The sequence below is a fragment of the Lithobates pipiens genome, unplaced genomic scaffold (assembly GCF_037356315.1).
Source record: "Lithobates pipiens isolate NorthernLeopardFrog02 unplaced genomic scaffold, aLitPip1_a1.2 Scaffold_1, whole genome shotgun sequence".
Taxonomy (NCBI): domain Eukaryota; kingdom Metazoa; phylum Chordata; class Amphibia; order Anura; family Ranidae; genus Lithobates; species Lithobates pipiens.
This window is the reverse complement of record NW_027507685.1, coordinates 147156036-147397163: the sequence shown is the minus strand read 5'-3', so window position 1 is coordinate 147397163 and position 241128 is coordinate 147156036. Positions and strand designations below refer to the sequence as shown.

The 241128-nt window shown below is 43.5% G+C and overlaps 2 protein-coding genes across 5 annotated transcripts; both read left to right on the top strand.

The window, feature by feature from the left end:
• Positions 1-515: 515 nt before the first annotated feature.
• GPR107 (G protein-coupled receptor 107) lies at positions 516-169303 on the top strand. Of its 4 annotated transcripts, none has more exons than XM_077478264.1 (19): positions 516-689; positions 24453-24575; positions 27789-27840; positions 34500-34581; positions 38662-38810; positions 43308-43453; positions 46461-46502; positions 49136-49237; positions 52837-52970; positions 54408-54482; positions 65454-65529; positions 76806-76879; positions 77744-77861; positions 93582-93712; positions 99357-99400; positions 137311-137357; positions 148316-148399; positions 151538-151665; positions 167717-169303. In XM_077478264.1, exons 1-19 carry the CDS (start codon positions 591-593, stop codon positions 167811-167813), a joined length of 1803 nt encoding a protein of 600 aa, XP_077334390.1. In that variant the 5' UTR covers positions 516-590; the 3' UTR covers positions 167814-169303. The 4 variants fall into 4 exon arrangements, with proteins under 4 accessions (XP_077334390.1, XP_077334381.1, XP_077334399.1 ...); XM_077478255.1 differs by having other exon boundaries at positions 518-689; positions 27789-27839; positions 34502-34581; positions 137308-137357; XM_077478281.1 differs by lacking the exon at positions 54408-54482 and having other exon boundaries at positions 522-689; positions 27789-27839; positions 34502-34581; positions 137308-137357.
• A 21587-nt stretch (positions 169304-190890) lies between these two features.
• Positions 190891-191392, top strand: LOC143975738 (prefoldin subunit 1-like). Its single transcript, XM_077478241.1, has one exon. It carries the CDS (start codon positions 190911-190913, stop codon positions 191277-191279), a length of 369 nt encoding a protein of 122 aa, XP_077334367.1. The 5' UTR covers positions 190891-190910; the 3' UTR covers positions 191280-191392.
• The last annotated feature ends 49736 nt before the right edge of the window (positions 191393-241128 follow it).

Below are 241128 nucleotides of genomic sequence, written 5' to 3'. Positions count from 1 at the left end.
CAGATGTAAAAAGGAACTCTGTGGACTCTGATGTAAATCCAATCATAAAATATATATGTATAGTTTATACTATAAAAAAAAAAATCTGTGCGCTGCTAAAGTGTTCGGGTTTCACTTGAAGAAAATGTAGCAACCCTACTCACACCCCTTACATATATTCATGTGGGGAACAGTTTCTGCTATTTAGCCAGAATTTCCTTTTTTTATTTTTATTTTGACCTTTTCCATCATCCAGAAAACTTCCTGGATAGCAGCACATGACCTTTATTAGAAATGAATGAATACAGCCCGAGTCTCCTGTCTGTTTATATTTGCGTACGGTTCTGTACACAATGTGAGACTCCGCCCGTGTGAGTGTATAGCCCCGCCCCTAACTAATAAGCCGAGCGCACCCCCCCCCCCCCCGAGACACCACGTGACCCTCCGCTCCTCCCCCTCGCTGCACTGACACGCGCTCCCCCATCAGTTCCGGGTTGTGCGGCTGACGTCATCGCCGGGTCTGAGCCTCGTGTGGTCAGGCAGCGGCTGTCATGTGACTGGGGGAGGGCTCAACTCCCGGAAGTGAGAGGGATGCTGATGCTGGAATAAACATGGCGCTGCGCAGTACGCTCTGTTCGGGGCTGGTGGCTTTTGTTGTATTGTTTCTTGTTTCTATGTGCCGGGCCCGACTCCACCACCTCACTCTGAAGGTAAGAACGGCGGAGGGTAGACAGGGCGAGGAGGAGCCGGACTACCGGGGTGACTGGTGGTCCCGGACACTGACAGGGGGAGAAATGGTGATGACAGGAGAGAGAGGGGCACTAATGAAGCAACGCTGGTGGGAAAGGGGGACACTATGGAGGGGAGACTGTGGAGGGGGGGACACTGACGGGAGGGGGGACACTGACAGGAGGGGAAGGGGAGACTGTGGAGGGGGGACACTGACAGGAGGGGGAGGGGAGACACTGATAGGAGGGGGAGGGGAGACACTGACAGGAGGGGGAGGGGAGACACTGACAGGAGCGGGAGGGGAGACACTGACAGGAGCGGGAGGGGAGACACTGACAGGAGCGGGAGGGGAGACACTGACAGGAGCGGGAGGGGAGACACTGACAGGAGCGGGAGGGGAGACACTGACAGGAGCGGGAGGGGAGACACTGACAGGAGCGGGAAGGGAGACACTGACAGGAGCGGGAAGGGAGACTGGAGGGGAGACACTGACGGGAGGGGAAGGGGAGACTGTGGAGGGGGGACACTGACGGGAGGGGAAGGGGAGACTGTGGAGGGGGACACTGACAGGAGGGGAGACTAGGGAGGGGAGACACTGATAGGAGGGGGAGGGGAGACTAGGGAGGGGAGACACTGATAGGAGGGGGAGGGGAGACTAGGGAGGGGAGACACTGATAGGAGGGGGAGGGGAGACTAGGGAGGGGAGACACTGATAGGAGGGGAGACTAGGGAGGGGAGACACTGACAGGAGGGGGAGGGGAGACACTGACAGGAGGGGAAGGGGAGACACTGACAGGAGGGGAAGGGGAGACACTGACAGGAGCGGGAGGGGAGACTGGAGGGGAGACACTGACAGGAGCGGGAGGGGAGACACTGACAGGAGCGGGAGGGGAGACACTGACAGGAGCGGGAGGGGAGACACTGACGGGAGCGGGAGGGGAGACGCTGACAGGGAGACACTGAAGGGAGCGGGAGGGGAGACGCTGACAGGGAGACACTGACGCTGACGGGAGCGGGAGGGGAGACGCTAGCGGGAGGGGAGACGCTGACAGGGAGACACTGACGGGAGCGGGAGGGGAGACGCTGACAGGGAGACACTGACGGGAGCGGGAGGGGAGACGCTGACAGGGAGACACTGACGGGAGCGGGAGGGGAGACGCTGACAGGGAGACACTGACGGGAGCGGGAGGGGAGACACTGACGGGAGCGGGAGGGGAGACGCTGACAGGGAGACACTGACGGGAGCGGGAGGGGAGACGCTGACAGGGAGACACTGACGGGAGCGGGAGGGGAGACGCTGACAGGGAGACACTGACGGGAGCGGGAGGGGAGACGCTGACAGGGAGACACTGACGGGAGCGGGAGGGGAGACGCTGACAGGGAGACACTGACGGGAGCGGGAGGGGAGACGCTGACAGGGAGACACTGACGGGAGCGGGAGGGGAGACGCTGACAGGGAGACACTGACGGGAGCGGGAGGGGAGACGCTGACAGGGAGACACTGACAGGAGGGGGAGGGGAGACGCTGACAGGAGGGGAGGGGAGACGCTGACAGGGAGACACTGACAGGAGGGGGAGGGGAGACACTGATAGGAGGGGGAGGGGAGACGCTGACAGGGAGACACTGACAGGAGGGGGAGGGGAGACGCTGACAGGGAGACACTGACAGGAGGGGGAGGGGAGACGCTGACAGGGAGACACTGACAGGAGGGGGAGGGGAGACGCTGACAGGGAGACACTGACAGGAGGGGGAGGGGAGACGCTGACAGGGAGACACTGACAGGAGGGGGAGGGGAGACGCTGACAGGGAGACACTGACAGGAGGGGGAGGGGAGACGCTGACAGGGAGACACTGACAGGAGGGGGAGGGGAGACGCTGACAGGGAGACACTGACAGGAGGGGGAGGGGAGACGCTGACAGGGAGACACTGACAGGAGGGGGAGGGGAGACGCTGACAGGGAGACACTGACAGGAGGGGGAGGGGAGACGCTGACAGGGAGACACTGACAGGAGGGGGAGGGGAGACGCTGACAGGGAGACACTGACAGGAGGGGGAGGGGAGACGCTGACAGGGAGACACTGACAGGAGGGGGAGGGGAGACGCTGACAGGGAGACACTGACAGGAGGGGGAGGGGAGACGCTGACAGGGAGACACTGTCAGGAGGGGGAGGGGAGACGCTGACAGGGAGACACTGTCAGGAGGGGGAGGGGAGACGCTGACAGGGAGACACTGACAGGAGGGGGAGGGGAGAAGCTGACAGGAGGGGGGGGGGAGACTGTGGAGGGGAGACACTGACAGGAGGGGGAGGAGACACTGACAGGAGGGGAGACACTGACAGGAGGGGGAGGGGAGACTGTGGAGGGGGGACACTGACAGGAGGGGAGACTGTGGAGGGGGGACACTGACGGGAGACTGTGGAGGGGAGACACTGACAGGAGGGGAGACACTGACAGGAGGGGAGACTGTGGAGGGGGGACACTGACGGGAGACTGTGGAGGGGAGACACTGACAGGAGGGGAGACTGTGGAGGGGAGACACTGACAGGAGGGGAGACACTGACAGGAGGGGGAGGGGAGACTGTGGAGGGGGGACACTGACAGGAGGGGAGACTGTGGAGGGGGGACACTGACAGGAGGGGAAACACTGACAGGAGGGTTGGATGTGAGACTGTGGAGGGTAGATTAAAGAGGGGACACTGGAAAGGTGATGCTGACAAAGATTGAGATGAAACACAGAAGAGGGGCCGGTGACAATGGGGGAAGGGGAGTGAGCGACCACACTGATAGGGGGACACTGAAGGGGGGGAGGGGTGACAGTGCCGTGGGATATGCTGAATATTGTCTTTTGGCAGCACACAAATCTTGTGTTCTATTCCATTTAAATTGTCATCTTAAAGTATTATATTAATAAAATAACAAACATTTTATACTTGCGTGCTTTGTGCTCCAATCCCCCTCTTCTGGGGTCCCCTTGCTGGCGTTCCTGGCTCCTCCTCTTCTCGAGTGCTCTCCTTGCAAGTTGCTTTCTATGGGGGCACTTGTGCCGCCTCAATCCCAGGCCCGATCGCTCTCGCTTATTACAGGTTTTGACTGATGGCACTCCCGCTGCTCTCAGTAATACCCATTAGCAGCAGAAGAGAGTAGAGTGGGGCTGCCAGTGGTGTCAGGGCTGGATCGAGATTGTTGTCAGATAAGTGTTTAGGAAAAGTAGGAGAGGCGTAGACACAGGAAGATTTTTATTTTTTTACCTTAAAGTGGTTGTAAACCCTTACAACCAACTTTGACCTACAGGTAAGCCTAGATTAAGGCTTACCTGTTGGTCCAAGAAATATCTCCTAAACCTATACGGTTTAGGAGATATTTACCCGAAGACAGCCACCGCCGTCTGCGGCGCACAGGCGCGCTGGGCAGGCCGCAGGTCGCGGCAATATGCCGCGAGTGACGGCTCCCATGCGCATGCGCGGGAGTGACGTCATCGCGGCTCTGGCGAATCACAGCGCTGGAGCCGCGAGACCCGGAAGTCGCTCCGGGATACATGGCAGCGGCAAAGAGGAAGACAGAGGACCGCTTCAGGGCCTTCGTTCTTTGGTAAGTTATTCATAATGAGCTAGTATGCTATGCATACTAGCTCATTATGCCTTTGCCTTACAGGGTGTGTTTTAAAAAAATATATAATAATTTTGCCTTGACTTGCTCTTTAAAGCTGAACTTTAAGAGGCGCTCAAGGCTCCTTCAAAAAAATAAATAAAAAATAAAGGTCTCAGGTGCTACCACCACCATCTTGGATAAGGGAAACCGGCAATGAAGCCTTGTGGCTTCACAGCTAGTTCCTTGCTGTGCTTTGTAAATGGCTTGGTGGTGGGGGACGGAGGAGAGGGGCTGAACATCACCTCCAGTACACCATACTCGGCTGATGGGAAGACCTCTAAACCTCCATCTATTGATAAAGATTATGTTTTTTATAATGCACTTGGTCAGTGTGCCCTCTCCTTCTTCTTTTTTTTTTTTTTTTTTTTTTTTTTTTTAATGGCAGGGTCTGGCAGACTGTGTATCTGTCTGCTTGTACCGCCGATATGGGCAGGCAGTTACTTTGTCAGGAAGCTCAATGAACTACTTAGAGTGCTCAACATCCCCCTGGTAGTGCATTGAGAACTACAAGCCGACAGCTGGAAAGGCTGTTGCCACTTGTACTTTTCACTTTCACAGAACACTGTCAATAAATGTCGTGGCTGGGAGGCATCTCACATAGCCGCATCCTCCTTTTTTTTTTTTTTTTACAATTGCAGGGAGAGATGATCGCCTACTTACTGTCAAAACGTGGGATGGGGGGGTCTGCGGGCCGATGCATCTCTAACATGTTAAATGTTATATCTTGAATATGGATATAATATGTTACAAAAGGTGAATTTAAGGTAAACAAAAAACTCCCGTGCCAGGTGATCAACCCCCACCCTTCCCATCCAGCCCCTCTTTGTACTTACCTCAGTGAATTCTCAATCAGTTGTCTGAGAGCAGCGGGTCTCTCCTTCTTCCTCACTGGGCAGATAGATGGCAGCGGGAGCCATTGGCTCCTGCTGCTGTCAATTAACCACTTTGACAAGGCAGTGGGGGGCAGTCCTGCACAAGTGCTCCCATAGAAAGCAGCTTTCTATGGTGGGCAATAGCTAAAAAAGTAGGAGCGACAGCGGGAAGCCCCAGAAGAGGAGGAGCGGGGCTGGTCTGTGCAAAACCACAGATCAAGTAAGTATAACGTGTTTGTTATTTTAATTTAAAAAAAAATACAAGCCTTAGAAAAACTTCTCAGCCAGTTCCTCTTCCTACTGCACATGTGTGCCATGGCCCCAGTCATTGTTCTGGGTGAGCCATTCTGCCATGGACACCGCCATGAGTGATACTCATCCATAGGAATGAATGAGGCTGCAGCATGCATGTGCAGTTGAAAGAGGCCCAACATTCTCCTTGCACAGGCTTTGTGGTACAGAGCACAGGAGCACACAAGGTAAACATGGCACATAGCCTCACTGCTCCCACCTCCTGGACAGAGCACCTCAGTGACCAAAGGGGAAGCTCATGAGATGGAAGTTGGTGGGGGCCAAGCTTTATTTTTTATTTTTTTTTACTGTTGAGAAAGTTAAGTTTTAAGTGTAAGTGTACCTGCTTATACCATATAAATGTAGCTGCCTATATCATCCCATCTATGAATTATTTTGACTTATGGCCCTTACTGTAGCTAACTTCTAAACATGCCTTCTATCATCCTATGCTCTGCACTTGCAGTGTTTGTGAAAGAGTAACTGTCATGGCCATGTGCTGACAACCTGGTGAAAGTCTATAGAATAACTTAATTCTCTGTCACTAAAAGTTCATATGATCTTCTATTATGACACACTGGGGGTTATTTACGAAAGGCAAATCCACTCTGCGCTGCAAGTGCACATGAAAGTCCAGTCGCTCTCAATCTAAGGCCGCGTACACACGCGGGGACTGTTCGCCCAACTTTGTCCGTCAAACAGTTTCGGCAAACAGTCCGCTCAAAATTAGCATGGACGGACATGGCCACACACGACGTACGAACAGTTTGCTGAAACCGTGCGCGATGACGTGAACGGCACGTACGACGGGACGAAAAATACGACGTCCTATACACTGCATTATAACTTTCGGCGTGAAAATCCTTTCTGAGCATGCGCGGAACTTTGTTTGACGAACAAGCCTACACACGCGGGGACTGTCCGCTGAAACAAGGTTTCAGCGGACAGTTTTTCGGAATTTCCGAAAAACCTTGTTCAGCGGACTGTTCGCTGAAACTGTCCGCTGAAAGCCCACACACGAGCGGACTGTCCGCTGAAACTTGGTTTCAGCGGACAGTTTCAGCGAACAGTCCCCGCGTGTGTACGCGGCCTAAGGGGTTGATCTGAAATGAGGGGAAGCTCTGCTGATTTTATCATCCAATCATGTGCAAGCTAAAATTCTGTTTATTTTCCTTGCATGTCCCCCTTAGATCTACAGTGACTTTACTTCCAGGTGCACTTGCAGTACAAAGTGGATTTTCCTTTAGTAAATAACCCCTACTGTCTGTGAGAGAGGCTGCTCAATCTCCCCCACATGCCTGTCACATTAGGTTGAGTGTCTGCGTCCATTCAGCCCTTGTGCCCCTAGAGCAGTGGTCTCCAAACTGTAGCTGGGGAACTGGATGCAGCCCCTTTCTTACCTTTTATCCGGCCCTTGGGGCACCAATCCTCCCACTGACACCATCAAAAGGGCACCATTCCTCCCGCTGACACCAATGATAGGGCACAATTCCTTCCATTGACGCCAACGATGGGGCAGAATTTCTTTAATTGACACCAACATTGGGACACTAGTCCTCTTACACCAAAGATGGGGCACTGTTTACTCTTACTGGATGCCAGCACATTTTCTACACAGTCTGGCCCTCCTAAAGTCTGAAGAACTGTAAGCTGCCCCTTCTGTTTAGAAAGTTTGGAGACCCCTGCCCCAGAGACTTGAATGGGCTGCCTACATGCAGCCCCTGAAAGCTCCAGCTGCATAAACATGACCCATTCATGGTCTCCAGGCTTGGCACCCATGTGAATGAGGCCTTAAAATGTTCCCTCCTCCCTATGCTTCCTAACCTGTATAAAGGAGATCTGTGTACTTGCCTATTTTGGTCATTGCACTCTTGTCACATGATCCTTCAGCTCTGGTAAGGGAGCGATCACTTCTGAACCTGTGATGTCAAACGCATCTCCCATCGCTCAGCAATTGTCAGGGCTCCCTCCTCTCCCCTGCAGCAACCACTCACTGATACCGAGGATCAGGAGCTGCAGGATCATGTGACTGGACCAGAGCTGGTTAAAAATACACAATTATACACTTCTTTTTCATACAGGTTAGAAGGAGGGGGAAGGAAGGGAACTGTTTTAAGAATTGATATAGTTACGCTTTTTTTTTCACTTCAGCCCCCATTCACACCTATGCAAACTAGATGTGCGTTTCCCCGCATCTAATTGGCATAGTAGGAGAATGTGACTCGCTCCCTATGGAGCCGGGGCGGCTGCGGAGCGCACTGCAGAAAAAATGCGTGCGTCTTTGGCTCAGTTTCAGGGCCAAATTCAGGCATAGAATCGGCCCTGATTCGTCCCTGAAATGGGGAACAGGGACGCACAGCGCTGATGTGCGTTTCGCAGTGTGTTATAGTGTGAACCCAGGCTTAGTCTTCATCTTTAAAGAGGAAGTAAACCCTGATGAGTTTACTTCCTCTTTCATTACCTGCAAAGGTAAAGCATATGGACTACTATACATCGCATAGTAGTCCATTATGTGTCACTTACCTGACACAGGAGCCAGCGAAGTCACCACTGTCCCCTGTAGTCCGCCGCATCCATCTTCTCGGTGGGTCTCGCTGCTCCGCCGCTGTCATCGCGGCTTCGCCGAATGACATCACTCCCGCGCATGCGCACGGGAGCCGCCACTCGCGGCATATCGCCGTTGACTGCGGCGCGCTCAGTGCGCCTGCGTGCCGCTGTCTATGGCACATGCACCGTAGACAGCGGTGCCTGTCTTTCGGCAAATATCTCCTAAACCATGTAGGTTTAGGAGATATTTCTTGGACCTACAGGTAAGCCTTAATCTAGGCTTACCTGTAGGTCAAAGTGTGTTGTAAGGGTTTACAACCACTTTAAAGTAATACCCAGTGATCCTGTTGAAGGTCTTGTTTAGGCACTTCCTGTTATAGTGTTACAACTCTGTGTCCTTTTCTCCCAATCACTCTCCTACGTTGTCACCCTGTCAGATACTCTTCTGGTGCAAAGAGGCGCAAACAAGTCCCACTGTTGTCACTTTCAGAAAGCACTAAGTAATGACACGCAGCCTACACTGAAGGGGACACATACGAACAGGAAGTTGTTGGAAGAGTCTTGAGGGCAAGATGAAGGTTAAAAAAAATAAATAAAACAAAGTGTAGAAACCTCCCACAGAATTATTTATGATACAATTTAGTAAACTGTCATGAATTGGGATTTCCCCCCTACTTCCTTTGTCACCCGGGTACTGCTGGAGATTGTTCTCTGTAATTGTTTAATGAGCACAGCACGTCCTAGTGAAAGTAATATTAAGAATGGATCTGTAATGTTTGCTTTAACACAGCTATGCTACTGTGTTTGTGTGTGTTTAACAAGTAGTTTTACAGGTTTTTTTTGTATTGAGAAGCCTGAGATCATCGGGTATCTCTTTGGTGATTCATGGTTCAGGGTAATTTACAATAGACCCATCTAAGATTAAGGTGTCCTTTTATGAAGCAGTGAAATCTATTCATTGCTTCATTCTCTGACATTAACAGAGGAGATCCTTCTCCTTCCTCTATGTGCCAGTTTATGAAGCGGAGTAGATCGCTTCACCCTTGGAGGAGTGAAGCGATCTACAAATGCTTCTAACGGTGGAGAATGGCCCCTGATAATGCAATCTTGTGAAGCTTTAATGTGTCAGTCAGTGACGATTCTCAGTGTGTGGAGATAATCGGCGGGAGAACATGTTCAAACACTTCTCCCCCCAATTATCTCTGGTTCATAAACTGTTTATGGGCTGTGATCAGCGGCAATCCTCTGGATCTCTGCTGATCACTGCTTCATAAACGGACACCTAAGTGGACTATCTTATAATTCACATCAGAGACTGTGATCTTTGTGGGCTTTTTATACAGTGCCTTGCAAAAGTATTCATACCCCTTTTGGAATTTTCTAAATTTTGTCATGTTACAACCAAAAACGTAAATGTGTTTTATTGGGATTTTATGTGATAGACTAACACAAAGTGGCACATCATTTTGAAGTGAAAGGAAAAATTATATATATATATATATATATATATATATATATATATATATATATATATATATATATATATATATATATATATACCCGCGGAAGCCGAGTACGCATATGTGCGTACGCTCGGCGGGAAAGGGTTAAAGATTATAACTACCGGTGAGAATAAGTTCTTACATTTAGGCTGGATTCACACCTATGCATTCTTGGTGCTTTTTTGCGTTTTACAGATTTGCACTACAGAAAGTGTTTCATAGGAAATCATGTTAAAAGGACTGCAAGTCTGCAAAAAGCACTAAAACTGCATAGGTGAGAATCTGTCTCTTCAGTTCCATCATGGCAGCACCTATTAGAGGGCAGCATCTCCCCTGCTGCCACCACCTCCCTCACCTTGATGTGTCACTGCCATATCACCAGCTGTCCCATTAAAGTGAATGGGACTGTTGGGGAGTCAACAGCGGGTCAGAGGAGGAGCCTCTGTGAGACAGAGATGACAATTGCTCTTTAAAAATTATTATTTAAGGGCCAGTTCACACCAGATGCAGTTCTGTGCAGTTCTGTTTTTTTTTTTTTTTTTTTTTGCACCAATACGGTCAGTTCTGGTCAGATTCCGGTCAGTTTCTGCACCAGAAAGTGACCGGAAACTGACCAGAAACTGACTGCATGGTGTGAACTAGAGCCATTGGAATACATGGAAAACACAGTGTATGCAATTTTAGTGCAGAAAAAAGTGTGCGGAACTGAACGGAACTGCGTCTGGTGTGAACTGGCCCTTAATCAAGTATTTTACTAGTCATTTAAATTGTGATTTAAATCGGCTTGATTAAAATCAAATCCACCCTGGCTCCATCCATCTTCCCATCAACTCTGACCAGCTTCTCTAGCCCCTGCTGAAGAAAAAGCATCCTCACAACATGATGCTGTCGCCACCATGTTTCACGGTGGGGATGGTATGTTCAGGGTTATGTGTTAGTTTTCTACCACACATAACGTTTTGCTTGCAGGTCAAAAAGTTAGATTTTGGTCTCGTCTAACCAGAGCACCTTCTTCCACATTAGGGCTGCAACGAACGATTATTTTCATAATCGATTAGTTGGCCGATTGTTTCGATTAATCGGTTAATAGCCTTAAAAAAAAATGGGTCAAATTGACGTTCATTTTCAACCACAGTGACAGGAAAATTTGGAAATAGAAAACTTCTCGGTCAAAGGAATTTTCAGTGTATGTGTTTTTTTTTTTTTTCAGAAATGAAGTGAAAATTTCAAACAAAATTCTTTCATTCAGCGAATGTACAAAGATTTTTCTTCTGAATATTCTCACCTGAAAATTGATCCATGAGGCCAGCATAAGGCACGGTGAACACCTATGCAGTTTTTGCTTTTGATCTGTTTCCGCAGTGCTTTTTGCTGTGCGTTTAGATTTTTGCGCACGTGATTTTACTGCAATATGCGCTTTTTTTTTTTTTGGGCAGATTAAAAAACACAAATTGCTGCAAAAACGCATTACATTCTTTTCTGTTGAAGTATATTGAACCAAAAAAGCACCATTTTGCGTTAAAAGTCCCTGAACCTTTCCAAATATGCAGCGGCTGAAAAAAGCACAGATATGAAGGTGTCCCATAGGAAACCATGTAAATGAACTGTACTGTGTTTCTGCAAAAAGCACCAATAAACATATAGATGTGAACCAGGCCTAAGACATTTAGTAACATAATGGGGTTAAAAAGACTAAAATTAGCCCTTTATAGTACAAAAAAAGCAGATAACTACTGGAAGGGGTTAATTTTTTTACTGTAGAACAGTGAAAGTAATATTTACAGTAGTGATTATATTTTTGTACTATAAAGGGTTCATTTTTCGTTTTTTTTTTTAACCCCATTATTTTACTGGCCGATTAATTGATTATGAAAATAGTAATCAATTTCATAATCGATTAGTTGTCAATTAATCGATTAGTTGTTTCAGCCCTATTCCACATGTTTGCTGTGTCCCCCACATGGCTTCTTACAAATGGCACTTCTTATGGCTTTCTTCTTGCCACCCTTCCATAAAGACCAGATTTGTGGAGTGCACGACTAATAGTTGCCCTGTGGACAGATTCTCCCACCTGAGCTGTTGATCTCTGCAGCTCCTCCAGACTTACCATGGACCTCTTGGCCATACTCTTTCCATTTTCAGATGATGGATTGAACAATGCTCCATGAGCTTTTCAAAGCTTGGGATATTTTTTATAACCTAACCCTGCTTTAACCTCCCTGGCAGTATTCCCGAGTCTGGCTCAGGATGAGATTTAATTACCATAAGCGGTATTCCCGAGCCAGACTCGGGATCCCATCGCAGGATCCGTGTAGGGGGGTTACTTACCTTGTCCCCTGGATCCAGCCATGTTTCTCTCAATCTGTGACAGAGCAGAGCTCCGTTCCCTGTGAGCGTTGCGACGCACAGGGACGGAGTTCGGTGCCAAATTCAAAAAGTAAAAAACACAGTATAGATACAGTAATCTTAAAGATTACAGTACTGTATCAAATAATTACTCATCCCCTTTGTCCCTAGTGGTTTGTCCTGTGTCCTGCATACAGTTTTATATTATAAATACTGTTCTTTGCCAGGAAATTGGAGATTGTCCATAGCAACCAAAAAGTGTCAGTTTACATCAAAAGTGGTTATAGACCAGCTAGAAAACAGCGATAATAAATTAAAATCACTTGCAGAATTGAGCGATAGTCATTTGTGGGGAAATTCCAACACTAAAAGTAATGACAGCGACAATTCTGCAACTCAGCATATTTCAGTGTTTTTGGTTTGATTACATTGAATAATATATATATTTTATAATTTATTTCATATTTTATCATACCTGGGATGTCTATTAGACTCTTGGATGGATTTAAGGGAATTATTTGTAGACATGTGCATTCGTTTTCGTCCGAATGCATTTTCGTCCGAATTTCAGCTATTTTAGTTTTTGTTTTGACAAACGATAACGAAAGCACAAAATCCGAAAAACGAAAGATCCGACATAAATAAATGCTTTATTTTCGTTTTCATTGTTACAACAGTTCGATATAGAATAGGAGATTCGACATGACTCTGACAACAATGTGTCTATAGAACCTGTGGTCGAATGTGCCTAACCTTACCTCTATTAGTCCAAGATTGTATAGAGAAAATATTCGACAGAGAAAAAAGATTTGACAGAGAGAAAAGATTCTGCAAGTTACTGTCCTAAAAAGTGTTTGGGGACCCGGGTCCTGCCCCAGGGGACGTGTATCAATGCAAAAAAAAGTTTTAAAAACGGCCGTTTTTTCGGGAGCAGTGATTTTAATAATGATTAAAGTGAAACAAAAGTGTAATATTCCTTTAAATTTCGTAGGGGGGGGGGGGGGGGTTGTCTATAGTATGCCTGTGAAGGGGCGCATGTTTCCCGTGCTTAGAATTGTCCCTGCACAAAGTGTCATTTATGCAGGAAAAAAAGTCCTTTAAAATCACTCGCAGCTATAATGAATTGTCGGCTCCGTAATACAGAGAACACTCATTGAAAGTCATTGATAAAAAAATAAAAAAATAAATAAAAAAAGCGTGGGGGTCCCCCAAATTCAATTACCAGGCCCTTCAGGTCTGGTATGGATATTAAGGGGAACCCCGCATCAAATTTAAAAAAAAATTGACGTGGGGTTCCCCCTAAAAATCCATACCAGACCCTTTATCCGAGCACGCAACCTGGCAGGCCGCAGGAAAAGAGGGGGGGACGAGAGAGCGGCCCCCCCTCCCTCCTGAACCGTACCAGGCCACATGCCCTCAACATTGGGAGGATGCTTTGGGGGTCTGTGACCCCTCAAAGCACCTTGTCCCCATGTTGATGAGGACAAGGGCCTCATCCCCACAACCCTGGCCGGTGGTTGTGGAGGTCTGCGGGCGGGGGGCTTATCAGAATCTGGAAGCCCCCTTTAACAAGGGGACCCCCAGATCCCGGCCCCCCCCTGTTTGAAATGGTAAGGGGGTACAAAAGTACCCCTACCATTTCACAAAGAAAGTGTAAAAAATGGTTAAATAAAACACACACACTTTTGAAAAATTCCTTTATTAAAAATAAAAAAAAGATTCCAGCGGCGGTAATCCACTCTTGCTATCCAGCGATGTCTCATCTCATCCAGCGCAGCGATCCATCCTTCTTCTGTCTCCTCCACGGAGACACTGCAGGCATTCCGGCGGCTGACGTTTCTTATATACGGAGGGCGGGGCCACCCGTCACCTGACCCCGCCCCCCCTCTGACGCAAGGAGAAACCCGGGGTTCCCTGTGACGTAGGGGTGACCCGCACCCCTCTGATGTAACACAGGCAGGTTTCCGTTACATCAGAGGGGGGGTGGGGTCACCCATACGTCACGGGGAACCCCGGGTTTCCCCTTGCGTCAGAGGGGGGCGGGGTCAGGTGACGGGTGGCCCCGCCCTCCGTATATAAGAAACGTCAGCCGCCGGAATGCCTGTAGTGTCTCCGTGGAGGAGACAGAAGAAGGATGGATCGCTGCGCTGGATGAGATGAGACATCGCTGGAGAGATGACCGTCCGTCGCTGGATAGCAAGAGTGGATTACCGCCGCTGGAATCCTTTTTTTTTTTTTTTTTTTTTTTTTTTTTTTTTAATAAAGGAATTTTTCAAAAGTGTGTTTGTTTTATTTAACCATTTTTTACACTTTCTTTGTGAAATGGTAGGGGTACTTTTGTACCCCCTTACCATTTCAAACAGGGGGGGGGGCGGGATCTGGGGGTCCCTTTGTTAAAGGGGGCTTCCAGATTCTGATAAGCCCCCCGCCCGCAGACCTCCACAACCACCGGCCAGGGTTGTGGGGATGAGGCCCTTGTCCTCATCAACATGGGGACAAGGTGCTTTGAGGGGTCACAGACCCCCAAAGCATCCTCCCAATGTTGAGGGCATGTGGCCTGGTACGGTTCAGGAGGGAGGGGGGGCCGCTCTCTCGTCCCCCCCCTCTTTTCCTGCGGCCTGCCAGGTTGCGTGCTTGGATAAAGGGTCTGGTATGGATTTTTAGGGGGAACCCCACGTCAATTTTTTTTTAAATTTGACGCGGGGTTCCCCTTATTATCCATACCAGACCTGAAGGGCCTGGTAATTGAATTTGGGGGACCCCCACGCTTTTTTTTTTATTTTTTTTTTATTTTTTTTTTATCAATGACTTTCAATGAGTGTTCTCTGTATTACGGAGCCGACAATTCATTATAGCTGCGAGTGATTTTAAAGGACTTTTTTTCCTGCATAAATGACACTTTGTGCAGGGACAATTCTAAGCACTGGAAACATGCGCCCCTTCACAGGCATACTATAGACAACCCCCCCCCCTACGAAATTTAAAGGAATATTACACTTTTATTGTTTCACTTTAATCATTATTAAAATCACTGCTCCCGAAAAAACGGCCGTTTTTAAAACTTTTTTTTGCATTGATACATGTCCCCTGGGGCAGGACCCGGGTCCCCAAACACTTTTTAGGACAGTAACTTGCAAATTAGCCTTTAAAATTAGCACTTTAGATTTTGAACGTTGGAGTCCCATAGACTTTAATAGGGTTCTAAAGTATGCTATATAGTTAGCTCCGTCGAATCTTCTTTATACATTGACAGACACCATAAGCCTTCCAAGACAGATTTGACCGTAATTCATGTGGATTTTTGGACGAATGCAATTTTTGAACGAAAAACGAAATAAATAAAAACGAATTTCGGGAGTAACTAAATAAATTAAGTTTTCGGACGAAAACGAAATTCCGAAACGAAATATTTTACTCTGCACATGTCTAATTATTTCTAAGAATTACAGGCCTACGATATAAAACGCCATATTTGAAATAATCATACCGCCGGGTAGAGCTGCTCGATTAATCGTTAAAAAAACTGTGATCTCGATTCACCCCCTCTGACCATCTCTCCCGCTGAGAGTAGGCGATTCTTTCATATAAACCAGTGGAGAGATTATCTGCTCACTCAGCTGTCAAAAGAAAGCATCCTGGGCAATCTGCCAAGTGTAGAACTTGAAACATTGTAACTAATGCCGCGTACACACGGGCGGACTGTATGGCCAACTTAGTCCGTCGAAACACATTTCAGCGGACAGTCCGCTCGTGTGTGGGCTTCAGCTGACTTTTTCAGCGTGCAGTCTGGCGTACTAAGTATTTCGGATTTTTCGAAATTCTGTCCGTCATACTTTGGTTTCAGCGGACAATCCGCTCGTGAGTAGGCTAGTTCGACGGACTAAGAATGGCGCATGCTCAGAAAGGATTTACACGGCGAAAGGTTGCATTGCTGTGTATTGGACTTCCTATTTCTAGTCCCGTCATACGTGCTGTACACGTCATCGCGCAAGCTTTCTACGGACTGTTTGGCTATCCGTGTGTGGTCAAGTCCGTTCATTCGAAAGTAGGACGGACTGTCCGTCGGGTTGTATGACGGACTAAGTAGGCCATACAGTCCGCCCGTGTGTACGCGGCTTTACACTTCGCTGTTAAACGCGTGTTCAGATGTAGTTGGACACTTTTTTTCAACTGCCCCTGAACTCATCTGAATATATATATATATATATATATATATATATATATATATATATAATTATTTATCAGAGACCCTAGTGAATAAAATGCCAATTGCTGCATTATTTTATGTCACACTGTATTTGCCCAGCAGTCTTTTGGGAAAAAATACACTTCAATAAATAAAATAAAAAAACAACGAATGTTAAAGTTAGCACAATTTTTTTTTTTTTTTTTTGTTTTAATGTGAAAGATGATGCGCCACGAGAATCGTGATCTATCTTCTAAGCAAAAAAATTGTGATTCCCATTTTAGCCAGAATCGTGCAGCTCTACTGCCAGGGAGGTTAAACTTCACGACAGTTCTCTAACAAACCTCTGAAGGCTTCACAGAACAGCTGTATTTATACTGAGATTCAATTTCACACAGGTGGACTTTATCAGGTGACTTCTGAAGGCAATTGGTTCCACTAGATTTTATTTGGGGTTATCAGAGTAAAGGAGGCTGAATACAAATGCATGCCACACTTTTCACATATTTATTTGTAAAAATGTTGGAAAACCATTTATTTTCCTTCCACTTCACAATTATGTGTCACTTTGTGTTGGTCTATCACATAAAATCCCAATAAAATACATTCACGTTTTCAGTTGTAACATGACAAAATGTGGAACATTTTAAGGTGTGTGAATACTTTTTCCAAGCACTATACACCAGTTTTTGCAATGTGTTGTAATTGGCAGCTTGTACTGTTTTGTTGCGTTTTCAGTAAAAGCAGAACTCCAGCTTTACTTTCAGTCTTGCACAGTTGTTCCGGTTCCTCCTCTGTACTGAGATTGCTTACTCTGAACCACCCCAGCCTGACTCCTCTTCTTGGTACGTCCCTTTCATTCATTGCATTTCTATTCTTTGTCATGGAGGCTCAGCATCACATGTGGGCATTACCTACGGTGGTTTTTTATGTAATAGCAGTTAGCCTATCAACACCCACTCCTCCAGACTGACATACTCCCATCAGGAAATTGTTATGATCATATAAGTCTTCTAAAGAGCGTGCTCTGTGACCGGCGAGTCTATGAGACTCTGCTGTTTGGAGTAAGGGGTCGATACTGATGGATTAAAACACCTTTCAGTTTTTAATTGCAGTCTGTGCCCCCCTTGGGGAGATTTTTCCTCTCTTTTTGTCCTGTTTACCATTATCATTGAAAGTGAAGGAAAATCCCCAAATTTTGGGTTGTGCTCAAAAAAGTAATGTTCCAATAGTGACACTAGTTCTGCTGACCTGGGGGTCCCCAAGGAATTCTCTTAATCGGTGTGTGTATGTATGTATGTATGTATGTATGTATGTGTGTGTGTGTATATATATATGTATGTATGTGTGTGTGTATATATATATATATATATATATATATGTGTGTATGTATATATGTGTGTATATATATATATATATATATATATATATATATATATATATATATATATATATATATATATATATATATATATATATATATATATATATATATATATATATATATATATAAATTTCTTCTACATATTTTTGGTAAAAAAAAAAAATCGCAGTAGGCGTATATTGAGTGGTTTGCGCAAAAGTTATCGCATCTACAAGCTATGGGATGGATTTTAGGAACTTTTTAAAATGTATTTTTACTAGTAATGGCAGCGATCTGCATTATTTTTATTTTTTGGGATTGCAGTAGACAAATCTGACCCCAAATTACACTTTTTGGGGACCAGTGACATCATTATATTGATTAGGACTATAAATATGCACTGATCAATGTAAAAAATTCACTGGCGGGAAAGGGGTTAACACTAGGGGTCGTTCAAGTGGTTAAGTGTGTTCCCTCAGCATCTTCTGACTTTAGGGGGGATGGGCTTACTGGAAACTTTCCCGATCACTGGAAGCAGTAGATCCCTGTCGTGTCATCTTGCAGAACAGGGAATCTCCTTGTTTACAAAGGCAGTTCTGCCTCTCCTTACCACGATCGTGGGTCACTGGCGGACATCGAGCCTGCGGATAGGCTCCCCCCGCTATCTTTCTTGCACTGACTGATGTAAAGGTATGTTGGTTCGCACAGGGGAGCCAACCTGCCGCAGTATATCTGCGTGAGCTGGTCGGCTAGTGGTTAACCACTTATGGACCACCACACACTGATATACATCCTAACTTTGAAGAGGAATATCATTATCGCAGCAGCTAGCTGCCATAACTCTAGGGCTGCAACTAACGATTATTTTCATAATCGATTAATCGGATAAAATCATAAACAAAACAAAAAAATGTAATATGCCATTTTTCCATTTTATTTAAAAGTAATAATGAAAAAACTGAGTGTTCGGCTGGGTTCACACCGCTGCGGCAGCGAAAACCGGATGTGATTCGCACCGCACTGCAGTGCAAATCACATCCGATCTCTGTGCGATGCGAGTTCAGCCATACAGATAGTATGGCTGAATTCGCATCGCACCCGCCGCAAACTTGCACGGGACCCTTTTTTTGGTCCGCAGCAGAATCGGATCGCATGGGTGTTCACACCATGCAATCCGATTCCTGTCCGAGTTTGCAGATCGCACTGCGATATGCGAACTGATCTGGGGGTGTCATTAACATTTCACTTACACTCCCAGCAGTCCGCATAGGGCAGTGTGAACTGCCGCCGGGAGGCATGCGATGCGGGAAAACGCCGCGGATTCGCGGCGTTCCCGCATCACTCCGGTGTGAACCCAGCCTTACACTCAAACTGCAGAATAAAATGCCAATGATGGGGTTACTATTCCTCCATGCGACACACATGGTGCAGGGACAATTGCCCGCAAAGAAAGTATGGTTAATGTCAGATTCCCTTGCTTATTCATATGTGTATATATAAAGAGAATAATAATAGACATATAAAATACTTTCCCCCACTTCTTTCCATAGAAAGTATACATTGAGGACAATAAATAAATAGATATAGATATAGAGCGAGAGAGAGAGAGAGATATAGAGAGAGATAAATATTGTTTATGTCTAATATATGTGTAAAGGTAAAAAAAAAAACTGAAAAAGGGGAGTGTGTATATATTTCTAACACACACACGTGTCCCCCCCCCCCCCCCCCCCCTTGTGTCTCTGGTTCTCTCACCCCTTCATGGTGACAGCGGCTCCTCCTCGGTGTGCCGGGTGGTGTGGGGCTGAGTCTCAGTCTGGACCCGCGACACGTGACTCGGCCGACTCCTCCGAAAGGCGTGAAGGGCACCTCGAAACCGGGAGATGGATGCACGCATGTGCAGAGCACAACCTCCAGTCACGGCAGCGCTGGAAAGCGGCTTGGCGAGGGCTTGCCGCGCCTGCGGCGGGTCTATCAGAACGCTGCTGGGTAGAGGGGGGAGGAGGAGCCGAAAGCAGCGCAGGCGCGTTGCTGGCGAACATCAGCTGGGTGGAGAATGCGAGCAGGTGTAGCTGCGTGCTTGTGGGCATGGTGCATGCGTAGGACACCGGAGGATACACAGGATTCTAATAGACCGGCAGGGGGGAAGGTGCGGCCTAGGGATGCAATGGATCAAAAAACTCAGGGATCAGATCGTTCCTCGGATCAGAGTTACGGATCAGATACATTTTCGGATCAGCAAAGAAAAAACACTACCCCCCCCGCCACATTGTTTATTTAAATAAAAGCTGCATTTTATTGGGGGGGAGATAGTGTTATACCTTTTATTTAAATAAACAATCTCCCCCCCCCCAATAAAATGCAGCTTATTACAAGCATAAAAACATAGTCCGCATATCATGGATGATTTGCGCCAAGCTCACCACCGATCAAAGTTCCTCCAAACAGACCGCCGTGATGAGTCCCAGGATGACGCCTATTGGCGCAAATCATCAGTGATATGCTATGTTTTTATGCTTGTAATAAGCTGAATTTTATTGGGGGGGGAGTGTTATACCTTTTATTTAAATAAACAAACAATGTGGCTGTGCCGAGCGAGTGGAAAGGTTTAGATAGGATTAGATAACTACTATCTAATAGATAGTAGTTAGTTATTAGGTTAGATTAGGTAATAGATGTAGTGGTACCTGCATAAAAGAAGTTTTGAATGAGGGCAGGCAAGGCATCCAGCGTGACTCCTCCAGAATTCCTTCACTTGGGCTGACACAGGCTGAACAACTTGCGCTGGGGGTGACGTCAGCTCGCCGCCGCCGGGTGTACCAAGATGGCCGCCTGCTCCGGAGCTAGGCTGAAGGAATAGGCCACGGACCGCTATGCGGATCGCATGGTGCGGACCAACTAATCGATAATGAAAATCGTTGACAACGATTTTCATTATCGATTATTGATAATAATGATTAATCGTTTCAGCCCTACATAACTCCACTATCCTCTTCTTCGGCCGGCGATCCGCTTTCTGATAATCGTGTTCTCTGCAGCACATTCGCTGCAAAATCACTTTTATCGGCAGAGGCAGAGGGCCCCCCCTCCCGCCACTCTCCAGTGCCCTCCGCCACTTACTGGTGCCCTCTGACACTTACCGGAGCATGTCCATGGCAGTGAGTGAGAGGAAGATGGCTTCCACCCATCTCCATATCATTGCAGGACGGAAGCGGCGTCATTACATTTTAGTGTAGATATGAGATTTGAGGTCTTTTTGCTTTTTTTCTTTTACAAGGGATTTTTACATTCCTTGTAATAGGAATAAAAGTGAGACTTTTTATTTTATTACATTTTTTTTAAAGAACAGTGTAAAAATAAAAAATTTAAAAGGTAAAAAGAAAAAAGAAAAATTTTCAAACGTGCCCTGTTCAGCTGAGCTCAAACGCAGAAGCGAACGCATAAGTGAGTAGCAGCTGCATATGAAAACGGTGTTCAAAACCACATTCGAGTTATCGCCGCAATTGGTAGAGCGAGAGCAATAATTCTAGACCTCTGTAACTCAAAACATGCAACCTGTAGAATTTTATTTTTTTTATTTTATTTTATTTTTTTAAACGTTGCCTATGGAGATTTTTACAGTTAAGTTTGTCGCCATTCCATAAGCGGGCGCAATTTTGAAGCGTGACATGTTGGTTATCAATTTAGTTGGCGTAACATTATCTTTCACAATATAAAAAAAATGGGGCTAACTTTACCCTTATCTTATTTTTTTTATTAAAAAAAGTGTATTCTTTAAAAAAAAAAAAAGTGCGCTTGTATGACCACTTCGTAAATACGGTGTGATAGTATTGCAACGACCGCCATTTTATTCTCTAGGGTGTTAGGGAAAAAAATGTATAATGCTTGGGGTTTCTAAGTAGAAAACATGTTTTTAACTTGTAAAGAACAAATATCAAAAAGAGGCTCGGTCCTTAAGGCTCGGTTCACACAGGGGCGACTCAGATCCGACTTCAGGTCGCCCCTAGTCGCCTCCGGTCGGACAACATTTAAAAATCAATGTAAGTGAATGAGAGCCGTCTTAATGCACGCTACTGAAGTCGCTCCGACTTCAGAAAAGGATCCTGTACTACTTCAATCCGACTTGATTTCAATGTAGGTCGCCTCCAAGTCGGATCTCCATCTATACGGAGGCGACTCTGACAGAATTATCAGCTCTCAAGAGGGAACTCTTGGAGGGGGAACCCACGCCAATTTTTTTTCATAAATTTGGCGTGGGTTCCCCCTCCAAGAGCATACCAGGCCCTTAGGTCTGGTATGGATTCTAAGGGGAACCCCCTACGCAGAAAAAACGGCGTGGGGTCCCCCCCCAGATCCAGACCCTTATCCGAGCACGCTACCCGGCCGGGAAAGGGGTGGGGACGAGCGAGCGCCCTCCCACCTCCTGAGCCGTACCAGGCCACGTGCCCTCAACATGGGGGGGTGCCACGCGGCCCCCCCACCCCAAAGCACCTTGTCCCCATGTTGATAGGTTGAAAGGTATGGGATATTCAGGGTTTTAGGGCTCGTTCACACCCTACGTGCATGAAAACCACGCAGATTTCACTTACAGAGACATTTGTTTACTTCTGTTTTCATGTGCGTTTTTTCAGTCAGTTTTTAAGCACATTGACATCCTTTCCATGCGCTTCGGTTATGTGCCCTATTCACACGATGTCATGTCAGTGTTTTTTGTTTGTTTTTTTCAGTGCAGAAAATTGCGTTTTACAGAAAAAATTTGCACATGATACCAGTATTGTGGTGTGAATAGGGCACGTAGAGATCAATTTTTTTTTTTTTTTTGTGCCTTTGCAGAACGCATGCAAAAAAACTGACATTTCTGCATCACGGTGTGAATGGGGCCTAAAACAAGCAGTGAGGAGGCAGTTTATTGCCTGTCAAACATCCTCTGAAAAGAGATCCAGCACAAACTGCTTTTAAAAGGGGTGGCAAGGACCTGTGTGAATGAGGCCTTGAGGTTTATATTACTGACTGTTGCCAACTGTTACGTTATCAAAGATTACAATGGAATCAAAGGTGTTGGTCCAATCTCTGTCTGGTACATAGGAAGATACAACTGTAGCTATCTGTACATCATTCTGGATCCACTGCATATAACAAGTCAAGGATTGTATTCATGTAGAACTACTGCTTGGTTAGTGTGAGAGAGGGTCGTTGGTAGTGACATCTGTGACCCACAATGCCAGCTAGAGCTGTGACCTTCATCCAGACCTAGCTGCATCTGTGGTTAGGTTGCTATTGGAACTGACTTCCCTCTAAGATCTACATTTGCCTGACTATATCATGCCCCAGAACATGTATGCAGATTAGAAAATGAAAGTGACTGTAAGTCCTGGTTTGTTTACTTGTCCTTGTACTTTAGTGGCTCAGAATGTCTTGAGTGGGAGATTAGATGATAGCAAAGTAGTTGACATTCTCAGAAGAGGTCAGCATTTAAAGAGGAAGTAAAGCCAAAAAAAAAAAAATACACCCTGCAAGTCAAAGGCATAATGAGCTAGTATGCATAGCACAGCATACTAGCTCGTTATAAATAATTTACCTGAGATCGAAGCCCACAAAGTGACCCTCGTTCTTCTTCTCCTCCTCCTCCTCCTCCAAAGCCGCCATCTATCCCGGAGTGACTTCTGGGTATCGCGGCTCCGACGATGTCACTGGCCGGAGCCGCGATGGCGTCACTCTCGCATGGGAGCCGCCACTAATGGCATGATCGCCGTTAGCAGCAGCATGCTCAGTGCGCATGCGCCTTAGACAGCGGTGCCTGTCTTTTGCAAATATCATCTAAACTGTGTAGGTTTAGGAGATATTTCTTTCACCTACAGGTAAGCCTTAATCTAGTCTTGCCTGTAGGTAAAAGTGGTCTGTAAGGGTTTACAGCCATTTTAAAGCCTACTAAGGACTCGTGCACACTGCAGCTTGAAAAAACGTCTCCTGCAAGCTTTTTTGAGCTCTCATTTTTTTCCTGCCTGGAAACTGCCATGTTGGCAAATGCTCCCATGCACACTATGGCTTTTGTAGGAGTTTACAGGCAGAATAAACCCCCCACCAAACACGTTTTTAAGAGGAGCTTTCGAGAAGAAAAGACACATAAGGGCCTGGAAACGCATGAAAAAGCTCAAACACACAAATAAAAATAGGAAAAATTAAGCGGGGAGGGTTGTAAAAACACAAAACGCTTGAGGCTCGAAGTGTTGAAAAAAGTACAAGCTGCTTCAAGCTGAAATAAAAGCTGAAATAGCTGTAAAAGCAGATTTATTTATTTATTTATTTATTTGAGCTGCAGTGTGCTGCACAGGTCCAGTATATTGATCAGCAGGTAGGAAGAGGGTCCTACAATGGCTTCATGACGGCTTTACCAGAACTGGATTTTCACTGTCACCTTGTGGTTTCATCTTTCTTATAGCTGACGACTCATTTGTTATCACTGCAGAATGAATATCTTTTATCACGTAAAGCAAACATTCACATTTCCAGCTGTTCACAGTATAAACAGTGGAACGTCTCTTATTTGCTCTCTTTTGGGCTGTTTAACTATAAACCCTGGAATACTTTTTTATCTGATCAATGAGCGAAAAAAAACCTGTTGATTCTGCCAGCAATCCAGTGTTGTCCTGTGTCTCATGCTTTGTGCAATGTTATCAGCCCAGACCAGTTGACCTAAGAACTGCAGAACAGCCTACCTTTTTGTTATGGGGTATAGGAGAAGGAGGCATCCTGTAGTCTTAACTCCCTTCCTGTCCTAGAGTGATATGCTGCTGTTACGTAGATCCATCACAGTGTGTGTTTGTGGTTGTTGTGATCCTAGGACAGGAATAGTTACTAACAGGGTCGTAAGATAAAAAAAAAAAGTCTGCAAAAAGAAAACCAATTCAACCACCACATTGAAGGATTGATAAGCATTTGTTCTTTGGTTCAGATACACTTTAAAATGCTTTTTGTTTTTTATCGAAGGATGATTTGCGGCAGAAAGTGCATCTCAACACATTCGGCTTCTTCACTAATGGATCCATGAATGTGAACATCACCAGCTTGTCTGTGAAGGATGAAGACCTGACCCATATGGGCAATTTACTGGTAAGTGATGGACATTGCTGAAACTTATTTTGGGAGCATTTAAAGTGGTTCTAAAGCCTAAACATTTTTTACTTTAATGAATTCCCTGCTTAAAAAATGCTTAGGCATCCATTTTAACCTTTTGCCCCCCTCTTTTACTTACCTGAGCCCTCAATCGACTCAGCGCTATGCTCGTCTGCAGATCTTCTCTTCTCTCACTTCTGTGTCTCACTGGCTTTGCTGAGGCACCCAGTTACTGTCAATCAAATCCAGTGATTGAAGGAGTAAGTGGTGGGGCCGAGGCTCAGGAGTGAGCAGGCACAAGTGCCCCATAGGAAGCTGCTTCCCATGCCATGGGGGCACTCAACAGATAGGAGGGACTAGGAGCTCCAGCAGGGGACATGAGAAGAGGTTCGGGCAGGTAAGTATAGAAATGTTTGTTGTTGTTGATTTTTGTTGTTTTTATTTCCTTTTATAATCAGTTTAAAGCCACTTACAGCTCAGACCTCTAGGTGTGCTTTCCCACATCTTAAAGAAGAATTTCAGGAAAAAATGTTTTTCTTATGCAGTGTGGCTTTATCCTCAATGCGTGGGTTTACGGCTTGTTTTTGTCTAGGGGTGAGGAGAGTGGAGATATACTCGCCTAATCTGCTGTTCCCCTGATGCTCCTCCCCAAACCCCCCCCCCCCCCCCCAACACACACGCATGCTAGCAGTCTTGTGTATGGATGGTTCCTGACAACATCACGACTGTAGACCAGCTTTGGATGCTTGGATGGGAGCAGCGGTCCACCGCTGGACCCATGTGGGAGAGTGTTGTTTTCTGGAAGATTGAAGGATCAGGAAAGTATAGCCTTTCATGCGCCCCTGGGCAAAACGAGCAGTGCGGGCATAGCCCCACTGCATGGGAGAATTTATTTTTTCCATGGCGTTCTGCTTTAAATGGCACCTAATTGTTGCCCATTCACTTGACAATACACAATCAACCATAAATGCAATTGTTTCAATTTGATCTTTCGATTGTTTGATACAGAAGGAATCAGAAATTTGTTTAGGTGAGCACGTTTTCAGCCAGTACCGAGCTGATTTAAGAGATTTCATCATTAAAACAAACCTATCAAAAGATGGTATTTTACATGTATGGTCAGCATCAACCCCCTGGTGAGTGCTGTATTATTGGTACAGTCTCTGTATTTTTTTGTGAATTTTTTTTGTTATTGTTAACCTTTAATGACGTTTTATTTGATGCATGTTTCCCAGGGGTTAATGCGCACCTGTTCTTCTGGGTCAATGGCTCAATGTGTTTAAGACTTTATTTAATTCAGATTATTTTATACTGAGAAAGGAGCAAAAGTGCTTTTTAGTGATAATAATATTTTTATTGTAATACGGAGGTATTACATTAACCAGCCTTGTGTTGGTTTTGGCAGTAGACGGGTATGCAAAAACTTACTTTCTATTCACATTGTACAGACTGACTTCCCTGGATAATTCTCCTTAGGGAAATCTCTTCCTGGACACCTTGGTGTGGAGGGCAAACACAACTTGGATAGGGGTGGTCACTGTATTTTTATTTAATTTATTCAAGATTTCATTAAAAACGGGTTTGATTATAGAGTGGTTATGACTAAATGCTTAACAGAGTTCTTTTTAAATGCATGTTAACCTCACTTATGAAAGGCTTGTGTGCCACACCGAACAAAGTATTTCTTTTTCAATTCCTGTTGATGCTGTAATTAAGGTTTTAAGTGGGGATGGTGAAGCTAATATATATATATATGGCAAAAGGAAAAAAAAAGAAAAGGAAAAATGGTGCAATCTGTTTACTAGTTTTACAACAACAGACTGTTTGTTTTGTGTAATATTACCACTGGTTGTCCTGCAAGTAGGTCCATTTATTTTCTACTTGCTGTAACAAGGTGACAACACTATTTATTTATTTTTTTTTTTTCTGGAGAAAAATCCCTGCAGTGTTGTCACCTGGGGTTCAAGTTCTGTGAAATGTCCACAGAGGTTTTGCGGCGATTTTCCTGTCACTCGCAAGCAGGTGACAGGTAGATTTTGTCCCCACCGAGCTAACACTCTATCGTGAAATGCTGATCCCCTGCATGTAGAGCGTCAAAGGGCAGAAACATCCTAAATGTCTGTGCTGTTCCCACCGGGCCTTCCCTCCTGTCTAACCCAGGTGCTTATGTGACACCACATGGGATGGACGAGCGAGGAGGGCCAGCAGTTAGCATGCCAGAACAAGACTATCACAGAAGCTTCCCTGTGCCACATTGCATGGTAAGGAAACCTCCACTACTGTAACGTGTCCTGCTGACCCCCCCGGCAGCAAATCGAGCACAAGTTCCACATTAGGAAGTTACATTTTTTGGGGTTTTTTGTTTTTTATATTGAATTAATGCCATTTCTAAACATTATTTCAACAGCTTGCTGATAACACCAATGTTCCAATGTGCACCAATGTGTAACTGTAGATGTGAACATTATTTCAGGGGTTCCGTGAGACTCTTCGCCAAGGGCTCCTCCAAGGTAAAAAGGTTAAGAAATCCTGTTCCAGAAAAAAAGCGAGTCCATCTATGCAATACCTAATAAAAAGGAATTGCTATTTTGTCCCTCATTCCTAGTGGATCAGCTACCAGCTGTCCTAAAATCATAATTTCCCTACAACACACATAAATTAGAAAAGTAATTATGCCAAATTTGAAGAGAGGCTGGCATGCAGTGTTTTGGATGTTAGACAATAAAGGCAAACACCGCTTTCAGATATGCATACTCATTGCTCATCTGTGTTGGCACATAATGAGCCAGCCTTGGTGTATTCATATATGAAGAAATGTCAGAGATGCTTTCTTTTATATAACCACATCCTGGATCTGATGGTTATGAGTTGAACTAGTGGGACCCTTGATGGCTGCAGCACAGCTATCATAGGATAGCAAGCAACGGGGCAAACGATGAAGGGTATTTATCTGCATACTTCGTGAATTTGTCTGGATTTTATCAAAGGAGCTCATGTGGTGTGTGTGTTCTTCTGTTTTTATTTTTTTTATTTTTTTTTCACTATTTATTACGCTTATTTTTTAACAGACTGTAATCCGCACTTTTTAGTTCAAAATATCTATTCATCTTGTATGTGAACCCATCTTCTATTTTAAATATATATTTCAGTTAATACACAGTTTACACAATACTGTATTATATATATATATATTTTTTTTTTTTCATGCAGTTTGGATTTAGCTTAGACAGGACCAAGAATGATGGCTTCTCAACTTACCTGGTAAGTGTATGTGATTTCCTGAAAACTTGTCCCGATCACATACATATATCTCACATCAGTCAGCAGGCCACAATTCACATTATTTTGGTGTTAAAATAAAGGCTTCTTCTTGCTGTAAACAAACTAACTGCACTCCCTTAACTCTTAAGCAAGTCATAGATCATACAATTCTCACCGTTGGTGGAAGGAAAGATAATTGCTCAATTTCCCATAACCACAGTCAGTGTTGATGGCAGCAGTGATTGCATGCAAAAAATCTGTCGGGCTGGTTGAACTGAAATCAATTTATGGATCAACTTCAGTACAATCAGCCTGCCCATAGATGGATCAAATCTCGGCTGCTCCCTGCTGAACCAGCCAGTATTCGATCCACCTGTGGCCAGCATTAGCCTAGAAAACCTATGTTATGTGGTCTCTGGGTTCCAGTTACTACTCCAGAGAGTTCATTGTTTTTAGTGAGATGAGTGGGTCAAAGGAGCTGCCCCATGTAGATAGATAATCGCAAGCTATACATAGGAACATACTTTCTAAAGGCTCCTGTATATGGCTCGGTTTTCTTTTGTTCAGAGGAAAACTATTCCCCGCTCCATGCTAAGTGTAGCTGGGGCAGTCTTCACAGTTGGCCTTTTTATATGGGCAGCTGCAGCACCCACTGCTTCCTGAATATACTGCCACTGCCCTACATTGACCGCATCTGATAGGATGCAGTTACTGTTAGGCTGATCATTTTCCACCTGGTTCAGTTGATTTCTCAATCAAATTTTGTTGAGTTATGTTGATACTTGCAGGGCCACCTACGAGGACCATAAAGTAAACCTGTCATAATCTGGGGAATTTCAAGCTGAGTACACAAAGAAAAAATGATTTGGCAGAGTTATAGTGAAAACCGCATTTCAGAGTTTTTGGAGGTCCAGACAGCTGGATTTATATTTAACGCTCAAGCCTTGTTCCAAAAGGAAAGCTTGGCCCTGTCTTCTCAAATCATTTAAAGCTTTACATCAGGCACATATGAAGTTACATCGCTGAGTGGTTTGTCCTACTGTTGACCTGCTGCACTAAAAAAAAATCGAAATTAAGAGAGAGTACTTGTTTTGGGGGTTTAAAGGAGAAGTACAGCCAACAGCCAAACCTGCTGTTGGCTAATGTCCCAGAGCCAATGCAGGCTCTGGAAAGATCGTGATCATATGTTCGGGATCTGCCCACATGCCTGGACCGACACCTGACTTAGACTCTCAGCAAGCCGCTGAGAGCCTGAGCCAGCCACTCTCGCCCCTTCTACAGCCCAGAGCTCGAGTGAGCGAGGAGAGGGCAGGGCAGAGCAGAGAGCTGCTGACTGACAGTTGCTAGCTCTCTGCTCATGGAGAACTGAGAGATCAGCGGTGTTTTGATGGCTTGGTTCTCAGTCTTGGAGCCAGCAGGGAACAGATGCAGCATTGAAGTGATGCTGCATCCACCTAGGTAAGTGTGATTAAGAAAAAAAAACTGTCTTTAATCGTACATCACGGGACACATAGCCATAGTAATTACTATGTGGGTTATAGTCCACCTTCGGGTGCTGGACACTGGCACACCCTAAACAGGGAGTGGCCACCCTATAGAACCCCTCCCATACCGGGAGCATCTCAGTTTTTTTTTGCCAGTGTCTTAAGGTGTTGGTCACGAGTGAAGATGTGCTGTGCTGAGCACCACTGGAGAAATTGCTGGGGCTAGCTATGCAGCCATATTCATTCAAAGTGTCTTTTAGGCCAAGATGAATGGTACCCAGGCCTTGTGTCCGAAGAAACAAGGCTTTGCCTGTAAACAATTCTTTTTATAGACCTGGACCCCGGGATCCTGTACTTTTGGTATTAAGGCCATGAAGTTTTACTGGTGGTGGTGCTATTACAGGTCCAGGATTGTGGGTTTTCCTGAGGATCCCCAGCTCCTGAAGGTTTGTTAACAGAACCCATCGTGAAGGTTGAAGATTGAGTCTGTTGGTTTTTACCACAGAAAACCCTGCAGTGGGAAAGTTAAGTGGAGTTTTCTAAGACATTTTGGAATTTTCTTATGAAATGTCTCCTTTCATTAGTAAATGTTGTCATGCCTATGTGTCACCGCTATGGGCTGTATGGAGCACATGCCTTCTCATGCTTCCTCAAGAGACCACGCTGTGTTCGGACCAGCAGGTTTCTTTTTCTCTGCAGCCAGCAGCAGACCTCCAGTAAGTCTAGGGGGGAGGGTGGTTCTTCTCCAGACATCCCCCCCCCCCCCCACTTGTGCTGTATTCTCCCTCTCTTCACGAGGAGGAGCGTCAGGAGAAAAAAAAAAAACATGATCAGCACGCTGCTACTCAACGGCTCCCAGGCTCTCTCCTTGCCTTTTTTTTTTCCCCCTCACATGTCGGTCCTGTAGGAACAGAGGCCCACGCTTGCTCTGGGCTGGAGCTTAGGGTGATATTGGCATCCTCCAACATCCAGCACGGGAATGTGTTTTTTTAAAGCACCATTATTACTGCTGCAAGTTGGCGGAGGGACACTAGCATAGAGGGGCATGAAAGCGGTTGGCATCACAAGCATTCACTTTGAGACATTTACTATTGCATCAGGCTGAGCATTAATAGCAGCAGCAGTGGCTGACTATTACTCAAGCAATGGATGTGATTTCTTCTGGTAGTACTTTTGCTTTGTGCATCGGGGTATGTTCAGAAGGGGGGTTGAAACACCCCCAAAAAAGAGCTAAAAGGGTCTCCCTCAGTCTCTGGAAAGACTACTCTACAAATGACCTCTTCCCCTGAAAAAATAAGTTTAGCAACTTTAATTGCATCCCTGTGTGGTCAAGATGCGACAGGTTCTGTTCCATTTTCCTAGGACCCTTAGACTGAGGAACTAGGGGCAGGAGAAGACTAATTCCCTCAGGGGACCGTGGTGAAACTGATGACTCCTCTTCTGAGGTGTCAAATGCAGGAAAGTCAGCTTTCGCAATCTGTAAGATAGATGGTACAATTTCTTTCTGAATGATCGCTCTGCATTTATGTACCCTTAACTGAGTGTTTGGGTTCGCTAAGGCCTCCTCAAGCTGTGCATGCTTTTTTCTGTCCATTCTTTGTTGGAAAAGTTTTTTGTATCTGGAGGAGAATCCAGATTAGCATTATTTTTCCTTTCTAAAAAGTTTTCACACTTTGTCCTATGGTAGAGAAAATTCACTAAGTAGGGTATACCAGCAATTAATGCTACTATATCCTTTTGTGAGTAAGTTTGACATGTCCAGCAGACAATACTCAAATACTTAGGGATCCAACGGATAAAAGGTTGAAATTCTTATTAGGGAAAAAAAACAAAAAACTTTTTTTCTCTGGCAGGTTGAGTGTCTCAGCCTGCACTGACAGTAATTGGTTAATCGTTGAGAGACCAGTTAAACAGATGTTCAAGGTTATCCTGCTCAGCAGGTCCATGTGGCAGCTTTATGTTTGCAATCGTTGCTATGACAGATTCTATCCTTTTTAGGGCTTACGCTCTTCACTAAGCGTCATGCAAGAAGCTCCTGGCTAGTCTTCCTTTTTGCGGTGAATCGGCTGTCTGGGGATATTTTGGATAATATATCTAAGGAATTTCTAGCAAAAGAAAGTTATCCCTTTTTGCCATTTAAGTGATGGCGTGAATGTATTTTTATTTCAAAGCTCTTTCTTCTGTGCCAGGGGCATCAGCCTCCAGGCAGTCATGACAGCTTCTGCTGTCAGGTTCAAAGGGTAATCCTCAGGGTTAACCCTAGGGACAAAAGATGTCTTGGTGGAGGAAGCCTACAAGATACTGTAGCCTTCTTATGAGGAGGTGCCCCCGCTTGCTCAATAGGAAGAATTCTTCTGCAGTTCTCAGGGATCTGGCAGAAAGAGTGTCAAGACAAATGGGGGACTTCCTCAATAGCTCCAAAGGTACAACCTGGCGTTCCAAGAGTTTTCTCCAGATCAGATCATACGTTCCTAGAGATCCAGAGAAAAAGTAAATCTTTCTCTCAAGCATTGGACCATCTTTTGGCAAAATGTGTTCATGGTGGCCCCCATGTAAGAGCAGAGGTTGGGGTTTGGTTAAATCCAAATGGACATTCTAGATCTCAAAAATCTGAAATTTAAATTCCTGAATATTATCTTTTTTTTATTTTATTTTTTTTGCATGAAGTCAATCCAATCTGTTATCTCCATCCTACAAGGAGGAGAACTTCTGGTGTCAATCGACGTCAAAGATGCATATCTCCATATGCCTATTTCCTCGCTCACTAGTAATATCTACTTTCAAAGTGGAAAAACTTAATTTTCAGTGTGTAGCTCTGCTTTCTGATCTGACTGCTGCACCTTGAGTAAAAGGGTTCTGGCTCCTCTTCTAGCCAGATTGAGGGCCCAAGGTATAACAATTATGGTTTACCTAGTTGATCTGTTCTTGATAGACCGGTAGCCCGTTAAGACCAAAGTATGGTCACCACATTCGACTACCTGGAATATCTAGGTCAGATTCTCAACCTAGAGTCTTGACTTTTCTGCAAATGGGGTGAAAAAATAAAGCTGGCCTTGAGTGCTTTCTAAGGACAGGTCTCGGCCTTATTGATATTATTTCAATGACCACTTGCTTTGCATTGTTTGGTTCATGGTTAGCATTCTTTGGTTAGGGTGTGCCAGTGTTAAGCACCTGAAGGTGGACTATAACCCACATAGTAATTACTATGGCTCTGTGTCCTGTGATATACTTCAAAAGAAAAGCATTTTACAGGTAAACTGTTATAAAAATCTTATTTTCCATACTTTTCCTACTTTTCTACGCTCTTTCAAGTGATGGTCGCATAGAATTCCCTTTAAATCCAAATGCCAGAATACAGCGCTATATATTGTATTGTAGTAAATGAACAATTTGTAAAGTGACAACTGGAGTTGAGCTTTAAGCGCGTTTCTATGTGTGACGTTAGAGCTGCACGATTCTGGCCAAAATGAGAATCATAATTTTTTTGCTTAGAATAAAAAATCACGATTCTCGCAGGTAAAATCTTTCATATTATACAAAAAAAATGTTGGGCTAACTACTGTGGTGTGTGTGTGTGTTTTTTTTTTTCTCCTTTTTTTTTAATTAAAGTAATCTTTTCCAAAAAAATACATTTGGCTCTTCTACCCAGCTACTAAAAAAAATATATATATTTAATATATTTGTTTTTGGGGGGGTGGGTTCTAAGTAATGTCTAACAAGTTCTAGCAAAAAAAAAAAAAAAAAATGATTTTAACTTGAAAACAACAACTGTCAGAAAAAGAAGGTTTAGTGTTTAAGTTGTTAAGTTACTAATTTACATACAGAAATCTATTCCTTTTGAGGTTAAAGACAAATTGATACAATGTTTAGACTTAACATTCCACTGATAGAATGTTTTAAAACTTGGCAGACTGCCCAGACTTTGAGTTTTGATGGCTGAGAGCAGAGAAAAAATTCTCTGCATACAAATTCTCGGCATACCAAAGATGGGACGATCAACCGGAAAAAGTTGCGATAGCGATTCTTGACGATCGTGCAGCTCTATGTGGAGTGTAGAAAAAATGGTTCTTTATATTCCTGAAGTTCAGCTTTAAGCTTGTAAAAGTTTGCATAGAATTTCTGTATCGTAACAAATTGTCAGAAATGTAAAATGTTTAACTTACATGATGATGAATAGAAGGGCTAATTGAAAGGCAAAATAAAGACAAAAAAAGTCCAAATTGACTAGGTGGGCTAAACATTCTTTCAGAAAACAAAATGCTTCTCGGGTCAGACCAATGAAGAGCTGATCAGAGAAGGTTATTGTTAGGGTTTATATACACTTTACCAATTGGCCATAGAGCTGATTCAAATGATTATTCGCTTAAAAATGACTATTTAATCTAACGGAGAAAATATAGATTTGGTGTAGTTTATGTGAAATTTCTACCAGAATGAATCATCTTTTGATACTTCTTCTTGGTGATAGTAAAGCTTAAAATGTTTTATATTTCTCTGTCCTCCCCCTTCCCTGTGTGAAGTGGAAGATGGAGGAGAAGAGATCCAGTGCTGTGCATTGCTGCATCTCTCCTCTTCTCTCTCTTCCTCTTCACACATGGCTTCCAACAGCAGCAAGAGCCAATGGCTGCACAGCTCTGCTGGGTGTTTGTGGCGTGGCTCGGGAGTAAGCAGGCACTGTGTGCCTCGATAGCAAACGGCTATCTATGGAGACACACAAAGAGGAGGTGCCAAGATCGCTGGTGGGGGACCCAAAAAAGAGGAGGATCGGGGCTGCTCTGTGCAATACCATTGCACAGTGCAGGTGAGTATAACATATTTTGATTTAATAAAAAAAAAAAAATAATAATTGGACTTCAGTAACACTTTGAGATGCCAAGGGTGTACTGTTTATTTAACATGATCGTAATTGATCATTAACTAGTAAGAAGGGTCTGCCTAAAGTTAAGACAGATGCTTTTTGCTATAACTTGCCATAAGAAAGTGTTCAGTAATTGCGCTGACCATCTGCCTCCTTCATTGAAATGTATAGTTATACTCCAGAGGGTTTCACTGTAAAGCTCTAAACATTGCCTATAACATTGTCACAATTTTGAACTGTTTTGATTTAATTTTAGGATTAAATTGGTGTGTCCATATCTCACGATATCCCTTTTTTTTCCCCCTTTCAATTTGTTGGAGGACCAAGATTTGCATACCTGTATTCTACAAAGTCGTCCAGCAGGGGTTGCTCTACTCAAGCTGAATTTCTCAGCCAAAAAGTGAGTTTTTATGTGTTTGTGTGTGTAATATATACAGTTAGGTCCATATGTATTTTGACACAGGCACAACTTCTTTATTGTACATCACGGAACATACAGCCACAGTAATTACTGTATGGTTATATGGCACCTTCAGATGATAGACACTGGCACACCCTAGACAGGAAGTTCAATTCCCCATATAACCCCTCCCCTTACTTGGGAGTACCTCAGTTTTTTTTCGCCAGTGTCTTAGGTGTTGGTCACGAGTAAAGATGTGCTAGGCTGAGCTCCATTGGAATATTCCTTTGCTGGGCCAAGCTATGCAACCGGATCCATTCAAAGTGTATTTCAGGCCGAATTGAATGGAACCCGGGCCTTGTGTCCGAAGAAACAAAGTTTTGCCTGTAATCCTTCTCTTTTTAGAGAGCTCGACCCCGGGATCCATTATTTCGTTTTTTTCAGCCGTATTCCTGGCAAGGTGCTTTACAGGCCTAGGAGTGTGGATCCCCCCGATTTTTAAAAAGGGGTTCCGGTTCCTGAAGGTTTTTTTAACGGAGCCCACCGTGAAGGGTGAAGATTGGGTCTGGTTTTACCTGAACCCTGCAGCTGGGTAAGATTAAAGTAAATGTTGTCATGTCTAGAGTCACCACAAGGGCTGTTAAATGCACATACCTATTTCCATGCTTGTCAGTCTTGCCTAGGGCTTGGGCTGGAGGAAGCATGCAGCTTGTGACACAGGTAAGACGCAAGGAAGGGTTTTTTTACTCTTGGGAATGTTCCCCCACCTGTACAGCTTCAGCCCAAGAGGCCATCATGGCAGTCCTCCATCCAGCAGCTCTCCTTCACATGCGATCCGGTCAGATTGGAACCCGCTTGCGCGGGAATGCGGTATATTTGAAAAAGATGAGGGGGGCGCGGTGGGTGATCGGAGGAAGGGGGTGGGGCTTGTCGGCATGCTTCAGCGTCCACAATGCGGGCTGTACCAGCAATTGACGCTGCTGTATCCTTTGTGAATAAAAGTTTGACTTGTCCAGGTGACAATGCGCAAATGCTTATGGATCCAAGTGATAAGAGATTGGAATTCCTGTTAAATATTTTTTCCTTGGCAGGTTCAGTGGCGGCAATTGGGCTATGTTAATCCTTGAGAGACCATTTGAAACGGGTGCTCAAGGTTTTCCCTGAAAAGCAGGACCAGGAGTTAGCTGAGCTGCCAGCAGCTTTGTGTTTTGCAATTGACGCAATCAGAGATGCTATTCTTCAAACCTCTCACCCTACGCTTGGGTTGGCACATAAGCGTGGAATCTTATGATTGAAAAGTTGGTCAGCCAAAGCGCCATGCAAAAAGCTCTTGCCTGGTTTTCCTTTACGTGGTGAAAATCTGTTTGGGAATGATTTGGACAAATATATACAAAAAATATCAAGTGGGAAAAGTACCCTTTTGCCAGTTAAGGAAAAGTAAACATCCCTCATTTAAACGGCTCTTTCTCCAGTGCCAGGGGCATCAGCCTCCAGGCAGTCGTGACTGCTTCCACCGTCGGGTTCAAGAGGTAAACCTCTGGGTCAACCCCAGGGACAAAAAAAATCCTGGGGGAGGAAGCCCACAAGACAGAACACTAAAGCCTCTTTATGAATGGGCGCCCCCACTCCTTCAAGTGGGGGGAAGACTTCTGCAGTTTTCAAGGGTCTGGCAGGAAGATTTTGGAGACATATGGGTGGTCTCCACAATAGCTCTCGGTTACAAACTAGAGTTCCGAGAATTCCCATTTCCTCATTTCAAATGTCCCCAAATATCCAGAGAAAAAAGTCTCCCTTTCAATCGTTAGACTGACTTTTGTCACAAAAAGTGATTATGATGGTCCTCAGTGCCAAAACCAAATGGAGATGGCAGGCCCATTCTAGATCTAAAAGATCTAATCCAGTTCTTGAAAATTCATTCTTTTCGTATGGAATCTATTTTCCCTGCGCACCAGAAATATCTGTGTTTCAAAGTAGAAAAACTTCATTTTCAGTTTGTAGCCTTGCCTTGCCATATAGCTGCCCACCCCATTAAAGAGGAGGTCCACCAAAAAAATAAATAAATACTGCAGCTGCTGACTTTTTTTTAAATAAATGGACGCTTACCTGTCCCAGGGTCCAGCGATGTCGGCAGCTGAAGCCGATAATTCTCTCGGTAGCTGCCGCCACCATCCTCTGGGAGGCAATTGGGAAGTGAAGCGTTGCGCCGTCACTCTTCACTTCCCTGGCTCCCTACTGCGCATGCACGAGTCGCGCTGCACGTCCTAACTGGTCCCCGCTATCTTCTGGGACCTGTGTGTTTCCCAGGAAACAGCGGACGGGGGAGGGGCATGTAGTCTATACCCAGAAGTGGGTGCAAATACCTGCATTATACAGGTATCTGCACCCCCCTCCCCCCTGAAAGGTGCCAAATGTGACACCGGGGGGGGGGTCCAAAAAGCAGAGGTTCCATTTTTGCCAGCCAGACAAGATGACTGAAGACCCAGTACCTGGAAAGAGCCAGGGTGAAGGTGCCAGTGAGGGAACCTCATGGATATTGGGTCATTGGAGGGGAAGAGGGAGTATTGTGGCCTTTAGTTATGCTTTAGGTAAAATATCAAATTCAGATGTTGCATCCTGTATTTTGGACTTTAGTTATGCTGTAAGTAAAAGACCCATTTTTTTGTAACTAGCAAAAAGAGTGGCAATATGTTTGTTTTTTCCCCTGCCACATTGTTCATGGGTTCCTCCTGTTAACGTTAGTATTGTGTGACATAAACACCAGCAGATGGACACACTGAGCACTGTTGGGGGGAAAAAGAGGGTGGGTGGCGGGGTCTGGGGGAAGTGTCAGCTCATCAGCAAACTTCAGAGAACAATCTTGTCTTCAAAGTAGTTGTGTTCAGTGGGGTGAATAACGAGAGCTGAAAATATGATGGCTAAGTACAGACAATTTTAAAAATGTTGTCATGTTACAACCATGTTATAAATATCTGAAAAGTGTGGTGTGCATTTTGTATTCAGCCCCCCCCCCCCCCCTGGTTAATACTTTGTAAAACCATGTTTCACTGCAATTACAGCTGCAAGTCTTTTTGGGAATGTCTCTATCAGCTTTGCACATCTAGAGTGATATTTTGCCAATTTTTCTTTGCAAAATAGCTCAATCTCTGTCAGGTTGGATGGAGAGAGATTGTGAACAGCAGTTTTCAAGTCTTGCCACAGATTGTCAATTTAATTTAGGTCTGGACTTTGACTGGACCATTCTAACACATGAATATGCTTTGATTCGAAACCATTTCATTGTAGCTCTTGTTTAGGGTCTGTAATTGCCGTGAAAGGTGGTTCTACAAAGTATTGACTTAATACAAATGCACGCCATACTTTTCACACGTTTATTTGTAAAAAAAAATGTTGAAAATCTTCTCCTCCTCCTCCTTCTCCTCCTTCTCCTCCTTCTTCTTCTCCTCCTCCTTCTCCTCCTCCTCCTTCTCCTCCTCCTCCTCCTTCTCCTCCTTCTCCTTCTCCTTCTCCTTCTCCTTCTCCTTCTCCTTCTCCTCCATGTTGGCTATAAAAAGGGAAGGTTCTAACCTCCTGTCATTGGGAAGATTTCCCTTTGCTTCCTGTCCCATCAGCGAGGGAAATATGGCTGTCACAAAGGCCACCATAATTGGTGTCCCCATTGGAAGGTTCCCCCTCTATTACTCTCCTGGGGATAGACCATCATTTGATATTTACTTTTATTTTCAATGATAAACAGGACAAATCGAGAGGATGAATCTCCACCATGGGAGCACAGACAGCAATAAAGACTGACAGGTGTTCTAATCTCTCTCCCTTCTTTCCAAAGCCAAAAGAAAAAAAAATGTTTAACGTGATACACAAAATCTTTCTGCATTGAGGGGGCAGACTTTTTTTTTTTATTATTATTATTATTATTATTATTACTTTACTCCCAAGATTTAGGCCTTATACATAAACTAGTATATTTCTCCCCATGAGTCTGATGGCAAGATTTATTGAAGTAATTTGAACAATGAGTTCAGACAGCAGCAGTATTGGCTTGTTTTCTTGTGTGGTCAACTGGTTATTTTTTGCCTTCCACAGAATTTGTATCACAAACACTACTGATGTCAGACTGCCAGAAGTTGTCTTCTCCATTTCCAACAAGCAAGAAAAGATCACTGCAACACAAAGCCCACCTGCAAAAACTGAAGCCAAGCAAACCACCCCAAAGAGAGAACGTAGGGATGCAGGTAAAGTCAGTATCCAAGACAACAAGGAAAGTCTGCATGCTGCTGTAAAAGGAAATCTCAAATACTTTATCATTTTTTAAAATAAATATTTAATACAGGATGCTTCTATGACTGTTTGTGCTTTTGTAAAAAGCATGGTGGATTTTCTAAGAAAGCCCAGCTTCCTTTTTTTTTTTTTTTTTTTATATGTATAAATGGTGATACTCTTACAGACAGAAGTGCTTCTCCTATGACTTGTACGTGTATGTCAGTCAGAGAGAGGGAGAGACCGCAGCTGCAACACAGACTAAATGCAGCTTTGTAGTTTAAAAAAAAGAAAATTCTTGGGTAGTTCTTTAACTTCCCAGTCATCGTTGTTTGGTTGTAAATGGTGGGACACAAAAAGATATATTTTGTGCACGTATCTTTATTTTACCTAACTTCAGGGCCAGTTCACAGCACATGTAGTACAGTCCATCAAAAGCACATGGATAGTAGGTTATATGGTTTCCAGTGGCATAGTTCACACCAGTGTGGTCTGTTCCAGTTCCAGAAGCAAAGGTAAAACATGCTTTCTTTATTGTACATCACGGGACACAGAGCCATAGTAGTTACTGTGTGGGTTATATAGGCCACCTTTAGGTGATGCACACCCTAAGACAGGAAGTTCACTCCCTATATAACCCGTCCCATTACTGGGAGTACCTCTGTTTTTTTTCCACCAGTGTCTTAGGTGTGGGTCACGAGTAAAGATGTGCTATTCTGAGCTCCACTGGAATAATCCTTTGCTGGGGCAAGCTATGCAGCCAGATCCGTTCAAAGGGTCTTTTCAGGCCGAATTGAATGGTACCCGGGCCTCGTAACTTTCTACCAACATTGGTGTCAGGTTTTCATCGAAACCCCAGGATATTGTTCTATCTTCGTTTTTTCCAGAACCCTGTTCTACGGAAGAAAAGTCACTACATTCTCTTGATGTGGTGAGAGCAGTCAAAACCTACTTGAAGGCGACTGCTCAGATTAGAAAAACTGATGTTGTTTTTTTTTTGTGGTGCTTGAAGGTCCTAAAAGAGGACAGGCAGCATAGAAATCTACTATTTCTAAGTGGATTCGGCAAGTAACTGTTCAAGCTTATGGTTTGAGGAAGATTCCACCTTTTCAAATCAAAGCTCACTCCACCTGGGCTGTTAGTGATTCATGGGCAGTGCACCACCAAGCCTCCATGGCTCAAATCTGCAAGGCTGCAACTTGGTCTAGAGTCCATACATTTACCAGATTCAGTTGGATGTAAAAAGGCACGAGGCTATCGCCTTTGGAGTGCAGTGTGCTGCAGACAGCAGTATAGGTCCTTTGGTCTGAAGGTGCCCTACTTTTGTTGTCTCCCTTTCCTTAGTTAGCATTGCTCTGGGACATGCTACATAGCAACTACTATGGCTCTGTGTCCCGTGATGTACGATAAAGAAAATAGGATTTTTATAACGGCTTACCTGTAAAAATCCTTTTCTTGGAGTACATCACCTAAAGGTGGCCCATATAACCCACATAGTAACCACTTTGGCTCTGTGTCTCGTGATGTACTCCAAGAAAAGGATTTTACAGGTAAGCTATTAAAAAATCCTATTTTTTTTTTTCTGCGCTTTTTCTGGACTGTAGTGGAACGTGGTAAAATAAATCAAAATGCGTCAAAACACACATGTCCTTAAAGGAGTTGTACATTTTCAGTGTTTTTCACCTCAATGCATTCTATGCATTAAGGTGAAAAACCTTCAGTGTTGCAGCCACCCAAAGCCCCCCCTTTTACTTAATTGAACCCAATCTTTCCAGCAACTGGGACGAGCACAGCAGCTCCAGCCGCTGTCTCGGTTCCTCATTGGATAGATTCATGGCAGCAAGAGACTTTGGATCCTGCTGCTGTCAATCAAATCCAATAAAACGGGGGGTGGGGCCAACTCTTGTCTGTCAGAGGACACAGCGGCAGGACTCGGAAGCACGTCAGCATGAGTGCTCCCTCGAGGAGGAGCCAGGAGTGCCACTGAGGGACCTCAGAAGAGGAGGATTGGGGCCACTCTGTACAAGACCCTTGCACAGAGGAGGTAGGTTTAACACATGTGTGTTTAATTTTTTAGAAAAAACCTTTAGTATCACTTTAAGGTGAAGGAAAATATTCACCAGAATGAATCGAAAACACACATGCATAAACACATCCAAACGTTTCTAAGGTGTGACTTTTAAAAGTACCCATTTCTCTGTATACTAGTCCTCTCCTTTGGTTTTGTTGTTTACGTGGAGCTGAAAGCAGGGCAACTTACCTGTGCTCCACAGTCCAATGTCCATGAGGTCCCTTGCTGGCTTCTTCTCTCCTCGCTATATATTTTGCAGAAGCTTGCAAACAGGCAGGTACTTTTTTTTTTTTTTTTTTTTTATTTAAATACATTTTAGTTCTGCTTTACATCGGCTGCTGCATAGTCACTCTCTTTCCACTAAAAAGACACCACTTCCACCTACAAAGTGACTCTGTACAATTAAAACTGAATGAAGTAAGCTTAAAATGTTTTCCTCTTCTTTGATATGCTGGTGTGAAACCAAGCCCTTTGTCTACTAGTAATAAACGGCTTGTAAAAGTTATGAAAGTTATCTTATCTTAATCGTACAGGACACAGGCTTGATATTCACAGACCCTAGGTTATAGGCTTGTGCCTCCAGGTGGTTGAACGCTGGCAAAGCTTTTGAGCACGTACTCTGAGCATCCTCCTATAACCTTTCCCCACTCCATGAGTCCTCAGTTTTTTTGCTAGTGTCATAAGGTGATGAACCCTTTCTCTGTTAGAGAAGTCGCTCTAAGCATAACTAGTTTTATTATTTTAACTTTATTCTTCAGTCAACACTCGGTGTATTCTAATACAACAATAGCAGCAATGCATAAAGTTTGGTACAATCTCAATATATCCTTGGGAGCTGTACCTGGACCCCACACCACAGGGATTGCTTCTAATTTTGCTTTCTGAACTAAATCCTGGATGCGCACTCACCTCAACGTGTAGTTTGCAGCATGGTGCTATACAGGTCTAGGGCTGTGGTCCATCCCTATGGAAACCAAATCCTAAAGACCACTTTTGGGCATGTGTTCATCGTGACACGCAAAGCCTGTAGAGACCAGCAACATGGACGGGTAAGACATGTTCATATCGGACAGTAAATCTCCCCTACCTAATAATATACACTACAGTGCCTTGAAAGTGTGGTGTGCGTTTGTATTCAGTCCCTCTGAATACTTTGTAGAATCACCTTTCACTGCAATTACAGCTGCAAGTCTTTTTGGGGATGTCTCTACCAGCTTTGCACATCTAGAGGGTGACATTTTTGCCCATTCTTCTTTGCAAAATAGCTCAAGCTCTGTCAGAATGGATGGAGAGCGTCTGTGGACAGCAATTTTCAAGTCTCGCCACAGATTCTCAATTGAATTTAGGTCTGGACTTTGACTGGGCCATTATAATACACGAATATGCTTTGATTTTAAACTAGGGGTAGGCACGTTCTTTATTTTATTTTTTTCCCCCTGAAAGTCCAATCTTTGATCCAAAACTGAGGACATACTGTTAACCTAGATCACCATGGGTCTGCCCCCTGTGGGACGTTATGACAGCGCCCTACCCTCATTGTGTAATAGTGCAGGGAGTGCTCTGCATCATTGAGCATTTCCAAGTCATATCATAACGGACCTTTAGGGCACTTTCACACTGGTTCACTTCAAAACTGCGCATAAAGCGCCTATGCGTTTAATAGTGCTTTTTTTGCAGCATTTGTGGTGTGGTTTTTAAAGGGAATGTGACTCAAACTGCACCAGAAACGCTTAGTGGAGTTGTTTTTGAGGCGCATTTTGATGCGGTTCCCATTCATTTTAATTGGGGGGGGGGGGGGGGGGGGTTTGGTGTGGTTTTGTTTAGCTCCCCAAACATGCGCCAAAGATGTTGCAAGCAGGTTTTCTTTCACAACAATGAAAGCACACCGTCCCAGTGTGAAAGCATTCATTGATTTTAAAGAAGCATTTTTCTTTGAGCTTTTCATGCACCGTTGTACCGCAAAATCGCTTGAAAAACACCTCCCAATGTGAAAGAGCCCTAAAGGCATCAGTGGGAGTAAACGGTGCCCCATCTTTGGCATTAGGGGGAGGAATTGAGCTATGTTTTTGGCATTCAAGGGCAGAATAGTCCCCTATATCAGTGGGACGAATAGTGCCCCAAGGGCCTGATAAAGGCAAGCAGAGGGCCACATCCCCCCAGGCTGCAGTTTTGAGGCCCCTGCACTATGGCTTTATTGACTACATAAATAGATTTAAAGTTTAATAAAACATCCTTGCTTCATATTAAACATGACAGAAAATCTGATTGGCTGAATGTTGATGTTGGTTAGATTCACAAGAAGCATCAGATAGGTGTCTTTATTGGGGCAGTGAGTGTTGCTTTTGAGTTCACTGCACAGCTTTTGATATCATCTAACTTGTATTCTGTGTGTTTTGTGAAGACAATCCGCCGGACAAAAATAGCAAAGAGGGACAAACGGAAAAAGTACTAAAGGCTGATGAAAACTCTGCTCATCCTGAGGGAAAATCCAACAACAATGTAGAAAACACTCAAGCGAAAGAAGTAAAAAGTAACGCCAGTGAGCTGGTAAATGGTTTTTCTTTTCTTTTTATTTATTTTTTTCCCCCACAGCAAAAAAAAAAAAAAACAACTTTAAACTTAACCACTTCAGCTCTGGAAGATTTGGCTGCTCAATGACCAGGCCATTTTTTGCGATACTGCACTGCATCGTTTTAACTGACAATTGCGTGGTCATGCGACTCTGTATCCAAACAAAATTACGTCCTTCTTTTTTCCCCACAAATAGGGCTTTCTTTTGGGGGTATTTGATTGTCTCTGGTTTTTGTTTTTTGCGCTTTAAACAAAAAAGCGACAATTTTGAAAAAAAACACTTTTACTTTTTGCTAAAAATATATATTTTTTTCTCCGTTCATGCCGATCTGTGTCCTTCTACATATTTTTGGTAAAAATCGCAATAAGCGTATATTGATTGCTTTGCGCAAAAGTTATAGCGTCTGCAAAATAGGGGATAGATTTATTGCATTTTATTTGTTTTTTGTTTTTTTCTAATAAAAAAAAAAAAAAAAAAAAAAAATATATATATATATATATATATATATATATATATATATATATATATATATATATATATATATATATATATATATATATATATATATATATATATATATAAAAATAAATAAAAATTATATTATATCGGGACTGCGATATTGTGGTGAACAAATAGGACACTTTTGGGACCATTGACAATTATACAGCGATCAGTGCTATATAAATGTCACTGGCAGGTAAGGGGTTAACTGTGTTCCCTAGTTGTGTTTTAACTGGGGGGGGGGTGAGACTGACTAGGGGAAGAGAGAGATCGGTGTTCAATCTGTCTCCTCTCCCCTGATGAGAATCTGTTCTCGTTTGGTCTCGAGCGTTTGCGCCAGCCAGGCACTCGCATCGGCTTCAGGCACATGCTGCATGCCCCTAGTGGCCAAAAGGCCAAGCAACATAAGGTTTCGCCCGGCCGTGCCATTCTGCCGCAGTAAAACTGTGGCTGCTAGTTGGCAAGCAGTTAAAGGATTTGCATGTTAAATGTTGCCAATAGGTCAGAGAATGGAAATGAGCTAAAAATCAATGATGTATAGACACTGCACATTTAGGTTTTAAGAAAACGTCTGTGATGCAAGAAAGCCCTGAAACATGGGCATACCTATGCCATCCCACATGCCAAGGCAGGTGCCTTAACACCCGGTAGAAAGGCATGATGGGAGATTAAACCAGACTGCCAACTCCACACTGTTTTGAGAGTTCTCTGGGTCCACACACTTGACGGATTTGAGGTATGATGATGAGCTTCCAGGTTTTTTTTGTTTTTTTTTGTCAAAGCTAAATTGAACAAGCTGAAGTTAAAAGCTGTTTGGCTAACATGAACAGCTGCACCTTATTTTACACTCTTCAGTTATAGTAAATCAACCTCAGCATGTCTTTTCTGAAATTAAAAAAATCCTTGTTACCAACTTTTTTTTTTTCATACTTAACCACCAGCCGACCAGCCGGTGCAGTTGTACTGAATCGCCGTTATGCTAGGTCGGTAGCCGGTCGGTAGGTCTCCATCACGCCAGGCTCCCGCGATCGCTCGGGGCACACTGAGAACCGGGAACTGTGTGTATTAACACACAGTTTCCAGTTCTTTGAGCAGTGAACTGACAGATTGTCTGTTCATACAGAGTATGAACATAGTCCCATCCCCTCTTCAGTTAGAACACTCCCTAGGATACATATTAACCTCTTCATTGCCCCCTAGTGTTAACCTCTAAACTGCCAGTGACATTTTTACAGTAATCAATGCAATTGTAATCGCACTGATCGCTGTATTAATGCCAATGGTCCCAAAAATGTGTCAAAATTGTCTGACGTTGCAGTCACGATAAAAATCGCTGATCGCCACCATTACTAGTAAAAAAAAAAAAAAAAAAAATTAATAAAAATTCCATAAAACCATCCCCCTATTTTGTGGACGCTATAACTTTGGTTTTTTTTTTTTACAGCAAAAAGTTAAAAATGTTTTGTTTTCTTCAAAATTGGCGCTTTTTTGTTTATAGCGCAAAAAATAAAAACTCGCAGAGGTGATCAAATACCACCAAAAGAAAGCTCTATTTGTGGGAATAAAAAGACGTCAATTTTGTTTGGGAGCCACCTCGCGCCAACTGCGCAATTGTCAGTTAAAGCGAGACAGTGCCGAATTGCAGAATGGTCCTCGGCTTAAGCGGTTAAGCCAGCCATAGACAAAGCAAAATTCCTGCTGATCCCACCAAATTTCCATCCATGGATGGGCAGGGTGGTTGTACTGAAGTCGATTGCTCAATCAGCTTCAGTACAACCAGCCTGTTTTTTTTTTTTTTTCTTCTTTTTTTGAGCATTCCTGGTGGCTATAGCAGTCATCAATAATCATTGTATTGCAACAGCTTGGAAACCTCCTGCTGTCGGAATACAATGGCTTCTCGGGAGGGATTCTCCCCCCCCTCCCCATCAACACTAAATGTGTTGGTGGGGAAATCGAGCAATGTTGATTGCTAAATGTATGGCTTGCTTTAAAGTTCTACTTTAACTGAAGTTGACTTTCTGGCAATTTTGCATAGTAGAATGTCTAGGGTTTTGTGAGATAATTGTAGACATGTACACTTGGAGGTGCTTGCTCTGGCATGTAGCTGGCAGTTGGCTAAAATGAATAGAGCCACACGCTCACTTTTGTTTCTGGGAGTGTCCAGGGCCACCACCAAGCCTGTGTGTTTTTGAGCTGGCAGGCAAACCTCAGTGCACACTGGCTATTGTTTGTGATAAACACCTTGCACTGTAGTGCTAGGAGAAAACCAGTAAATGCAAAAACTTGACTTCACCAAATATTATTTGATGTTTCTTTTGTGGAGGATGCTTGCATTCCTATGCTCCCCAGAAAGCCAAATATGTTCTAAAAATGCCTACAAACATTTTATAATGAATCTTACCATTTTACATCTGTCATTGTGATTTTTATGCAACTTTATCACATCAGCCATAGCTAACCTTTTCTTTTTTTCTGTTGCAGTGTTATCAGATTAAAGTTGATAAAGGAGTTGCATCCTTCCAGGTATATTTTCATCTTCTATTAATATCGAACGTACTTTCTGCAGGCTGGACAGTGTTTTTAGATCTTGCGGTCCCCTGTATTCCTGAGGTCCACACTGTTATAGACAATAATGGCTGGTCCAAAAGCATGAACAAAGCTAGGTGCCTGTACGTACCTTTTTTTTAAAAGCCTAGAAGCTTAGTGCCCATAGCATGTGGTCCTTGATCTGAGCTTCATGGCAGAGGTTCTACCTCCCTATAACATCTCCTAAAGCAATGTAGGTGCACCCATGGCCAATATGAAAAAAGACCAAAAAAATATGCATCGCAGGATGCTGAGGGGTAGTCGGAAACCATGGATTGTAGTGTGGGGGCTTCCTGTATGTACAGAAGTGGTGTTTATTTAATCACACAGCCAATCAAGACCATACACCAACCAAGAATAAGGGTATTCATCTCTGTCAAGAATCGTGGGGTGGGGGGGTCTGGTGTGATCAGCCGCGACCAATCTTGTACAAATCAATGACAGGCTGCTGACAGCTGCAGTGGCTATTGCCGTGTAAACAGGCGTCCGAGGTGTTGTATGCAGTTAGGAACAGATTAGCGGCATGGGACAAAAACTGTCTGCTCAGGGCCACTCCTCTGTGAGATCTTTATTGCTTTCTGTGTCCTCTTCTTGGGGAATTTCTTCTTACAGCCTCTTGTTTCAGCAGGAAAGGACGTAAAATAAATAGGGAAATGGACAGCATTTAAAGTGGTTGTAAAGGCTCAAGGTTTTTTAACTGAAGGTAAAAAACCTTCTGTGTGAAGAAGCCCCCCCACACAAGGTACATTGGTTGTCCTGTATAACACCTAAAAAAAATAAATAAAATAAAAAACCTGGCTGATCCAGTTTCTCCCCATCCCTAGGTGTATCATGGCTGCTGAGACCAGACACTGTGGTCAGTTTACCTGCCTCTGTCATCAGCTGCCTGCTATCTGCTTTCCTCTGTGCTCCTGTGTCCTCCTCTCCCTCCACTCTCTGTGTGTGAGCCGCCCCACCCCCCCTCCTGCTGCTCTCTTAACACTAACCTCTATACACCATCAGCAGTGCCTCCTATTGCAATGTCCCCCTCTGTGAATGATTTATAAATATAATGCTGTAAATACCTAATTTAAAAGCCGAGATTGTGATCACATGACCAGCCAGCTCTCTCCTCCTCCCCTCCAGACTGGCAGCAGGGGGTATCTCGGCCCCGCCCGCTGCATGTCTCAGAGGAGAAAAGGAGAAAGCTGGCTGGTCTTGTGATCACAAACTTGGCAGTGAAATTAGGTATTTGCAGCATTTATTTTTATAAATCACACATAGAGGAGGATGCTACAATAGGAGGCAGTGCTGATGGTGTGTATACAGGTTAGAGTGGCTTAAAGTGGTTGTAAACCCTTACAAACCACTTTGACCTACAGGTAAGCCTAGATTAAGGCTTACCTGTAGGTCCAAGCAATATCTCCTAAACCTATATGGTTTAGGAGATATTTGCCCGAAAACGGGCACCGCTGTCTCCGGCGCATGGCGGCGCACTGAGCGCGGCATTTCCAAGAATGGAGCTGCCGCGCGTGTCGACTCCCGTGCGCATGCGCGGGAGTGACGTCATCGCGGCTTCGCCGAATGACAGCGGCGGAGCTACGAGACCCCACCAACAAGATGGATGCGGCGGACTACAGGGGACAGCGGCGACTTCGCTGGCTCCTGTGTCAGGTAAGTGACACATAATGGGCTACTATGCGATGCATAGTAGTCCATTATGCTTTGCCTTTGCAGGGAATGAAAGAGGAAGTAAACTCATCAGGGTTTACTTCCTCTTTAACAACCACTTTAAGACACTGGCAGTGAAGGGGATAACATCAGGGGAGATCAATGTGTTTACTGTTCCCTGGGAGTGTTTTCTAACTGGGTGGGTGTAGTGGCTGTGGAAAGACAGAGATCGGTGTTCCTGCTTAGCAGAAGCACAAGATCTGTCTTCCCTTCTCAAAGAACAGTTATCTGTCCTGTTTACAAAGAAAGTCGCTGTTCTGCTGATCTCCAGAACTGTGCAGCAGTTTTGCACAGAGCAGCCCTAATTATGCTTTTCTCTGGTCCATCGCTGGCGCTGTTGGCCCTCCTTCCTGCCAAGTGCCCCCATTGCAAGCAGCTTGCAATGAGGACACCCAAGCAGGCTTGTTCCCGAGCCCCAGCTCTGCATGTCCATTCACACACAGCTGTGGCTCGGCTCCGCTCTGTGTCTCTACTCGATGTCTGTGATTGACAGCAGCAGGAGCCAATGAGGAAGGAGTCCCAGGCTCTCTGGGGCTCTTGTGCATGAAGGTAAAAAACCTTGAGCCTTTACAACCACTTTAAGGAGTACATTGATTTCACCTACTTTCCCCAGTCTGATTGAACTGTGGAGAAACTGCAGCAAACTGTTATTGCTGTAACGTGCCCGTGAGAGTGATTGGCTGGCAATGCTAATATTTGTCCTCAAAGGAAATTGCAAATTTAGGTGCATATACTAGCTTTGTTTAACATGGTGTATTTGTCTGCTCATAGTCAATTTATAGCGAGTAAATAAACATAATTTAAATTTGACAATGTTGTACCTACACCTTCTTCTTTTTTTTTTTCAATTTACTTTCTAGTTTTCATTTAATGTGACTGCAAACTCTTTGGAGGGTCTGTACAGCTTGTACTTCCATAGCTGCCCTAAAGAAAGCAGGGAGCAGTATCCCTTCAACCTTGAGGTAAGTGTACCGATTCTAAGAATAACAAGCAAATCTATACTATTAAGAAGTCTTAAAACCGTATTAAACCCAAAACCAGGAATGTCATATATTGCAGCTTACCAGCCATTAGATGTGCTGGTTGCATTATTTTTTCAGGCCTTTGCCCTATGTTTTCACTTGGTGACTTAGCCATTAGTACACCTGTGTTTGATTGCCTAAACTCTGGATAAAGGAGCAACAGAGACACCTTTTAAACCGCAGCACTGTCAGTCTGGAGGGAGGGTAATGTTTATATGCACTAGCAGATTTAGATATACTAGCTATTTAAAGTCAGATTCCAGCCAACACTTTTTAAGCAGAGCAACAGTCCATCCGCCCCCCCCTCCCCCTTTGAAATAAAGGTTTTACATAAATTAATAAAATCTGACCATTGTAAGCAATGGTTTAGTGATACTAAACACACAATTTAATTTAAATAGTCGCTTCTATTTCTTTATGTAGATGGTGGCACTATTTTATTTAAAAGAAAACAAAAAAAGCAATCCAAGTACTTTTATCCTAATCGATATATAGTCCCATGACCCAGCTCTTTTCCAGCCTGTCTGGAGGGAAATAGTGGCAGGAGGAGCATCTCTAATCCTCTGCTGCTGGTCACATGTTATAAAAAAAAAAAAAATTAAATTGTTATATATATATATATAACGCCTCTCCAGCCTCTGTTTTAAAATAAGAGGGAGAAGAAGCCTTCATTAATCTACATATGAAATATCCTGCCCCCATTTTTGTTTTGCTGGTTAGTCGGCATGGAGAAGGAGGGAGTGAGTGGACAGTCATTTACCACTGTGTATACGTCCACATGGGCTGCTCAGAGATGGAGAGGAAATGCTCAGCATAGAAACTAACTGAAAACTGAGCATGTGCAGAACTGCTAACACTGCTCTGCAAAATCCCTAGCTGAATTGGTAGCTTGTTCTGCTGAAACATAAACTTACTGTAAGTATCACCAGGAGAAAATAAGAGCGAGCCTAAAAATTAAAACGAATCCAGCCATCACATCTAAGCCCTTGTACACACAGTCGGACATTCCGATGGAAAATATCCGATCGGACCGTGTTGTCGGATAATTTGACCGTGTGTGGACTTCATCTGACTTTTTCCGTCGGCATGTCAGACCAACAATTTTCCGAGAACATGATCCAATCGGACTTTGTCCGATTGTTTGTAGAGCATTCCCGATCGGACAAAGTGCCACACATGCTCAGATCAAATTCCTAGACCAAAGCTATTGGCAACTAGCCTGAACGTAGTCCCATCGTAACTAAAAAACATCTTCACGTTACGAATGATCGAATTTTCCATCAACTTTGTCCGACCGTGTGTATGCAACACCAGTTTTGGACAAAATCCATCGGAAAAAATCAGATGGATTTTGTTGTCGGAATGTCCGACCGTGTACAAGGGCTGGTATGCTGCACCTTAATAAATATTTGGGTTTATTACTGTTTTAAGGGTTAAGTTAGTGTTGTTGCCCTTGCTTTACCTTTTTACCTATTTTTGCATATTTTCACAGTAAAAATGAGATACCATAGTGGCCCAATCTCTAGCTGCTTCCCCCCCCCCCCCCCACGACCAATTGGAATCTGCGTAGCCCATCCTGTCACCATGGGCAAAAAGGAGAGAAGGTTGCTGGGGTTTCAAACACCTGGACCCATATAGCAACGATACACTCTGCGGGGATCGCCGGACTCCAGGTTAGCGGGCCTAGGGGTTCTCTGACAAAGTAGTCAAGGCCCTGGTAAATTGCAAAAAAAGGTCACTAGAGCCGTATATTCCAAGGCTTTGAAGAAAATTAACTCATGGTTATCTGAAAATCAAAGGTTAACTCATGATGTTCCTTCAATTTTGGAATTTTTTCAAGAGGGTGTCAACAAAGGTCTTTCAGTTAGCTGCCGTCTGTACCTTTAAAGGTACTATCAGTGCTTTTCTCCAGTTTTCTCTCTTAGAAAATACCACTATAGCTAGATTCTTCAAATACATTTCTAGGTCCAGACCAGTAGTGGTTAGAAGAGGTCCAACCTGGGACCTGTCCCCAGTGCTTCAAAATATGGTAGAATTCCCTTTTGAGCCCCTAGAGGATATTTCAGTTACCGTATTTATCGGCGTATAACATGCACTTTTTTTCCCCCTAAAATCAGGGGGAAATCGGGGGTGCGTGATTCCGGGTATTTTCGGCCGACTTTCGGAAAGCACTCGGCCGTTCTCGTCTATTTTTGGCTGGCTTTCGAAAAGCCGAACTTGGGGTGCATGTTATACGCCGATAAATGCAGTAAGTTACTTACAATTTTTCTTGTGGCAGTTACCTCAGCTCGTAGGGTGAGTTACAGGCCCTATCGGTGAAGGAGTTTGAGGGGTGTACTCACTTTAGTGAGATAGTGTGTGTATGTGTGTGTGTGTATGTATATATGTGTGTGTGTATATATATATATATATATATATATATATATATATATATATATATATATATATATATATATATATATATATATATATATTGTATGTGTGTAAAAAAAAAAAGAAAAAAATATATAATAGATTTATTTATTACACTGTCACTAACCTGCCTAATCTAGCACAGCCACTATGTAAACAGCCTTATATAGTGTAGCGCGTGGACTTGGTCGCCGTGATGGGCCAAAGGCACCATACCTTTAGCCAATTATGGCTCTCAGCAGAGCGTGCTGTGATTGGTCAAAGCATGCAGGGTCAGGTGCATGCTTTGGCCAATCATCATACAGCAGTGCACTGTGATCTCACAGTGCATTATGGGGCATTCCACAGCACTCAAATTTCCTGCAAATACCCCATATGTTCAGTTTGTTTTAGAACAAACGAACACCCGATGTTCCAGTTCAACTTACGTTTGACTCGAACCGCGGGCTCATCCCTAACGGAGACTATGATTAGCCAGCCTGTGTCCTTGTCCTGTACCCCAAGATATGGAACAAAATTCCTTTTTTTATTGCAGCTCACCAATTCTTGGATGTGACTGCATTCATTTTTGTTTTTTCTTCATTTTATTTTCATCTGGTGATCCAGCCAGCTTCTACTGGTTTTGGGTAGTTGCTCTATGTATAGAAGATAGACAGAGAATACTTGAACAGCAACACTTCATGCTAATAGTCTGCTAAGAGTAATGTTAGATGGACTTGACTTTTTTTCCCCATTTTAAGATGAAGGTTTAACTAAATGAATAGAAGCTTTCCATTGTAAGCACCCCTGTCAGTTTTAAATGGTTTATGTCAACCCTCTAACTTCCACTTCCGCTGCACAGCTTTGTCTGTGAAAGGAAGTTTAAAAATACCAGTAATATCAAAAGATGAAACAAAGTTACCAGAGGGACAGAGTGTTCTGTTAATATGATTGACAAAACTGCATCATATATGATTTTTGACTTTTTCCCTTTAGTACCACTTTACGCTATATGGGCAGATATGCGGGTCCCGATTTTTAGAAGCTTTGTTAAAAAGACTGAGCTTTTTACTTATTGGCCTTTATTGTATTTATTATTGTATTTTTTTATTTTTATTTCTGCTTTATTTTCTTTATTTTTTTTGCAGATCTATATCACAGAACGAAACCCTGATAGTTTCCTGTCTGCGGATGAAATCCCTTTACCCAAGCTGTACATCTCAATGGCTCTCTTCTTTTTCCTTGCTGGCCTTGTCTGGGTTCACATCCTTCGGAAACGCAGGTGTGAAATAAGCTTCATATATATATATATATATATATCTAAATTATGCAGAATGAAAGTAGAACAAGGGGCTGGAGCTAGGAAGTAACAAGGCACATGGTTTTGGGAACTTTAACAACCATTGTAGTGCTCTCCCTTTTCAAAATGGCAGAAATTAGCTGAAATATTCTGATGTCTAAATAGGTGAGTGGTAGTTGAAGAGGGGGAAAGAAAATTGGGACTTTGCATGAGGCATGTGACGATATTGGTAAATTCATGACATGCATTGTTTACTAGCACATTAGGTGAAACTTACCTTAAAACAAAGCTATTTCAGCGTCTAGATGTCGCTGCTGCAGGGGTTTCCAGCTTCAATCGTCTTGCTTTGTGGACTCCGGCTCTGTGACTGGCCAGAGCCACTATAAAGTCACTCCCGCGCATTTCTTGCAGGAGCTGCTTATTACACACGGGTTATAAGGCACAGGTGGCAAAATTTAGTGCACACTGTATATTTATCAATATATATTTTTTAAAATCCTAAAATGAAGCAACATAAGATCCCTTGCCAACCTTGTTCAAAGTTTAGACCTCATGTGTAGCTATTTTATAAACATATACAGTCTTTATATTGTGTATAGTATAGGCACTATAATGGTCACATTGATAATACAGTGTTGACCCTCCTTATCCCACTCAAAATACGTGTCTGCAGGCATGTCTATGTCCTTCTTTTATTTGTGGAAAATAGAGGTGTCTGTGGTCCAGTTTAAGTTGGTGAAATTGAGTGATTTCTGTGAATTTCATTACTAGGACATTTTTGGAACAAAAACGGTAAAGGAGAAGTACAGCCAAAGCTCATTTGGCTGTACTTCTGTAGATCACAAGAGTGTAGTTCATTTTGCACTCCTGTGACCCATTTGCAGCAGACTGTGGGCTGACATCACAGAGCCGGTCCAGGCTTAGTAAGGATCTCAACCATATGGTAGGACCAGCACCTGGCTCAGCCTCTCAGTGAGTTGGTGATAGCCTGTCGACCGCTCCCTCCTCCTCCCGTTCCATAGCCCAGCACTCCAGTCAGCATTGGGGGGGAGGGTGTAGCAGAGCATAGAGCTGGTGACTGCTCACGAAGCTGTGAGAACCAAGCAATCAGCGATGTTTGATTGCTCGGTTATCAGCCTTGGAGCCAGCAGGGGACAGATGCAGGATCAGACCGATGTTGCATCTAGCTAGGTAAGTATGATTAAAAAAAAAAAAAAAAAAAAAAAGCAAATCCCATACTTCTTTTAATACCAGGTGTCCAAAATCAATGGCTAACTGCCCATAGCTCAATCAGCAGGTTTTCACATTTTTGAAGATTATGTGAGAGTAATGTTCGATGGACTACTAGATTTAGATGGACGTTACATAAATGACTAACTATTTATTTATTTTTAATTAACGCAAACCTCACCCATGCAGGGGTAACCTTGGGCAGACCGCCGGAGCCCAGTGCGGCCGCCCACAACAAAAAAAAGAAATAGAAAACAACTCAAGGTGTGTTTGTGTGTGAGTTGCTCACCCCAATACTTGAATGTATATCATACAGAAAAAAACTACTCCAGTAGGCTGGCCTAGCCCTGCTCACCCTTCCACTGTATTAAGATGGCTGAGCAGACCAAGGAAACAGAATTTTAATCCTTAACGAGAGACCTCAGACGTGTGCTGTAGAGTCCTCTGTAAGTCATTTACCCCAGATTTTTTGTTAAACTACTTATGACAACCTCTATTATAGTAGGTGTCCTTATAGAGAGGTGTGGCAGAGTTGACCAGTTTCATTAAGACTGAAACTGTTGGAGGGGTCGTTTTTTTCCAGGCCAGAGTTATGGCTTTTCTTGTATAAAACAGGAGTCGTCCAGCTCTTCAACCAAGCCCAGTAGGCAGACACGTAAGGAGGAAGAAAGGTCTTGTCTGGAGATCCTTTGTGACCCCCCCCACCCCCCAATATTGTGCGATGATGGGACATGACCATAAAATGTGATTAAAGTCCCCTCTAGAGTGAGAGTATCTCCAACTAGCGGGTGGTGCATTAGGAACCATTTTATGCACTCTGTATGGCATATTATAGGCTCGGTGTACTGCTCTAAATTGAATAAGACAGTCCCTAAGGGATAGGGTCCCATACATCTGACCAATCATCACCTTTAAGATCCGGAAATATCTACTAGCCATTTATTTCAAAGAGCTGATAACTCCCTGAATGTAACTAAGTAACTGAGTATAGGTGATAATAAAGGACCGACACAGGTTTTTTTTTTTTTTTTTTTTTTGAACAGTCAGTCCGCACAAGAACAGAACAGTCAGTCCACACTCCTCAAGAGTCGACCATGCAGAGGCACACTGAAGAATCAGGAAATTGGCTGCTAAAGGCATGGGATAATTGCCAATATCTAAAATTAGTAGGAGAGTGGGACATTGTTTATCAAGCAAATATTAGGGAATTAAATCGATTTATCTTGATCCATAATATGTAATCATGATTTTAAATGGAATTTGGTCCAAGCTTGGGGATCTGGGAGAGAAAAGAAATGAAGCAAGGTAGGATTAATCCATAAGGTAGTGTTCAGGGCAATCTGCTTGGAAGTACCCCGCTCAAAGCCAAAGCCCACTTTCCAAGCCTTAAGGGTGGTAAGCATAAGAGGTGTCAATTGGTATGGGTCATTATTCCCACCATAGAACAATAATTGAAGCACTTCCATAGATGAGAGTACTGCTGCTTCCAGAACCTCTGCAGTATTAAAAATATCAGAGCATAGCCACCAGTAGGCTGTAACTAATTTCAAGGCTAAGAAGTATTTAAAACAGGTGGGCATGGCAAGGCCCCCCTGTGAGGAATGTCTCATTAAAGTAGATAGTTTGTACTGGGCTGGCCTGGGGCCCCACAGAAAAGATACCAAAATTTGATTAAGAGTAGAAAATTACTTTTTAGGTATCCATTGGGGGGGGGGGGGCTTACGAAATAATTAAGTGTATTTGGGCAAGATTTAATTTCTCTTATATTCACCGACCGGCACAGCTTCTCTCTTAGCCAATGCAGTCATCAGTTTTATTTTATTTTATTTTGCCTAGTGAAGGAGAATGACCTAGGAACCCTGACGGGCCCATCAGCCCGTCTTTTTTTTAACTTTTTTTTCTGCAGAAACCTGGCTTTTTGTGCAAGATGATAGATCCTGTGATCTGCTATCAGCAGCCGGTAGTCTCCCCAGCCTGGCCATCGAATGTGTGCAGGTCGCAGCTCCGCGCTAGGCAGGCCACGACAAAACCTCGGCTTCAGAGGTGGTCGTGAGCTTTTATGCTTTGAGGCGCACATGTGACCGGGCTACTGATGTCTGCGTCAGTGTGCTGAGCCAGTAGCCACCCTGTACTGATCAGTGACTGGGTCTGTAATGGAATGTCTCCCAGCTCTTCAGGACTGGTAAGTACAGCTCTCCCTGCCTTGGTGGGGCTGAGCAGCTGGGCATTCCCTGGGAGGTCGATTTGGAGGTCCATCACCTCCCTCTCTTCCCTCCCTGTCCTTTTCCCTCTATACTGGACACCGGCAGCCATTTTATGGAAGCCTGAACACGTTTTTTTTCAGTGTTCTGTAGAGGCAGCATGTGCTCTGGCGGCCATTTAGCCTGTGTTTTATACTGGATGCTGGGCAGCCATTTTCTTTGAGCCTGAGCACACTGCAGAGCGGTTTCAGCGCCATTAGCAGCTGCTTCCACCAAAACAGAGCTGATTCCTCTGCACCTGGGAGCCAACAGAGACTACAGGCACTGCCTGCTGTATAGTGCAGAACCACTCAGGGTAGTGAGTCCTGCGGGAAAGAGCCCCTCAGCCAGCAGCAGTAAATAGGGTGGGACTGTCACTGTCCTAAGTCCCCTTCGGGTGGCAGACAGGGTAGGGACAGCATGGCTTCAGAAACTGGTGTTTCTTCCCCTGAAATCCAGGCAATTGCGCCCGGTTTGCCTGTGGACTGCACAGTGCCCTTGGACGCCTTGTCGACGGTCCTCAATTCGTTCGTTGCCAAGATGGAGGCGGTGTGTGGGTGCAAAGGTGCTAAAAAGTGTCCCCTGCCCCCCCCCTCCTTTGGGGAGAGCTGACGCAGACCCACACCCTGCTGAGGCTGGTGACCCCTGCTCTGTGTCGTTTCAAATGACGCTGACCAGGACCGTTCAGACAGTGAGGAGTCCCTGTTCGGGTCCGTGCGCGTCAAAGCGCTTGTTGGAGCACTTATCACAGCTGTGTGTGATAACCTGAAGATTCAGGAGCCTACAGATTCCTCTGCTGAGGTAGAGGTCCCTTTTGGGTCCTGTAAGCCAGCCCATTCACCTAAGGTGTTCCCATATCTGACTTATTTTGACACGTTAATTTACAAGGAATGGGGTCGAACGCAACTGACCTTTTCGGTCCCCAAATACATGGCGGTGCATTAACCCTTCAAGGAGAGCCTTCTCAAAAAGTGGTTGGCTCCTCCGGTCCTGGACCCCCTCGTATCCAGGTTAAACAAAGTAACCACGATCCTGGTAGAGGGGACTCCTGCATTTAAGGATCCCACGGACAGAAAGGCCAAGGCAGTGGCCCATTTCTTGTTCAGTGGTGGGGTCAGCCATGCGACCAGTACTGGCATCTGCACTTGTTCGCAGACACTTAGTGGGCAAAGTTGTTGCACCGTGAATTGGGAGAACAGGCTTCTCCTGTCTGCGTGGAACTAGCAGACCAACTAGTGCAAGGCCTTAAGTACATTTGTGACGCGGCCCTGGATACTCTCCCCCTGTTATCCAGGGCTTCAGTGTCAGCAGTGGTGCTGAGATGCCTGATTTGCTTAAAATGCTGGTCTGCTGACCAGGCATCCAAGAAATCCATGACTCATCTCCCATTCCTTGGCGACTGGCTTTTTGGAGCCTCGCTAGATGACATTATTAAAAATGCCACAGGTGGTAAGAGTACACTACTCCCACAGGCCAGGAAGGCTAAGGAGCCACACCGTAGGCAAGGGCCCTCCTTTTCTGCTCACAAACGGCTTTTTCGTCTGCCCCGAGCTTCGACCAAACGTCCCCAGCCTGACAGGACGTCCACGGAAGGTCAGAAACGTCCCTGGAACCGCAAGCCTAACAAGCCTGCGAACAAAAGTGCTACCACATGAAGGTTTGCCCCCACCCATGTCTCTGGTGGGCGGTCGCCTTCGGGAGTTTGCAGCCCGGTTGTCCTCTCGGCTGTCCGACCAATGGGTCTGCGATTTGATTTCCTCCGGCTACAAGATAGTTTCTCTCTTGGCCACCAAACAGATTCTCCCCCTCCAGCATTCCTGTTCTCCCGGCTCGCCAGGAGGCCCTCCTGGGGGCCGTAAGGGACTTGCTGAATTACAGTGTGATTGTACCTGTTCCAGAATCGGAACGTTTCCAGGGGTTTTACTCAAACCTGTTTGTAGTTCCCAAGAAGGAAAGAGTAAGTCCAATCTTGGATCTAAAAGCCCTCAATCACTTTGTGAAAGTGCAGAGGTTCATAATGGAATCAGTTCGCTCAGTAGTCGCTGCACTCCATCAGGGGGACTCCATGGCGTCCTCAGATCCTTAGATATCCAGGATGCGTACCTGCACATACCCATATGCCTCTGGCATCAAAAGTTTCTGCGGCTGGCAGTCGGGGAAGCCCACTATCAGTTTGTGGCTCTCCCTTTTGGTTTGGCATCGGCCCCCGAGTCTTTACCAAGGTATTGGCTCCAGTTTTGGCGTTGCTGCGGCAACGTGGGATCGCGATCATGGGATACCTAGACGATCTCCTCCTGAGAGCATCTTCTGCCTTAGCGTTAGAGGAGGATGTGGCGATCACCATTCAGACACTACAAGAATTTGGGTGGCTGTTAAACCTAAAGAAGTCAGTGGTAGTACTGACCCAGCATTTGGAGTACCTAGGCTTACTGCTGGACTCCGAGAGTGTTTCACCCTTCAGACAAGCTGCAGACTCTCAGAGCACGGTAAAACTGCTGATGAACCGCAAGTGGTCATTGCTTCGCTTCTGCATGCGAGTCCTCGGTCTCTTGGTGGCCTCCTTCGAGGCAGTACCGTATGCCCAGTTCCACACCAGAGTTCTGCAGAAGGAGATTTTGTCAAAGTGGGACAAATATCCATTGTCCCTGGATCGGCAGATCCAGGTGAGCCAGCTAGTCAGAGATTCACTGATCTGGTGGCTGAGGTCCCCAGGTGCTTCAGTCCGGGAAGTCGTTCCTACCTCTAAAATGGACAGTGATCACAACGGATGCCAGCCTATCTGTCTGGGGTGGAGTGATGGGGGTTCAGTCGGCTCAGGGCCTCTGGTCGACGGAGGAATCCAAATTGCCGATCAATCTACTCGAGCTGAGAGCGATCAGGCTATCCCTCTCCACATGGGTGATGTGACTGCGATGGCATCCGATCAGGATCCAGTCAGACAACGCCACTGCGGTGGCGTATGTCAATCACCAAGGAGGAACAAGAAGCTCAGCCGCCGCACAGGAGGTTGCTCACATACTTCGGTGGGCAGAGCGACATGTACCGGCCCTGTCGGCCATTTAAATCCCGGGAGTGGAGAACTGGCAGGCGGACTATCTTGAGTTGCCAGATACTGGATCCAGGAGAATGGGCGTTGCATCCGGAGATATTCAGACTGCTGTGCCTGCGGTTGGGCACACCAGACGTGGATCTGCTGGCCTCCCGTCTCAATCGGAAGGTGCCAAGATTCATGTCCAGGACAAGAGATCCTTGGGCAGACGCATTAGTCGCGCTCGTGGCTCCGTGGGTTCAGTATCAGCTGATCTATACTTTTCCTCCATTGAAGCTACTACCACGTCTGCTCTGCAGAGTGGAAGTCTAGGGGATTCCAGTAATTCTGGTCGCCCCAGATTGGCCTCAGCGCCTGTGGTACGCAGACCTAGTGCGGCTGGTGGCAGATGCCCCCTGGCGACTGACGTTGCGAGAGGGCCTCCTATCTCAAAGTCCGATTCTCCATCCTGCTTTACCATCGCTGGCTTTAACGGCATGGCTATTGAGAGCCAAATGTTGAGCAGGGGTCTGTCGGACTCTGTTATCCCCACTATGTTGAGAGCACGGAAATCCTCTTCCAGGAAAATTTATCATTGTACCTGGAAGGCATACATCTCCATGTGTGAGGAGGAAGGATGGCATCCACGCTCTTTTGCTATATCCAGGATCCTGCTGTTTCTTCAGCAAGGAGTAGATCAGATGTTGGCGTTTAAGCACCATTTAAAGGACAAATATCAGCCTTGGCTGTCCTTCTTCTTCTTTTATTTTTTATTTTTTATTTTTTATTTTTTTTTCTTCCAACAAAGTTACACTAGTTCCCACTTGCCATGGTGGATGAAGTTTTTTCTATGCTGTGTTCCCACCCCTCGTTTGGCACTGCTTGAGGACGTCCCAATGGCTAATAGAGGAGCTGTGTCGGTCAGTGAATATAAGAGAAAATAGGATTTTTTTTTTGTACTCACCGTAAAATCCTTTTCTCTGTAATTCACCGACTGATACAGCACCCGCCCCTCCTATCTCTTTGTTATACTGCTTGTTGACGTACTGATGACTGCATGGCAGGCTGGAGGGTTGTTACACAAGGGACCGCCCCCTGGACGGAACTGGAAAGTTCTGTGTGTACATAACATGTAATGCCTAGTATTCTCCTAAAGGTGGGTGTAACAACCGAATGGCTAAGAGAGGAGCTGTGTCGGTCGGTGAATTACAGAGAAAAGGATTTTACGGCAAGTACTAAAAATCCTATTTTTTACAAGATTTATGCCACCTAATGATGACAGTGGCAAGTTCTCCCATGCCTTAAGCTGTGCCATAACAATGACCAGTGTTGGTAACAAATTGAACTCTACATATTAAATAGCAGATAGAGAATTTACTATACCTAGACACTTAAATGTGTCTACCCAGTGTAGAGAGACATCAGGTGGGGCACTTCCCCTGACCACAGGGTAAGTAGGTAAATTAATCTGAGACAAGTTAACCCGGAGGCCTGTGACCTCCGAGAAGGCATTTAGATTCAGGAGAGCACCCCCTAGAGAGGGACCCAAGTCGATGAGAAAGAGGAGTAGATCATGAGCATACAGGGCCACCCTCTCCTCCAGCCAGCCAATATGAAGGCCTTTCATCTCTTTGGAACCTGCGGAGAGTCTCCACTATCTGTTCCACAGCGATGGAGAAAAGAGCCGGCGAGCGAGGGCAATCCCTGCCGCGTGCCCCTGTGGAGTGAAAAAGATTCTGATTTAATAAGTGCAGTGGGGTTTGTGTAAGGTACACAACCATTAAACAAAGATGAGTGGAAAACCCATACTCCTCAGGACCTCCCACAAGTACTCCCATTCAACTGTGTCAGATGCTTTTTCTATATCTAGGGATGCAATTACCATGTGCCCTGGTTGGTGTGTGGGAGACAGGTATGTTAGTGAGGAGTCTAAAGGTATTTTGTCCATATATTTACCGGACATAAAACATGTTTGATCTGAATCTATGACTGTAGGGAGGATGTTTGTCTACATGGAAGAAGCTCAGTAAGGATTTTGAAATCCAAGTTTAATAACCCAATGGGCCTGTGATAGTCGGTGAGGCAGAACCTTCATTTTGCCTTCAATAGTCCTCCAGGAAAGACAGAAATGTCTGTGGTACCTGGATGAGAGAGCCACTGGGTACCTAGGCACCACAAGGATGCGTTGCATGTCTGACTTACTCTCAAGGTAAGCTATAATGGAGCATGGCCCGAGAGGCCACTGGGGAAGATACTTGACCTCCTGGGCATCTGCCAGCAGAGATAAATTGGCAAACGCCAAATCAATATGGGAAGCTGTCCAATGGGATGAAGAAATACAGGAGAAAACTTTAGTATCAGGATGTTGCCATCTTCACACTTCAGTAAGGTCTGCACCCAAGGTTTTAGGTGGTTTAGTGGCAAGAGGCCCAAAAAAACAAAGGGTACCTCGAGCCCCAATCAGGCTAGGCAACATTGGATAGCAGGATCCTGAAGTTGTGAAACCTCACGAGGGGCCATGTGCATCCAGCTAGGCTCTGTAACAACTTTGGTCAGCACAGCATTGCGGTACAGGTTGGGAAAGGTGTGTTGGGATGCCGTTCACAAGGAATATAATAGGTGGAGGGGGGGGGGGGGGAAGTGTCTGTTCTATTCTGTAGAATGACGGGGGGTACAGAGCATATGTATTGGGTCCATATGATATTGCAGCCATTAAATTATTTATCAATTTGATGTTATGGAATACTTCAGGGGAAAAAAAGGGAGGGGCGGATGGTAGGGGCATGCTAATAATAAAATAATTTTAATTGAGCACCTTTTGTCAGAAAGGGGCCTTTGTTCTGCAGTAGCATTGCCTGCTTTTGATAAAATTAGAATTGCCATCTATAATCCCTGTGACTCTCATCCTTGGTGCCTCTGAAAATCGGATAACTGTACAGCCTCATTTAACAGATTATCTATCTGTGCTTCACTTGCCTTTTATTAGGAAGAATCTTAAAGGGCCACAAAATACAGTGGGCATATTTTAAAGCTCAAGTTCACATTTTTATATATATGTGTTATAAATGTGAACTTGAGCTTTAAAATTATGGCCAGTGTGTGTGTGTGTGTGTGTGTATGTATGTATGTATATATATGTATATATATGTATATGTGTGTATATATATATATATATATATATATATATATATATATATATATATATATATATATATATATATATATATATATATATATATATATATATATAATATGTGTGAAACACGTATATTTATATAGATTCATTACACACAGACTGATATATTTCAAGCATTTCTTTCTTTCAATTTTGATGATTAGGGCTTACCGCTAGTGAAAACCCAAAATTCAGTATCTCAGAAAATGTGAATATTGCACAAGACCAATAAAAAAAAAAAAAAAAAAAAAGATTTTTAATACAGGAATGTTGGCTTACAGAAACATATGGCTATGTACAGTATAGTATGCTATACTTGGGGCTCCTTTTGCATGAATTACTGCATCAATGAGGCGTGGCATGGAGGCAATCGGCCTGTGACACTGCTGAGGTGTTATGGAAGCCCAGGTTGCTTTAATAGCGGCCTACTGCTCGTCTGCATTGTTGGGTTTGATGTCTAATATTCCTTTTGAGATACCTCACAGATTTTCTATGGGGTTTAGGTCAGGCGTGTTTGCTGGTCAATCAAGCACAGTGATACCATGACCATTAAACCAGGTTGATACTTTTGGCAGTGTGGACAGGTGCCAAGTCCTGCTGGAAAATGAAAGGAAGCATGAAATGCTCTATAATTTCCTGTTAGAGGGCTGTGCTGACTTTGGACTTGATAAAACACAATGGACCAACACCAGCAGATGGCATGGCATCCAAATCCTCATTGACTGTAGAAATTTCACACTGGACCTCATGCAACTTGTATTCTGTGCCTCTCCACTCTTCCTCCAGACTCTGGGACCTTGATTTCCAAATTAAATGCAACATTTTCCACAGTCTGTGATGATTTGGGGAGCCATGTCATCTGCTGGTGTTGGTCCACTGTGTTTTATCAAGTCCAAGGTCAGCGCAGCCCTCTACCAGGAAATTCTAGAGCACTCCATGCTGACCAGCTTTATGGAGATGCTGATTTTGTTTTCCAGCAGGACTTGACACCTGCCCATGCTGCCAAAAGTATCAATACCTGGTTTAATGATTATGGTATCATCCAAGTAAAAACTTAATGATATAAAAAGCAACCAATAAAATGCATACTCACAAAGGTACATAAGTATACAGTTAGTACATAGGATGACGTGAGATAGAACATCCAAGTGTTTCGGGGGCTCACCCCCTTCTTACTGTACAGCTTAGCTCTGAAGAAAGGGATTTGCCCCTGAAATGTGTTAGCGTGCATATTTGAGGCCGCAGAAGCACTTGGATGTTCTACCTCATGCTGTCCTCCTATGTACTTGCTGTATACTTATGCACCTTTGTGAGTACACATTTTATTGGTTGCTTTTTATATCAACAAATTCTGTTTTTTACTTGAATAATGCACTAGGGGTTTGAGCCTTCCCCTTCTTTGTTTTTGCCGCTATCAAAGAAACCTGGGCTTCCGTAACACCTCCACAGTGCCACAGGCTGATCGCCTCCATGCTGCACCACATTGATGCAGTAATTCATGCAAAAGGAGCCCCGGCCAAGTATTGAGTGTGTACTATACTGTACATGGACATACGTTTCAGTAAGCAAACATCGCTGTCCTTCTTTTTTTTTTTTTTTTTTTTTTTTTTATTATTGGTTTTATGTAATAATCTAATTTTCTGAGATACTGTTTTGGGTTTTCACTAGCTGTAAGCCATAATCATTCAAATTAAAAGAAAGAAATGCTTGAACTATATCACTCTGTGTGTAACTCATCTATATAAATGAGTTTCACTTTTTGAATTGAATTACTATTAATTTTTTGATATTCAAATTTTTGAGATGCACCTGTATATATGCTAAAGTTATACACCACACTGCTCACACTGCTGCTCTTATGAAAAGAAAGGAATAAAACTACGAGTAACAAAATAAGACGTCTCAAAAATATTTAAAGTGGTAGTAAACTTGTTTTATCTATTACTACAGATAAGTGTATAATAAAGCTTACCTATACCTAAAATTAATATCTCTCCTTAACATGCACCGTTTAGGAGATTATCCAGCCAGCAGCAGCCAGTAACGTCACCAATGCATGTGCTCTGAAGGAACAGCATACCCTTGCCGTTCTGTCAGAGCTCTGCGCCGTACCCAGGGATCCCGCGCAAGTGAGTGACGTCATCGCAGCTCTGCCAATCGCAGTCAAAGCCCACGGACCCAGAAAACAAGATTGGGTTTAGATGGAAGCGCTGACAGCGCGCTGCTGGAAGGCTTAATTTTAAGGCATTTCGTAATGTGTTAGTATGCGATGCATGCTAGCACATTATAATATTACCTTGTAGGGTAAAACTTTTTTTTAAAGAAGCTTTACTACCACTTTAAGGGAAAAGTATCCACTGTCTCAACCAAGTAGAATTAGGTATTGGTCAGAAGTATAACATGCCTTGGAGTGCACTATTGTTAGAATCCAGCCTACCGGTTACACAAGCCTATTGACTATAGCAGATAAGAAATTATAGGCACATGGCAGGACGCAAAGTAAATCTATCTTGAAATATCCATAAGGACACTAGGGATAGTGGACCAAGGCCAGGGGTCTGTAACCAAGGTTCCCATAACTTCTTAAATTTGCACTGGCTTCAACAAAACAAAACTGAATGTGTGTGTGTCCCAGGGTTTAGTAACAATTTGCTTGCTGTGGGCATCACAGGAATCTTTCAGGCACTTTCATGTAACAGGTGTAACAGGCTCCATGTATATACATTGTAAAGATATATACCCAAATGCTTGTGTGCAAAGGAGAGGAATAATTACCCTTGTTTCTGCTATAGGAGCGATGTATTCAAGATCCATTGGCTGATGGCTGCTCTACCCTTCACCAAGTCACTGTCATTGGTGTTCCATGCGGTAAGGTCCTATTAACAAAACTGTTTACTGTTTCCTAATGTTTTGAGTAAGTTCAGCCCAGGTTTTGCTCAAGGGTTTGACACCGTTAGTCATTAACCCCTTCCCGCCGAGCGTACGCAGATGTGCGTACTCGGCTTCCCGGGGGTATACCGGGATGATGCCCGCACCTGCACCGTTTTTTTCAGCAGGCGATTGGCTATCCAGGCATAACAACCGATGCAGCTAAAAGCCGCTCGGCTGTTATGCCGGAGGAGCGGGAGGGGACGTCCCCCCCTGTTATCGGTGCTCCCGCTCGATCGGGAGCACCGATTCAAGTTCTGCTGCTTCCGGCTGCTGGGGAGGAACTGGAACGAAGCCGTAATCGGCTTCGTTCCAGTCTCCTCATAGTAAACACGGAAGCGACGTAATGACGTCACTTCCCGTTTACTCAGCTGCCAATGGCGCCGGTTTTAAAAAGATAGACGGTATTCAGAATCGCCGTTTTTGGCGATCTGAATACATTGAAGTGTAGAGGAGGGGTGGGGGGTCTTTTAGACCCCCGATCCTTCCATAAAGAGTACCTGTCACCACCTATTACTGTCACAAGGGATGTTTACATTCCTTGTGACAGCAATAAAAGTGATCAAATTTTTATTTTTTTAAAACAATTTAGTCATTTTAAAATAAATAAAAAAATAAATAATTTTTTAAAGCGCCTGCTGTCCCCGCGAGCTCGCAAAGCAAAGAAAACGCATACGAAAGTCGTGCCCACGTATGTAAACTGTGTTCAAATCACACATGTGAGGTATCGACGCGATCGTCAGAGCGAGAGCAATAATTCTAGCACTAGACCTCCTCTGTAATGCTAACCTGGTAACCTTAAAAAAAAAAAATTTAAAGTGTCACCTATTGAGATTTTTAGGTACCGTACTTTGGCGTCAATCCACAAGTGCGTGCAATTATAAAGTGTTACATGTTTGGTATCTATTTACTCGGCGTAACATTATCTTTCACATTATGCAAAAAAATTGGGCTAATTTTACTGTTCTGTTTTTTTTTTTTATTCATGAAAGTGTCCCTTTTCCCAAAAAATTGCGTTTAAAACACCGCTGCGCAAATACCGTGTGACATAAAATATTGCAACAATCGCCCTTTTATTCTCCTAGAGTCTCTGCTAAAAATATATATATAATGTTTGGGGGGTTCCAAGTAATTTTCTAGCAAAAAATATATGGATTTTAACTTGTAAACACCAAATGCCAAAAATAGGCTTGGTCATGAAAGGGTTAAAGGACACGTTCTGTATTTATCTTACACCAAGCCCCCCTAAAATAAACGACATCTCTGCCAGTAAAAGTATAGTGCTAGGCTGCCCTTGCCTGTGTATGAATGCTTTTGCAACCCATTCAATTCTGGAAATAATGGCTATCCTTTTTTTTTTTATCAAGTTATCAAAGAATTATCAGATACCCATTTCTTTTATTAACCGGTAAGAAATAAAAATGTCTGAAAACGAATGAAGTTGACTTGCAGGGCAGCCCACGTAAATTTTAGTTATACAGAACCAGTTACAACTGGGTTAAAGTGGAGTTCCAACCAAAAGTGGAACTTTCGCTTTATGGACTCTTGAAATTTAAACATCCCTTGCGATAACAATACAGCATGACAGGTCCTCTTTATGGAGAGATCTCGGTTCTATAAGACCCCAAATCACTCCCTCTACCCTTTTTAAAAGCAAAAGATCAACAAAAAGTGTCCTTTGATTAACCACTTCGCACCCAGGCCAATTCTGACATTTCTCTCCTACATGTAAAATTCCTAATTTTTTTGCTAGAAAATTACATAGAACTCCCAAACATTATATACGTTTTTTTAGCAAAGACCCTAGAGAATACAATGGCGCTCATTGCAACTTTTTATCTCGCACGGTATTTGTGCAGCAATTTTTCGAACGCGATTTTTTTCAGAAAAAAAACTGTTTCATGCTTAAAAAAGGCTGGGGAGAATAAAAAAAAAACGATCCTGGCTTCCTAGCCAGATTGGCGGCGTTAATTTGAATACCGAGGCCGGGTGTGACGTCATAACATCGCGCCCGGCCTCCGAACGATCATAGAGACTCCTGGGACAATCTAGTCCACCGGAAATCTCTATGATTACTTGCTGGGGCCGGCTGATCCTGTGACCGACTCACCGATGGAAACGGTGAGTCGGTAGAAGCACCGGAGGACGGCGGGAGGGGGGGGGCGTCCCCTCCCGCCGCCCGTAAGAACGATCAAGCGGCGGAACAGCCGCTATGATCATTCTTATGGTGTAGGGAATCGCCGGCTGAAAACGGCAATATCTGAATGATGTCTGTGGCCTCAGGCATCATTTAGATATAACCACCGAAACCCCATGACGTCAATAGACGTAGTGTGGGAACCAAGTGGTTAAATAAAAAATAAAAAAAGTAATGGTTTACATTGGGCCCCAAGTGACTTTATGATGTCGCTCCAGTCTTCCTAGGCCAGTGATGGTGAACCTTGGCACCCCAGATGTTTTGAAACTACATTTTCCATGAAGTTCAACTACACTGCAGAGTGCAGAAGCATTGTGGGAAATGAAGTTCCAAAACATCTGGGGTGCCAAGGTTTGCCATCACTGTCCTAGGCCATAGAGATGAGCGGAGGCCATCTTTCCTTTGTTCATCCCTATGGCAAATACTAAAATAGAAAAAACTGCACTAAACCCAAAGAAATATATCAGAAAAAAGCTGCACACTCTCAAACAAAGTTCAAAAATTCAAGGGCTAAAAAAGTGTGGCGCTAATTACTGCAAACCATATATCAAAGTGCTCAAACAGTGATGATATGATAAAATGGTGAATACTGCAAAGAAAATAATGAAGTGTCAATGTGCTCAGACAGTGACAATGTGTAAATAGCAGCAGTATATGCAATGCTTATCCCAGATCAGAAATCAGTGTATATAATAGACTTGTGCACAATGGAAAATTTCATTTAGTTTCGGTTCGTTGTCATTCGTAAAATACATCATTTCGTTCTGTTATATTCGTTATGTTACGTTAATAAGTTTTTCGGATAATTCGTTATTATTCGTAGAGTGTCGAATTCATTCGTTCGTATTCGTTGAAATTCGCTATTACCGTGTACCATGTACCGTATATACTCGAGTATAGGTCGATCCGAATATAAGCCGAGGCCCCTAATTTACCACAAAAAAAAGGGGAAAACTTATTGACTCGTGTATAAGCCGAGGGTGAGACATGCCTGTCCATCCTACCTGTGTGTCCATCCTACCTGTGTGTCCATCCTACCCTACCTGTGTGTCCATCCTACCCTACCTGTGTGTCCATCCTACCCTACCTGTGTGTCCATCCTACCCTACCTGTGTGTCCATCCTACCCTACCTGTGTGTCCATCCTACCCTACCTGTGTGTCCATCCTACCCTACCTGTGTGTCCATCCTACCCTACCTGTGTGTCCATCCTACCCTACCTGTGTGTCCATCCTACCCTACCTGTGTGTCCATCCTACCCTACCTGTGTGTCCATCCTACCCTACCTGTGTGTCCATCCTACCCTACCTGTGTGTCCATCCTACCCTACCTGTGTGTCCATCCTACCCTACCTGTGTGTCCATCCTACCCTACCTGTGTGTCCATCCTACCCTACCTGTGTGTCCATCCTACCCTACCTGTGTGTCCATCCTACCCTACCTGTGTGTCCATCCTACCCTACCTGTGTGTCCATCCTACCCTACCTGTGTTTCCATCCTACCCTACCTGTGTGTCCATCCTACCCTACCTGTGTGTCCATCCTACCCTACCTGTGTGTCCATCCTACCCTACCTGTGTGTCCATCCTACCCTACCTGTGTGTCCATCCTACCCTACCTGTGTGTCCATCCTACCCTACCTGTGTGTCCATCCTACCCTACCTGTGTGTCCTGTGCCTCTTTGTCCTTCTGCAGCCTGTGTCCTTCTGCAGCGATCTGCATGTAAAAACATACGGTGGCCATGCCAGGATCGCCCTACCTCTTCTCCTCGTCTGTGACAGACGGCGGCCATTCCACTGTTCAAAAGCCGCGCCTCCGTCTGTGATAGGCGGAACACTCAATTTCCCAGCAGTCAGTGTTCCGCCTATCACGGACATCCTCTCATCCTCGTCCGTAGTATGAAGATGAGCGGATGTCCGTGATGGGCGGACCACTGACTGCTGGGAAATTGAGTGTTCCGCCTATCACAGACAGGGAGGCGTGGCTTTTGAACAGTGGAATGGCCGCCGTCTGTCTGCACGACACGCTGATCGGGTAGACAGGCGGCGGTGACTCGAGTATAAGCTGAGGGGGGCACTTTCAGCCTAAAAAAGGGGCTGAAAATCTCGGCTTATACTCGAGTATATACGGTATGTATATCCATTCGTGATGATGATTCATAGTTTGGAAAGTCGTTTGTTTATTGAATCTTTTAACACACACAATGACAACTACTCTTCTCGGCTCAAATACAATACAACACCCTTCTAACTCAGGAATGCACTTTGCCAGTAATCCATCCTCTGCACAAATTTAATTAGCTAATTGGACTATAAGATTTACTTTGAGCTGACAATTTGTTTCATTAGATCTTTAAAGAATTACCGAATCATGTCCAATTCATTCGTTATGTTTCTTTCGTATTCATTGTTATTCGTTATTTTTTTTATTCGGACATTCGGATGCATCCGAATGTCCGAAAGATGCAAAATTCGGCCGAATTTCGTTTAGTTACGAAACGAATTGCACAAGCCTAGTATATAAACAAATATACATGCATAAACTGTATAGGGAATAGCCCATGATGTTTTTAAAATAAAAAAATAAAAAGTCCCACACATTGAATAGTCCAATAAAGTGACCTGTCATTCAATTACCCAAAGTTGTGGTGATAAAACAGAAAATCACACACAATGAATAGTCCAATCAAGTGATCAGTAACTCAGTCACCCAAAATTGTAGTCAGTGAGTCTTGAATCTATCTCAGTAGCTTCACAGGTGGAAATCAGATAGAGAGATAAACACTCTTACCAAATAAGTAATATATCTTTCCTGAGAACTGAGTTAGAAGGGTGTTGTATTGTCAAAAATTATCTAAAACTTTATTCACATCTTAAAGTAAAACGGATGTGACATAAAATGTGATCACAAAAGATTAAAAGCAATGTGGGAAGCGTAAGATGAGCATATCCCGACGCGTTTCGACACAATAGGTCATCGACTGGGGCATATCTCAGACCCCCCCACATTCCCTATGCCAAGCCACTGCCAGCACCCGATCAGTTTACCCGGAGCTACCAATCGCCCTGCTTCTAAAAGTGATTCTATGACGAATCCACCGCTCGGACCACTTTTATCAAAAAGACCAGCGCCTGAGAGAAACATTTTATACATAATGGCATATTTTCCAAGTTAGGCAGTCAGCAATCAGAAATTACTGAAGTTATAGACCACCAGGCAACTAACATTATCAGGAGGTTGGCAATGGCAGTCCACACATTCCTCTTAGTGCAGATGATTTCTTAGGGTTGTTTATAAAGCTAAAGGAGGAAGCAAATATACCTTTAAGGCAGTATAATTAACACTACTGAACAAGTCATATTTTTTGACTGGTTCTCTTTCAGGCAGTTTAGCAACTAGAGATGTCATTTTCTTTCAATAAACCGGTTCCTTTATGGCATTTAGATCTGTTGGTATATATATATATAGAGAGAGAGAGCGCTATAGAGAGAGAGAGAGAGAGCGCTATAGAGAGAGAGAGAGAGAGCGCTATAGAGAGAGAGAGAGAGAGCGCTATAGAGAGAGAGAGAGAGCGCTATAGAGAGAGAGAGAGAGCGCTATAGAGAGAGAGAGAGAGAGCGCTATAGAGAGAGAGAGAGAGCGCTATAGAGAGAGAGAGAGAGCGCTATAGAGAGAGAGAGAGAGCGCTATAGAGAGAGAGCGCTATAGAGAGAGAGAGCGCTATAGAGAGAGCGAGCGCTATAGAGAGAGAGAGCGAGCGCTATAGAGAGAGAGAGCGAGCGCTATAGAGAGAGAGAGCGAGCGCTATAGAGAGAGAGAGCGAGCGCTATAGAGAGAGAGAGCGAGCGCTATAGAGAGAGAGAGCGAGCGCTATAGAGAGAGAGAGCGAGCGCTATAGAGAGAGAGAGAGAGCGCTATAGAGAGAGAGAGAGAGCGCTATAGAGAGAGAGAGAGAGAGCGCTATAGAGAGAGAGAGCGCTATAGAGAGAGAGAGCGCTATAGAGAGAGAGAGCGCTATAGAGAGAGAGAGCGCTATAGAGAGAGAGAGCGCTATAGAGAGAGAGAGCGCTATAGAGAGAGAGAGCGCTATAGAGAGAGAGAGAGAGAGAGCGCTATAGAGAGAGAGAGAGAGAGAGCGCTATAGAGAGAGCGAGCGCTATAGAGAGAGAGAGCGAGCGCTATAGAGAGAGAGAGCGAGCGCTATAGAGAGAGAGAGAGAGCGCTATAGAGAGAGAGAGAGAGCGCTATAGAGAGAGAGAGAGAGCGCTATAGAGAGAGAGAGAGAGCGCTATAGAGAGAGAGAGAGAGCGCTATAGAGAGAGAGAGAGAGCGCTATAGAGAGAGAGAGAGAGCGCTATAGAGAGAGAGAGAGAGCGCTATAGAGAGAGAGAGCGCTATAGAGAGAGAGAGCGCTATAGAGAGAGAGCGCTATAGAGAGAGAGAGCGCTATAGAGAGAGAGAGCGCTATAGAGAGAGAGAGCGCTATAGAGAGAGAGAGAGCGCTATAGAGAGAGAGAGAGAGAGAGCGCTATAGAGAGAGAGAGAGAGAGAGCGCTATAGAGAGAGAGAGAGAGAGAGCGCTATAGAGAGAGAGAGAGCGCTATAGAGAGAGAGAGAGCGCTATAGAGAGAGAGAGAGAGAGCGCTATAGAGAGAGAGAGAGAGAGCGCTATAGAGAGAGAGAGAGCGCTATAGAGAGAGAGAGAGAGCGCTATAGAGAGAGAGAGAGCGCTATAGAGAGAGAGAGCGCTATAGAGAGAGAGAGCGCTATAGAGCGCGAGCTATAGATATTATCTATATATAATCTCTTTAGGGGATTGCGCCTCCCACTCACTATTTATACTACCCCCTTCTCAATAGAGTATGCTTAATAATACTTATATTCACTAAATAATCACTGTGCCCCCAGATTATCCAAAATATATACACAAGACATTAATTTATAATCACAAAAAATATAGCGTCCTTATTGTGCGATATTTTAATTTGATTGCTCCAACTGTGCCGTCTTAATCACAGATCATCTTCTAATCAAAAGTCCACTTGTGTCAACTAAAATAACCAAAACTGTGCCACCGTCACCAAGCAGAATGGCCACTCACCAGATGTCCCCAATCAGTAAGCCTTCGGTTCATTCAACGGATAACCAATCCACAACGCATTTCTCCCGTTAGCAATTCCTCAACGTCCATATATTCATACAAAATTAAATGGAACCGATATAGTGTAAACCGTTTTGACTTTAATGGAAAAATCAATAAAAAACGTATTACACTCACATTTCAATGTGTCTATTGGCCGACACCAAGCCTTTCCAGCAATGAGAAAACCGTTATAAAATCAGGCAAGCCACTGATGTTCCGCTATTAGTGTTAGTCTCCCTCCACTGGGCCGACCTGTTCCTGGCTTGTATTCAAGGACCGTATGTCTCCTACAATTCCTACGCGTTTCGCATTTGAGCGTCGTCAGGAAGCTGTGACGACGCTCAAATGCGATAATTTTGTATGAATATATGGACGTTGAGGATTGCCAACGGGAGAAATGCGTTGTGGATTGGTTATCCGTTGAATGAACCGAAGGCTTACTGATTGGGGACATCTGGTGAGTGGCCATTCTGCTTGGTGACGGTGGCACAGTTTTGGTTATTTTAGTTGACACAAGTGGACTTTTGATTAGAAGATGATCAGTGACTAAGACGGCACAGTTGGAGCAATCGAATTAAAATATCGCACAATAAGGACGCTATATTTTTTGCCATTATAAATTAATGTCTTGTGTATATATTTTGGATAATATGAGGGCACAGTGATTATTTAGTGAATATAAGTATTATTAAGCATACTCTATTGAGAAGGGGGTAGTATAAATAGTGAGTGGGAGGTGCAATCCCCTAAAGATATAGATAGATAGATAGATAGAAAATATACATCATTCACTTACCCTGGTTTTTCTGGGGGGGGGACTAAGACTGGGATTGCAGCGGACCCTCAAGCACAGCAAGGGGGAGGTTGAGCGCCGGTACAACTTGATATTTTTAGATCTGTTGACATAACTGCTTATTTTTTTTGCTTTACAAATTACCCTTCTAATAACTACATCTTTCATGGGACAGCAGTGATGTCAGATACAGTCTCCTGCTCCAGATGCTTACAGTAGATTAGCCTTCGGGAGGAAGAAGCATTAATAGGAAAATAAAAATGTTACATAAGAAACCAATGAAAGTAAGAGAATATAATATCCGGAGCTTAGCTTACAGACCGCTTTAACTTTATTAAATGTGTTCTTTACAACTTGTATACCAGGGTGTGATTATAAACTGCATGGAAGACAGGTGGTTAAATCAAGCTTATAGATGCAACTTAATTTAAAAGCTGGTGAAGGACTTTCCGATAAGTGATTGGGTGTCTCTACAACCACCTGATCACTTTTTATAGTCCCCCCTCCAATGTCTCCCTAATAAAAAAAAAAAACATCTGTTGACTGCCCATGTTATCCCATGGGGGCTTGTTGTGATAGCAATAAAGTAAAAAAATAAAAAAAAGATATAAAAATATTTAAAGCCCTCCCACCGATCCCACACCATATAAATAGCCCGGCATAGGGTGAGCATGTGTATGTATACATTAATTGCACCACACGGGAGGTATGGTCGTAAACGCCGTCATAAGAGTAATAATTCTAGGTCCATAATTCATGGTTAACAAAACTGATGACCTGTAGAAGTGTGTGTGTTTTTTTTTTTTTTGTTGTTTTTTTTATCTTTACCTACAGAGATGTTTGGGCAGTATTTGTTTTTTGCAACTCCATGGGCATGCACAATTTTAACACTTGACATAATCGGTATCTGTTTTCCCTGATACAACCCAAACAAAAAATTGGGTTAGTAATATTGTGTGTGTCTGCACTAAAATTCATTTTGGTGTACTGTATAAACCCATTTCCAAAATGGACACAAAAAAAATTATTTGCAGATCGCATAAACCCGTACTTTATGCCGTGGTTTAAACTGAGCATAAGTACCATTTTAAGAAGAAGAAAAAATGGTAATTTTGAAATTTATGGCAGCAACACTTGACCCAAAACTGTTGGGGCAAGGTGACATAAAGCTGGAAAAGTAAGTGACACTAACAAGAGTGCTGGAAGAATATTTTGCATCTAATTCGGTTAACTGGAAAATGGTCGGTAACATGACTGAAAATAAATACATCTTAGAGGGTCTGAAGTAGAGATGGGCAAGAGGTTCACCAATCTGTGAAAAGCTGCATCTAAAAATTGTCTAACAATTTCAGAATAATGTTCCTCAACGTAAAATTAGAAAGACTTGAAATAAATCATCATCTGCAGTACATATTGTATAAGGATTCAGAGAATCTGAAGAAATCTGTGTGCAAAGGCCATCACTGAAACACAATATAGGACGCCCTATGATATGATCTTCGGGCCCTCAGACGGCACTGCATTATAAACGGGTGTGATTCTTTGATGGACATCACTGCATGGGCTCAGAAATACTTCCAAAATCACTGTGAACAGTTTGCTGTCCCATCTAGAAAATGAAAGGTAAAGCTCTATCATGCAAAGAGGACGACATAGCTGAACATGATCCAGAAAAAAAAAACGTCTTCTCTAGGCCAAAGCTCATATAAAATGGTCTGTTGAAAAGTGGAAAACTGTTCTGTGGTTGGACAAATCGAAATGAGACATTCTTTTCAGCAACCATGGGTGTCGCATCCTCCTGACTAAAGAGGAGATGAACCTTCCAGCTTGTTAACAGTGCTCAGTTCAAAAGCCTGCATCTCTGATGATATGGGAGTGCATTAGTGTATACAGAATGGGCAGCTTACAGATTTGGAAAGGCACCATCAATGCTGAATGATATATCCAGGTTTAAGAGCAGCATATGCTCCCATTTCATGGAATGTGTCATACGGCAAGTTTTGCACAGGGCATTCCTGCACAGATTTAATCACGTGAATAATTACATACAAAAACTTTCCCACTATACCCCTGATGGGGCACAAACATATTTAACTTCCTGTTTTGCTAATACAATTGTATGTCCCCTTAATATAGTAGCATAATTGCCTAATTGTATTGGCAATAATTCATCTTTTGAATTCTTCTTAGACAGGGATTTCCTTCTTCCCAAGGTCCTTATCTGGAAATGACTCATACAGTGCATAGGATGTAACCTCCTTGTCTTTAGACGTCTAATACAGTATACAGAACATAAACAATTTGCAGTTTCAGCACGCTTGTTCTCACCGCATAAATGGACCCCGTATTGTTACAGATAGAATGAACAGTGTAATACTTGGGCATACTGATGGCTGTTTTGTCTTTAACCGCCATTTTCCTACAGGATATACATTTAGTTTGTGTGCCCCAAACACCTCTGTAAACCTAGTTGTTATCTTGTTAAAGTAATAGTGATATCATCACTGTACTGCACATAGCCTGTGCAGAGAACAAAGCTGTGGGAGTGGCCCAGCTGGGCCCACCCAGTCCAGGCTGCCTGAAAAAAAAACAACTGGAGGGGGCGGATAGAAGACAAGCCACCTTCCACAAAGGGAGATAGCAGCACTTCCTGGTCTTTAGTGCAGGAAGTTCTTACATAGAGGCAAAGTATCACACTGGGTTACTGCAAAAATGTTGAAGAAATACACATAGCACACCAAGATTCAAGTAAGAATACACATGACTCTTGTATTTCTACAGTATTTGCTTATAATGTTCAGTTTTAAATATTTGTTAATGATACTGCTGAAGTACTATGGAGTCTGCGGATTCCAGTGCAGACTGTAAATGGTCTTGATTTCTGTCCTGTTCTGACAACAAGCCCACCCCGCTAGTCAGCAAACTGTTGCTAGAACCTCTAGTGGACATATTTTGATATTGGACCATTGGTGTAGTGCATAGTGTTATATTGTCTCTGAACTTGTATCATGACCTGAGCTGCAAACCTTGGAGAAGATGTACTGATGTAATTGTTTTGTTACAGTTTTTTTTTTTTTCCCTTTTAGATCGATTATCATTATATCGCAACTCAAGGATATCCCATTGAAGGATGGGCTGTGGTGTACTACATCACCCATTTGTGAGTATAATGTTGGCATAACATTAGCCAGAGGGCTTATATTGTAACTCCATGAAGCACAACTTAAAAACATAACCACAAAAAAAATCCATACTATTCAAACTTTACAGGCATGAAACAGAACGCAACATAAATTATTCACACATTTTTATTCTAAAATTTATTTGTAAAAACACTGAAATCTATAACGGGCCATAAAAGCAAGTTTTAACACCTATTAAAGTGGGAATGAACTCCCATGTTAGATGTTTTACTATAGGTAAGCCTACAATAAGGTTTACCTATAGTTACAGTAAATATCCTAAATGTACACTGTTTAGGAGATATTTACTTTAGATGCAGCCAGTGATGTCACTGCGCATGCACTCTGAACGAACGGCATGCCCATGACGCAAACAGCGATTCTTGTGTGCGGGAGTGACATCCTCGCAAGCTCTGCCATTCAGATCCTGGAAGACCAGGTGAATGTGGAAGCTCCTTCAGCGGTGACAGCGCGCTGCTGGGGGGCTTCGTTTTCAAGCAAGTCTGTCATAATGTGCACATAATGATGCAGCACAAGTCTGATCATTGGAGGAGAGCAGCCTAAATTCCAGCACAGCCAGAACACTGAACCATGCTGCGCTCTCATGCCTAGTGTGCTCAGTTTTTAATAGAAAAACTTTGACACTCGCAAGAGCATCAGGGATTTTACGGGAAGAAATACTAACAGAACAGGATACTTTGTCCTACAAGTACATGGTACAGAAATCACATATCAGAAATATAAAATGTTGGGTTTACGTATTCTTTAGGTATTCTAATCCTGTTTTTAGAGGTCTAAATGCCTTTTAATACAAGCTGATTGCCATTTTTTTCATTCATCAGGCTGAAAGGGGCACTCTTGTTCATCACCATTGCACTGATTGGAACAGGCTGGGCTTTTGTGAAACACATCCTGTCTGATAAGGATAAAAAGATCTTCATGATTGTGATTCCTCTGCAGGTGAGTGCTTCTAGCTGCTTATTTATGTCAAGTAAATCACTAAAATGTTCTTGCCCAACAACAAAGGCTGCCTACTGTCTTTATTAGCCATATGTTCTTATCTTAACTGTACAGGACAGGATGTAGGACTTTTAGTGTGCACTTGTATAACCCAACGTGTTATACTCGCATCCTCAGATGATGTACCTGCTTTTCTCCAGAGAAGCATTTTTATTTTTAAACCATTTTTTTTTCTTCTGACACTACTTTCAAGATATGACTGCTTATTACCTTGGGTTATCTAGCAGTTTCCAGATCAGTACGCCTCGTTATTACCTCAGGGACCCCACTTCATGAGGCCGACCTGTAATGTTTGCTTCGGGCACTGGAATTTGCGTTGGGCACTCACCTTATCGTGAAGTGTTTGTAGTCCATTTCTGTGGTTCCCAGACCTTGAAGACACTTTTTGGGGGGTATGTCCAACATCATGGAGGAAGCCAGGATTCTTATCTAGTAGGCTCTGTGTCATTGATAATATAAGACTGGGTTTTCCTGTGTGTTGGCACTGGTTCCCGGCTTTTAACAAGTCTAACCTTACTACGTAGTATACAATGCAGTTCTATAGACAGAGGAGTGGTGAGTTATTTGTTTTGCTGTGGTACCCCCTAACTTTTTGTCCCTAATGTGTCTCGACACAAGCAATTTTTAGATTTGCCTTTTTTTTTTTTTTCCTTGCTTTGTCTCAGGACGGTGAGGTATCTGCATTTTTGTTATGGTTCCTTTGTCCTGATATGCAAAGCCCCAACCATTCCAAACTCTGTTCTGTGAGTACCCCACTGAGGATCCCCTCACTCAGCAATGGCAGATCACATGCAGCTAACGGCGTCGGCATTCTCCAACAACAGGTGCACATGGAGGCAAGTTTTTAAAAGCAAACTGTTTGCTGCTGCAGGCTGTGGAGGGATACACGAGAAAAGAGGTGGCATTATCAGGTTTGGTGACACAGGTATTTCCTTTGGACACATTCTTACTGCTTCAGGCTGGGCATTAATAGCAGCAATTTTGCTGGACTATAGCCCTAGCAGTGTATGCATTCCTTCTGGTAGTGCCTCTGGTTTGTGCATCAGGCTATGAGCGGAAAGAGGACAAGGAAGACCTCAAAGGATTCTAAAGGATCGATTGTTTTGCGACAACCTAAATCCATGTCCAAGAAAATGTCATCCTCCTCTGAGAATGATGCGGACGGTCAGAGTGAGCCGTCAGGGGGGACTGGTGTTGCAGCAGCGCTGGACACTTCATCCCCTATATATATATCGCTCAGGAAGTATTTTTTTCTTTCCATTTTAAGTTTGAAACAGATTGATGCTATGGTCGCTTTCCATAGTGGATCCAAGCGTAGCAGATCCCCATCCAGTGCTCAGAACCCTCATACTGAGGAGCAAGGGGCAGGGGATCAGGAAGACGCTGATATTGCCTCTTCCGGGTATCCTAATATGGAAGGAGCAGTCTCACAAGAAAGACTGTCGGTACACTCCCTTACGAAGTTGGTTCACTCAACTTTTTTGCTGTCCATTGATGAGCCCACCTGTGGTTTAGGCTCACTAAAGCCTCCCCAATCTGGAATGCCTTTCCTATCCATTCATGGCTGAAAAAGCTCATGTATTCTGAATGGGAACACCCAGATAAGCAGTTTTTTTCCTCCAAAAAAGTTTTCTATACTTTATCCCATGGAGGAGAGAAATGCTGCAATCTCCTCGGTAAATAAAAACCTCACTTGTCATGTAGACAATGCGCAAATGTTGAAGGATCCAACAGATAAAAAGTTGGAATTTCTTTTTAAGAACAATATTTCTCTGGCAAGTTCAGTGGTACAGCCGGCTCTTGCGGCGATTGGAGTATCTCAGTCCATAAAGGGCCAGTTTGTAGAGATACTTAAGATTATTCCTGATCAGCAGGCCCAGCAATGGGCTGGCATATCAGAAGCACAATGTTTTACTAGGGGTGCTGAAATTAATTGGTGCATCGGGATTCAGGTGTCCGCGATGCGACATCGGTGCATACGGACCGCAAAATCGATTGCGGGTGACGTCCTAACAACTTGCCCCGCCCCTCCCAGGAAAGCACTCCGAGCATATTTTTAAAATTACTTTTTTTTTTTTATAAATGCCGACTTACAGTGAATGATGTGCCCCGCTGTATGTACCTTTTTAAAAAAAAATGTGTCGCTTCATACCGAATTTCACAGTAAATACATCCCAATCATGTGCCGTGCCGAGCCTGGCCCGCCTCTCGCCTCCCGCCTTCCTGCTCTCTCCTCTCACATCTCTCGAGTCCTGACATCAGCGGGGAATTCTTAGCCCCGCCCGCCTCTCTTCTGAGATAACTATAATCAGCGGGTGGGGCTGAGTATTCCCCGCTGACGTCAGGACTCGAGAGACGTGAGAGGCGGCCGGGCACGGCATATGAGTGGGATGTATTTACTGTGAAATGCGGTATGAAGTGACACCATTTTTTTAAAAAAGCACATACTTTTTTTAACCACTTCAGCCCCGGACCATTTTGCTGGTCAAAGACCAGACCATTTTTTGCGATTCAGCACTGCATCGCTTTAACGGACAATTGCGCAGTCATGCGACGTGGCTCCCAAACAAGATTGACGTCCTTTTTTTCCCCACAAATAGAGCTTTCTTTTGGTGGTATTTGATCATTCCTGCGGTTTTTATTTTTTGCGCTATAAACAAAAATAGAGCGTCAATTTTGAAAAAAACGCATAATTTTTTACTTTGTGTTATAATAAATATTCCCCGAAAATAGATAAAAAAAATTTTTTTTCCTTCAGTTTAGGCCGTTTTCTTCTACATATTTTTGGTAAAAAAAAATCACAATAAGCGATTGGTTTGCGCAAAAGTTATAGCGTTCACAAAATAGGAGTTCGTTTTATGGCATTTTTATTAATAATTTTTTTTTTTTACTAGTAATGGCGGCGATCAGCGATTTTTTTTTTTATTGTGACTGCAACCTGGTGGCGGACACATCGGACATTTTTGACACATTTTTGGGACCATTGTCATTTATACAGCAATCACTGTTATATAAATGCAGTGATTCCTGTGTAAATTACACTGGCAGTTAAGGGGTTAACCAATGGGTGGCAGTGTAGGGGTTAAGTGTTCCTAGGGGTGTGTTACTAACTGTTGGGGGCTGGGCTTTCATTTAGTTAACACTGATCTCTGCTCCAATCACATGGAGCAGAGATCAGCGTTGCTAGGCAGGACGGTGAGATGCTGTTTACAACGGCATCTCTCCATTCAGCCTCCCCGTGAGACGATCGCGGGTATGCCCGCAGCGATGGAGTCCGCGGGACCCGCGACCGGACTCACGGGGGTCCCAACCAGCACTCGAGTGCTCCACCGGTGGTGCACTCGTGATGGCAGGGCGGCATTAGTGATTGGACGTACCTGTACGCCAATATGCCTGCCCGTGCCATTCTGCCGACGTACATCGGCGTGCGCTGGTTGGGAACCAGTTAATAAATACAGCGGGGCACATCATTCAATGTAACAGTAAGTAGAGTACAAATGGGTCTGTACTCTACTTACAACTCACGCTGGCTGCGTTTGACGGGGAGGTTCAGTATTTTTCAGTTTGTAAGCTGTGGATTGTTATCCCTCCTGACCTCTCAGCAGCCGTGTGTGAATGTCTGTACCTTGTAGTGCACTTTAAGGGAGTGAGGTTATTTTTAATTCAAAGTGGAGTTCCAGTCAATTTTTTGTTTATTAAAAGTCAGCAGCTACAAAAAAAGCGTAGCTTCTGACTTTTAATAAAAAGACACCAGGCGGCCCAAGCGGAAGTGGGAGCTCGTCGGTAATCGTGATGCATCGCAGAATCTAATCGAATCGTTGACCAGATAATTGTAATCGAATTGTATCGTAAGACCAGTGAAGATGCGCACCCCTATGTTTTACGGTGGATGCTATGGAAGATTCTATTATTCGAACCTTACAGCTTATGCAAGGACTGTTACATACACGCAGAGTCCTGTGGTTGAAAAATTGGTCAACCGAAGCCCTGTGTAAAAAGCCCTTTGGCCAGTTTCCCATTTCATGGTGAAAGTTTATTTGGAGACGATTTAGATAAATATATCCAAAGGATTTCTAATGGGGAAAAGTTCTCTTTTACCAGTGATAAAGAAGTTTAAGCATTTCTCCTTTTTAAACTTGCATCTTCTCAGTGCCCGGAGCATCTGCCTCTAGACAGTCTCGACGGCCTCCACCATCGAGCTCAAGAGGAAGACCTCAGGGCCAAAAGAGGACTTGGGGCAGGAAGCCCGCAAAGCAAAATACTAAAGCCTCCTTATGAAGGGGTGCACCCGCTCGCTCGGTTTGGTGGAAGGCTTCTACAGTTTTCAAAGATCTGGCAGGAACAATGTCGAGACAGATGGGTGGCTTCCTCAATTTCTTTAGGTTACAAACTAGAGTTCCGAGAATTCTCGTCTCCTTGTTTTTTTAAGATCAAACGTTCCCAAAGATCCAGGGAAAAGGAAGTCTCTCTTTCTAGCTCTGGATCATCTCTTGTCCCAGAAGGTGATATCAGAGGTTCCCACAGAAGAGCAGGGTTCAGGGTTTTATTCAAACCTCTTCACGTTTCCAAAACCGAACGGGGCAGTAAGACCAATTTTAGAGCTCATGGAACTGAACCGACACTTGAATATCCGGTCCTTTCGCATGGAGTCAATCCGATCGGTTGTCTTCATTCTGCAAGGAGGGGAATTTTTGGCATCGATCAATATCAAAGATGCCTATCTCCACGTGCCAATATTTCCTGCTCATTAGAAATTTCTACGCTTCGAGATGGAAAATCATCATTTCTCTTATATTCACCAACCGACACAGCTAATCTCTGTAACAAAATGGGTTGTTAGCCCTATCACTAGCAGATACTAGGCAAAGTTGTAATACAACACTTCAGAACTCTTAGTTCTGCCCAGGGGGCCAGTTCCTCAGGCTACAATCCCCCACACTCTGCACCAGAGCCTCAGTTTATTTTTTTTTATTTTTTTTGCCTAGTGAAGGAGATAGACCTAGGAACCCTGCGGGCCCATAGTTCTGTGGTTTTTTTGATGCAGAAGCTTGGCTTTTTGCGCAAGATGAATGATCCTGTGATCTTCTATCAATAGCCGGCTGGGTGACAGGCTGGTTCACTTATCCTTGTAGTCTCCCCAGTCCGGCCATCGAGCATATGCAGATCGCAGCTACGGCTTGGCAGGCCACGACATACCTCAGCTCCAGAGGTGGTCGGTGAGCTTTTATGCTCCGGGGCATACATATGACCGGGCTACTGATGTCTACGTCACAGTATGCTGGGCCAGTAACCTTCCCTGTACTGATCAGGAGTTGGTTTACAATGGAATGTCTCCCAGCTCTTCAGGACTGGTAAGTACAGCTCTCCCTGGCTCGGCCGGGTTGAGCAGCTGTGCATTCCCTGGGAGGTCGATTCGGGGGCCCCCTCACACCCTCTCTTCTCTCCCCTGTCCCTTACCCCCCTCCTTCCCCGCTGTGCATGGGTTCTGAGTGGTGTGTGTGTGCCCCTGGGCTCTCACCTGGGTTCTGGCTGACTGGGGGTGCCTGGATCCTGAGTGCTTAAACTCCCGGGAGGTGCCTGTGAGGTTTGCCTGTGTGACGGTGTAGTGCTGTGTCTCTGCCACATGTTTGTTTTTGTCTCTCATAGCGCTGGCTGGTGGCCATTTTCAGTGTGGGCAAAGGACAGCATGCTTCTGGGCTTCAAGTGGCCATTTTCCTGGTGATTCCCTATTCAGGACACTGGCGGCCATTTTCTTGAAGCCGGACCACGTTTTTGTGTTCTAGCAGCAGCTTCATGTGCCCTCAGCTTCCTGTTTGTCATTACTGAGCGCTGAGACAGCCTTCTATGTAGTCTGAGCATGTTTTTCAGATCGCTCACTGATCGCTCTGACGGACTTTCCACCGACAGTTTTGGTTCCTCTGCATCTGGGAGCGCTAGGGGTCTACAGACGCTGCTGTAAACAGCGCGGAACTCCTCAGGGCATTGAGTCCGGCGGGTTAGAACCCCTCAGTCAGCGGGAGCAAGGAGGGTGGGACTGTTACAGTCCTGAGTCCCCTTCGGGTGGCAGACAGGGTAGGGTCAGCATGGCTTAAGAAACTGGTGTTTCTTCCCCCAAAATCCAGGCAATTGCAACCGGGTCACCTGCGGATAGCGCAGTCCCCATGGACACCCTGACAGCGGTCATCAATTTGTTCGTTGCCAAGATGGAGGCGGTGCGTGGGAAGAAAGGTGCTAAAAAGCGAGCTCTGACGCAGACTCGGGTCCTGCTGAAGCCAGTGACCCCTACTGTCTTGTCAGATGACGCTGACCAGGACCTTCGGACAGTGAGAATGAGTCCCCGTCTGGGTCTGTGCGCGACAAAGCGGTTGTTGGAGCACTTATCACAGCTGTGTGTGATACCCTGAACATTCAGGAGCTAGCGGATCCCTCTGCTGATGTACCGGTCCCTTTTGGGTCCCGCAAGCCAGCACGTTCACCTAAGGTATTCCCGTATCTGACTTATTTTGACAAGTTCATTTACAAGGAATGGGGTCGCTCGCAACAGACCTTTTCGGTCCCCAAATACATGGTGGTGCGTTACCCCTTTGAGGAAAGCCTTCTCAAGAAATGGTCAGCTCCTTCCGGTCGTGGACCCCCCCCCCCCCGTATCAAGGTTAAATAAAGTAACCACGATCCCGGTTGAGGGGACGCCTGCATTCAAGGATCCCACGGGCAGGAAGGCCGAGGTGGTGGATCATTCCTTGTTTACGGTTGTGGGGTCAGCCGTGCGACCTATACTGGCATGCGCACTTGTGTCGCAGACACTGACTGAGTGGGCAAAACTTTTGCACCACGATTTCGGGGCGCAGCAGGCTTCCCCTAAACTAGCAGACCAACTAGTGCAAGGCCTTAAGTACGTCTGTGATGCGGCCCTGGATACTCTCCCCTTGTTATCCAGGGCTTCAGTGTCAGCTGTGGTGCTGAGGCGCCTAATTTGGCTAAAATACTGGTCGGCTGACCAGGCATCCAAAAAAGCCCTGACGGATCTTCCTTTCCTTGGTGACCAGCTCTTTGGAGCCTCGCTAGATGACATTATTAAAAATGCCACAGGTGTTAAGAGTACACTGCTCCCACAGGCCAGGAAAGCTAAGGAGCCACGCCGTAGGCAAGGGCCCTCTTTTTCCACTCACAAACTGCTTTTTCGTCCAACAGGAGCTTTCGACAAAATGTCCCCAGCCTGACAGGGTGCCCACGGACGATCAAAAATGTCCCTGGAACCGCAAGCCTAATAAGCTTGCGAACAGAAGTGCTACTGCATGAAGGTTTGCCCCCACCCATGTCTCGGGTTGGGGGTCTCCTTCAGGAGTTGCAGCCTGGTGGTCCTCCTGGTTATCTGACCAATGGGTCTGCGATCTGATTTCCACAGGCTACAAGAGAGTTTCTCTCTTGGCCGCCAAACAGATTCTTCCCCTCCAGCATACCCGGTTCGCCAGGGAGACCATGTTGGGGGCGGTAAGGGATTTGCTGAATCGCGGGGTGATTGTACCGGTTCCGGGCTCGGAACGCTTCCAAGGATTCTACTCAAATCTGTTTGTGGTTCCCAAGAAGGAAGGGGTACGTCCAATCTTGGACTTAAAAGCCCTCAATCACTTTGTAAAAGTGCAGAGGTTCAGAATGGAATCAGTTCACTCAGTAGTCGCTGCGCTCCATCAAGGGGACTCCCTGGCGTCCTTAGACATCCAGGATGCGTACCTGCACTTACCCATATGCCTTCGGCATCAAAAGTTTCTGCGTTTTGCAGTCGGGGAAGCCCATTACCAATTTGTGGCTCTTCCCTTTGGTTTGGCGTCAGCCCCCCCGAGTCTTTCCAAGGTACAGGCTCCAGTTTTGGCGTTGCTGTGACAACGTGGGATCGCGATCGTGGGATACCTAGACTATCTCCTCCTGAGAGCATCTTCCGCCGCAGAATTAGAGGAGGATGTGGCGATCACCATGCAGACCCTGAGTGGACCTTGTGCGAGAATTTGGGTGGCTGTTGAACCTAAAGAAGTCGGTGCTTGTGCCGACCCAGCGTCTGGAGTACCTAGGTTTGCTGTTGGACTCCAGGGAAGCAAGAGTTTTTCTCCCTTCAGACAAATTGCAGACTCTCAGATCCGCAGTCAAACGGTGGATGAACCGCAAGTGGTCGTCGCTCCGGTTTTGCATGCGAGTCCTGGGACTCATGGTAGCCTCCTTCGAGGCAGTGCCTTACGCCCAGTTCCACACCAGAGTTCTGCAGAAGGGGATCTTGTCAAAATGGGACAATTCTCAGCTGTCCCTAGATCGACAGATCCAGGTGAGCCAGGCAGTGAGGTCCCCGGTGATTCAGGCTGGAAAATCATTCCTTCCTCTGAAATGGATGGTGATCACAACGGACGCCAGTCTATCCGGCTGCGGTGGAGTGATGGAGGTTGTCGGCTCAGGGCCTCAGGGCGATGGAAGAATCCGAGTTGCTCAATCTGCTCAAACTGAGAGCGATCAGGCTGTCTCTCCACACATGGTCGATGAGACTTCAAGGGCATCCGATGAGGATACAGTCAGACAACGCCACGGCTGTGGCATACGTAAATCACCAAGGGGAAACAAGAAACTCAGCCGCTGCATGGGAGATCGCTCACATACTTCGGTGGGCAGACTGATATGTGCCGGCCCTGACGGCCATTTACATCCCGGGAGTGGAGAACTGGCAGGCGGACTATCTGAGTCGACCGATGCTGGACCCAGGAGAATGGGCATTGCATCTGGAGATGTTCAGGCTGCTGTGCCTGAAGTGGGGCACACCAGATGTGGATCTACTGTCCTTTCCCGTCTCAATCAGAAGGTGCCAAGATTCGTGTCCAGGACAAGAGATCCGTGGGCAGACGCGTCAGATGCGCTGGTGGCTCCGTGGGATCAGTACCAGCTGATCTACGCCTTTCCTCCACTGAAACTGTTGCCACGTCTGCTTCGCAGAGTGGAAGCCGAGGGGATCCCGGTAATACTGGTTGCCCCGGATTGGCCTCGGCGTCCTTGGTACGCAGACCTGGTGCGTCTGGTGGCAGACGCTCCCTGCCGACTGCCGTTGCGAGAGGACCTCCTATCTAAAGGTCCAATTCTCCATCCTGCTTTACCATCGCTGGCTTTAACGGCATGGCTATTGAGAGCCAGGTGTTGAGGAACCAGGGTCTGTTGGACTCTGTGATTCCAACAATGTTGAGGGCACGGAAATCATCTTCTTGGAAGATATACCATCGTACCTGGAAGGCCTACATCTCCATGTGTGAGGAGAAAGGATGGCATCCGTGCTCCTTTGCCATATCCAGGATCCTACTGTTTTTCCAGCAAGGAGTTGACCAGAGATTGGGATTAAGCACCATCAAAGGACAAATTTCAGCCTTAGCTGTCTTTTTTCAACGACCCCTGGCATCGCACTCCTTGCCGAGTACCTTTTGTCCAGGGGGTACGACACGTAGTCCCTCCGGTACGTCCACCGTTACCCCCCTGGAATTTGAACCTGGTGTTGTCGGTGCTTCAGAGACTGCTGTTTGAAAATATCAGGGAGATTTCCTTGTTGACTCTTTCCCAGAAAGTGGTCTTCCTAGTGGCCATCACATCGGCCAGGAGGGTTTCGGAACTGGCGGCCTTGTCCTGCAAGTCGCCTTATCTGGTTATCCACAGGGATAAGGTGGTGTTGCATCCGCAACCGTCCTTTCTACCGAAAGTGGTCTCGGCTTTTCATATCGGTGAGGACATTTTATTACCTTCTCTGTGTCCTAAGCCGAAGCACCCTAAAGAGGTGGCCCTTCACACTCTGGATGTGGTTAGGGCTCTGAAGGTGTATTTGTCTGCCATGGCTCCCTTTCGGAAGTCAGACTCGCTGTTTGTTTCGGTGGCTGGTCCAAAGAAAGGCATGGTGGTCTCGTCGGCCACCATTTCCAGGTGGATCAGACAGATTGTAGTACAAGCCTACACCTTGAAGGGGCAGGTGCCCCCCTTTCCGGTCACAGCCCACTCCACAAGGGCAATAGGAACGTCTTGGGCTTTCTGACATGAAGCGCCTGCCGCTCAGGTGTGTAAAGCGGCGACTTGGTCGTCTTTCCATACGTTTACCAGGTTCTACAAGGTAGACGTCAGTGCATCAGCTGATGCCTGTTTTGGCCGCAAAGTTTTGCAGGCGGCCGTGTAGTTGCAATCGACTATGCAATCCATGCTTTTTCCTGTTTTTTCGATAAAAACGCAGTACTGTTAAGTTAATGCACCGTTCGTTTGCATTAATTCCGCATTCGCTGCGGTCTTGGGATCACTCCTGTTGAGGGTACCCTGTTGTGCGTGATGGTTTTTTCACGCACTGCTGTTTTTTTGTGTGGGTATAGTTTTACTAGTTCCCACTTGCCATGATGGATGAAGTTTTATGCTGTTTTTTTCCCACCCCTCGTTTGGCACTGCTTGGGGACATCCAATTTTGTTAGAGAGGAGCTGTGTCGGTCGGTGAATATAAGAGAAAATAGGATTTTTTTGTACTCACCGTAAAATCCTTTTCTCTGTAATTCACCGACTGACACAGCACCCGTCCCTCCTTTTTCTCTTTACGTTATACTGCTTGTTGACGTACTGAGGCTGCTGGTGCAGAGTGTGGGGGATTGTAGCCTGAGGGACCGCCTCCCTGGGCGGTACTAAGTTCTGAAGTGTTGTATTACAACTTTGCCTAGTATCTCCTAGTGATAGGGCTAACAATCCATTTTGTTACAGAGAGGAGCTGTCGGTCGGTGAATTACAGAGAAAAGGATTTTACGGTGAGTACAAAAAAATCCTGTTTGTGGCTCTGCCGTTCGGTCTAGCCACCACACCGCGTGTGTTCACAAAGATCCTGGCGCCTCCTATAGCCAGGTTAGGGGCTCAGGGTATAACTATCCTAGCCTATCTAGACTATATGCTTTTAGTAGATCAATCAGTCAGCGGTCTAAACCAAAGTTTAATCTCAGCCGTAAACTACCTGGAATTTCTAGGCTGGATTCCCAACGTAGAAAAATGCTCCTTAAAACTGTCAAGGAGATTACAGTACTGGGGCTGATCATAGATAGCGTTCAAAAGAAGGTATTCTTACCCCAGGAAAGAGTCAACTTCATTAAGGAACTTATTCGACTTGTCAAAACAAAAAGAAATCCTTCCATTCGGCTGTGCATGAAATTGTCTTTCAAAGCCATTCCTTATGTGCAGTTTCATTCAAGACTGATACAAAACCCCATTTTGTCGGCCTGGAACATGGAAGTCCAGGCTTTGGACTTTCCAATGCGCTTCATCCCCAAGGTGCGTCAGAGCCTCAATTGGTGGTTGATATCCAGCAACCTCCAACAGGGGAAATCCTTTCTACCAGTATCCTGGAAAGTGGTAACAACGGATGCCAGCCTTCTAGGCGGGGGAGCAGTCCTGGAAGCATCTATCCAGGGGAAGTGGTCCAAGTTAGAAAGGACCTTGCCCATCAATATTCTACAAATTCGGGCAGTACGTCTGGCCCTAGAGGCCTGGATGCTCAGACTACGGAATTGTCCTGTCAGTATGCAATCCGACAATGCCACAGCTGTAGCCTACATCAATCACCAAGGGAGCACAAGAAGTCGTGCAGCCCAAAAAGAGATGAATCATGTTCTAGCTTTGGCAGAAAGCTACAATACTTGTCTATCAGCGATTTTCATTCCAAGCTTAGAAAATTGGCAGGCGGACTACTTGAGTCGCCAACAATTGTTTCCGGGAGAATGGTCCCTTCACCCCGACATCTTTCTGTCAATATGTCAAAGATGGGTTGTTCTGGATGTGGGTCTGTTCGCGTCCAGATTAGAGGTCGACCGATATATCGGCCGGCCGATATATCGGCCGGCCGATATATCGGCCGATATTTGCCGTTTTTTAAATAATCGGCATCGGCCGATTGTGCTGATAAAAAGCCGATTTATAACTACAGCGGGACTTTGAAATTACTTCTGTAAGAAGTCAGTGTAAGGGCCGGTTCACACTGCGACGCGAGGCGAGGCGACGCGGCTCGCCTCGCCTCGCTCCCGCAAGTCGCCCCCATTCAGTACTATGGAACCGTTCTGAGAGGAGCGACTCGAGTCGCTCCGACTCAGAAAAAAGGTTCCTGTACTACTTCGGGGCCACTTCGGGGGCGACTTGCATTGACTTCTATGCAGAAGTCCTCTGCAAGTCGCCGCTGAGCTCCCAGCAAGTCGCGGCGAGGTAAGTCGGAGACGCCTCGCCACGGCTCGCTGTGTGAACCGGCCCTAAGGTGCCTGAGTCGTCATAGCAACACTTTCCTCCTCTCTGGGCAGACTGCCAAGAAAAGAACTAAATGATACAATGTTTACACTTGAATGAATGAAGTCATCTCTGTGTGTAGAAGTTCTCAGTTTAACCATTTAAAGACTAAATCTTTTCTGACACTTGTTGCTTACAAGTAAAAATCCTGTATTTTCTGCCAGAAAATCACTTAGACCCCCCAAACATTATATATATTTTTTTAGCAGAGATCCTAGGGAATAAAATAGCGGTTGTTGCAATATTTTATGTCACACGGCATTTGCACAGAGGTCTTTCAAATGCATTTTTTTGGGAAAAAAATACGCTATTTAAAAATAAAATAAAAACAGTAAAGTTAGCCCATTTTTTTTTTTCGTCCAAAAGTTTTGACTACCTGTTTTTATTTAATACATAGGTTTTTTTTTTTTTTTTATCTAAATCATACATACAAGTAAACTGATTGGAGGTTTGTTTTGTTTAATAAATGTTTAAATGTAAGAAATTTTCTGTATCACTTATGAAGACTGCTTTCACACTGGAGCGGGCAGGCGTTGATGGTAAAACGCAAGTTTTAGCGGCTCTTTACCATCATTTTAGCGGTGCTATTTGGCTGCTAGTGGGGCACATATAACCCAGCTAGCGGCCAAGGAAGAGGTTAAATGCGCCCATGAAGCACTGCTGCCAAAGCGCATGCAATTGGTGCCCATTCATATCAATGGGCAGGAGTGGTGGAGGAGCAGTATATACACCACTCCAAACGTGCTGCTTGCAGGACTTTTTTTTAAGATCCTGCCAGTGCATCGCCTCAGTGTGAAAGCACTCTGTCTTTCACACAGACTGCAGGGGAGCCATTTTGCAGGCACTTTACAGGCGCTATTTTTAGCCCAAAAGCGCCTGAAAAACGCCCCAGTGGGAAAGGTGTGTTAGATCAAGGGGGATTAAAAAAAAAAATAATAAATAAAAAAGGAAAAAAAATAAATAAATAAAATAAAATCGGCCTAACATATGGGCCCAAAAAAATCTGCATCATTTATCGGCTATCGGCCACCATGATTTCTAAATATCGGCATAGGCATCGGCCAGAGAAAAACCCATATCGGTCGACCTCTAGTCCAGATTCAACAAGGTCGACAACTTTGTGTCAAGGGTGAGGTATCCGCTAGCGTGCGGAACAGACGCCTTGGTCTTTCCATGGGGTCAGTTCTCACTGATTTATGCGTTTCCTCCGGTTCTGCTGCTTCTGCGCCTTCTCCGCAGGTTCAAGCAGGAATGGAAAGAGGTGATTCTGGTGGCCCAGAAGATCTTGGTTTGTCGAGATCATAAAGATGGCAGTAGAGGACCCTTGCATCCTGCTGTTGGGGCCAGACCTTCTCGCACAAGGTCCACTATTCCATCCTACCTTACAAATGCTAAATTTAACAGTTTGGCTATTGAAACCCACATTATAAAGGACTGTGGGTTATCTCCTTCAGTAGTGTCTACTTTGGTTAATGCTGGGAAGCCAGCCTCCAGAGTCATATACTATAGAGTCTGGAAGGCATACATCTCCTGGTGTGGGTCCAGGGGTTGGCACCCCAGGAAATATATCATAGGTAGGATCCTTGAGTTCCTAGAAATTGGATTGTAAATTAAGCTGACCTTCAGTACTATCAAGGGCCAAGTCTTGGCCTTATCAGTATTCTTTCAACTTGCTTCTCACTCTCTGGTACGTAGCTTTAGTCGGGGGGTAACGCAGATTAATCCTCCCATCGGGGCACCCCTGAATCCTTGGGATTTGAATTTAGTCTTGTCGGCTTTACAGATACAGCCTTTTGAGCCTATACGGGAAATTCCCTTGCTTCTTTTGACTAGAAAAATAATCTTTTTGGTTGCCATATCCTCTGCCAGAAGGGTATGGAATTGGCGGCTCTGTCTTGTAAATAGTCATATTTGATTATGCATAAGGATAAGGTGGTATTGCGGCCTCATCCTGAATTCCTACCAAAGGTAGTGACATGTTTTCATTTAAACCAGGATATTCTGCCTTTTTTTTTCCCAGAGCCTCGATCTAGGGAAGGGAAGTCACTACATTCCCTTGATGTAGTGAGAGCGGTCAAGGTCTATTTAAAGGAGACTGCTCAGATTCGCAAATGTTTTGTTTATACTGCCAGAAGGTCCTAAAAAGAGGACAGGCTGCATCAAAATCTACTATTTCTAAATGGATTTGTCACGTGATTGTTCAAGCTTATGGCCTAAAAAAGAAAATTGCTCCTTTTCATGTTCATGTCCACTCCACCAGGACTGTTAATGCCTCATGGGTGCTGCATCCCCAGGCCTCCATGGCTCAGATCTGCAAGGCCGCAACTTGGTCTTCAGTTCATATGTTTACCACATTCTATCAAATCAATGTAAAAGGTCATGAGGATACATCAGGGAACACAGAGGCCCTTTCCTTCTTTGGTATACACGTATATTGCTTGACTACAAAACTAAGATACTCCCAGTAGTGGGAGGGGTTATATAGGGAGTGCACTTCTTGTCTTAGGGCCTGCCAGTGTCCATCACCTGTAGGTGGCCTATAACCCACATAGTAACTACTATGGCTGTGTCCCCTGATGTACTGCAAAGAAAAGGATTTTACAGGTAAACGGTTTTTTAAAATCCTGTTTTTCAGGTAAAGCAAAATTCCTTTTTGCCTTTCTTCGATTTTTCACTTTGTGGCAGGGATTTGGCTTTCCTTTATTTTGGTCAAATCCTGCCCATTGCTTTTCCGCTATTCAGTAAGGCTTCCTTTAGTGGGCAGTAATACCTCTCTCATAGTGAAGTAAAAGGGTACATTATTCACTTTTTGGCTTCTTGTTCGTGTTAGAGGAAGTAAAGTTTTTTCCTCTTTTAATTGTACCTACAGGTAAGCCTATAATGAGGCTTACCTGTAGATACTGTAAATATCTCCTAAACTTGCACTGTTTAGGAGATATTTACTATATACACCGACAACCTCATTGGCGCATGCGCACTGAATGAACGCTTGTGACATTTCTTTAGGGCCCGTGTCCTGACCGATGGCTCCCATGCGCGAGCAACGGTGCGGTGTGCCGCCGCCGATTCAGGGCATCGTTCTAAGGGAAGTATTTCATAATCGACTATTATGCAATGTATACTAGCTCATTATGCCTTTGTCTTACAGGTTTTTATTTTTTGGAGGTTTACAGCCTCTTTAATGCATGAGTGTATCTAACAATCACCCGCTGACTGCAGTTGCTGCGTGTTTATTTTTTACTCACAATTTTTCATTTTGCTGACCCCTAGGATATTTTTTACATCCTGATCGCTTATTTGAAATAATAATGATATGCATGTACATGCATTTTAATGCCTTGATTCTATTGGCAGGTACTAGCTAATGTAGCATACATTATCATCGAGTCTACGGAGCAAGGCACAACAGAATATGGGCTGTGGAAAGAAATCCTGTTCCTTGTAGACCTCCTGTGTTGTGGTGCCATCTTGTTTCCAGTCATATGGTAAGTCTTCTGGTTGTTCTGCTGTCATAAACTTTCTGTGCAGGGAAGGACTTTTATGCAGACCTTTTGCACTACAGGCAGACAATGATGTACGTGACCTGACTTTAATTGCAGTAAAGCAGTACAGCTTGGTCACCGACCCACCCCAACTTGTAAATGGACAGTGAATTAGCATCACCACATTGGTGAGGTCATCTTTCTACTCTTTCCTCCTGTTAGCAACTCCTTGCATTTGGTTGACAGGATTGTGTGACTCAGAGACTCATTGGCTTTCACTGCTGTTCCACCCTCCCACAGTCTGTGCCCTGCTGTAAAGGGCATACAAATAACTAATAAGATAACATTTGGGAGCTCATCTGGCTTTGACATACAGTTAATTTTTTATTTTATTTTTAAAGTGAAGCTTTGCTTTGCTCATGTACTGCAAAGCAACAGGGTGACTCTGCCAACTCCCACAGCAGATTAACTATTTTAATCTTACTGGGTTTAGTAACACTTTAAACATGTTAATGTACTATGGAAATCGCACTATAAAACACCTGATAGGGGAGGGTTAGAACCGCTTACAGCTTATTGATGACCCATATACCTTCAGCTTGGCTGCACCCTTCAAGCTTTACTTTTTGATCAGTGAGGAGAGCTGAATTTTGAAAACTGTCTATACCTCTCATTTCATTGATGGTTGTAACTTGCAGTTTTCCATAAGGCCCCTTTCAACTGGGCATTCCGATCAGGTCTGCCTGTCAATTTTTCAGGCGGACCTGATTGTAAGCTCCATGCAGACCTACATATAGACAGAAAGGTGTCTTTATTTTTCTTTTTTTTTTTCTTTACCTACCGAAGTTCAAGTCCATCCAGTTCCAGAAAAAAAAAAATGCGAAAAGGACTGTCCCTTTTTCTATTTTTCCAGACCTAATGGAGATGAATTGGTTGCCTGATGTAAACAGACTGTCTGCATTATTTCTTTTATTTTCTTTAACTTGCACTCAGTTTGAGCTACCCAGGTTGGTAAAGTATACTCTAGTTAAGCCTGATGTTAATTCATGTATAATCAGTGTTTAGCTTTTCAGTCAATCGGATTCCAGGTTTTTACTTCTCTAGCACATGTGAAATGGAATTTGTTCCCTGTTTGTTTTTTTTTGTTTTTTTTTTTAAATCTTCAAATCGAATGTTTATTTAAAAGTGACAATTTACATTTAGTAAATGTTAAAATGTGCCATCCTAAATGCCATCCTTACGGTGTCTGCTCATACCTTTTTTATACAAACTCTTATTTTTTTTTTTTTTCTTGAGCTTCTAATCCCAGGGTACTCCAATATGCAAATCTCAGCTTTTATTAAAATAACCCTATCAGGGGTTAATAAAATTATATAAAAAAAATTCCCAGTGAAGATTACAGCTTTATACATGCCTGCCCATAAGAGGATTTACTAAAACCTCACTCTCTAGCTCTCCACTCCCAGCTTCTGGGTGTGCTGGACATTGTAGTTCCTCCCCCGACCCCTATGTCACTATTTTGTCCCTGCCATGACTAGGTCTGCAGGATAAACCCCAGTAGCCAGCCACTGTTTATCCAGCCTGTGATATCGAATCAGATTTTGTGCTGGGAGCTCTACTACAAAGTGGATTTTTAGCACATATATTAAATTTTTGGCCAAAGCAAATGGATATTTTGGTGAGACTTCGTGAAGCAAGTTATCTGCCTGAGTCTTATGTCCTAATTTGCCTTTGTCAGTATCCAGGGATGTGTAGGTGTTGGTTGTGGGGCCTTGGAGAATTCCAAGATCAGAAGAGCGGCAGTTGATAATGATCCTCTTGCCTGAAGTGGTGGATAGGTGCTCTGCCACATTGTGCTTCTAACCTCCATGGTCCCTTTCTTTTGGGAGTCCCACCCATTGTCTCTGGATGTGCATACACACACTTTTATTCATCTCATGCTGGACATGAACTGTAAGCTGATCAGTCCTTGTTAACGTGTGCTTATTCATAAAGGAGCAATTGAACATTTCAGGAATACATCTTCTTTAAGGCTAAAGTTTTATATGTGACACGATGTCACAACAAGAAATTAACCACTTACCGTAAGGACCAGGCCTCTTTTTCAAACTCGGTGTTTACATGTTTAAAACATGTTTTTTTTTTGCTAGAAAATTACCCTCAAACATTTTATATTTTTATTTTTTTCTAACACCCTAGAGAATAAAATGGTGGTCATTGCAATACTTTTTTTCATGCCGTATTTGCGCAGCAGTCTTACAAGTGCACTTTTTTTTGGGAAAAAAATCACTTTTTTGAATAAAAAAAAAATAAGACAACAGTAAAATTAGCCCAATTTTTTTTATATTGTGAAAGATAATGTTATGCTGAGTAAATTGATACCAAACATGTCACGCTTCAAAATTGCGCTCGCTCGTGGAATGGCGTCAAACTTTTAGCCTCCTTTTAGCCCCCTTAGCCTGCATTACAGAGGAGGTCAAGGGCTAGAATTATTGCTCTCGCTCTACTGATCGTGGCGATACCTCACATGTGTGGTTTGACTGCCGTTTTCATATGTGGGCGCTACTCACGTATGTGTTCGCTTCTGCGCGCGAGCTTGACGTGACGGGGTGTTTTTAAAAACCTTTTTTTTATTTATTTTAATTGATTTTATTTTTACACTGTTTTAAAAAAATAAATCACTTTTATTCCTATTACAAGGAATCTAAACATCCCTTGTAATAGAAAAAAGCATGACAGGTCCTCTTAAATATGAGATCTGGGGTCAAAAAGTCCTCAGATCTCATATTTGGACTTAAATGCAATAAAAAAAAAAAAAAAAAAAAAAAGTCATTTGAAAAAATGACATTAAAAAAATATACCTTTAAGAGGTATGGGCGGAAATGACGTTTTGATGTCGCTTCCGCCCTCCTATGGTATAGAGACGAGTGGGGGCCATCTTAGCCTCACTCGTCTCTATATCCAGCTAGGAAGAGGACCCGATCGCCTCCGCCGCTACCGATGGCTCCGGTAAGCGGCAGAGGGTGGCTGGAGTGGGGGTGGCACCTCTCCCGCAGCTGATAACGGTGATCTTGCAGCGAACCCACCGCAGAGCCCACTGCTATCGTACAGACAACCGGCGCCTGAAGAGATGGATATCTCGGTTGTGGCAGCAGCTGCTGCCGTTACCGAGATATCCCTCTTCAAAAATAGGACGTACATCGGCGTGTGCTGGTCATTAAGTGGTTAATCGCGGGGCTTTTCTACATTATTCGGGTAGTAAGCCGTCTAAAAATTGTATTTTCTGTAATTAACTGCATAATATTACAGAAAGTTGTGACCCATAAGGGCAGTTGCTCATTCAAAACATGGAAAGAAGTCATTAATTTATAATCATTCACATGAGTAAAAATTGCCAGTGAATCTTACCATAAGCAGTGTGTCGCCAACCAGGCAATTGGCATCTGTACCGTTTTAGTCACACAGTTGTGAAATAATTTCCCATGTAATAATAACTATGTAGCGGCTTTTCAAAAAGCGTAATTGTGTTTAGAGCCCTCATGCACCATGATATATGCAAGTGCATTTTATGCCTACAAGAAAGCACTGTGTATCTAAGTGGTAGAGCTTGCTGTCCAGGATAGCAGTTCACTACCCAGAGAAGATTTTTGGGTGTGTCTACTTCCAGAGAAATGTGCCTTTTAAAAAGATGCAGCCATCTCTTTAAGCTAGTAGGAATGCCTGAAACTTTGCTGCAGAGTGCCGCTTAAGTGCCACTGGTCTCAACCTGTTTCCTTTCAGCTGCATACCTTATCTGCTCAGCACAGACTAAAGAATGATTGACAGCATTCCAGGGACATTCTATCACCCGCCAAGCTTCTCGGAAACTCCAGTCTTTGGGTTTTGTGGGAATTATAGCTGCAAAGCTAAACATTAAAGGATTAGAAAGAAGGCCACCACCAGCAAGCAGCCCATGGGTAACTTGACTCAAGAAGGAATCCTCACCTAGCCTGGGCATAGAAGATATTGACCAACAATCTTTCTTGATCCTGTGGGTGGGTGGTGCACGGCTGTACTTAGCATTGAGGAGTGTTGTTTATTATTAACTAGTAGCTCCATTAAAGCAGTCATAAACGCTTACATATACCCAGTGAAGTGACTAGCCTCAGGTGATAAAGAGATGAAACAAGTCCTCCTACATAAGTTGTAACTGTATATCTGCAGCCCTCTTCTCTACGTCCATTGTAAATGCTTAGACCCAGTGAAATGACTGGCCTACGTCATGGGCGTATCTACTGCAAGACAAACAAGGCATTTGCCCCTGGGTGGCATTTTTTGCAGTGGCGTTGCTACATGGGGTGTGGATTGAACCCTGGTGACACGATGACAACTGCCAGGGGGGTGACACCAGGGGCGTCCGCAGACTGACCAATCGGCGATGGGAGCAAAGTGGAAGCAAGAAGCGATGGTGGCTACAGTCTTCGATCCCTGAAGTAGTTCACTTGACAGAGCGGGTTGGAGTTTTGGGTTTTGATCGTGCTTCTGCAGCCTGGCTACATAGCTGAAAAAAGGAACTGGGGGGGGCTACAGGAAGGTGAGAGTCCAGTGTAGTTTTTTTTTCTTTTTTTGTTTTTTGGTGAGTGGGGAAGAGAAACCACCTGGTGTAGTATGGGGAGGGTAGGGGAGACCCCCCCCCCCCTCCCCTACATCTCTTTCTCAAATTTAGGCAGAGCCAAAAGAGAAAGGGGTGGAACAAATTTAGATTATGGGGATGTGCCTGATTTTAGTCTTGCCTAGGACAGCAAAAAACCGTTATAGACCAGAGATGAAACTAATCATAAGTTGTAACTTTATCTGCAGCCCTCTCTTCTCTACATCCATTCAAAATGAAGAATTTATTTGGCTTGTCTGGGCTTGGAAGGGACACCCCCACCCCCAGCAGATCACAGGAACAGAGCTGTGGCTGTCAATCACAGGCTGTGTGCTGGAGCTCTCTCCCATCACCATTTTTCTCGGTGTCAGGAAAACTTGTCAGAAGTAATTTGTGCTGATAGCAGAGGAATGAAGCAGCTGATAAAAATGACCTGGTGTTCTTAATTGAGACAAGTAGACACTATAGAGGGATATGCTTTTGTATATATTTCATGTCTGAGGTTTAATCATTTAAAATTGGAGCCAGCAGATATTAGAGCTTTGCATAGCTTAACCTTCCTGACACCAGCAGTACCCCCTGACCAGAAGGGGTGCAGCAGAGAAGGACTAACAAAGTGAACTTAACCTCTCTCTAGGTGTTAGGCCAGCACTGCTGTTTCAGTTGGATTTTTAACAGTGAGACAATGTGAAATATTTATATCCTATCAATCCAAAGACATGCAGGTAGGTTAATTGGCTTCTGTCCAAAATTGGCCTTAATATATGAATGGGGACCTTGGATTGTGGGCTCATTGAGGGTAGGGACTGATGTGAGTGTCCAATGTACAGGGATAAGCACAATTGTAGCCACTCACTCAGGTTGAACTGGATGGACTGGTGTCTTTATTCAACCTTACTAACTATGAAACTATGAAACTAAGAGATGAGCTGTCATACCATGTTGTGTGTGTTTTTTTATTTATTTTTTATTTAATGCTTTATACATACTGCAGTTACATTTTGCCTGTCTTGCTAGGTCAATCCGCCACCTACAGGAAGCCTCCGCGACAGATGGAAAGGGTGAGTTCATTTCTTCCTTTTTTTTTTTTTTTTTGGTGCTCTGCAAATTAGATTTTTTTTAAATGTCTGTACTAACATCCTTGCTCTGTCTGCTAATACACTTGGCCAAAAACTGAATCCAAAAATTAGTTTTTTTATAATTGTATTAATTGTATTATTCAACTTTTTACTTGATTATAATCAATTTAACTTAATATGAATGTATTGTTGGCCATTTTTGGCACCTTTTTTGTGCAAGAAAAGCTCCAGAAAAATGCAGTCAGCTGTCTCCGACCATCTCTTGTATCATATCTGCAATCTCTCACTTAAACACAAACCTATTGCTAATAGTATTAGCAAAATTTTCATTCAATGCACCTCTAGCAGACATACAGGAGATGATCAGAAACTGCAGACATGATACAGGACATGGTCAGAGACTGCAGACATGATACAAGAGATGTCAATGCAGCCTTACCAGTGGCCGTCAGTTGCAGACTCACCAGTGCGTTGGTCACACAGCGGCGATCTTCTGCTGTGTCAAAGAGCTTGGATTTGAATTGGCCGGGACGGGCAGCCGCTGTTACAAAGTCACACCTCCTAGACCGGCTCTTATGTTACACGTCACACTGATTCAATTTCCCTGGTACTGGATCAGTGTGCCACCTATCACAGGAGCCTGGTCTAGGAGGTGGGACTTTGTTACAGGGGCTGCTGAACAATTCAGATTCAAGCTCTGTAACGCAGCGGGAGATTGCTGCTCTGCATGACGCTCACAAGGAGGGAGGAGGGGAGTGGAGGACTCTGACAGGGGCGTGCCAGGATGACACCCCCACAATGCTTGGCTCCCGGGGCGGACCACCCCCTTTTTGATGCCATTATCAGCACCTTTTGCCGAAAACACAATTTTTGGCCGATATGTTTTGACAGCCGAAATTTCGGTGCACCCCTACAAATTAAGGGAATCTCTTAGAGCCCCCCAGGTCATCAGAACCAGTATACCCATTGGAAGATTTCCTCTGTATTGCATTTCTGGGAACACACAAAATTATTATTTTTTTTTACTTTCAATTACCGTATTTATCGGCGTATAACACGCACATTCATTTTAAGAGGGAAGTTTCAGGATAAAAACTTTTTTTTTTTTTAACCACTTCCCGACCAGCGCACGACGATGTACGTCGACAGAATGGCACGGGCAGGCATATTGGCGTACATGTACGTCCAATATTCGTTGCCGCCATGCCATCAGGAGCGCGCCGTCGGCGGCGCGCTCCCGCGCTGGTCGGGACCCCCGTGAGTCCGGTCGCGGGACCCGCGGACTCGATCGCCGCGGGCATCCCCGCGATCGTCTCACGGAGCGGCCGAATGGAGGAAATGCTGTATAAACAAAATTTTTCCATTCTGCCTAGCAACTAGTGACGCTGATCTCTGCTCCATGTGATTGGAGCAGAGATCAGTGTACACTAAATGAAAGCCCAACCCCCCCACAGTTAGTAACACACCCCTAGGAACACTTAACCCCTACACTGCCACCCACTGGTTAACCCTTTCACTGCCAGTGTCATTTACACAGGAATCACTGCATTTATATAGCAGTGATTACTGTATAAATGACAATGGTCCCAAAAATGTGTCAAAAATGTCCGATGGGTCCCCCACAATGTCGCAGTCACAATAAAAATCGCAGATCGCCGCCATTACTAGTAAAAAAAAAATAATAAAAAATTATTAATAAAAATGCTATAAAACTATCCCTATTTTGTAAACGCTATAACTTTTGCGCAAACCAATCAATAATCGCTTATTGCGATTTTTTTTTTTTTACCAAAAATATGTAGAAGAATACGTATCGGCCTAAACTGAGGGAAAAAATGTTTTTTTATATATTTTTGGGGGATATTTATTATTACAAAAAGTAAAAAATAATGCATTTTTTTCAAAATTATCGCTCTATTTTTGTTTATAGCGCAAAAAATAAAAACCGCAGGGGTGATCAAATACCACCAAAAGAAAGCTCTATTTGTGGGAAAAAAAGGACGTTAATTTTGTTTGGGAGCCACGTCGCACGACCGCGCAATTGTCAGTTAAAACGACGCAGTGCCGAATCGCAAAAAGTGGTCTGGTCTTTGACCAGCAAATTGGTCCGGTCTGAAAGTGGTTAAGTAAGGATCTTTGAAGCAAAATAAGGGTCAGTGCCCATCTGCAACCTCACCATTGCCATCAGTGCAGCCTGATTGATGCCCATCTGCAGCCTAGAAGGGGCGGGACAAGTGCTAACAGATTACATACAGTGAAAATCTAATATGATAGACAGAACAGTGGTTCAATGACGGACCAGGAGACAGGACTTCCTATTACAGAGGCCACCAAGTAAACGGGAGATTCTCGCCGTATGTAACCTGACGGCGCTCGCCACCCCCCCCCCCCCTCCCCTCCCTGTCCCCTCTGAGGCAGCTAAAATTGAAGTATTGGCGTATAACACGCACATGCTATTTGCACCCGATTTTTCGGGTGAAAACGGGAGTGTTATACACCAACAAATACAGTATACTGGTGTAGCACTTACCCCCAAAGGAGCGGCTGGTTTTGCTGGGCTTACTGTTACCGTCTCTACCTCGTTGCTCATTTAGGGCTTCCCGAGGTTGATGGCCCAATAAACTGCAGAGACCTACACTTGAATCCCTTGGGAATTTTTTTATTTGCAAAAACCATTGAAAAGAACACAGTCTCTCAATAGGGAATAAAGGGTATGGGTAGTAAAGCTCAGGTACTCTTGGAACTGCTGACACTTGAAATGTCTCTCTCTCTCTCTCTCTCTCTCTCTCTCTCTCTCTCTCTCTCTCTCTCTCTCTCTCTCTCTCTCTCTCTAAGTGATTCAGGGAATATCCATTCGCAACTGGATATTTCAACTATAGGATAAAACCCCCTTTAGTGAATTTAGCAGCCGACAGGTGATTTAAACTTGGCAAAGTCTCTGCCACAGACTTGGTTGTAGAACTTCAGAATAGAACAAGAAATGTCTCTCACAGAACTTAGTTGTAACTGAAGGATGAAATTGGGAACTCTTACGGTACCAGTATCTTGCAGCCGGTCTGGCGATACTGTAAGAATGTGGACTCACTTGGAGCATGCAGCCAGCCTTGTGCGTGGCCCCCTTCTGAAGAGTTCTCCCCTAGTTGCGTTTTCAGTTGCTGGGCCTCTCCAAACCTGAGACAGCACCGAACCACCTTGGAACCCTCCTTCCAGTTACTGTGCCTCAGGCTAGCCAGTCTCAAGAATCGGAAATGGATGGATCCGCACCCCAGGCCATGAGGGCCTCTGGTGGCTGGTCAGGAGGACCAGGACCACGGAGTCAGAACAAACTTCTGGACCGGAACCCAGAACCACGCGATCTCAGCACCGCCCCCCCGGAATACACAGCGAGACAGCGCACCCGCTGATTGGCTCCGAGAGAGAGATTGACACCCAATGCGTCCAACCAGACCGCGTTCCAACACCTCTGACGATATCCCTTAGGATGAAACATGTAAGGCTGACTTGCCTTGATAACAAGCATGCTGGATGTGAAATTGACGATTTTTATTGCCTTTTTTTTACACCCGTGTGAAACTTTGTTCTTGTAAGTGTACTACATTAAAGTTTTATATACATTTTTACAAGCTGGCTTCACTATGTTTTGTCACTTCACCTCTTGCCTTGCATGAGATGTGTAAACTGTTTGGAACGCTGGAGTCTGAAGTGTTTTGATAGCTTAATGTACGATGACTGAGGAGGATTGACATCAATTTGAATATACCACATCCCAATGATCATCTTTCTATCTGAGAGAAAATAGAAGCTGTGGTGCCAGAAATAAATTTTAATGCTTCATTCTGTTTTACAATCTGGTAAGCAGATTCGATACACATTGGTGGTGTGTGATTTTTTTTTTCCTGCACTTCTTGGAAAAGGTGGAGGTCTCCTCATCATCTATTTCTTACTTTGGTTTCTTCAATGATGGAACGTATATAAGCGCTGCACCTTGGACTATATATTTTTTACGTTTGATCCATGAGCTGTCAGCTGCTAGTCCTTTTTCCTTTTTATGTTATTAGCGCTGTTACCTTACCTTCTTTTTAAACGCCTGTCATAGGTGACACCTACACCTATGACCAAGCAGAACACAGTAAAGTCCAGCCAAACTGATGCCAAGACCACAATTTACTGAAATGAACCCGAAGACCCAACTATGGTCTTAGGACCATACTCTTCAGGAGCCCGGCGCTACACTGGTAAACAGGACAAATAGGGGGAATCTCCCTAACCGGGGGCACAGACAGCAATGAAAACCGACTGGTGTTCCAAATCTCGCCTATATACAAGAATAAAAAAAAAAAAGTTGCCTTTAGTTGTACTTTGAATTTCGACTGTAATGTTGGCTTGGCCATACATATAGCAATATCATCTTTTGATACTGTTTACCTTTTCAGAAACCAGTGAGTAAATTGACATGATATGATATTCATAGAAAAGGAACAATTGGCTATATTGTAGGATCCTATTGATGTCACTAAATCACTTCTGGATAGGAATTAATACCCGATGGAAAGCTTTTCAAAAACTGAGAAAGTTTTGGCTGGAGTTAGGCTTTAATGGATTTTAATGCAATGAGTCTCCAGCAGGTGGCAGTGTATGTACAAATATTTGTAGCATCCAGTTAATCAACTTGCTGTAGTTGTAATTATAGAGCAGCCTAGTGGGGCTTTCATTGTTATTCCATAGATCTATGTTTATATACAAAATTGTACGTTTGGCTCCTAGTGTCCAAGACAGCGTTGCCAAAATGGGGTCTGTGATGGAAAAACACTTATATATCGGCACCTTTTTCTCCCACTGTTTAGTTTTGGGTGGAAATAATGTAATTGTATCTGCATAGGCTTTGCACTGAGGTTCCTTTTGGTTTACTGGATCCTAGATGATGCTAATTTGCTTGTTGAGAGAAGGCTCTCATTTGCTGAAATTCCCAGCCTGCACATCATCTTTTTACGGCTAAGTGAGTTGAGTTGTTAAGCTTTGTGGCACCTCAGCCCAGTGCATTTTATTTTCTAATACAACGCTTCCTTTTACACTTTAAAAAATAAAAATAATTTTCTCCCTCATCCATTGAGACATACACGGGACATATTAAACCTTCAGGTTATACTGTCTGCAGGAGGATTAAACATTGGCGACAAAAAAACTGTAGGCCAGACCAGGATAACCCCTTTCCACTACCAGCATGCCCCACTTTTTGCTAGGATGGTTTGATAAAGGAAGACCTTTTTTTTGTACTGCTCTGCTGTAATCTTTTGCTAGACTTTTTTTTTTTTTTTTTTCCCTCTATTGAAGACTCTGCTCTGCTGGAGCTTTGTCTTTTTGATTGGAACTTTCTGTCATGGTTGTCCTCAGCCTTTTGGAGGACCATATCTTGAGCCTGCTGAACTGCGCGTCAGCCTGGAAGTGACCTTTCAGCTCTGGGTTCCACATAGAGTGCTTTCCATTCCAGTAAAAGTTGTCCAGAACGCTTTATAGGTCAAGAGATGTTCACATTGCCTTAGCACTTACCCTGTCTTTGAAGATTGACTCAGCGACAGCGAGTAGGGGGGCAAAATGTTACAGTAAGGTAGAACCACGTTACAACTGTGTTCCTCAATGAACTCCAAAAAATATTTATATTTATATTAGAGATATTTGCAAGGTGCCATGTCAATATGTCCAAGCAGTACATTGATCTGTATGCTTGCTCTGAACGATAGTGCTGCTTAGTCTAATTTTTTAATCTATTTTGTTTAGATGGGCACGAGAATCCGTGTTGCCCTTGTAATGCATCTGATTGTGCTGTGTGTTGTCGGATTATGTCGGCTACGTGGCCCCTGACTGATTTTGCTTTCCAGGAAACCAAAAGGACTTAATATCATTAGTTCTGCAAACATCCAGATCTGTGCAGGTCAGCAGGGAGGAGTAATAATGCCGTTTAACAAGGAAATAGGTGATTGCTGGATCATTTGAGCTTTAATTAAAGCTGAATTCCAGGTAAACCTGTAAGGATCACTGTTAAAATGGTGTTAAGCCGCTGAAAAAAAACAAAACCTGCAAGACAATGGCATTATGTGCTAATTTGCATTGCATATTATGAAATGATCACCTTAGAACGAAGCCCTTCCAACGGCGCCCGCTCACCCCTAAGAGGGCTGACATCTTCTCCCGTCCGCCATCAGATCATCGAACAGGAGGTCACGTTCTATCAGCTGTGCATGCGTTCCACCGCTACCAGGTTTGCTAATCTGACACAACACATGCAGTCAGAAGGCGGCGGCGGCAGCAGACATTTTGCTACACCCAGCAAATGTTAGCCATAAAGTGAGCGTATATAAATATACTATGTTGATATCTGTGATGCTATTTTGATGTTAAATTTTTAAAGAAGCTGAATGCCAGCAGTAGGAAAGTGGTGGAGGCCATATTGCTACACCCCGCACTGCTTAGCGCTAAACTCTTATGCTTTCAAAATTAAACATTGAAACAACATCACAGATGTTAATATACTATATTTATATACCCTCACCTTATTGCTAAAATTGCTCAGTAATTCAAGCTGTAGCTGGGTGTAGTTAAGATCTCCGATGCGGCTGTTCTGTAAGATTAGTGAATCCCTGGAATGCATGCGTAGCTGACGGAGCATGACTTCCGTTAACTGATCTGATGGGTTGGCTAATCTGATAGAACACTGGTGCTAGGAGTGGCTGTGAAGACGTCACTCCTGCGCTTGCGAGCCCTCGCCTCTGGCAAGAAGCTCTGAAGGTACGGTATGCCAGACCTTCAGAGCGCATACGTTGCTGATGTCAGCGGTTGCATGCAGGGTGAATATCTCCTAAACGGTGCATGTTTAGGGGATATTCATTTTGATACAGGTAAGCCTTATTGTAGGCTAACCTGTAGGTAAAAATAACATAGCAGGGTTTACAACCACTTTAAAACAGACCTATATTGTTAGTCCCAAGTCACACTGGTGCAACTTGACAGTTTTAAGTCGCATGACAAGTCAAACCATATTGTCCACAAAGGAACCATTCAAATGGGTACAACCCTAACTCCGTCGGAGTTCCACTGGTTTTGGAAGTAGTTCCTGTTTTCAGAAAGGTTTCTTCACAGTAAGAGCTTTGAAAATGTGGAATAGACTCCCTCCAGAGGTGCTTATGACAAGTTCAGTAGATTGCTTTAAAAAAAACTTGGATTCTTTCCTAAATGTACAGAAGTAAATAAGGTTGAAAAAAGACTAACCTATGTGTGTGATTATGTCAGTATTACATTGTATATCCCTGTATGTTGCGGTCGTTGAGGTGCTTATCTAATAGTTTTGTGAAACTATCGAGGCCCCCGCTGAGACCACCGCCTGTGGAAGGGAATTCCCCATCCTTGCCGCTCTTACGGTAAAGAACTCTATACATAGTTTAAGGTAAACCTCGTTTCTTATTTTAATGAGTTTTATCCCTATTGTGGAGTCACCAGTATAGTATTTGTAAATTGAAATCATATCTCCTCTCAAGCGTCTCTTCTCCAGAGAGAATAAGTTCTGTGCTCGCAACCTTTCCTCATAACTAATATATCCTCCAGACCCTTTATTAAATTTTGTTGCCCTTCTTTTTACTCACTCAATTAGCAGTACAAACCTTCCAGAGGACTGGTGCCCAGAACTGGACAGCATACTCTAGGTGTTGCCGGACCGGAGTCTTGTAGAGCGGGAGAATTATCGTTTTATCTCTGGATTTGATCCCCTTTTTAATGCATGCCAATATTCTGTTTGCTTTGTTAGCAGCAGTTTGGCATTGCATGCCATTCCTAAGCCTATCATCTACTAGGACACCCAGGTCGTTTTCCATCCTAGATTCCCACCAGAGGTTCTCCCCCTAATGGGTAGATTGCATTCATATTTTTTCCACCCAAATGCATTATTTTACATTTTTCTACATTAAACCTCATTTGCCATGTAGTTGACCACGTCATTAATTTGTTTAGATCTTCTTGCAAGGTTTTCACATCCTGTGGAGAAGTTATTGCCCTGCTTCGCTTAGTATCTTCCGCAAATACAGAGATTGAACTGTTTACCCCATTCTCCAGGTCGTTTATGAACAAATTAAACAGAACTGGTCTCGGGACAGAACCCTGTGGGACCCCACTTCCCACCCCTGACCATTCCGAGTACTCCCCAGTTATCACCACCCTCTGAACTCACCCTTGTAGCCAGTTTTCAATCTATGTACTCACCCTATGGTCCATGCCAACGGACCTTATTTTGTACAGTAAACGTTTTATGGGGAATTGTGTCAAATGCATTTGCAAAATCCAAATACACCATGTCTACGGGGCCTTCCTTTATCTAGGTGGCAGCTTGCCTTCTCATAGAAGATTAATAGATTGGTTTGGCAAGAACGATTCTAAATGAATCCATGCTGATTACTGCTAATGATACATTTTTCATTACTAAAATCTTGTATATAGTCCCTTATACCCCCCCCCCCCCCCCCCGCATACTATTGATGTTAGGCTAACTGGTCTGTAATTCCCAGGGTTGTATTTTGGGTCCTTTTTAAATATTGGTACCATTCCAGTAGACTGTCAGTAAAAATTAGGAACAATGGTCTGCCAATTACTTGACTGAGTTCCTGAAGTACCCTCAGGTGCAAGCCATCCGGTCCCAGTGATTTATTAATGCTACGTTTCCCAGGTCTAATTCTAATTCTGTCCCCTGTTAGCCACGAGGGTGCTTCCTGTGATGTGTCATGAGGATAAACACTGCAGTTTTGGTTACTGAAGCCCCCCGATAACCTTGTCAAGACTGAGGAGAAGAATAAATTCAATACCTTTGCTATCTCCCCATCCTTTGTAACCAGATGCCCTCCTTCATTCTTTATGGGGCCAATATGGTCTGTCCTCCCTTTTTTACTGTTTACATACTAAAAGAATTTCTTGGGATTTTTTATTTCTATCTATCATCATCTATGTTCTATCATAGCTGCAGTAATTGCTCCCTTACATTTCTTTTTCATTCCTTATAAAGTCTGAATGCTGATGATGATCCCTCAGCCTTGTATTTTTTGAAGGCCTTCTCTTTTGATTTTCTATACATTTTTACATTAGCGTTAAGCCATCCAGGACTTTTGTTCGCTCTTTTAAATCTATTACCCAATGAGATGCACTGGCTAATGCCCTTATTTAATAGGCTCTTAAAGCAAACCCATATCTCCTCCAAGTTCCTTGTTCCTAAGATTTTATCCCAATATATGCCTTCTAGCGAGGTTCGTAGTTTAGGGAAGTTGGCTCCTTTTGAAATTCAGTTTCTTTGTATTCTCCTTATGTTTCCTATTTGTGTGCTTTATACTGAAGCTAGTTGACCTGTGATCGTTGTTTCCTAAATTGTCCTATATTTCCACATCCATGATCAGGTCTGTATTGTTGGTAATCCATAGATCTAGTAAAGCTTTTTCTATGTGGGTGGGACCTGTCACTATTGGAAGTGTGTGTGGTGGGGGGGCACTGTCACTACCTGATATGTGGGTGGAGCTTGTCAGTACTGGAAATGTGGTCAGGGCCTGTTGCTGTTGGACATTTGGGGGTGGGGCCTGATGCTATTAGGAATGTGGGGAAAGGGCTTGTTGCTATTGGAAATGTGGGGGCAAGGCCTTTCGCTATTGAAAATGGGGGGGGGGGGGTCGGGGGTTGCCACTATTGGAAATGTGAGGGAAGGACTTGTCAATAAAAAAAAAAAAATGTGGGCAGGGCTTGTCAATAGGAGGAAATGTGGGTGGGGAATATAAATGCAGGGGGCGAGGATTGTCACCCTTGGAAATGTGTGAGCAGGGCTTGACACTATTGGAAATGTGGGAGTAAAACCTTTAACTTAAACGTTACAGGAGACGCACCTTGCGATTCAGATAAGAGGGGGCAGTGTGAGTTTGGAAATAGATTTTTGATAAATATAAAAAGCCTAACCTGAAACATGGTGCACTAAGCCTAAAGAAAAGAAAAAAAGAAAAAATTTGGGGGCAATTTGACTACCAATTCTATACCTGGCACTTTCACCTCCTTCCTGCCTAGGCCAGTTTTCAAATTTCAGCACTGTCACACTTTGAATGACAAAATTGCACGGTCACACAATACTGTACCCAAACAATTTTTTTTATCATTTGTTCACCCAACTAGAGCTTTCTTTTGTTGGTATTTAATAAAAAAAGTGTATATATATAAATAATTTTATTTTTTTACAATTTTTCTTTTAACACACAGTGACCCGAGCAATATGTACCATAGTAACATTGTACTACTCTGGGGAGGTGATCAAGTTTTTTTTTTTGTTTTACACTTTGATTGCTTATACCAGTGCATTACATTCCTATAACCAAACATTTTACTAAATTAACCACTTAACAACCGCCCATTGCCGATTAACGGCTTCAGGGTGGTTGTTTAACTCTGAGAGGCCATTAATTAACGGCCTCCCAGAATTCTGCTCTCGCGCGCCCCCTGGGGCGCGCACACGAGAGCATCCGTGACCGCTGGGTCCAGTGGACCCGGCGCATCACGAACCACGGTAAACGGCCGCTCATCGCGGCCGTTTACCACGTGATCGCTCCGTCAAATGACGGAGTGATCACTTGTAAACAAACTGGCGTCATGTTATGACGCCGGTTCCTCCCTCCCCCTCTCTGTACCGATCGGTACAGCGGAGGGGGAAGAGATCGGTGTCAGCAGCGATGTGGGCTGCATCTGCAGTGCCCACATCGCTGGTCACCGAAAATTAACCCCTCAATTCCCTGCCAACACTCTGCAACACCCTGCAGCGCTCCGCAACACCCTGCAGCGCTCCGCAACACCCTGCAGCGCTCCGCAACACCCTGCAGCGCTCCGCAACACCCTGCAGCGCTCCGCAACACCCTGCAGCGCCTGCCAATACCCTGCAACGCAAAACTCTGCAGCGCCATACTCTGAGATACCCAGCCATAGTCGGTGATACCCAGCAATACCCAGCCATAGACATTCCCCCCTCCCGCCGCCCTCCGGTGCTTCTACCGAATCGCTAATACGATCAAAGCCAGAATCTTTTTTTTTTTTTTTTTTTTTTTCAGGCTTCCTAGCTTAGAGGTGAGATGTAGGGTCTTATTGACCCCATATCTCACTGTAAAGAGGACCTGTCATGCCATATTCCTATTACAAGGGATGTTTACATTCCTTGTAATAGGAATAAAAGTGATCAAAAAAATTTTTTTGGGGGAAAAAAATGTCAAACTAAAATAAATAAAGTAAAATGAACAATAAAAATTTTTTTTTTTTTTAAAGCGCCCCTGTCCCCATGTGCTCGCATGCAGAAGCGAACGCATACGTAAGTCCCGCCCACATATGAAAACGGTGTTCAAACCACACATGTGAGGTATCGCTGCGAACGTTGGAGCGAGAGCAATAATTCTAGCCCTAGACTTCCTCTGTAACTCAAAACATATAACCAGTAAAAAAAAATTAATCGTCGCCTATGGGGATTTTTAAGTAGCGACGTTTGGTCCATTCCACGAGCGTGTGCAATTTTGAAGAGTGACATATTGGGTATCTATTTACTCAGCGTAACTTCATCTTTCACATTATGCAAAAATTGGGCTAACTTAACTGTGATTTTTTTTTTTTTTTTTTAAGCACAAACGTTTTTTTTTCCAAAAAAAAGCATTCGAAAAATTGCTGCGCAAATACCGTGCGAGATAAAAAGTTGCAAAGACCTCCATTGTATTCTCCAGGGTGTTTGCTAAAAAAACATATATAATGTTTTGGAGTTCTATGTAATTTTCTAGCAAATAAATGATGATTTTTACATGTAGGAGAGAAATGTCAGAATTGTCCTGGGTGCTCCAGAACGCCTGATGGCGCTCCCTGCATGTTAGGCCTCTGTATGTGGCCACACTGTGTAAAAGTCTCACACATGTGGTATCGCCGTACTCGTAAGTAATAGCAGAATGTGTTTTGGGATGTAATATGTGGTATGCATATGCTGTGTGTGAGAAATAAACTGATAATATGACAATTTTGTGAAAAAAAAAAAGTAAAAAAAAATCTTGATTTTGCAAAGAATTGTGGGAAAAAATGACAACTTCAAAAAACTCATCATGCCTCTTACTAAATACCTTGGAATGCCTTTCCAAAAAGGGGTCATTTGGGGGGTATTTGTACTTTTCTGGCATGTTAGGGTCTCAAGAATTGAAATAGGCCGTCAGTACTTCAGGTGTGATCAATTTTCAGATATTGGCACCATAGCTTGTCGACTATAACTTTCACAAAGACCAAATAATATCCACCAATTTGTACTTATTTTTACCAAAGATATGTAGTAGTATAAATTTTGGCCAAAATTTATGAAGAAAAAATTACTAATCTGCTAAATTTTCTAACAGAAACAAAGAAAAATTCATTTTTTTTACACAATTTTCGGTATTTTTTCTTTTATAGCACAAAAAATAAAAAAAACGAGCGGTGATTAAATACCACCAAAAGAAAGCTCTATTTGTGTGAAAAAAAGGACAAAAATTTCATATAGGTCCAGTGTTGCATGACTGAGTAATTGTCATTCAAAATGCAAGAGCACCGAAAGCTGAAAATTGGTCTGGTTATTAAGGGTGTTTAAGTGCCCAGTGGTCAAGTGGTTAAACTGATTCATTTTGTTTTGTTATTGGTCAAAACGAATCGCATGGTATAGATGGGCTGAGATTGGCCCTATCTGTACCATGTGATCACATCTAGCAACACAATGGATGGCATTAAAGGAAGCCATCCATTGTTGACACCTGTCATGTGACTGCTGTAATTGGACACAGCAGTCACATGGTACCCAGCAGCGAGCCGATACTCTGATCAGTCATCTGCTGTGTCCCGTGGTGACAGATTACGCTGCTGCATGGCCCTTTCTAAGTGGACATCGTATGACGTCCACTTAGAATGGTAAAGCCCACTGCCCGGCTTTCAGCCTACTATAGGTTGGGTGGGAAGGTGTTAAAAAATCCCTGACTTGGCATTTACATTACTAAAATCACTGTTTTTACATTTTCTTTCCATGTTCCTTTGTTGTATCTCAGTGCAGTTTATCTCCTGCAGACTCTTTGCAGCCACTTGTGTAATTTCTCAGGACACGTTTCCGGTGGTGACTACAATAGGCCATACCTATACAGTGTGCGCAGAAATTGCTATGTGTGGTCTGCACTGGAAGTCTGTGTGACCGGGAAACAAATTGCATAACAGGAGGATCGCAAACAAGGATCCTCATGGCAGGAACATCGGGTAGTTGTAGATTTAGAATTAAGGATCACTTATATGAGATTTTATGTTTCAAGGTAGAAGGAAGTGTTGTATAGTCTATGGCAGGTCAGAGGGTTGCACACGGTATTGTCAAAGACAAGATGACCTTTCATCACCTAGCCTTCTGCAGCCTTTTATTACTGCCTCTATCCACATCAAACATTCACTCTGACATGTGCATGGCTCCCTCCCTTCCCCCTCTTCCTATAGAGCACAGGCTGCTTATTTAGCATTGCGGATGACTTTGCGGATCATTAATAACACCTGGAATTATTGTGTAGGGGTAGACAGAGAATGTAAGGTTGTATAAAGACCTCTCTCTGGGATGAAGTTGGATCTTTTCTTCCTGCTCACGCCAATTCTAATATTGAAAAACGATTGCAGACTGGGATGCAGAGCAGGTTGTCATCCTTGTAGCTGACCTGACATCTGCAGCCGTATAAACCTCACCATCTGAGCTGTGTTTTCCTGCAGATACAAAGTAGATATTCTCCTCCTACCAAAACTCTAAAAATGCCCAGTCTCTCTGGTGGAGAACAGGTAAGACAATGCAGCTACATTGTAGGCGGTTTGATGTGTGCGCGGGATGCTTTGACTTATGCTGTATTCTGATCACGAAAAGCTCGCCTGTGTGTGTGTGGCACTGCAGTATAGCAGAGGGCCGCAGTATCGAGAACAATTATCAAGCAAACGCCTCCTCGGGCGCACACAGTCGCTGAGGGCTGGCAGAGGTGCCAGGGCATTCTTGTACCCGCTGGCTGTAACCTTTCACTTTGCCTCTGTCAGTTTCATGACTGTCAATGTTTTGAATATGATCTGAGGCGTAGTATAGCTGCTGGAGACAATTACATTGTGGTTCTGTAAAAAAGCGCATTTCATCACTTCTGTACATGATCATAGAACATTTTGTTAACAGGACAGGCGAAGGATTCATGTTGATGTGAGAATAAAGTAACTCTTCATGAGAAAAAGTGGTTTTAGCAGTTATAGTGCCCCCCAAACTGCTGCCTGCATTTAACTTTTTTCTTGGGGGATGATGTCTTCCACTGACATCGTTGATAAGGCACATTCTAGCTTGCTGACATGAATGTCATTGCATTGGTTCTCCTGTTACCATTGATAGTGCCCAATACCAATGACGGGGCGCGGTGCCCCCCCCCGATGGCATTGACGGGGCGCGGTGCCCCCCCTGATGGCAGTGACGGGGCGCGGTGCCTCCCCCTGATGGCAGTGACGGGGCGCGGTGCCTCCCCCTGATGGCAGTGACGGGGCGCGGTGCCTCCCCCTGATGGCAGTGATGGGGCGCGGTGCCCCCCCCTGATGGCAGTGACAGGGCGCGGTGCCTCCCCCTGATGGCAGTGACGGGGCGCGGTGCCTCCCCCTGATGGCAGTGACGGGGCGTGGTGCCTCCCCCTGATGGCAGTGACGGGGCGCGGTGCCTCCCCCTGATGGCAGTGACGGGGCGCGGTGCCTCCCCCTGATGGCAGTGACGGGGCGCGGTGCCTCCGAATCGGCTTTAACACATTTCATTTCAAAAGTCCCTACTTTTAAAGTGGTGCTAAAGGCAGAAGTTTTTTTTTTTTTTTCCTTAATGAATTCTTGGTGATGCTTCAACCCCCATTACCCCCCCCCCCCCCCCCTTTATACCCATCTCAATCCAGTGTGCATGAGAGCAGCCATTTTTCCTGGGTCTCTCTCTCCTCACTGACACCGCATCGGGAGATGGCCGGGTCCGTGCCGACCTGCGCTGTGTGTGTGAGACTGGACAATGTCCATTTACAGGAACGTGGCTCAGGAGTGATACTGCCCAAGTGCCCCCATAGAGTCTTGCCATTAGGGGCATTCAGAAGAGTAGCCAGGACTGCCGATGGGGGAACCCAAAAGAAGAGCCTTGGGACTGCTCTGTGCAAAACTATTACATGGAACATGTAACTATAACATCTTTGTTATTTAAAAAAAATACCTGGCTAAGGCCTAGCTTTTCTTTATAATGATCAATGAGAAGCTCTGAGCCATCCTTAATGATAAAATTCCACAGTTTTTAAAAAGATTTGGGAGCCTTGGTTTACCTACCATGTAGGGAATTTGTGGAGTCTGAGGATGCTTCTGGAGTCCTAGTTTGGAGTATTATCGCATTAAATACCTTACTTGTTCTTTTCCTTTCCCTCAATTCTTCCAAGATTGCACCCCAGACTAGCAATTCTTCTGATTTAAGGGGGTGTAGATGTAAAGTTCTATTCTCAGACCTTTTTCTGTTTTGTATGTCATCAGTTGATTTAGTTGGATAACCTTCTTTATTACCACTTGCTGACCGAAGAAGACTTACTCCTATGGGGTGGCCACGCTGTTCAGAATTTTGTGTATATACACGAGAGTCTACACTTCTGGGTAGGGGGCTTGCGCACCGCTTCTGCTGTGATTTGTCAAAGCAGAAGCCAATCAGCGTATGACGGCAAATGTATGTCCGCTGGCACCTGCTGCTCATTGGATATGCACACAGAATGGAGCTCTGCCTATGGAAACAATGAAGAGCTCAGTTCTGACAGGGGATGTGATGGATTTTCTTTCTCTGCAAAGCAGGGAAAGAAAATGCATCACTTCCCTTAGAAGCAGCACACAGTGTACACAAAAACACTGACTAGGCACACATTTAACCCTTTGACTGCCCAGCCAGTGTCATTAGTACAGTGACAGTTTGTTTTTAGCGCTGATCACTGTATTAGTGTCACTGGTTCTCACAAAGTGTAAATTTGTGTCCGATTGTTCACCGCAATATTGCAGTCCTGCTAATAAGTCGCTGATTGCTGCCTTTGATCACAGCAAATAGGAACTTTAGTTTAGGGCATGGTAGCCCACTTTTATTAAAAGGAACAAAATAAACAAAAGTTCATACATGCATTTGGATGCCCACACAGGGGTTCTTCTCCCAATAACAAATGGAAAATGCCAAGCCATCTGGCTCTCGCTCTTCTGCAGTACTGCCACAGACTTTATGCTTCAGCCCTCTTGGCCATATAACAGGGTTCCCGTGCAACTACTGTACCTCTTTTCAGCTTCCTTGCTGCTCAGGCCTTCCACTTCAGGCTCTCATCTGTCTCCTTAGATGCACACAGCATCTATCTAGAATCCAGCCCCTCACTGCTCTGATCCTCAGACTTGGGTCTCTGGCTTTCACTAGTGCACACCTGCACTCTCTGGACTCCTGGAGACCTGTCTCTCTGGGTGGAGCCCAGAACCCTAATCCTGACTCTGCTATAAGCCCAGGACCCACCTTCTCAATCAGCCAGCCAGACTCCTGGCTGTTCCCAAAACCCGGTCCCCAAGTGGATTTTACAAACTTTGGAGGAAACTGATAAAACATTCCTCCACATTAAATACCCCTGGAGCCCCTCAACCTGCCTATTTGAGAACCCTGGGCGACAATTACTAGGACAGGGAACTGTACTGTCACTATATATATATATATATATATATATATATATATATATACACATATATACATTGTAGACATGTCACTGGAGAAGTGGTTGAGGGGGTGTACATCTCACCTAGGTTGCTACACAGTGTGAGATGGTAAATCCAGGATGGATCAGTTTCTCAGCAGCGATATGCTGCTGAGTTGTTATTTAATTTTGCCGGGCCTGGGTTTATATGGAATGGCAGGTAGGTTTGGTAGAGGGACCTGTCATTCCACATCCCCCGATCCAGTTCTGGGTTTGGGATCAGGTGAGCTTTGATCCTAATTAGCCTGGGAAGCTAAAGGCTCTGTAGGGTCTGCAGGTGGTTGCTCTCAGCCAGGGAACGAACAATCTGTGTGTTGAAGGAAGCTGCAAGCACAGCCACTGCTGGAGCTAAAACTCACCCTGCGATATCCAGGCGAAAGACGCTGTGTTTGTAAGTGTCAGATAGGTGAGCAGAACCTGTTAGTAAGCGCCCAGCCGGGCTAGGACTTTTATTTTTGTTGTACTTAGAAAGCACGGTGTTGCTGTATATTTTGTTTGCTGGACTGTTTGTACCACGAATAAACGCCAAGATCTGCTTTATAAATTCCAAGTCTGCTGTGAACTGTGTCCAAACACACCCTACCCCGGGAAGATCCCTTACAATTGGTGGAGAATGCGGGCAACGCGGTTGCTAGGGGCAACGGTGTGGACAGACTTGGCTACAGCTGCTGATGTCCTGGGTGAAAGCTGCAACTACACTCCAAAAACAGTCCAGCAACATGGAGGAGATGCTGAAGCAGTTTATGCAAGTGAGTTTGCAACAACAGCAGGCTCAGACAGAGGCCAATAGACGACATGAACAGTCCATGGCTGAACAACAGCAGGCGCAGACAGAGGCCAATAGACGACATGAACAGTCCATGGCTGCACAACAGCAGTCCATGGCTGCACAACAGCAGATGATGGCTGCACAACAGCGGATGCATAAGGAAGAGTTGCAAGCTTTGCGCCAAAGCCAACAACAACTTATCGAGCACCTGATAGTAAATCGAGAGGCGCCTGTGGTTGCTAATCCACCCACAATGGAGGGAGCCGCTCCAGAGATTTTTTTTGGGAGAAGGACTGTGCAGAAAGCGCTGCAAAAGATGACTGCTGAGGACGATGTTGAGGCCTATCTAACAGTATTTGAGCGCGTGGCTGAGCGAGAGAAGTTACCAGCCGCTGAGTGGGCAGAGGTAATTGCGCCCTATTTAACAGGTGAACCTCAAAAGGCCTACTATGACCTCAGTGAGCAAGAGGTTAAGGACTATACTCGGCTAAAAGAGGAGATACTTGCCCGACTAGGAGTTACTACTGCAGTCCGTGCCCGGAGGGTACGCAACTGGAGCTACAGTCTGGACAAATCAGCGAGGTCCCAGATGTATGACCTAATCCATTTGGCAAGAAAGTGGTTGGAGCCAGACACTTCTACTCCTGCACAAATCCTAGAGAAGGTCGTGATGGATCGCTACCTCCGAGCGCTTCCTACTGACCTGCAACGCTGGGTGGGACAAGGTGATCCTAGGAACGCAAACGAACTTGTCAACCTTGTGGAGAGGTTCCAGGCGACTGAGGACTACCTCCGTGATGTTCCTGCAGCATCTTCACCTCCCCGGAGCGCCAGATCTGTGCCGTCAGCTGGTAAGAGACTTCCATCTATTGGGGGAGTGTGGAGGGGTGCTGATGGGGGGGAAAAGGGCTCAAGTGGTGTCTCAGGGACAAAAGACTGGTGATGGTCCCGGGTGGCTAAGGGGCTCTGAAAAGGACTCCTTGCCAAAGAGACCAGGCCCTATCCAGTGTTGGAGATGCCATGAGGCGGGACACGTGTCTGCCCATTGCCCTCTTACCTCTGAACCCATGGAATGTGACGCTAGCCGGCGTCAGTCGCTATTTGCGGAACCATCTTGTGCTGCAGTTCCTGGACTAGAGACTGAACCGCAAATCTGCAACATCACAATCAATGACTTTCCTGTTAAAGCGTTAATGGACTCAGGAAGCCTTGTAACCTTGGTGCATGCTAGCCTGGTGACTGGGGACTTAGAGTCTAAAAAGCATATGAGTGTTGTGTGCATACATGGTGATACAAAAGTGTACCCTATAGTGCTGGCTAAAGTCGGGACTGAACAAGGCACCGTACAATATGAAGTGGGTGTGGTTAAAAACCTCATGCATAATGTAATATTGGGGCGCGATTTTCCATTATTCTGGGCTCTTTGGAAAAAAAGAAAAATCCCCAAAAGGAGTGAGGATACCTCTAAGGGGGTTGCCTTGTCCACTGTGAATGATAAAAATGTGCAGGATGAAAATGATTGTTTTCCTTTGCAGGTCCTGGCTGGGGAGGAGGAGGCTCCTCCCACTGAGCAAAATATACTAGACTTAGAGGTGTCTAGCGATAATTTTGGGACTGCACAATTACAGGACCCCACTCTCAAAAATGCGAGAGAGCAGGTTGCTGTTATGAACGGGGTACCTCAGGAACCAGATGCTGAAAAAAGATTTCCACATTTTTCGGTGACTAATGATCTTTTCTATAGAGTCAATAAGGTTAAAGATGAGATTGTGGAACAGCTTCTGGTACCTAAGCCGTACCGGCGTCAGGTGCTTGACATGGCACATAACCATGTTCTTGGGGGACACTTGGGGACTGACAAAACGCGAGAGAGGGTTCTCCAGAGGTTTTTTTGGCCGGCCATATATGATGACATTAAAAAATACTGTGAGTCGTGCCCCACATGTCAGGTTAGTGCCCCAGTGTCACATTTTCGCAGTCCTTTGGTTTCGCTCCCTATTATAGAGGTGCCTTTTGAGCGTATTGCCATGGATTTAGTGGGTCCCATTGTAAAGTCAGCTAGAGGACACCAGTATATTTTGGTAGTCCTGGATTATGCGACCCGCTATCCTGAGGCTGTACCCTTAAGAAACACTGCATCTAAAACAATTGCACGTGAGTTGTTTTATATGTTCTCTAGGACTGGGATCCCCAAAGAAATCCTAACTGACCAAGGTACGCCATTTATGTCGAAAGTAATGAAGGAATTATGCAAACTATTTAAAATCTCACACATCCGTACCTCTGTGTACCACCCCCAGACGGACGGATTGGTGGAGAGATTTAATAAAACTTTGAAACATATGTTGAAGAAAGTGGTGGCAAAAGATGGTCGTGACTGGGATCATTTATTACCCTACCTCATGTTTGCTATTAGGGAGGTGCCCCAAGCGTCCACAGGGTTCTCACCATTCGAGTTGGTCTATGGTCATCACCCTAGGGGTCTACTGGACATTGCAAAAGAGACATGGGAGAATGAGTCCACCCCATACAAGAGTGTTATTGAGCATGTAGCACAAATGCAGGACCGTATAGCCACTGTAATGCCCCTGGTAAGGGAACACCTCCAGAGGGCTCAAGAGGCCCAAAGTAGAATTTACAACCGGTCCGCAAGAATCAGGACATTCAACCCAGGCGATAGGGTCCTTATACTAGTCCCCACTGTTGAGAGTAAATTCTTGGCGAAGTGGCAAGGTCCTTATGAAATTGTTGAAAAGATCAGTGAGGTGAACTACAAGGTGCACCAACCAGGTAGAAGGAAGCCTTTCCAAGTTTATCACATAAACTTGATCAAGCCCTGGAAAGACAGGGAATCCTTGGTGGCGACAAATACTGTTAATGATTTGTCACAACCAATCCCTCCAGTCAAGGTAGGTGATACTCTATCAGTGTCACAGAAACAGGAGGCTCAGGAATTTTTACAGAAAAACAAAAACAAGTTCTCTGACCTCCCAGGGCGTACACACCTCATCCATCATCACATTGAAACTGAGCCTAGAAGCAGAGTAAACCTTAAGCCCTATAGGATACCGGAGGCACGTAGGGAAGCCGTATCTGCCGAGGTAAAACGTATGCTTGATCTGGGGGTAATTGAGGTGTCACAGAGTGAATGGTCCAGCCCAATTGTGCTAATCCCAAAGCCCAATGGAACTTGGAGGTTCTGTAACGATTTCAGAAAGTTGAATGAGATCTCCAAGTTCGATGCGTATCCTATGCCCAGGGTAGATGAGTTGATTGAGAAGTTGGGTAACGCCAGGTACATAACCACTCTCGATCTCACAAAGGGCTACTGGCAGATTCCACTTTCTGGTGAGGCTAAAGAGAAAACTGCATTCTCCACCCCTGATGGGCTATTCCAGTATGTAGTGATGCCATTCGGGTTACATGGAGCGCCTGCAACTTTCCAGAGGTTGATGGACTTGATTCTGCGACCACATCGTGATTACTCAGCTGCCTACCTCGATGATGTGGTCATTTTTAGCCCTGATTGGGAAAGTCACCTCTGTAAGGTACAGGCCGTGTTGGATGCCATAAGTTATGCGGGGTTGACCATAAATGCCGAGAAGTGTGCTCTAGCCCTAGAAGAGGCCAAATATCTGGGCTACATTATTGGGAGAGGGTTGATTAAGCCACAGCTAAATAAAATTGAGGCAATACAGAATTGGCCTAGACCCCTGACAAGGAAACAGGTTAGAGCTTTCCTGGGTATTACGGGGTATTACCGTAGATTTGTGCCGAACTTTGCCTCAGTTGCTGCTCCACTAACTGACTTGACAAAGGGCGGAAAGACAGCAATGGTCACGTGGACCCCAGAGGCCGAGAAGGCTTTCCAAAGCCTTAAGTCTGCCTTGTGCCAACCACCTGTGTTAGTTACCCCCGATTTCAGGCGAGAATTTCTGGTCCAGACAGATGCCTCTAACACAGGCTTAGGTGCAGTACTCTCACAAGTAGTGAATGGTGAGGAGCATCCAGTGACATACTTGAGTAGAAAACTAACCCCGGCCGAGAAAAATTATGCCATTGTGGAGCGAGAATGTTTGGCAGTAAAGTGGGCCCTAGAATCGTTAAAGTATTACTTGCTAGGCAGGAAATTCAAGTTGGTGACAGACCATGCCCCCCTAACATGGATGAAGTTAAACAAGGAGAGAAATGCAAGAGTGACTAGATGGTTTCTCTCCCTACAAAACTTTAATTTCACTGTGGAACACAGGCCAGGGAAATTACAGGCAAATGCTGACGCATTGTCAAGGGTGAGTTGTCTGTGGGGACAAAAGGCTCAGCCCTCCGGTCTGAAAAAGAGGGGGGGGATATGTAGACATGTCACTGGAGAAGTGGTTGAGGGGGTGTACATCTCACCTAGGTTGCTACACAGTGTGAGATGGTAAATCCAGGATGGATCAGTTTCTCAGCAGCGATATGCTGCTGAGTTGTTATTTAATTTTGCCGGGCCTGGGTTTATATGGAATGGCAGGTAGGTTTGGTAGAGGGACCTGTCATTCCACATCCCCCGATCCAGTTCTGGGTTTGGGATCAGGTGAGCTTTGATCCTAATTAGCCTGGGAAGCTAAAGGCTCTGTAGGGTCTGCAGGTGGTTGCTCTCAGCCAGGGAACGAACAATCTGTGTGTTGAAGGAAGCTGCAAGCACAGCCACTGCTGGAGCTAAAACTCACCCTGCGATATCCAGGCGAAAGACGCTGTGTTTGTAAGTGTCAGATAGGTGAGCAGAACCTGTTAGTAAGCACCCAGCCGGGCTAGGACTTTTATTTTTGTTGTACTTAGAAAGCACGGTGTTGCTGTATATTTTGTTTGCTGGACTGTTTGTACCACGAATAAACGCCAAGATCTGCTTTATAAATTCCAAGTCTGCTGTGAACTGTGTCCAAACACACCCTACCCCGGGAAGATCCCTTACAACATATATACATATATATACATATATACATATATATATATATATATATATATATATATATATATATATATATATATATGTATATGTATATATATATATATATATATATATATATATATATATATATATATATATATATATATATATACACACATACATATATATATATATACATATATATACACATACATATATATATATATATATATATATATATATATATATATATATATATATATATATATATATATACATATATATATATATATATATATATATATATATATATATATATACATACATATACACAAACCAATCCTCAATTGACCTAAAGTGGTATGCCAATAAGAAAAACTATTGGAACCAAAAAAAATAAAAAATGTAACCTTTAGCATAACTTTAACCACTTAAGCCCCGGACCATTTTCCAGCTAAAGGACCTTTTTGCGATTCGACACTGCGCCGCTTTAACTGACAATAGCGTGGTCACGCGACATGACTCTCAAACAAAATTGGCGTCCTTTTTTCCCCACGAATAGAGCTTTCTTTTTGTGGTATTTGATCACCTCTGCGGTTTTTATTTTTTGCGCTATAAACAAAAATAGAACGACCATTTTGAAATAAAATGCATTATTTTTTTGTTTTTGCTATAATATCCCCCAAAAATATATAAAAAAAAATTGTTTTTCCTCAGTTTAGGCCGATACGTATTCTTCTACATATTTTTGGTAAAAAAAAAAAATCGCAATAAGCATTTGATTGGTTTGCGCAAAAGTTATAGCGTCTACAAAATAGGGGCTCGTTTTATGGAATTTTTATAAAAAATGTTTTTACTAGTAATGGCGGCAATCAGCGATTTTTGACTGCGACATTATGGTGGACACGTCGGACAATTCTGACACATTTTTGGGACCATTGGCATTAATACAGCAATAAGTGATATTAAAAATGTCACTGGCAGTTAAGGGGTTAACCACTAGGGGGCAGTGTAGGGGTTAAGTGTGTGTGTGTGTGTGTGTGGTTGTTTTATTTTTTTTATTTATTTTTTTTAACTGTGGGGGGCGTGGCTTGGCGTGTGACGTCACTTATCGTCTTTCCCTATAACAGGGAACAGACGATCAGTGACAGGCTCAGTAGGAAGCACAAGGAGAGGTTTGTTTACACTTACCGCTCCTCATTCTTCAGCTCTGTGACCCGATCGCTGGACACCGGCAGCAATCGTGTCCCGCGGCCACGGTCACGGAGCTCAGAACCGGGTCACGAGTGCGCCGGGGCGCACGCGCAACCCATGGCTGGGCACTTAAAGGCAACGTACCTGTACGTGCTTGTGCCCAGCCGTACCATTCTGCTGACGTATATCGGCGTTTGGCAGTCCTTAAGCGGTTAAATCTGCAGCTTTCATTAAAATCGTATATGGTGATCCTGCCGCACATGTCCTTGTTAAGGCACTTCCTGTTTTAGTGACAACGCTCTGTCTTCCAGTTGTGCTCTTCCATTGTCACTCTTTCACATGGGCTTCGTTTATAACACACACAACTGTGTTTTATTGCAGAAAGTACATTGCTTTTCTCTCCTCCAATAAAGAACCTGCCTCTTCGCACATTCTTATTTTCTTAGTTCAGTTTTTCTTTAAAAAAAAAGAAACCACTAATGCACTTAATCTGAATTTATATAAGATTAACAGCGATTATTTTTTCTGACCTTTTTACATTTCAGACAATAAATTGTTGCAGGCTTTCATTCCATTATTTGTATGTAGCGTTCTTGAGCTGAGAGGTTGTTTTTTTCTAAGCGAGAATTTGTTCCTTTTCTACAAGTTATTCTGCAGTACGGAGATCTCGGAATGACCTGAATGCTGTTGGGTAATGTTGACTATCCCGGCAGCCAATTTTGTAGAGCCTCTGTCAGGCACACCACTTTGTCCTGTGTAATCCCATCACTACTACAAATGCTAATAGGTTAATTGACTTCAGCCTCTGCCATCTGCTCCTTTAACAAAGATTTAGAATTGCCACGATTTGTGAAATGACTTTTCCATTGAGCTCTTTCATAGTGCTGGGATGATCATCTGCCCTCTATAGACCCTCAGCCATGGCACAATTCAGGCGTGTCTACAGCTGCTGTGAACTATTATTTAAAGAACTCCAGGTTATCCCGATGCACGCCCCTCCAGAACTGATTGACTGGCAGCATTGTATAAAGCAATAGAGCCCTGATTTTGCTCTCCCTATCCCAGTGTGAGTTAAATTTGCAGGAAGATAACATAAAGACAGGTTCGTGTGTCTGTGGTAGCTCATTTAATTGTACATGTTTTATAACAACAAATCTTTTGACTTCTGGACCGCCTATTGTAGTTTTACTGCTACAGTGTGGTCTTGCTGTGCTGGATCGTGTGTGTGTGTGTGTGTGTGTATGTATGTATGTATGTATGTGTGTGTGTGTGTGTGTGTGTGTGTATATATGTGTGTGTGTTCCAGTATTTCTACAGCACAGTGTGTGTGTGTGTGTACTGGTATTTCTACAGCACAAGCAGATCAGCGGGTCCCAGCCATGAATCCTCAATCAGCTGAGCAAATTACAAAACAGAGGCCTGTGTTGACAAAGAACACAGAGCTTTGTACAGACAGCAGTGATCTGCTGTCTTATTTTTTATTTTTTTTTCTCCCTGTAAAGCAGGGAGTCAAAATAGGCACATCGCTTAGTAAAAGCAGCACTTACTACACACAGTACAGTAGTTCACATTGTTAGACTGGCCATACACCTATAAATTTTCTATGGTCAGATGGAAAAAGTGTAACCAATTCCTCCATCTACGCTGAACTGTGCGGATGGAAGAATCTCCCACTGGACCAAGCTTCCATATCTTGCTAGTTGGCCCTGCTGGCTCTCACAATGCCTGTACATTCTGATTGGGTGCAGGCATTGTTTAGGTTCAGAGCCAGCGGGAACGACTAGCAAGATACTGAAGCTTGGCCCAGTGGGAGATTCCTCCATTCACACAGTTTAGCATACATGGGGAAATCTGTTGAGCTTTTTCCATCTAACCATAGAAAATCTGCAGATATTCCAAGTGTATGGCCAGCTAACCCTTTGCCCCTAGATTTCAACCCCTGCCCAGCCATTGTCATTAGTACAGTTAGCGTATCTTATTAGTACTGATCTCTGTATTAGTGTCACTGGTGATGTCAGTGGCAGTTAGTGTCAGAATGCCTGCCACGCTATCATAATCTCAGTATAAACTTTTTTTTCCTTTTTTTTTTTTTTTTGGATTATATAATAAAAAAAAATCTAAAAAAAAAAAAAAAAAACAGCGGTGATCAAATACCACCAAAAGAAAGCCCTATTTCTGTGAAAAAAATATATAAATTTAATTTGGGTACAGTGTTGCATGACCGTGCAATTACCAGTACAAATATCCCAGTGCTGAATAGCCAAAAATGGCCTGGTCATGAAGAGGTGGTAAAACCTTCCGAAGCTGTCATTTTAAGCTAGAACTGCAGAAAGGAAAGAATCTTGTTGTGGGCAATTTGACAATTTTCTAACATCACCTCTAATTTGTTTTCCCCCTAGATTCTTGAAGCCTAAATTGGGAAATCTAGTAAAGGAAAAGGAGGGGGGGTGGGGGGGTGTATTGTTATGCAATACAAATAATCAGATACCACTTCAGGCCACATGCAGCCAGTGCCGTGGTGGGTTGTATGGGGTGCAAGGTCACAAGTAGGGATTTTTAGGCCATAGTAAATGGTGACCAAGAGGTAATCAGTGTTGTACTACATTGCCATCTCTCCCTTCCCCCTCTCCCCATCGCAGCCTGATCTGTTTGTGCTCCGTTTGTAATTAATAATGTAGGTTGAGGTAGCAGCTTTGCTCTGTCACATACCTCTACCCTGGGCCTGCCTATATAAGGTTTGGGGATATGTCTGACGCAGTGACCCCGGGAACACAGCATGTTTACACATGTAAACAAAACCTCCATTACTTACATTAGCCCAAATCATTCAGAGGGGACTGCTACATTTTAATTACTGAACTGTCAACTCCAAGGCTGTGTGCCACCGTGCCATCCCTCGTGATGTTAAAATAAAGCAGGCTTTGTAAGGACGTCTCCACAAAATGTACCTTTTTTTTTTTTTTTGCTTGCTTTATACAGTACAAATGACGCTGAGGCAGGTTTGTGGACGTGGCTTTTCCTAATAACCAATTTAAAAATATGAACCAGTTTTTTTCGCACATAGAACTTCTCCAGCATGTTGGTAACACTTATGATTTTACATAGAGGGAGGGGGAAACCATTTTACTAACACAAATTTGCACAAAAGTTTACTTCATGTGCATAGACATCTATGGGTAAAAAAAAAAAGGGGGGGGTGGTAAACATCAACTCTTGCCCAGCAGGAAGAACTTTAATTTAAATTGATTGTAAAGGATCGTTTTTTGTGGTGTTTAATTTTTTTAATAACAAACATGTCATACTTGCCTCCACTGTGCAGTTTGCTTTGCACAGAGTGGCCCGAACATCCTCTTCTGGGGTCCCCGGCGGCTCTTGCATCAGACAACCCCCTAGGAGAAGCACTTTCCCAGGCCGGTTACCTTGCGAGCAAGCTCCCAAGTCCATGCCAAAAATCCAGTGAGCTCCTAACTTCCTGTTTGTGCTGACAACAATGCTTCTACACTGAAATCCAAAGCAGTGTTCTCAGCAGTCGCTGCTTCTCACCTGGTGAACTACAAAACACTTCCTTCTCGTCTCATCTAGTTAACATAACAAGGAGGTGTTCTGTTGTCCAGTTCTATAGAGAATTGCTCAATTTTCACATAACTGAATTTTTCTATTCTAGAGGCTTGGATGAAAAAATGCCCAATTGTAAAGCCCATGCAAAATCTTAGTGTGGTTCTGGAAAATTAAAGCGTTATTAAACACCAAAACCAAAAATGTAATATATCTGCAGCTTAGCAATCATTAGATGTGGCTGCATCGCTTTTTTTCTTTTTTTTTTTAGCCCTTTTTCCGTTTTCATTTGGTGTTCTGGCCAGTAACAGTAACAGACCACCTGTACTAGAGTGCCCCACTCTGGATGGAGGAACACAGGCGCATCTTTGGACAGCAGTTAGTGTATCTAAATCTGCTAATCCACCTAACACTTCCTCCACACAGACTGACAATAACAAATTGGAGCTGAATTCCAGCTCACTTTATAAGCAATTACAGCAAATGTTTTTTTCCTTTTTGGGATAAAGGTTTTACATAAGTTGATCATTGTAAACACCCCTGTCAGGAGTAAATGGTTTGTCTCATCCCTCTAGCTGCTACATCTGAATAATAGCTTGTTCTTCAGATGTAGCCAGATGTAGCCAGATTTTTTTTGGGCCAGATCCCCAGGTGAAAATAAAGGAGAGAGCCTAAAAAAGAAAACTAATGCAGCCATCATATCTAAGAATTGGTAAGCTGCAATACAATGTTTGCTTTTAGGTTTAATATGGCTTTAAAGTGGAAGTAAAGTCCTCTTTTTAACTTGTACCTGCAGGTAAGCCTATAATGAGACTTACCTGGCTTGATTTGAAGGGGGCAGTGGACAATAATGTGAAGGGGGAACTGATGTGAAGTGGGGGACTAAGGACGCTGATGTAAGAACGGGATTGTGATATAAAATGAGGGGGCTCTGATGTGAAGGATCTGAGACATCGCACAAGAATGCAATTTGGACCTCTTCTGGAAGAAGTTTTTTACTGATGGGAACGACATGAAATTTAATTCAATACTCCTGCCATACAGGAGGGCGGCACACGTTTCTGTGCGATCCCGGTGTGAACCGACCCTAAACACTCTGCCAGGAGAAGTTATTGGGGGGGGGGGGGGGGTTGTTATTGCAGGCCAGCTTCTGAAAACGCAAGATGCCTGACTTAAACATGTTGTGGTCGCAGTCCTGGATCAAGCCTGCTGTAGAGGAGTGTATCTCCTGTATTTGTTCTGGGTCAGCGACTCAGAGTATTAAAGTCAAAGCATCAGAATATCGGCCAGATTTTCTGTTTTGTCTAGTATTGGTTGTTTTTTTCTGTTGAAAGAGTTAAAGCGGAGTTCTTATTTGTTGTACTGTTCAGTGTGTACTGACATAGAGAACAGGAAATTAATGGAGGCATCTGATATAAACACTGGGAGTGGGTATCCCGGCTGAGGAGGACATGAGATGTAGAGATGCTATCTTTCCCTGTTGTTATAAAAGAACTGACCTTCCCACAATCCATTTGGCTTCAAGCCCAATTGAACCTTCAGTTTAAATTGGCTAAATACAATTGTTTTAATGTCTACCAACAAGTAATGCTGTAATTTTTTTTTTATATATAAATAAAATCCATTTGAACTAAATCAGCTAAGCGTATGCTGGGTTCGTCAAAATAAAACTTTTTCCATGTCTAAGGCCCCTTTCACACAGATGGACCGACTATCTGTTTTTTTTTTTTTTTCATCCGTCAACGGATGACAGTGCATTCCTGTGGGTAAACGGATGACCATCCATTAAAGTGGTTGTAAACCCTTACAAACCACTTTGACCTACAGGTAAGCCTAGATTAAGGCTTACCTGTAGGTCCAAGAAATATCTCCTAAACCTATATGGTTTAGGAGATATTTGCCCGAAAACAGGCACCGCTCTCTACGGCGCATGCGCCGTAGACAGCGGCACGCAGGCGCACTGAGCGTGGCGTTCTCAACGACTGAGCTGCCATGCGTGTCGGCTCCCGTGCGCATGCGCGGGAGTGACGTCATCGCGGCTTCACCGAATGACAGCTGCGGAGCTGCGAGACCCCACCAAGAAGATGGATGCGGCGGACTACAGGGGACAGCGTTGACTTCGCTGGCTCCTGTGTCAGGTAAGTGACACATAATAGACTACTATGCGATGCATAGTAGTCCATTATGCTTTGCCTTTGCAGGGAATGAAAGAGGAAGTAAACTCATCAGGGTTTACTTCCTCTTTAACCTCCGCTTCCGTTTTTATCCGTTTTTTTTTTTTTTGTTTTTTTTTTAAACGTACAAGGCTGTCCAGATGCATCAAAACTGATATTAAAGTGGTGTTGCCACCCAAAAAAAAAAACGTTTTTTTACTCGCCTCTAAATGCCTGTTGCTAGGGGGTCCCTCGTAGTCTGCCTCCTTCAGGGCTGGTGATGTCACTTCCCCTTGGCGCCACACAGTCATCTGGGACCTGTCACACGTCCTAGATGACTGTGCTGCGTATCATGGCACACTGTGTCGCTCACGCATGCGCAGCAGGTGCCTGGCTGTGAAGCTACAGCCGGGTACCCACAGTAAGAATGCCGGGTCGCTGGACCCTGGGACAGGTAAGTGTCCGATTATTAAAAGTCAGCAGCTGCAGTATTTGTAGCTGCTGACTTTTACATATTAATTTTATTTTTTTTATTTTTTTAGGGGGCACCCCACTTTAACTGACTTTAACGGACAATGTCCGTCAATGTCCGATCAGTTAAGATCCGTTTTGAAGAAACCTTTTTTTTTTCTTTTTTTTTTTTATCGGTATGGGAGGAGCAATGCTTTCTGGGTAGTTTCCTTAGGCACAGAAACTGCTGTTAATGGATCACAATGGATGTAAACGTGTGCATTAACTGATAACGGATATTAACGGAACGGAAGACGGCTGAAGCAACGGATAAGAACTGATAGGTTTTTAACGTGGCTAAACTGACGGTGCCCGTGTGAATGAGGCCTTAGGGCTCAAATCATATCGGGGGACTTGCTCTGCACAATTGTTCTCTATGTGCCCTGTTCACACCATACAATGTCTGCAGTTTTATGCACCTCTACTCACAAAAAAAAACAAAAAAACGTCCGCTTGTTGCAATGTGCAGTTGTAAAGTTGGTGTTTACTTTTTTAAACTTTAGGGTTATAAAAGAAAAACACTGTGACAGGTTGTTTTATACGTTTTGTAGTGTGTGTGCACAATGCATACCAGTGCTCACGTTATGCACACCATACCGCCCGCCTGCCTATATGAAAGAAGCCACAGCTTGGGTAGAAAAACATGCCCCCTGCCAGCAGTTACTCTGCGGTCCATCGACATCCGATCTCCCATAGGGGAGAGCGGCGCTCTGATATGTCCGTCCCTGCACAATGTGCAGAGATGGACCTGTCATCTTCCTGCTAAGCGGGGATCGATGGAGCAATCCCTGCTAAGCAAGCGGATGTCCACGGGGTGGATCATCACAAATCCGTCCCGTGTGAAAGAGCCCTTAGACCTCTGCAATCAGTAAAGCTGGCCATACAGTGGTTTTTTCTTTTTTTTTTTTTTTTTTTTTTTTCTTGAAAAAAAACCTAACCTGTCCTTGCTAAATAGCATGTATTCACAAATCTCCCTCCTCTATCCTATTTTAACAATTGCCCCACTAGCTGATTGGATGCAGACACTTTTTGGCCAACTATTTTCTGCCCGACTACTTGATTTTTACATCGAGTGACTTTGGACAGAAGGTAGTTGACTCACTGAATTTTATGGGTGCAATGCTTTGCGGGCTCATGAGTAAAAATATTGTATGCATCTAAAAATAAGGTACTAGTGCGCCCAACCCAAAATAAAGCAAACCTCAACTAAACTACCTAAAACCAAAAGACGCTGCTAACATAAATAATGATCTCTAAACTATCCAGTAAAATGTAAAAAAAGGTTACGTAGCGCTGCCTCTTTTAAAATACCTACTAAATAACATGAATCAACATCTATACATATAAATAAATGTGCAAATCTCAAAAAACGTGTGCAAAAATGCATGTGCAAATACAAGCGTGCAAATACAAGCGTGCAAAAAAATTTAACACATTACTTAAAGTGCAAAATCGCATCAAACGTGAATGGACAATTCAATATTGTAATAGTGCAAATATAGCAAGAAATGTGACCAAATCACAGTGCAGCAATGGCAAAAAAGAAAAACAAAAGAAAGTCCATGTGCAATATAAAGTGTTCAGAAATATTCCTGTGAATATCCAGTGGTGACAGTTCAATAATAATGCAATGTTGTCACAAGTGTAAACATGGTCCACCTTCAGTGCTCAAACAGTGCACCCCCCATTTCCCCCAGCCTCTCACCTCAATATGAGACCCCTCAGGGTCAAACACATATATAAGGGGGAAATTTGCTGGTGTATCTTCTGATCGTTCAGCAACACACTCAGATCGTATTACCACCGGTCATGGGGAAAGAAGAAGGGGGACTCGCGTGTGTAGAATTGCAATTTTTTAATTGAAATAAACAAAATCCACACTTACATTTAAAAAACACAGATCCGCGCTAGTAAACAAAGGCACTTCCGGTCTCGGCCGTGACCGGAAGTGATGGACGTGACACCTGGCTCCTCCCTGATGCGTTGCGTCACAGACACGTGACTTTTTCAAAGGGTCCCTTTGTATGTATGAATGAGAATCTTTAATTGGGTTTTTTCTAAACTTAAATTTTTTTTTTTTTTCATTTTACTTTTTATTAAGAGTGGCGAAGAATACATTATCATTTAACATTCCATCAGATACAAACATATCCTTTTAACGTTCAGGTTAATTTAATATTACACAGTGTATATCCCTATAAATGAACCTTTACCTGTTATCTTGCACCTGCACCATGTTCCCGGGACCTGAGGTACTTATAAACTTTTCAATCTGAAAGTTAGTGTCGAACAAGATGACAGGTGATTAAGAGGTTCATCTGAACTTGGTGATTATAATAATTTCCAGCCTTTAATCAAAATAATTCTCTATTCCTTCCCGTCTCTCCTGATTCTAGAAAACCACCACTGTCTGGTCCCTTGCTGCCCGCTCTGCCACCATTAATTATTAGGTTATATAGGAAGAAGCGTAATTGGTACAAAGTGGCTATATCTGAATGTTTTATAGTGTAACCTTTGGAGATAATGCTTTTGATTTTCTGTTGCATTGTATTAGAGTGATTTAATATGTTTATCAAAAAGAATCAATACAATTCCTGTGCTGCTCTTACAAAAGAGCATATCCTTGTCCTGCAATTACAAAATTTAGATGGGAAATTTGTAAAATGGTTTGACTGAGGGAGGGGGGATATTTCTTTCTTTTATTTGTACCATTCTTTTTTAATGTATTCTGAGTGCCTGAAGTTTTACTTATTGTATGGTTGGACTGAAGCTGTATCGTATAGATAATATAATATTCACTAGAGTGTGGCAAAAATTGTATTGGTTTCCAAGACAGAGAATCCCAACCAAAACCGTCTATGATGGCTGTTTGTTGAACTTCTGGTCCCCATATGCATTCAGGCCTATATTCCTTTGGAGAGTCACTAGAGGTGGATGAAAGTCGAAAGTGTCTTCAAAGGAAAATGTAACTGTAATGGCTTGGGCTCCCTTTTACTTGACTAACTTGAGCTCCCTTTTATTTGATTAGCTTTACAAATGTGTTCAAGTCCTCTTACTTTTTAAGCTGCATTAAAATATATATGTGCACCAGGCAAATCTAGTGCTGGAATTCGGCACTCCGTGCTGCACACCAGGACCTATACAGCCATCTTTACTTCTAGCATCATCGGGGTCCCCATAGTGTTGTGCCACAAGGTCTGGCCACTGTGTTGAAGCTGATGCCCGCTGGGCATCATATGTGATGTGCAGAGAGTTTCAGGATTGGAGAGGAGACGACATTCTTGCCTAGACGATAACTGAAGCAGGGGGCAGGCTGAAGCTTAAGAGTAAATAAAGTCTGTATTTGTAGATTACGAGGGGATTCCAGTAACGTTTATTATTGTGAAGGTCCACTTTCATTTTTGTGTGTATGCTGTATACAGGTATGTGTGTATTTATGTTTATACAGAAATACCGGATATGGCTTGAAACTGCTTTCTTATACCTGTGAAATTCTTGCTGGAAGGTTGGTTCCTATTAGCGTAGGCACACCCCTGACCCTACATCTCCCAAGAGCCCTTTTCCTGCACACAGTGTGTAGGTATACACCATAAGAATAATGAAAAAAGGGTCTACTAATTATGCGTGTGAGTAAATACTGTGAATTGATCATTAAGGGCTGCCCTCTAACCTCTATACAGGTACCTAAAAAAGAAAAACTGGGTTCCCCATAGAGAGGTAATCCCAAAGAAAAGGAGGCTCACTGAGGGACAGTACAGCAACAAAGTTAATCTATACTATTTATTAGGATTAAATAAATATTCAATATAATGTAATATACACAGACAAAAATCTATTACTCTAAAACACGCCCTAAAGCCGGGTCAAAGACCACTGTACAACTAACTTCACATCGAAAAACTGCTATCGATTGAAACAAATGGTTCAAACAAAGCAGGCACAAGGAGGAGAAAACACATAGACAGTGCTTACATAAAACAAAAAGAACACACACATACATGTCCGGACGATGACGAAATTGTTGTCGATCCAGGCTGATGCAAATCAATGTGCATCAGCGCAAGCTAATTAGCAATATAGGTTCCACATCAATTTCACCGAAGGGCTCGAGCCTGATGAAAAGGAAAAACCATGAAAGTAATGGTGACTGAATGGTAACTGAAGAATTTGCCTCAAATATGTGATCGTATAGGAATTAAATAATTCCTTAATCGTTTAAAGTCACTTTGAATCAATTGCCATCAATTCTTCATATGGGGACAAATGTCCATCAAATGCAGCGGTTCCAGACAGTGTAAACAATACAGAAATCCCTTGGAGACATATGTAATCGAAAGAATGTCGGATTACCAAACAAGCAGCGAAAAAGCCTGGTCAACGTATCTTTTCTCAGTATGTATCTGGCAGTTCGGCAAAAGTGGACTCCTTGCCGATCCTCCCGCAAGCAGTCTCTTATGGTAAACAATGTACACATCACTGAGTTTGAGTTTTCAAAATTGACAATTGATGTTGTATATACTTGCAAAGTGGGGACTTAGTTCAAATTATACCGTCCTGCCAGAATACAGTCACCCATACCTGATACAGCAATTTACAAGGTTTACCTGGGCTTCTAAGATGCGCACATTGGTTCCGCTGTTGCAGTTGCCATTGGCTGTAGACAGGCTAATACCTGTGTCCTTAGCGCAGGCTCATGGCTCGATCAGGGATGATCGCCGCTTCACGGCAGCGCTGCGTCCGATCGGATGTGATGTCAACGCGTTTCACAACAATGTGTAGCTTCATCTGGACTTCAGTTACCATTCAGTCATCATTACTTTCATGGTTTTTCCTTTTCATCAGGCTCGAGCCCTTCGGTGAAATTGGTGTGGAACCTATATTGCTAATTAGCTTGCGTTGATGCACATTGATTTGCATCAGCCTGGATCGACGCCAATTTATTCAGCGTCCGGACGTGTATGTGTGTGTTCTTTTGTTTTATGTAAGCACTGTCTATGTGTTTTCTCCTCACTTGTGCCTGCTTTGATCGAACCATTTGTTTCAATCGATGGCATTTTTTCGATGTGAAGTTAGTTGTACAGTGGTCTTTGACCCGGCCTTAGGGCGTGTTTTAGAGTAATAGATTTTTGTACTGTGTATATTACATTATATTGAATATTTAATCCTAATAGTATAGATTAACTTTGGTGTACTGTCCCTCAGTGAGCGTCCTTTTCTTTGAGTTTACCCCTCTATGGGGAACCCCGTTTTTTTCTTTTTTAGGTACAGTGTGTAGGTAGGCTGCTGTGAGTCAAGGCGGTAGTATCGTTTGCTGGAAAATAAATCGATGAGACTAATGTCCTAAAATTTTGAGAGTGCAAAATCTGGTGCAGCTGTGCATGGTAACCAATTGGCTTCTAACTTCAGCTTGTTCAATTAAGCTTTGACAACAAAACCTGGAAGCTGGTTGCAAAATCTGTTGCAGCTGTGCATAGAAACCAGTCGGCTTCCAGGTTTTTTGCCAAAGCTTAAATGAACAAGCTGAAGTTAGAAGCCGATTGTCTACCATGCACAGCTGCACCAGATTTTGCACTCTAGTTTTAGTAAATCAACCCCATTGATTCCTTGCTTCTGGGTTTTGACAACCTATAGACGTCTATTTATTTATTTTCTTTTGCAGATACTATTAATTTTAGTAAATCAACGCCAAAGTATGAATGTGAAGCAGGACAGAGATAATTGGGGATGGGCAGTTTTTTTTTATAGTCCAGCAGGAAATTGGTCAGGGCTGAAAATTCTGCTACAGAATTCAGTGCTGCAGCAAGCACTCTGTTATCAATCACCAGCAGAAAGATAGGACCTTACTGTTTTTAGTAGAATCAACAGGTATTTTTCTGTGTTTGCTACAGTTTTCAAAGGTTTTAACATGGGAAAATGTGCATGTATTGCACAAAATGTTTTCTTTTATTTTGCCCAGACATGCACTTTAAAAAGATTGTACATTTCCTTCAGATAACAAGTACCACTTCAGGGAACCTCATAAACTATTTGCAATTACTTATGTAGTAGTTCAGCACTCTCATTCTTGGATCACAAGGGCTTCTCCCTGCAGACAATGACCACATGGCCCCACCAAGTGCAGAAATCTCCCAGATCTTCCTAGTCTGCTCAGTGTTTTCCCAAATAAACATTGAGCTACATTAGCTTAGAGCTGTCCTGTGTTGCCTGGGACCATTGCTGTGCTGGTGTATATCTTCAGTGTTGTCTAAAACACATGGACACTCCACTTCACTTCAGTTCCCAGGGAGTTTTACCTTTGTCAAGTGCTAAGCTTGGCTGTACATGTAAAAATCAAGTTGTTCAATCTTGATTTCAATTTCAGTTTGCTTATAAGAAAAATGCATTTAATGAATTAAAATCCACTATTTTTAGTCTGTTGCTGTGTATAGGATTATTTGACAGGATTCCTGTTTTCAATTTATTTTAATTTCATTGCAGTTATCCTTTTAATGTACTAAATCTAATCGAATCTGTAAAATTGTCCATCGATTAAATTAATTGATAGTGGGTTGACTTTGTCCTTTCTTTCCATAAACTATGTGAAATTAGCTCAGTTGTGCTTCTGTAGAACGGTATAAATCCAAATAAAAAAAAATTACAGAAAACTGCTACGTGTATGAACAACATGGATAAAAATAAACTGCATAAAACCCATTCAGACAGGGAGAGAGGGGGCAGCTCTTGTAGCCAATCAGGTTTACTGCTTGCATATATACTGACAAGGTAATTGTTCACAGTAGTAATCAGCAGAGGGGTCAGCGTCTAAATCTACTACTGCTCCTTCACTGCCCAGTCACAGGCTGTGGGCAAGGGAGATCACCCAACTTTATTTTTAAAAGTGGAAGTAAACCCTCTTATTGTTTTCAGCCAAGGAAACTGCCATCTTGGCCTCTGTTTGATCTTCGAGCTGCATATGTGATCAGTTATGACACCAGCCATTAAATGGTTTGACAGTTTGGTTTACAGCACAAGCAAATGTGACTGGTGGCAATCCCAGCATGCATCTGTTTTCTGATATGTGAAATAAGTGGGTTTACTTCTGCTTTAAGGCCCGGTTCACACTGGTGTTGCATGCACACCGACTTTGGGAGCACATGTCGCATCACAGGTCACACCTTTAAGTGCAATGGAACCCCTCTAATAGGAGTGACTTGAATCACTTAGACAAAAAAGGTTCCTGCGCTACATTTGGTCTGACTTTGACACGACTTGTATTGACTTCTGTTAAAGCGGAGGTCCACCCTAAAGTGGACCTTCCGCTCATCGGAACCCTCCCCCCCTCCGGCGCCACAATTGGCACCTTTCAGGGGGGAGGGGGGTGCAGATACCTGTACAGGTATCTGCACCCACTTCCGGGATAGCTCTCTGCTGAAAGGGGCGTAGATTACGCCCCTTTCCGTAAGTGCCCGCCCCTTTCCGCAAGTGCCCCGCTGCCTGCTGGGAAACACACAGATCCCACAGGCAGCGGGGACCGTCCTTATTGCACAGCGCGACTCGCGCATGCGCAGTAGGGAACCGGGAAATGAAGCTGAAAGGCTCCATTTCCTGATTCCCATACCCAAGATGGCGGCGGCAGGACCCGAGAGACGATCTAGAGATCGGCTTCGGGTGCCGACATCGCGGGCGCGCTGGACAGGTAAGTGTCACTATTTTAAAAGTTAGCAGCTGCAGTATTTGTAGCTGCTGGCTTTTAAAAAAAAAAAAAAAAACGCGGAGTCCCGGCGGACTCCCGCTTTAAAGAAGTCATATGCAAGTGGTGCCAATGTTGCATGACTTTGAAGTCACGGCAGTGTGTATCGGACCTTAGTGAAGAAGAGAAAAGTCGGGTCACCAGGTTGGCTGTTCTGTATGCCTGGGTTAAAATGATCTGCTTAACATTTCTTCATTTGTGACTTTTGGTAATTTGTTTTTTGTTTTTTTTTTCACAGCAGCCATTAACTTGGCAAAACTGAAGCTCTTCCGGCACTACTATGTAATGGTGAGTGTGTAAGATATAAGGAGCTGGATGACAAAGGGAGGGGAGTTGTTAGTAAAAATGCTGGCTTTGGTTCTGTATGTTGGAAAATATAGTGAAAGCTGAATATTACTCTGGCTCGTTATTTTATAACATGTAATTCCAGTGAACATTGTGCCTGGCTTAATTTAGTGTCTACCTGATGATTTGGAGTCAAGCCTTAAACACGTTTTCACACAAGCGTCCTGTTCATTACACCTGTGCAAAGAACCATATTTACCTGCAGGGGAGGCACGGGTGTTTGTGCAGACAGCCGGTTCAATTTAATGACATGCAGCACCTGTGCCTCCCATGCAGGTAAAGACGGCCCTTTGATTGGGTGTATAGAACAGACTGCTGGAGTGGAAAGGGTTTAACTATGTTCTCTCAATTCCACTAAGAATTAAAGCAATGGTAAAGCCACCTGAATGAGTTCTACCTACAGATAGGCTTATAATAAGGCTTACCTTTAGGTACAGTGAATGTGTCCTAAACATGCACCGTTTAGGAGATATTTACTTTAGTAGCAGCCAGTGACGTTGTTGGCACACTGAGTCGATGGTGCCATCCATTTGGAACTCTGTTCTACAGGCCGTAACTCCTATGCGTGGGAGTGACTAAACTGTGACTCGGCCATTAAAATGGATGGAGCCCGTGAACCTGTAAGGAAGACTGGGTGAAGATTGAAGCCCTGTCAATGGTGACAATGATGCATTATTAGCACATGATGACGTTATCCTGCAAGTACCATATTTTTCCATACTGGATTTAAAAAACCTCCACAACTGGATCAATCCATGCCACTGTGGCGAAGAACGAGGTTCTGCCTGTAATGCTTTTCTTTGAGGACTGAACCCTAGGAACCAGGACTATTTTTGGTCTTGCTACATTACCTAAAGTTGTCCTGAGGGGTGCTTTACAGGTCCAAAGGAGTGGAATCCCTAAGGGACCCGGTCTTTGAAGGTTTAACTACGCTGCTGGCCATGATGGGTGAAGTTTGGATCTGTTTTCAGCAGTATCCTGCAGCGAGGATAAGATAAGGGGAGAAGCCTAGGAACTGTAAAATGACCACCTATTCTCTCTCTCTCTCTATATCTATATCTATATCTATATCATCTAGTATATTACACTTGCCTTGTACGATGCCTTTTTCAGCTGTGTCCAGCTATAGCAGCAGGTGTGGCCGCTGCAGCCAGAGGGGGGTTCTTAATTGAACAGATGGTGTCTCTTCTGAGGGATCTAAAGGGGATACAGCAGTAGTTTATGAACATACAAAAACAGCCATTTTCAATTATTTTGCATAAAGTGAAGTCTTCCTTTAAAACTCGGAGCCTAACAAACACTGCTGACATAAATTCCCCTCCCCTCCTGGAGAGGTGCGGTAATAGCTTCCACTGTTTGTATTATCAGACTTGCCCTTGTTGAGGCTGGACAGGCGTTCAGCCCCTGTATAGCATTGCAGACTCTAAAAAGTCTGGCTGCCGGCGCCGCCTCCTCCCCTTGGGGTCTGCAACGGGGGGCCTGGTATTGCAGTGGGGCGTGGCTCTGGCACTAGGGCGGAAGACACTGAGGACGCCTAATCAGGTTCTGGTTACTCAGCATCAAAGGCTGATCCTTCTAATCGCTGGTACAAATCTCTTACAGAGATGATTAGTGCCTCTTTCAAGCTACCTCTAGTAGAGTCAGCTGATCTGTTTTTTTCTTAGGTTCCTTAAAACCTTCACTGCTTTTTCCATGCGTTTCCTGTACATGCATAGATCCACTAATCTAAAAGAATATAAATCAGTTCCTGAAGATCCGCTCCTTTCTATGGAGTCGATCAAGTTAGTAGTTTCTATCCTACAAGGAGGAAAACTTCTGGTGCCTATCGGCTTCAGGGATGCATATCTACATATCCATATATTTCCCGCTCACCAAAGGTTTCTACGGTTCGAAGTAGAACAGCAGCATTTCAGTTTATAGCCTTGTCCTTCAGGCCAGCTACAGCGCCCGAGTGTTGGCAAAGGTGCTAGCCCTACCTCTAGCCAGGCCAAGGGCACAGGGCTTAAACAGTCTTGGTATACCTAGACGATCAATTGCTAATAGACCAATCGGTGTTCAGAGTAAGGTGTATGCATTACAACCAGTTACCGGGAAAAGTATGGGTTGTGTTCTCAGTCCAGTGAAGTCTCCCTTAAAACGGCTAAATAATCTGGAGTATTTGGGTCTGTTCATAGATACAGCCTAGAAAGAGTGTTCTTGCCCAGGCAAAAAAAAAAAACTTCATAAGAGAGTTGGTGCGGATGGTCAGGTCAAAAGTAGATCCCTCCATTCGCCTTTGCATGAGGTTGTAGAAAGGATGGTGGCTTCATTTGAAGCGGTTCCCTATTCCCAGTTCCATTCGAGACTGCTGCAAAACAGTAATCTATCTAACAAGACGATTTAGGCTTTGAACTTGCCAATGCGACTGTCCCCAAGCCTCAATTGGTGGTTACTAACCAGAATCTGCTGAAAGGAAAATCGTTCAGACCTGTTATCTGGAAAGTGGTAATGACAGATGCCAGCCTTTCAGGCTGGGGAGCAGTACTAAGGTAGACAACTGTCCAAGGACAGTGGTCAAGAACTGGAAGAGCCTTGCCCATCAGCATCCTAGAGATTCGCCATTGCGTCTGGCTCTGAAGACCTGGATTTCCAGGTTAAGGGATTGTCCTGTCAGGGTCCAATCTATCAATGCCACGGTTGTGGCCTATATCAATTGCCATGGAGGCACCAAGAGTCTCAGCACAGAGAGAGGTGAACCATATTCTCACTGTGACAGAATTAAATATTTTGTGCCTATCAGCAGTCTTCATTCCGTGAATAGAGAATTGACAGGCAAACTACTTAAGTCGCCAGCAGTTATTCCCAGGGGAATGGTTTCTTTACCCCGACATATTCTCGGGCTGTTTGTCAAAGATGGGGGACTAGATCTTCTAGCGTCCAGTTCAACATAAAGTTAATCAACTTTGTGTCCACAACAAAAGATCTATTTGCATGCAGAACAGATGCGTTGGTAAAACCGGGGGATCCGCTTTCACTGATCTATGCATTTCCTCCTGTTCAATTGATGCCTCAATGACTTTGCAGGATCAAACTGGAAAGAAAACAGGTAATTCTGGCAGCACCAGCATGGCCCAGGTGGTCATAGTATGCAGAAATCGTAAAGATGGAGTGGAGGATCCATGGTCCCTTACACTAAGACCCCACCTGCTCTCACAGGGGCCGATATTCCATCCTACTTTACGAACGCTAAATTTAATAGCCTGGCTATTGAAATCCACATTCTGAGGAAACGGGGGCTTTCCGGGTCAGTTATCTCTACTTTGACTAATACAAGGAAACCAACTTTCAGAACTATATACATTATAGAGTCTGGAAGGCTTATGTTTCCTGGTGTGACTCCAAGGAGTTGACAGCCTTGGAGATATATCATAGGCAAAATTCTTGCCATTCTACAATTGGGCATATAGATGAAGTTGGCCTTGAGTGCTCTTAAGGGCTAAGGCTCAGCCTTCTCCGATTTTATTTAAAAAAATGCATTTTTAGTCCGGGGTTGATGCGGATTCCTCCAACAGTTATATCACCTTTTAAGCCCTTGGGACTTGATTTTAATTTTGTTAGTGTTACAAAAACCATTTGAACCGATGCAGCATATTCCCTTAGCCCTTCTGACAAGGAAGCTGGTATTTTTGGTTGCTATATCTTCAGCAAGGAGGTTTTTGAAATTGGCTGCTCTTTCTTGTAAAGAGCCATATTTGATTATTCATGAGGACAGAGTGGCATTGCGCCCTCGTCCAGGATTTTGCCAAAAGTGGTTTCAGGTTTTCACTTAAACTAAGATATTGTCTTACCATCGTTTTTTCCAAAACCATGTTTCAGGGAAGAAAAGTCACTACCTTGTCTTGATGTGGTGAGAGCAATGACAATATTTTTAAAGACAATTGCTCAGATTCTTAAGACTGATGTCTTGTTTATTCTGCCAGAGCGTCCTAAGAAGGGACAGACAGCGTCGAAATCCACTGTCGCAAAGTGGATTCAGCAAGTTATAATTCAAACTTATAATTAAGGGGTAAAATCCCCCTTTTCAAGTTGAGGCGCACTCCACCAAGGGCGGTTAGTGCTTCTAGGGCAATGCGTCACCAGGCCTTCATGGCTCAAATCTGTAAGGCTGCAACTTTGGTCTTCAGTGCATACATTCACAAAAATATCAGGTGGATGTAAGGAGGTATGAGGATATCACTTTTAAGCGCAGTACGCTGCAGGCAGCAGTATAAGTCCTCAAGTCTGGGGTACCCTGCGGGTTGTCTCTCCCTCCCCTCAAGTAGCATTGCTATGGGATGTCCCATTAAGTAATTACTTAAGGCTTTGTGTCCCATGATGTACGATTTTTATTACAGCTTACCTGTAAAATCCTTTCCTTGGACTACATCATGGGACACAGTGGTCCCTCCTCTCTTTTGGGATTTAAGTATATTGCTTTGCTACAAAAACTGATGTGCTTCTGGAAGGAGGAGGTGTTATATAGGGAGTAAACTTTCTTGCTTGGGTATACCAGTGTCAACACTTGAAGGTGGCCCATAACCCATTAAGTAATTACTTAAGGCTCTGTGTCCTATGATGTACTCCAAGAAAAGGATTTTACAGGTAAGCTGTAATAAAAATCCTATTTTTTCTTTTTTTTGTGCAGCAGCTTGTTTTTAACCACTTTCAGACCGGACCATTTTGCTGGTCAAAGACCAGACCACTTTTTGCGATTCGGCACTGCGTCGCTTCAACTGTCAATTGTGCTGTCGTGCGACGTGGCTCCCAAACAAAATTGACGTCCTTTTTTTTCCCCACAAATAGAGCTTTCTTTTGGTGGTATTTGATCACCCCTGCGGTTTTTATTTTTTGCGCTATAAACAAAAATAGAGCGACAATTTTGAAAAAAACGCATTATTTTTTACTTTTTGTTATAATAAATATCCCCCAAAAATATATAAAAAAAAACATTTTTTTCCCTCAGTTTAGGCCGATACGTATTCTTCTACATATTTTTGGTAAAAAAAAATCGCAATAAGCGATTATTTATTGGTTTGCGCAAAAGTTATAGCGTTTACAAAATAGGGATAGTTTTATAGCATTTTTATTAATCATTTTTTTTTTTTTTTACTAGTAATGGCGGCGATCAGCGATTTTTTTTTTTTTTTTTTTTTTTTTTTTTTTTTTTTTTTGTGACTGCGACATTGTGTGGGACCCATCGGACATTTTTGACACATTTTTGGGACCATTGTCATTTATACAGTAATCACTGCTATATAAATGCAGTGATTCCTGTGTAAATGACACTGGCAGTGAAAGGGTTAACCAGTGGGTGGCAGTGTAGGGGTTAAGTGTTCCTAGGGGTGTGTTACTAACTGTGGGGGGGTTGGGCTTTCATTTAGTGAACACTGATCTCTGCTCCAATCACATGGAGCAGAGATCAGCGTCACTAGTTGCTAGGCAGAATGGAGAAATGCTGTTTAATGCTCCCGATAGCAGGGCGGCATTGAAGATTGGATGTACATGTACGCCAATATGCCTGCCCGTGCCATTCTGTCGTCGTACATCGTCGTGCGCTGGTCGGGAAGTGGTTAAAGTGACACTCCAGACTAAATACAAAATTGCCTTTGAGCATAAGCCTTAGTTATTACTCTCCTAAATCTGCTATCTTTAACCACTTCCCGACCAGCGCACGACGATGTACGTCGACAGAATGGCACGGGCAGGCATATTGGCGTACAGGTACGTCCAATATTCAATGCCGCCCTGCCATCGGGAGCGCGCCGGCTCCCGCGGACTCGATCGCCGTGGGCATCCCCGCGATCGTCTCACGGAGCGGCCGAATGGAGGAAATGCTGAGTAAACAGCATTTCTCCATTCTGCCTAGCAACTAGTGACGCTGATCTCTGCTCCATGTGATTGGAGCAGAGATCAGTGTTCACTAAATGAAAGCCCAACCGCCCCACAGTTAGTAACACACCCCTAGGAACACTTAACCCCTACACTGCCACCCACTGGTTAACCCTTTCACTGCCAGTGTCATTTACACAGGAATCACTGCATTTATATAGCAGTGATTACTGTATAAATGACAATGGTCCCAAAAATGTGTCAAAAATGTCCGATGGGTCCCCCACAATGTCGCAGTCACAATAAAAATCGCTGATCGCCGCCATTACTAGTAAAAAAATAATAATAAAAATGCTATAAAACTATCCCTATTTTGTAAACGCTACAACTTTTGCGCAAACCAATCAATAATCGCTTATTGCGATTGTTTTTTTTACCAAAAATATGTAGAAGAATATGTATCGGCCTAAACTGAGGGAAAAAAATGTTTTTTATATATTTTTGGGTGATATTTATTATAACAAAGTAAAAAATAATGTGTTTTTTTCAAAATTGTCGCTCTATTTTTGTTTATAGCGCAAAAAAAAAAAACCGCAGGGGTAATCAAATACCACCAAAAGAAAGCTCTATTTGTGGGAAAAAAAGGACGTCAATTTTGTTTGGGAGCCACGTCGCACGACCGCGCAATTGTCAGTTAAAGCGACGCAGTGCCGAATCGCAAAAAGTGGTCTGGTCTTTGACCAGCAAATTGGTCCGGTCTGAAAGTGGTTTAGTCCCCTTCATTTTAAAATATTTACCTATTGATTCTGCTAGTCCTAGGGTGGCCTAATTTCCTGTGCCAGATCAGTAACGCCATAGCCCTGGACAGGAAAAGGTGCTTCTAGGGGAGTGCAGGTGATGTGACCGGAAGCAACACACTAGGTTTTTTTAGCATCTAGTATTAATGATAGATTAACAGGAAAAATTAGTTTATTATAGGTTTATTGTTGGAGGCTGGCTATGGTAAATGAGGCACTAATATGCATTATAGCCATTTTGTGTGCAAAATAAGATGATGGATAGCGCTGTAAAGCTGGCCATACACAATTAGATTTTTTTGGGTTCAGCCTGTGGGTTGAACAAAAGATTCCTCCATCCCATTGTGAATATTGTTTGGGTAGCTAACAGCCGCCTACTGCGGCAGCTGTCAGAAAACCTGAACAGGGGCTGCATCTGATTTGATGCAGAGGCTGCGTTTGACCTGATATTTTTAATCCAGTTCCTTCGATTGAAGGGTGTTTGATAAGAGGGGGCTGACAGGGCCACCCATATAGCAGATTTTGGCTGATTCATCAGGCAAAAATTTGCATAGTATATGGCCAGCTTTAGAAATACCAATGGAATACAGTTAAAAGCTAATGGTTTTAGTTTCTACTAAAAGGGGTAAAATCGGCAGGGAGGTCAATATGCATCAAAATTTTAATTTCACTTCTTCATAAGCCATGAGTCCTATAAACTCACGCATGGCCTGAGTGTTCAGTGGTTGTTGACAAGGCTAGCAATATTATACAAAGGAAGGGAAAGGTGAAGGAGGAGGAGAGTAATCGCATGGTTTACAGACTACAGCAGAATAAAAAAAAAAGCTAAAAGTTTGATTGAACACATCTGTGGTTTATCCGTGAAAATAAGAGTTCAGACGGAAAATTAGGAATTTTCACAGCAAAAGAAGGCAAGTGGGGGAATTCAAAAATAGAAAGAAGGGGACAGAAATGAGGAAACGGTTGGTTGGCAAGTAATGTATGTACACAATGTATGTATGCTGCATTTGCAACTGACAGACTTTAGTTACAGTTTAAAGTAAAGCTATTGAATTTAAGAGACACATGATCTAAATGCAGACATTTAAAAATGACTGCACATAGACCTTTTCATCTTAGAGCACGGAGGGTGCAGATACCATATTCTTTACACTCCCTTACCAAGGAACACGTCCCTATTGGCTGGAGGCACAGTGCATCGTCTGAAAAGAAAAAGCTACTTCTGTGCAAAAAACACAATACTCTCCGAGTGTTCCTTGTATTTGCAAAATATTTAATATAAATATAAAATGATATAAAACTTATAACTCCTTCAGCATTGAGACTAAAAACTGTGGGAAAAAAACGTTCCAGTCTTAGACAGGTAAAAAAATGCAAGATCTGCAAAGAGTGAAGACCGTACCATGTACATTATAAATTAATCATATTTGCTAAATTGTGGAGATTCTCTGTAAATATTGCCACAGAATCATTACGTTACTGAGTGTAATTAACAGGTTTGCTTTCTTCCAGCTAAATTTCAGGTAAGTGCAAAAGTTCACCATTCTTTATAGTCCTTTCAGAAAAATCTTTACATTTATAATACACCGCTAGTTCAAGGACCAGGATCTGTTTATTATATTAGCCCCTTTCCATTACCCTGCACAGTCAAACTTAAGTCGGGAAAAGAAGGGATAGCATTGTGGTCCATTTAGGGCTGTAATGCATTTTACAGTTTGGTCATTCTAACACTGGGCTTGCTGACGAGAGCAAAATGATTACTTTATCAATGCACAGGGATCCTCCTTTATTGATGAGTCTTTTAGCTGGAGTTGGGTTGTGACCCCCCCCCCCCCCCCCCTTACCAAAGGATTACTTTCTTAATTTACAACATGGGACAAATGGCATCTTCCCATGCATTACAGTAAGTTTACTCTGGCGCCTTCAGGCGATTGAATAATGGCAAAAAAGACGGGATGTCTTCTTTTAGGCAAAGCTTCCGTTTTTTAGGGGATGGTCATTTCTAAGTAGTCTTTGAACAAAAACCATAGCTAACTTGTCAACCGTTCCACCTGGGATTAGGAGACTATCTCTTTCCAGTTCCTTTTTCTTATGGCTTTTCAACACTAACAAGAATGGTATTCAGATCCCACACTTGACATGCCAGGAAGGCCTGTAACATTGTTGGTCTGCGCTGGACGCTGCACAATGATATATTGCCTTCTGGAACACTAGGGTGGTCTACAGGTCCTGGGCAGTCCCTAAAGGCCCTTCTGGCATTGCCAAACATGATGGGTAATGACTGGACCGCCTAGGGCAGGGGTGTCAGACATGCAACCCTCCTGCTGTTGTGGAACTACAAGTCCCACCATGCCTCTGCCCTATTGAGTAATGCTTGTAACTGTCAGCCTTGCAATGCCTCATGGGATTTGTAATTCCACAACAGCTGGCGGGCCGCCAGTTTCACACCTTTGCCCTAGGGGGTCCAACAAAAGAATGGCGAGTAGTCCTGCTGGTACCTTTCCCTGATGACCACAATTTTTCAGGTAGGGAAGAACCTGAACACAGCCCCCTGTGTAATATATCCCCCGGAGGCCAGTTTTTTCCATGCGGCTTTGACCCCTCCAACTATCTAGTATTTCCGCTAGTTCTGGGGCACCTTCCTCTAGTTCTTTTATGTAAGGGGGAATTCTCATCTGCTATTGCTGGAATACAGCAGCATTTTTTAGAATTACTTGGCCCAAATGGATCTGATTTTTAAGCAACTGGTTCCCAAGTCCTCTTCTCCAAAGGTCTCAGAATTTGGATTGTGGTAGCCACCACAATATCCTCAAATCCTTCCCTTTACAGCCTCATGTAACGGATGTTTTGTATGCAGACAGCTAACCTTGACGGGGTGAAAAAATGTTCGCTCAGCATATCTCCCTGGACAATGAGTTCACTGAGAAATGGAGATGCCTTTGGCTGATCTGGCAGTTTATCTCCAATAAGAACCTTTCATGCCCAGTGGATATGGGCAGGGAATGTTGGTTGTTTTTTTTTTTTGTTTTTTTAACTGCCCATTGTCTCCTGACATTCGCCCCATGTGTACCCAACTTAAGTCTACCCCCTTCCAGATTGACAATGCTGCTCTGCAAAGTTGTCTCTGTTGCTCTTTCAATCACAATGGAGCCACCCTAAGACCTGAAGTGTGTTAATTAATGGATCACCAAGTAAAGATAAAGAGAAAAGGCCTCAAGAAAATGAATGCAGCCACCACATTGAAGAATTGGTAAGCAGCAATATATAAGTTTTTGGTTTTAAATCCACTTTTAACATCGGCAAAGAAAAGAGACGAAAACAGCCTAAGCTGTCTGGCTGGACTGCCTGGATCAGAAGAGTGGCAAAACAGAATTACATCTGATCTTATGACTTCATTACGATTTTCAGTCATTGACTCCAAACAAGCATGTAGCTCAATAGTTCTTACTTGGCCTTAACATCACTGCATGCTTTCTTTAGATCTGTGACTTGCATATATTAAAGCTGTTACAACCAAGTATTTCTCCCCGTGGAGGATTTCTGTAACAATGACTACTGAATGAACATTTATTTATGCATAATGCTGGCCATCTGGCAATTGAAACCACTTTCTTCAACCAGCTTCTTCAGTCCATTCAAAAACAATCAAATGGATTGGTGCAACATACCACCACCCCTGCTGTCCAGATCTAAATGTAAACTGTCTGCAGTAGGTTGACTTGATTTGTCCCATCACATTGTAAAAGCAGGTTGAAAGTGCCTCCAATCTGCAGGAAACGTCAGTATGTATGGCCAGTGTAAAAGATGATGATTTTTCTGTTGGGGAAATGTTCTGCATTAGTTGAGCTGACACCCACCAGATCTTTAAACTGAGCTGAGGATGCTACTGTCCCCTGGTGAATGAGAATTGATAGCTGGCTGGGCGGGTGGATGAATAGATAGCCGGCTCCCACAGTAATTGCATTATATTAATCTATCCAAGAGATGGCCTTGGGTGCTTGAGATGCAGACATAATAACCTGCAGCTCACAGAGTGATATATTAAGTGGGTGCCATAAATTCCTCTCTGCCAGATTAATCCCAGATCTGCAGGCTGACATGTGTTTCACAGAGATGGCAGCAGGTTGTTGTGAACGGGGAGGGGGGTCTGTTTTGGATAGACCGCTCTGTACGCCAAGTGGTTTGCAGTATACAAAGCGATTAGGCCTCAGCCTTCTAGATGGTATATCTCAATTTTCCCACTTCTTTCTGTCACAGATTGTCTGCTTCATCTACTTCACCCGAATCATTGCCATCTTCATCAAGGTCGCAGTCCCTTTCAAATGGAAATGGATGTACGAGGTAAGCCAGTAACAGTGTGAATGCTGCTGGATGGTGAACGTATTTAGAGTGTTTGAGGTGAATTGTTAGTCTTTTTTGCTTTCCATTATTAAAGCGGAGTTCCGGCAGCTACAAATACTGCAGCTGCTTTTTTTTTTTTTTTTTAAATAATGGGATAATTGCCTGTCCCAGGGTCCAGCGATGTGGGGGAATGAAGCCTCCTCTGCGGCGCTGAAGTGGTAACTGTGGGTGCCCGGCTGTGCTACTCCGTGACTGTCTGGGCAATCATCTGGGACATGTGAAGTGCCCCAGATGATTGCCGAGGGGGAGGGGGGGAGAAGTGATATCCCTTCCGGTGCGCCAGGAGGAAGTGGGAGCTGGAACCCTCTAAAAAGAGGGTATTTGCCCCCCCCCCCAAAAAAAAAGACATGCCAAATGGGGCATGTCAGGGAGTCCCCTTCCCTTAAAGCGGAAGTTTCATTTTTGAGTGGCACTCCGCTTTAAATTGTCTTTTAGGATTATATAAAATCCCCAACATAAGACCACGTTTTTTTGAGTTTATACATTAAAGAGGGATGTATAAGTTACATGTTGGGATGTATGTAGCTTGCATCTAGGGACGATCAACAGTCCAGGTAATCGCTGGCTGTGAAATTACATCCAGACATCAATAGACAGCTGCAGCTGCTGTCCGTATATCATTTTACACAGACTTGCGATCTGCGGCTGCCCACACACACACCTGGGCTCCTGGCTGCGGTTATTCACAGCATACTTGCTGCACCATAGACAATTTGGCCACGTGAACAAAGCCTAAATGTATGTGCTGGAAGGGCTCTTTTCTTCAGGATGGTGATCTGCTCTGAGGGCTTTACAGCATCTTTTTCAGCGAGTAGTTCTTTATTTTATCTTTAAAAGCATTACAGTGAAAAAGTGAAAATTCCTCCAGAAACATTTGTTGACTTTGTCGAACCTGAAGTACTGTCGAGCCTGTACTGTGTTCAACTCACCATATACCTAGCACCAATCATGATGTGACAAAGATTCAATCAAAGCACACTTTGTGGATGGACCCCGTTATTCACAAAGAATATTCCACTCCCACTCTTGAACAGAGAATTTTATCCTCCACTCTAGTCATCATTCAGTCACTATTTGAGCTGAACTTCTGGCAGATATAAAAACACAATCTAATGTGCTTGTGTTTTTCTTTAAAAATAATCTCTTGACGTCCCACCCCAGACAGCAGCACTCTGGGGAAGGGCAGCAGTAGGAGCCAATTGGATGGAGCTGTAAAACGTATACATGTGCTGACAGGAGGCGGGAGCAAAGATGATGGCTTAACCACTTCAGCTCCGCAAGGATTTACCCACTTCATAACCAGAGCATTTTTTGCACTGCCTCGTTTTAGCTGAGAATTGCGCGGTTGTGCGACATTGTACCCAAACAAAATTGAGGTCCTTTTTTCCCACAAATGGAGCTTACTTTTGGCGGTATTTGATATTTTTTGCGGTTTTAATTTTTGCGCTATAAACAAAAAAAACTGTTAATTTTGAAAAAAAAAGCTATTTTTTTTTTTAAACTTTTTTTGCTATAATAAATATACCCCAAAAATATATATAAAAAAAAATCTTCAATAGTTAAGGCCGATATGTATTCAAAATTTTTTTGGTAAAAAAAAAAAATGCAGTAAGTCTATATTGATTGGTTTGCACAAAAGTTATAGCGTCTACAAAATAAGGGATAGGTTCATTGCATTTTTATTTATTATTATTATTTTTTTGTTCTGGCGGCAATCTTGGATTTTTATCGGGACTACAAATTATGACGGATGGATCTGACACTTTTAATACTATTTTGGGACCATTGACTTTTATACAGCGATAAGAGCTACAAATAGCCACTGATTACTGTATAAAGGACACTGGCAGGGAAGGGGTTAAACACTAGGGGGCGATCAAGGGGTTAAGTGTGTTCCCTGGATGTGTTCTAACTGTAGGGGGGATGGGCTCATTACAACATGACCGAGATCACTGCTCCCGATGACGGGGAGCAATAGATCCGTCATGTTGCTAGGCAGAACAGTGAAATGCCTCTGTCTCTGGGCTGCCGGCGAACATCGAGTTTGCGGTACCCGCTGGCACGCTAGGTGGCAAATTCAAAGGCATGTACCTGTACGCCCTTTTGCATGCCCGTGCCATTCTGCTGGCACAAATCTGCGTGCGATTGTCGGCATGTGGTTAGTATTGTGTTGCATCTGCATTGTCCAGTTATCAGACTACAGGCCTAGAGGTAACGACATTGCATTATGCCTGGTACGCACTTCAAGTTTTTTTTCGACTTGAACAAAAAAATACTGACCGCTCCCATTGGAGCCGTTGTACTAACTATGCAAAGTTAGTACAGCAATCTCCCCCCACTGAGCTGTTGTGTTCTGACAGGGGGATGAGCCCCCCGCCAGAACACTGACGATTGCTCTCTGCCATTAGCTGAGAGCACTGATCAGAAGTCAGTCGGCTGCTGGTTTTCCAGCATGCTTGTCCGACAAGCCGTCTTCTTTTGGACAGACCGACACACATTCTCAATGTCGGCCGGTTTTTACTGAACCAGCTTCGGCCTCCCAACTTATTCAGCCCATATAGCCTCGTAGAAACTACTATTTTATTTTATTTTTTTCAATCCAAACGGTTGAACAAATGAAACCTGACCGCTTAGGTCGGAGCTGTTGTACTAACAATCTGATGTTAGTACAGCGATATCCCCTGCTGTGCTACTGAGTTCTGACAAGGGCATGCCCCTTCGACAGAAGCTGGCCACCGTATACACCGGCCAAATGTGGTTCAGTTTCTATTGAACAGGCTGAGGTCTACCGTCATTCGGCCCGTGTGTACTAGGCTTTGAGAGGTGATTTCACACTCATGACTTTGCTGTGTTTTATCTTTCCAAAGCTTGTTAGAAAATGTGTAAATTATTAAGTCAGACAGTCCTGTCTTTGCTAGGGAGGAATGTGTGTCCCCCCTCTGTGAAAATTGTTAATGTTGTTTAGAGCTCACCACCTACTGGTTGCAAATGGTAAATATTTAATCCTTTTTCTTAACTACTGAATATTGTAAAGAATATAGTATATGTACAGAAATGATCATTTTGTGATTCTCGCAGCTGCTAGATGAATTGGCCACGTTTGTCTTCATTGTGTTGACCGGGTACAAATTCCGACCAGCATCAGACAATCCGTACCTTCAACTTCCACAAGACGAGGACATGGATGACCTGGAGATGGAAGCTGTGTAAGTAAAAAAAAAAAAAAAAAAAGCATAGATATTAAAGCCCTATGGGTGGGTAAAGCGCTATTCTGCTACAAGCAGCTCCTTCTACCAAAGCTCACTGTGAATTCATACTATTGGTTCTGTACCAGTGGGGTACAGAATGCCTCCAAAAATTTAATTTCATGCTTGTGTGAAGAACTCTGCACAAACATACAAGTCAGGTTTTAGGCATCATCTGCAACATAATTGTAATTTTTGGTGAGATACTTCTAACGGTATGCAGACCCTGCAACTCCTCTTATCAGAACCAGCTGCTTATAATTAATTAGTTGCTCCCGTTCATGATCAGGCTTGCAAAAGACATGATCTAACAAAAAGCTATTCCTTCAGAGCACAAACTGGTGGGAATCTGCAGCAAAGTTTGTTTAAATCTTTGCAATGTACTTTGATCAGTGATCACCCAGAGGGAATTGTTTTTTCCCAACAAAAGGGGCGTTAAGTTTAAATGAATTGCCTGCGTAACCATTTCAGCCCCGGAAGATTTTACCCCCTCCCTGACCAGAGCACTTTTTTGCGATTCGGCACTGCGTCGCTTTAACTGACAATTGTGTGGTTGTGCGACATTGTACCCAAACAAAATTTACGTCCTTTTTTTCCCCACAAATAGAGATTTCTTTTGGTGGTAATTGATCACCTCGGCGGTTTTTATTTTTTGTGCTATAAACAAAAAGCATACATTTTGAAAAAAAAATAGGGCTGTTACTGATTAAAATTTTCGTGTTCGATTTAAACGTGTTTTTTTTTTTTTTTTTTTTTTTTTTTAATTGATTAATCAACTAATTTCAATTAATTATAATGCACATACAGATCCAACTACTTTTAGCTGATATCCTTGCATTGCAACTCTGCATTAGTCAGTGGTAAATGTGGTATACACTATATACAATCACTCGACACAAATTCGTTTCCACAATCCATGACTTAACTTCACAGTTCACACACATACATTTGAAATTCAAACTGTAGCAGTGACATAAGTAATTTTTTTTTCCACAGTAGTGTGACAATCCCTCCACCTCCAGTCTAACTAATCACTCTCACCTTATGGCATGGACCCCTGTGCAAACAGGTGGTCATGCAAGTGGGTATCAAAACTGTTAACACGGACCATAAACTTCTCTCATGTCTCATGTCATGTCAGATCTCAGTAAGGACGCCAGGTCATGGGTAGAAAGAAAAGCTCTAAGTGCTCACCGCTTAAGTATAAGATTTAATTTTTGTGTTCAAACACAAACTACTCGCATATAGATTATAAAAACACAGCATGTAAAGCCAACAATCGTGTTAGTTCCGTAGGGCAGCAGTGAGTGACGTCATGCGTAGCTCCTCCCTGTATGCATTATGTTCGATCAGAACTTCGACGTCACGGACTCCTCCCGCCTTTTCTTTGTTGGCAGACGAAGGCAGTTGTGGAAGGCGGGAGTAGTCCAGTGATGTCGATGTCCGTGACCTCACCGGATCTCCGACGGAACTCTCTGAAGACCTGGAAGCTGGCGGAGAGGTGAGTACCGATCAAAAGAATTTTGATCGATCAAAAAAATGAATCGAGGAATTAATCTTTAATTTCCACAGCCCTAAAAAGAAAGCAATATTTTTTACTTTTTGCTATAAATATCCCCAAAAAATATCTAAAAATAAAAACTATTTTTTTCCCCAGTTTAGGGCGATATGTATTCTACATATTTTTAGTAAAAAAAAAAAAATTGCAATAAGTGTATATTGATTGGTTTGTGCAAAAATTATAGCATCTACAAAATAGGGGATAGTTTTATGCGGTGGCAATCTGCGATTTTTATCGCAATTACAACATTATGGTGGACACTTCTGACACTATTTTGGGACCGTTGTCATTTATACAGCGATCAGTGCTCTAAAAATGCTCTGTTTACTGTATAAATGACACTGGCAGGGAAGGGGTTAACCACTAGGGGTTGATCAAGGGGTTAAGTGTGTCCTAGGGAGTGATTCTAACTGTGGGGGGGATGACCTTCCTAGGACATGACAGCGATCACTTCTCTCGATGACAGGAAGCAGTGGATCTTTGTCATGTCACAAGGCAGAATGGGGAAATGCCTTGTTTACCTAGGCATCCCCCAGTTTTACCTCACCCACACCACAGTTGTGGGCCGCCGGTGAACGTAGTTCTTGGAACCCGCAGGCACAAAAATAAGGTAATTTTGAAATTGATGGCAGCAACACGTCTCAAAAAAGTTGAGACAGGGAAACAAAAAGCTGGCAAAGTGAGTGGTACTAACTAGGAAGAGCTAGAAGAACGTTTTTCATGAATTAGGTTAATTGGCAACAGGGCAGTAACATGGTTGGGTATAAAAAGAGCACTTTAGAGAGTCCGAGCCTAAAAATTGTTGAACAATTTCAGAATAATGTTCTTTAATGTAAAATTGCAAAGACTTTAAATATATCATCATCTGCAGTACATTCTAACAAAGAATTCCAACAATCTGGGGAAATCAATGCGCGCAAGGGACAGAACACAATATTGGATGCCTGTGCTCTTTGGGCCCTCAGACAGCACTGCATTAAAAACGAGACGATTTGGTGATGGACATTGGTGCATGAGCTCAGGAATACTTCCAAAAATCCGTCTGTGTACACAGTTCACTGTACCATCTGAAAATGTAAAATAAAGCTCTTAAGCAAAAGGAGAAGCCATATCGAAATATGATCCAGAAACACCACTGATTTGAGTCTGGTACGGATCTTGAAAGTGAACCCCACGCTAAAATAAAGAATAAAAAACTTCCGTCTGGCATGGATTTTGAGGGGGACCCCCAATGCCGAAAAACATAAAAAATCCATATGGGGGATGTGCCCCCCACCCCAAAGCACCTCATCCCTATGTTAATGAATAGAGGCAAAGAACATGGGGACAAGATGCTTTGGGGTGAATTTGCGGTTGTGCGATACTGTACCCAAATAAAATTGGCAACTTAAAAAAAAAAATTGAACGATTTTTTACTTTCTGCTATAAAATTTATCCAATAAAAAATGTGACGGATCCAATTTCTATATCAGTTTAGGCTGATGCGTATTCTGCTACATGTTTTTATTTAAAAAAAAAAATACCATTAAGCTTGTATAGATTGGTTTACGCAAAAGTTATAACGTTTACGAACTGTGGGATAGATTTATGGACTTTTTTCATTTATTTTTATTTTTTACTAGTAATGGCAGTGATCGGCAATTTTTAGCGGGATTGGAACTGACCATTTTAACACTTTTTGGGGACCAGTGACATTACTACAGTGATCGGTGCTAAAAAATAATAATGCACGGTTACTGCACTAATGACACTGGCAGGGAAAGGGTTAACATCAGGGATAATTAAAGGGTTAAGTGTGCCCCTAGGGGTGCTTTCTAAGTGTGTGAGGGATGCATTGAGGGAAAACGGAGATCCGTGTTTCTGCTTAGCAGGAACACTATCTCCATTATTTACTTTGGCAGAACGGCGATCTGCCTCTCTCACCGAACGATCGCCGGGTTTCCAGTGTACATCGGGTCCGCCGGACCTGCTGATTGGGCTCTCGCTGTGGCCAATCACAGCGGGAGCAGGGTTTCTGCGGCGCGCCCTGGAGCCTCTTTAAAAATACAGGTTGGTGATTTTGTGCTTAAGGTCAACCCTGCCGCATTAAATGTAAACATTTATTATATTGCAGCTCACTAGTTCTTAGATTTGATGGCTGCATTCATTTTCTTTTTTTTAGGCTTTCATTTATTTTTTTATATGGTGATCAAGCCAGAAAGTCTGCTTTTCAACAGAACAAGTTGTCCTGCAGATGTAGCCATTGGCAGGTTGAGAAAAACCATTTACCACTAACAAGTGTGCCTAAAATCAGCTTTTTTTATTTACCGTATATACTCGAGTATAAGCCGAGATTTTCAGCCTCTTTTTTGAGGCTGAAAGTGCCCCCCTCGGCTTATACTCGAGTCATCGCTGTCTGCCCGCTCGATCAGCGTGTCGAGCAGACAGACAGCGGCCATTCTATTCAAAAGCCGCGCCTCCGGCTCCGCCTTCGCCTGTGATAGGCGGAACACTGAATTTCCCAGCAGCCTGTGTTCCGCCTATCACGGACATCGTATCATCCTCGTACTACGGACGAGGATGATACGACGTCTGTGATAGGCGGAACACAGGCTGCTGGGAAATTCAGTGTTCCGCCTATCACAGGCGAAGGCGGCGGCGCAGCTTTTGAACTTTACAATGGCCGCCGACGAAGAGGGCACGGGACGGAGGCAAGGGAAGGCACGGCACGGGACGGGACGGGACGGCGGCGGCAAGGCAAGGCAAGGCACGACACGGGACGGATGCAAGGAGGCAAGTCACGGCACGGGACGGAGGCAAGGAGGCAAGGCACGGGACGGAGGCTCGGGACAAAGGTAGGCTGGACACACACACACACACACACACACACACACACACACACACACACACACACACACACACACACACACACACACACACACACACACACGGATGGAGACACACACAGGGATGGATGGATGGATGGAGACACACACACAGGGATGGATGGATGGATGGATGGAGACACACACACACACAGGGATGGATGGATGGATGGATGGAGACACACACACACAGGGATGGATGGATGGATGGACACACACACACACAGGGATGGATGGACGGACACACAGGGATGGACGGACACACAGGGATGGACGGACACACAGGGATGGACGGACACACACACAGGGATGGACAGGCATGTCTCACCCTCGGCTTATACACGAGTCAATAAGTTTGCCAGTTTTTTTGGGGGTAAATTGGGGGCCTCGGCTTATATTCGGGTCGGCCTATACTCGAGTATATACGGTATGTAAAACTTTTATCCCAAAAGAAAAAAGAAAGCTGCTAGAGTAACTGCCTAATAAGTGTGAGCTGGAGTTTGGCTTAAATTTGTTAGTGTATCTAAATCTGATAGTACATCTAACAATCCCCCCCCCCCCCCAGATTAACAATGCTGCTGTCCAAAGCTGCCCCTGTGCTCCTTCATCTGCCATGTAGGCACACAACACAGGAGGTGTGCTACTAGCCAGATCACCTAGTGAAAGCAGAGGGAAAAGGCCTAAGAACAAAAAAAATTAAGGCAGCCACCACATCTAATGATTGTCAATCTGCAATATATTACATTTTTGGTTTTATACGGGTTTAAAATTTGTTAGCCCCAAATCCCCCCTCTTAGCACCTGTCTGAATCTGTTTTCACTTTTTTATTTTTGTACTTCCTTCCTTTTTAATTTAATTTTTTTCTTCATTTTATATATAACTGTAAATAGGCACAGCACAATGATATAATAAAGCAGATTGAAAGAGAGCTTTGCAATGTATTAGTTTAGTCAATTTATTGCTCATGGAATCTGTAAATCGGGAAGGTACCTGCTGTTTTCAAACAGGCTGTTTGGTAATTGAGAACATAGATGAGGCAGAATAACAAAATAAGATTTATGTAATGATTAGTAATTTTCAAAACACACAAAAGCGCTTGCTAGCTTTTCAGAATCGCTATAGAAGAGTGAATTGCTGTAAGAATCCATCATGGGAACCTTTACACTCTGGAGCTGTTAATCTAATGTAATGAAATGATTATAGAATTTGGAAAATATTATCAGATTTCTCACCCCACTGATTATTCTTTCGTAAGCAGTTGTGTTTAGCGCGTTATCAGGCCAACTCCATACCAATAAATAGAAATTGTTCTGCATTTTATTATTTATATTCATTTTTTAATCCATTTCCATTGATCCCTGCATACCAGATAAAGGGATCGCGTATGAGTGGCGTGTATAGTTTTTGGCACAGCAGCTGTTTAGCGTAGTTCCCTTATGGAGGAATCCATGGAGCACACATAGTAAATATATCTGTTATAAACCTAGACACATAAAATGAGGTGTATAATGAACAAAATGTATATGCAGAGGTTATTTTCATTGAACCACTCAACCACCCAAAATAATGGGTAATTCCTGTGATTTAGGCAGGTGAACCTATGTTTAAGTCCTGACATTTATTGTGCAAGCCCACCTGCTGAGCCCCCATATTGGTAAGTGAGACTGCCCAGCAAATAGATCACTAAAGGGGGGCTTAGTAGGGGCAGAGCCAACCACAGCTCTTTACTGGTAAAGTAGAAATTTGTCTCTAATTTCAGCTGCCTGTATCCTTGGACATTCTGCTTACACCCACTAAACCTAAAGGGTGAACCTTTTGTGCAAATAAAAAAAAAAAAAAAATTATATAGCATGTAAAATTGCTACACACGTCATATTCTAATATAATGTTATTACAAATTATCTTTCCTTCAATCTACAGCACTGTAAGGGCTTGTTTACACACACTTCAAAATGTGGCTTCGGGCATGCTTTTTTTCAAGCGCTCTGAACACCAAAGTCACGGTCACTAAATAAAATGGTTAGCTTACAGTCTGTTTTACATGTTTGTTTTGCTTTGCTTCAAAAATGATACCCCGTGTCACTTAGTGCTTTAAAGTGTCTCGGAAGCCTCCATAGAAGTCTGACAAAGCTCGCTTGCAGCACCTGCAGCTTTTGAGAGGCTTTTTTAATCCGCTTTAGCTGCGCTTTGTTTTGGAGGAATTGCAGTTATGAGAGCTCCCACAAAGCACTGGGAAACCAAAAAGTGAACCTTTCCATCCAGATTTAAAGTAATTGTAAAGGCTCTTTTTTTATATAAAAATAAATAAATAAACCAAACCTGTTATACTTGCTCTGTGCAGATTGATTTTGGTTTTCCTCTTCTGGGGTGCCTCTTTGCTGCTCCTGGCCCCTCCCTCCAGACACGTAGCTGCCATTCGGCCCCACCCCCTCTCTTCCCTGATTTGCCTTACAGACTTTGACAGCCGTGGGAGCCAATGGCGCTGCTGCTGTGTCTCAGAGGGAATCGTGGACATCGCTAGACAGAGGGGGTTCAGATAAGTATTGGGGGTTGCTGGGGAGGCTGCTACACACAGAAGGATTTTATCTTAATGTATAGAATGCATTAGGATAAAAAAAAAAACTATCTTTACAACCCCTTTAAATCTAATGGATAAACTGATGGACTTTTAATTTCAAAATATGTGTACTACTGAGGAAAATAATATATTGGAAATAAATGCAATATTTATATAATATGTATAAGGTTATTCTGTCTGTGTATTCTGTCTCCCTTTAGGGCCGGTTCACACAGCGAGGCGCGGCGAGGCGTCTCCGACTTACCTCGCCGCGACCTGCGGGGAGCTCAGCGGCGACTTGCAGAGGACTTCTGTCCGAAGTCGCCCCGAAGTAGTACAGGAACCTTTTTTCTGAGTCGGAGCGACTCGAGTCGCTCCTCTCAGAACGGTTCCATAGTACTGAATGGGGGCGACTTGCGGGAGCGAGGCGAGGCGAGCCGTGTCGCCTCGCCTCGCCTCGCTGTGTGAACCGGCCCTTAACAGGTTATGCTTTCAGAAGCAACCTAATGTATTTTGATCTCGTACACTAAAAAGCACACAAACCTTTAACTATATAGACATCTTATTCCAAATCGTAGGCATGTGACCACTAACTCCTCCCCCGCTTTGTGGCTAGAACAGCCTCCATTTTTCTGGGAAGGCTACTAGTTTAGTTTTAATTATAGTCTTATGACTAAAGGGCTGTTTTAGTCCTATTTATTCATCTGCAATTGTTTTAGTTTGACTCATTTAGACGACTAAAATCCACAGTACATTTTGGTCGACTACAATCTCCAGTATATTTTAGTTGACTAAAATCTAATGAGTTTAATTCAATTGTAATGCATTTATTTTAAGCATTAAAAAACAAAAGTTATTGGCGCACAAATGAATAAAACCTTTTGTAGAGAACGCTTTATCCAAATGTTAGGTTAATTGTTGTCTCAAAGAGGGCCTGTAGATAGTCTCAATGTGCAGCTGCTAGACCACTTTGGACTTGGTGGAAGAAAGCAGAAATTGAACCATCAGAAGAACAGCGCATCAGAGAGACTCATAGTCTGATGTAAAAAGCATAAAGACAATTTATTAAATGAAAAAGATAAAAAAGATAAAAAATAAAAAACATAAACATCAGACTATGAGTCTCTCTGATGCGCTGTTCTTCTGATGGTTCAATTTCTGCATTTATTTTAAGCATTTCTCTAGAATTTCTAAACTCATTATATACTATATTAACGTTTGAACAAACTCACAAATACAGATTTAGCCGCTCCGGATGGTCTGAGGAGGCCTGCAATGCTGAACAGTGCGCTGGACGGTGTTCTGAGGATGCCTGTGGTGCACAGAGCTCTGGACAGTGGTTTAAGGAGGCGTGCAATGCACACAGTTCTCTGAACCATCTGAGGAGCCCTGTAATGATGCACAGTGCTCTGAATGGAACGGTGGTCTGAGGATTCGTTTTTCGTCATTGTAAAAAGGCCGCTGACAAATTTTTGACGAAAATGTTTTCATTGACAAAATTAATACAAACAGCTGGCTCTCAGAACTATAACTATAACTATGTAAAGATGTCATCAGCAGTCACTTCCAGTTAATGTGCATATATTCTGGGAGTGTCCGGTGCAGAGGTCACATCTGGTGTGCAAGCGTGAAGCAGCAGGAAGGTGAGTGGAGTCCAGAGAGAGGGGAGGAACCGCAAACCAGAGCATCAGCAGAGCTAGGGGTTACTACTGAGTGGGTGATCAGCAGAGCTGGGAGTACTACTGAGCAGGTGATCTCCTGAGCAAGAGTACTAATAAGCTGGGGATCTGCTGAACGAGGGTACCAATGAGCTGAGGATCCGCAGTGGAGGTGCATCTCAAAGAAGCCATCTGGATCAGGGCATGTTCTCCTGGATAGGACCATTTTGCTTGTTAGGTTGGCTGTTGGCGTAATGCTTTTGTATTGACAAGACATCTGCTGCCTCAATATTTTAATTTTCTTACACCACAAGAGGAGACAGTGGGATTGTGGTTGTCTAGAATGAATAAGGTGTACTCACTGAATTGAACAAGTGTGTCCCTGGACCCCATCTGGATTGTATTCATGAGATTTGGTTGTAATTGAAATGTACCTTGTATTTTGCCTGTATACCATCAGACCCCTCATGGGTAAAACTCAGATTTCTGTATTTTCCTCTCATTTTTTGGAAATTTAAAATTAAAGTGGATGTAAAACCCATGCATGAAATTTGACCTAGGCACATACATCTGAAGTGCTTGCTTATCTCTCTCCAAAGCCTTATGTCCTGTGTCTTTCTGCTGCTCCGTTCTTATGTTATAAGCAAGATAACTTCTGACAAGCTCTACAACGGGATAAAAGCAGCTGGAAATTTGCATCAGGAGGTCACAACACATCTCTGCAAGTTTCTTTGTTCTTCTGCCTATGTGAAGGGGGGGGGGGCTGCTTTCCCCCAATCAGCTCACACACAGGGTTAGCTCAAACCCCCCCTCTTGCTGCTGAAACAGGAAGAAAAATTGTTAACACGATGTACACTTTCTAAAAGTTTGTAGAAAGCTGAAGACAGCTGATATACAAGTAACTTATGTAGGGAGATTTGTTTAATCCCTGTATCATCTGAGGCTGTTCACTTCACTGGGTATATGTGAGGGTTTACATCCACCTTTAAAAATGTTAAAATTAGTCATCTGGGCAGCTGTTTGTTGAGATCCCACAAATATTTCATAGGCTGTTGTGATGGAGGAAGTCCTGTTCACTCCAACAGATGAAGCAGAGTTTTCCATCGGAATCCATTCTCCTTCTTTGTATGTGTCTGTTTTGTGTCCACCGGGTCAGATGTCCTAGTTTAGGCAGCTCAGGCCCCATCATATGTGCCTGGTTTTCTACAGTCCTGTGTGTGTGTGTGTATACAGTGGCTACAGCCCAAGTTCTTCTCTGAGGACTTAGTGACTTTCTTTGTGTTTACTTCTCCTGTATTCTGTGGACGCAGATTTTTACAGTGACGCAAAAAGAGTTCTGTGGGTAGCATGCTGCAGAAAAAAAAAATTGTTCTCTTTACTATAGGGTAAAAGCCACGTTCATCTAGCAATTCTAGTTACATTTTAGGTTTTATGTGTTTAAACCAGGCAAAATGTTTAAACCTGTCCATGAAGTCCTGAAGATGATAGTTGATGTAGTATCCTCCTAGGTGATGCTAGGATAGTTAGATAAGTGTTAGGCCTCATGCACATTGGATGTTTTTACTGTGGCGTCAGACTTTTTTGCTGCCTTTTGAGCTTCCCTGCATGTTATCCTACAGTGGATATAAAAAGTCTACACAACTCTGTTTAAAATTTCAGTTTTCTGTGATGTAAAAAAATGAGACAAAGATAAATGATTTTGGAACGTTTTCCACCTTTTAATGCGACCTATAAACTGTAACTAATCTGAAAAACAAACTGGAATCTTTTTTTTTTTTGGGGGGGGGGGGTTGGAGTAAAACTAAAATGTTGTTGCAGAAGTGTGCACACCCTATAACTAGGGATGTAGCGGTGTTCAGATTCAAGCAATCCCATTCGAATTCATATTTAAATGATGGCAGATGTGAACTGACTTATATTTAAGTGCATCTGATTGACCTCAAAGTTCAGCTGTTCTAGTAGGTCTTGCCTGACATTTTCTTAGTCGCATCCTACTGCAAAAGCCATGGTCTGCAGAGAGCTTCCAAAGCATCATAGGGATCTCATTGTTAAAAGGTATTAGTCAGGAGAAGGGTACAAAAGAATTTCCAAGGCATTAAATAGATATACCATGGAACACAGTGAAGACAGTCATCATCAAATGGAGAAAATATGACACAACAGTTGACATTACCAAGAACTGGACGTCCCTCCCAAATTGATGACAAGAAGAAAAGTGGCCATGGATGCTGCCAAGGGGCCTACAGCAACATTAAAGGAGCTGCGGGAATATCTGGCAAGTACTGGCTGTGTGGTACGTGTGACAACAATCTCCTGTATTCTTCATATGTCTGGGCTATAGGGTAGAATGCAAGACAGAAGCCTTTTCTTACGAAGAAAAAAATCCAATAATGGCAAAATTTAGCAAAAACACATCTGAAGTCTCCCAAAAGCATGTGGGTAAGTGGTTTATGGTCTGCTGAAACCGAGGTTGAACTTTTTGGTCATAATTCCAAAAGATATGTTTGGAGCAAAAACACTGCACATCACCAAAAGAACACCATACCCACAGTGAAGCATGGTGGTGTCAATCATGCTGTTTGGCTGTTTTTCTTCAGCTGGAACAGGGGCCTTGGTCAAGGTAGAGGGAATTGACTGGTATTTGGAACTGTTCATATTGGCACAAAACCTTCAGGCTTCTGCTAGAAAGCTGAACATGAAGAGGAACTTCATCTTTTAGCATGACAACAACCCAAAGCATACATCCAAATCAACAAAGGAATGGCTTCACCAGAAGAAGAATAAAGTTTTGAAATGGCCCAGCCAGAGCCCAGACCGGAATCCATCTGAGGTGATCTGAAGAGGGCTGTGCACAGGAGATGCCCTAGCAATCTGACAGATTTGAAGTGTTTTTGCAAAGAGTGGGCAAATCTTGCACCATGCTGATAGACTCATACCCAAAAAGAGTGCTGTATCAAAATCAAAAGGTGCTTCAACAAAATATTAGTGTAAGGGTGTGCACACTTATGCAACCATATTTTATTGTTACTTCCCTCCACTCATAAGATTTCAGTTGTTCAGCTGAGTTTATAGGTCAGGTACAGTTTACAGGTCACATTAAAGGTGGAAAAAGTTCTGTAATGATTTATCTTTGTCTAATTTTTTTTTTACATCACAGAAACTTGACATTTCAACAGGGGTGTGTAGGCTTTTTATATCCACTTATGTGTTCATACATAGGCTCTTGGAATCTTTTTTTTTTTGTTTATGGCAGGAGAGTTTAGTGGTAGAAAAAGGAACCCTCTACCAGCATGTTCTGGAGCAGTAGCATTTTGGCAAAAAAAAACTCGGATAGCTCCTCAACTCTCCTAAACACTGGAGCGTTTTAGCTGAGTTTTTTTAGTTTTTTTTTTTTTTTTTTGGGGGAATATGAGCCCGCCGGCCTCCTTAACCAGTGAATAGCTGGTTAAGGACTGGGCGAGGAAGCCGGTTACTGCATCCTTAACGGATGAGTCATCAGTTGTCAGCGGGGTTCTCTGCTGACAGCTGAATTGAAAAAAGAAAACATTGACAGCAAAAAAAAAACACACATGGGGGGGGGGGGTACCCCCAATCTATACCAGGCTCTTTGGTTTGGATTTTTAAAATATGATGAGGGCCCCCCCCCCCAAAAAAAAGCCACACCAGATCCTTATCCAAGCATGCAGCCTGGCCGGCCAGAAAATGGGGCGGGACAAGTTAACCCCCCCCACCACCAAAAACACCTTTTTGGCCAGTGGTTGTGGGGATCTGCGGTCAGGGGGCTCATCCAAATCTGGAAGCCACCCCTCCATGTGAATGAGTTGGATGTACCCCTACTCATTCACCCAAAAAAAAAGTGTTGCGTAAAAAAAAAAAAAAGACAGTAGGCAATTCTTGACATCTTTTATATTATTTTGGGTAGACAGTGGGTGACCTGAGGGGAGGAATGCAGAGACATGGTGCATAGAAGCTGACTGAGGGGAGCTGTCTGACATAGATCTGTGTGGTATCACTAGAGGGTATCTATTGGAAGGAGGCATCCATCTGTCCTTGGGCCTTGTGAGTACAGACGCTGAAAAGATCTTGGGGGGCCTTGTGCTCTAGCTAGTCATCTGTGGGTCTGTTAAATGGGACACTGGCTGGTGTCCTGAGGAGCTCTGTCCCGATGCTCTACGATTTTAAAGGGACTCTGCTCTACTACTACTCAAGCTCAAGATTAAAGTGGATGTAAACACTCACATATACCCAGTGAAGTGGACAGTCTCTGGTGCTACACAGAGATTAAACAAATCACCCTACATAAGTTTTACTTGTTTATCTGCTGTCTTTCCTTTTTCTATATTCTTTGGAATTCTTATTTTCTCTTCCTGTTCAGCAGTAGGAGTAGATTATTGGCATACAGCCAAGACAGCTTATTGGGGGAAGGGCACCCACCCCCTCTCCACATTGGCAAAGGAGAAGTGTGCAGAGCTCTGTTGTGAATCCAGCAGCTTTGTGCTAATCTATAACAACTTCCCACAACACAAACTTCAGGCTGCTTTTATCCCTGTTTGGGAGAACTTGTCAGAAGTTGTCATGCTGATAAAAGCTACAGGACAGAAGAAACACCTGGACTCCTAGGTCTTTGGAGAGAGATAAGTAAATCCTACAGATATTTGCCCAGCTCAAATTTCATGAAATGGGTTTACATCCTCTTTAAGTCCTCAGTTGTACATAGTTCTTCTTCTTGGAATATCCCAAAACTCCCTTATCCAAGTTGTCCAAAAGTAAACATTCCCTAGATTGGTCTTTGGTTTAAGAGCGAATGAGCCTGTTGTATGCCTGGGCTGGAGTTTGGAAAACCTGGAAGGAACCTAAGGAAGTACATTTAGATAAATCTGCCATTTGTAATTTTTATGTAATCACTAAAGCTATACTAAGCATTATTAGTTTTACTAAGTAATGTTAATTTAGTAGGAGTAGCCTTTAACTTATTTTAGGACAATCTGCTTTTGGCCATTTTTAGTTCAACTTTGAAGGGAAAATATTGTGTGATTGATATGCCACCAGTGTCCAAGACTATGCTGAACTGTCCTTGAAATTTTTTTAGAATCTGGTGACTTTAAAAATACATATTTCTTGACCCCAGTTGTCACAGGTCAGCCTGATTTTTATGTTTGATCCACTAAAAGTTAGTGTGCGGAATGAAAAACCTACTTTCAGCTTAGCACTTTTTCACCACCATGCTGCTAGTACATTCTGTTTTAGTGATTTCCATATGCAGTAACATCTAAGCTGTCTTCATGCTGCTAAGAACAGAGCTTGAATTGCTCTTAAAGAGAATCTGTGCTTTGTCCGTTGAGGACAAAACAGGCTTACTTTAATGACTTCCTCCTTAACAGCGGATCACCGTCTCATTGCTCCTACATATCTTTGTTCAGCTTTTGGGAACCAGAAAAGAGGGCCCCGTATAAACTCCCAGCTATTCTAGTCAGAGCTTGCACAGGACTGTCCCCCACCCATATGTGACAGCACCGGTGCCAATTGCCAAACAGTGCAGTCACATGCTCCTTCAAGCCAGCAAGTAGTAGGGGTTTTCTGTGCCTAAAATGGAGAAGGAGCAAAAGTAGGTGCTGCTCATTATAGGGCTATTAAAGGGAGTCTCTGTTACTTTGACATTCATGCATAAAGCACAGGTTTGCTTTAAGGAGAGCTTCTCTAATAGTTTAAGAACCAAAACTTTTTGGCCTGTGTTTGATGCATGCCAAACTATGCCTTGCCTCTGATGCAGCAGGGTGCATCAGCGAAACTGCTCAGGATGGCATAGGATTCCATATGGAACATATTCTATCATTCCTGGTCTTCCAGAAGGATTATATTGGGGGACGTTCTGCACATCCCTTCTGCCAATATTACAGTACCTGGGATCCGCCTGTACATAATTTACAAGTTCAAGGATGAATGAGAAGGTGAAATAATTGTCCAATATTGACGGAGTGGTCTGAGTCTGAATGATTTTAGAATTCTGTTACATGTACATTAAAGTTGTTGTTTTTTTATGATGCATTAGTCTAGATTTTGAGAATTTTTTTTATTTTTTATAGAGACCTAGTTCTGTGATGGTTTCATTTTGAGCTCGTAGCTACTTTTTTTTTTTTCAGATTTTTCATAACTACTTGCTAGGGGCTCCCAACCGTACTAAACTTGCATGATAGCCCATGATTTGGAGACCTAGAGGGAATTTTTGTAGGTTTTTTGAGTTTTAAGAAAACCTCCAGCCGCTACCGCAGTCCAGTGTCTGGTGGGCATATACTCAAATTCCTGCTACATGATATGATTGTAGCCATATTAGTGAACAAGTTCTGTCCATGATCTTTTTTGCTACCTTGATGGAGCTACACACCCAAATTTGTTCAGAAAATGTAAATGTTGGTGCAGATAAAAAAAAAAAGTATCACAAACCATACTCAATTGTTTTTGCTATATGATCTTAGGTTTGAAACACTGCATATGTGTTAAACTGGACGTGTCCCCACCAACCAGTGTATGGCTACATTAAAGTATTCCTGGTAGAGAAAAAAGAGCTCAGTTTCGTGCCCCTTGCCTACAGTATGTGTTCTTTCTCTACAAGCAATTGCATTTGTTCAGTCATCTATTGGAGATGTGTATTGTGTAGGGAAGAATGGGTACTGGATTTAATTTTCCTGAAACTGTGAATACATGTACAGTGTGTTTTTTATTTATTTTTATTTTTTTTTTGTTTTGTTTTGTTCTTATCCTTCCAGCAGGATGAAGGCAAAAAAAAACTGACAGATCCCTACATCAACCTAAGCAAAGTTGACGCAGGGATCTCTCCAGCTTTTCTTCTATTTTATTCTGAAAGCCCGCTAGAATTCTCAAATTAGTGCTTGCAGATTAGCCATTGGCTGCGAGAGCTGATCCGAATGCTGGCAGTACACCATATACAGAATGTCATCCAGTTCCTGCTGAAATCCAATACATGTGTACCAGATTTTGATTAGAAGGAACAGCAGGACACTGTTGAAGTCATCTTTATGCTCTTCCCCCTGTAAATACAGTGTGTTTAGTCCGCTATGCTGAAAGTAGATGCAAAGTAGTAGAGCTCTAATTGGCTTAGTGTGCTGCCTCTCCCTCCCGCCATCCTGAGCGCTGATATATATAGCTTATCTGGAGTCCGATTCTGGGACTCGGCAATTTTTGTGATTGCATTTTTGTTGTAATGTATAGAATAAGGGCCATAAATGCACACGTGGGTAAGTGCAAAAGGCCTCTAAGAGGTTTAGCCAGTACTTTTTTTTTTTTTTTTTTTTTTAACCTAATTTGTTATTTTCATTTTGAACACTAAGTGAGTTTTCTATTTCCTTTTTTACAGAGTTACAACCACAGGAACCACGGAGGGTGTAAAGAAAGTAAAAAGGGTGGTCAATGGCTCTTCAGATCCCCGTTCTGAGTGGGAAAACTCTGCGTGAATGGACACACTGACCAAGTGGCTTTTAATTTATTACCAATTCTACTACTCCATGCAAAACAAGTGGGCGAGGGAGGAACCAAGCCTCCATCCCACTCATCACACACAGCATCCTCCCTGTGCAAATACAGACTGGACCTGACCAACAGTAATGGTCAACAGCACCTCTGAACACATTCTGCCACGAGGAATTGTCTCCGAAAGGCACACATCCAATACCCTGGATGTTAGGACTCAGCAAAAACTTTTCTGATGTTTTAAATTCCTATTTTTGTTTGAGCAAGAAACTAAATTTATTCACATAGCACACAATCAGGTTTGTACATCATATTCCAGTAATATAAAACCCAACGAATGGTATAAATTATTTTCCTACACGATTTGTTGACTGTGCAGCGAAGGGCACTCAGTTGCAAATTGCTACTTAAATCGCAGAACTTTTTTTTTACCTGCGACACTATCTTCTTTTCCCTGACACTTTTAGGTCAGCTGCATATCTATGCCTCAGTTAGCTAAATAATAATAAAATTTTGTGTAAATATATATTATTATTTTTTTTAATAGGAGAAGATATATAATGGATTCATGAAACTTAACAGGGAAATTGTGTTGAACAGCTATTAGATACAGCAAAGGCTGCAGTGTAAAGTGCTTTTAAATGCCACGGTTGCCCCTGTCAGTTCAATGCTGGCAATGGCATATTTAAGAGAACCAGTCATGATTAGGCTCATGCAATAGTCAGAATGTTCAACCATAGAGAATGCGTGCTGTCTTATGAAAGCTTTATAATTGCCTCTTTACATGCCTTTCCATCTTTTAAATCTGCAGTGTGTTTAAAGTGTCAGTCAGCACTCCCATTGTGACCTGTATTGCACATCTTCAAGCTATAGCTGAGAAGTGCTAAAAATGACTTCACGGAAGTTGCCTGAACCAAACTAAAACCTGTGTGTGCAAATCCAGTCTCAGACTAAAGAAAGCAAAATTAAGTAACAATTATAAACCTTTCAAAAATAAGATGGTAAGATTAATATATGTTTTAATTCTTACATAAGTCCATTCATGGTTCTCCTTTTTTGTGGACTAAAACAATATTCTGGAGAATAATGCACAGTGGCTAGTACTAATGCATAGCAGCACTATGGTCATTGGTTTGAATCCCAACCATGGCACAACCTGCCTGGAATTTGTATGTTCCCCCTATGCCAGCGTGGCTTTCCTCCGAGTACACTCTCACACTGCAAAGACATGCTGGTAGGTTAATTGGCTCCTGTCTAAATTGGCTCTAGTATGTATATGTATGTATGTATATGAGATAGGGACATTAGATTGTAAGCTCCTTGAGGGTAGGGACTGATGTGGATGTACAATATATATGTAAAGTGCTGCGTAAATTGACAGTGCTTTTAAACGTACCTATAATACATAAATAATGCTGCGATCCAGTCAGCAAATAAAATCCCATTTTGGGTGCCAGTTACACCCCCACCCACACTCGTATAATAAAGATCTAATGTTCATTTAGTCCAGGGGGATATAATGGGGGATAAAAAATACTTTTGCTTATGCTTTGCTTCCCCAATTCCCTCCTGTTCAATGAAAACGCCTGGTCCTGCATTGTATGTGATAGTGTGTGCAGCTTGACTGGCAAAGAGGAGAGGCTTAGTAGGACCAGTTTTGTCTGTTGGGGAGTAGGCTGGTGGAATAAGGTAAGTAGTTCTGCCTATTAAATGCCTCCCTATACTAAGAGCATTAGAACCTTACTCTATAGGGTTGGTGTGAGCTGCTTAACAAGACTTTTATTAGCTGACTGTAGTTCTACTTGAATTCCCCAGGAACCAGTGACATCACATGTGATGTGTTTTTAGGGAACCAATAGGCTGTTTTAAGGATTGTGCTTCCCAAAATGCCTACTTTCTGCTATTTATGACAGATTTATGGTTTAAAAATCCCAACCCCCCCACCTTCTGATGAATTTGATGTTGTAAGACCAAACTGTAAAATGATAAACTTGCTAAACAGTTTTTATAACCCATTTTCTTCCATTGTTGCTGTATATGCCTTAAAATTGTGAACAATGTCCCTTGGGAATTGATCAAAAGGTTGCCCTTTGGTCGGTAGCTGTCTGTAGTGACAATGAAATGCTCAATATTCAGTTACAGCGCTTGGCTGAATGTGAATGTTGGGCACAATGCATCCTTCAAAAGCCTGAACCCAAATTGTGATATATAATCGATTCATATAGAGATATTGGCAATCGTGTCATAAATTGTCTCATTCATCCAGAAAGTTGTAAGGGAAAAAAAATTGGTTATGACTGGGGGTTCTGTGTCCCCAGTTGCAGTTAAGCCTTGAGAGAAGGTAATAATTATGTGACTCAAAAGCGAAGGAAACTAAATTTTCCTTTTTAATGGGTACCTGTTTATACATTCTAATGTCAGGCTGGTTGCCAAGAACCCTCATAGCTGACAACCTACCGGTGAACCCAGGATGAAATGGCAGGTATCCAAGCCTGTAATGTTTTCCCTGGCTCCTGTAATACAGTTCAACTGACTGACCTCTAATTATGTAGCAGATTTCGGCACTACTGGTGCCTTGCTGCTTAGTGGGATATTCTAATGCTAAATGTATATGTGTTACCCTTACAGGTATTTAATACCCCTCGCAATGATCACAGTACTCCCCCCTGGCAATGTTTCTTTCTCCATGAAGCCAGTGCCATCTTTGTTCAGATATCACTCAGGGTAAGCATCAACTACACTGAGTGAAATGGCAGTTCAGAGATGACCGTCTTGAAAATCCTGGTGCCTGTGTCGTTCATGTCTGTTCCTGCTGCAGCTTCTGATCTTTTGTCTTGCTACAAAATTACTAATGTTTCAGCTTTATTTTTTGGAGGAGAGAAGACTGAGGAAAATGATTTCTCCTGCCTGCAGCAAACAGGTTGCCTGACCTTGGCCTCGGCAAAGTCAGTAGACTGTAGGTCAAAGAATGTTTTTGTAATGATGAAAGGTAAAACGTTTGTTTTCTTTTTGTTTTTTGTTTTTTTTATTATATTGTCTGTTATGGACATGTCAGGAATGTATTGCAGAAGATTTTTAAAGTTACTGAAAGGTCCACTTTAAAGAACAGACCTACTTCAGATTAGGTTTTTCTCTCCAGTCACCAGAGATCCCCCTACAAGTTAGTGACCTGTCAGCACTTGTAAATGAGGAGGCCTTTCCAATGGCCAGTTTGATATGCTGCCTCTTCTCTCTTCAGCCAATGCAAGTATTTGACCATCTTGACATTTCAGGGGGAACCATTGCATGGGATGGGCCAAACAGGTATTCAATCCATCCAGCCAGTGGAATACTTGCGGTGAGGAGAAAAAAAGGCAGCATGGAAACTGGAAAGGTAAGTATATTGCCTCTCCTTTTACAGTGCTGACATGGTCACCTTAATGGCGACTCTGTGAGCCCTGGAAGCAAATGGCTTCTAGTACATTGAGTAAACTGAATCTAATTACCCATAATACTGTGTGGTCCTGAATGAGAGTAGTCATGGTATTAATCCGCCTGGCCCTATGTTTCCTCCTGCCAGAGTCCTGTACAAATTGTGCTCAATACTTTTTGCAGTTCTCTGGCAATCAAACAAATGAGTTTAATTGAGATTTCTATTATTTTCTGTTTTTTATTTGGGAATATGGATTCTGTTTCTTTGTTATAGTTCCATTTCCTTTGCTCCATTCAGTGGTGTGGCTAGAGGAACAGTCTTATTTCTGAGTGCTTGAAGAGGCACATTAATATTCATTATCTGGTTTAATGGCTTTGTGAATTTTGGGGGGAGGAGTAGGAGAACACTGTGTGCCTCTGACCCTTTCAGTACTGTTTTTTTTTTTTTTTTTTTTTTTTTTTTTTAGTACAGTCACTCCAGAAATAGTTAATCTATGTCGAATACAGCACTTTTGCCAGCTACAACAGGTAATTGCTAATTGAAGCTAAAATAGAGCCTTGGCCCCTTTCACACGGGTGGAATGATCAGTCCCACCTGTCAGTTTTCCAGACACTCGATCAGACCATCCATTGCACTCTATGGAGTGGCGGATGTAAGCAGACATGTAAGTTTACACCCGCCGACATCCAATCCCATTCGCCAAAAACTGACGGAGGGATTCGTTCCCCATCCAGCTGGCGGATCGGATGACAGTCTGATGTAAACGGACAGGCAGTTTATTTACATCTGACCGCCCATAGAGGAAAGCGGGCTGTGTCCATGTCTGCTCTGCATAGGCAGAGCAGACACGGACCTGTCATTCTCCTGCTCAGCAGGTATCAGTGGACAGATTCCATGTGAAAGAACCCTAAAAGCCTTTCTTCAACTACAGTTCATATCTTTCTGAGTAGATACTGTTTGGGAGGCTCAGTTACGCTTTAGCTTCTCATTATCTTTTGGGTGTTTAAGCACACAAGCATCTGTCCAAAGAGTACATTTTGTTAGACTGACCATCTTAAATTAATACTTTTGGAGTTGAATGAACAGTTTTAATTATATATAACTGCAGCTCCTCTTCACGGTTCCTTCTCCAGCCCCCGCCTCTGCTCAGGCTGCTTGTCTTGGTTAGGATTCCATTGTATGTCTGGCACGTGTCCTGATGGGCATCTCCAGAGAAACCACAAAGTTATAGTAACTTTACAAAGACACAATCATGTTGCATACAAATTGACACTAAAACGCAAGAAAATCGTTTTATGTAGAGGTCTCCTATCACTGTTTTGGGGCCAAAGTATGAAGTAACACACAGAAGTACACTTCTGTACGGTCTTTGTTTCCTGTAGCAACCAATCAACTTCTCGGTTTACGGTGGCCTGATTGTTGTACAGTGTTATTGAAATTCAGGGGATTGGGCAGTGAAACATCACATGAATGATGTTATGGTCAATGAGAAATTAACATATTTACTGTCTGATTCCCATGACCAGTTTCTGGGGGCTTGGCAACCCTAGATACCTTATGCCCATCCCTCGTGCTTTGACCATATGTTCATGACATTCACACTCTCGGGTATGTTGTCCTCTGAAACCACTTCCTCTCTTCTTTTCTTTTTTTTTTTTTTTTTCTTCTACCCTACCTTTTAACACTTTCTTTTCCCTGCATCTTTAAACTCCTCATATTCAACTTATATTTCTTTGTATACCTAAGTTCAGGGCGGGGATAAGGGTTGGGTGGGAGGGGCGGCAGCCATGGGCTTGGTTGGGAATTTGGAGGGTTGTGCTAGAAGGGGTGATTTGGAGGGGGATTTGTTTTTACGAATAGCAATTGGGGGGGGGGGGTGGATTTGTGCTAATAAGAATGATGGTGGGGGGGGGTAGTGCTAGGAGTGTAAATTGGAGGGAGAATTAGTGCTAAGAGGATATGGGGGGGGGGGCAGGTTTATACTTAGAGGGGAAATTTGAGAGGTAGAGGATTTATGCTAGGAGGGGGGATTTGGGGAGGGAGCAGATTTGAGCTAGGAGGGGGCATTTTTACTGGAAGAGGAGGGTACATTTTTTGTTTGACAATTTTGGTTGCAAAGGGAATATTTGCTTAGGGGGTAAGTGTAAAGATAACTTGACTTTTTTTGGGGGGGGTGGGGGGAGGGGAGGGGGATTTTGCTGAGACACACAATGCTCATACATTTGTAGGGGGAGAGACGCCAGTTGGTATCTTCGCTCTGGGCATTAGATGACCTTGTCTAGGCACTGTTTCAGTTTACTGACACTCCTCCAGTTTTGGTGGTGGAGAACATGCTGTAGATCAATGCATCTCCTCAGTTCTTGAGGTTTGGCCTCCTCCAGTTTTTATCTTTTTGTTACTGCTGAGAACTGTGTTCTAACCTTTACCAACATCTGAACATTACATTCATACTGTGAATCAGTTTGGTTATTGCCATAATTTACTCATTGTAATTCCCTTATTCCGCTGTATTTTGGCACTTTACTCCAAGTTATGTTGCACACTCTGGATTGTTGTCTTAGCATAGACAAACAGAGCCAACTAACTATCTGTTCATAAAAACCTTTGTAAAAGAAATACAGGATATTGGGTGTAGCGGTAAATTACATTAATTGAAATTTAACGTAAAAGCTTAGGATCAATTTTAATGACCAAAAGTAACTTTTGTAAACGCAAGACTGATGGATCATATTTTCACAAAATCAGTTAGCATGGGTATCTGGTCGCTACCAATTGCCCATTGATGATGAAGCTTAGAACGGTCAATCTAAATCAATCAGTGATTAAGTTGAAGTATGTGTGGCCTGTGCTAGGTTTCATCCTGCCTGCAACCTGAGAGAAGCTGATTGGTTTACAGGAGGGAGACAGACACTTCATTCTTGATCCTCTTTAGTAGCAGGACAGTTGACCCATGTCATTTACTGATGGAACTTATGTGTGAGTTCTTTGTCATTCAGTAAAACAAACAAGAAAAGATTCCAGCTCTTGGGGAGGTGATGGCTACAAACCACTTGAGGCATACCTGGGAAAAGTCATAAAACTGTCTGCCATGGTTTGCAATGAAAAGATTTATTGTGAAATCAGTCAAAGAATGGAAAGGGTTAAAATATGTCTGACAGACAATCAAGGTTAAAATGCTCGGCCGGGGGCCTTCTGCCTCCCCTCTTATGAATAACAATTTACACATTGTCTTTTCATCAGCAAACAAGCACTCTGGATTGTGAAAATAATATATATTATTTGATTATCTTTGTTTTTATACCTAATGTGAAAACATTAATAAAAGTATTGAAACAGAAGCAAAATGCTTGATTATGAACCTCATTCTCAAGCCTCTACAGGCTGACTCAGGCATATCAGGGCCGGTGCTGGGGGCAGCCAAAAGGTGTGTAGGTGTCAGATGTCGTCTGGGTATCCACCCAGTGGAGGGGATGACTGACCACTGGTTGAACCTGTAAGAGTCAGTGATGTAGAGAGGCCCCCAAAAGACCAGACAAACCACTGGACGATGCAGCCGGAGCGGTCAGATGTGATGTCGCCAACGTGGAGCCATGTCTGACTGACTCACCGCAACATGCGGTAGTAGAGCAGATGTCAGCAGGCTGTAGTCATAACAATGCATTTCTGAGGTGTGACCCTTTATGGAATCAGATGAAACGCTTTGTCATGACTACAGCCTGCTGACAGCCTTCCATCTGCTTTACTACTGCATCTGCGTTCCATCCCAAGCCTCGTTGTGGTGAGTCAATCCGACATCCTTCCGTGTTCGTGACATCACATTCGGCCATTGGACTGCACCTGCTGTATCATCTGGTTGTTTGGAATTCTCTGCTCAGTCCATTGGGGGCCTCTCTACATCACGGACCTTTACAGGGTTCAACCAGTGGTCTGTCAGCCCTTGCATTGGGTGGATTACCATGCAACATATGATGCCTACTCACCTTTTGGTAGCCCCAAGCACTGGCCATGATATGCTTGGGTGAGATCGAGATTCATAATCAAGCATGATATTTTACATTGGCAGCGTTAACGCTTTCCGTTCTTGGAATCCTTTCAATTTGATTTCACAATAAACCGTGTCATAGACATTTTTATGACTTTTTTGGGGTATGCTTCAAGTGGTTTGTAGCCCCCCCCCCCCCCCCATGCTGGATTTAGAGGAATCTTTTGTTTTTCTTTTGCATAACACCATCCATGGTGTTTTGGTTCCCATCTAGCTGCAGAGGGCTAACATTAATTACACAGACTGCCATATATGTTTGTTCTCCAACCAACGCCTGAACTTTTTAGGCATACATTTGTCATTCAGTAGACCTTTCTGCCTAAGAGGTTCTGCAGCAGTTACTGAACTTAGTGGACCAAATTCTTACCGTGTCATTGTCTTCATAGAACAGGCTGAAATTGCGTTAGACAAAAGCAGAATCCCAATTTTTATCATCCAATTACCTTCACAGGGTTTTGTCAGTCATACTTACCTGAGCTGGCTTATTCTACGGCATCACTGAAAGGGTTCAGACAGGCAGATCTAGTGAGCACTTCTCTGATCACAAGTTCTGTTTTATTTCTTATGTGAATAAAAAAACATGTTGCTTTATTAACCAATGCTCCCTGTTGTACATGTAGCTGCGGACCCTAATCCAACCTCAACTGTTAGTCATTGCAGACGTCCTCACAGAAGAGACTGGAGAGGGGTCTTTGTGTTTTTTTTTTTACCTTCTATGCAAGTGAAATAAAAGGGGAGCTGCTAAAACAAAAGTCTTCTGATATGTTTGATGTTTGAAACTAAAAAGTTGTACAGTTATTGCAATTAAAATGCAGTCCGTATGTCTCTTGAGAATAAGAGTTCTGGGTAATTACATTGATGTGTGCTTAGTCATTCTAAGGAGGAGCTGGAAAAAATATTGTTTGCTAATGTGATGGAGAAGTTACTTTGTAAAATAATCTGATTTATTTGCTTGTGCTTATTGCTTGAGGGCTAGCACAATTATAACAGAAGAGACTCACAGCACACAACTGTCAACATTGGGACAGGTATTGGCCAAAAATTATGAAGAGTTTTTATGCTGAACACCAGGCAAATCATAAATAATAAAGATGAAAAACCTATATTGGAGTGCTTTTGCCTGCCAAAGGATTTGTCTTTGTCCATCCATGCCTAAGATTCGCACAGCTCTGTAAAACAGAACAAGCAACCTTAAAGTGGTTGTAAAGGCTGAAGGTTTTTACAGCTCCCCCCTCAGCCCCTTAATACTTACTGAAGCCTGATCTTGATCCAACAATGTGCACGAGAGCCAAGACTCTCCTGGATATCTTTCTCCTCATTGGCTGAAATGCAGCAGCAAGAGCTCAGTGGGGGGGTAGCGGGTCTAAGCCATGCTCTGTGTCTTATGGACGCAGATAGCCGGCTTGGGAGTGAGCATGCAAGAGAGCTCCTACAGCAAGCGGCTTTCTATGGGGGCACTCAGCAAGGGGGAGGGGCCCAGAGTGCCAGCAGGGGACCCGAAAAGAGGCGGATCGGGTTGCTCTGTGCAAAACTATTGCACAGAGCAGGCAAGTATAACATGTTTGTAAAGGAATTTTTATTTTTTAAACAAACACTTTAGCCCCTTTCACACATGCGGACGAGATGTCCGTATTTCATCCATCCGTTCGCGGATGAAATATGGGCATACATTCATCCCTATGGGATAGCGGGTGTCTGCGGATGAACATCCGCAGACACCCGATTTCGTCCGCCTCCGCTACTGTCCGATTCTGCAGATGGAGGAAAATCCTATTTTTCTATCCGTCTGCAGAGCGGATCGGATGAACACGGACAGACGGTCTGTGTTCATCCGATCCCCCATAGAGGAGAGTGGAGAGCTGACAGGGCGGTCCCTGCACAGTGTTAATTTTCTCTCCTTCAGTTTAAAAATAAAACTAGGTTTTGCCTCCAGCCTGTGATTTTAAGGAGCATATTGGTGAGATCCATCCTCACTATGTCATCATTCTTTCTTCCAATCAGCATGGTCATTGTTGGCACACAAGTACTGTTGCAGAACTGATTGTCTCATTGTGCTGCTTCACCCCCTAACAGTCTTGAGCTCTACTGAATAGGGGACTGCAAGAGGTTAATACCAAGTCAAATTAAGGAAATTGCTTTTAAAATGCGCTTGCATACATTGACCACATACCTGCATGATTTATTTTTCTCTGCCTTGAGCTCTGCCATTTCTAGGTGGAGTAGACCAGTCAAAGCCTATAGTTTGAAGGATTGGGTCCCTTTCCTCCCTGTTAAGTTACACGCTACCAGATCTGTGAGTGACTTTAAGCTCTGTGTATCCATTCAGACACGGAGCTGTGGTTCTGCTCCATTCCCCCTTTCTCCTCATTGGCTAACTGAGTTTGACAGCAGTGGGAGCCAATAATGCTGCTGTGTCTCAGCCAATCAGGAACGAGATTCCTGGATGGCCGAGGCACTCGTGGACTTTGCTGGACCAAGATGGGGCTCAGGTAAGTATTAGGGGGGGCTGCTACACACAAGGCTGTTTGGCCTAATGCATACACTGCATTGAGATTAAAAAAACCTTCTGACTTTACAACCACTTTAAATCTAGTTACTTTTTTTTTTTTAATCCGCACCAAAGACCAATACATACATTGAATGAGAAGTGTCCCTTCTGCTGGTGGCTGCTGTCTTTGTTTAAGTCTTCAGTCCTCTGCCTCATGCATATCCCTGCAGCAGTCATTTCCTGGTGCTGCAGTGGCTAATATTAGCTGCTGTACCTATCACAGGCACTCATCAAGAGTGCCAACTGTGACCTCCCTTTGTGCTCCCCTCCTTCATTCATAAAAGCTGTAATGTAGCTTTGTGTAATGAAAAGAGCTCTATAAAGAGAGGAGTTGGACTTTTCATTTATACACCCATCATTAATTCATAGAATGCTTTAACATTGCTGTAAGTTATAGTATAGCTAAACTACATATTTAAATTTTATTTTATCTTTTTAAATGTATAGGTTATATATGAACATCCACATGAGCAGCCATATTACGAGTCTCTGGATGGTCTTTTTCTCACATCATAACTGTTTCTGTCCTTGTACACATTTATCTCAATGAAAAAGCGGGTCAGTAGCAGGCACACTACAGGTCAAATGCTGAATTATTTTAGAAGTGTCTCTAACTGATGTCAACTGATGCACATTTGCCCACTGGTCCTACTCGCAACAAACGTCTGAGTTGGCTAAAACTGCATTCTCTGTGTGGCTGCTAATCCATTTCAACAGCTGTTAAGCTGCCATTGCTCTTGGTTGGAAAGAAACTGGATTAAAAAAAAAAGACTTCTACACCTAACATTTCAAGCAGATTTGACACAAACATGCTTAGGCAACATAAGGAGAAAACTTAAATGGGTATTTAAAGACAAGTGCAAGGTCAACGTATCTGATTCATCACCCCCTCTGGTGGCCCATTAGAGAAATTTTAGGGTGGGGGGAGAGGTAATGGGTAGATATTTTGGACAGGTAACCCTCTCCACTTCCATGATTGCTGTTTGCAGAAATAATCTGTGATACTTTGGCCAGCCCCTCCTTAATTACACTACTGGCAGCCCAGTGGGCAGGTAAGAAGTGTCATAATCTAAAAATCTGGATACACACTGTCCAAATTGCAGCATATTTTGATATTCTGAAATAATATAATAGGAAACAAAAAACTTTGTATGTTACAATTTTTAGGTAATCGGGCAGGCCCTTGCACTACTTGATTTGGTGAATTTATACAGAAATATGAACACAAAAGAGGGATAAGGGTGTATGGCTTTTGCAAAGTCAGCAGATAGAGTATTTGAATCTGTTGACTTAGCATTTTTTGGGGAAAGGGAGGGTTCCAAATGAGTTTGGGCCCCAAAAATGGCCTCTTGCCCTCCGCCTGATTTTGAGGATGACAACAATATTTGTTCACGTTTTAGGGGTTGTTTAAGGTAAGCCTCGAAATGTAACTGACAAAAAACATTAGGCTAGGTGTGTATGGGCTCAGGATCGCTTGCTGGGAGGTTAGTTATGGTAAATATGCATGTAGGCCAAAAAAGGAGCAGGAAAAGCTTACAGCATGCATGAGGATGTTAGCATATTACAATACTAATAATTATGTAAAAAATAATTTAATACATTAGCAAACATTAATACATAGAATGTGATCTTAAAGGTAAAAACTTACCCTAATATAGTCCAGGACTATAGCAGGACTTAAATAATGGCTGAGCAGGTCTCTGGAATAATGAGTCCCTGAGTCTAGGGAGAAGATCCCAGTGGTAAACTTGAGGTCCTGGAGACTTCTCCCTGTTGCCAAATACGAGTAAGAGTTGGTGAAAGCAGGGGTCGGTCATCTGGAGAAAATTCCGAAAATCCCAAAAATCATCAGGTTTATTCTCCTGGAGCTCCTGCAGTAATGGCATATGACATAACTGATCACGATTAAGCAACCAATTTTTGGTCCAAGAACTCCTCCTCCTGTTCCTGGACTGAACTTGGGTGAAAGCATTAACTCCAAGCCCAATAATAGCACGTTCTCGCCTCCGATTCTGCAACATGGCTGGTTGATGAACAGCCATTCAGAAAAATTAACTGAAAAGCGCGAATCAGTATTCCGCCAAACTTCTAAAAACATGAAATTGGCAGAAGGAGCTATAGGGTGGTGCTTGAGAAATTAACTTCCTCTTTGTATTCTCATAGTATGTCACTGTCTTCGTATTTGTTGGCTGACAATTGTGTACCATTAGTATGCAATACACGTTCCTGGCACACGCCCTTTGGTCAAAAATCTGACGCTCAGTTGGCCAACAATCGGATTGTGTGTACAAGGCTTAAGAATTTCATTGGGGTGTTTTCAATTTTGCAACATTAAATGACTTTGTTAGGGAAAATACTTTTTTGTGTGCAAATTAATAAATCTTGGTTGCATCAATGGCCCACATTTGTGGGAGTATTTTGTAGTACAAACTAGAAAATTCCATAGAAAATATTGATTCTGAAAGAAAAGTGAAGGTTTTCTGACAAAAATGTTGGGGTGTACTCAAGTCTACACACCCCTGTTAAAATTTCAGGTTTCTGTTTATGCAGCAAAAAATTAGACCAGCCTAAATCATTTCAGAACTTTTTGTACCTTTAATGTGACCTATAAACTTTACAACTCAATTGAAAAACAGACTGAAATCTTTTAGGGGGGATTAAAAAACTAAAATAATGTGGTTGCATAAGTGTACACACCCTCTTATAACTGGGGATGTAGCTGTGTTCAGAATTAAGCAATCCCATTCAAGCTCATGTTAAATAGGATTCGGTAAACATCTGCCATCATTTTAAAGTGCCTCTGATTAACCCCAAATAAAGTTCAGCTGTTCTAGGTCTTTCTTGACATTTTCTTAGTTGCATTCTACAGCAATAGCCATGGTCCGTATAGAGCTTCCAAAGCATCAGAGGGGTCTCATTGTTAAAAGGTATCAGTCAGGAGAAGGGTACCGAAGCTTTTCCAAGGCATTAGATATATACCATGGAACACAGTGAAGACCGTCATCAAGTGGTGAAAATATGGCACAACAGTGACATTACCAAGAACTGGATGTCCCTCCAACATTGATGAAAAGACGAGAAGAAAACTGGTCAGGGAGGCTGGCAAGAGGCCTACAGAAACATTAAAGGAGCTGCAGGAATATCTGGCAAGTACTGGCTGTGTGGCACATGTGACAACAATCTCCTGCACTCTTCATATGTCTTGGCTATGGGGTACAGTGGCAAGACGAAAGCCTTTTCTTATGGAGAAAAGCATCCAAGCCCGGCTACATTTTGCAGAAACACATCTGAAGTCTCCAAAAAGCATGTGGGGAAGTGTTTTATGGTCTACTGAAACCGAGGTTGAACTTTTTGGTCATAATTCCAAAAGATATGTTTGGTGCAAAAACAACACTGCACATCACCAAAAGAACACCATACCCATAGTGAAGCATGGAGGTGGCAGAATCATGCTTTGGGGCTGTTTTTCTTCAGCTGGAACAGTGGCCTTAGTCAAGGTAGAGAGAATTATGAACTGTCCCAAATAGCAGTCAATATTGGCACAAAACCTTCAGGCTTCTGCTAGAAAGCTGAACCTGAAGATGAACTTCATCTTTCACATGACAATGATCCAAAGGATGCATCCAAATCAACAAAGGAATGGCTTCACCAGAAGAATAATACCGTTTTGGAATGGCCCAGACCTGAATCCCATTGGAAATCTGAAGAGGGCTGTGCATAGGAGATTCCCTCACAAGCTGACAGATTTGGAGTGTTTTTGCAGAGTGGGCAAATATTGCCAAGTCAAGATGTGCCATGCTGATACTCTTAACCAAAAACACCGAGTGCTGTAATAAACTTAAAAGGTGCTTCAAAGTATTAGTTTAAGGGTGTGCACACTTATGCAACCATATTATTTTCATTTTTTATTTGTTGTTCAATTGAGTTGTACAGTTTATAGGTCACATTAAAGGTGGAAAATGTTCTGAAATGATTTGTCTCAGTTTTTTACATCACAGAAACCTGACATTTTAACAGGGGTGTGTTGGCCGTGTGTGTGTGTATACACACACACACACACACACACACACACACATATAATGTATGTGTGTGTGTGTGTGTGTATATATATATATATATATATATATATAGTTTACAGTATCTCACAAAAGTGAGTACACCCCTCACATTTTTGTAAATATTTTATCCTAGCTTTTCATGTGACAACACTGAAGAAACTACACTTTGCTACAATGTAAAGTAGTGAGTGTACAGCTTGGTTAATGGTGTAAATTTGCTGTCCCGTCAAAATAACACACGGCCATTAATGTCTAAACCACTGGCAACAAAAGTGAGTACACCCCTAAGTTAAAATGTCCAAAGTGTCAATACTTTGTGTGGCCACCATTATTTTCCAGCACTTCCTTAAACCTCTTGGGCATGACGTTCACCAGAGCCTTATAGGTTGCCACTGGAGTCCTCTTCCACTTCTCCATGACTACATCCCGGAGCTGGTGGATGTTAGAGACCTTGCGCTCCTCCACCTTCTATTTGAGGATGCCCCACAGATGCTCAATAGGGTTTAGGTCCAAAGACTTGCTTGGCCAGTCCTACATCTTTACCCTCAGCTTCTTTGGCAAGGCAGTGGTCATCTTGGAGGTGTGTTTGGATCGTTGTTAGAATACTGCCCTGCGGCCCAGTCTCCGAAGGGAGGGGATCATGCTCTGCTTCAGTATGTCACAGTACATGTTGGCATTCATGGTTCCCTCAATGAACTGTAGCTCCCCAATGCCAGTAGCACTCATGCAGCCCCAGACCATGACACTCCCACCACCATGCTTGACTGTAGGCAAGACACACTTGTCTTTGTACTCCTCACCTGGTTACCCGCACACGCGCTTGACACCATCTGAACCAAGTACGTTTATCTTGGTCTCATTAGACCACAGGACATGGTTCCAGTAATCCATGTCCTTAGTCTGTTTGTCTTCAGCAAACTGTTTGTGGGCTTTCTTGTGCATCTTTAGAAGAGGCTTCCTTCCGGGACAACAGCCATGCAGACCAATTTGATGCAGTGTGCGGCATATGGTCTGCGCACTGACAGGCTGACCCCTTCAACCTCTGCAGCAATGCTGGCAGCACTCATACCTCTATTTCCTAAAGACAACCTTTTGGATATGACGCTGAGCACGTGCACTCAACTTCTTTGGTCGACCATGGCGAGGCCTGTTCTGGAACATGTCCTGTTAAATCGCTGAAAGGTCTTGGCCACTGTGCTGCAGCTCAGTTTCAGGGTCTTGGCAATCTTCTTATAGCCTAAGCCATCTTTATGTGGGCCCAATTTGGACCTTTTCACTTAGGACTGTACTCACTTTTGTTGCCAGTGGTTTAGACATTAATGGCTTTGCACTGTTATACAAGCTGTACACTCACTACTTTACATTGTAGCAAAATATAATGTATTCAGTCTTGTTACATGAAAAGATATAATAAAATATTGACAAAAATGTGAGGGGTGTCTCACTCTTGTGAGATGTTATGTGCATGCATGCGTGTGTGTGCGTATAACATTTATATATATATAATCTATATCTCACATTTAATTATATAGTAAAGTATATGTAGACAATCGCTTTGTAATGAAATTAAGAAATGAAAGGCAAAACATTTGCTTATATGTGTAAAGAACATAAGTATCTTTTTTCTAAGAGATCACATAACCTCTGTTCTCAGTTGCATAAGGATCTTAGAGCGCTGGGGGCGGTGAAGAAGCAGCAGCAACAGCACACTGGCCTTCCCAGTATATTGCTGGGAGAAGGGGGGGGGGGGGTGTCAGGACAAGTTTGATCATTGGAGGAGAGCAGGTTGAGCTTCAGCACTGCCAGAAAACTCAAAATGTTATGGTCTCATACCTAGTCTGGTCAGTTTTTGATAGAAAAGCAGAGGGACTGGCAGGGACACCAGGGATTGCATACAAAGGGAACAGGATACTGCTATAAAAGTACATGGTGCAACAGGCACATATCAGGAATATGAAATTCTGGGTTGACATAATCTTTAATGATTACATATTTTGCGTTTATCTGCCCTGAACTCCGCTTAATTACAAGCAAAGTAACACTACAGGCCCTGCTCGTTCATAATTCTTATGAGGACTCTATTTATTGGCATTATATTTAAGTGTGCTCTGGGCTTTTGTGCAGATGTCTATGCTTGTATTTTTGTTGCTTGTATGTTATTAAGGTTGAATTGTGTGCAACTATCTAGCATGAGAAGAGTTAAGCCCTCCTTGGCTGATAGAGGAAGCAGTGACAGAGCTGTGTTTGTGCGTCCTGTGGGCTGTGTTGTCACAGATGAGCATGACGTGTGCCTGAGTGGCGGTGCTGCAATGCAGTGGTGTGTTCTGTGTGCGATTCCCTATGCGTACAGTGCATTGTACACAGAGGAGGTGTCTGCTGCAGGAATGCCAATCCCCAGTGCATGGGGAGACTCCGGTGTTGGCTTACACGCTCTTTTTCAAAGCTGCAGAGGGAGGGCTGCCAGTATCTAGAGACATCACAGTAATTAAACCCATCACCGGGAGGATACGTCAGTCTAGTATGTCGCTCCTGTCCTGTGCCATGCTGTATTATTAGGAAAAACACTTTTAAGCATTCTGTTCATTTAAAGTTGCCAAACAAGATGATTCACAGATTGCACAGAGCCATTTAGCTCAGATCCCTGGCCTCAGCAGAGCTCGCAATCTAATTCTTCAACCACACCCACCCAGACGCACATAAACAACAGGGAATTGATTGTGGATGCCCGGTTGCTCAGACTGGCCTATGATACTGAAACTCCCATTCTTAATTTTATTTTAAGGTGAGCAGGAAGGCTGCCAATTAGGTTTGCCTCCACATCCCTTTAAACCCATGATTTATACATGTTCTGTGGCTGATTAAGGTGGAAATTAAACTCACTTGGTGCCTTATCTGCATTAAATTAGCATCAGGACCTGTGTAATTCATATGTTTTAAGGGATGAGCTGGCAACCCTACTGCCAATGCTGACCAACCTTTCTAAAAATGCTAGTTGTCTGGCTGCCATACTTCAGTGGCAGCACTTTGAGATACTTGATGCAAACAAAATGTTAAATAATCCAGACTTTTGGTTGCTGCCTAGTTATTCCAACTTCCTCACCAAACCCATTGATATCACAACAGATCTGTTTGTCTCTTGGAACTACAGTCCCTTGAAAAAGTATTCATACCCATGTTACAACCAAAAATGTAAATGTATTTTATTGTGATAGACCAACACAAAGTGGCACGTAATTGTAAAGTGGAAGGAAAATGATAAATGGTTTTCCAACTTTTTTGCAAATAAATATGTGAAAAGTGTGGTGTGCATTTGTATTCACCCCCCTTTACTCTGATAACCCTAACTAAAATCTAGTGGAACCAATTGCTTTCATATGTCACATATAGAGTCCACCTATGTGTAACTTAATCTCAGAATAAATACAGCTGTTCTGTGAAGCCCTAAGGCTGGGTTCACACTGGTGCAATGCTTGGAAACCCTGTGAATCATGTGCGGGTATCCGGGTCGCACCTGAATCGCTGGCGATTCACACTGAAATCTGCGTAGCGCTGCGGGTGTTAAAGTTAATGACACCCCCAGATTGGAGTGCGAACTACGAAATGGTGCAGGAATCGGATCGCACATGTGTGAGCATCTATGCGATCCAATTCCAGTACGGACCAAAAAAAGGGCCCTTCACCATTTTTGTGAAAATGCAATGCAATTTCAGCCCTACAGCTTGTATAGCTGAATTTGCACAGACATCGCATGAGATGTGCACAGCAATGCGGTGTGAATCAAATGCGATGTCTGTGATTGCACACATGTGAACCCAGGCTCAGAGGTTTGTTAGAGAACCTTAGTGAACAAACAGCATAATAAAAGCCAAAGAACATACCAGACAGGTCAGGGATAAAGTTGTGGAGAAGTTTAAAGCAGGGTTAGGTTATACAAAAAAAAAATATTACAAGCTTTGAACATCTCACAAAGCACTGTTCAATCCATCATCCTAAAATGGAAAGAGTATGGCACAACTGCAAGCCTACCAAGACATGGCCGTCCACCTAAGCTGGCAAGGAGAGCATCCAGGAGGCCCATGGTAACGTGGAGGAGCTGCAGAGATCCACAGCTCGGGTGGGAGAATCTGTCCACAGGACAACTATTAGTCGTTTACTCCACAAATCTGCCCTTTATGGAAGAGTGGCAAGAAGAAAGCCATAAGAAGTCCCGTTTGCACTTTGCGAGAAGACATGTTGGGGGACACAGCAAACATGTGGAAGAAGGTACTCTGGTCAGATGAGACCAAAATTTGAACTTGGCCTAAAAGCAAAAGACTATGTGTGGTGGAAAACTAACACTGCACATCACCCTGAACACACATCCCCACCATGAAACTTGGTGGTGGCAGCATCATGTTGTGGGGATGCTTTTCTTCAGAAGGGAAAAGGGAAGCTGGTCAGAGTTGAACGGAAGATGTATGGAGCCAAATGCAGGGCAATCTTAGAAGAAAACCTGGTAGAGTCTACGAAAGACTTTAGACTCTGGGGGGGGGGGGGGGGGTTTACCTTCCAGCAGGACAATGACCCTAAACATACAGCCAGAGCTACATTGGAATAGTTTAGATCAAAGCATATTCATGTGTTAGAATAGCCCAGTCAAAGTCCAGACCTAAAACCAATTGAGAATCTGTGGCAAGACTTGAAAATTGCTGTTCACAGATGCTCTCCATCCAATCTGACAGAGCTTAAGCTATGTTGCAAAGAAGAATTGGCAAACATGTCACTCTCTAGATGTGCAAAGCTGGTAGAGACATGCCAAAAAAGACTTGCAGCTATAATTGCATTGAAAGGTGGTTATAAAAAGTATTTACTCAGGGGGGCTGAATAGAAATGCACCCCACACTTTTCACATGTATATTTGTAAAAAACTTGGAAAACCATTCATCATTTTCCTTCCACTTCACAATTATGTGCCACTTTGTGTTGGTCTATCACAGGGCTATGCAATTACCGGACCTCCAGCTGTTGCAGAACTACAAGTCCCATGAGGCATAGCAAGACTCTGACAGCCACAAGCATGACCCCCAAATGCAGAGGCATGATGGGACTTGTAGTTTTTTTTTTTTATACAGCTGGAGGTCCGCTAATTGTATATCCCTGGTCTATCACATAAAATCCCAATAAAATAGATTTATGTTTTTGGATGTATCCTGACAAAATGTTCAAGGGGTATGAATACTTTCAAGGCACTGTATATGGGTCTAATCTTTGTCTGTCAGACTTTGATAGAGCTTACATAGGGTTAAAGAAATCTTAAGTTTTTTTTTTTTTTTATGTTTTCTAATTCCTTACAAGGACCAAGTGTGTGTAGTACTTGGGGCCCTGCAGAACTGTCCTGCTGTTGCTAAGCGGGGTGGTTGGACACTTTATCTTCCTTTGGTGTCCAATGGTTGTACAGCGAGGCGTATTGTCAATCAGTCTGATTCCGCTAGATCCAATGGGACTTTTTGCAGGGGCTCAGAGTGTTGTCACTGAGGACTCGCTATTTGCAATAAAAACAGTGACAGCGGCCCCCTATAAATTCAATTCCATTTCCAGAGGGAACGTCATACATTATAATCCATGTTGTGATTGTGTTTTATGATGATGTCTTTGTTTGTTTTCTTCAGTATAAATAGGTAACAACTGAAAACAAAAATTTACAAGCTCAAGACAGAAATATATTTGTTTAAACGGTGTGAGCCGTTCTTCTCCTAATCCGACTTCTCATTACCAAGCAACTGTGTTGTTATGATGCATGTAGAGCGTGCAGCAAACATTAGCTAGGATTCCTCTCCCCACCCACAGGAGAATCCATACACAAGCTTAGGCAGGAATCATACATTGCTGATCAGAGCAGACGGGCAAGCCATGAAATACTCACAAGGAAGGGGGCAAGAGGATACTTACCACATTAAAGTGCTAATTCTGCATGCGCATTTTAGTTACAACACTTGTAATAAAAAATACTTTTTTTTTTTTTTTTAATTAAAGTAGTACTAAAGACATTTTTTACCATGATGTATTCACAGCGTTCAAAGGTTGGTTCACCTTTTCAGAAAAAAATGAAAAGGTGAATTAATCCCATATCCCCTCCCCACGCCTTGTCCCACCTCTGTGGGCGATGAGCTGTCCGTGTCCACGCAGCCGGTGTAGCAGTCTGGGGTTTTGAAATCCCCACTTTTCTTCCCTTTTTTTTTTTTTCTCTAGGGCAGTGATGGCGAACCTTGGCACTCCAGATGTTTTGGAACTACATTTCCCATGATGCTCAACTGCACTGCAGAGTGTTTGAGCATCATGGGAAATGTAGTTCCAAAACATCTGGGGTGCCAAGGTTCACCATCACTGCTCTAGGGCTTCCGGGACAGATCAAGGCGATTATGATTGGTCAGTGCCAGCACGTGATCACTTTGAATAATTGGAATTGCCTTGATCTGCCCCAGAAGGTAACAGGAGTAAGGACACTGGCTCCTAATCACCCAGCGAATTAAATTCAAAATTTAACACAACATACAAAGCCATTCTGCCCCGAGCTACATCACCAAACTTGTCCCCAAATATCACCCAAACCGTCCTCTCTGCTCTTCTCAAGACCTCCTACTCTCAAGCTCTCTTGTCTCCTCCTCCCATGCTCATCTCCAGGATTTCTTCAGAGCCTCTCCAATCCTCTGGAACTCGCTACCTCCACCTGTCCGGCTATCCCCTACTCTTGCTACCTTCAGGCGATCCCTGAAAACTCATCTCTTCTGGGAAGCCTATCACGTCTCCAACTAATCTTCTACCACTTCCATCAGCTCATTCCCCACAGCTGCCACCTTTTATACCACCTGCCCCACCCTATTCTGAGCAGGGCCCTCTTAATCCTCTTGTATTTTATTGTATTATAACTGTATTGTCTCCTTTTTATATTGTAAAGCGCTGCGTAAACTGTTGGCACTATTTATAAATCCTGTATAACAATAATTTCCTGGACCGCTACATTCTCTGCATTGGCATTAATGGCTCATCACCAACAGAGGTAAGTGCAGCGGGGACTGGGAAGGTGGGGAGGGTGTAGGGGCTTAGTTCACATTCTCATGTTTTCTGAAAAGGTGAACTAACCCTTTGTGGTATAAAACTGTCTAGTGCTGTCCCCAAATACTTACCTGCTGTCCTTGTTGCTGCTGACCACTGTGGGATCAAACGGACCTGCTCCCTGAACTTTTCTTGTAGCAGATCAATCGGTTCCAGCTTCCATCAATTCACAAATCCCCTCACTCCTCTACCATACCACCACTTCTCAAATCCCCATAAATCACCACTCCTAGCGCACACACCCAAATGTCCCCTCCTAAAAACAATTCTTATACTCGCTGCCCCCCAAATTCCTCCTCTAAACACAAATCGCCTCCCTCAATCTCTTCATGGTGCCCAGGGCGGCCGCTCCCCCTGCCCACCTATTGTCCTGGCCCTGGATCAGAGCACCGGCCAGTACAAGGCACACATCTGATTCAATGTGTCATGCAAGTGCTGTATAAGGGTGGTCTTTAAGCAGACAGAAGGGGGAGGGGGGTGATTAAGAATTAAGATGTCCCTTCCTTGCATTCTGTACCATACAACCTTAGATGTCCATTCGCATTATAAACCGATGTGCGTGAAAATTACATCTATTTTCAGTTAATTACTGTAGGGCAGCACAGATCAAGAAGGACTTTCAGTGAACCAAAGAATACATTGCTGGCCATTAAAGGCTTTTGCTGGCTTGTTAGAAGTTATACTGTAAAGACCTAACGAGGCCCCGTCACTATGAATTAGCCCGTCTGCATTATACAGTCCATTAGGCACCAACCCTATACCATGCCGCACATTTCCAGAAAACAAGGCCTTCCAGCCCTCCTTCCTTCCACCTATAAATGCTGGAATCTGACAACCAAGGCAGGCCTCAGATAATGCAATTTATTTCCTTCAGCCAGAGATTGAATGAAAACCAATCATTTACTTCCCCCATCAACACTGATATCGCAAAAAATAAAAAACCCAGTGGTGATCAAATACCACTAAAAGAAAGCTGTATTTGTGTAAAAAAAAATATACAAATTTAATTTGCATATAGTGTTGCATGACCGCACAATCAATAGTTAAAATAGCGCAGTGCCCAATAGCAGAAAATGGCTTGGTCATGACGAGGGTAAAAAATTTCCATTGCTGAAGTGGTTAATTGGTAGACATGGGCACTGCCGAAAAAAATATTTTTTTTTGGGGGGTTTTTTTTTTTGTTTTTTGGGGCATTAGTTACGAACGCAATTCAAACATTTTAAAGCATAACTAACTAATAATAACCACCTATTAAATTATAGGTATTGGAATTTCCTTTCAAATTTGGCTGTTAGTGAATGTAAGGAATACGTATATCTCCGAAATAACGAATGCCACATCTAAACAAATGGAACCAAAAAATTAAATCATTATAATAAAACGTTATTATTGTTATCTATTATTATTAATTTGTTACTTTCCATTCATTTAGATACAGCATTCGTTATTTCAGATAATTCCTAACTTTGGATAAATTTGTATTTGTTGCGTTATCGAACAGCCAAATTTGAAAGGATATTCCAATACCTATAATTTAAGAGTTAGTAATAGTTAAGCTATTAGTTATTATTTAAGATTTTAGAATCTTCAGAATTTCGAATTTACAAATATTTGGAAAAATTTGTTAAATGGGTTTTTGTTTATTCGGATATTTCATAATCAATCGAATCAACGAATTTGTTGAAATTCATAAAAAAAAAAAATTTGAAACTAAACGAATTGCACATGTCTATTAATTGGTATGTCGCATCCATGTAAATTAGTACATTCTGCTGCAGAGTTTGTGCTTTTAAAAAACAGACATGCTGACTGGATCACCAGATGAAAATAGAAGAAAGCCTAAAAAAGAAAACGAATGCAGCCATCACAAGCACGTCTGCAAGAATTGGTAAGATACAATATGCTCAGACGTGCACACTGCAACTAAAGATGGCTGGATCTGTAGACCTAGAGCTGAAAAAGGCCTTTACAGAGCTTCAAGCCAAAGTGATTGATACTCAGCAAAAGGTAAAACTTGCAGACCTCCAGATAGAGCAGCTGACAAGAACAAAGAAGCATGCCCAACTTACCAGTGTAGAAATCAAGAGCTTTCCAGATGCAACGCTGATGTATGAAGGTGTGGGGAGGATGTTTGTTCTTCAAACGAAAGAAAACATTGGTAGCCAGTTATTGAATAAACAAAATGTTGCTGATGAGAAGATTGCAGAGTTAGAGGAAAAGAAGGCTTATCTAGAACGAAGTGTAAAGAATGCTGAAGATAACATTAGAGAAATGTTGATGGCCAGAAGAGCGCAGTAGCATCAGTTTTTATTTGTTGACTTTCTGTAGTAAAAAAGTGCTTGTGCATTTTCCTCATGTAAATGGTAACTGTATCATAAAATGCTATATTTTATAGCAAAGGTCCGATAAAATATATGCTTATGTTTCCCACTTTTTTTTAGTTAGAAACAAATTGGGTTTAGTACAAGATATTACTGTAAAGAACATTGTATACATGGATGTACAACTCAATAAAACTCAACAAAAAGTGGTGACAATTGTTTCCAAGATACAATATGCTTTTGGCTTTAATAAATACCTGAAGAAAATCTGTTGCATACTTTTAAATAGCGCCGATCCTGCCACCCGGCGCAATGCTACATTATGGCATGTTTGCCAAATTGAATTGTAATAATTTGAGGTTTCAGTGACAACATAAAAGTCATGGTAATATTGAATATTAATAAATGGCAGGAAATGAAGGCGGGGATAGATGGGATTTTATTGAGTCGTTCAGTTAGGGACATTACAGGGACACAATTCTGCTGTTGGAATAAAGGGACTGGTGGTGACAGCGGGAATAATTTGGCTTTAACTCCCGTATTTGAGGTGTAGTGATAACCATTGATCCATCACATGAACATCTTCAAAAAAAACAAACAACCATTCGTGTAGGAATTAAAAAAAAAAAAAAAAAAAAAGCCGCTTCCGCCGTCTTATTGGTTTTTCCTCATCTCCGGTGAAGATTTTTCGCCTCCATGCCAAGAAAATTCATTTTGTTTTGTTGCTGCGATGTTATCTGACAATAAACAATACGATATGTCCTTACTGCTGTCCTGTGTTGACGGCCCTATTAAGCCTTCACCCACAATGCACTGCAGCAACTCACGCTAACATTCAGCGTCTCGTGTGTGAAAACTGAAAAAAGGAGAAAGGTCTGTGTTATGTTTCGGAGAGAGGAGCCCGATTATTATTATTATTATTATTATTATTCATGATTTATATAGTGCTTTACAATTTGAGGGTAGACAGTACAAATACAATACACTTTAAGACAGTAGGAGTCAGAAGGCCCTGCTCCTTAGAGCTTACAATCTAAGATTACCATTCTATTCCCATTCCAAGCTGGCATCCTTTTCTGTCTCCTAAAACACACACTAAATTACCAAAAGTATTGGCACACCCAGTGGTCTATTTAGTTTTGTGCTGTCCTAGGCCTGACTAAACTCGTGCACCACCTAATTTAAATAACCACCCTTCCCTTCAAGGCCACACCCCTTCCAATTTAAGACACTCCTTGTAATCTGTAAACCACACCCTTCCTCTTTCAATTGATGGACACAGTGGCTGCGTTTGATGGCACAGTGGTGGCATTTGGCACCATGGCTGCATTTGATTGCACAGTGGCGGCAATTGATGGGCACAGTGGCTGCGTTTGATGACACAGTGGTGGCAATTGATGGCATAGTGGCTGCGTTTGATGGTAAAGTGGTAGCGAATCATGGGCACAGTGGCTGCATTTGATGGCATAGTGGCTGCGTTACTAAAGCTGCCTGGGTGGATATACACATTTTAAATTGGTCCTGGCTCACTGTTTCAATCCATCTATATATATCCCTTGCTCTCATCAATTTGTACCTGAGGGTTCCCACCATCGCTGTCCTCCCCTCTCTTGCTCTTCCTCCTCTGGTTACAGAGAGACCCTTCCCGACTCCCTGCCCTGAGCTGGAGAGCATGCAATGATGCTGCACGGAGGTGGGTAGGCGGAGCATTAGGCTCCACCTCCATCAGTTAAGCTATGTGCACCAGGTATGACCAGTGACTGTAGTCAGTCATAATCCAGCCAAGTACGCACCCATACTGCCAGTGCCCATGATATATAGCCGCGAGAGGCTGTATCTGCACGGGACATGGGGAGGATGGGTCGGGGGGGTTTCCATGCAGGGGACAAAAAAAGTGCCGCTCTAGGCCAAGACTCAGCACCAAGGACCTCTGCCTTTACATATGAACTTTAATGGCATCCCAGTCTTAGTCCATAGGGTTCTTTATTGGCCCACCCTTTGCAGCTATAACAGCTTCAACTCTTCTGGGAAGGCTGTCCACAAGTTTTAGGAGTGTGTATATGGGAATGTTTGACCATTCTTCCAAAAGTGCATTTGTGAGGTCAGGCACTGAAGTTGGACAGGAAGGCCTGGCTCGCAGTCTCCGCTCTTATTCAATGCAAAGGTGTTCTTTCTGGTTGAGGTCAGGACTCTATGCACTGGTCCAAACATTCCCATAGACACACTCCTAAACCTTGTGGACAGCCTTCCCAGAAGAGTTAAAGCTGTTAAAACTGCAAAGGGAGGGCCAACTCAATATTGAACCCTACAGACTTCTGGGGTGCCATTAAAGTTCATGTGTGTTAAGGGAGGTGTCCCAATACTTTTGGTATTATAGTGTACGTCTAGATATGAGCAAAATATGCTTAATTTTTTATACTTTCTAAAGCATATTTGCTCACTTCCTCCTAGCGTCTGCAAATAATGATTTTTGTCAGTTGGGGTTCTGCCCACCACTTCTAAAATAACTACAAATACTTTCCCCCTTCACTTCTCTAGTATTGCACAGCTGGTCTCTTTTTCTGTATCACCACATATAGGGTATTGCAGTGCTTAAAGCGTTAGTAAGCTTCGCTTTGTGATTTTTACCTACAGATGAGCTTATAGTAAAGCTTACCTGTAGGGTAAAATGGATATCTCTTAAACAGGCACCGTTTAGGAGATATTCTAGGGAGCAGCAGTCTGTGACATCACCGGCACATGTGGTCTGAAGGAACACCATACCTGTTAGACATGGGCGCCGTCAATAAATCTGTTCCGTTACGGTTCGTATTAAAATTAATTTGTATTTCGTGTCCGAAATTCAATTTCAATTCGTACAAAATAGGAATTGTCGTTAGGTTCGTTAACTTGTACGAACGTTCGTTACGATGAATTTAAAGGCAAAAATATAGCTCAATATGACAGTCGATGCTGATGGAAGTTTGGTTTTTATCTGAAATATGAAATTCCGTTGAAGAATTTCCTATCCGAAATACGAATTTTCGTTAGATGAGGGATGAGGATTCGTAAACAAAAGTTCGTATTTCTTACAAAATTCAGACGCATGGCAATTCGTATTTCGGATCCTTTCCGAACGTACGAATTTAGGGAAATTCGTACGAAACGAATCGCACATGTCTAATACCTGTGCCATTCCTTCAGAGCTCTGTGCCATGGCCGAAACTCCCATGCATGTGCTGGAGAGACGTCATCGCAACTCGGCCATTTAAGCGTCCGCAGACCATGAATCCAGGAAGGGAGACCGGGTGAAGATGGAAGATGACAGTGCCGCCGCTGGAGCCCTTCGCTTCAAGGTAAGTCTTTTATAATGTGCTAGTATGCAGTGCAAACTGGCACATTATGACATTTCTTTGCAGGAAGACATTTTTTTTTTTTTTTTTAAAGCGTTTACTACCAGAAGTTTGTTATATTTGGTTGAGAAGTGCAAAAAATACCTGTTGATCTTGCCAGAAATGTCAGATAGCATCCTGTGTTCTCTGCCTGTTCTACAGAGGTGGTGGTGAAGGGTTGCTGGACTTTGATTTTTACAGGTTATCTAAATGCAGACAAAGTCAGTACTCAAGTCCAATTCTCCTCTATATCGGCAGCTCACAAAGACTAGGTCCCCCCTAGGAGACAGTATGGGTGGGGGGCAGCAAAAAAACCTGGCCCCCTCACTCCCCCCCCAACCCACCATCTCTCAAGATTGATTGCTCGCTCAATCACCGCTTTGCTCCCCCATCACCCATCAGCCCTGCACTTACCCCATCCAAGTCGCGGCTTCCCCCTGCATGTCCTCCCAAGTCCCAGCGATCACTTTTCCTCCCGACCAATTGGGTCTTAGGATTCCCAGTCAAGCGGGTCTTAGGACCCGCTTCCTGATTGGCCAGGAGGAGAAGCAGGAAGACATTAGCGAATAATAATTTGCTAATGTCACACAAGTGGGTGAGCCCTCATCCCCACCCCACCCATTTTGAAGCCAATTAGAGCCTCAGGCTCTAATCGTGCTTCAAAAAAAATTGAAATCTATGTGTCCCGCGCCCTACATGGAGATTAAGGGCCGGGCAAATGGATTAGGGAGGTGGCATCCCTTATGAGTGGCCAACACTGCCAGGAGAGCACTTTCTAGGGAGCAGCAGCCTGTGACGTCACCTGCGCAAGCACTCTGAAGGAACACCATACCTGTGCCATTCCTTCAGAGCTCTGTGCCATGGCCGAAACTCCCACGCATGTGCGGGAGAGATGTCATCGCAACTCAGCCATTTAAGCGGCCACAGCCCGTGAACCCAGAAAGGGAGACCTTGTGTTACAACAAACCGGGCAAAGGACAGCCAATGTGTTTCAGGGACCAAACGACCCCCCTTCATCAGGACAAAAGGAAAAATGTAAAATGGTATAGTAGCAATTGTGATGTATAACCATTTTTTTTTTTTCATGTAGTTTAAAAATTTTCCTCCAGTCCTGATGAAGGAAGATAGTGTGGCACCTGAAACGCTTTGGCTGTCCTTTGCTCTGCTTGTTGTAACCAGTTGCACAATAAAGACTTTGGACTTGAGGATTTTTCATTTGATGCTCTCTTTGGCCTGTTAGGCCTCTTTCACGCGGGGCGGATCAGTAATGATCCGCCCCGTGATGATCCGCTCGCTCAGCGGGGATCGCTCCGTTGTCCCCGCTGAGCCGGCGGCGGACAGGGCGGTCTGCGCACACTGTGCAGGGACGGCCCTGTCAGCTCTCTGCTCTCCTCTATGGGGATCGGATGAGCACGGACCGTCTGTCCGTGTTCGTCCGATCCGCTCTGCAGATGGACAGAAAAATAGGATTTTCCTCCGTCTGCAGAATGGGACAGTTGCGGAGGCGGACAATAGCGGGTGTCTGCGGATCCTCATCCGTAGACACCCGCTATCCCATAGGGATGAATGTATGCCCGTATTTCATCCTCAAACGGATGGATGAAATACGGACATATCGTCCGCATGTCTTAAAGGGGCCTTACACTTCCACTGCATTCTTGATCAGTTACATTGTTTCTGGATATCTCTGAGGACTACAGCAATCCTTCACTCTATGGTATAGGGATGAGAAGAGTTTGAGGCATATGTAGTCCAAATCAGCAGCGCAGACTGAGGTGAGAATGCTATAGATACCATACAGGGAGTGAGCTTTGTCACCCTGGCCCTCTGGCCTCAATGTTTTAAATTCCTTTAGTTCATTTATTTCATTTTCGGAAATCATTTTGTTTATTTGGGTTTGAATCGATTCATTTAGTTAAATTAGTTTAATTTATTTAATTTGTTTTCGGAATTAGTTTTATTTTTTTCAAACTCAATTCAGCCGAATTCAGAAAATTTGAATCAATTCGAATTCCATTCAAAATTGAATTTATTCTATTTGAAATTCAAATTTCGGAAGGCGGGTATATTCTATTTTATTCGATTATTATTTTTTTATTATTCTCTATTATTTCATTTTCTATTCTATTCTTTTCTTTTTTTTATTGTATTCAAATTTATTCTATTCGAATTTCTGAAGACATTTATATTTTTATTTTTTTCTATTCTATTGTTTTTTCTATTCTTTGCTATTATTATTTAATTTTCTATTCCATTTTTTTTTCCATTTTATTTTCTATTCTATTGTAATCTATTCTTTTCTATTCAAATTTATTCTATCTGAAATTAGATTTTCAGAAGAAGGTTATACCTTCTATTATTCTATTGTTTTTTTCTGTTCTATTCTTTTCTATTATTTCATTTTTAATTCTATTCTTTACTATTCTATTCTTGTATTTTCTGTCCTTTTTTTTATTTTTTCATTCTATATCTTTATTTTCTATTCTATTTTTTTCTATTCTTTTATTTTGGATTCCTTTTATGTTTTGCTCTCTTATATTCTATTCCTTTATTTTCCATTCTATTTTATTCTCTTCTGAAATTAGAAAATGATTAAAAAACTAGCTGAATTTGATTTGAAAACTATCTAAATTTAGAAATTTTAATTTCGTTATTTCGGATTTATTTAAATTTGTTTCTTTTGTAATTCGGAAATTTTGATACATGCGAATTCCCGAATAACAGAAAATGTGTCCAAATTTTGATTCGGAACTAAATGAACTGTACATGTCTACTGGCCATGCATGTCAACATTTCTCTTGTTCGGCCCCACAGCTTTCAGAAAATCCAAGCAGCTCCTGCATTTGATTGGATGCAGCTGCTGTTTGGCCAACACTTTTATGCTTGGCTCGTTCATTTTCTTGCTTGAGGGATGTTGGAATGAAGGTAATAAACAGGGCAACCCACTAAGTGAATTTTGGTTGCTTCATCGGGAACCAGGAATTTTAGATGGCCATGAAAGAACTGTGGATCTATTGGATGACCTATAGGACAACTACCTTTGGAAAAGGACATTGGATAATGCACATGTAAGTTTTAATCTTGGTACAGGTGGCCAGGGAGCAGTAAAAGCAGGCGGTTGCGCCACGGTTTTACTGACTCCCCCGCCAACTTCCCACTTAAAGAAGGGCATTCACCAAAAATTAAACCACATGTTCCATTCAGAAGGCAGTACCGCTGCTGAAAGTGACCCATTTAAATGTATGGGGCCACACCGCAACATATCGCCTCCTCACCATCTGTCATGCGACGCTTGAAAAGCAATCCACAGCTTGCTTTTCAGAGGAGCAGCAAGGGCTGTCACACATCAGAAGGATCCCTAAAAGATGACAACTATAAATGTCTCTGAATTCTTCATTCGGCCTTTAAAATGTTTTCGTAGGCTCAGTAGCATAATGTGCAAGCTATGTATTTCATCCAGCATGATAAATATATATGATAATGGCTGTCAAGTGTTGGCGTAATAAAAGTGCAGTGTGCATTCCTCCAGAGCACACACTGTGTAATGTACATTTACAGTGACAGGGTGACGGATCCACAGGGACTCTTCTCTGGTGTGAGCGCTGTTTAAGCAGGGAGGCTCTCACTGGTATTGATTAGAGCTCTGCAGAAGCCTAATGTATTTACACACTGTCCATTTACTGTCTGCTCTCACACCACCTGCTCATTGGGCTCCATGTGAGTGCCGCCTATACCATGGGTCACTCAAAGCCACGATCGATACAGGTGGAACACAGATGCCTTAATGTGGATATAGACCCTCAATGAATGACAGTTTGCTATAGATAAAATTCAGTTTTTTAGGGTTTTGATTTCTTGCTTTTTATCCCTTACTACATCTCATTGCTGCTGTCTGCATGCATTCTAGCAATATCTGCATGCCATTTCTTAGGCCGGATATACATTATACGATTTTCATGTACAATTTTCACTTACATTTACTAAAACCATATAATATGAGGTAAGACCTAAACATTTCAATGTGTATGCAATCAGGGATCCCCTTGTACTACATAGCTGAAGATAAATCTAAAGGAAATTGTTGAAACCACTTTCCATTATACAAAGAAAAGGAGCTAACTATACTGTTTTTTTTTTAAATGATATCAAGTGAATTTTTTCCCAAAAAATTGCATTTGAAAGACCGTTGCGCAAATACAGTGTGACATAAAATATTACAATGACCACCATTTTATTCTCTAGGGTAGGGTTGCCACCTGTTCAGGATTCACGCGGACAGTTAATCAGATCAGACTAAGTCTCCCCCCTTCTCTCTCCTGCCTCTAAGCAAGTACAATAAGGTAAATCGGGGTTCTCAGAGCACTCATTACATCAGAGCATCCTTTACACCATCGGCCACAGTGTTCCCCTTTACATTAGAGTCCGTACACCAGAGCATCCCTTATATTAGAGTCCACAGAGTTCTCCCTTTCATCAGTCTGCAGAGTCCCCCCTTACAGTGAAAGGGAACTCTGTGAGTTCACATGTAAAAGGGGAACTCTGTGGACTCTGATGTAAAGGGGGACTTGTGATTAACTTCATATGATTAGAAATGTTATTTAATAGCAACATCTATGCATAGTTTATCTATGAATACTATGAAAAGAAATTGCTGTGCCGCGCTGAAGTGTTCGGGTTTGACTTGAAGAAAAGGTGGCAACCCTACTCTAGGGTCTCTGCTAAAAAGATATATATATATATATATATATATATATATATGTATAATGTTTGGGGGTTCTAAGTTTTTTCAAGCAAAAAATATGGACTTTTACTTGTAAACAACAAATGTCAGGAAAAGGCCTGGTCTTAAAGTGGTTGATGTATGTCCAGCCTTAGGGTGGGTTTACTGATGGTGACAGCAGGTAGCCACTTGTCGTCTCCACCCAAAGCCCCTTTGACAGGGTGGGTACTAGTGGCGGCCCGTCTATTAGGGGTGCTTCCCCCCATCCATGCATCCAGCCCCCTAATCTATATGCAGGGCGCCACACGTATGGATTCCAATGGGAGATTTTAGAGGCTCTAATAGGCTTAAAAAAGGGGGGCTCGGGGCGCAGAGCACTGCACCCTGAGCCCACCCAATTTTGTGGCAATAGCGAATGAATATGCATGATTTTCACACTGATTCTCCTCCTGGCCAATCAGGACCCGTTTCACAATTTGGCCGAAAGGAGAAGCGTTCTGATTGGCCGCCACCGCCAAGGAGGGAGGAGATGTCACACAGGGGAAGCTTGACCCACCAGCCGCCAAGGAGGAGCACTCTATAGGCAGTCATCTCCCTCCGGCTGAAGCTACAGAGCCGGGGATGCCTGGGTGCTGTGCCTGCTTTAACCATCTCTTGCCAGGATAGGCTTCAAGATGGAGAGTGGAAACAAGGAGGCCGGGACAAGGAGGGGGGGAAGCCGCCGCCGGCCCAAGGTAAGAGAGCTGGCAAACGATGGAGTACCAGCCGCCACTGGTGGGCACAACTGGGCGATAGAGAGAGAGAGAGAGAGAGAGTGTTGTCACCATATAACAGTGCCTGAACAAGGACCTTCATGGCAGGATCACCAGATAATATTTTAATAAAAGCTGTGGCTTTAAAAAAAAATATTTCAGTGCCAGTGTTACTTTAAATCTGAACTCCAGGATAAGTAGAATTTCTCTAAATACAACTAGGCTTGAGCAGACCAAGCAAAGTTCCCTATGCTGGACGTTCGCCAAACAATTGAAAAGATTCAAGAACCCAGAATATAGCAGCGAACCCCACTAAAGTCTATAGGAGCTGAATCTTGTAAATTTTATCTGGCTAGTCTGCAAGCTTTTGGGGAAAAAAATGTATACTGACTCCCCCGTATATATATAAATAACTGACATGGCTAGCAAAAAAAAAAATATATATATTTTAAAAATACTATTGGAAGCAGCTCCTTTTAAAAGTACTAAAGCAAAAGTGACATTTACAAAGAAGAAAATACCATTAAAATTGACGCTAAATTACATTTTCAGGCTGCTGAAAAGCATCCAGGATTTCCTTCAACGTCCATATCCGATTCTTATCCTAGATGGAGATTATAAGGGGGAAGCCCAAGAAAAAAAGGGGAGTAGATTTCCCCATAAAAATCCATACTAGACTCCATCTCTGAGGATCTGATATTTATTATTTGTTATTGTAGGAATTATTATAGGCACATTCCTGGAAGCGCAAATTTCCCAGCGGACTGAAGGCAACAGGGTTGCCTTAAGTGGTGTAAAATCGCCTACAAATTTAAAATAGCGAACAAATCTTTTCGCAGTTTTTAACTGTAGAGCAGCACATCTACAACGACTAAAGCCAGTGTGGAAAATTCTAGCTCATTTTATTATTTATGTACTGCGCTATTTGTGTCGCCGGGCAAATGCCGAGCTACTATTCAGCCAGATTGCTGCAGCGATAGAGCAGCAGAGGCAGACGTCCTGCCCCCAGTGTACAGACAGAGATGTATGTTCTCATTCCTCAGCCAGCTCTAGAATGTATTACCAATAACATATAGGAATTTTACATTAGACAGCACAGAGTTACAATTGACATTCACAGGCAGATATGTTGATGATCCAAGAAAGCCTCAGTGTGACTGCAGCTGATGTCTACACTAAAGTGCTCTACTATTTCATGTGCGAGTAAACCTAAAAGGATAATTCTGTTCAAAGCATAGTGAACACCATGTGGAGTATTGCTTTGTATACATAGGAGCAGTCCTACTCAGCATGTAGAGGCGCATTGAAGGAAAAAATGTTTTTAACCTCATAAACAAGTATTTTTTGCTTTACTTATATCAGTGGTTGTCAACTTTCTTGATATGAGGAGTCCCAGGGGAGACACAACAGGATATAGTCAACAAATATGGGCATGATACAAGAGACTGTGGACATGGTCAGAGACTGTGGACATAATACAGGAGACGGTCAGAGACTGTGGACATGATACAGGAGACGGCCAGAGACTGTGGACATGATACAGGAGACGGCCAGAGACTGTGGACATGATACAGGAGACGGCCAGAGACTGTGGGCATGATGCAGGAGACGGCCAGAGACTGTGGGCATGATGCAGGAGACGGCCAGAGACTGTGGACATGATACAGGAGACGGCCAGAGACTGTGGACATGATACAGGAGACGGCCAGAGACTGTGGACATGATACAGGAGACGGCCAGAGACTGTGGACATGATACAGGAGACGGCCAGAGACTGTGGACATGATACAGGAGACGGCCAGAGACTGTGAACATGATACAGGAGATGGTCGGACACTGCAGACATGCAGGAGACCTTCATAGACCGTGAACCTGCTGAAAGAAATTTTGAGAGGCTTTGAGCATGCTGTAGGAGTTGTTGGGAGACAGGAGACGTGCTTCAGGAGACAGTCATAGATTGGACACAAATTACATTAGACTGCTAGAAATCTTTGCTATAACAGGACAATATGGAAACACAAATTATTGTTTGCAAGGGCCCAAAGGGCCACATAAAGAGTGCCAAAGGGACACGTGCAGACCCTGAGCCACAGGTTGGGTACTAGGGCTTTAAAAGTTTTTACATTATGTTTACTGTCCTCAGTTTACATTTGCTTTTACGTATACTTTGCCTGTACATCAGTCTAAATTACTATCGCTCAATTCTGCGAGTGATTCTAATTTATTATCGCAGTTTTCTAGCTGGTCTATAACCACTTTTGATGTAAACAGACACTTTTTGGTTGCCATGGACAATCTCCAGTTTCCTGGCATAAAGAACAGTATTTATAATATAAAACTGTATTCAAGGCACTGGAGAAACCACTAGGGACAAAGGGGTGTGTAATTATTTGACACAGTACTGTAATCTGTAAGATTACGGTATACTGTAACTATACTGTGTATTTCACTTTTTGACTGAATTTGGCGCCGAACTCCGTCCCCATGCCTCACAACGCTTGCAGGGAACGGAGCCCAGTGATGTGACAGATCGAGCGGAGGATGGCTTGCTCGTACAGGAGGGGGACATTGCTGGTTCCAGGGGACAAGGTAAGTAAACCCCTCCATGGATCCACCGATGCGGTCCCGAGACTGGCTCGGGAATACCGCTTATGGTATTTAAATCTTACCCCGAGCCAGACTTGGGAATACCGCCAGGGAGGTTAAATCCAAAACTACTTTCCGCCTAAACTTCTCTACGTTTCCAGTTATCACTGGGGCTCAACCATGGCTCCAAGTCTGCTTATGGGCAAGATCAGCGGGTCACCATTTTTGTTAAATATCTACTGTTAAACACTTTTAATAATGTTTAATAGTTTCTCTGCAGCATGTTACATATTGTGGAATGATTGTTCACTCTCTCTAACACAAGAGGTCAGACAACATTGGCGGATCTTATGCATTATAAATAACTTTCTTTTAACAAAAAGGAGATGGAACAGTGCAAAAAGTGCCCATTTGACCTCACCCTCGAGGCAATGGATAACTTCAAATAATATGATATAGGACTATGTACCAACCATGAGTTCAGCATTTCTAATGTGTGCAAATGAATGGGTCTTTATTAGTGTGCGTAGTGGTGGTGTCTCTGCACTTATGATTTGGGATTTGTTTATTAACCACTTCAATACAGGGCACTTAAACACCTTCCTGCCCAGACCAATTTTGAGCTTTCAGCGCTGTCGCACTTTGAATGACAATTGCGCGGTCATGCTACACTGTACCCAAATGAAATTTTTACCATTTTTTTCCCACAAATAGAGCTTTCTTTTGGTGGTATTTGATCACCTCTGCGGTTTTTGTTTTTTGTGCTACAAATAAAAAAATACCGAAAATTTTGAAAAAAAAATGTTTTTTTTTGTTTCAGTTTCAAAACTTTGTAAATAAGTAAGTTTTCTCCTTCACGGATGGGCACTGATGGGGCTACACTGATGGGCACTGATAAGGCGGCACTGATGGGCACCAATGAAGTGGCACTGATGAGATGGCATTGATGGACACTGATAGGCGGCACTGATAGGCGACACTGATAGGCGACACGGATGGGCGACACGGATGGACACTGATAGGTGGCACAAATTGACACTGATAGCTGGCACGGATTGGCATGGATGGGCGGCACAGATGGGCATGGGTAGGCGGCACAGATGGGCATGGGTGGGCACTGATAGGCGGCACAGGTGGGCACTGATAGGCGGCACATGTGGGCACTCATTAGCGGCACAGGTGGGCACTCATTAGCAGCACAGGTGGGCACTCATTAGCAACACAGGTGTTATACTGTACTAATGGATGCCAATCAGTGATGCCCATTGTGGGCACTGATTGCCATCCATTATGGGCACTGATTGGCATCCATTGTGCCTGACTGGCATCCCTGGAGGATTACCTCTGCTGGGCATCCCTGGTGGTCTGGTGGCGTCACTGGTGGTCCAGTGTGGGCATCCTCGGGGGGGCTGTGCTGATAATCGATCAGCACAGACCCCCCCTGTCAGAGGAGCAGCCGATCGGCTCTCCTCTACTCGCGTCTGTCAGACGCGAGTGAGGAAAAGCCGATCACCGGCTCTTCCCATTTACGCTGTGATCAGCCGTGATTGGACACGGCTGATCACGTGGTAAAGAGTCTCCGTCGGAGACTCTTTACCGAGATCGTAGTTGCCGGGTGTCAGACTGACACCCCGCAACAACGATCGCCGCGATGCGCACCCCCGGGGGTGCGCAGCGGCTCATAATCCTGATCACGTCATATGACATCCGGTTAGGATTATGAAACCACTTTGCCGCCGTCTATTTGTAATAGGGCGGGCGGCAAGTGGTTAATGCAGCAGTGTAGCTTAAAGCGGGATTCCAACCTAAAGTGGAACCTCCGCTGATCGGATCCCTCCCCCCCTCCGGTGTCACAATCTGTGTTGTTAATGAAGCCGGCAAAGCAAGCAGCTGTGGAGCAGAGCTGTATAAGCTGATGCTTCCTGTATTGCGCCGTCTATTGCCACAGGCGGAGTGATACCAAATGCACTCTGCCTGGGACAGCAACAGCAGGCAATACCTGAAAGGGAGACAGTTATTAAAGGTCAGTTTATTACTAAAATTGCAGTGTATATATGGTCATATCTGCGCAGTGGTTACTGGGCTGCTTTCATACTGACCCGCAGGTGCAGTGCACCTTCAGGTTACCTGAACTGAGCCATAGACTTCTGTTATTACCTGCGGGTTTGGTGAGCTTTCAGAAAGCACACCACACCTGCAGGATATAATAGAACTCTATGGCAAAGTGTAGCTAACCCGCAGGAAAGACACAGGTGTACTGGGCTGCATTCGTGTGAAAGGCCTCTTTCACACAGTCGGTCCAACTTAATCGGACCCTCCGTTCACCTCTTTGAAACGGCAGATGTAAACAGATTTGTGTCTTTTTACAACTGCCTACCTCCAAAATGATTTGCTAAAAAAAAAAAAAAATCATACCCTTCCGTCTGGGCAGATCGGATTGACGGACCCATAGTGTAGAGTGGGCTGTGTCCGTGTCCGCTCTGCACGGACCTGTCATCCGTCTGCTCTGCTCATTGTGGCCCACGAACGGTACCAAGTCGCTTAAGTGGCCCTCGCTCTTCAAAAGGTTGGGCACCCCTGCCATATATGCTTGCACCAAGGCCATCATCATTGGCGCATGCGCACTGAAGAAAGGGCACTATCATGCCGTTTCTAAGGGGCTCGTGGCTGGCCACTCCCGTAGGCATGCGCGGGACTGATGTCACATGACTTAGGCCAGGAAGAGAGGTGAAGATGCGTGTGGCCACCAACGTGGACATTGCAGGCTTCGTTTGCAGGTAAGTGGCACATATGCAATGCATACTAGACCGTTATACTTTTATTATGCAGGTTGGAAAAGAGGAATTGAAACCCATCACGCTTTACTTCCTCTTTAAGGAATTATCCTTGATATCACACATTTGTGGATCTCCAAGTTCACCTAATTGACAGCTCATTAATTGAGAAGTGGTTAACACTTTTATACCACATTGTAAACTGTATGTATAGCTTTCTGTCTGTGTTATGTTGTTTAAAGCGGAACTTTCACTTTTTCACTTTTTAATTTTTTAATCTTTCCATATATAAAATCTTCTGCCCTTTTTTTTAACTTTGGATAGTAAATCATTTTTTTTTCCTGCCAGTAAATACCTTATACAGCCCACTTCCTGTTTCTTGTCTGGCAAAAAGCCTAGATTTATGACATCATGCACAGCTCTCACTCTCCTGAGAGTTTGCCAGGAAGGGAGGGGGGTGAGTCATAAGAGAGGCAATCGGAGCTGCAGAGCAGTCGGTGTGTGTCTGTGTAAATCCAGGAAGTGATCAGGCAGCGGTTTCAGTTGCCCATGGTTTAAACTGTTGTGGCCAGACTCGGTGGAGGAAGATTTCTGCAGCATATTTGGTAAGTTCAGGATCACAGTATATATAAAATAATATGCAAAGTGGTTGGAGGGAAGCTTCCGAATGGCAAAGATGTTTTTATTACAAATTATGTGAGCAGACTGCAGTTCCTCTTTATGCATGTTCTACTTTCTGCACAATCATTTATTATATATATTAGTGGTCATGTGTAACACACAACACTGTTTTTTACATATATATCGTATCACTTTTTTTTATTTTATGATTAGCGACACAGCCTCCCAGAATCTTGTTCCCGCGTGCCCCCCTGGGGCACGCACCCGGGAACACCCGTGACCAGAGGACTCGGCGCACCACGGCCGTTTATCATGTGATCTCTCCGTAAACAGTGCGGGGGGAGAGATGGCAGCAGTGCTGTGGGCTGGATGTGTAGTGCCCACAGCACTGTTCAGTGCCAATAATCTTCAGTACTCTGCCCATACTGTGCAATACTCTGCCACACTGCAATAATCTGCCAATACTCACCAATACCCTGACAATAAATTTTAAAAGAAACAACATTTTTCCCTAAATTTTCAGTCTTTTTTGATTAATAGGACAACAAATAAAAAACCCAGCGGTGATTAAATACCACCAAAAGAAAGCTCTATTTGTGTAAAAAAATGAGAGCGCTGAAAGCTGAAAATTGGTCTGGTTACGAAGGGGTTTAAGTGCCCAGTTGTCAAGTGGTTAATGTCTAAACCACTGGCAACAAAAGTGAGTACACTCCTAAGTGAAAATGTCCAAATTGGGCCCAATTAGTAATTTTCCCTCTCTGGTGTCATGTGACTAGTTAGTGTTACAAGGTCTCATGTGTGAATAGGGAGCAGGTGTGTTAAATTTGGTGTCATCGCTCTCACTCTCTCATACTGGTCACTGGAAGTTCAACATGGCACCTCGTGACAAAACTCTGAGGATCTGAAAAAAAAATAATTGTTGCTCTACATAAAGATGGCATAGGCTATAAGAATATTGCCAAGACACTGAAACTTAGCTGCCGCACTGTGGCCAAGAACATACAGCAGTTTAACAGGAAAGGTTCCACTCAGAACAGGCTTCCTCATGGTCAGCCAAAGAAGTTAAGTGTACGTGCTCAGCATCATATCCAGAGGTTGTCTTTGTGAAATAGACATAAGTGTTGCCAGCATTGCTGTATAGGTTGAAGGGGTGGGAGGGTCAGCTTATCAGTGCTCAGACCATACGCCACACACTGCATCAAATTGTTATGCATGGCTGTTGTCCCAGAAAGATTTTTTTCTTCTAAATATGATGCATAAGAAAGCCCACAAACAGTTTGAAGACAAGCACACTAAGGACATGGATTACTGGAACCATGTACTGTGGTCTGATGAGACCAAAATAAACTTATTTGGTTCAGATGGTGTCAAGCGTGTGTGGTGGCAACCAGGTGAGGAGAACAAAGACAAGTGGGTCTTGCCTACAGTCAGGCATGGTGGTGGGAGTGTCATGGCCTGGGGCTGCATGAGTGCTGCCAGCACTGGGGAGCTACAGTTAATTGAGGAAACCATGAATGCCAAACTGTAGTGTGACATACTGAAGCAGAGCATAATCCCCTCTCTTCAGAGACTGGGCCGCAGGGCAGTATTCAAACATAACGACTCCAAACACACCTCCAAGATGACCATTGCCTTGCTAAAGAAGCTGAGGGTAGAGGTGATGGACTAGCCAAGCATGTCTCCAGGACTAAAGCATCTGTGGGGCATCCTCAAAAGGAAGGTGGAGGAACTCAAGGTCTCTAACATCCACCAGCTCCGTCGTGTCATCATGGAGGAGTAGAAGAGGACTCCAGTGGCAACCTGTGAAGTTCTTGTTAAGGCACTGCTGGAAAATAATGGTGGCCACACAAAATATTGACACTTTGGGCCCAACTCGGACATTTTCACTTAGGGGTGTACTCACTTTTGTTGCCAGCGGTTTAGACATGAATGTCTGTGTGTTGAGTTATTTTGAAACGACAGAAAAATGTACACTGTTATACAAGCTGTGCACTCACTACTTTACATTGTAGCAAAGTGTCATTTCTTCAGTGTTTAAGGCTAGGTTCACACTGCTGCGATGCGAGAACCCTGTGAATCAACTGCGGGTTCCCGCATCGCACTTGACACGCACGGCAGTTCACACTGCCATATGCGATCTGATGGGGAGTGTCATTATATGTTAACGACACCCCCATTTCAGCTCGCATATCGCACTGCGAACTGACAGTTTGGACATGAATCGGATCGCATATGTGTGAACACACATGCGATCCGATTCTGGTCCGAACAGAAAAAAGGGTCCTGTGCGCGTTTGGACCGAATGCGGTGCGATATCAGCCATACTATCTGTATGGCTGACATCGCACCTGCACAAACATCGCATGTAATGTGAACAGCAGTGCGCTGCGAATTACATGCAATGTCTGGCATCACGCTAGTGTGAACCGGCACTGAAAAGAGAAAATAAAATATTTTCAAAAATTTGAGGGATATGTATGTATGTATGTGTGTGTGTGTGTGTGTGTGTGTGTGTATGTGTGTGTGTGTGTATATGTATGTATGTATATATATATATTGTGGAAAATTTTTAAACATTTTAAGAAATTGTGAATATTTTTTCAAGGCACAATAAAGTTAGTGGCCTGGCTGTTATGCTAATCCTTTTTCTTCAGTACTTTGGGTCTCCGATAGAGATGGCCAAATAGCCAGCCTTTTCAGAAGATGTGTCTGCAATGGCAGCCTCCAAACTTCTCTCAATTCAGATTCTCTTTAATGCTAAAACTTAACCTAACGCTTAAAGCTCACTTGAACCATTTATGTTTATTACGGTAATGCATTCAGACCACATACACAGTAATAAATATGCTTGTATTTTAAAATCGGACCACTGCTCTCAAAAACAACACAGTGGCCCAGGTCTCCAGCAGGCCAATATGACCCCTGAACACAATTCAAATCAACAGAACTGCTCAGGAACATGAACACTATTAATTTGAAAATTGAGCAGGGGAGGGAGTTGGACTGCCAGAGATTCAGGCCACTGCACTGTGTGTGTGTGTGTGTGAGAGAGAGTAGTGGTTCGACTGTCCAATGTGATGTCAGCAAAAATGTATTTTATCCTGGGCATTGTTAGCAACGCCAAACCCACACAGTGTTAGATATTGCCAACACTGCAGGTTTGATGTTGCTAACACTGTGCTGCCGCCAACACCGTGAGAGTGTGATTATACTATCAAGCATAGTGTTGGCAATATCGGTCCAGCATAGTGTGAGCAACATTAATACCTATCAAGCACAGTGTTGGCAATATCTATCTAGCATAGTGTAAGCAACATCAAATCTGCACATTGTTGGCAAGATCTATCAAGCATAGTCAGGGCTGGGACAATGGGTGGGCAGAAGGGTTGATTGCCCTGGGCACAGCGTGTATTGTAGAGATGGAGGGGGGACGGACCGCAAGTTCCTTCTACTATAAGGCTGACAGGAGTAGTGGCCTTGCTACTTCTATCAGCCCAGCGCTGGAAGTGGCAAGGAAAGGAGGAGAGAGCCGGGAGGAGGTGTGGGCTGTGCTCTCCCTCCCCCTCCTCCTCATAAGCTCGCACATATCGAAGTGGGGGCACAATTTGGCATCTTTGCCCTGGGCACTGTATGATCTTGCCCGGGCACTAAGCATATTGTTAGCAACCTCAAACCTGCACAGTCTTAGCATTATCAAACCCACACACTGTCAGCATCATCAGACCTGCACAGTATTAGCAATTTAGTGTGGAGGTGGCTGTAGGCTGTCATGGCTTTCCTCAGTCTCCTTAGATCTGCATTTACGGTTCACAACATACAAGATATGATCAGTTAAGAGAAGCCCTGTTGTTGATTTGTCCCTTCTTCAGTATGTTAGCAGACATTGGATCTGCGTGTCAATCATATACCTGTGTTTGTGAATACACATTCCTCGGCAATGGCTGGCCCCTAGCAGACGGTCACTCCAAACAATCTCTTTATTATGACAAAATGTGATATACCTTCTTGTATGTATCAACAAGCTGCATATACAAAGAAAGGTTTATATACTGTGTGTTGACCACCCACGGTGCAGGGTAAGGAAAGGAAATAAGCAGCATTTCCCATGTACACAATAGTGGCTGCACCACCATGTACTGTGGAGGTCACTGAACTCTGGCCTATCGGCATGCAAATATTTGCAGAAGAAAACTGAGAATTTTTAGATTTAGATTAACCTCATGCCCAGCAGAGAAGTAATTGTCAGCGACGTCACCTTATGTGTTCCTGGACAAGTGACTGTAGCTCCTAAAAATGTTACCTGTAGCATGGCTGAGCGTGACTCTGAACTAAATACAACTATTGTTTGTAAATGGTGTTAGTGTTTATAAACGCTCTAATCTCTCGTTACAGCCACTTAACAATTTTCTTGACTGTGGGAGAGCGGAGTTATTTTTCTGCCTGCTACCTGACTCCCTTACAAATGTTGTGCCCAGAGGCGTGACTAGAATCTTCAGGGCCCTGGTGCAAGAATCCATGAAGGGCCCCCACCAGGGGCATTGCTAGAGCCCATAGCAGCAAAGTAAAGAAGGTCATATCTGAGTGCGGATTCACCCTTAAATCAGGGTCCCCAGAGCTCCCCCCTTACATCAGGGTCACCACAGAGCCCCCCTTTACATTAGGGTCCCCAGAGTCCCCCCTTTACATTGGGGTCCCCAGAGAGCCCCCCTTTACATCGGGGTCCCCAGAGAGCCCCCCCTTTACATCAGGGTCACCAGAGAGCCCCCCCTTTACATCAGGGTCACCAGAGAGCCGCCCCCTTTACATCAGGGTCACCAGAGAGCCGCCCACCTTACTTTAGGGACACCAGAGAGCCCCCCCCTTACATCAGGGTCACCAGAGAGCCGCCCCGCTTACATCAGGGTCACCAGAGAGCCGCCCCCCCCTTTACATCAGGGTCACCAGAGAGCCGCCCCCCCCTTTACATCAGGGTCACCAGAGAGCCGCCCCCCCTTTACATCAGGGTCACCAGAGAGCCTCCCCCCTTTACATCAGGGTCATCAGAGAGCCACCCCCCTTACATCAGGGTCACCAGTGAGACGCCCCCTTACATCAGGGTCACCAGTGAGACGCCCCCTTACATCAGGGTCACCAGAGAGCCCCCCCCTTAAACCAGCCCCCCCCCCAGGTTTACCTGTACCTGACTGGTCTCCACTGTCTGTGCACCTCCAACCCCCAACACATCTCTGGGGGAGGTGGGTGGGGACAATCGGCAGCTTTATGGTGCTCGTGGACCATGGGATCTCACTGAGGCTAGTAGTTCTCCTCCCGAGTGTATATACTAGGAGAACTACAAGACCCAGGGAGATCCCACGGGTACCATAGAGCTATCGGACGGCAAGGGGTGCAGGGGGAGATGCCGGGTCTTGGGGGGGATCCCCCCCACAGCGCCAGAATGGTAGGGCCCAGTCGCACGTGCGACTGCTGCGATACTGCAAGTTCCACCACCGGTTGTGCCTACAAAGTATCTACTCATAGTTCAGCTTGCGCCACTCTTGTCATTAAAGCATATCTAAACCCACTAAAAAACATTGAATATACTGCAGTTTACCAATACTTAGATGGAGTGACTACAATAATAATGTTTTTTTGTTTTTGGGGTGGGGGGGGGCTTTTTTGGCCCTTTATTTTCCATTGTAGGATACACTACTTCTGTATTTATGAAGGAGCAATATAGTCACTCTTGGACAACAGCATTGTCAACCTGTAAAGAGGGTGTTGTTATTGTGGTCATATATAATACACTTCAGTTTTATTATTTGATTGATTTGCCAGTTGATCAAAATGATCAAACCCACCAACAATCAAATAGTCATTATTTCCCTTCCAATTGATTTAGATTCAATTTCAATCAGATTTCATCAAACTGGCCTGGGGCGGAATATTATCAATTGTTTTGCATTAGTCAACAACACTGATGAGCTTTGTTCATGAATACCATTATTATTATACAGGATTTATATAGCGTTGACAGTTTGCGCAGCGCTTTACACCATTGTATTTTGACCAGTCAGATTATGAGATAACATTGTGGAAACAGAAATGCGACTGACAATTTATGATCGTATTTTAACCGCGTGGCATGTCAATCGAATGGGTTGTCGACTAGAGATTGATTAATCCTATCCTAATTACATAGTTGGTAAGGTTCAATAAAGACACCCATTTTTCCTGTTCCATCTTTGTTTTATTATGTTTATATTGCTACCATTTCCCAAATTCCTTTATATTGTGTTTTCTAAGATGCCCATCTAATTTTTTATTTTTTTTAATAAATATCGACACTCCTCGCTAACACCAAACGCTGTGGAAGAGAGATCCACATCCACCTCTCTAATGCCCTGTACACACGAGCGGAAATTCCGCCAACAAAAGTCCGATGAGAGCTTTTGATCTGAAATTCTGGCCGTGTGTATACTCCGTCGGACTTTTGCTGGCGGAATTCTAGCCAGCAAAAGATTGAGAGCAGGTTCACTATTTTTCGGTCGCAAAAAGTTCAGATCCGAAATTCCGAATGTTTGTATGAATTCCGACGTGAAAAAATTCCAACGCATGCTCTGAAGCATTGAACTTCATTTTCTCAGATCGTTGTAGTGTTGTACGTCATCGCATTCTTGACGGTCAAAAGTTCAGAGAACTTTTGTGTGACCGCATGTATGCAAGGCAAGCTTGAGTGGAATTCGGTCGGAAAAAACATCCAAGATTTTTCCGACGGAAATACCGCTTGTGTGTACGGGACATTACAGTAAAAAACCCCTTACACAGTAGAATAGGCAAAACTTTTTTCTTTTTTGTTTGTAACGGACACAGCATCTTCTAATCTCAACCAGAATTTATAGCGCCACCTACAGGAGTAGGACACAGAAAAAACAAATTAAGCACAGCCTAGGTGCAGTCTTGGCTGATATAAATGTATTTTATGCATAGGCACTCCTGTTCTTTCTCCTTACTGTAATCCCTTGTACACACGGTCTGAAATTCCGACGGAAAATGTCTGATCGGACCGTGGTGTCGGATAATCCGACCGTGTGGGGGCTCCGTCTGACTTTTTCCATCGGAATGTCCGACCAACAAAGTTTGAGAGCTGGATATAAAAATTTCCGACAACATGATCCGATAGGACTTTGTCCGATCGTTTGTACAGAATTCCGATCGGACAAAGTGCCACGAATGCTCAGATCAAATTACGAGACCAAAACTATTGGCTACTAGCCTGAACGTAGTGCCATCGTAACGTACGAACGCCATCACGTTCTGAACGCTCAGATTTTCCGACAACTTTGTCCGACCGTGTGTATGCAAAACCAGTTTCGGACAAAACCCATCAGAAAAATCCGTCGGATTTTGTTGTCGGAATGTCCAACCGTGTGTACAAGGGCTAAGGAGTAGTGACCTGGTTTCCTGCTGGGACCTCTGGTCCCGTAGCATTTTTCCTCTTTTTTTTTTTTCCCTGTTTTATTTATTTATTTATTTTTTCTGGGGACAGCCGGGCTGGGCAATGGGCTGGATAATATAGATTCAGTGTTCATGTGGATAGAGTAAAGAAGGGTTGTAGATTGTCAGATTTTTTTTTTTTTTTTTCACCATCTGTTACTACATTGGGGAGATTTCCCTTCACTTCCTATCCAATAGCCAAAACAGGAAGTGAAAGGAAATCCCTGCAAATTAATGTAATCCCTTAGTGACCCCCCAGGTCACCAAAACTAGTGTCCCTCATTGTAAGATTTCCTCTCTATTACTTTTCTGGGGACAACCCAACATTTGGGGTTTTCTTTCACTTGCAATGATACAGGACAAATAAAGAAGGTGAATCTCCTTATTGGCGGCACAGACAGCAATAAAACCTGACAGGGGTTCTAATTCCTCTCCACTCAATCCAAAAAAAATAAAAAATGTTTTGCCGTTTGTTATACGTTTAAGTCTCTTCTTGTTTAATTTCACTGAGTGGTCACATGTTTTCTTAAGCAACCTAAGAATAGTTTTCTCCCTGTGCTAGAATCACCATTGAGACATTTGTGCATTGCGATCCTATCGCCTCGTCGAGGTCTTCTTGTAAAGATTCTACTGTATATCCCGATGTGCAGTTATTACCCTCCTTAGCTTTGTATCATCAGCAATCACTGAGATTGAATTATTTATTCCAACCTCTACCTCAACTCCTACTGTATGTACAAAATTGGTTCCAAGACAGAGCCCTGAGGTTACAACTCCAGACCATTGAGAAGATGTGCTATTTATGGCCACCCTCTGGATGTGCTCCAGTAACCATTTTGCTATCCGGGTACATACACTGTCATCAATGCCAATAGCGCTCAATGCTTAAAATCTTTATGGGGAACTGTATCAAATGGTTTGGCAAAATCCAGCTACGCAGTGTCCACAGATCTTCCTCTACCTAGATTACAACTCACATCCTTATGTCAATAGGTTGGTCTGGCAAGAACGATCTTTCAATAATCCATGCTGGTTTCTACTAATTAGTGGTGGCCGCTTAGTAGGGGCGCCGACCCTCTAATCCATGTTGCTCTAATCTACATACAGGGAGCCGGAAAGATGGATTCCAATGTTTGTTTTTTGAATCACGTGATTAAAGCTGGAGGCTTTAATTGGCTTAAAACCGTGTGGGCTCGGGGCACTGCAACCTGAGCCCACCCAGTTGTGTGACATTAGCGAATGAATATTCCCTAATGCCTTCCCGTTTTGTCCTCCCGGCCAGTCAGAAAGCAGGTGCTGAGACCCGATTGTTCAGGAGTCTGAAGACCTGATTGGCCGGGAAGCGATGGCCGGGACACGGAGACGGAGGGGGGGAAGTCTCTGCCGCAGCCGTAACCTGCATGGGGTAAATGCAGTGCCGATGGGGGGCCTGATGGACCAGAGGGCGAGCGTGATATGGTGTGTGGTGGAGGGCTTGACCGACAGAGGAAGGGTTAGTGTGGGCTGGCGGGCTGAAGAGACGGGGGGTCAGGATGTCTGTGGTCAAGTCTGTCTGCCAACCCCACCCCCGACTGATGGAACACCAGACGCCACTGCTAATGATAATATCAGAAGAAATCAGTTTGAAAAGAAATGGCCACTATCAGATGGACTTTACATAAGTGACTAACAAATTAAAGTAGTTCTAAAGCCTCAAGGTTTGTTACCTTAATGCATTCTATGCAATAACCTCTTTGCGCCGATGGCACACACATATGTGGTCTCTCGGTGGGTGGGCCTTGGCGATCAGCAGCCGCATATTAGTGTGCAATTTTGCAAAAATAGCTGAGAGTGCACGCCCTGTGTGCTCCTGGCACAGTTATCAGCAGCTAACAGAAAGCCATCCAATCATATGACCGCCATGACAACCAATCACCGCAGTCCCATGACCATAAACCCTGCACCGCCTCTCGGCATATAAAACGACTTAAAGGGTCAGAAGGTATCAATGCCAAAGGGTTAAGGTAAAAAATCTTCTGTGCTGCAGGCACCCAACCCCCCCCCCCCAAACCTTATTCTTTCCTGAGCCTCATCCTATCCAGCGATGTGCAAGAGAGTCTCCCTCCTCATTGGTTAGATTGATAGCAACACCAGTAATTGGCTACTGCTGCTGTCAATAAAAAAACAAAATCCCCTGTGGGTGATCAATGCAGATTTAAGGGATTTTAACAAACTTTGTTGCAGATTTCTACCTGTTTGAATAGATGACCGTTTCACCATGTAGTTAGTATACTGATTCTGAATGGGTGAGTCTGGTTCATTATAATCAGCTGGTGCATGCTCAGTGTTCTGATGAGTAAAGCTTCAATGTCTCCATCCATTTAGAAGTAATTAACTCTTGGGGAGTGACTCGCCAAACTGAAATTCTTATTGCAGGGGGTACCTAAAAATCTGACTTGGATCTTCAGTGAGCCAATCACATGAGCAGGAAAATACATTTCTGAGGGCATTCTAAACACCAACTCCACGGCAGGTTGCTCTTTTGCATTGAATTTTACAGAACTTGCAGCAGTGCAAATTGGAATGCAAAGGTCGTTTTTTATCACATTCATTTGTAATATGGCCAGTGTAGTAATTGTATATGTTATATTGTTTTATTTGCCATTTTTTTTGGGTGTTATGTTTGTTAGGTGCTTCGTCTTCTTAATAATACCCCTGGTAGCCTAGGCTAGGATGGAGGAGCGGAGGTCCCTTTCACCGGTGGACAAAACATTACACATACACACTGTTGTACGTGAATAATGAATGTGCCTATTGAAGCACACACAACAATTTTATTTAGTTTGAACAGAAGGACAGCCCTGTGGTTTAACCAATCAGGGACTGCCACATAAAATATGCAAGATAGTATATTTTACTACGTCATCATGGTTTTTTTGTACAAGCAATTTCTGCCTAGTAACAAAAAGCTAAATATATACATTTTTATACAGTTTAAAATGTTTCTTAAGTCTGGTGCAAGACAGGCCTGTGGTTTTAACGCCATGGAGTTACTTCTGCTCTCAAAAAGGGAAGTAGCTTAACCGCATCCATCTGTTCTAAACAGATATCTAACCTTGTGATAAAATACCTTGTACAAGCAAAAAACACATATGACCTTAAGCAATAGGTTTCTATGTCATGCTAACAGTAATTTTCCAATACCCAAAATGGATGTCTTCTAACAAGATGGTTCCCTCATTTACCTTATAATCCTTCCTTTGATCATTCTGTGATTTACATAATGATCATTCCTTTTCTAATTTAATAGCACAGGCTTCATACTCCGAACCCTTGTGCTCTTGGTTTCTATACCATACCGTTGGATCCTTAACAATGGAAGTGAGTTTCAGATCCTTCGGAACGGCCGTGTTTCCCTTTTTACATAAACATTTGATTATCTTATAACAGGCATATAAAAATAGAATGAAGAGAATCACAGTGACAATTGTCATGGCAGCATTTCGGAGCCAAGATATTAATCCCCCAAAACTAAAACTGCTCGAGAAGGGATCCCAGTTTTTTCCTATGTTCCTTGCCTCTTTCTGTAGTTTATTTACCTCTTCCCTGTGTTGGGCAATAACGTCATAGTAGTCTGGGACTTCGATGCTGGTATTATGAATCCAGGTACAGCACTCATAATCCTCAGTAGTCTCACAGAGGCCAGTAAGGGCTGCACTCATACTTTCTATAGCCAACTCATGTAGTTCTAGTTGCTTCCTAATTGCCCTAGTTTCTAGATTTAGTTTGGTTATGTCATCAGAATTTTCCTCCAGAATCTCATCAATTATGCCAGTGTAATTATTTAATCTTTTCATTAGGTCAATTCCCCACCCTGTCCAGGAAGGGAACCATGCCCAGGCCATATCTTTTTCTAAAAACAATTCTCGTTTATTACGGTGTCTAAGGGGATATCTAGGATGCATGCTGGCTTCAAGGAGGTGACTTCCCTTGTTATCCCCTAATACCCCCATGATAGGAACCAGGGCTGCAAGGTAACACCACCCCTGGGGTTTGGTTGGGATCCAGGGGTGACAGAGTTTGCCGCAGCATATATATATGGTATTTCCTAGAGCTAGGGGTCGTTTATGGAACACGTTCCTAAGAGTATCAGAAAGGCCAGAGAGCACCAGTATTGACATTAATTGGTGTATTGTAGTCTTGGTACTGGAGCTAAGAAAGTCTAAAAAGGTGGCATTTAGGGTGGGATCTGAAGTATGGAAGAAAGAAGGACTGTTAAATGATGTCATTGAAATGTTAAGTTTTGCTTGTTTGCAAACCTCGGCTCCATCTGTGGTGTTTCCCAGTCGGAAACACCAGTCTGGGAAGTGGCTTCTACCTATAATTTGGAAAGTGAGGGTTTTATTTGGAAGGGTCCTAGTAACATTCGTTAGGACGATAGGGGGTGTTCCATTAAGGAGGGGGGTAAAATTCAAGGGGACTGCCATGAGAGGGATTCTAGCTGTACTGGGATGTAGCTTGCTGCAAATCCAGCATTTCTCAAAACCAGATTTTTGAGCATAGCTATATTTGAATTTTAGTAGTAACATCTTGTTAGTCAGTCCCTTAGGTGACTCATTAACGGGTACAATACTTCTACTATGTCTTTGGCCGGGGGTATTATTCATCTTAGGTGGTCCACATATCCCTTTTAATAAACCTAAATCTTCTGGATGATATATACAGTTGGCTATAAACCATGTGGGCAGGAATACAAATAGTACCAGACTACCCCAAAGGCATACAGCCTTCCCTGACACTGATGGAGAAAGCATCTTTGTTTTTTTTTTTAAAGTTCTGATTATTTGTTATCTAAGAGTTCTGTTCTTCTTCTTCGTTTCTCATCCCGGCAGTTGTTGGCTCTGTTTTGTCCTTTTGAGGGGGTGTGGGATCTTCCAGGGAAATTTGTTCTATGCCTCTCTGAACTTCTTGTAGATCTTGTTCTTGGGAGTTGCTGCTCTGTCACTGCCAGGGGCTCTGGAGTCGAGGGAAGCTGGGGACACTTTTTAAGACGGCTGGCGTGGATCCAGGTGTTTCCTAGGTCTGTTAACACTGCGGTCCTGGATACCTTTTCCACCTTCCATGGTCCTGAGAAAGCCGGTCCGATACTCTTTCTTTGTGCTAATTGTTTGATCAGCACTTTATCCCCAGGGATGAAGGGATGCGTTGGTTCTGTGGGAAGAGGGAAAAAAGGTGACAGAAACGTGTTCGTTCATTTCATGAAGCATACTTACCAGGTTTTTCACGTACATTTCCTGTTGGGAATAAATGTCAATATCAGTGTCTTGGTCTAATGGGGGTAATTCTATGTTTGCGGGGATTCCCATGAGGACCTCAAAGGGTGATAATTTTGTTCTTGCATGTGGATCTTCCCCTCTTTTGACCAAAGACCTTCAGGGTCTTTGGTCAATCCTTCCTTTGTCCAAAAATGGACATCATCTTCTGTGGCCATTGATTGCATCTGTGCTATGACAGTTTTAAAGTTAGGTGCTGCGAAGTGTTCCTTGAAAAACATTGGGGGGCAGGTGGGTTAGGGGAAAAGGCAGCAGCTCTTTTAGCTTCTCTGTCAGCAAGAGCATTCCCTTTTGAAACACGACTGCTGTCAGAGGAGTGTGCCTTTACTTTAATTATGGCTACCTTTTTTGGAAGAAGAATGGCTTGGAGGAGAGCACTAATCTGTGTGGAGTTGGCAATTATTTTGTTGTCTGCTGTTTTAAAACCTCTATTGGCCCATATCACACCAAAATCATGCACCACTCCAAAAGCATATCTACTGTCTGTGTAGACGTTCACCTCTTTACCGGTGAATAGAATGCAGGCCCTAGTGAGGGCTTCTAACTCTGCTACCTGGGCTGAAGAAGGAGGTAATGATTTTGCCTCCAGTACGATGTCTGGTAGTTGAACAACTGCATAACCGGTTAAAAAGGTGGAGTCAGAGGGACGTGAGCAGCTACCGTCAACGAAAACATCCTCTGCACCTGAGATAGGGGTGTCAGTGAGATCCGGTCTGGGACTGGTAATAGCAGCAACCTTTTCCGAACAGTCATGTATAATGTCTGGGTCATGTGGTAAACGCAACATGGAATGCAAAAGGCGCACAGCGGGGTTGCTGGCAGGCACATATTTGAGTGTGAGGTTATCAGTGTTCATCAGTGTTATCTCATAACCACTAAGTCTTTGCGAGGTCATATGTTGGGTATTCATGTTCTGAATAAGATGCGTGACTGAATGAGTGGTATAGAGAGTCAATGGGTGACCTAGCACTAATTTGTTTGCATCTTGTACAGCCATTGCACAGGCAGCAAGATTTTGGAGACAGAATGGCATTCCCTGTACTTGGATGGGGAGTTTTTTTTTAGATAGGTAGGAGACAGGGCGGTAGCCTGTTCCATGCTGTTGTGTCAAAACCGCGGCAAAAGAGGTCCCCGAGACTACACAGTATAGTTGAAAAGCTTTACCATAGTCTACCAACCCTAGGGCGGGAGCATTTGACAGACTGTTTAATAGAGCTTGAAAAGCTTGTAGTCTGTCTTCAGTCCAATCTATTAATTTAGGGGCTGTCGAGCCAGTAGCCTCTCTTAGGATACTATCACAATGAGAACAGTCAGGGATCCATTGGCGGCAATATACCATTGCACCCAAAAATGAGAGTAGGGCGGCCTTGTCTTTTGGGGGACTGAGAGCTCGAAGGGCTGCGGCACGTTTAGGTGACACCAGCCTTGTTCCTTCCTTTAGAATGCACCCTAGGTATTCTACCTGTGGCTGGCACCATTGTATTTTCTTCCTTGAGGCTAGATGCCCGGCGTGAGCTAGGTGTTGTAACAGTGATGTTGAATCGACCGCACATTCTTCAGCAGTTCGACTGCACAGGAGCAAGTCGTCCACATACTGTATCAGTACCGACCCTCGCTCAGATGTCCAAGACTTGACAGTCTCGTTGAGTACCATAGAGAAGGCGGCTGGACTGTCTACATACCCTTGCCAGGTTAGTTGGCCCCCGGCCCAGGAGAAAGCAAACATAGGTTGGGCTTCCTCTGCAATGGGAATGCTAAAGAAAGCATTCGCTAAATCAATTACTGTGTAGCATAGAGAGTCTGCCGGTATGCATGAGAAAATAAAAGTGATGTCTGAGACTAGGGGTGGGAGGGGAATCACTTGTTTGTTTACTGCTCTGAGGTCTTGGACGAGTCTCCACTCGCCACTGGCCTTCTTTACAGGGTAAATGGGTGTGTTCCAGGGACTGATGATTGGTCTCAGGATACCTTTTGATATGTAATCATTAATTTGAGGGGAGATGCCTTTGACTTTCTCTGGGGGTAGGGGATACTGTTTTTGATATTGTATCCCTGCATCTGACCGCATTTGGGGTGCATATGGTGTGCAATTAATAAAGCCCACACTACCTTTGTTTTCTGCCCAAATTGTGTGATGGTCAAGGGAGGAAGGTATCATTAGAAAGAAACTCCTGTGTGCATGTCTTTTTGGGAACCCTCTGTGTGCATGTCGCTTAGGGCCATGTAAGTCACATAATGGTGAACTAGCGGTAAGGGAACCTTCTTTATTAAACTTAATGGTAATACACAGTTGTGCCAAGAGGTCCCGTCCCATAAGGGGCACAGGGCATGAGGACAAGACGGCAAAAGTTTGGGTACATAATTTCTGTCCTTCTGGAGTGGCTACAGTCAGTGGTGGAGTGATGGGATGGGTGACAGGTGTCCCATTAATACCAACAGAGTTTCCCTCGGTGCATTATTTGTGGCTGTGTAGGATATTGGGGTAGTGGTTGACGAGGGTTCTGGTATGGCAGATAACGGGGATACTGTGGGCGGGTCTGGGGGTTAAATCCCCTGCCTCTGCCTCTTGCTCTAATCTGTCCAGTCCTATAAGGGCACTGGGATTTCCAATGTCCTTGCTGTCCACAATTGCCTGTATTTTCCAAGGCATTTGTTCCATGCACAGAAACAATCCTTCATGTATTGTGGGTCAGCCCCTTTGCAGGGAGGATAAGAATGCTTATGTACCTGACAAATTTTACTGACTTCTTGCCAGTCTTCCTCTGAACAAGGACCTTGGGGTCCTGGGTCATGGATTCCCAATTGGTGACACCTTTCTCGGACTTGTGTCCAAAATGGTTCTACCTGGGGGCCAGGGATCATATTACTGACAAATTCATAGGGTGATGGGGTGGCCATGGCTTGGGTTGCTGCAGAATTCCCCATCTAGTAGTCTGGGCAGTGTGTGTCTAGTGGCAGGACACAGGTGATAACACCCGGTTTGTCCAACAATCCGGTCTCTGGTCTGGGAGTAGGATCCCTGATCTTTTTTTGGGGCAGATGGACTTATATAAAACTATGAAGATTTACCCTTAATATACGATGAAGGGTAAATTTTTCCTGGTGGCGGTATTTACCCCTCTTACACCAAGTCTGCAAGAGAACCCCCCTGGTCTGGTGGTCAGTCAAATCCACTTGTCATCTATTCTTAGGAAGAGTAGACCTAACGTGCAATGGGGGCAGGCGGATGCTATGTCACTACAAGAGGGCTCCTCATATTCTGCACTCATTTAAACAACAACAATTATTTTCCTTATACTCTATATTAAAACTTATACTCTATATACTTACACGTGTACCTAGAGAGAAACAGACATATTCTTAATATACTTTAAGACATGAAATAACCGTATTGCAATACATTTATCAATTTATAGTGCACTTTTTTTTTTAAAAAAAAAAATTTTTTTTTTCAAATGGGCGTCCACTCCACCAATCCCTTTGTCACGGGCGTAATCTACTACTTCCCGTGTTAAAAATACTATCACCAATAGTTTTAAGTCAGACCAACCTAGTCGGACTCCCCTAAACCTATAAATTCCTTGTGAGCCCTTTTAACCTCCCGAGGGACCAGCCTAGTTCCTCGCGAAGGCACAGTTACTTCTTTTAATTTTAAACTAAGTTCGTAGCGGCCGCCCGGACAGAGTAAGTGTTTACACCATTCACCAATCAGGTAAAAAAGAGTAAAGTGACTTACCTGTCGCAAGACGAGACGAACCCCACTTTGCTGGTACCAAAACTGTTAGGTGCTTCGTCTTCTTAATAATACCCCTGGTAGCCTAGGCTAGGATGGAGGAGCGGAGGTCCCTTTCACCGGTGGACAAAACATTACACATACACACTGTTGTACGTGAATAATGAATGTGCCTATTGAAGCACACACAACAATTTTATTTAGTTTGAACAGAAGGACAGCCCTGTGGTTTAACCAATCAGGGACTGCCACATAAAATATGCAAGATAGTATATTTTACTACGTCATCATGGTTTTTTTGTACAAGCAATTTCTGCCTAGTAACAAAAAGCTAAATATATACATTTTTATACAGTTTAAAATGTTTCTTAAGTCTGGTGCAAGACAGGCCTGTGGTTTTAACGCCATGGAGTTACTTCTGCTCTCAAAAAGGGAAGTAGCTTAACCGCATCCATCTGTTCTAAACAGATATCTAACCTTGTGATAAAATACCTTGTACAAGCAAAAAACACATATGACCTTAAGCAATAGGTTTCTATGTCATGCTAACAGTAATTTTCCAATACCCAAAATGGATGTCTTCTAACAAGATGGTTCCCTCATTTACCTTATAATGTTCATGTTTGAAGCTTGAAGTGTCACACTTTATGATAAATCCGTCCGTGTCCTCGGGAACACGGACACAACCACTAGCTGGCTGTACAGGGACAGAAAATTCCTTTTCAAGGACAAATGACTCGGCGGATATTACCGGCATGTCTCTGGAAATGAGGTACAGTTGGTGGCCATGCGGTGACAATAGTCCTGAGAATCATCAGTGGTTTTTAGAAGGATACAAAGCATTTTATGAATCATGAAAGCCCTTGGGTTTACTAATGAGTTCAAATCTAATTCCATTAAAGTTGCTGGGATGTGAGCTCAAGCAAGAGAGTTATCATTAATGGAAGTGGCTAGTGACTCAGACTGATAACACTGTATGGAGGATGTGCCGTCATTATCGAAAGGACCTGACATGAGATGAGCGGAGTGCTTCTTATTTTTATCATTCAGACCTTCGTTTCGGACCTGATTTATGATTTAACTACATAGCCACTGTGAGGACCAGGCACTGCTAGGTTAAATTATGGTATAAAAAGTAAATGCAGTGCTGACAAACTTATTGATCAAAAAAAGAGGCGATGAAAAAACAAATACAAAATTTCACTGAAAAAAACAAAGTGAAAAAAGAAATATAAAGCAAAGTCCCAAAAAGGTTATTGAAGAAAAGTAAGGTGAAAAAAGAAAACTAAAGCAAAGTCCCAAAAAGTTTGTTGAAGAAAAGTAAGGTGAAAAAAGAAAACTAAAGCAAAGTCCCAAAAATGTTGTTGAAAAAAGGTAAGGTGAAAAAAAGAGAACTAAAGCAAAGTCTAACTGGGATTAAAGTCCATTTACTGAACAATGAACGCCCATGCAAATAAGAGTGATAGTTTGCAGTGAGGAAATCCTTCATATAAGTGCTTCCAGCTCCACCACACCCAGGTGAGAAAATAATCTGCTTACCAGAACTCCATGATCACGAATCAGTGATCTCACCAAACAAACATTGGGGAGACCTAATCCCTATACGCTTAAAAGGCTGCCTGAAACTGTAGCTGGTGCCGATGGTACTCAGAAAACATTAAAAAAAGGGCTCCCCTAGCGCAATATTGTATAAAATGGGTCTAATAAAACAAATAGACTTGCACTTACAAGGTAGAAGCTGTTTGAAAGTGGTACAATGTTTGTTTGTTAAGAAACGGAACGTCTCCAAAAACTTCTGCTCACTTTGTGTGGTTCGCCCATCCACCTCCTGAGAGTAAAAATGTGATGACTTCACCGTCGTAAGCTCCACCCTATGCGTTTCGTCACTAGCGGACATCAACTGGGGAATGGGCAGAAGTTTTTTGTATTAGACTTTGAGTACTAGCGGCTGTATATTGTTCTATTCACATTTATTCATTTTCACAAAGTTTCTAGCACTACGTTGGCCTTAGGGCCTTCTTTTTTTCTATAACAGCTAGGTTAAAGCTGACCTGTAGCCATGCCTGTAAAGTTAGTTATTTCTGTTGCCCAGATATATTGTGAAATGTGTTATCTGTGAATTGCCAGGAGCTATAATTATATGAAATAAAAAAGTGCAGCGCTCATTCAAAAATCACATATAAATAGTGACCAATAAAACTAATAAAAATCAGTGCAATTGAATCATACACCAGTGCTATATATACAAAAAAATTCGTGACAATACAATAAATATTGATCAACATGAGTGTCAAAAGAGAAATGATCCATTAATAAAAGTTCAAAATAAATCCAGCTGCAAAACTGTGATGGTGAATCAAACAGTGAAGCGAAAATACAATCTGGCAAGTGGTGTTCAATGGGTGAAAATAGATGATCCTCCACCATAGATGTTAAAAGGGCTTACCGCAACGATTGGACACAGATGGGTGTATACCTACTGGGTCAATCAAGCTTGAATAGTAAAAATACTGATTCCACAGCCATAGACTCCGGGAGACCGTTATATAACTCCCAATGATTTATTAAAGGTTTAATTACCAAAGAGGAAAAAGAACAAGAGGGCACATAGCATAATTCTGTTAAAATTCCAGCTTTCTTATTAAAAGAGAGTAACACTCACATTTGGTGATGAAAGATCAAGCGCTTTTAAAAAAGGCAGTAACAGTGGCACCAGTAGTCCTGCTGACGCGTTTCGTCCTATGGGACATCATCTGGGCCAGGAGCGATATTTATAATCACTTCCAATTTCCCCCATAGACAATTCACGCAAGGCAGCCGGGGGAGTGCAGAGTGTCTGTGACCACAGCATACAGAATTCCCTTGGAGTTAGAAAAATAGTGGTCACCAGCACGCCCTCTCCTCTCTCATCCACAGCAACATTACATTGACAGCCTGTAGCGTAAAAATACCCTGCAGAGGGTGGGCCAACTCAATATCGAACCCTACGGACTAAGACTGGGATGCCATTAAAGTTTATGTGTGTGTAAAGGCAGGCGTCCCAATACTTTTGGTAACAGTGTAGAATAAATTGATGCTGTATATAGAAATAATAAAATGAATAAAAGATGATGGCATGGAATCACAGCAATTTGAATCGGATGATTTGATGGATTTAGTTAATAAGAGCTGTGGGATGAAAGGCACAAAATCAACACAAAACTAAACATGCTGCCAAAACCAACCAATCACATGGAATTTTCTGGAAACTTTAATCAAGAATTCTGTATGGTCATAGGGACAGATTTTTCTTTTCATTATCTTTTCACATTTTCCTTCCCGTGAGCCGGCCCCCGTAGACTAGTATATAACCATAATAACACGTATGATGCGGGTCTTTATAATAATGGCCTCATACAACACGCATGTCTCACACGGGAACACGAGCTATCCTGTAATAGAAGAAAATCATCGGCATCATGTTGTTATTTCCAGAGAAAAGTCCTCAAAAAGTCCCCATGGTAACGGCATGCACAGTCATAATTATATAAATTATATAGCAGCGAGCATATCATTTAATGCAGGCAACCTTGTGCCCATATCAGGTTATGAGAGAGGTCTGTCTGACTGCAATGCACTTATAAGTGGATGAATAATCTATAGGGGAAGGCCGGAGAATACAGAGAAGTAAAACAGCAACCTAGTGTGAATAAAAACCACACATGGATTCCTTGTGTCAGGATAAGATCCTTCTACAATTGGTAGTATAGCTCTGCTCGTTGGTGCTACTCCCAGTCTGGGCTCATCCAGTGAGTTAGTGGACTTTGGAAAGAGTGCAATAACCAATCTGATTTTCGTGTATTGCAGTTGGCATGGTTCTGTTGGATCACCTCCTTTAGGCTGACTATACAATCTAATTGTACAATCTCTTTTAAAATTAATAAACAACAGATTTTTTTAGGTGAGCTCTCACTTTAAATACTTGTTGGCATGTCAGTGGGTCTATGCGGATAGCTTTAGGCTTGTATTGATGGTATGAGACTCTTCTGAAGTCGTTCAGAATTCATTAAGAGGTGCAGCTGACCTCCCTGTGACCTGATTTTTTTGCACTCCTATAGACGTATATGGCAATGCAAACACATTTTGCATAACAAAATCCATTGACATAGGTTTTTAACCCTTTCCAAACAGCAGGAGTAGGCCCTTTAAAGGTTTGTGTAGCACCCTCTTAGCGTAGGATGCTAGACAGTTTTAATTTTTCTCTTCTTTAGTCAAGGAAGCAATGATTGTTTTGGTCTGTTCAGAGTTTCACAGGCTAGAAGTTTGATTGCTTCCTTCTACCCCTGGAAGAAGCTTCCAGAATATAGGGTGGTAAATTCAGACGATCGTCCTGAATCATGGCCTATCTCAGAGATCTTCAAACTACTGCCCTCCAGTTGTTCAGGAACTACAATTCCCATCATGCCTAGTCATGTTTGTGAATGTCAGAGTTTTACAATGCCTCATGGAATGTGTAGTTCCACAACAGCTGGAGGGTCGTAGTTTGAAGATTCCTGGCCTATCTGATCCCTGGGGAGGAGTATCCAGCAGTTGGCTGGGGTTGTAATGAATAGTTTGAAGCCCTGGAAAGATTGTTCCTTCTCCCTAGGAGGATTCCAAAGCCTGAAGAGCTGCTGCCCATGGACTGTGTAGCTATTCTTGAGGACTCAGTGGTGTAAGGGCTGAGGGCTTGGATCCATCTCCTGAGAATCTGGTTGTAGGACGTCACCACAAGGGATCTGGTCTGGAGAAGGATTGTCTCCCTCACTTGACCATGTCCAGAGGAAACTGGAAGGTAGCAGTTGTCCTGGGGACTTGTGAGTAATGAACCTGAATTGATTCCTGGAGACTGTGTGCTTGTTCGGTATATAAGGAGATGGTCGGCTGCTCGTCCGACAGAAGTAAGCCAAACAGCTGGCTTCTGTCTGACTGGCTGCCATAAATACATTTTTATTGAACCTGGCATTTGGCCCGTGTGTACTAGGCTCAACCCCTCTCCTGTTTAAAGTTCTGCAAGCAATACATTTCAAAAATACATTTATTGGAGCCAGTTATAAGACAGTTTTTGGAGCTGGAATGCATGGACTTGTCAGGACCTGGGTCTAAAACTACAACTTCTGCTGTGTTTGGCAATATTTCTTCTTGCCGAGCCACCTGGGACGCTCAACAGCAATCTGAACAATTCCTTGAGTGATCCTGCCTTGAATCTTGTTTCTCTTGAAATTTGAACCCTTTTCTCCTCCCATGAACTTCCTATTTAAGCCACACCTTTGCACTTCCTGTTTGTTCAATTATTGTGCTCTCTCCAGCCAATATTTTACTCGCCACTTCTGATGCCATTCATATCTCTGCTACCACTCTTTACTGATCTTTGACTTGTTCCTTGGACATTGCTTCTGCCTAAACCTTATCTACAACCACTTGTTACCATCCTTTGGCTTGTCCTGAGGACCGCAATCTGGTACTAAGACACAGCAATACCCATCTATACTATCAGCTCTGGTGAACACCGTTATTGCTTAGACTTCACAATTCAGGCGAGCCTATTTCATCTGCCAGAGTGATCTGCTTGTGTATTTATGATGCTGATCGGTGGGAACCTCTCTACTGCTATAGCTACTGGTCTCTGAGCCTATCTCCTGACTCTGACAGGACTGGTGCTTGCGGTGGGCAGCCTTCGTACTTTTAGGGAAGAACCAGCTATTACCAGAGGCCCCTGCAGGGGTAGCGCTACATGTGTAACGCTGAAGGCATAATGGGCTTCCCAGTCATGTGATCACTCTGATAGACACATAGGCAGGTGCCTAAAAAGTTATTTGCATTTTGTACCAAAGGGTTAATGGTTGGTGATTCAGGAGTTAATGGTGTGCTGTAGTGCACTTCCTTTCCAGAAGTAAATAATGAAAAATATATATACAGAAGGAGGGTGTTGTGGTCTTCTGGTTGTTGGGAGTTGAGAGGGAGGTAAAACATGTGAGATATAGTCACTAAGAGTAGTCACGTTGGTCCAAGCAGACCAATGTAACTATGTAAAAAAATATCCATATCCAGAATTCTTCTTTATTAATAACCACTTGCCATCCTCCATATAGCAATATGACGTCGGCAAAGTGTTTGCGATATCCTGACCGGACGTCATATGGCGTCGCCAGGATATCAAACCGCTGCACGCACCTGGGGGCGCAATTGTGGCGATCGTTGTTGTGGTGTGTCAGTTTGATACTCCGCAACTCCGATCTAGGTAAAGAGTGTCTGTCTGTCAGAGAGTGTCCAATCACAGCTGATCACAGTGTAAACAGGAAGAGCAGTTGATAGGCTTTTTCTCACTCGCGTCTGTCAGACGCGAGTAGAGGAGAGCCAATCGGCTGCTCCTCTGACGGGGGGGGGGGGGGGGTCTGTGCTGATTGATTATTAGCGCAGCCCCCCGAGGATGCCCACACTGGACCACCAGAGATGTCCACCACTAGTGACCACAAAGTATGCCACCCATGGCCACCAGGGATGCCAATCGGTAGCCACAATGAAGGCCAATCAGTGCCAAACAATAAAGCCTGCCAATCAGTGATGCCCATCAGTACCATCCATTAGTGTACATCAGTGCCCTTCCATGCCACCTATCAGTGCCCATCCGTGCTGCCTATCAGTGTAGCATATTATTGTGCATCAATGCTACCTTAGCAGTGCCCATCAGTGCAGCCCCATCAGTGAAGGAGAAACCTTACTTATTTACAACGTTTTGTAACAAACAACGTTTTCAGTCTTTTTCTATTTGTTAAGCAGAAAATTAAAATCCCAGAGGTGATCAAATACCACCAAAAGAAAGCTCTATTTGTAGGAACAAAATGATAAAAATTTAGTTTGGTTACAGTGTAGCATGACCGCACAATTGTCATTCAAAGTGTGACAGCACTGGAAGCTGAAAAATTGTATTTTGGCAGAGCAGATTTTTTTTTTTTCATGTTATGTGTTATGTGGCTCTGGGCAGGGCTGCACAGTGGAGATGGACAGGCTGAGATAGGTATTCTGCTGTGTGGGTAATGCCGCGTACACACGAGAGGACTTATGTCCGGCAGACTTCCAAAGGAGTTCCGCCGGAGTTCCGACGGACTTTTCGACTGAACGGACTTGGACACACACCATCACACCAAACTCTGACGGAGTCGAACGTGATGACGTACGACTGGATTCGAATAAGGAAGTTCATAGCCAGTAGCCAATAGCTGCCCTAGCGTCGGTTTTAGTCCGTCGGAGTAGCATACACACGAGCGGATTTTTCGAAGGGGACCGGGTCCGGCGGAGTTCCGTCGGGAAAATTTGAAGCATGCTTCATTTCTAAAGTCAGTCAGACTTTTGCGAAGCTAAAGTCCGTTGCAGCCCACACACGATCGAATAGTCTGACGGACTCAGTCCGTCGGACTTTGGATGTCGAAAAGTCCGCTCGTGTGTACGCGGCATAACACTTGATGGGGAACCAGTGAAAGACAAAATGTTACTATAATAATAATATATTTACAATGTTGAAAAACTGCCACTTGCTGTTTGCCGCTGCAGGTATTCGATGACTGTTACCCCTGCTGCTTGTTATTGTTCCTTCCACTGCCTCATACATAATACTGTAGTTATATGAGCCCTCCGGAGGAACCACGGTGTTTGGTAGGGGGAGCAGGTATTCTACACATTCATGCAGTGGACAGGGAACAGAGAAGCAGCAGCTTTTCAACACACATGATGCCAGAAGTATAATGCCTTTTTTTTTTTCATAGGCTGCTTTGTGCCTAGAAGTGACCCTGAAATGGAGTCATTTCTGTTGAGTCATCAGACATGCCCAGAAAGCCTGAATCTGCCGGTTACTGAGAAATCACCTTAGTCCGTACATACTGACACATAAGGCTGGTGTTGCTGGGATGTTTTATTGGTGACAAGTTAGGAGAGATGAGATTTTAATAAAATGCAGAAAAATGCCAACAGATGTGAATATCTCCAATTCTGTGAAAATGGAATAACACCATGGAAAAATGAGAAGGCAACACCAAAAATAATACTTTAGGTGTATTTAACTCCAAAACTTATGAAAACTTCATTCTGGATGGAGCAGGGAAGGGTCAGGTTTTTATTTCTGAGTGTTGCTGCTGGGGATCCACTCTCTGTTTGTTATGGAGATCTTTATCTATGAGACAGAAAGTGATGGGAAATTCAAAATGTTACAGTAGCAATTTAATAGTCTATTAAAATAAAATATCTGCTACAAGCAGTCCCCAATCGGATGATCAGCATCATTTAGCCCACTTTCTTTGATCCCAGGTCAGCCTATAACAGGACAGTGAAAAGAGAAGCCACATATTCTCTGTCGCTCTGCTTTCTCCTCCTACCAGCATGCCAGCACATGAACTGATTGGCTACTTGCACTGCTTCCTGCTCTCACACTCCAGAACTGCAAGAGGCTGAAATCAGGTCAAATTCCGGTACTGCTTGCATTCCAAAAATATATTCAAATGTAAAACTTAAAAAAAAAGCATAAAAAGAAAAAAATCAGAAAAAGGGGGATGGTATTTACAAGGTAATGTGATGTGTCCCTTGTGCTGGTGCCAGCTGTCATAGTTAAAATCCTCTGTCCTCCAAACCCCACCCCAATACCCTGTAGCTGTAATCTTCTGGTGCTGCAGAGGTTAATAAAGCACAGTGGGTGGGGTCTCACGGTGACGTCACCTGATGGCCACGCACCATGGCTATATAGGAATTGATGCGGAGCTGGCACAATGACGGGAGACAGCATTGGAGGAGGACTGGGTTGGCAGAAAACAGCAGTGGCAGAGAAGATTGGAGGAAGATTTTTAATAAAGGACTTGTCAAAACCGTCTCGTTTTTATTTACAGTACACTGCCTTTTTTTGGGGTGAATGGGTAGGGGTAGAATGTGCCCCAGACTCATTCACATGGGCCGGTTCTGGGGTGGGGCCCCCTTATTAAAGGGGGCTTGCAGATTCCACTAAGCCCCTTGCTGGAAGACCCCGACAACCACTGCCCAGGGTTGTCGGGAAGAGACCCTGGGGGGGGAGGCCCAGAGCAAAGCACCCCCAATGTTGAGGGCGTGTGGCCTTGTATGGTCCAGGAGGGGAGGCTTGCTCACCCCCCCCCCTTTTCCTGACCTGCCGGGCTCCATGCTCAGATTTGGGTCTGGTATAGATTTTGAGGAGATTCCCATGCCAAAAAAACACAATAAAAGAACAGTGTGGGTTCTAAAAATCCATACCAGACCGAAAGATCTGGTATGGTCTTGGGTCGGGACCCTACGCATTTTTTTTTTTTCATTTTGGAATGGGGTTCCCTTACAAGATCCATACCAGACTCAAAGGGCCTGGTATGGATTTCGGGGGGACCCCACACACCGTTTAAAAGAAAAATTGTTGTGGGGTTCCCTTTGAAGACCCTCAGAGCACAAGTCACACCATAAGTCAGATCATCATGATTCAACTTGGAAGCATCTTCCATTCAAATCAGTGGGCTGAAAGTCAGATCAGTTGAGACGGCTCTCATAGGCAACCACTGATTTTAACATGTCGAAAAAAAAAAAACATGCTTAGCGCTGTATACAGTGTTAAGCCGCGTTTAGCAGCGTCAGATGTTTTTACAGCTGTTCCTCAGAACGCGCTGGCCCTGGGTTTTTTTTATTTTTATTTTGCAGCTAAAAAACGCCTATGCCACGCATGTTGCTAAAAGCCTGTGTGTGCATGAGGCCATAGAATAACATGGAGAGGCGTTTTTAAGCTGCAAAAAAAAAAAACATCTGCCGCTGGTAAAAGCATCTGTAAAAATGCCCTGTGTGCATTAGGACATAGGACTGAGCACTGTCCCTTGTGCTGATTTTTTTCATAGAACGATTTCTATAAACCAAGGCTTTAAAGTGGTTGTAAACCCTTACAAACCACTCTGACCTACAGGTAAGCTTAGATTAAGGCTTACCTGTAGGTCCAAGAAATATCTCCTAAACCTATATGGTTTAGAAGATATTTACCTGAAGACAGCGGCTTGCAGGTGCACTGGGTAAGCCGCAGATCGCGGCGATATGCAGCTAGTGCGCGGGAGTGACGTCATCGCTGCTCCTGCGAATCATAGCAGCGGAGCAGCGAGACCCACCAAGAAGATGGACGCTCGGAACTACAGGGGACAGTGGTGACTTCGCTGGCCCCTGTGTCAGGTAAGTGACACATAATGGACTACTATGCAATGCATAGTAGTCCATTATGCTTTACCTTTGCAGGGAATCAAAGAGGAAGTAAACCCTGATGAGTTTACGTCCTCTTTGATTCCCTGCAAAGGTAAAGCATAATGGACTACTATGCATCGCATAGTAACCCATTATGTGTAACTTACCTGACACAGGAGCCAGCGAAGTCACCGCTGTCCCCTGTAGTCCGGTGCATCCATCTTCTCGGTGGGTCTCGCTGCTCCGCCTCTGTCATTCGGCTAAGCCGCGATGACGTCACTCCCGCGCATGCGCACGGGAGCCGCCACTCACGCATATCGCCGCTGACCGCGGCGCGCTCAGTGCGCCTGCGCGCCGCTGTCTACGGCGCATGCGCCGTAGACAGCGGTGCCTGTCTTTCGGCATTTCTTGGACCTACAGGTAAGCCTTAATCTAGACTTACCTGTAGGTCAAAGTGTGTTGTAAGTGTGTTGTAAGGGTTTACAACCACTTTAATGATGAGAGTGCTATATTATTTGCATCTTTATCTGCCTAGAGTTCAGCTTTAAAGCAGTATTAAACCCAGAACAAAAAATGTACTATATTGCAGCTTACCAATTACTAGATGCAGTGGCTGCATTAGTTTTCTTTTTTTAAGCTTTTCTCCCCTCTGTTTTCACCTGGTGATCTGGCCAGTAACACACCTCCTGTACTAGGATGTCCCCACTCTAGATAAAGGAGCACAGGGGGCACATTTGGATTGTAGCATTGTCAGTCTGAGGGGAGTGTTAGATGGACTAGCAGATTTAGGCCCCTTTCACATGGGTGCCCCCATGAAGTAGGATTCGCTTGCATCAAGTACAGCCACTGTGCCCATCAAGCGCAGCCACTGTGCCCATCAAGCGCAGCCACTGTGCCCATCAAGCGCAGCCACTGTGCCCATCAAGCGCAGCCACTGTGCCCATCAAGCGCAGCCACTGTGCCCATCAAATGCAGCCACTGTGCCATCAAATGCAGCCACTGTGCCTATCAAGCACAGCCACTGTACCCATCAAGCGCAGCCACTGTGCCCATCAAGCGCAGCCACTGTGCCCATCAAACACAGCTACTGTGCCCATCAAACACAGCTACTGTGCCCATCAAATGCTGCCACTGTGCCCATAAAATGCAGCTACTGTACCCATTAATTGCTGCCAGTGTGCCCATCAATTGCCGCTACTGTGCCCCATCAAATGCTGCCAGTGTACCCATCAATTGCCGCTACTGTGCTCCATCAAATGCTGTAAGTGTGCATCACCCAGCATTTACCGTACCTGTCTCGTCAGCGGTGGTCTCCTGCACGCTTCTCAATGTCTTCTTCCGTCCTCTCTATCAGGCATCCAATCACATCACATTGCCTAACGTTTCAGCCAATCAGGTGACAGGTAACAGACCCGAGCACCTGATGGGCTGAGAGGCAGTTCAATGTTAGCAAAGCAAATTCTTGAACAGCGAACACACAGCATTGCACCCGCTGTTCACCTTTTTGGGTGCCTATTAGAGCATAAGGTTCTAATCAGGTGCTTCCAAAAAACACCCCTGCCACTGTAATTGAGGTGCCGGACACCTGAATAGGGGGTGTCAGCGGTGACCATAGATAGATTTATGTAATGCATGAACCTATCTATGGTGATAGAGCGGTGCCAGGGGAGAGGGGGCGGCGCTCCTGCGTCCTTTATGGACGCGCCACCACTGCTGCAAGGTCTGATCAGGTCTGCCTGAAAAACTGACAGGTGGACATGATCGGATCGCCTGTGTGAAAGGGGCCTTAGATACACTAATAAATTGAAGGCAAACTCCAGCTCACGCATTTTAAGCCACTTTATAGCAACAGTTTTTCTCCTTTTCCGATAAAGATAAAGGTTTTTACATAAATAAATAAAAGCTGATCATTTTAAGCACACCTGTCAGTGGTAGATGGTTTGTTCCGACCCTGTAACTGCTACATCTGCAGGACAGCCTGTTCTGTTTAAAAGCAACAGACTTACTGGCCAGATCACTAGCTGAAAGTAAGGGAAAGAGCACTTATGCAGCCATCACATCTAAGGACTGGTAAACTGCAATATAATAAATGTTTTCTGTTCGGTTTAATACGACTTTAACATTATTGTAACTAAAATTTGTTCTTCCATCTAGAAATTTAAAGTAGTTTATTTCTCAATAAAAGAGTGCAAATTTTATTCTTCAATTTGTTCTTTTTTTTTATAGGGCACTAGAATTAGGATTCTGGTACAAAGTGTACTTTAAATGCTGAGCGACAACAAACCTTTCAACAAAATGACATAAAAAAGAAGGGAAAATATGAGATAATCAAATCATCTAGAGTTAACTAAGCATTTTAAGGGGCTAACATTGATTTAGCATAATTATGACACACTTACCTGTACAGCAGATCCCTCCAGCAATGCACTGTCACTGCTAACAAGACTTCCATCTTCACCGGGCCTTCCTTTTGGGTGTGTGGGCTTTGGCTGTATGAATGACCAAGCCACAATGGTGTCACTCCCACGCATGCGCAAAAGAGTCACAGTTACGGTACTGCACTCTGGATTAATGACCCATTCAGTGTGCCCTCAATCCATAGTGCAGTGCGCATGCGCTGGTGCCATCACCAAAAACGTGAATACCTCCTAAACGGTTCATGTTTAGGAGATATTCATGTTACCCACAGATAAGCCTTACTACAAGCTTATAGGTAAATGTGACAAAGCAGAGTTTACCAGTACTTTAATAATAGTGATCAGGGTTTATTTACCACAAAGCAGCCGAAGGCCATTGCCTCTTACAGCCATGTTAGAGTTGGCAGCACCAAACTTTATAAATGTATCTATTTCACGACCCAAAAAAAGACTTTCACTTAAAAGTGAAAGTACCGCTAATACACCTCCCCGTACCACATTTGAATTTATTTTTATGGTACCTTTTCTGATAGGTAACCGCTCCCACTACTATAATCCTTGCCTAGGCCCACCTTCACATGCGCAGTGGGGAGCCAGCAGTGAAATAGTAGGCAGTCAAAGTCGGCTCCCACAGCCAAGATGGCGGCACAGGGTATCTGAAGACCAGCAAAGAACTGGCCCGGGTAAGGATGGCGTTGAACTTCTGGGCTGGTGAGTATCTGTTTCTTCAGAGACAGCATCTTCAGTATTTGAACATAAGTATATGACAATACGTTCCTGTTTAGGATTTCCATTCCTGACAGGAAGTGAGGGGAATTCTTTTCAACAAGAGTGAGGAAGGGTTAGGCCTCGGTCACACAGACAATTTCCCTCTACTTCCATTCCTGACAGGAAACGAGGGGAAATTCTCTTCAACAAGAGTGAGGAAGGGTTAGGACTCGGTCACACAATTTCCCTCTACTTCCATTCCTGACAGGAAGCAAAGGAAATTCTCTTCAACAAGAGTGAGGAAGGGTTAGGCCTCGGTCACACAATTTCCCTCTACTTGCATTACTGACAGGAAGCGAGGAGAATTCTCTTCAACAAACGTGAGGAAGGGTTAGGCCTCGGTCACACAGACAATTTCCCTCTACTTCCATTCCTGACAGGAAGTGAGGGGAATTCTCTTTAACAAGAGTGAGTTAGGCTTAGGCCTCGGTCACACAATTTCCCTCTACTTCCATTCCTGACAGGAAGCGAGGGAAATTCTCTTCAACAAGAGTGAGGAAGGGTTAGGCCTCAGTCACACAATTTCCCTCTACTTGCATTACTGACAGGAAGCGAGGGGAATTCTCTTCAACAAGCGTGAGGAAGGGTTAGGCCTCGGTCACACGGACAATTTCCCTCTACTTCCATTCCTGACAGGAAGTGAGGGGAATTCTCTTTAACAAGAGTGAGGTAGGCTTAGGCCTCGGTCACACAATTTCCCTCTACTTCCATTCCTGACAGGAAGCGAGGGAAATTCTCTTCAACAAGAGTGAGAAAGGGTTAGGCCTCGGTCACACAATTTCCCTCTACTTCCATTCCTGACAGGAAGAGAGGGGAATTCTCTTCAACAAGAGTGAGGAAGAGTTAGGCCTCGGTCACACAGACAATTTGCCTCTACTTCCATTCGTGACAGAAAGTGAGGGGAATTCTCTTCAACAAGAGTGAGGAAGGGTTAGGCCTCGGTCACACAGAATTTCCCTCTACTTCCATTCCTGACAGGAAGTGAGGGAAATTCTCTTCAACAAACATGAGGAAGGGTTAGGCCTTGGTCACACAGACCATGACTCACGTGTTTCTAGATTTATATAAATGCATGGAATGATTTTAGACCTCATTCATAATCACATACCTACAGTATGTGTACACCTTTGTGAAGGGCTGTCTTTGATGCTTGGGGTGCACAGGTGTTCCATGCATCCCCGTACAGTGATCCTGTTCATGTTTTTTGAGATGCACAGGGGAGACCTGTATAGGTAATGAGGGCACTGATTATCAGTGCCTTGATTACAGTGCAGCCCCTACAGTGCCAATCAGTGCTGCCTTTCAGTGCCGCTTATCAGTGTCCATCGGTGCTGCATATGAGTGTCGCCTCATCAGTGCCACCTCATGAGTGAAGCCTATTATTGCTCATCAGTGCCCATCAGTGAAGCCTATGTGTCTCCATCAGTGCAGCCTCTTCCACGCACATCAGTGAAGGAGAAAAATTACTTGTTTACAAAATTTTCTGACAGAAACTAAGAAAAAAAAAACATTTTTTACAAAATGTTTTGTCTTTTTTAGCAAACAATAAAAAACCCAGCGGTGATTAAATACCACCAAAAGAAAGTTCTATTTGTGGGGAGAAAAAGATAAAAGTTTCATTTGGGTACAGTGTTGCACAACCACGCAATTATCATTCAAAATTTGACATTGTTAAAGCTGAAAATTGCCCTGGGCAGGAAGGGGGTGAAAGTGCCCAGTATTGAAGTGGTTAATCAACAAATAAGGAAAGGTTTCTTCACAGTAAGAGCTGTGGAAATGTGGAATAGACTCCCTCCAGAGGTGGTTCTGGCCAGCTCAGTAGCTTGCTTTAAAAAAGCCTGGATTATTTCCTAAATGTATTTAATATAACTGGATAATCACATCTATAATTAATGTTGATCCAGGGAATATCCGATTACCTCTCGGGGATCAGGAAGGATTTTTTTTTTCCCCTGCTGTAGAAAATTGGATCATGCTTTGCTGGGGATTTTGCCTTCCTCTGGATCAACTGTGGGTATAGGATTGTGTATATGGGATTGTGTAATTTTTTTTAAACTTTTATTGGTTGAACTAGATGGACTTGTTTTTTTTTTTTTTTATTTGACTATGTAAAAAAAGCATCACTGAAATGGGACGTATTGAAAACGCATCAAAAATGCACCAGAACACAAATAAAAAAAAAAAAATCAAAAAAAAAAAAAAGCTGCACTGGAACATATTGAAACCACATAAAACATAAAACACATTGAAAACATATAAAAAAAACACATAAAAATACACTGGAATGCATTAAAGCAAAAAAAAAAAAGGAGGAAGTCTTGGCAGAATAAAAAAGAGAGAGGAAATACACACTGGACAACACATTGAAAACAAATACAAAAAAAAAAAACGGAACGCATCAAAAGGTATAAAAATTGCACAGAACACATTGAAGTAAAAAGAAAAAAGAAAAGCAGAATTGAAAATGTACCAGACCATATAAAAACTGCATCAAGAACGCATGTGCAGAAATGCATCTGGATTACAAAGTTCTGGCCCTCAGTGATCTGAGAAGCAGAAGGTTTATTTGTATATCCCAATGCCCAGCTGTCACACATATGTATCCACGAGGTGGTGGGAAGGGGTTAATCCAAATACAGGAGGGCCTGTAAATGTAGACGCAATGCTATTATTGTTCTCTGCTTTTTCCTCTCCCTGTGACAACTGCACCCCTTACTTATGTAGTAGCATCACGGGGACAGGAAGTGATCAGAAATCTCTCCAGCGGGGACACAAACAACTTCCTGTCTATATGCTTCCACATTCATGAAAAGAATGACCAATCATTTGTATATACTCTGTTGGCGAGATCCAATCAACACTGAACTGTGTGGGGAAGAGCTGGGGTGGCCCAGAGATTGCTTGAAGGGTTTGTGTTCTATGCACATTCCTTTTCCATTATTTTATACTATCCATGAGAACTGCCCTCCTTATCTGTGTACTAGCATTACACAGACAGGAAGTGAGAAAAAATCTCCCCAGTGGGGACACAGTCAAATACACTTTATTAGTAGAGTGGGGAACAGTTGGAAAACCTGCCAATGTTTTTATTATTCTCTTCATCTTCCTGTCACCGTGACAACTGCACCTCTTACGTGTGTGGGAGCATCACGTGGACAGGAAGTGATGTGAAATCTCTCCAATGGGAAATCAGAAAATAAAAAGACAAATTAGCAGCATGTGGAAGGGTTAGGATCCCTGGTAATGTTTGCTCTCTGTGCCTTCCTGTTGCCGTGACGACTGCACCCCTTACTCGTAGCATCACAAGGACAGGAAGTAACGGAAAATCACCCCAGTGGAGACACAGACAGGAACTGAGGAAAAATCTCCCCAGTGGAGACACAGACAGGAATTAAGGAATAAATCACCCCAGTGGAGACACAGACAGGAACTGAGGAAAAATCTCCCCAGTGGGGACACAGACAGGAATTGAGGAAAAATCTCCTCAGTGGGGACAATGACAGGAATTGAAGAAAAATCTCCCCAGTGGAGACACAGACAGGAATTGAGGAATAATATCCCCTGTGGAGACAATGACAGGAATAGAGGAAAACTCTCCCCAGTGGAGACACTGACAGGAATTGAGGAAACATCTCCATGGTGGGGACACAGACAGGAATTGAAGAATAATCTCCCCTGTAGAGACACTGACAGGAATTGAGGAAACATCTCCATAGTGGGGACACAGACAGGAATAGAGGAAAAAATCTCCCTAGTGGGGACACAGACAGGAATTGAGGAAAAATCTCCTCAGTGGGGACACAGACAGGAATTGAGGAAAAATCTCCTCAGTGGGGACACAGACAGGAATTGAGGAAAAATCTCCTCAGTGGGGACACAGACAGGAACTGAGGAAAAATTTCCTCAGTGGGGACACAGACAGGAACTGAGGAAAAATTTCCTCAGTGGGGACACAGACAGGAACTGAGGAAAAATCTCCTTAGTGGGGACACAGACAGGAACTGAGGAAAAATCTCCTCAGTGGGGACACAGACAGGAACTGAGGAAAAATCTCCCCAGTGGGGGCACAGTCAAAAACACTTTATTAGTAGAATGGGAAAGGGCTGGAACACCTGGCAATGTTTTTATTATTCTCTCCGTCTTCCTGTCACCATGACAACTGCACCCCTTACTTGTGTGGTAGCATCACATGGACTGGAAGTGAGGAGAAATCTCTCCAATGGGGAATCAGGAAAAAAATATATACAAATTAACAGCCTGTGGAAGGGTTAGGATCCCTGGCAATGTTTTCTTCTTCTCTGTGCCTTTCTGTTGCCTTGACAACTACACCCCTTCCTTGCAGTAGCATCACAGAGACAGGAAGGGAGGGAAAATCTCCCCCGTGGGGTGTGTGGTGAAAGTTCTTGCACTTTTTTTTTCATTGCTCTCTGTCTCTTCCTGTTGTTGTGACAGCTGAACCCCTTACTAGTAGCATCACAGGGACATGACGTATAGGGAAATCTCCCCAGTGGGGACACAGACACAAACACTTTATTAGTAGAGTGGGGAAGGGTTGGAACACCTGGCAACGTTTTTATTATTCTCTCCGTCTTCCTGTCACCATGACCACTGCACCCCTTACTTGTGTAGTAGCATCACAGTGACAGGAAGTGAGGAGAAATCTCCCCAGTAGGGATGCAGACAAGCACATTTTCATTACTCTCTTTGTCTTCCTGTTGCCTTGACAGCTGCACCCATTACTAATAGCATCACAGGGACAGGAAGTAAGGGAAAATATCCCCAGTGGGGACACAGGCTGGAGTTGAGGGAAAAAAGGGGTAATTCGGGTTTTGATTTTATTTTTATTGCTCTATGTGTCTTTCTGTTGCTGTGATAACTGCACATTTACTTGTGTAGTAGCATCACAGAGACAGGAAGTGAGGGAGAATCTCTCCAATGGGGACACAGACAAGAACACAAGCACATTTTAGTAGCATGCGGGACAGAAGTTCTTGAAATGTTTTTTTTTTTTTATTGCTGTCTTCCTGTTGCCATGATAGCATCACCCCTACCTGTGCATCCCAGAAACAGGAAGTGGG

Coding starts and splice junctions, on each gene's coding strand:
- GPR107 (XM_077478264.1), top strand. CDS start 591: ATGGCGCTGCGCAGTACGCTCTGTTCGGGGCTGGTGGCTTTTGTTGTA. Junction 38,811..43,307: donor GAGAGAACGTAGGGATGCAG/GTAAAGTCAGTA, acceptor TGTTTTGTGAAG/ACAATCCGCCGGACAAAAAT. Junction 49,238..52,836: donor AGTATCCCTTCAACCTTGAG/GTAAGTGTACCG, acceptor TTTTTTTTGCAG/ATCTATATCACAGAACGAAA.
- LOC143975738 (XM_077478241.1), top strand. CDS start 190,911: ATGGCTGGATCTGTAGACCTAGAGCTGAAAAAGGCCTTTACAGAGCTT.